Below are 288,358 nucleotides of genomic sequence, written 5' to 3' on the forward strand. Positions count from 1 at the left end.
GTAATGGCTCCCAGAAACAAAAGGAGGACTGGTGCCAGAAACTCCACGTGGGTGCTGACTCCACTCCCCTGCACCAAAAACAAGGAGTCTACCGGGTGGTACAGGAGTACGAGAGAGTCTTTAGTAAGCACCCGCTAGACTTCGGCATAGTAAAAGGGATAGAACACCACATCCCCACAGGGAGCCACCCACCAATAAAAGAGAAACACAGACCTGTACCCCCTGCACATTATCAGAACGCCAAGGGTATGCTGAGGGAAATTAAAGAAGCTGCGGTCATTAGAGATAGCTGTAGCCCCTGGGCAGCCCCCTTGGTTCTGGTAAAAAAGAAAGACGGCACCATGAGAATGTGCCTGGACTATAGACAAATCAACCGTATCACCCACAAAGACGCATATCCGCTGCCTAGAATAGAGGAGTCTTTAGCCGCACTAAAATCAGCTAACTTCTTTTCTACTTTGGACCTTACTAGCGGGTACTGGCAGGTTCCTGTGGCAGAGGCTGACAAGGAGAAGACCGCCTTCACCACCCCGATGGGACTGAGTGAGTTCAACTGTATGCCCTTCGGGCTCTGCAACGCACCAGGGACCTTCCAGAGGCTGATGGAATGCTGTCTAGGGCACCGAAACTTCGAGACGGTCCTCCTTTACCTGGACGACGTGATCGTCTATTCAAAGACTTACGAGGACCATCTAAAGCACCTGGCCAAGGTGTTCGAAGCCCTGGCAGGCTACGGCCTGAACGTGAAACCATCGAAGTGTCACCTGCTGAAACCAAAGGTCCAGTACCTAGGGCACGTGGTAAGTGGGGAAGGAGTAGCCCCCGACCCTGACAAGGTCACGGCAATCAAGAGCTGGCCAAGCCCCTCGAACATCAAGGAAGTGAGGCAATTCCTCGGGTTGGTAGGCTACTACCGAAGGTTCATCCCCGGGTTCACTAAGATGGCAGCTCCTATGCAGGACCTCCTGATAGGACAGTCTAAGTCCAGAAGTCAAAAGCCACCCTTCAAGTGGGATAAACCGGAAGAGGAGTCCTTCCGCCAGTTGAAGATGGCCCTCACGGAAGATGAGATCCTGGCCTACCCTGACTATGGCCAGCCTTTTATCCTCCACACAGATGCCAGTAATGTGGGACTGGGAGCCGTACTGTCCCAAAACCAACAGGGCAGAGAAAGGGTGATCGCGTACGCCAGCCGGAAGCTGAGGCCCACCGAGAGGAACCCGGAGAATTACAGCTCCTTCAAGCTAGAATTCTTGGCGGTGGTGTGGGCCGTAACGGAACGCTTCAAGCATTACCTGGCCTCCGCAAAGTTCACGGTGTACATGGACAACAACCCGTTAACACACCTAGACAATGCAAGACTCGGTGCCCTGGAACAGCGGTGGATGGCCCGTCTCTCCAATTATGACTTCGTGATCAAGTACCGGGCAGGCAAAACCAATGCCAACGCTGACGCCCTATCGAGAATGCCTCACTTACCTGAAGGTGACAAAGACCCAGAAGAGCTGGAGGAGGTAGAACTCCCCGCGTTTCACCGGTATGGAGCCGCTCAATACTCCCACCGCGTGAAGGAGGAGGATCTAACAACCGTGATGATCAATCCCCTCCCTCACCACACCTGGGCCGAGACCCAAGATAGTGACCCTGCCATCCGCCTAGTGAAAGATCTGCTGACCCAGGAAGACGCCCGCATGGATCCGGATGCTCCAGAGGAAGCCAAGCAGCTATGGAAGGAGAAGAGCAAGCTGTTCCTCTACGAAGGCAAGCTGTCCAGAAGGATTGTCAACCACCGGACGCACGAGCTGACCTGGCAAGTCGTGGTTCCAAGGCGGGATGCAGCTATGGTCCTGGGGGCTTACCATGACAGAGCGGGGCACTTCGGTTGGAAGAAACTGGAGTTCCTGCTAAGAGGACGGTTCTTTTGGGTCGGCATGAGAGGGGCTGTAGAGAAGTGGTGTAGAGACTGTGGCCCTTGTCACCTAAGGAGGAAGGACCGTGCCAGCCAGAAGACACCCTTGAGGCCCATCGTCACCACGCAGCCTCTTGAGCTGGACCACGTCAAATTGGCTCCAAGCCGGTCAGGATACATCTATGCCCTGACAATCGTGGACCACTATTCCCGTTTTCTAGTGGTGGTCCCGGTGAAAGACTTGACAGCCCAAACGCCGGCCAGAGCCTTCCAGCAATACTTCTGCCATCCACACGGGTATCCAGAACAGGTCCTGATGGACCAGGGTCCAGCGTTCGAAGCTGAAATCTTCCAAGAGTTCTGCAACCTCTATGGCTGTAAGAAGATTCGGACAACGCCTTACCACCCACAAACCAACGGGATGTGTGAGAAAATGAACAATATAGTCATTGATCTCCTGAAGACGTTGCCCCTGGAGGAACGCACCCTGTGGCCAGAAAAACTGCCGGATCTGATAGACTTATACAATCATATCCCGGTGAATGCTACCAACTGCACCCCGGCTTACCTGATGCGAGCCAGACCAGGTAAGCTGCCCGTGGACCTGGAAATGGGAGTCCTAACACCTGAGGACACCTCCCCGGATGCGGACTGGGATACGGAAAGGCAACTGCAGTACAAGAAGGTACAGGAGAGTGTGGAGAAGAGCCTGGCCCAGGTGAGAGAGAGGCAAGAAAAACTCTTCAACCAACACGCCCCTGCTGGTCCCCTAGAACCTGGTGAGCAGGTCCTGAAGCGAAAGAGAAGGCTACATAAGTTGGACGACCAGTGGGAAAGGGAACCCTACACCGTACTGCAGTCTGACCACGACAACCCGAAGGTGTGCGTGATCACCAAGGACGGAGGAGAAACCACTAGTACCGTGTCCAGAGACCACTTAAAAAGGTGCCCCGAGCAACTCCGTAGTGCAGAAGAGGATCAAAGTGACCTTGAACCCGCAGAGGACAAGGAAGAAATGATCAGCACCGTTCTCGGAGAGTTCCCTCAGTCCTGGACTTGAATAAACAATGCAATAGTGGTACCCGTCCTGCATTTCCTGCAACCGACTGAGCAACAACCTGCACCAGAGCCGGAAGGTGAAGAGGAGCAAGCAGTTCCAGAGGCAGAAGAGCCTGTACCAGCAGCCCAGGAGAGTCAACCCTCTGCTGACAGTGAGCCTGCCATGCCTACGGTAAGCCAAAGGACCCGCAGACAGCTGCCTGCCCTACCTGTAAGTCCAGCTGGTAGCTGTACCCCTAACGGTAGTGGGGAAAGCCAGGTCGGTCCACCACCAGACAGTGGGTTACGCAGGTCAACCAGGAGCACAAAGGGGCAGATACCCGCTCGCTGGAGAATATAGGGTGCACTAAAATTGTAAATAACCCTGTTGCCAAGTGTTGAAATTTTTACAAAGTTACATGCATGTTTGGTAATTCTGTGTTTCAGTTTCTTGCAGTTACCGTAAGGACTCAAAGGTTATGGACTTTTTATAACCGGGACCTTTGTATGGACTGCGTTCGGAGCCTAACCAAGGAATGAACTAAGACTGTAAAGGACTTGGGGTAGGACAGACCCCCACCTGGTTAAGGCTCCCCGTTGTATTGGTGATATGGACACCCGGTCACAGACCACACTGTGACCTTAAGAACTCAATCTGTGCGTCGCTTGTATACTAATGTTTTATAGTCATGTATATTGTCTTTGTTTATTGTTTAGTCCCGGAGTACTAAATTTCACTAGGGGGGAATGTGTCACCCTGGCCTGGATGCCACAAAATCTAATAAAGCTGTGTCTGAGAGCAAGGGGGAGGTTCTCTAGTCAGGGAAACATTAGCATGCAATACATCCTGTCTCAGGCCAGTAGGGGGAGCCGGCTGCCCCTATAAAAGCTGGAAATGGGGGCAGGGTTAGGGAGAACTGGACGACCTGTCTCAGGATTGAGAGTTGTCCCAGAGCAGTGAGGGACAGTTGTATTGCACCCTAAGAGGAAGTGTGGCAGGAGGAGAGCTACAAGCCAGAGACAAGAGGCAAAGTGAGCCTGTCTTGGCAGACAAAGAACACAATTTACCAGACTTTGGTGTCTGAGGCTGGGAGGATTCCACATCCTACAGCAGATAACCAGTCAGCAGGGGACTGTATGTTCCTTGGCCTAAGAAGCCTGGAGGCTCTGCCACAACAGAAGGGGCCAGCACAGCCGTACCAGGCCGGGAGCAGAAAGGAACCCACGTCGCAGGCCATACAGGCGAGAATACACGGAAAGCTCGGAAACGTGGGCTGTTACCCTATAAGGAGGAGATAGCCAGAAGGAGCGCAGAAAGCACGGTAGGCCTACACCCTCACCCTGACCAGGGCCAATTTCCCCATTGCTCTCAGACATCCAGGTCCCCTCCTAGCCGGGACTGTTTGTGGGTCAGTTTACCTGTTCTAGTAAAGACCCTGGACTGCAACCTGTCGTCTGTGTGCTCCTTGCTCCTCCAGCACTATCAGCACTGGGACTCTCACCACCATCACTCCCACCATTCACTACACTGCCCTGGGGCCGCACTCTTCCCGTGGGGAGTCACACCATCCCAGCTGCATACATCATCAGCCCCAGCGGTCTGCCTTGCAGCGGCGGTTCTTAATGACCGCAAATCCACGGGTGGCGTAGTCGGACATAATCAACAGCACATAATGGACTACCATTGGTCTGACCACCCTGAGCCATGGAACCGGGTTGCCACTACTACCCCCATCGTTTCCCTACTGCTCGGATCCGAGTGCCCCACGGCCCAGGGGGCGAGTCAGATACATTACTTGAATCAAGGTCTATGCCCTATATCATGCTGTTTTCAGATGGTGTAGCAAAGACCTAGTGACAGATCCCCTTTAAGAAGCATGAACCATTTAATAGATTGATGCATAGCACTTCAAATGCTTCCTTTATTTAGATGACTAGATCATTATCAAACATTTTAATTAAACTATATGGACAAAAATATTGGAACACCTTCACATTACACCTACAGGAGCTTTTATGACATCCCATTTTAAATCCATAGTCATTAAACAAGTTGTCTACTACTGTACAGTCATGGCTAAAAGTATTGAGAATGAGACAAATAGTAATTTTTCCAAAGTTTACTGCTTCATTTTTTGTAATGGCAATTTGCATATACTCCTGAATGTCAAAGAGTGATCAGCTTAACAGCAATTACTGCACTTGCAAAGTCAATATTTCCCCAGAAAATGAACTTTAACCCCCAAAACACATTTCAACATCATTGCAGTCCTGCCTTAAAAGGAGCAGTTAACATTGTTTTAGTGATTGATCCATTAACACAGGTGTGGGTGTTGATGAGGACAGGGCTGGCGATCAATCAGTCATGATTAAGTAAGAATGACATCACTGGACACTTTAAAAGGAGGCTGGTTCTTGGTATCATTGTTTCTCTTCAGTTAACCATGGTTATCTCTAAAGAAACACGTGCAGCCATCATTGCACTGCACAAAAATGGCCTAACAGGGAAGAGTATCGCAGCTACAAAGATTGCACCTCAGTCAACAATCTATCGCATCATCAAGAACTTCAAGGAGAGAGCTTCCATTGTTGTCAAAAAGGCTCCAGGGCGCCCAAGAAAGACCAGCAAGCGCCAGGACCGTATCTTAAAACTGTTTCAGCTGCGGGATCGGACTACCAGCAGTGCCGAGCTTACTCAGGAATGGCAGCAGGCTGGTGTGAGTGCTTCAGCACGCACTGTGAGGCGGAGACTCTTTGAGCAAGGGCTGGTTTCAAGGAGGGCAGCAAAGAAGCCACTTCTCTCCAGAAAAAACATCAGGGACCGACTGATATTCTGCAAAAGGTACAGGGAGTGGAGTACTGAGGACTAGGGCAAAGTCATTTTCTCTGATGAATCCCCTTTTCGATTGTTTGGGACATCTGGAAAACAGCTTATTCGGAGAAGAAGAGGTGAGCGCTACCACCAGTCTTGTCTCATGCCAACTGTAAAGCATCCTGAAACCATTCATGTGTGGGGTTGCTTCTCAGCCAAGGGAATCAGCTCACTCACAGTCTTGCCTAAAAACACAGCCATGAATAAAGAATGGTACCAGAATGTCCTCCAAGAGCAACTTCTCCCAACCGTCCAAGAGCAGTTTGGCGCCCAACAATGCCTTTTCCAGCATGATGGAGCACCTTGCCATAAAGCAAAGGTGATAACTAAATGGCTCATGGAACAAAACATAGAGATTTTGGGTCCATGGCCTGGAAACTCCCCAGATCTTAATCCCATTGAGAACTTGTGGTCAATCATCAAGAGACGGGTGGACAAACAAAAACCAACAAATTCTGGCAAAATGCAAGCATTGATTATGCAAGAATGGACTGCTATCAGTCAGGATTTGGTCCAAAAGTTGATTGAGAGCATGCCAGGGAGAATTACAGAGGTCTTGAAGAAGAAGGGGCAACACTGCAAATATTGACTTGCTGCATTAACTCATTCTAACTGTCAATATAACCTATTGGTACTCATAATATGATTGCAATTATATTTCTGTATGTGATATAAACATCAGGCAAACACTAATAAAAACCAGAGGCCAGCAGATCATGTGAAAATATAATTTTGGTGTCATTCTCAAAACTTTTGGCCATGACTGTACAAGCCGTTACCTCCTGAACCAGCACTGCCCCACCACTGCAAGCGGTGTCCTCCAATGATTTTGGGACATCATTCATGTCATATGAGCAATGTGGTGTATCAGCAGTTGCTGATTGGCTGCAGCCCTTACAGTTCTGTCAGATGGAACTTTGAAGGCTGCAGCCTATCAACTAAAACAGATTTCACTCTTCCAGTTAGGCTTTCTATAAGATTTTAGAGTGTGTCTGTGGGAATTTTTGCCCATTCATCTAGAAGAGCATTTGTAAGGTCAGATACTGATGTTGGATGAGAGGGCCTGGCTCGGAATCTCCATTTTAGTTCATCCCATTGTCATCCATTGGGGCTGATGTCAGGGTTAGTACATTCTTCCTCACAATAGTCATACTGGAACAGAAAAGTATGTTTTCACAAAGTTGGAAGCGTATAATTGTCCAAAATGTCTTGGGATGCTAAAACTTTAAAGGGGTTGTCCAATTTTAAACAGGTTATCATCTATCTTATCATCTAGGTCAGGGGTGAGTAATATTTTTTCTGCCGAGGGCCATTTGGATATTTTTCCATCCTTCAGGGGCCGCACAAAATTATCAGCTTGAAAATTATCCTATTATATTTGGTCAAATGTTTAATTAACTCACCCCTAATGTGATGGCTGGATCTGCTTTGGTGAGGCTGTGATGTTAGGTGGTATACATGATGTTGCTACGCGTAACTGATTTTCCAGATTTGTGTTGGTCTGGAGTCACAGGCCACTCTTTGCGATACTGAACACAGATTAATATTACACTGCAGGACTGCTCACAGTGGGAAATCCATTACTGCTCACATAACATACAATACCAAGCAGTGGGAGATCTGCAGTATATACATCACATAGGAGACACTGAAACTGCTGTATATACCTCACATAGGAGACACTGAAACTGCTGTATATACCTCACATAGGAGACACTGCGACTGCTGTATATACCTCACATAGGAGACACTGAGACTGCTGTATATACCTCACATAAGAGACACTGAGACTGCTGTACATACATCACGTAAGAAACAACAAGTCTGCTGAATATACGTCACATAAGAGACACCGAGACTGCTGATTATACTTCACAGGAGATATGGGGCTGCAGTATATACATCACAGGAAACATTTGGGCTGGCGCATATACATTACAGGAGACATGGGGCCGCAGCATATACATCACAGAAGACATGGGGCTGTGGCATATACATTATAGGAGACATGGGGCTGCGGTATATACATCACAGGAGATAAGGCACTGCAGCACATACATCACAGGAGACATTGGGGCTGGGGCATATACATCACAGGACACATTGAGGCTGGGGCATATACATCACAGGAGACATGGGGCTGTGGCATATAAATCACAGGAGACATGGGGCTGCAGCATATACATCACAGGAGACATGATGCTGTGGTATATACATCACAGGAGACATTGCGGCTGGGGCATAGACATCACAGGAGACATGGGGCCACAGTATAGACATCATAGGAGACATGGAGCTGTGTTATAGACAAGAGGAAAAGTTGCTGCTGCTGTCTTCTTCTGTGAGACGGGAGTGCATCGCACTCTAACTCTGCCTACAAAGTACACCCTGACGCTGGCCCCACCCCTGATCTAGGTGATAACTTGCAGATCGGTTGGTGTACCACCACTGGGACTTGCACCAATCGGCAGATCAGGGAATTTTTATTCACGATGTGGAACTTTTATTTATATCAAATGTCGAAAGTAGTGCAGTTAATCATATATATACAGTACAGACCAAAAGTTTGGACACACCTTCTCATTTAAAGATTTTTCTGTATTTTCATGACTATGAAAATTGTACATTCACACTGAAGGCATCAAAACTATGAATTAACACATGTGGAATTATATACTTAACAAAAAAGTGTGAAACAACTGAAAATATGTCTTATATTCTACGTTCTTCAAAGTAGCCACCTTTTGCTTTGATGACTGCTTTGCACACTCTTGGCATTCTCTTGATGAGCTTCAAGAGGTAGTCACCGGAAATGGTCTTCCAACAATCTTAAAGGAGTTCCCAGAGATGCTTAGCACTTGTTGGCCCTTTTGCCTTCACTCTGCGGTCCAGCTCACCCCAAACCATCTCGATTGGGTTCAGGTCTGGTGACTGTGGAGGCCAGGTCATCTGGCGTAGCACCCCATCACTCTCCCTCTTGGTCAAATAGCCCTTACACAGCCTGGAGGTGTGTTTGGGGTCATTGTCCTGTTGAAAAATAAATGATGGTCCAACTAAACGCAAACCGGATGGAATAGCATGCCACTGCAAGATGCTGTGGTAGCCATGCTGGTTCAGTATGCTTTCAATTTAGAATAAATCCCCAACAGTGTCACCAGCAAAGCACCCCCACACCATCACACCTCCTCCTCCATGCTTCACGGTGGGAACCAGCCATGTAGAGTCCATCCATTCACCTTTTCTGCGTCGCACAAAGACACGGTGGTTGGAACCAAAGATCTCAAATTTGGACTCATCAGACCAAAGCACAGATTTCCACTGGTCTAATGTCCATTCCTTGTGTTCTTTAGCCTAAACAAGTATCTTCTGCTTGTTGCCTGTCCTTAGCAGTGGTTTCCTAGCAGCTATTTTACCAGGAAGGCCTGCTGCACAAAGTCTTCTCTTAACAGTTGTTGAAGAGATGTGTCTGCTGCTAGAACTCTGTGTGGCATTGACCTGGTCTCTAATCTGAGCGGCTGTTAACCTGCGATTTCTGAGGCTGGTGACTCGGATAAACTTATCCTCAGAAGCAGAGGTGACTCTTGGTCTTCCTTTCCTGGGGCGGTACTCATGTGAGCCAGTTTCTTTGTAGCGTTTGATGGTTTTTGCAACTGCACTTGAGGACGCTTTCAAAGTTTTCCCAATTTTTCACACTGACTGACCTTCATTTCTTAAAGCAATGATGGCCACTCGTTTTTCTTTACTTAGCTGCTTTTTTCTTGCCATAATACAAATTCTAACAGTCTATTCAGTAGGACTATCAGCTGTGTATCCACCAGACTTCTGCACAACACAACTGATGGTCCCAACCCCATTTATAAGGCAAGAAATCGCACTTATTAAACCTGACAGGGCACACCTGTGAAGTGAAAACCATTTCCAGTGACTACCTCTTGAAGCTCATCAAGAGAATGCCAAGAGTGTTGTAGCGTCGGCGTCCCTGCCTCCTGCTAGGCAGGGACGCTGTTCCCCTCACCTCTCCGCTCCGTGCCCGGCGTCCTCCTCCCGCTCTGCTGGCAGCGCGCCCTGCTTCCCGGCCACTGTGCTTAGGGCGCGCGCGCGCGCTCCCCCTCTATTAAAGGGGCCGCGCGCGCCGTCCTAAGGAGTCCCTGGCCAATGGTCGGAGGACCTCACCATATATAAGGCACCTCCTCCAAAATGGAGGTGCCCGAGCAATGTTGTTGCATAGCCTATCACTCAGCTTCAGCCCTCAGGTCCCGTTACCAGTTACCTGCCAGTTACCTGCCAGATTCCTGCTTGATACCTGCCTGTTACTTGTCTTTCTACTTGCATTCCTGCGGTCCGACAGTCTGCCTACCAGCCCTGCCAGTCTGTCTATGGATCTGATTGCCCGCTCACCTGGGAGCGCCCACCTGCTACCTGCCTGCTAGCCTACCTGGAGGCTCTGCCGTCACGTGCTGTGACCACCTGCCTGTCCAGAGACTCTTACCCGCTCACCTGGGAGCGTCCGCCTGCTACCTGCCTGCTAGCCTACCTGGAGGCTCTGCCGTCACGTGCTGTGACCACCTGCCTGTCCAGAGACTCTTTCCCGCTCACCTGGGAGTGTCCGCCTGCTACCTGCCTGCTAGCCTACCTGGAGGCTCTGCTGTCATGTGCTGTGACCACCTGCCTGTCCAGAGACTCTTACCCGCTCACCTGGGAGCATCCGCCTGCTACCTGCCTGCTAGCCTACCTGGAGGCTCTGCCGTCACCTGCTGTGACCACCTGCCTGTCCAGAGACTCTTGCCCGCTCACCTGGGAGCGTCCACCTGCTACCTGCCTGCTAGCCTACCTGGAGGCTTAGCCATCACTTGCTGTGACCACCTGCCTGTCCAGAGACTCTTGCCCGCTTACCTGGGAGCGTCCACCTGCTACCCGCCTGCTAGCCTATCTGGAGGCTTAGCCGTCACTTGCCGTGACCACCCGCCTGTCAAGAGACTGTTCCCGTCACTTGCCGTGACCTCCTGCCCTTCTACCCAGAGACTGTCCCCGTCACTTGCCGTGACCTCCTGCCCTTCTACCCAGAGACTGTCCCCGTCACTTGCCGTGACCTCCTGCCCTTCTACCCAGAGACTGTCCCCGTCACTTGCCGTGACTACCTGCCCGCCTACCCTGGGAGCCACCCGCTTCCTTACAAGGACTGCCCCTTTGTATCGTTGCTCAGAGGTTCCACCTCCCAGACCCGTTACAAGTGTGCAAAGCAGTCATCAAAGCAAAAGGTGGCTACTTTGAAGAACCTAGAATAAAAGACATATTTTCAGTTGTTTCACACTTTTTTAAGTATATAATTCCACATGTGTTAATTCATAGTTTTGATGCCTTCAGTGTGAATGTACAATTTTCATAGTCATGAAAATACAGAAAAATCTTTAAATGAGAAGGTGTGTCCAAACTTTTGGTCTGTACTGTACATGTTTGTTATGAAGCAGATGGAGCAATAAGTGTATGGTTCTTTAAAGCCAGCAATATGACAGCTACATTCAAAGGTGCCGATTCATCAAACTTTTACGCCACACAACTGGTGTAAAACACTTTGAAAAGTTGAAAATTTTTTGCCCTACATGAAGTTGTGGAAAAATGTTGCGACTTTTGGCATTTTCAAATTAATTTGAAGCAATGGTGCCAAAATAGACGAAGCTGGGGAGGAGTAAGTGCAGGATGGGGCATGGCTGTGCCTGCCCATCAAATTCAGAAAAGGAACTGGAGTTTATTTCTCCAGAAATGATACTCCATTCCTTGATTGAAGCAGCATTTCTGGCGAAGTGCAAAGAGGCTCCTGCCACTGATTAAATGTGCCTAATTCATTAAGCGGAGTGCGCTTCTTAATGAATTTGCCACATTGTATTTTAGCGAGCCCATCCTCAAGACTAGCCCTTTATTTATGTTGTTTTTAGTTTATTGAAACAAGTGAACTACTACACATAAAAAGTACAATTTTACATTTTTCTTTTTCCTGAGTGTGGAGTAAATTCTGTACAACATACATGTCAAACTCAGGCCCATGGGCCAAATCTGGCCCCCAGGGTGGTTTTATTTGACCCGCGACACCAGAAACGCCCACCCCTACGTGGGGCCCATTATTCTGTATGGAGTACTATGTGGGGCCCATTATACTGTATGGAGGACTTTGTGGGGCCCATTATTCTGTATGGAGGACTATTTGGGGCCCATTATACTGTATGGAGGACTTTGTGGGGCCCATTATTCTGTATGGAGGACTATGTGGGGCCCATTATACTGTATGGAGGACTTTGTGGGGCCCATTATTCTGTATGGAGGACTATGTGGGGCCCATTATTCTGTATGGAGGACTATGTGGGGCCCATTATACTGTATGGAGGACTTTGTGGGGCCCATTATACTGTATACTGGTTGGCCCACGATTTTGTCCAAGTTTTTTATTTTGACCCTCTGTGTGTTTGAGTTTGACATCCCTGCCGTATAACAACAATTCTACATCTAGAGAATCATGAGGTCTAAAATCTGCAACCTGAGTGACAGAAAAACTGACACCTCCAAACTTGGATGGATTTATAATAAAATGCAGACTGCTCTTCCTTATAAATTGTGCAGTCTGCTCCAAAGTAGCAGAAAGTGATTACCACTCTGCCCAATGCCCCCCCACCCCATCTCCAAAATGGTCTTTACAGCTCACAATAATAACTCAATACAATCATTTAGAAATCAATCGGCTTGGCTGGGGGAGCGGCAATTATCCAGTCAAGCTTTAGCCGATTGGAAGGCTGAATGGCATTAACATAGTTAAAATGTGTGACATTGATAACAGGATTCTTTTCATCTGCATTGCTTGTATGAAAGCTCAGTATATTCCCATGTTCCTCTGCCACCACACATTGCAGTTGTTCTGTTCACTTGGTCTAGGAGTTACCATAGTTACTGTTTTTGGCACCTATTTTTTGGCCTTTGCCAAGACGTTAAATATTCATTTTGATATCTATGTATGGGTATCTTAATAGTGTTACATTTATAGAATTGGGACAAATTATCAGACATATGCATGTAAGGATTTTGACGCACTTGGTTAGTCATCTGCAAAACATGAGTGACTAGCTTTGCATATTCTCACCGTACTGACAGACAAGACAACAGCAAAATTTGACATAAAGCCTAAATTTTACGTGTGCACCTTTTAAGCATCTTCTGACATGTTCCTGAAACATACCAGAATAAATTGGTGGGGGTCTGTTAGTGATATTCCCAACGATTTCTAAAACAAAGGGTTGTGCCCCTTCAGCTATTTCATCTTGAGAAACTGATGGGATTTTACAGCAAGAGTCGCAGCTCCTTTGGTCTAGTAATCAGTAGGGGTCTAGTAATCAGTAGGGGTCCCTATCGAAAAAAAAATGTTGACACTTTATAATGCCCAATGACCCATAATATGTCAGAAGATGTCTTCAAATATTTGCCCTTTGAGCCCTCATTCACAATGGAGCCACTAATAGTAATAGATAACTGTAACTTTACTATGAGAAAAACTAAATTTTCATTCATTGTAACAAATAGGAGAAAAATGACCCAAAATCCCATAAATTGTAAATGCTGCTTTTTTAAAAACTACTTACAAAACCGAAACATGAGATAATTAACCATTTATGTAAATTCCTATTCACTAACTAGCAAATTAGGCACCTAGCCTGTGTGCTAGGAAAGCAATCACATTGTGTGCTCACAGCCTAGGGGCTTTCACAGACCGATATATTGCACCTAGAGATAAAGTGAATCGATTTGCAGGACCCTGGTCCGGGGCCAAGTTAGTAGCCCGTGGCCACCAGATGAGAGCCGTGCAAACTGCCTCCAAGAGCATCACGGCAGCTCTTCTAATTGCATCACAATTTTTTTAGCTGTTTTTTTTAAAGAATAAATGAACATGGAAAAGTTCAGTCCTGTTACCGCTCATTTGACTTAGTTTCCAATATCCAGTATATATCAATGATTACATCAAATAAAGAGAGGAGTGACTTGAAAACACAAAATCTCAGCTCCACTTTATATTATTTCATAGTGAATAACCAGGCAGAATAGAACAAAATACCCATTATTGTCTTTACAGAATACGAGAGTAGTTGGACAGAGATTCTGTAAAGGCTGCACCAGAGGATTGAAAAAAGACATAGGGCTGTCCAGCTCAATCCAAAGGGGTTAAAATTAGTACTTTATTTCAAACATTTAAAATCCATAGAAGAATTGTGATTGGTTACTGATCATCAACCCATTTTAAAAGCTATATATGTTTTCGTAATCAAGATGAAATCCGAGATTGCTTCTATTTTTCTACACTACATTTTTGTATGAAACAGCAGTATTTGCTATTTTTTCCATTGAGATATACAGTGCGGTCTCTCTGGCATGTAGCGTACAGCAATAACCTACCGTACCAAAAAAGAATTCTTCTATCAGAAAAAACTATCATGATGGGACCATAGTTCTCCATCTAAGATTCCAAATAAACATATCTCAGCTGTATAATCTACGAGGGCCTCCCACTTCTGATAAGATGTCTATAACTTCAAACCAAAATCTTTGAGTATCAGAACAATCCCATATAAGATGCCAGAAATCAACAAGGGGGTCATTACACCTACGACTGCAGTCATGCAACATTCTGGGAGTCAGTCACTCCTAAAATGCCAATTAAACGGAATAAACATTTATATAGGGCACATAGCCCCACTAAAATTGATAGCAGGCATACACAGTTTCTCTTAATACTTGCTGCAAAATCTACATTTATTTCATATGCAAATGAGGGTGCCATGGTGCACCCTTGGCGTGGCCTATGCCTTAGTGCACTGTAATGCCCTCCTATTTGCATTTTAAAGCCAGTGCCTTATTTTGATTGACAGCACTCCTGTTGATAAGAACAAACACTGTCTAAAAGTTGCTTGCATGTCTGAGCATGGACACTGGAGGAGCTCAGCGGCGCACTCCAAGTTTCTGTGTAGGTGTGTTCTGACGCCTGGCTCTTCTCTTTTTGCAGCCGCCGCTCAATGCACCTGGAAGTGTAGTGAGCAGCTTTAGTGAGGAGAAGAGGGCATTGTGACATGTGTATGTTGTCTGCTCACTTCAATGCCCACTCCTCCTCACTGAAGCAAAAGACAGGCAAGAACCAGGAGACAGAACACGCCGCAGCCACATTGTGTGCACACATGCAAGTTGATTTTAGACAGCATTCTGATTTTTCCGCACAAACTGCATGTGCCTGGTATGATTTTTAGAGGGGTTACGTCCTTATCTATATGTTTATAAAGTTAAATTGGCATCTTGGGGTAGACAGACCCCCTCTAAGTATCTCTGGTGTACAATGTACAGTTGAATCATTTAAGACTAGTGTATCATCAAAGCTAGTCTGTTAATGTAGGAATTAAATTCTGCCATCTCTCTTTGACAGGCAACTGGGTTTAGGAGATTCCGACACTTAGTAGATGGCTGAAATGCTGACACTAAACTTGTGGGACCTTGGGTTTTAAATATCACTATCAAAGAGTATGATGATACTCTTTGTCTGGGGTGAGGTAATTGACTTGTAACTGCATGTCTTACTGTAAGTATCTATAAAAGGCCTGAACATGGGATATCAAATTGAGTTTGCATTTGGTTAAAGAAGGGAAATTCTTAATTTGAAAAAATGTGAGTAATGATCGTTACTCCATGCTGGATGACTTCCATCCATTATGGAAAATAAATTTGCATATTCAGGGTTGTCCTATACTTGAGTCTCCCCAATCAAATCATTGCCCTTCTCTATGGATTTAAACACTTTTCATACCTGCAATGCCATTCTGTAGAAAGGCAGCAATTTATTCAGGGGTATACATGTACCTTTCAACAAGGTACAGAATTATTAACTGTTAAGGTAGTGTGTTAGTTGAGCTTCAGCATTAGGCCTATCCTCATCCAGTACCCAAAACTTTAGTTATCTTATTAATAAAGATACAAGTCAGGTAGGGGCCAGGGCATATCCCCCTTGGTCTCTATAGTTTCTCTAGCCATAAATTACAATGATACAGCATAAAACGCAGGCACGGGCGCTGCTGATCATGACTGTCCAAAAAATAGAAGATGGAGTCAAAATTCCTTTTTTGCAAAACCGAAAAACTGGTCTAGCATACCAGTTAGTTTAAGTGCATTGTCCAGGTGCAATAGCTTGCGGTAGGTGGTAAACCCTCATTTGAGGACAAATTAATAATCATACCTAAATATTTAAATCTAGGTCCAACCTTTTATCCACAAGATTTGGGGATAGTAGAGTAAGCTTTCAGAAGTATCAGAACTGACAGACCAGTTTATTCTCAATCCAGAAAAGGACCTCAACTTGTTGATAAGATCAATAGCTTGAGACACTGATGTCTCTAATTGTGAAACAGAATCATCCACATAGAGACTCACTTTATCTGTTTTGTTCCCTACTTCATGATCCTAAGTTTAAAAGTTATAGGCTCTATAGCTAGCACAAATAGCATCGGCAAAAGTGGGCAATCCTGACGAGTCATCATGCCAAGATCAAAGAAGGTTGGGCTAGTATCATTTATTAGAACACTAGCTCCTAAATAACACTTTGAGCCAAATACAAAATTTTGGTCCAAATCCATATTTTTTTAATACTTGCTGAAAGTACCTCCATTCCATGCAATTAAAAGCTTTAGCTGCATCCAATGTTGCAAGTGTCTATGTTTCTTGTAAGGTGCAACCTATTTGTGTGAATACCTAATCCCCTCTAATATTGTACAAGGTTAATCTATGACTGAATGGTCCATGTGGACTATTTCCAGTATGACTGACTCAATATTTAGCCAATATTTTTTTTTAGAATTTTGCAATCTACATTATTCTATAAGACCCACACTCTTCTGGTGGATTATCAGGTTTCTACAAAACTACTGAAGTAGCCTCATACAGGATGATGGAACATTCCGTACTTCTAGCCTTATTGTACATTTCAAGCAAACCCAGCCCAAATTGGTCAAGATATTTCTTGTAAACCTCTACCAGAATGCTGTCAAGCCCTGTGGCCTTACCATTGGCCATAGACATTATCATCACTGATCGATAGGTGAGTTCTTTATTCAGGGTTTCCTGGGGAACTCAATCTGGACTGAATAATCCCAAAGCTTCTCATCCGAGCAGTTTAGTTGAGTTTCATATAATTCTGCATATAATTCTTCTCTTAACTAAATCAGTTGAAGCCAAAAGCGAATCACCTTCTGCTGAATTAGTACTAAGAATGGCTTGTGAGGCCACATTCTGTTTAATTATATGGGTTAAATTGATTACCTAACTCAAAATAAGTTTGTTCCATAAAGAATAGACTTCTCTGACTGCAACCAAATTTAACTGTACATATTAAAAAGGAGCACATGAAACAGAAAAGTGCTAAGGATATCCTTCTTTCTATTGAACACCACTAATTGAAACTTCTGATCAATCTCGATGACATTTTAAAGGTTTGTTAGGGGTTTTAAAAGGCAAAGTTTCTCTTTGTGGAGAGCAGCAGGTTGCCATAGGGAGACTTATAGACGATGCAATGCACCCCTCTGGGAAATGAAATAAGCAAATAGTATCTTCACAGAGGAAGAGAGCAAAGACTCTAGTGCCTCCTATTAGAGGTTGCAATCCTAAAAGTCAAGGAAAAGATATACAGCCAAACAAGTACATCCATTTGTAAAGACCTGTTTCTGGGTTTTTGCCCCTCATCAGTCCCCATCTTATCATTATGTACTTCTTAAGCTGTAGTATGCAGGCCACCATATATTATTCGAGTGTTGAAAAATGCTAAATATATATTTACTACATCCCTGCCCTCCTTTGGCCTTAGAGCAATTAAGCAATAAAACACAGAGCTCATGAAATGTCTCTGAAATGTTATTGTCTGCCTGGTTCCATGTAATTGATGCTGCCAACCAGTAATAATGCAAGGACTACAAATGATCAAAAATTAGAAAGCATTTTCAAGCAGTAGATACACTTTTAGATAAAAGAAGCTTGTTATAGTAGACATCATGTGAGATGATCATACAAATTACAAATTGAGAGCTGGCACTGAACCAACCAACAGCTGTCTACCTATAAAGGCAGCGCAAAACATGCCCATCGGTCTATTTTAACACTATGGCTCACATTTATTTCGATTGGCATTCCTTGAGCAAGCATAAAAAAATAAAGTTTGTGTGATTTGCGCCAAAAGTAATAAAATTTGTAATATTTTATAATTTTCCTGCTAATAAATCTAACACACTGTTAAGCAAAATATGTGTGACTTTTTGGAAAAAGTGGTCAAAACTTAGCTGGTAGAGTATGGTTATGTGTCCCTACATAATCATTGTAATTTACACCACTCTGGAGTACATTTCTGACTCTGGCACATGGGCAGTTGAAGGATAGGCCAATTTTATTAGGAGGCATGCACCTCTTAATGAATTTGGCGCTTCTTACTCCAGTGCACCCTAGTTTTAAACTCGTGTATAAAATGTCAGTATTGACTTCATCCCTAATTTTGTATTTACTGACAATTGGACATGTTTTGTCGCATTTGGCACTGATGCCAAGTCACGCCAAATAATAGGGGACATTTATAAAAAAATTGGATAATTTGCACTAAATATTATTAATAATTATCAAATCTCACAACTTTAGAAATTAATAGCAAATTATGCAATTTTTTAAGCATGGGAGTATTACTCCTAATGTTAGAAATGAGCGAGAAACCTACAGTATGTGTCAAATGTTGCAGGTCAATGATGAACTTTTGCACAAATTGCAACTTTTTAAAATGGTAATTAGTACACTTTCCATTAACAGAATGAAGGAGGAGACCAATGTGCACAAAATTTGACATTAACCCCTTTACCCCCGAAGGTGGTTTGCACGTTAATGACCAAGCCAATTTTTACAATTCTGACCACTGTCACTTTATGAGGTAATAACTCTGGAATGTTTCAATGGATCCCCCTGATTCTGAGATTGTTTTTTCGTGACATATTGTACTTCATGATAGTGGTAAAATTTCTTCGATATCACTTGCGTTTATTTGTAAAAAAAATTGGAAATTTGGCAAAAATGTTGAAAATTTTGCAATTTTCAAAATTTGAATTTTCATGCCCTTAAATCAGAGTGTCATGTCACACAAAATAGTTAATAAATAACATTTTCCACATGTTTACTTTACATCAGCACAATTTTGGAACCAAATTTTCTTTTTGTTAGGAAGTTATAAGGGTTATAAGTGATTTCTCACTTTTCCAACAAAATTTACAAAACCATTTTTTTAAGGACCACATCACATTTGAAGTGACTTTGAGGGGCCTTTATGACAGAAAATACCAAAAAGTGACACCATTCTAAAAACTGCACCCCTCAAGGTACTCCAAACCACATTCAAAAAGTTTATTAACCTTTCAGGTTCTTCACAGGAATTTTTGGAATATGGAAGAAAAAAATGAACATTTAACTTTTTTCACAAAAATGTTACTTTAGACCCAATTTTTTTTATTTTCGCAATGGTAATAGGAAAAAAATGGACCCCAAAATTTGTTGGCAATTTCTCCTGAGCACGCTAATACCCCACATGTGAGGAAAATACACTGTTTGGGCGCACAGCAGGGTTCAGAAGGGAAGGAGCACTGTGTGACTTTTTGAAAGCAAAGTTGTCTGGAATCGAGAGGGGATGCCATGTCGCGTTTGGAGAGCCCTTGATGTGACAGTGGAAACAGCCCACAAGTGACCCCATTTTGGAAACTAGACCCCTCAAGGATTTTATCAAGGGGTATAGTGAACATTTTGAACCCAGAGGTACGACACAGAATTTGATAACATTAGGTCATCATATTGAATAAGTTGTCACTAGTCTTGAGCGCAAGTGCTCGCTACTTGAGTTTGCATCAGGTGCTCGGGTATGCACCAAGTATTGCAGGTGCTCAAGTCACATGCTCGAGTCACATGCTCGAGTCCCCAACCCACATGTTTCACGGTTGTTGGACACCCAAAAAAAAATGCAGGGATCGCTCATGCATGACAGGCAATCCACGCAAGCTTTTTTTGGCTGTATAACAGCCTCGAAACATATGGGGTGGAGACTCGAGCATGTCACTCGAGCACCCGATGCAAACTCAAGCAGCGAGCATTTGTGCTCAACACTAGTTGCCATATTGTCATCATTTTTTTTCTTTACTTTTGAAAAAATCCCAACTCCAAGACAGCCCTAACCCCAACCCTAATACAACCCCAACCCTAATACAACCCCAACCCTAATACAACCCCAACCCTAGCACAACCCTAACCCTAACACAACCCTAACCCTAGCACAACTCTTACCCTAGCACAGTCCTAACCCTAGCACAACCCTAAACCTAGCACAACCCTAACCCTAACACAACCCTAACCCTAGCACAAACCCAACCCTAACCCTAGCACAACCCTAACCCTAGCCCAACCCTAACTCTAGCACAACCCTAGCCTTAGCACAACCCTAACCCTAGCACAACCCTAACATAGCATTTATTTTTTAAGCTGTTCCTCTTGCGGTATAAGTGACTAGACAACTTTATTCTTCGGGTCAGTTTAATTACAGCAATACCAGATTTATATCGGGTTTTTATGATTGGCAGCTGTCACACACTAAAAAACCTTTATTTTGCAAAGACTAGTTTTTGCATTGCGATATTTTGAGAGCTATAATGTTTCCATATTTCTGCCAACAGCGTCATGTAAGGGCTTGTTTTTTTGCGGGACAAGTTGACGTTTTTCTTGGTGCCATTTTCGGTCATGTGACTTTTAATCACTTTCTATTCCGATTTTTGGGAGGCAGAATAAATAAAAGTCAACAATTCAGGATTTTTTTTTTTATGCCGTTCCGCTTGTGGTAAAATTGATGAGACAGCTTTATTCTTTAGGTCAGTACATTTACAGTGGTACCACATTGATATCTTTTTTTATGTTTTGGTACTTTTCCACAATAAAAACTATTTTATAGGAAAAAAATTTTTTTGCATTGCTTTATTCTGAGAGCTATAACTTTTTTATTTTTCAGCTGATGGAGCTGTATGGTGGCTTGTTTTGTTGCGGGACAAGATGACGTTTTCAGCGGTACCATTTTTATTTACATTAGCTTTTTGATCGCATTTTATTCCATTTTTTTGGGCGGCATGATTACAAAGCATCGTTTTTTGCTTTGTTTTGTTTTTTTATCATGTTCACTAAAGGGGTTAACTAGTGGTACAGTTTTATAGGTCAAATCGTTACGGACGTGGCGATACCAAATGTGTGTACTTTTATAGTTTTGGTTTTTTCCATTATGATAATTATTTATGGGTACAGTATATTTTTATTGTTTTGGATTATTTTTTCATTTTTTTATTATTTAATTTTTATTTATTTTTTTACTTTCACACTTTGTCCCACTATGGGACTTTCATTTTTTGCAGTCTGATTGCTTGCACAGCAAAAGGATGAAGCATCATCCCCTATGCTGTGCAGGCTGCCAGCCCCTGCACACACAAGTTAGGTAGAATGTACACTGAGCACAATCTAGCTAACCTGCTGATGCCTGGTGACCCGGATGTCATCATTACAACATTGGGTCACCATGGCAACTATCCGGACCCAGCATACACAGCGTGGGATTCCGGATAGAATGTAAGAGGGGGCGCTCTTACCGATGCTTGCCCCGGAAATTCTGTGATTGACTTCGATCGCAGCATTTCGGGGGTTAATGTGCCGGGAGCGGTGCGGCACCACTCCTGGCACATAGTACCGGGTGTCAGCTGTGAAAATCAGCTGACACCCGGCGGCGATCGCGCCAGCACAGGGTGCAAATAAGTATTATTACACCCCACGTCAGAAAAGAGTTAATGTATGAAATATGACATATTGTAACTTTTATGCATGTAAAAATTGGTAACAATACAAATAGACCTATTGTCGTTACAACATTTACTGAACAATTCCCTTTATTTAAAAACTTTATACAGAAAAATCTCCCATCGTTGTCACAGAACTAGAAACTGCATGCCATTATAAAAACAAATTCACGTTTTTTTTTTACACTAAAAAGCCCCTACACTGTGTGGCTTACCATCCCCTAGTCTAATAGAAAGCAAAAACGCAGTGTATCTTGGTTAAAATGTAATGGTTTTGATAAATGTAGTGCTCCAAAATGTTCATGCTGCAAATTTGCGGTCAAAACCACAGAAATTCGCAACGCCATAGATAATATTTATAAAATAAATCAATTCGTAAAATGTAATTCCACACATGTGGTTTACCGCATTAACTGTGGAGCCTGTAATTTATCCTATATTAGTTGTACCGCTAGGAAATTAAAACAAAGAATGCGCGAATGTATTAGGGATTCTGTTGATTCAAACGCACCTAATCCGTCTAATGTTTCAAAACATTAGGGTTCACTCAGGTAATCTTACCTTTCACGCAACTGAAAGGGATAATAGACCCAATAGAAGAGGGAGTTGGAGAGGAGCCTTGCTTAAAGAAGCACTCCCATCAAAGTTTTTATCCTCTTAATATATTGCAGTCATCATATTAAATGACACTGTGCACTTAAAATTGCTCATTTTGCCCTTCTACCCAGCTAATTCTTCTCTTTTTCATTAGGTCTATTACACAATTAAAAACTGACTAGCTGAATCCTTCTAAGCTCTATGTACAAACAGGAGGTCAATTTTCACTGCACAAATCACGACTCACTGCAAAAGTCTATGGCAGAGGGGAGGAGCAGAACAGATGGGTAAGGTGTTGAAGAGGGGAATGAGTTATATAGCAACGAGAGACTTCCTGTTTCAACATAGAGCAGAGAAAACATAAGAATTAGCTGGGCAGAAAAGCAAAATGAGCAATTGTAATTACACAGTGCAGTATAATATAACTGCAATATATTAAGATTATTATTATTTATTATTATAGCGCCATGTACTCCATGGCGCTTTACATGTGATAGGGATATACATAGCAAAAACATTTACATAATCTTAACAAAACAAATCAGCGACTGGTACAGGAGGAGCAAGGACCCGGCCCGCGAGGGCTCACAGTCTACATGGGATGGGTGCAGTAGGGATGCAGTAATGTGGTGGAGCGGTGGTTACTGCAGGTTGTAGGCTTGTCGGAAGAGGTAGGTCTTCAGGTTTCTTTTGAAGGCTTCCATGGTAGGCGAGAGTCTGATGTGTTGGGGTAGAGAGTTCCAGAGTAGTGGGGATGCACGGGAGAAATCTTGTATGCGATTGTGGGAAGAAGAGATAAGAGGGGAGTAGAGAAGGAGATCTTGTGAGGATCGGAGGTTGCGTGCAGGTAAGTACCGGGAGACTAGGTCACGGATGTATAGAGGAGACAGGTTGTGGATGGCTTTGTATGCCATGGTTAGGGTTTTGAACTGGAGTCTCTGGGCAATGGGGAGCCAGTGAAGGGATTGACAGAGGGAGAGGCCGGGGAATAGCGGGAGGACAGGTGGATTAGTCGAGCAGCAGAGTTTAGGATATATTGGAGGGGCGCAAGAGTGTTGGAAGGGAGGCCACTGAGCAGGAGGTTGCAGTAGTCAAGGCGGGAGATGATGAGGGCATGCACTAGTGTTTTTGCAGAGTCTTTGCAGAGGAATGCACGGGGTCGGGAGATATTTTTGAGTTGGAGTCGGCAGGAAGTGGAAAGGGCTTGGATATGAGATTTGAAGGAGAGATCAGAGTCCAGGGTTACCCCAAGGGAGCGAGCTTGTGGGACTGGAGAGGGAAGCATGAAGTGCTCTAAAATTTCCTGGTAGACGGCTGCGCTGACTTTGGTCTTGATAAAACACAGTGGACCTACATCAGCAGATGACATGGCTCACTAAACCATCACTGATTGTGGAAACTTTACACTAGACCTCAAGCAGCTTGGATTGTGTGCCTCTCCACTCTTCCTCCAGACTCTGGGACCTTGATTTCCAAATGAAAAATTGGAACTCTGGGACCTTGTGGAGTGTGTCAATGACTGCCTTCTGGACATCTGTCAAGTCAGCAGTCTTCCCCATGGTTGTGGAGCCTACTGAAACAGACTAAGGGTCCTTTTTAAATGCTTGGGAAGCCTTTGCAGGTGTTTTTTGTTAATTATTTTAACTTACTGAGATAATGACTTTTGTGTTTTCATTGGTTGTAAGCCATAATCATCAACATTAACAGAAATAAACACTTGAAATAGATCACTCTGTATGTAATGACACTATATAATATATGAGTTTCACTTTTTGTATTGAAGAACTGAAATAAATTAACTTTTTGATGATATTCTAATTTAGTGAGATACACCTGTATGTATTGTTTTTAAACCAAGTTTACGATTGGTCTTTGTAATCTTTAATAATTTTTCTTTAAATTTGTATTTTGATTTATACACACCTGGAAGTGGGTGACACTAATTTTTGAGCGCACATCTATTCTGTGCATTGTGGGATTTTTCGGCTTCTGACTAAGGACTGTATGGGTCAGAAAGATGTGTTTTTTGCAGCAGATTTGCATGTACTGTATGCATTTTTTGTGTGATGTTTTTATACAGAATTAATAAAACAACTACATTTTTATGGAAAAAAACAAGTGCTTGTTTATGTTTTGGACTGTAGCATAGAAGTATTGATTCCATATCTTTTTTAAGACCACTATGACCAGACTAGAATTTGCATTCATAAATATACCAAAAGATTAACCACACCTCTTTTCTCATAAATTGTAAGGCCTCAACGTGACCCTTAAAGGGAAGCTGTAACATCAAATAACGCTATTTAACTGCAGGTAAAGCGTAAATCTGCAGGTGACTAGCATTAGAAAGGTACCTGGCCACTGTACCAAAAGCACGGCTACTGGAAGGAAATTAACATTATTCTATGCCAGATGTAATGGGACATACACCTTCCAAAAAGTTAAACTTTTGTTTCATCAGTCCACAGAGTATTCTCCCAAAAGTCTTGGCGATCATCAAGATATTTTCTGGCAAAACTGAGACGAGCCTTTATGTTCTTTTAGCTCAGTAGTGGTTTTCGCCTTGGAACTCTGCCATGCATGTCATTTTTTGCCCAGTCTTTTTCTTATGGTGGAGTCATGAACACTGACCTTAACTGAGGCAAGTGAGGCCTGCAGTTCTTGGATGTTGTTGTGGGTTCTTTTGTGACATTTTGAATGAGCCGTTGCTGCTCTCTTGGGGTAATTTTGGTTGTCCGGCCACTGCTGGGAAGGTTCACCACTGTTCCATGTTTTCACCATTTGTGGATAATGGTTCTCACTGTGGTTCACTGGAGTCCCAAAGCTTTAGAAATGGCTTTATAACCTTTTCCAGACTGATAGATCTCAATTACTTTGTTCCTCATTTGTTCCTGAATTTCTTCGGATCGCAGCATGATGTCTAGCTTTTGAAGATCTTTTGGTCTACTTCACTTTGTCAGGCAGGTCCTATTTAAGTGATTTCTTGATTGAGAACCGGTGTGGCTGTAATCAAACTTGTGTGTGTCTGGGGAAATGTAACTCAGCTTCCCAAAGATGTGATAAACCACAGTTAATTTATGTTTTAAAAAGGGAAGCAATCACTTTTTCACACAGGGCATTGCAGGTTCGGATTTCTATTTCTCTTAATAATAAAGACCTTAATTTAAAAACTGCATTTTGTGTTTACTTGTGTTATCTTTGCCTAATATTTAAATTTGTTTTGTGATCTGAAACATTTAACCCCTTAACGCCCAATGACGGGGATAACCCATCATGGCAGGATGCTAGTTCGCGCACCATGACGGGTTATCCCCGTCATGACTTTGAACTGTCACTGCATGTAAACACGCAGTGATAATTCAGTGCCGACAGCTGTCACAAACAGCTGAGCAGCAGGGAAAGCGGTGCAGGGACCCATGCCTGTGGTCCCCGCACCCAGATTGCTGTGATCGGTCAGTCAAATGACTGATCTATCACTGCACAATCATGCAGGAGAAGCTGAAATATCAGCGTCTCCCGCCTGATCAATGCTGGAGCTCAGCACTAAACAGCCAGGAGTGGTGTCAGCGCTGCCCCTGGCTGTTAACCCCCTGAATGCTGCGATCGAGTACGATTGCAGCATTCAGGAGGCAGGTAGAGGGCTGGGAGAGCCCTCTGCCTTCAGATCGGCGCCCCTGCGACATCATCGTCATGACGACTCCCAGGTCACCAAGCTACGGAAAGCTTCTGAGACCATGCTACCAGCATGGTCTCAGGAGCTTTCACTATAGGTATAATGTACTGCAATGCTAGTGAATTGCAATACATCATACCTGTGGAAAGAGGGATAAAAGTAAATGTCCAATAGAGGGACTAAGTAAAAAAGTTTAAAAAAAGTAAAAAAATAAAAAAAATAAATAAATCTAAAAAATAAAGTTAAAAAAGAACAAAATATAATACACTAATAAATATACATTTTTATGTAAAAAAAAATAAAAATAAACAAAGTACACATATTTAGTATCGCCGCGTCCGGAACGACCCGTTAAAATGTTACCGCTGAAAACGTCATCATGTCCCGCAAAAAACAAGCCGCCATACAGGTCCGTCAGCGGAAAAATAAAAAAGTTATAGCTCTCAGAATAAAGCAATGCAAAGATAATTATTTTTTCTATTAAAGTTTCTATTATGTAAAAGTAAAAAAATTCCATAAATGAGGTATCACTATAATCGAAGAATAAAGCTGCCTTATCAATTTTACCTCACGCAGAACAGCATGTAAAAAAAAAACACAATTCCTGAATTGTTTTTTGTTTATTTTGCCTCCCAAAAATCGGAATAGAAAGCGATCAAAAAGTGTCACATGCCTGAAAATGGTACCAATAAAAACGTCAACTTGTCCCGCAAATAACAAGCCCTTACATGACTCTGTCGGCCGAAATATGGAAAAATTATAACTCTCAAAATATGGCGATGCAGAAACTAGACTTTGCAAAAAAAAAAAGCGTTTTTTAGTGTGTGACAGCTGCTAAACATAAAAACCCTATATGAATCTGGTATTGCTGTAATCGCACCGACCCGAAGAATAAAGTCGTCTAATCACTTATACTGCACGGGGAACAGCGTAAAAGATAGATAAAACCAATTCTTCACCTGCTGTTGATTTGTTCATTCTGCCTCCCTAAGATCGCAGTAAGGCTCTGCTCACATTTATCTTGCGCTCTGCGCATACACCGGGGTTTCGGTCTAAATCTCTGAAATAAGTGATCGAGACGGAACCCCCAGCAGAAGTTTTCCTGTAATGAAGCAGATGGAGGCATTGTGGACGTCGTCTGACCTATGATCCGGCAGTGTCCGTCTTTTTAGGCGTAATTAAAACCGTGGTCAGCCACAGTTTTGTGAACCTCTGAAAAGGACAACACTGAACAGAGGCCAGACGAAGTTCAGAGTAACTCTGCTGCCTCATCTCATTATAGTGAATGGATCCCTTGGGAGTTTCATCTAAATCACGTCATTCAGAGATTTAGATGAAAACCCCAAAGTAAGAGCTCAGCGTAGAACGCAGGATAAATGTGATCCAAAATGTTATGTAAAATGTTCCCAATAAAAGCTTCACATAAAAAGCCCCCACTCAGGTCTGTCATGTGTTAATGGAAATATAGGGGGCTTCCACGTTACTGGTAGTACAAAGTCTCTGGAAAAGCGAAATGGCTCCTCGCCCTCCCAAAAGAAATTCAGCAAATTCTGCGCTCCCAAATTCAAATCCCCCCTCCCTTCTGAGCCCCACAATGTGTCTAAACCACATTTAGCGTCCACATGTTTGGCAGGGGTATGATTTCCAAAATGGGGTCACTTGAGGGGGGGGGTTCTGCTCTTCTAGCACTTAGGGGCTCTATATACGGAGTCCGCAAACTATTCTAGGAAAATATGCGCTCCAGCAGGCAAATAGCGCTCCGTCTTTCCCGTGTGTCTAAGCAGTACTGTACAACCACATGTGAGGTATTGCCGCGTTCAGCAGAAATTGTATGACACATTTTGGTGCCATTTTTTTTACCAATTTCCCCATGTGAAAATGTAAAATCTGGGGCTTTAACAAAATATTTGTGGTAAAAATGTAATTATTTTTTCTTCACTGCCCAATGGTATAAAATTCTGTGACACAGCTGTGGTGTCAATATGGTCACTGCACCCTTAGATGAATTCATTGAGAGGTTTAGTTTGTAAAATGGGGTCACTTATGGGGGATTCTGCTGTTTTGGCACCTCAGGGGCTCTGCCAATGTGACATGGCACACTCAAACCATTCCAGCTAAATTTGAACTCCAATATGGCGATTCTTCCCTTCTGAGCTTGCACTGTGCCTCAAAAGTAGTTTTCGACCACACATTGTGTATTGACGTACTCAGGAGAAATTGCAAAATAAATTTTGAGGTCCATTTTCTCCTGTTACCCTTGTGAAAATAAAACATTTGGAACTAAAATATAATTTTTGTGGAAAAAATGTATTTTTTATTTTCACAGCTCTACGTTATAAACTTCTGTGAAGCACCTGGGGGTTAAGGTGCTCACCACACATCTAAATATGTTCCTTGGGGGGTCTAGTTTCCAAAATGGGGTCACTTGAGGTATGTTTCCACTGTTTAGGCACATATAGACCCCTCAAAGTCACTTCAAATGTGATGTGGTCCTTAAAAATGGTTTTGTATATTTTGCTGGAAAAATGAGAAATCGCTGGTCAACTTTTAACCCTTATAACTTCCTAACAAAAAAAAATTGGTTCCAAAATTGTGATGATGTAAAGTAGACATGTGGGAAATGTTATTTATTAAGTATTTTGTGTGACATATCTCTCTGATTTAAGGGCATGAAAATTTAAAGTTTGAAAATTGCAAAATTTTCAACATTTTTGTCAAATTTCCATTTTTTTTCACAAATAAACGCAAGTCATATTGAATAAATTTTACCACAATCATGAAGTACAATATGTCACGAAAAAACAGTCTCAGAATCAGGGGGATCCGTTGAAGCGTTCCAGAGTTATTACCTCATAAAGTGACAATGGTCAGAATTGAAAAAATTGGCCTGGTCTTTAACCTACAAAGTGGCTCGGTCCTTAAGGGGTTAAGTGTGACAAACATACAAAAGAATAAGAAATCAGGAAGGGGGCAAACACTTTTTTACCCCACAGTACAGGAAAATTATAGCGAGGCACAATAAAAATTGTCTGTTAGTGTGCGACAGCTGCCAAACAGAAAAAAATGATATAAATCTAGTATTGCTGTAATCGCACTGACCGGAAGAAAAAAGTTGTCTAATCACTTAATCACCCCCCATCGCGTCTGAGCTATTCTTGTTGTCAGCGCAGGACAGATGTGCTCAGTATAGGAGCTGCACAGCACAGCTCTGTCAATTGCATGGTGATTGCGACTGGGTACTGCACATCAGCACCATACAAATATGAATAGGGGGCAGATGTGCAGTTCCCAGCTGTGGACAGTATGCAGTTGACGGTGCGATCACCTCCACTGATCAGATATTGATTCTTTGGTTAGGCCATCAATGGAAAAGTCCCGAACAACCCCTTTAATATACAACAAAATTCTAAATAATAACTAGTAACAGATGATGGAAATTGATTTCTTCGATCATTGAACAATTCTTTGGAACTGAATGGCAATAAGGACCTCAGGGCTGCCTTTTAGGTGCATCTCATTTTAAACTACTATAGTGTAAATAGATTGATCAAAGTCCCAAATAGAATGATCAATTGACAAATATTTCACATCAACTGACCATGTATTTGCGGGCTAATTAGGCACCTATGGTAAAGTACATTTAAATTGTAGCGATCACACATTAATCCCTTCATGACTGGGCTATTTTCCTATTTTCTGTTTTTTTTTCCTCCTCTTCCTCCAAGAGCCATAACTTTTTTTATTTTTCCATCCATATACTGAACACAAATAGTTTTTTTTAATTTAAGTCATGAAAAAAAATTTGGAAAGTTCTAAGAAAATAAAAACCTCTGCTTTTGTCGCTATTTTCCGAGGCCCTGTAACTTTTCATTTTTCAAGATAAGGGCTGTGTGAAGGCTTGTTTTTTGCGCCCTGAGCCAACGTTTTTGCTGGTACAATTTTGGAGTAGATACTATGTTTTGATGTTGCGGCGGCCAAAAAAAACATAATTCCGGCTTTTTGATTTTTTTTCCATTACACCTTTTACCAATCAGATTAATTTACTTTATATTTTAGTAAAATATGGAATAAACAACCGCGCCTCTCAATAGGAGGATAGGTGGAAGATGGAGGAGGGGGTATCCACCTCACAGCTGAGCAGCAGAAGGTATAGTAGGTACAGTTGAAACCAGAAGTTTACATACACTATATAAAAGACACATATGCATGTTTTTCTCAATATCTGACATGAAATCAGAATAAACCTTCCCCGTTTTAGGTCAATTAGGATTACCATAATTTTTAATATTTGCCAAATGCCAGAATAATGAGAGAGAGAGAATGTTTTAAGGCATTTTATTACTTAGTGTAAAGTCAAAAGTTTACATACACTAAGATTACTATGCCTTTAAACAATTCTATACTGCCCATAGGATGATGTCATGTGTTTGGAAGCTTCTGATTTCTGAGGATTTTTGGCAACATCTAAAATTAGAGACACACCTGTGGATGTATTTTAATGCACACCTGAAACACACTGCTTCTTTGTGTAGCATCATGGGAAAGTGTAAAGAAATCCGCCAAGGTATCAGGAAGAGAATTATAGACTTGCACAAGTCTGGCTCATCCTTAGATGTAAATGAAGGCCAGAAATGGCTGAATTTGGATGGCAGTTATATGTGATACGTCCGACAGACAACCACGGTTTTAAACAGCGGACCTGTAGTTTACTAATACTATTCTTCACAGCGACCTCGTGTGAATTGTTTCTCTGACACACTGCAACAAAATGTAAATGGAGGCCAGAAATGGCTGAATTTGGACCGCAGTTATATGTGATACGTCTAACGAACAACCACGGTTTTAAATAGCGGGCTTGTAGGTTACTATTCTTCACAGTGACCTCGTGTGAATAGCTTCACTGACACACTGCAACAAATTGTAAATGGAGGCCAATATTTTCCACGTTCACTACAAATTTCTGGAGTTTTATCACTGTAATATGGAAAAGATCTGGCTGTATTCTGCAGTGCTAACAAGCAAATGGAGAAGAAAAATGGTGTACTCTGGATTGCTTTTTAAGCAAATAATCAGGATTAAGATAAAAAAAAAATAGCCCTGGCCCCTGATAACTGGGGCTATGTCTACAAATATCGGTAACTGCAGGATGAGTCAGAACGTGCAATGGACCCTCTAGTGCTGTATACACTGTCTGCCAAAAAACCTTCCTACCTTGCTTTTTAAGCAAATAACCAGGATTAAGATCCCCCCAAAAAATAGCCCTTGCCCTAGTGCTATGTCTACAAATATCTGTAACAGCAGGATCAGTCAGAACGTGCAATGGACCCTCTTGTGCTGTATGCACTGTAGTCTGCCACAAACCCTGCCTGCCTGCCTAACTCTTGCTATCACCACTGAATATATGCAGCTGGATTAGTCCTCAGAAGGACTGTTAGTTCAGATGGATATATAGATATGCTGGGGAATACTTTTACTAACTATAAACAAGCAAATCTCTCCCTGACTCAGCAGCAGCTCTCCCTTCTCTGCCTGTTTCCGGGGTAGACTGTGACGAGCCTAGCGTCACCGGGTCTTAAATAGACCCGATGACGCTATGCGGCCAGCCAATCACTGTAATGACACAACCAACATGGCTACGGCATTACAGTGCGTGGCAAGCAATCCCTGCATGTTCATTGGCTCTCTGAAGAATGTCAAACATGCAGGGCGGGGACCCGAGCTCCTGCCCGAGCTTGTCGAGCACAGTGATGCTCGGGCGAGTACCGAGTAGTGGCGAGCACGTTCGCTCATCACTAATAAGGGTATGTGACTATTGATACTTATATTTATAAGGGTATAATACAGATCTATATATTTTTATAATCTGTATGGACACGTTTTATCTCATTGGTGGGTAGATATACACACCATATTTAATAATTCTTTATACATATACAGTTGAAACCAGAAGTTTACATACACTATATAAAAAGACACATATGCATGTTTTTCTCAATATCTGACATGAAATCAGAACAAACCTTTCCTGTTTTAGGTCAATTAGGATTACCATAATTTTTAATATTTGCCAAATGCTAGATGCCAGAATAATGAGATAGAGAGAATGTTGAGAGATGAGAATAATGAGAGAGAGAGAAAGGCATTTTATTACTTACTACAAAGTCAAAAGTTTACATACATTTCATTGGTATTTGGTACCATTGTCCTTAAACTGAATGACTTGGGTCAAACGTTTGGGATATCCTTCCACAGGCTTCTCACAATAGTTGGTTGTAATTTGGGCCCATTCTTCCTGACAAAACTGGTGTAACTTATCCAGGTTTGTAGGTCGCCTTGCTCGCACCTGCCTTTTCAGCTTTGCCCATAAATTTTCAATAGGATTGAAATCAGGGCTTTGTGATAGCCACTCCAAAACATTGACTTTGTTATCCTTAAGCCACTTTATTACCATTTTGGCAGTATGCTTCGGGTCATTGTCCATTTGGAAGACCCATTTCTGCCCAATCTTTAACTTCCTGGCTGATGTCTTGAGGTGTTGCTTCAGTATTGCCCCATAATCTTCTTTTCTCATGATGTCATCTATTTTGTGAAGTGCACCAGTCCCTCCTGCAGCAAAACAACCCCACAACATGATGCTGCCACCCCCGTGTTTCACAGATGGGATGGTGTTCTTAGGCTTCCAAGCTTCTCCCCTTTTCCTCCAGATGTAACGATGGTCATTATGCCTAAAAAGTTCAATTTTAGTTTCATCAGTCCACAGGACGTGTCTCCAAAAATTAAGGTCTTTGTTCCTGTGTGCATTTGTAAACATTAATCTGTCTTTTTTGCATTTCCTTTGGAGTAATGGCTTCTTCCTGGCAGAGTGGCCTTTCAGCCCATGTTGATATAGTACTCGTTTCACTGTGGATATTGACACAATCTTACCAGCTTCTGCCATCATCTTCACAAGGTCTTTTGCTTTTGTCCTGGGAGTGATATGCACATGTCGGATCAAAGCACGTTCATCTGTGGGATGCAGAACCCATCTCCTTCCTGAGCGGTATGATGGTTGGACATTCCCATCTTGTTTGTACTTGCGTATAATTGTTTGTACAGATAAAAGAGGCACTTTCAGGTATCTTGAAATTGTACCCAAGGATGAACCAGACTTGTGCAAGTCTACAATTCTCTTTGTGATATCTTGGCTGATTTCTTTAGACTTTCCCATGATGCTACACAAAGAAGCAGTGTGTTTCAGGTGTGCATTAAAATACATATACAGGTGTGTCTCTAATTAACTCAGATGTTGCCAAAAAACAGAAGCTTCAAAAAACATGACATCATCATATGGACAGTCCAGAATTGTTTGAAGGCATAGTAATCTTAGTGTATGTAAACTTTTGACTTTGCACCAAGGAAAAAAAATCCCTTAAATATTCTCTCTCTCTCATTATTCTGGCATTTGGAAAATATTAAAAATTATGGTAATCCTTATTGACCTAAAACTGGAAAGGTTTATTTTGATTTCATGTCAGATATTGAGAAAAAATGCATGTGTCTTTTTATATAGTGTATGTAAACTTCTGGTTTCAACTGTTTATGTATAAAGAATTATTAAATATGGTGTGTATATCTACCCACCAGTGAGATAAAAAGTGTCCATACAGATTAAAAAAATATAAAAATATATAGGTCTGTATTATACCCTTATAAATAAAAATCTAAATAGTCACATACCCTTATTAGTAATGAGTGAACGTGCTCGCCACTACTCGGTACTCGCCCGAGCATCACCGTGCTCAACAAGCTTGGCGAGTGTTTCCGGGTTGCTCGGGCAGGTGCTCGGATCCCCGTCCTGCATTTTTGGCGCTCTTTAGATAGCCAATGAACATGCAGGGATTGCTTGCCACGTACTGTCCAAATTTTGAGTGACAGTCATTACTGGTTGGTGACACTTCTGGACCCACGCTACAATGAGAACTTTCTATCTCTTATTCCAGCGGCGGACAGGCCTAATAAAATGGGGCAGTACCAGAAGGCCTTGCTGCGGAATTATTAAAAAAATTCCCATCTGAAAACGCTGGTGGCAGAGGTCACAGTTCGTTGGACAACCAAGGAGTACAGGCAAGAGAGATGCAAATCCAATCCAGCAGAGGCAAGGGAACACTGTCAAAGTTCTGGGACAGTTTTCTCAGACCCTTCCATCGCACAGGCCCTGATGCGAGGGGTACTCTCACAGGAAGGAAAAATTTGGAAAGATGCTGAAGGAGTATCTTGCCGACCGTACCAACGTCCTCCGTGATTCCTCTGTGCCTTATAATTATTGGGTATCCAAGCTGGGCACGTGGCATGAACTGGCTCTCTACGCCTTGGAGGTCCTGGCCTGCCCTGCGTTTTGTCAGAGCAGGTTTTTAGTGCCGCTGGTGGAATTGTAACTGATAGGAACATCTGCCTGTCAACTGAAAATGCTGACAGGCTGACTCTTATAAAAGGGCTGGATTGGGCCAGACTTCTCAACACCACCGAATGATAGCAGCGTAAAATAAACTCAAATCCAGTGTCTTTTTTTTGGGAGGCTATTCCCATGCACCACTTCACACCCAGACATGGGTATACGCTCCTGATTTTGTCTATTTGCTCTTGTCCTGTGGGATATGTGAGTTCAGTGGGCAGTCCTACTCAGTGACTGATAGTCTTCTTCATATGACTGTGCTACAGAGATATAGTAGGTGTCAATCCCTGAGTAGGACAGCCCTCTAGACTCATATGTATACAAATACCAGGGATTTCAATAAATAGGATGCAAAGTTTGTACATTTTCCCACAAATATATGAATAATTCTGTGCGGCTCCTTCTACTCTATAAGCTCCTTCCTGCAGAACAGATGCCATTATCATGACAGGTTCCCTTAAGGAAATGACAAAGATATAAATACAAAAACACTTTCAAAGAGACTAACTCTTAAAGACCACCCCTTATCCAGGCCAGATTTCTATAAGTGTCAACTATCCTAAATTTCCTGAAACAATCCCGTAAATTTGTGGCATCACAAACCACAAGGGACGGAGTTTACACCATACATGCCCACAAATGGGCAGTTCGGCTGGGGTTGCCGCAGCCCTCGCTGGACTAAAACATCCCTATGATTCTAATACAAATGTTGGCAGCTATGAATTTCCTGTGACAGATTTTCAGTGCACCATATAGCATGCACACTGACCATCTTCTTTGAGAGGACCACCTCTTAGAGTACTTATCTGTGCATTTTGCACAGTGATTGTACTCTTAAACAATGTGCAATCACGTTACAGCTATATGATGGAGTACAGCTAGTAAGCGCTGCCAATACATAGAAATGCACTATAATACACTTCTCTGCATTTAAAGGGAACCGGACAGGTCCCCCATGTCCTCCAACCCACCAGCATTAGGCTATGTGCACACGAAGCGTTTTTGTTGCGTTTTGGCGGCGATATTTCCACCGCGGAAACGCTGCGAATACGCTTGTTAATAGGTCTGCCAGGTATTGCAATGGTCCTGATGTGCTGTGCACATGATGCGGAAATTTCCGCTCAGGATTACCATTGCAGTAAAAACCACAACATGACCATTGTGAAGGCGTTTCAGCCGCGAATTCGCGCCCATTGAACCGCATCAAATCCGCAGGAATAATATTTATACCTGCCGATTTGATGTGCTTCAATTAAAGCCAATGGCCGCGAATTTGCGGCGGAAATGCGCTGTGGGTGGTACCCGGGATCCGGAGAGGAGGACTACTACTCTTCTCATCCAACCGCCGCTCCTGCTGATAACAGAAGTGTTATCTGCAATAGAAGTGACCCGGATCTCCGTGGGACAATTGTTGGCGGTACGTGGACTGCGTCGTGACGGCGGACAGGTGAGGAATATGGTTGTTTGTTTTTTTACTTTTTTTTCAGAAGATCGATGGCTTCGCGAACCCAGTACAATATTTTTTTTTTTAAAAAAACATGGTTTTTATTCCATTAAAATACTTTATTCTGGCCGTGTATTTATTGAAAAAGCGGCGACCATTTTACTACGCAGTTAGTAATGAGCGTGTCTTATAGACGCCCAGCATTACTAACCTGGGCTTCACGTCAGCCGCCAATACAAGGCTGACGTGAACCCCAACCCCATTACCCCACTCGCCACTGCTACAGGGCAGTGGGAAGAGTGGAGGCTAAGCGCCAGGTTTGGCGCATCTTACACATGCGCCATTTCTGGGACTGCTGAGGGGTGATATTAATAGCCGCGGAGGGGGCTAGTATTCATGGCCCCTTCCCTGGCTATTAATATCAGCCCGCAGCTATCTAGTTTAGCGTTTTCTAGTTAGATTTTATAGGGGGACCCCACGTCAATTTTTTTTCTGGGTTCTCCCTATAATCTAGCCAGCAAAGGCTAAACAAACAGTGGGCTGTTATTAATAGCCAGAGAACATTTTTGGCTAATGGTCCCTTCCCCGGCTACTAATATCAGCCCCCAGCAGTCGGTTTTCCCTTTGCTGGTTATAAACAAGATGCGGGAGCCCATCCCATTTTTTTTTAATTTTAGGCTGTGTGCCCACGATTCAGCTTTAGCAGCGCTTTGGACGCATATTTTTGCTGCGTCTAAAAAGCTGCGTTCTATTGAACACAGGTAAATCCACATGTGTACACTGAACCATGATTTACCGCATTCTATACATTCTAGTGGTCAAATTTCTGTTGTGGAGACTAGCGACTACGCAAGAGAAGTCCTGAAAGACGCGCCGTATGTCAGTGTCCGCAGGTGATTCACAGCCTCTGATGCACGCACAGTGGACATGGGATTTCTAGAGATCCCATCCACTATGCTGTAACATCTGGATGCTGCGGGTTTGACGCTGTATAAACACGCAGTGTCAAACCTGCAGCGGCTCCTGACCGTGGCAACGTACCCAAACTCACCCATAGCATGTCAATTTCTGTAGCGGACACGCTAGTCTCCGCTGTAGATTTTGACCGATTGAAGTGTCATTATATGCGGTGGATTCACATTTACCGACAACAAAAGTGAGGCATTAGAACACCGCGTTTTGGACGCAACAAAAATACGTTGCGTCCAAAGCGCTGCTGAGTGCTGATTGCGGGGATGTAGTGGCTAACGAAGTAGCTGTGAGCTGTTAATTATAGCCAGGGACCTTGTTTGCAAATGGCACTTTCCCAGGCTAAAAATAGCAGCTCACAGCTGCCGCATAAATTACATGAATAGAAATGCTAATGAAGATTGGGTGAGTGGGACTAGCTGACACCCAGCTCTTTTGTTTGGTGATGACAAGGTGTCAATCAGACCTTTTCATGACCAAACCTAATTAAAGTAAAGTAAAGAGTTAAATAAACACACAGACACAGAGTAAACACTTTATTTGTAATGCGACATTCTTTAATCATTTAAATTAACCAATATACTCACCCCAGTTATGACGGTAATCCAAGGGTTTAAGCAATGTCCCACCAAATAACTTTATTTAGCCCCAAAAAGCATTCATTGATGTACAAAAACGCTGCAAACAATGTTTCAAAAAAACGCGTCAAAACCGTGCGGAATTTCCGCAGCGTTTTTCCTGCCAAGGAGATGCAGAAACGCTCAGGAAATTTCTGCTTCAAATCCTGATCGTGAGCACATAGCTTTAGACTATTTGTTGCTAAATACCCTCCCTAACCAGCCCTCTATAGTGTTTAACACCTAGACAGATATTTAAAAAAAGGCTTTATAAACTTTGCATTTCATATGCTAATTAGGCCTTTGACTAGTCGATGGGGTGTTGTTTTCCCCAGACTAGTTGGCCCTCAGCATGCTATCACGGCCATGTTATCGCATGCACAGCTTTTTTTGTCCACAGCATTGCTCCTTTGCATCCGGGTGTAGGCTTCTCAGCTTCAGAGGCTCACCGCGCATGTCCGGAAGTGAGGAAAACACTTTCGGACATGCGCAGTGCAGATCTGAAGCCGAGAGCGATTGGGAGGGATTTTTTTCTGGAGTTAATATCATTAGAGCTATACTTGGGTACTGCTCTTGTTAGGGCAGGAACATATACATGGGTCACGACAGGGTAGATAGATGTGATTACAGCTACCTGTGTAACCTCATGGAAGTTGACAGCCCAACGGCTCAATTGGGTGAGATCTACACTTTTTTATGCACTATGGCACCTTGTATTTGATTTGTCCTAAATTCACACACTACCTATCAATGTAGGTCTATCATCTACTAATGTATTGATATAGGCATTATTCGTGGGATATAGTAGTTTATTCTTTCTTTCTAAACTACAGCCACAACATATGTCAATGAATACATATGTTCCTGGAAAATTTTAGTACGAAATGAGACATAAAATGAAAAATATTAAAGAGAATGAATATTCATTAACAGACTTATAATGTTTAATAATAAAAAAAAGTGCCAAAGACAAACCACAGACAAGACACAGGGTAGAACCCCCCCCCCCCCAAAAAAAAAACAAAACAGAAAATAAGCTAAACAATGTTAACATTGGCATACATGTGAGAATAATACTTTATGCTTATATATGGTAATCAATGACTTTCTATTCTCTGCCACGGTAGGAAGATATGTTGCATTGTCATTGTTTGCAAAAAGTTTTCTTGTACCTGTTTATATAAAAGAAAAGCTCACTATAAATGATTGTACAGTTTCATAGAGAAGGTAGAATGACAATCGCTACCACTCCTCCCCAGACAAACAAATGGCAGAGACTGCGCCAATCTGATGCAAACAGGCTGTACCATTCTAAAGCATTGTCCGGCAGGGATTGCACCATCATGTTAGGGGTTAGGAATGTACCATAATAGCATGAAACAGTATCTAGTTACAAATAGGTGTACCATGGCAGGAATAACCCAGCAGAGATGAATACATTCTAAGCCCCCCTGAAGTACTGCAGCAAAACTAAAGAGCAAAGAATCTCCTCTTCCTTGTCTCCAAATCTCATTGTTTCCTGTAGAGAGGACACAATCAATACATCTCTTTATAAACGCGTCTGCTGCAGGCTGCCAGGCAGGGTTTATTGATCTCCACATATCAGGTTAGACCCTTTCTACTGAGCACAGAAGCAAAATGTAAAAGAGCGAATAAAAGGCAATGTGATCTACAGAGACAAATAAACGTAAAACATAACATACACAGGTTTCCCTCTACGTTACACTTATGCATGCACATTTGCTATTGCATGTTTAGCAAAAGAAAACTGACATTGTTTTTGAAAAAAAAGTGCAAGCTCTATGAGGGAGAACATTGATTTCTACCAAAGGCACAAGAATGGAGATAAGAAAAGTGCCATTTTTATTAATCACCTTCCATAGGAGCTGAGATAAATCATAGAGCTCAGGTCTATGAGCCTGTTCACCCGTTCGGCATTGATTTCCTTGCTCTAATAACTGTAGTCCGGTCAGACACCATCCACGCCGCTCCTAGGTCCCAGCTGTATGACTGCCATTGTCCAGTCTGCACTATTAATCCAGTTAAGCATTTGTATGGCAGTCTATCGAGTGCACAGTATTAGAGTTATCATGTCATCCCTTATATATTCCTAGCTTCTAGATGGCTATTATATTTAAGACAAGAAAAGCAACATGATATGTTTCTATGGCTTTTTCTAGCAAGTACCGTTTGGATATAAATCCTGCTAATTAAATATTCTATTGCGGTATTCATACTGCCAAAAATACTAACCCAAAGTATTTGGAGCAGGGTGCAGTCCCAGATAACAGACATGAATAGCCATGAAGTAAAGCTACCCCAGCAGGCTATATTTCCAGGACACTGACAGTTGTCATGCTATATTAGGCTCATTAATAATAATTAGCAATAATCATTGGCATTATGGATCTAAAACTGTATCCATGTAAGATAATGAAATAATACTGATAATTGTACATGAATTATCGCTCGATATTTTCCATAAACTCCATTATTCTGGGCCTGAACTTGTCCTATTCCGCACAACTGATTGTCCACTATTTTAAGAACAAATCTGACATTTAGTTTGAGGTTTCCTTCCACATCAGATAGTCGGAGAGAAGAAGATACCGATTCCAGGCGCAATCAGAGCTGGGAACACCTTCTAACTAAGCAGAAATATTTCTTCTGAGCATTGACTTGTTCGTGATGTCTGAGATTTTTGGTTCCTTGTGGAAACAAATGAAGCACCATCATCCGCTGAGGTTGTGGAACTGCTGAATGTGATCTCCAGCGATTATGGCACCATAAAGATAATGTATAGTTTTAAAGGCGTACACATGGCATTACACAGATGTGGAAGGGAACATGGCTTCAATGGATAACTCCTAAAAAGAAGGGTAAATGGAGAACTGTAAGTCACAGATATTGACTGGAGGCTGAAAATCCATGATAAATATAGGTATGGCCAGGAATATTACCTTTGGTTTGTCTCCCTCCTTAATAGGTGAGATTGATTTTAGGCATACGGGGCCACCTATAGGAAACACAAGATAACGAACTCAAAAACGTGCCAAACTACAAAGTGGAGAAACCAGTCATATGCAATTGTATTACATTAAGATGTATGGTGCCTCTCATTTGGTAGCTAATAGCTTATAAGATCCATTAAATATACCCTGAAATCCATTAGTCCTGAAATTGTATATACAGAATGCACTTGACCGAGGACTGGCTATGCAATTTTCAGTAACAGTGCAAGAAAAAGAAGATTTGACAAAGATACAGTTGTAGTTATAATAATTCATTGTGAATTTGGCTAATGAACCTAAATTACAAACTTCTGCTTTGTGTAATAAACCAAACAAGAATAAATTTATATAGCTCAACACATCTGATATAATAAGTGATTTCCCAAAATTCAACACAAAATGCCACTTTTATCGGCTACTGCAGTCTCAGACTTATTCAACCCCTTCATAACAAGCGTCTTTCGTACTCAGTAGAGCACCTTTGCCTGCTGTAGATATGATGCAGCTTCTCATGGGCAATGGCTTCCAGTTCATTTATATTCTTGCGTTGTCAAGAGAAAGAGGTCCAAAAAGTTTAGAGAAGAGATCACTGCCTTGCACAACCAAGGAAAAGCATACAAAGAGATACAAAGAGGCTAAATGTTCCTAGAGATATGGTTGGAAACATAGTTTACAAGTTCACAGTCAAAGGAACACTGGCTACACTACCAGGATGTGGCAAATAGAGGAAGCTATAACTAGTGGCCACTAGATTCCTGGGAAGACAGGAGGTCAAATACCCTTGAGCACATATGTCAAACTCTGGCCCGCTGACAAATCTGGCCTGTAGGTTAAATATATTTGGCCCGCGAGCCCGAGCGGGGCCCCCAAGTATATTTTGCCTGTGACCCCCACCCAGCATCGCACTTTCACCCGGCATCACAGTTTCAACTATATTGGCAACTTAGATGCCGATACATTTGAAAGCAACGATGGAGGGAGCGACAGCTGACGCTCCATCTCACCGTCATTCCCCCTCTGCGTCTTACGTCTCAGCACAGCCGGTGCGATAGCGTCATTACAACTCGTCCGCTGTACCGAGGTGTGCAGAGGATCTGAAGACACCACAAAGAGATCGGAGCAACGGAGTATTGGGCAGAGGTGAATTTTTTTTTTTAATGTGAGGCCTATTATCCTTAACCCCTTACTGGCCCAAGGCGTATTAGTACGCCCCAAGCCATCACCCCCGGTTCAGTGAGGGCTCCGGCGGTGAGTCCGCACTGAACCGGGCACATGTCAGCTGATTATTACAGCTGACATGAGTCCGCAACAGCCGCGGGTGGATCGATCTCTGACAGCGGCATTTAACATCGCCGTGCCGGAAGCGCGGCATTAGCCCCACCCATCGGTGGCCCCGTCACGTGATCGCGGGTCACCGATGGGTGGGCATGACAACCCTGGGTCTGCAGCAGACTCCAGTGGTTGTCATGTAAAGATTACTATGAGCGCCACCTAGTGGTCGGCGCTCATAGTACAGGAGCATTTCTGCTACATAGAGGTGATCTGCTCATCACCTCTATGTAGCAGAGGCGATCGGACAGTAGCTGCTTCTAGTCTCCTATGGAGACTATAGAAGCAAGCAAAAAGTTTAAAAAAAATGTTTTTAAAAATATTTAAAAAAATTTAAAAAATATAAAACTTTAAATCACCCCCCTTTTGCCCCATTCAAAGTAAAATAATAAAAAATAAACCCCACATACACATATTTGGTATTGCCGCGTTCAGAATCACCCGATCTATCAATATAAAAAAAAAATAATCCGATCCGTAAACGGCGTGACGAGAAAAAAATTCCAAACGCTAGAATTACGTTTTTTTGGTCACCGCAACATTGCAATAAAATGCAATAACGGGTGATCAAAACAATGTATCTACCCCAAAATGGCATCAATAAAAACGTCAGCCCGGCGCGCAAAAAATAAGCCCTCACCTGGCCCCAGATCCCGAAAAATGGAGACGCTACGGGTCTCGGAAAATGGCACCATTTTTTTTTATTATTTTTTTAGCAAACTTTGGATTTTTTTTTCACCACTTAAATAAAAAAGAACCTGTATGTTTGGTGTCTATGAACTCGTAATGACCTGGAGAATAATAATGGCAGGTCAGTTTTAGCATCCAGTGAACGTGGAAAGAAAAAAAAAAAAAAACAACTGTGGAATTGCATTTTTTTTGCAATTTCACCGCACTTGGAATTTTTTTCCCGTTTTCCAGTACACGATATGGTAAAACTAGTAATGGCGTTTAAAAGTGCAACTCGTCCCGCAAAAAATAAGCCCTCACTCGGCCATATTGACCAAAAATTAAAACCCTATGGCTCTGGGAACAAGAGGAGCAAAAAACGAAAATGCAAAAAAGGAAAATCCCAAGGTCGCGAAGGGGTTAATGGAGCATTATGCGTGCCCATTATACTGTAGGGAGCATTATGTGGGTCCATTATACTGTATGGAGCACTAAGTGGGCTCATTATACTGTATGGAGCACTATGTGGGGCCATTATACTGTATGGAGCACTATGTGGGGCCATTATACTGTATAGAGCAATGTGTGAGGCCCTTTATATGGTATGAGGCACTATGGGAGGCCATTATACTGTATGGAGTACTATGTGAGGCAATTCTACGGTATGGAAGGCAATGCAGGGCCTCATTATACTGTATGGACTACTACAGTGGGGGGAAAAAGTATTTGATCCCTTGCTGTTTTTGTAAGTTTGCCCACTGACAAAGACATGAACAGTCTATAATTTTAAGGGTAGGTTAATTTTAACATTGAGAGATAGAAATTAGATAATTTTTTTTTGCATTTTGAAGTGAGAAATAAGTATTTTATCCCTCTGGCAAAGAACACTTATTACTTGATGGCAAAACTCTTGGTGGCAAAACCCTCCGAAAACAATTATAAGTTCTGGCTCTTACAGACCAGTTAGACGCTCCTAATCAACTCGTTACCTGCATTAAAGACAGCTGTCTTACATAGTCACCTGTATAAAAGACTACTGTCCACAGACTCAATTAATCAGTCAGACTCTAACCTCTACAACATGGGCAAGACCAAAGAGCTTTCTAAGGATGCCAGGGAAAAGATCATAGACCTACACAAAGCTGTAATGGGCTACAAAACCATAAGTAAGACGCTGGTTGAGAAGGACAACTGTTGGTGCAATAGTAAGAAAATGGAAGAAATACAAAATGACTGTCAATCGACATAGACCTGGGGCACCATGCAAAATCTCACCTCGTGGGGTATCCTTGATCATGAGGAAGGTGAGAGATCAGCCTAAAACTACACGGGGGAAACTTGTTAATGATCTCCAGGCAGCTGGGACCACAGTCACCAAGAAAACCATTGGTAGCACATTACGCCTTAAAGGTTTAAAATCCTGCAGTGCCTGCAAAGTCCCCCAGCTCAAGAAGGCACGTGCAGGCCCTTCTGAAGTTTGCCAATAAACAACTGGATGATTCTGTGAGTTATTGGGAGAAGGTGCTGTGGTCAGATGAGACAAAAATTGAGCTCTTTGGCATTAACTCAACTCGCCGTGTTTGGAGGAAGAAGGATGAGTGCAACCCTAAGAACATCATCCCAACCGTGAAGCATGGTGGGGAAACATTATACTTTGGGGGTGCTTTTCTGCAAAGGGGACATGACGACTGCACCGTACTGAAGGGAAGATGGATGGGGTCATGTATCGTGAGATTTTGGCCAACAGCCTCCTTCCCTCAGTAAGAGCATTGAAGATGGGTCGTGGCTGGATCTTCCAGAAAGACAATGACCCAAAACATACAGCCAAGGCAACAAAGGAGTGGCTCAAAAAGAAGCACATTAAGGTCATGGAGTGGCCTAGCCAGTCTCCAGACCTTAATCCCATAGAAAACTTATGGAGGGAGTTGAAGCTCCGAGTTGCCAAGCGACAGCCTCAAAATCTTAATGATTTAGAGATGATCTGCAAAGAGGAGATGACCAAAATTCCTTATGACATGTGCGCAAACCTCATCATCAACTACAAAAAACATCTGACTGCTGTGCTTGCCAATAAGGGTTTTGCCACCAAGTATTAAGTGTTGTTTGCCAGAGGGATCAAATACTTATTTCTCACTGCAAAATGCAAAAAAAATGATCTAATTTATACAATATAATTTTCTTAATTTTTTTTTGGATATTCTATCTCTCAATGTTAAAATTAACCTACCCTTAAAATTATAGACTGTTCATGTCTTTGTCAATGGGCAAACTTACAAAAACAGCAAGGGATCAAATACTTATTTCCCCCACTGTATGTGGGGCCCATTATACTGTATGGAGCACTTTTTGTGGCAATTATACTGTATGTAGGGCTGTGTGGGGATTACAGTTGAAGAATCATACTGTGATGGGGGTCACCATTCTTTGTCGAGGGGATTGAGAGGAAGGTGTACAGTAGGGTAATCATAGCGTGCGTGTGGAGGGTACTGTGGACGAATTAATTGTGGGGGTATCATACTTTGGATGCACTTTTGTTTGCATCATACTTTATTATCTGTATTATTCAAGGCTTTTTATCCTTTGTTATTACATACTTAAATTAGGCCATTGGGCCATATTCTTTTAACTGTTCTTACATAACATATCATATTATTCCAATATTTTATTCTAAGATCTATTAATTAAAATATACTTTGTTTGAGGGACAATCCCTTTAAGTTTGTTTCCATATGAAAAAGTTCATCGTTATATTTGATGATAAGGAAAAACTTCATCAATTGTAGAAATTTTTAAAATAAATATCAAGGTTGGCCCGTGACTTTGTCCAAGCTTTTAATTTTAGCCCTCTGTGTATTTGAGTTTGATATCCCTGCGCTCGGGTAACTGCAAAAGAACTGCAGCAAGATTTCATGGCAGTAGGCACTGAGGTATGAATTTGGTCTCCATGCCAGAACTCCAAGAAGTACACCTCTACTGACCCTAAAGCACAATAAAAGTCTGCTCCAATATGCTAAAAAACATATAAATAAGCCACAGAAGTTTGGGATTCTGTTCAGTGCAGCAATAAAACAAAACAAGAGCTTTTCAGGCCTATGGATTAGCAGACTGTCTCAAGGAGAAAGACTGAAGCTTATGCTGAAAAGAGCACCCTGACTAGAGTGAACCATGGTGGTGGCTCAGTGATGCTCTGGGGCAGCTTTGCTTCCTCTGGTACTAGAAACTTGCAGCATGTGGAGGGCAAGATGGATTCAATCAGGTATCAAGAAATCGTAGGAGAAAACATCATGTTTGTAGCAGGTAACCAAACACTGCTCTACTAAGTACTAAAGACGCTTGTCATGAAGGGGTTGAAGACTTCTGAGACTGCAGTAGTCAGTAAAAGTGATATTTTGAGTTAAATTTGGAGAAACCACTTGTTATATCAGTTGTGATGAGATATTTATATTGTTCTTGTTTCATTGATTTATTGCAAACAGCAGAAACTTTGTTCATTTTCCTAAGAAACCCAATTTGCAATGGACGTTGAATCATTTTGATGGCACCTGTAACAATTGTATATTTCTTCTTTATCAGCTTTTCACCTGATGTTATCCTAATGACTGCATTAAAGAGTGACTATACAGCACAGAAATGTACTAAATGTATAAATGAAAGTCTAGTATACAGAGATATCAAAAACAGGAAACTAACACTGTTACTGCCAGTGATGGCAAGAACACAAAGATGTCCAAGTATGGCTCCTACAGTGATTAATTCTGCTATTCTATTTAGCAGTCAAGGTAAAGGTGAATGATTTAGTCATTTTAGGCTTCTTAGTTATAAGTAGTAAATGGTACTACTCTAGCTGTCACAAATACAACTTGGGAATAAAACCATCCTGAACAAATACAATATGAGCAACATAGAGTATACATATAACATCTTGGTAGCTGGGGTCTGTCATGTATGTGTACATACAACCCCATACAAACATATTCATACCCATACACCTTTTTTACCTGTGAAAGCTTCACCTATCTCTTCACTTATTTTTTCTGGATGAGAGACCCTTCCAGGTGATCGCAGCCTCCGAGGGCTTGGTCCAGATGGGAGTGCAAGGCTGAGAGATGATGGAGGGGAAGGAGAGCTATGCTCACAGGATAAGAAAGGCACAGAAGCACGGGTACGAGAACCTAAAAAAAGTTGAACTTTTTAATTTTTGTGCAATATTCATCCTTATAGTCCCCTTTTTTATGGTGCTTTTGCTAGACCCACCTCTTGCTGTCAGGAGAGCACTCACTGTTCTTTCACTTATTGCATTGAATCCAGCCTTAATGTCCAGAAATGACCGGTGGCTTGAACCAATTGTGGATGTGTCCTGGGCTCGATGCTCTAGAAAAAAAAATTATTAGTGAAATGAATTTTCACATCACAATTACACTAACTTACTTAATTTTAAGTGATATCAACCTTTAACAAATCAAGTCTTCGACTAACCTATCCGAATGATATTTTTTGCTTTTTCTCTGCTTTACCTTAAGAGCTGATAGATATTAAAGGGCTAGTCCAGTTAAAAATTATACTTTACCTATATAAGTAATTGCATTTCCTATTTTAAGCATATCAAAATGAATCTGTCACCATATTTTGGCTCCCCCATCTGAGAGAAGCATAATGTAGGGGCAGAGACCCTGATTCCAGTAATGCGTCACATATTGAACTGCTTGCTGTCATTTTGATAAAATCACTTATTTATCTGCTACAGATTTACCACTTCTCTGAGTACTGAGGTCTGTATAACCCCACCAACACTACTGATTATTAGCTTTCAGTGTATACTGTGCATAGGCAGAAAGCTGTCAGTCAGCAGTGGGGGCTGTCCTGATACAGAGCTCATGAATAGGCTTGACTACCTTGCAGCAGGTTTACTAGTCCTCTAGTGATAATCTCCTGCTAATAAAACACAAATTTGATCAAAACTAAACAAAGCATCCCAGTAAGTGACACATCGCTGGAACCAGGATCCTTGTCCCTACATTATGCTGCTGTCAAATTAGTTGGCAAAAACTTGGCGACAGATTCCCTTTAATTTATCAATGGTGCCCTAATGTGTAGATATTCGCTCCATCCCTGGGTCCCATCAGGACTACTTCTGGCTTGTGCTTGACAAAGGATGCTGTTTCTTGCGTCAGGACATCATCAGTCTTGTGTATGAAGGCGCTGGCAGACTGCTCATTTCAATAGATAAGCCAACCTACTTCTCAATCTATGCAGGGGCTGTGACAGAGAAAGTGTCTGACTTAGTTTTCAAATGAGCCCATCACGCATAGCATTTATGACTTACCAACAAAGGAAGTGCCATTTTTTGTTGGTCTCAAGCTGGAAGTGGACCTGAGACCAGAGCAGTGATGTTCAGATTGGGGAACCTTCAATAACTGAACTACTGAACTACATTAGTAAGCCGTATAACTTGCTATAAATCCTTTTAAATAGATAACCCCTTTAACTCTGTCATTGTATGGATACTCATGGTTTCATAGGCCTAGGATTTCACTATAATATATAAATATATTATATATATTATAATAAGACAAGTTAGCCATACAGTGCATATAAAAAGTCTATACACCCCTGTTAAATTGTCCGATTTTTGTTTGCCATGTTTGTCCTTGCAGTAGTGATCCAAATCTGTCAGATTGCAAGAGGAATCTCCTGTGCACAGCGTCCTCTTCAGGTCAACCCACAGATTTTCTATTGGATTCAGGTTTGGGCTCTGGGTGGGCCATTGCAAAACTTTAATTTTCTAGCGAAGCCATTTTTTAAAGTGGTAAAATTCCTCTTAATTTTCTTAGCAGATGCCTAAAGGTTTTGATGCAAAATTAGTTTTGACAGAATAAGGAAAATATCTTCAGGCACCACTATGTAGTATTTATATTGCTGAACACCAGCAGTGGTAACAGACAATTATGGTAGTGCAAGCACTGAGGTATAACATCCAAGTAAGAAATGAATGGCAGCACTCACCAAGTCCTTCGGCTAAAAAGTCCTTTATTTCATAGTATTCTGGACAATTAGGTGCAGCGGTCTATCAAGCGTGCAGGGGAGACAGGAGGATGATGGCCGTTTCGCATCTTTCGGATGCTTCCACGGGTCCAAACCCCCAAGGACAACCCGTTTGGACTCGTGGAAGCGTCCACAAGATGCGAAAAGGCCGTCGTCCTCCTGTCTCCCCTGCACGCTTGATAGACCGCTGCACCTGATTGTCCAGAATACTATGAAATAAAGGACTTTTTAGCCGAAGGACTTGGTGAGTGGTGCCATTCATTTCTTATTTCTTACTTGGATTTGATGCAAAATTGTCTGATATTTGGAACTGTTCATAATTCCCTCCACCTTGATGAAAGTCCTAGTTTCGGCTGCTGAAAAACAGCCTCAAAACATAATGCTGCCTCCACCATGCTTTACTGTGGTATGGTGTTCTTTTGGTGATACGCAGTGTTGTCTTTGAGCCAAACATACCTTTTGGAATTATGGCCAAAAAGTTCAACATTGGTCTCATCAGACCATAACAGATTTTCCCACATACATTTTGACAGACAATGTAGGTTTTGGCAAAACATAATCGGGCTTGGATGTTTTTCTTTGTAAGAAAAGGCTTAAGTCATGCCAACCTACCCCACAGGCCAGACACATGAAGAATAGATTGAGATTGTTCTCACATGTAGAGCACAAACAGCACTTGCCAGAAATTCCTGCAGCTCCTTTGATGTTGCTGTAGGCTCCTTGGCACCCTCCCAGACCAATTTTGCTCTGGTCTTTTTATAATTTTTTGAGGGAGTGCAGTTCTAGGTAATGTCACTGTTGTGCCAAATTTAAGCCAGTTCTTGATGACCGTTTTCACAGTGTTTCAAGGTATATCTAATGCCTTGGAAAACATTTTTTGTACCCTTCTTCTGACTGATAACTTTGAACACTGAAATCCCTCTGCTGTGTAAGCTGTATATGGACCATGGCTTTTGCTGTAAAATGAACCTAAGAAAATGCTACTAGAACAGCTACCTTTTATATGGGGTTAACAAGAATCACTTTAAATGATGGCAACTGTGTACTGAATACTAATTAACATTACATGTGATTGCCTAATTGAACCACATTACTTTAGTTTTGTTATTTTAATTTTCCGTCTCAAAATGATTTTCAGTTTGTTTCTCAATGGATTTGTACAGATTATGGGCGACATTAAGGTGGAAAACATACTAAAATTATTCCTCTTGGCATCATTTTTTTACATGATAAAACCTGGCATTTGAACAGGGGTATGTAGAGTTTTTATATCCACTGTATCTGTGACCGCTCAATCAGTTTAAAATCTAAAATTAATTTGTCAATTTTAACTTCAATCTGATGTTCCCTCACTCAACAGGAAATTCACTCTGAAAATATGGTACAGCAACTCATCCATATCTGCTTTCCATTATTATTAACAGAATTCAGAAACCATTCATGGCACCTGTATTCTGTCAATGGAGAGAGGAGACCGTCATAATGGTCATCAACACATCATCATGCCCTTTGTTTTTAAAGCTTTGCTGCATAGGAACAATGTACAAAATTGGGAATATATGTACATTCCACCAGTAGAGGGCAGTATAACAGCAAGTTTCAAAGAGCATGAGGCAACTGTAAAGAGATTAGAAACGAGCTGCCATCACAGATGTTTGTAAATGATTTTATGTGACACATTACCATTTACCATACATCAGGTACTCATTGCCTACACATACATAACAGACTAAAGGCAGTAAAACAACTGATTAGGGATATCAGTTTAAGGATGTATTCTGAAATAGTATTAAAAAGCGGCTCGGTCAGATCTCTATCCATATCTGGGTGAATAGTATAGAGGGTGAGACAATGCACTGTTCTTGGATTTGATCCAAGATTCTCTAGTAAAAAGATTTTAAATGTCAGGACAAAGAGAAAACCCGAGTTCTGCTCCCTCTATCCACACAGAGTAATTGACAGCTATCATGTATAGGTTTAGATGCAGGAGGAGCAGTCAATCGCTGCATGTGGCTCAACAATTTTTTAAGTAAAAATACTGAATCAAATCATATACAATTATCGTTTATTCCAAAGAAATGCAGTTGGCACTGCTCTCTCTTATCCAAACAGACAAGCCGGGACATGGGAACACACAGCAAGGGCGATGCTCTGAATCTAAGTGAGGCACATATTAAGCACAAAAATAGAAGGAAAATATGGCACTCACCAAACTGTGTGAATAGAGATCTTCTTTTTAGTTTAGAAAAAGTACATATTCACAGGAGAGCATAACAAAGTGTGTGAATGGACAACAGCCTCTTTACGTTCAATCACATTTCCTCTAGCCTTGCTTTCTGACATCAGAGCCGGGCTAGAGGAAGCATGACTGAACGCTAACTGGCCGGCGCCCATTCATACACCCTGTCACTCTCTCCTGGGAATATGCACTGCTTCTAAAATAAAAAGAACATATCTTTTCATGCAGTTTGGTGAGCGCATAATTTCCTTCTCTGTTTGTGCTTCAAAATTCATATATCTTGTCGCCTGTGAGGCCTCGTTGGCAGGGTCCTCTCTCCTCCCGTACCAGTCGGTGACTTGTATTGTTCATTATTATGTATACCCCTTTCACATGTAAAACGCCATGGAATGAACGTCTCTATAATAATAATAATAATAGGAAAAAAAAAAATAATATAAAACTATATATCCCCAAATTCTCAGTCTTCCCTTATGCACCATGCTACCATATCCGGCTGCTGGCGATCCTGCAAAATCCAGCGGGATCAACAATCTACAAATAAGGGGAAAGCCTGACATTGTTGGATTTTAACAAGCCTAACAATCCTTTGTTCTTTTGTGTATGACAATTCATTCATTATAAAATAATGTCTAGGCTAATATGATCATCATGTTATAGAAAATAGTGAGATAGAAATGTGAGTTCAAAAGCTGACTGCAAAATGTCTACCAGTGACTGAAAACAACCTCAATGTTACCTTTTTAATCAATGGTTTTACAGAACATTTGGAGCTCTGACTACTACTACTTTTCTATGAAATTAACCATACATACATAATGTTGGACATGGTAATTCATAGCAGACATTTGCTTTAAACTAGATATTTTATTAGTATCTCTCCTGTCCACGTGACACTTGGAACTCCTGTGTACATGGCAGAACAAACAACTACTTAAAAAAAAATTACTTCTTGTGATTCTGGAGATCTCAGTGAGAACAAGTATTACATGGTACATTAGGCACTCAGTAATAGTGCAGTTGTGCTGCAATGGCAGCTCACACTGGAGATGTCAGTTGATCAGCAGACCAGACTTCTTCCAATGCACTGTCTTGATTGTATAATACCCTTACAAAGGTTTACTGATTTTCTGAAAACTTTGTCAAGGTTTAGCAGGAGTGCTTAGTCCTGCTCACACAGCTGAGCAAGTCTCTAGATACTGCACAGCACATCACTTCACTCCTGGGCTACACACTGAAATGTATTACTTTTACTGCTACCAATTAAAACACATTTTTTTCCTTAGTGCTGGGGTGTCAAACTCCTTTCTCGGTCGCTACATACACAGACACAGGAAAGCATGGGTGTATGCTGCTGCCACCAGGAGGGTGACACTAAGAATTGCAAAAAAAATGGCTCCTCCCTTGCAGACTACACCTAACTGCAGATAGTGGACTAAACTCCCCATATGGCCCATTCTTCATTCTCAATCAGTGGCTGTACTGGCCTAGGTGTCCCTGACCTTGTTCACTGTGATGGAGATGGTTTCCTGGTACTTAGACCACTTTTCTGGGTGAGTCACCACCAGCAGAGACCTTGAATCCTGCATATGAACCAACAACACTGGACAATACTCTGATCATGTCCTAGGACAAGTTAGTTCCACCACAGAGTTCATTCACCATATTATATTGTGTATATGGGCTACATGGTACTCTATCCTCTTTCCACAGTGAGCCAGACCAACAAGCAGCGGCCATTCACTATGGTGAAATGCGCAAATGCTCCTGATGATATTCTGTCAAGTTTCCCTAGTGAGTAAGATCCACAGAAAGAGGCCTCTGAGCATGACCTTTTGTGTGGCAAACCAGATGGCACTCTGGCCACTTCTCAGAGAAATCAGACCATCTAGGAGTGACTTCTCAGCATGGTGTACCATGCAAACAAACCAGACTGTACTCTGACCATTTACCAGAGGATTCAGACCAACAGGCAAAGATCCCTCAGTACGTCATAAAGCGCATACAGAATTAAGTTCCTTGTTCCAGAATGAGTCAGACCAAAGGCAGAAGAAATCTCAGCTGTGACATATCGCGCCAGCGATTGGGACTGTACTCTCTCTACCTCCCTGGGTGAGGCAGTCTATCTAGCAGAGACCTTCAGTATAGCGTCTCACGCAAATGAAACTGACTAATCTCTGATCACTTCCTGAGGTGAGTCAGTCCAGCTATTGGAGACCCACTCGGTGTGAAGTATCACATAGGCGAACCAGACAGCTCTCTGACCACAGTGTGTCAGTACAAGAAGCATTGGCTGCTCATTATGACATTTCCCACAGGCAATCCAGGCGGTGCTCTGAGGACTTTCTACAGCCATGACATTTCCCACAGGCAATCCAGGCGGTGCTCTGAGGACTTTCTACAGCGAGTTACATCTACCAACTATCACCTCTCAGTATGATGTATTCAGCAAACTTCAGTTCTAGGGTGCTTCTCTAATCACCAGAGTCAATACTCTGGCAGAGCCCTGTTGCAGACCAGATAGCCTTGCTCCAGCTTTATTGCTGGTGGAAGTTTACTCTCATGTGGACTCGAATTTCACCCTAGTCCATTCCTCTAATGGAGGAATATAGGTGACTGTCTCACTCAATACACTCATTATTTTGCAGTTAATGGGTTCTGACGCGTTACATATTCTTAGACTCTTATGAGTTAAATAGAGCCTTATTTTGTATCTTTTACCACAGATACAGACACTGCGACAGAAGTGTACAAAAGTCTTGTTTTCAGGTCACTTTGAATGCTCTTTTCACCTGTCCTACTTTAGTAGGCGTCTTATTCTTTCGGTAGATCACCAGATCCTTTACTCTCAAAAGCACAGCACCTTTTTCTTAGGCTCTAACGAAGCCCCATTCTTTGGGAGCTGGCTCATGCTAAGTCAATATCCGGTGGTATGCACCTTATCCTACCACTTTCTTCTTGAGAAAGGGGAGGGTCCTTCCTGGAGGTCATAGAATTTTAGACAGTATTCACCATCATGTGCCTCTTGTTCTTCCCGGGGGAGGGGATGTTCCTTTCCTTTTGGGGGCATGAGGTATGTCCAGTTCTGTTGTTTAGCTGTAGGGCTTTCAAAGCTATGCCACCACCAGTGAGTTGCTGAACAGGGCAGTGTGTAGGTATGTGCTGGAGCTCAAAATCCGAGATGGCACCCACTCCCAGTGCAATATTTAGCAGAGGAGGTGGAACAAGCACATGGAGCAGGTGCCATCTTGGATTCTGAGGCCCAGTGCGCACCTCCACACCACTCAGTTCAGCAACTCACAGGCGTTGAACGCAGAAGGAAAGGGTCTCCACTTTGATGTATGGGCAAAGTAGAGAGCAGATTCTTCTGCATCTGCATGTCGCGGGCCATGCAAAATGACATCGTGGGCTGGATTTAGTCTATGTTCCTTGAGATTTACACATGTTTTATATGGTCTAATTGAATGAGAAATAACATTAAATAAACACATGAAATAATAACTTTGGCACTGAAGAATGAAATGCTCATAAAATTGCTGTTCAAGTGATATTTACTTAAACTCCGACAAGTGAAATACAGATAAGAATCCAACGTTTCGGTCTACTGAGGCCTTTGTCAAGGCAATCTGTAGGAATGGTGGAGGCAGTATCAGTGATGCTAAGTGTCTGGGTCTTGATGCGCTGACCCGGACACGCACATCCTTGATACTACCTCCACCATCCCGAAGTGCCGAAGTTATCATTTCACTATTTTGACGCATTTCATTCTTCTGAGCACTGAACCTACACAGTTGATCAGACCTTCTACTTTACCATTAAATAAACACGTACCTTTGCTTAGCCCTCCTTGATCCCACAAGAGTTTTGTGATCTCATTAGTCCAAGTCTCTTTCACGTTTGAAGTCTCTGCTTGGAGAAGTAATGTCTCACGAGACTTTTGACGGCGGAACCAAAGCTCAATTCGTGTGTCTCCCTCTCCAGCATTCTCTGTAAGACCCATGTCGGCTGTCTAAACGAGAAGATGCGTATACAGTTTATTACCGTTGTTTTCCCATTATATAGATGTAAATTGATTATATTCTGTTCAGCAGAATATGGCTGCGTTCACACACAGTGGTCATGATGTGGCTTTTAACTACAGCAGTCCTATACCGCTACGGTCTTTCCTGCACAATTACTTAATCTTGCAGGGTAACAGCGATTTCCCCTGCAAGACCATTAGATGACTGTGCAGAAGAACAGTAAACTGTCCACAGAGGCACAGGGTTAAAAGCTGCAACATGACTGCTGCATGTGAATGCAGCCTATATGGTTTCTTGTTATGCATGGTTTCTTAAACTGTGTTTCTTAACTTTAAAAAGAAAAATTCCCGTTTGATAACTATATTTTAAGGCTCACAGACTTTAATAGCATCTCACAGCTTTATCTTCCGTGTTTCCTTAAATTGTTCTACAGAGCCGAGTGGTCTGACATGATGTTACAGTGGCTAGCATGGGCACTCTGACAGGCCTGTGGCTACAAAGCTCTACAGGCAAGCTGCTATGCACTGTGTTCCTTTCCATCATAGCCAACACTAACTCTTTCAGCAGCTTGTGCTACAGTAGCTCTTATATGGGATTGGACGACATTGACCAGTCTTCGGTCGCAACAAGCATTTCTGAGTGTTTGATGCCTATGACACTATCACTTGTCAGATGCTTTAACCCAGTCATCTAGCCATGACAATTTGGTCCTTGATAAAGCTGCCCAGATCCTTATGTTTGCCAATTTTTATATGCTCCAAACACGTCAACTAAGCCTTTTTACTACTCCTGCATGACTAAAAATACTTCGTAAAAATTCTAAGAGGAGCATTTTAAAAAATGTGAAGGATGAAACTCAAAACTATTCTGTGCTGTCACATTGTCTAATATATTGCGCAAGGGGTATAAAGTTCTGCAAAGATGTCCCTGCCCCTGCCAACACAATGTTACATTGGGCTAGGTACATAGATCTTGTGCGGTAGCTCCGTGTGACAGCAGAAGTAATGAAACGATTCAGTTGTTTATGTTATTTTCCTTCATTTCAGATCTCTTACCTTAAAAGCTTGTTTAAATCCATATGTCTCCAGACCTCCCTCTGCTGTCTTGAGTTTACTGAGAAGAAGAAGTTTTTGGAACAGGAAGACATGTCGCACGGATTTCTTTCTTCCAGATAAAACAGTAAATACATCCTTAAGCAGGAGGCGTCCGTGTTCCTTCTCATCCACCTAAATATGAACATAACAAGACCAAATATAAACCTGTAATTAGGAACCTTTATTTAATCTAGTAAATTGTAGTGTTCTCTGGTAGTTCAGTAAGTAATAGGGCTAATAGTTGTTAATGAAATAGATGAAAGAGTGATGTACAGGTGTAGATAGCATAAGGGGTACCTTGCAAAGCCTAGAGCAGGGGTGGGGAACCTTTTATCTGCCAATTCTGCCATCATTCAGGGGCCGCACAAAATTATCAACTTGAAAGTGACCCTGGTATATTTGGTTAAACAATTAATTAACTCACGCCTAATGTGATGGCTGGAGCTGCTTCTCTTTTTCTGCAGTGTTTGATGTTAGGTGATCGTGTTGCTTCTCACAACTGTTTTTCCAGATTTGTGTTTGTCTGGAGCGCAGTCAACTTTGTGATGATAAGTTTTGTAAAGAACTTGCAGCAGTAAGTTAAGAACACAGAAGTATATTTACACTGCAGTTTTCCTCACAATGGAAAATTGATCGCTGCTCACATTACATTTATAAAACTCAAGCAGCGGGAGATCTGCAGTTTATGCATCACATAGGAGACACTGAGACTGTTCTATAAATCACATAGGAGACACCCAGACTGCAGTATATGTCACATAAGAGATGCTTAAGAATAAACATTGTTTAGGAGACGCTCAGACTGAAGCACATACATCACATAGGTGATGCTGGGGTAGGAGCACATACGTCACATAGGAGACTCATGGTCTGGAGCATAAACATCACAAAGGAGACGCTTGGGCTGAAGCATATGCATCACATAGGAGACACTGGGCAGGAGTATATACATCACACAGGAGACGCTGGGGTAGGAGCATAACATCACAGGAGATGCTGAGGCTGGAGCATGCACTTCAAAAGAGACATTGGGCTGGAATACATCACAGGAGACATGGGGCTGGAGCATATCACAGGAGACATAGGGCTGGAGCATGAATGACAGGAGACATGGGGCTGGAGCATAAATGACAGGCAATATGGGGCGGGGGCATGTATGACAAGAGACATTTGGGGCTGCTGCTTCTGTTTTCATCCGTGGGACGGAAGCGCATCTCGTGCTAGCTCTGTCCACAAAGTACGTCCTGACGCTGGCCAGCGTCAGAGCGTAATCCTTTAACGAATGTGCAAGCAGCATTCAGTAGTGAATGCTGCGTGTGTATGCTCACAGTGCAAGAGGGTTTTAAAGGGTTGGAAGCAGGCAAAACGCCGCTGCCGGCACAAGCACTTTACTCTCAGGAATTTGCCCAGTGGCCGCAAAAAGGGCTTTTGCAGGCCGGAGGTTCCCCACCCCACCTCTGGCCTAGAGGGAACTAGTCAGGTCCCTTGGCTTTCTCACAATACTAGTATAGAGATCAGAGTGCAAAATTCTTTATTCTGATAAGGTCTTCTATGTGCCTTAGGTCTTCTATGTGCCTTACTAACACTTTATAAAATATACTTTTCTTCCCCAGCAGCAGCTATACTAGTAGAGTTAGTCAACAAGCTTACAGTATGTCATGTGCCTTAGGATATACCCCGTGAGAGGGGTGATGAAGGGACGAAGCTGGAGGGGAGTTCAGGAGAATAGGAACTTGAGGCCCACTATTTCTTGGTGGAACAGAGGAACAGGGACAGCTCTATAAAGAAATCTGCCAAGCAAAAGGGACCCCAATGAGCAGAATTTATAAGGGTCTTATCTACGGTGAGTCCTAGAATCATAGTGACCTTGAGAATCATCATGCAGCAATCCAGTTCATTGAACATGGTGCCTGGGAACCTGGCTTCAATGAAGCTTGGCTAGCTCGCTCAGCTGTTGCTATGCCTACTCAGGTAAGGGCAGGGAAAAAAAGCCCCTGAAATTGCTGAGCCCAACCTGTTGCTCCCAGGAAAGATTTGGCAATAATTATATTTATCTTAACTGAGAAAGATGAGACATTGTCATGCAGAATAGTGATCTCAGCAGGTAGAAAACTGAAAGGATACAAGACCCTGTAATTGCAAAGTATCATAAAGCTAAGGTTATCAACTTTAGACAAGAGGTTTTGATAGTTGTTGCATGTCTAAGTGAGAGTACGATTTAAATAAGTCAATTTCGAAACTAGTTCTCCAGTATGGAGGGAAAGCAAATACTTACTCCGGGAGAGGGTGTTGTGAACTGTGGCGCCATGCCCCAGGAAGAGGGACCATCTGCACGGAAATATAGCAGTTCCATGTAGATGCTCTCTGATTAAATCTAAACCACGACTGTTTGATTGCTAAGCAAAACGTTAGCCTGTACATCACTGTTCTGCTGCATAGGATCCAGAGCCTTTGAAGGCCCAGAAGCAAAGAGCCTTGCCATCATGCCTGGCCTGGTAGGAAAGTTGCGTGTGACCTAGTTAAGGGGTGAAAGTTCCATGAAAATAAGAAGAGTTACTTGGATGTAAACTTGTGAGGACTTAGTGGTGACCTCAGGAGAGGTGGTTCACTGATGTGATATCTTGGCATTAGGGGGTTCATATTGCTCTGGTTATTCGAACATACAGATTTGTATGCAGATGTTGTCCTGATGTGCCAAAAATACAGATTCACTGGAGTTATTGCAGGATATACAGATTCTATGCAGAATTGCCCTGTTGGGTAAGATATACAAGTTCTATGCCAATGTTGACCTTGCACACAAAATATCCAGGTTCTATGGAGATGTAGCCTTGGTAAGTAGAACATACAGGTTCTACGCAGATTTTGCCCAGAAGGGTAGGCTATACTGGATATCCATGGAGTTATTTCACTGGTGGACAGAACATACAAACTCCATACAGAAGTTTCCCCGGTGACCAGAACATGCTGTTCTGTATAGAAAGAGCTGTGATGGAAAAAAAAAAGTACGGAATCGATACAGATGTTACAATGGTGGGTGAAACATATAGAGTATATGCGGATGTCACCCTGGTGGGTAGAACATACAGAACTTATGCGGATGAAACTCTTGTGGCTAGATCATACAGTTTCAATGCTGATATTGCATTAATGAGGCTGTGTCTTGGTGAACCGAACATGTTGCCCTGCTGGATGAAGTTTACAGAGGCTATATGTCATATGGATTCTTAGTCAGTAAAACATACCGATTATGTGTTGACGTGACAGACAAAAGCTATACAGATGTTGCCTTAGTGAATAAAACATACTGATCTATATATACACTGTGTGCAGAATTATTAGGCAAATTAGTATTTTGACCACATGATACTTTTTATACATGTTGTCCTACTCCAAGCTGCATAGGCTTGAGAGCCAACTACCAATTAAGTAAATCTGGTGATGTGCATCTCTGTAATGAGGAGGGGTGTTGACTAATGACATCAACACCCTATATAAGGTGTGCTTAATTATTAGGCAACTTCCTTTCCTTTGGCAAAGTGGGTCAGAAGAGAGATTTGACAGGCTCTGTAAAGTCCAAAATTGTGAGATGTCTTGCAGAGGGATGCAGCAGTCTTGAAATTTCCAAACTTTTGAAGCTTGATCACCGAACAATCAAGCGTTTCAAGGCAAATAGCCAACAGGGTCGCAAGAAGCGTGTTGGCCAAAAAAGGCGCAAAATAACTGCCCATGAATTGAGGAAAATCAAGTGTAAAGCTGCCAAGATGCCATTCGCCACCAGTTTTGCCATATTTCAGAGCTGCAACGTTACTGGAGTATCAAAAAGCACAAGGTGTGCGATACTCAGGGACATGGCCAAGGTAAGGAAGGCTGAAAAACGACCACCTTTGAACAAGAAACATAAGATAAAACATCAAGAATGGGCCAAGAAATATCTTAAGACTGATTTTTCAAAGGTTTTATGGACTGATGAAATGAGAGTGACTCTTGATGGGCCAGAGGCTGGATCAGTAAAGGGCAGAGAGCTCCACTCCGACTCAGACGCCAGCAAGGTGGAGGTGGGGTACTGGTATGGGCTGGTATCATCAAAGATGAACTTGTGGGACCTTTTCGGGTTGAGGATGGAGTGAAGCTCAACTCTCAGACCTACTGCCAGTTTCTGGAAGACATCTTCTTCAAGCAGTGGTACAGGAAGAAGTCGTTATCGTTCAAGAAAAACATGATTTTCATGCAGGACAATGCTCCATCACATGCATCCAACTACTCCACAGCGTGGCTGGCCAGTAAAGATCTAAAAGAAGAAAAAATAATGACATGGCCCCTTGTTCACCTGATCTGAACCCCATAGAGAACCTGTGGTCCATCATAAAATGTGAGATCTACAGGGAGGGAAAACAGTACACCTCTTGGAACAGTGTCTGGGAGGCTGTGGTGGCTGCTGCACGCAATGTTGATCGAAAACAGATCAAGCAACTGACAGAATCTATGGATGGAAGGCTGTTGAGTGTCATCATAAAGAAAGGTGGCTATATTGATCACTAATTTTTTGGGTTTTTGTTTTTGCATGTCAGAAATGTTTATTTCTAAATTTTGTGCACTGATATTGGTTTACCTGGTGAAAATAAACAAGTGAGATGGGATTATATTTGGTTTTTATTAAGTTGCCTAATAATTCTGCACAGTAATATTTACCTGCACAAACAGATATCCTCCTAAGATAGCCAAATCTAAAAAAAACCCACTCCAACTTCCAAAAATATTAAGCTTGGATATTTATGAGTCTTTTGGGTTGATTGAGAACATAGTTGTTGATCAATAATAAAAATAATCCTCTAAAATACAACTTGCCTAATAATGCAGATGCTGCCTTGGAGGGCAGTCATAAGGATTCCATGGAGATGCTGCCTTTGTGGGCAGACATTCAAAATTCCATGTGGATACTGACTTGGTGGGCTAAACATACTGATACTATGTGGATGTTGCATTGGTGGGCAGAACATACTTATTCTTTGCGAATGCTGTTATAATGGGCAGATATACTGATTTTATACGGATATTGCCTTAGTGGGCAGATATACTGATTTTATACGGATACTACCTTTGTGGGCAGACATTCTGATTTTATGCGGATGCTGCCTTGGTGGGCCGACACACCGATTTTATGCGGATGCTACCTTGTTGGGCAGACAATCCATGCAAGTGTTGTTTGGGTACAACATGCAGTTTCTCAGCAGTCCACAACTGCGTGGCTGTGTATTATACTGCAGTAAGCTTATCCAAATTACTCCACCTGTTAAAAGTTGACTACGATGTGCGAATTCAGGCAAAGGAGCCGTCAGTCAAGCAGGTGGAGGCAGCACCCCCCCCACCGGTAAGTTACATTCGGATTATAAGAAACATCTCTATTTACCCCCGAAATTTTGGGGGAATAAAGTGCATCTTATTATCTGAAAAATACGGTGTCATAAAGATTGAATTTTTTGCTTTTCAAAAAAACTCATGGATGATATTGTGTCTCAGGGCTCTTTGGATCACTGAAATCAATCTCAAACACCTGTGATACTTAGTTTGCCAGATGAGCCCAATTTAAGGAAAACTACTTCAGAAGGATGCTCCACATTATTAAGCCATAGGTTTCAAGCAACACAGGAAATAAAAAAGATCTCTCTACTGCCGAAAAATGTGTTAAATAGTGCACTGTCTTGGACAAGATATGAAAACATTAGATATTTCATAAAACTTAAGAGTGATCATCGTACTGTGAAGAGATTTGTAGCTGATAGAGAGCATAGACGGGTTCGTGCAGACAAATTCATAATGAGGAAGTTTTTTGCCAGACAAGTTCATCGGACTAAGAGGACAGCTGCTATAATACCATTACAAAGCAGTAAACAGGTATTTGAAGCTGCTGGTGCCCCTGCAGTGCCACGAACCTCAAGGTGTCCAACCCTCCCGAGGCTTGCAGTTGTGCATAAATCTACTATTCAGTCACCCTTTTATAGTGCTGACAAGCAGAAATGGTTGCAGTGGGCTCAGACATACAAAAAGAGCTAGTAGCCCTTTTAGGGTCCCTGAAGGAGTAAAAATGACCTAGGCAAAGTAAATAGAGTTTCTGATTGACCATTCTCTTCAATGGTACAAAAAGAAGAAATGTGCCATCCGTATAAAAATAATATTGATACATGACAATGCACCATCTCATGCAGCAAAGAATATCTCTGGGTCATTGGCTACTATTAGCATAAAAGGAGAGAAACTCATGGTGTGGCCACCATCCTCCCGACCTCAACCCTATTGAGAACCTGTGAAGTATCCTCAAGCAAAAGATCTATGATTATAGGAGGCAGTTCACATCAGAATAGAAGCTCTGGGAGGCTATTCTTACATCCTGCAAAGAAATTCAAGCAGAAACTATCCAAAAACTCACAACTTTAAGGGATGCAAGTAATATGTAACTTGGCCTGTTAAAATGTTTTTGATTGAAAGAGCTTTTGATTTCAGTAAATGTAACCCTTAAATGCTGCAAATTCAACAAATGACCATTTTCAGTTCTTTACAATATATAAAATGTTTGGAAACTCTGTTCTGCATAATAATTTGGAACAATGCCTTTTTTCTTTTGAAAAAAATACTATTATCATTAGGAGGTTTGAGCAACAACATTTCATTTATACTTTAACGGCTGATAACATTTGTATAATAATTTGGAACATACATGCTCATATAAATAGGTGTAAGATACCTGCTGAGTGCAAGAAATAACTCCATAATCTAAGAGAATACTGCCCTCTTCTCCGTATTAAAAACAGGTACTTGGTGCAGACATACTGTAATTTCTAGGCTATCATTGAAAAAAAAAACTAAAGTAATAAAATCCGAGAAGCTCAGCCTCCCTCGGACACTAAAGTACAACTGATTCATATCAGTGCCTGCACAAGGGGTATAGCTGGTAGTTGGTAAACAGCTAACTACCAAGAGGGATTGTCCCACAAACAAAGTACACTTTAACCAATAGATCTTGGAATAAAAATAAGTTTCACAATTGGATGTGTTAAATAAAATGTTCCTGTGCTGAGAAAATCTTATAAATGTGCCCCTCCTGTGTACTGTGTAATGGTTGTGTCTGACCGTGTAAGGAACATGGTCTGATCATACCACAGCTCCTGGGCAGGGGAGGAAGTAAAAGAGTATACAGGTATTACAGCATGGGATTGCAGGTGCTGCTTTCTGTAAGGAAAACATTTCACCACCTGTTTAAAAACTTGTTTTACCTCACAAAAAAACATCAGCAGCTGTGATCCTGTGCGGTAATGTCTGTATACTCTTTTGCTTCCTCCCCTGCCCAGGAGCTGTGGTATATCGTGCATGGTCAGACACAATCCATTACACAGACACATTTTTTTTAACTTGTTTTATTGAAAAGTAAATAACAAGTAATAATATAATAAAGCATTAACCATAGCTCTAATTCTTACCAACAGGGAGGAAATGGTTAAGGAAGTAAAGGCGGCTGGGAATTTAGGAGGCAGCGATTATGCTATCATAGAATTTTGGATAACTAGAGGAGGAAGACCTATGAAGAGTCAGACTTCAAGGTTGAATTTCAGAAATGTAGATTTTAAGGGATTCAGAAAGAGGATAGGAGGAATCCAATGGCTGGATGTCCTTAAGGACAGAAATATCCAGGAAGGATGGGAAATTTTGAAAAATGACATTCTCAAAGCGCAATTGTTAACAATCTCTAAAAGAGGGAAGAATAGGAAGCATTTACGGAAACCAGGATGGATGAACACAGAACTTAAGCACATGCTAAAAAGGAAGAAAGAAAGGTTATCAAATGGAAAGAGGGAGCATTGCTAAAGAAGAATATAATGCTGTCTGCAGAACCTGCAGGGCACAAATCAGATTAGCTAAAGCTGATAATGAATTAAGGGTTTCAAGAGATATCAAAAGCAGTAAGAAAGGATTTTGGGGGGATGTCAAAAGTAAAAGAAAAGTCAAAGATGCTATAGGATTTTTACAGGATGAAAATGGTAAAGTGGTAAAAAATTATGCTGAGAAGACCAAACTTTTAAATTCCTATTTTGCATCTGTTTTCTCTCAGAAAGCAAATGTTTTCTCTCAGAACTGATCTTCACTGTACTATTGAAGGAATAGAAGAATTCACACTATCTATAAACAGAGAGATAGTGAGAGAATACTTAGCTAACATAAATGAATTCAAGTCTCCAGGTCCAGATGAATTACATCCTAGAGTACTGAATGAGATAGCAGAGGAAATTATTGAACCACTCTCCATAATCTTTGAAAATTCTTGGAGAACAGGAGAAGTCCCAGAAGATTAGAGAAGAGCGAATGTTGTCCCTATCTTCAAAAAGGGGAAGAAGGTGGACCCAGAGAACTATAGGCCCGCGAGCCTTACTTCTATACCAGGAAAGATTTTTGAACAAATATTAAACAACATGTATGCAAGGACCTTTATGAGAATAAAGTGATTAACCAGAGCCAGCATGGGTTTGTAACTAATAAGTCATGTCAGACTAACTTAATTTCCTTTTATGACAGAATCACTGACTGAGTGGATCAGGGAAATGCAGTAGATATGGTCTATCTTGACTTCAGCAAAGCATTTGACAAAGTATCTCTTACCATCCTTTTTGAAAAAATGACCTTTTTGGATGTTCTAACCAACAAACGTTCCTCCTGAGCAGTTGTCTTGCGGGGTCTGCCGGACCTGGGCTTGTCAAACACATCTCCAGTCTCTTCGAATCTTTTTTTAATTCTTTGTACTTGATGCTGAGCCACATTAAAGGTGCCAGTCACCTCTGCAGTGGTTCTGGTCTTCAGCCTCTTGATAATCAAGGCTTTGGTCGCAGGGTGGATTTTTGGCATGTTGTCAGAGCTCAAGTTGCAGTTCAAGTGAAGGTCTGGGGCGCTGTTTTTTTTTTATACACACCCACTAATTAACCGATCATTTACTGGTGAGGATGTAAACTAGGATTGGGTGCATTATATGACCAGACGACAAAACTTTTGCCTTGCCAAAATCTGACCATTCTGTGTTTATAAAATGATCAATATTTCAGCATTGATGCCAATTTATTTTCTTAACATAAAACAAATTTGGGAGGGTTTCAGCTTTCAAAAGAGTAATTTATAAAACCAATGGATGAATTTAACGTCAGGTTATAAGCTTTTATTTACATAACATGGATAAGCGACATAACTTCTGTTAGGGAATGTACATCTTGTCAAGAAAAATGAAAAAAACATATACAGAATGAGAGTCTATGTGCTGCTCATTTTTCACAGCACTCGGACAGAAAATATGCTTGTGTGAACCTGCCCTTGTTCTCAGTGGCAGATCAGGGAGAAATGCAAGATTCTACATCTGAGCAAGAAAAACATTTACAGAATGGGAGGAATAGAACTAAGCAACAGCAAATGTGAAAAAGACTTGGGTATACTAATAGATCACAGACTTAACATAAGTCAACAGTGTGATGCAGCAGCAAAAAAGGCAAACACAATTTTGGGTTGCGTTAACAGAAGCATAGAGTCTAGATCATGTGACGTTATTATCCCCGTCTACTCCTCTTTGGTCAGACCTCATCTGGATAACTGTGTCCAGTTCTGGGCACCACTTTTTAAAAAAGACATTGAAAAACTGGGGAAAGTTCAAAGAAGAGCTACCAGGATGGTGACCAGTCTACAAACAATGTCCTATGACGAACAGTTAGAGGATTTGGGAATGTTTAGCTTGCAAAAGAGAAGATTGAAAGGAGACTTAATAGCTGTCTACAAATATCTGAAGGGATGTCACACTGTGGAGGGATCAGCTTTATTCTGATTTGCACAAAGAAAGACTAGAAGCAATGGGATGAAACTGAATGGGAGAAGATACAGATTAGATATTAGAAAAAACTTTTTGACAGTGAGGGTGATCAATGAGTGGAAAAGGCTGCCACAAAAGGAGGTGAATTTTCCTTCAATGAAAGTCTTCAAATAGAGGCTGGACAGACATCGGTCTGAGATGGTTTAGTGAATCCTGCATTGAGCAGGGGGTTAGACACGATGACCCTGGAGGTCCCTTTCAACTCTAACATTCTGTGATCCTATGTATCAAAAGTCACATTAGAAATGAAACACACAGTGCACATTCCATGTCATAAGAATAAAACATTGTGAACTCATTGAGGAAAAAAATAAAGAAAAACATACCTATAACTATAACTTTCTAGACTCAGGAAACCATATAGAAGGATTAGAAATTTTTGAATAATATATTAAGAGCTCAATTCATGATCTCAAGCAGGTCTCGAACATTAGGCATCAGGGCCTGAGGAGGATCTCCTGTCTGTGGGGATCTGATCGATAACACCCATACGTTTTCAAAGTTATCTGGACATTTGCTGTTTTTAAAAATACAATGTTCAAAAGATAGCATTGTATTTATCATTTTAATCCACATAGAACGGTTTGGAGGACGTCCAAAGAGTAGCAATTAGCTTTCATGCTATGAATAGAGGTTCTCTCAGAAATATTCGAGAGTAATGTGGCCACTCCTCATCATCCATAATACCAAACAAACAGAGGATCCATTAACCCCTTCATGACTTATAACGTATAGGTATGTCATAGGCTGTGTCACGCATCTTTTCAGGCACATGACAGCTGATTTGATTGCGATCCACCCACGGCTGTTAACATGTTAAATACCGCAGTAAATCTCTGACAGTGGCATTTAACTTGCGCTTACCGGAAGCGCATCACAAACCCCAACCATAGGCGCCCTTGTCACATGATCGCAGGGCGCTGATGGGTTGGCATGACAGCCGGGGGTCTGCAGAATACCCCCAATGCTTGTCACTGCAGATCTCCTATCTCAGTGGGCAGGCATTCATAGAAGATGATGATTTCTGCTGAAGCCTTGCTATGTGTAGCACAAACACAAACAGGGCACATGATCTCTCAGGGATCATGTGTCCGGTGGTAAGATATAGACTACTTGCAATTCAAAGTATATGGGAACATGATTACATTGATCACATTTAAAACATAATAATAATAAAAGTGAACATGAACAATTAAAAGTGAAGAAAATAAAAGTGTATAAAAGTAATCTATATCTTACGGCCAGACACATGATCCCTGAGAGATCATGTGCCCTGTTTGGCGTTTTTTTATTTTTTTTATTTTTAAAAAGACCGCTTTATAAAGCTGCTCTAGTGTGACATGACACGCACTGGTTTTGTCCTGAGGAACAGGTCCTGAGCAATTTCGAAAAGTGTTGACTGTAAAAATCTGTACCAATAAACGTATTCTTTTAAGAAATCTTCCTATGTCCTAGGATTTCCATCAGCAGCGCAGACATAGACACACCACACCTGGATCAACAAATACCTGGCTACTTGTAAGCTGCTTATGCAGCAGCTCCAGCTCCACCAGCAGCAACAGGGCCAGTACCGACAACAGCAGCAGCAAATTGATTTGCTTACTGAGGTGATTCGTGGCATGATGACAGCTCCAACTCTAATGTCAGTGGATGATTTTTCCATCTGGAAGGCAGTAAGGAGAGCTCTGCAGAAAATGACCCCGGGTGACGACATACAGGCCTTTCTGATGGTATTTGAGAGTGTTGCCGAGAGAGAGAAACTTCCGCCAGAGCAATGGGCAGAGGTGCTGACGCCATGCTTGATGGGAGAACCCCAGAAGGCCTACTATGACTTAGCCTTGCAAGACGCCAAGGAATATAGAAAATTAAAAACTGAAATTTTGGCGTGCTTGGGGGTGACGATGACTGTCAGGGTGCAGCGGGTCCACCGCTGGGCGTATCACTGTGAGAAATCCCCTTGCTCCCAAATGTTTTACCTACTACATCTGGTCCAAAAATGGTTGTACCCAGAGTCCTCTACCCCTTCGCAGATGGTAGAGAGAGTGATTACGGACTGGTTCGTGCATTCACTGCCAAGGCCAATGCAGACTTGGGTTGCCTAGGGTGATCCCAGGAACGCCGATTAACCGGTCAGACTGGTCGAGAGGTCTCAGGGGATCGAGGGTTCCTTTGGAAAGCCCACTCCATTCTGGGTGTCCCAACAGGGGGCGGATCCCCAAAAAGGGATAGGGTGTCCAAGATCCAAAGGGGTGGGGGAGGTAATGCCGAAGGTTCCTGCAGGGGATATTATATGCTGGAAATGTCACGGCCCAGGCCATATAGCCGCCCGCTGCTCCCTGACCTCAGAGCAAATGGACTGTAGCCTGGTATGCCGGTGTTCTTACTATGCATACGCCGCCTGAAGTGTGGACTATCCGCCCGGTGAGGGGCCACAGTCATGTCTCGTGACCATGAATGGGGTAGTGGTGGCAGGACTCTTGGAGTTTGGTGACTCTGGTAAGGCCACCCTCCCCCACCAGATGATACCCGGGAAAAACGTGGGTGTACGATGTATTCATTGGGAAGCCAAGGATTACCCTGTTGCCAGAGTGACTATACAAACTAACTGTGGGGCTGAGTCCCATGAGGTTGGGGTGGTTAAGGACCTGCTACACCCAATAATAATAGGGCGGGACTTTAGCCTGTTCTGGGACTTATGGCGGAAAGCAGGGGTACCAATTGACTAAGACAGGAGCCGGTTACATCTTGATGAATCCCCGTCGTAGGCAGATGTGGATGAGTTCTCCCTGTGTGTCCTTGCTGATGACAAGGAAGAGACAGTGACCCAGGAGGCTGAGATTCCTGATTTGGGGGTTTCTGTGGGAGATTTTGGTACTGCTCAAATGCAGGATGTTACATTGTTACATTTAACTAGACCCCAAAATCCATGCTGAAGAAGGTTGTGGAAAAGGATGGCCGAGACTGGGATTGCCTACTCCCCTACCTTCTATTCTCGGTTAGGGAAGTTCCCCAGGCCTCTACGGGATTCTCTCCCTTTTGTGCTCCTATATGGAGTGCACCCTTGAGGACTTCTGGCCATTGCAAAGGAGACCTGGGAAGCTGAGGTGACACCCCACAAGAGCGTCATCGAGCATGTGGCCCAGATGCAGGACCGGATCGAGAAGGTGATGCCGATTGTGAGGGAGAGCCTCCTCCAAACACAAGAGGCCCAAGCCAGGGTCTACAACTGGTCGGCGAGACTGAGACAGTTTAGCCCTGGGGACTGGGTGTTGGTGTTAATCCCCACGGTGAAAAGTAAATTCCTGGCCAAGTGTCAAGGGCCATATGAGGAGGTCGAAAAGTTGAGTGACATCAATTACAAGGTCCACCAACCAAAGAGAAGAAAGTCATACCAGGTATACCACATTAACCTGCTCAAACCATGGCGAGAAAGGGAACCGGTGGAAACTAAGTGCCTGAGGGCCCATCCTGAAGCCAGTGATGAGGATGTCACAATAGCAGAGACACTGTCACCGGCCCAGAAGCAACAATGTCAAGAGCTGCTTCAGCGGAACCAGGACCTGTTTTCAGAGATGCCAGGTTGTACGCAGGTGGTAGAGCATAAAATCCTGACGAAACCTCATGTGAGGGTGAACCAAAAGCCGTATCAGATTCCCGAAGCCCGCCGCGAGGTGCTTTCGAATGAGGTGAGGAGGAGATTTAGCCTGGTCGTCATTGAGGAATCAAAGAGCAGCTGGTCCAGCCCCACTGTCCTTGCGCTGAAGCCTGACGGAGAGTGGCGTTTCTGTAATGACTACAGGAAGCTAAATGAGGTGTCCAAGTTCGATACATATCTGATGCCCGGGGTTGATGAACTTATTAAGAGGCTAGGGTCAGCCAGATACATCAACACCCTGGCCTTGACAAAAGGGTGCTGGTAAATTCTCCTGTCTCCAAGGACCAAGGAGAAAACGGCCTTCTCTACACCTGATGGGTGCTTTCAGTCCACCACGATACCATCCGGTCTGAAGGGAGCCCCAGCCACACTCTAGAGGGCCATGGAACGGATCTTAGCCTCGCACAAGAAGTACGCAGCCAATTACCTGAACGACATTGTGATCTTCAGCCCGGATTGGGGAAGTCACCTGCAGAAGGTCCAGGTGGTACTGGATGCGTTGAGGAAGGCCGGGTTTACAAAAAAGTGCGCACTAAAGAAGTGCGCCATGGGAAAAGAAGAGGATAAATACTTAGGCTACATCATCGGAAGAGGCAAAATAAAGCCGCAAGTGAATAAGGTGTAAGCAATCCAAAATTGGCCGCAACTGGCCTCCAAGAAACAGGTTCGGGCGTTTCTTGGAATTGTGGGATACTATTGGTGATTAATCCTGAATTTCGCCATGATAGCCACACCCCTGACCGACCAGCTTAAAGGTACGAAGACGGCGATGGCCAAATGGTCTTCTGAAGCGAAGGGAGCGTTCCAGGAATTGAAGCTCGCCCTGTGTAAACAGCCGGTCTTGATTGCTCCTGATTTCAGTAAGGAGTTCGTGATACAGATGGACGCCTCAGAGGACGGGTTAATAGCCCTGTTGTCCCAAGAAGTGAATGGGGAGGAACATCCTATCCCGTATCTAAGAAGAAAACTCTCTGCCTGTGAGAAAAACTATGCCATCGTAGAAAAAGAGTGCTTGGCCGTCAAACGGACAGTTGATACCCTGAGGTATATTGCCTATTAGGTCGGAAGTTCAGGTTAGTGTCAGATCATGCACCACTGATATGGATGAGGGAAAGAATGCCTGGGTGACTAGGTGGTGTCTAGCGCTCCAGGACTTTCGTTTTCATGTGGAGCACAGCAGGGTGGGCGCTGTCAGGCCGCCTAATGCGGCGGTCCGAGGTGTCTCCCCCGACGGCTGCATTCTGCCGCCCCCCCCCTCCCCGGGCCGGGATTCGGCTGTTCTCTGAGCTGGCTGTCAAGCTTTCAGATGCAAGTACAACTGAAGCTCTGACCGTCGGCTTAGAGCGACGTAAACAGCATAATCAGGTCATGTGATCAAGCTGCTGACATCACTCGCTGGTGCCCAGAAAAGAGAAGATCATTGATGGTAAGTGCTCCTGTGGCTATGGAGCTGAAGATACCGAAGATTCAGTAAGGGGGAGGGGGGCGCGCTATTGATTCAGTGTGCAGGAGGGCTATTTATTCATTGTGTAGGTTTTTTTTATTCATTGTGCAGGGAGGCTTTTTATTCATTGTGCAGGGGGAATATTTATTCAGTGTGGAGGGGGGGATTTATTCAGTGTGGAGGGGGGGATTTATTCAGTGTGGAGGGGGGGTGGGTGCAGACACATTATGGGAAGCAAGGGGAAAAATGTTTGTAGACAGTATGGTGAGTCAGGGTGATGTGTGCGGACACAGTATGGGGAGCAAGGGTGATGGGATGTGTGTGGACACAGTATGGGGAGCAAGGGTGATGGGATGTGTGCGGACACAGCATGGGGAGTTGGGGGGATGTCTGAAGAGGAAATATGAGGAGGTAGGGGAAAATGTGTAAGAAGACTATTGAGGGGAATAGTGTGAGGAGACAGTATGAGGGAAGAAAAGTGTGAGTGGGTACAGAATAGAGACTGAGTAGTGGGTGGGGGGTAGCATGAGGGGACAGTGTAAGGTCACAGCAAGCAGGGGACAGTATTTTGTGCAGGGAATATAGTGAGGGGCAATTATATATTCAGGGGCTAAGCGTAGGGCAGATATTTTGTTATTCAGGAGCATTATATTGACACTGCTATCTTTCGTGTGGGGATGTGCTGCAGAAGACCAGAGAAGATGGAAATATGCAGAGATGGGCTGTGGATGAGAAAAGTCATCATGGCGTCTGGACAAGAGGAAGAAAAGAAAAAGAACGACTCCAGAGACAATGTCATCTATAAGGTACCTGTATGTAAATGTTTTTTGTGATGCTGACATTTTTATATTTTTATTTATGTTAGGAGCATTAAAGATGTTGTCCATGTTTGTGATGAGTCTGCAGTCATTCTATGTGACTGCACACTTCTGAATTATCACAGTGCGCACTGCTCGCGGTCAGGATTCTCTGGTGCCGGCAATTTACATACATGCGTTCACATGCCGAATAGACATGCGTGGCCTAACTCAATGAAAATGAACTGAGTGAGGCCGGACACGTCTAGTTGGAATGTGGCCAGAAGAATACAAATCGTATACTTGTGCTCACATGGCGGTCCACTCTTGCCAAGGCAAGGGAGAATCCTAAAAGTGTGCAGTGCATGAGCTGTGAGAATTCAGAAGCCTGCATTTTCTACTACAAGATAGAAACAAAAACAAACAGGAGGGTTCTAACAATTATAATATCATCAAAAAATTAATTTATTTCAGTTCTTCAATGCAAAAAACCTCATATATTATATATAGTCATTGCAAACAGAGTGATCTATTTAAAGTGTTTATTTCTGTTAATGTTGATGATTATGGCTTATAGCCAATGAAAACACAGAAGTCATTATCTCAGTAAATTAAAATAATTGGCACCTGTCCATACTGCCAAAAGTACCAATACCTGGTTTAAAAACAACAGTATCAATGTGCTTGATTGGCCAGGAAACTCGCCTGACCTTAACCCCATAGAGAATCTATGGGGTTATTGTCAAGAGGAAGATGAGAGACACCAGACCCAACAATGCAGACGAGCTGAAGGCTGCTATCAAAGCAACCTGACCATTTGATTAAGAACTGTGAGCTTCGTTTAAGTAAAGAAAAAAAAAAGGTCAGTTACGCCCGTATTGCTTGTTTGAGCTCTAAGGGAGTATTTCTTTCAGGGAGTACCTCATTGCAGGAAGATTTGATTGAATTTCAGGTATTTGTGGATTGTGGTTCAACACTTAATGTGATTGATAAGGGGTTTTTGGAAAAACTTAAATTGGAATCCAAACCTTTGTCATCACCTATTTCTGTGATTGCAATTGATAACACTCCTTTGAAATGTATTACTCACAAGGTTGCTGCATTTCCCCTCACTATCAATGGCATTCACCAAGAAAATTTGGATTTGGTGGTATTAAATAATTTACCCTCTCCAGTCGTTTTAGGTTTGCCTTGGTTAAAACTGCACAATCCTTTACTGGACTGGTCTACTAATGTGATTAAGTCTTGGAGTCCTAAGTGCTATGATAAATGTTGTAATGGTCGCATTGCGGCTGTGGAAAAAGGGGAATTACCTGTACCTATTCAGGATTTTTGGAAGGTTTTTTCAGAGGAGGAGTCGCAAGTTTTAACTCCTCATAGGGACTATGATTGCACCATTGAGTTTGTTCCTGGAGCTACTCTTCCCAAGAGTCGCTTATTTAATCTGACTATTCCTGAGAGAAAGGCCTTGGAGGAGTACATACAGACTAGCCTGGCTGCTGGTCACATTAGACCTTCTAAGTCGCCTGTGGCCGTTGGATTTTTCTTTGTTAAAAAAAAGGACGGCGGTTTACGTTCATGTCTGGACTTTCGTGAAATTAATAAGATTACCGTACGCAATTCCTACCCATTGCCGTTAATTCCTGACTTGTTTAACCAGTTAGTGGGGGCCAAGTGGTTCTCTAAAATTGATCTCCGGGGAGCATACAATTTGTTACGAATGAAGGAGGGTGATGAATGGAAGACTGCTTTTAACACTCCGGTAGGTCATTTTGAGAATCTGGTGATGCCTTTTGGTCTTACCAATGCACCCACGTTTTTTCAGAACCTTATTAATGACATCCTGAGACCTTTGATTGGTAAGAATGTGGTTGTGTATTTGGATGACATTCTGATTTATTCACCAGATCTGGAGTCCCATTGGCAGAGCGTACGTGAGCTGTTGCAGTTATTGAGTGATAATTCACTTTTTGCTAAGCTGGAGAAATGTGAGTTCGCTGTGCAGAGAATTAGTTTTTTGGGCTACATTATCTCCAGCGAGGGCTTTGAGATGGACCCGGTGAAGGTTCAGGCTGTGCAGGAATGGCCTAGGCCTATTGGTTTGAAATTGATACAGAGATTTTTGGGTTTCGCCAATTATTACAGGAAATTCATTAAGAATTTTTCTATAATTGTTAAGCCGCTGACCGATCTCACCAGGAAAGGTGTGAATACGGTCAAGTGGACTACTGAGGCCATTGAAGCTTTTGTGTATCTCAAGGAGAGGTTCAGTTCTGCCCCTATCCTTATGCAGCCTGATGAGACCAAGCCTTTTTTGGTCGAGGTTGATGCTTCTTCGGTGGGGGTCGGTATAGTTTTGTCTCAGGAGAACAAGGATGGAGTACATCCCTGTGCTTTTTTTTCGAAAAAAATTTCAGAAACCGAACTTAATTACGATGTTGGTAACGGGAATTGCTGGCTATTAAACTCGCGTTTGAACATTGGCATCATTTCTTGGAAGGTGCTAAATTTCCTGTTCAGGTTTTCACAGATCATAAGAATTTGATCTATCTGGATGCTGCCAAACGCTTGAATGCCCGTCAAGCTAGGTGGGCACTTTTTTTTTCTCGGTTTAATTTTTCTGTTACCTATATCCCTGGTACTAAGAATGTTAAAGCCGATGCTTTATCTCGCAGGTTTTCTCCCATGGTTGGTACCGAGGAGGAGGAGAGCATTTTACAGGAAGGAGTTGTGGTAGCAGCATTGGACTCCGTTTTGGAAGATGGGATTCTGAAAGCCCAAGAGGATGCCCCATTTAACACTCCTCATGGGAGGTTGTTTGTGCCTAGAACCTTTAGGAGAGATTTGTTTGTGGAGTATCATGAGTCTCGGTTGGCAGGTCATCCAGGAATTTCTGAGACTAAGAGACTTATCAGTCGCAGTTTTTGGTGGCCTGGGTGGCAGAAGGAAGTCATCAAGTGGGTGCGTCAATGTACGGTGTGTGCTAGGTCAAAGGCTTCACATACCCCTGCTGCGGGGTTGCTTTGTCCTCTGGAGGTTCCTAGTGCGTCTTGGACGCATCTGGCAATGGATTTTATTACTGACCTTCCTGTGTCCGAGGGTTTCACTGTCATCTGGGTGGTCGTGGACCGTTTTAGCAAGATGTGTCATTTGGTTCCATTCATTAAGCTACCCTGCGCTAAGACACTCGCTAAGGCGTTTGTTAAGGAAATTGTCAGGCTCCATGGCGTTCCCACCGACATTGTTTCTGATAGGGGACCTCAGTTTGTGGCTCACTTTTGGCGTGCTTTTTGTGACAGGTTGGGAGTCCATTTGTCATTTTCGTCTGGTTATCATCCTGAGTCTAATGGACAGACTGAAAGAAAGAACCAGGATGTTGAACAGTTTTTGCATTGTTTTGTGGCAGACAATCAAGAGGGGTGGTCTGAGTTTCTGCCACTCGCAGAATTTGCTCTTAACAACCATACATCCTCCTCTGCTGGGTGTTCTCCTTTTTTTTGTTGTACTGGGAGACATCCGTCTTTTGGTTCGTTCTCCAAATTGGGGTCGGCGGTGCCGGAGGAGGAGAATTTTTCCGGTGATTTGGAGAGTGTTTGGACTAATGTACGTTGTAACCTTCAAGAGGCTAACAAAAAGTCCAAGAAGTATTTTAACAGGAAACGTAAAGAGGTTTTGTTTACTGTGGGTGACATGGTTTGGTTGTCCTCAAAGAATCTGCGGTTGAAGATTCCCTCTAAAAAATTGGGTCCGAAGTTTGTGGGGCCATTTAAGGTGCTTCAGGTGGTTAACCAGTCTGCTGTTAGGTTGGAGGTTCCCACCTCCTGGAAGATTAATCCTGTGTTTCATGTTTCCTTGTTGAAAAAGGCTGATGTATCGGATAGGGAGGCCACTGTCACAGTTCCTCCGGTGGTGGAAGACGGCGAATATGAAATTTCTCGTATCCTGAATTCCAGAGGGCATAGAGGGAGATTGCAGTATCTCGTCGCTTGGAAAGGTTTCGGTCCCGAGGATAACTCCTGGGTAAAGGCGGATGATGTCTCTGCCCCTAGACTTCTCAGAGCTTTCCACAGGAGATTTCCGGATAGGCCTGGGCCTGGAGGATCCGGAGGATCCTCATAAAAGAGGGGGTACTGTTAGAACCCTCCTGTTTGTTTTTGTTTCTATCTTGAGTTTTGCGGTCATGTGACCATCTTCCTATATATTCCAGCTCCGTCCTTCTAGCTTTGCTGGACTTCAGTGTTGTTTTGACTGTCTCTTTAGCCAGGTGCTTTTGTGCCTATCTATCTCTAGTTTGCTTGGTCCTCTGGGACCTCTAGTACTTTTGTCAGTTTATCTTTTGCTCTGCAACAACTTCTGTTAGGAGGTGTCCCATTTTTGTCCCAGTCCTTAGCTCTTTTAGGGACCCCTCCCTTTCTCTATAGGACTTCGTTCAGACTAGCCGAGGACGAAGGCGGGTCTGTTCACAAGGAACAGGTTGCCCGCTACAACGTAGGGACTCAGCTTAGTCTTACTGTAGGGACAGCTCTCCCCTTCTTTCCCTAGTTTATGTTGCAGATCATAACACTAATTTAGTGAGATGCAACTGTATGTTCTTCCAATTATTTGATACATAAGCCTGGGGTGTGTCTTATTGTAAGGTGTTTCTTATAGTCTGAAAAATACGGTACATTTTAGTCTCAGAAAAGATATAGGTAATTATATGGAAGTGACATTTTCATCATGCCTTTGTTACTGTGGCCAATATTTTTCTTGTGTTCTCATTACAACTCAAAATTTTTTTTATATATCAAACTGATAAACAAGTACTAATTAATATTTTTATAATATACAAGCAAAACTTTAGCAGAATAACTGATTCTGATTACTAAAACCGTCAAAAAACTTTTCCTTGGAAATATACATGTAGCGTGTAAAGTAAATTTAGCTCCAATATGTTGTTGTTTAAGAAGTCTACACTTCCACGACTAATTGCCACAGCATATACTTTAATCCAGTCTTGACCATTAGGCAGAGATGCCTTTTCCATTAGGGCTTCTGTGAAAAATATAACCTTGTGTTCAACAGAACAATGAGACAGATGTTCTAGGCTTTTACCTCAAATCCACGAATGGCTTCAGCAGCTAGTAGATTTTTTCCATGGAGTACCAGGGAACCAACGAGTTCTCGAGCAGCATGGAGGGACTGTCGTTCTTGTTCAGCATCATGGTCACACTCTTGCATCATGTCTGCTAGAAAGCGTTGATACAGGTCCAATTGCTCAAGTGGTCTCTGCAGAATTCCCCTTGACTCATCCTCTTCCTTCTGGTCCCTTTTTTTACCCTGAATGAAAAATGTTTCCAAACATTTTTATTATTTCAGAGTATGTAAAAGGAACTGCAAAATCAGTGGGCAATTAATGAATTTGTAAAACACACTAAAAAGGTTGGTCATAACATAAGGATGCCCTTACATGCTACAATAATATATGATTTATTGATTTCTGCTTGTGTAACTGTACATTACTAAACATATATTAAATCCACACAAATGACTGTCACTATTATTTTTTATCCCTAGCCCACCCTTTATCTGCCTTTATGCCTACATAAAAGATTTCTGTACACGGATGCTTTGTGCACATGTACAGACCACACATACACTCTAAAAAGTATATACGTGTATAAAAAAGGTGTTCTTTTACCCCATCTCATATCTCCCGCCCAAGCAGGCTTTGTAAAAGGACGCTCTGCCATGCTGAATATCATAAAAGTACTATTGGTACTGGATGAAATTCACTCCTCATCTAACTCAAAAGGCTTCCCAGCGATTGTTTTATTGGACGCGGAAAAGGTCTTTGATAACATAAATTGGGAGTGGCAATACAAGGTTTTAGCAAAAATGTCACTAACAGGCCCCTTGTTTAATTACATACCTAATTTATATTTGTCTTCCAGGATTCAGGTATACACCCCAGGCTTCTTGTCCACTTCCTTTCTCCTTGAGAAGGGAACGAGACAAGATTGTCTGTTGTCCCCCCTACTCTTCAACTTAGCTCTGGAGCCCTTAGTCCGCATTTTGTTGGATCCAAACACTTTCTCAGGTATCCAGTTTACTAGGAAATCAATTCAGGCAGCTTTTTTTGCAGGTGATGTCATTTTGTTTACGTCTGATCCTATTCAACATTTGCCTATAGTGTTGGACCAGCTTAAAAATTTTGGTTCTTATTCTGGGTTTAAAATCAATGTTAAAAAACGTGAAATACTCCCATTAACCGAGAAGGGAATAAAACTCTGCCCAAATGGGCCTTTAAATTGTATATCCTTAGCATCCTCGCATATCACCTACCTGGGAATTAAAATAGGCCGTTTGCCTTTATCTATATAAACCTTAAACTACCCTCCTCTTATAAAAAAAATCATCAACCAATTAAAGTCATGTCAAGATTTGCCCTTATATTTTATGGGTAGGGCACATTTGGTAAAAATGATTAGTACAGCCAGGATTATGAATCAACTACAAACCTTACCACTACTCCTGAAACACTCTGACATAACTTCACTCAATAGGGCCTTCAGTCATTTTATTTGTTAGGCTGCGTGCCCACGATGCGTTTTTCATGCGTTTCTGCTGCGGAATTTCCGCAGCGGAAACGCATCACAAACGCATGGTCCCCAATGGCATTCCGCAATGTCAATGCACATGCTGCGGATTTTTCCGCAGCGTTTCGGCAGCGCAAATAAATCCGCAGCATGTTCATTAATTTTGCGGAAGCGCAGCGGAATGGCCGCCATTGACTTGCATTGAGACGCATAGAATCCGTGTCTGTACATTTGTACAAGCGGATTATATGCGTCTCTATGTGCGGATGGTACCCAGTTCTGGAGGAGAGAAGACTCTCATCCAGACCTGGGTACCATTGTACCTGTTAAAAAAAGAATAAAATAATAAATAAAGTTTATATTCACCTGTCCGGCGGCCCCTGCAGCGCTTATCTTCCAGGACCTGAGATGACATCGCGGTCATGTGACCGCAGGCTGTCTCGCGAGATGCCGGCAACCCGGAAGAAGCCAGGACGAGCGCGACAGCACACGCGGCGGGGGATCGGGGGTAAGTAGAGCTTTATTTTTTTATTTTTACGGTCACACTGTATAAATCCATGCCTTTTGCATGGATTTATACAGTGTGACCTAGTTGTCAAGCACTTTCCAAGTGATGCTATCGCATGGAAAGTGCTTGTCAGTCCGCATGCGGAAACACATGCGTTAAAGCATGTGGGTACGCATGTGAATCCGCATGTATTCTGCAGGAAAAACGCATGTACAATCTGCATACGTTTTTTCTGCCAGGGAGATGCAGAAATGCTTCAGAAATTTTCCGCTTCATTTCTGCATCGTGGGCACATAGCCTAAGGGAAACGTCCTAGGATTTGTCTGAGCAAACTTATGGCTTCCAAAGACGACGGAGGCATTAATTTTCCAAGCATCAGAAATTACAATCTTGCCTGCCTCTTTCGTTACATAATAGACTGGTTCCACAAGAGACATACGTATTCTGACTACACGTTGGTAGCCGACTATGCATACCCCTTTAACTTAATTGCTCTCCTTCATCCTCGATTTACATCTTTACCCCTGGCAGTTAAAAAGTCGACGATCCTTAGGGACACTATTTCCGCTTGGAAGGAAGTCAGGAAAAAATTTGGCCTTTCCTTCAGAATCTCAAAGTACCTTCCAATATGGCAGAACCCAGACTTCCCCCAGGGTAGTGAAAATAAACTATTTTTAAAATGGCAGCAGGCAGGCGTAGACAACATATCCCATCTTCTCCATCCAATTGAGCAGAGATGGTTGACCTGTACAGAGTGTTTGGAAAGATATAACCTACCTCCACAACATTATTTCCAATATAAAACAAATCAAACTCTCCATTATGGCTAATTTAAAAGACCAATTTAAAAGACGTGACCTTTGAGGTCTCCCAAAACGAGTTGGATCTCATTTTGCTATCTCCAATGGGTACCCCTTCAATATCTGTTCTTTATTCTGTAATGAGGTCTAATCTGCTAGGGGTGCACCCGGACATTTTTTTCACATATTGGAGACAACAGTTGGAGGATGTGGAGATTTCTGATAAGATTAGGACAGGTTGGAATTTATTAACAAAACACATTATAAATGAAGCGTGGAGAGAAACTCAGTATAAAATTATGCATGGGGCCATTTATGCCTTTAACATGCCTAAAAAAGATCCACTATCAAATAGGCTAACAGCTTGTCCTAAATGCCACCTTCCATATTCCGACCTTATACACAGCCTTTGGTTATGCCCTGCGTCAGTATCATTTTGGGGACAGGTATCGGACATGATTAATGTGTCACCATGGCCTGGATGCCACAAAATGTAATAAAGCTGTGTCTGAGAGCAAGAGGGGGGTTCTCTAGTCAGGGGAACATTAGCATGCAGTACCTCCTGTCTCAGGCCAGTAGGGGGAGCAGGACTGAGACTTGTCCCAGAGCAGAGCAGGGACAGACAGTTGTATTGCACCTAAGAGGAAGTTTGGCAGGAGGAGAGCCACAAGCCAGAGACAAGAGGCGAAGAGAGCCTGTCTTGGCAGATCACAGACTTAATTTACCAGACTTTGGTGTCTGAGGCTGGGAGGATTCCACATCCTACAGCAGATAACCAGTCCACAGGGGACTGTATATTCCTTGGCCTAAGAAGCCTGGAGGCTCTGCCACAACAGAAGGGACCAGCACAGCCGTACCAGGCCGGGAGCAGAAAGGAACCCACGTCGCAGGCCATACAGGCGAGAGTACACGGAAAGCTTGGAAACGTGGGCTGTTACCCTATAAGAAGGAGATAGCCAGAAGGAGCACAGAAAGCACGGTAGGCCTACACCCTCACCCTGACCAGGGCCAATTTCCCCATTGCTCTCAGACATCCAGGTCTCCTCCTAGCCGGGACTGTTTATGGGTCAGTTTACCTGTTTTAGTAAAGGCCCTGGACTGCAACCTGTTGTCTGTGTGCTCCTTCGCGCCTCCAGCACTACCGGTACTGGGACACTCACCACCATCACTCCCACCATTCCATTATACTGCCCTGGGGCCGCACTCTTCCCGTGGGGAGTCACACTACCCTAGCTGCACACCTCATCAGCCCCAGCGGTCTGCATGCAGCGGCTGTTCCTAATAACCGCAATCCACGGGTGGCGTAGTCGGACATAATCATCAGCGCATAACGGACTACCACTGGCCTGACCACCCTGAGCCACGAAACCGGGTTGCCACTACTACTCCCACCGTTTGCCTATTGCCCGGATCCGAGTGCCCCACGGCCCAGGGGGCGAGTCAGCTTTGGCGTAGTCGGCAGGATAGCAACCAACCCGCCACAAACGGGTATTGCGTGCCTGAAAAAGACTTTACACTTACCTGAAAAGAGGTTTCCCGCCGTCCGGAGCCGTTTCCCGCCATTTCCAGCCGTCTCCCGCCATCTTCCATCGGTTCCCGCCATCTTCAGCCGTTTTCCCGCCATCGGACGCCATCTTCAGGACGCCGCGCGGGAAGAAGATGGGCGTGGACGTCCAAACCGCGCGAGACCCGAAGCTCCGCCCCACGCACCGACGCTGCGCAAGGTCCTGGAAGGGAGAGAGAGTGACGCTGACGTCACCAGGACGCGACGCAAGGTCCTCGTACAGAGCAGCAGCAGCGGAGCCGCGGCCTACAGAAGAGGATCGTCGGAAGGTAGGCCACGCTTAACTAGGGGGGAGGAAGAAGTCGGATACAGAGGCGCCCACTACCACCAAAGCAGCTGCAGCAGCGGTGATGCCATTTTCCCTGCCCTACATCCCTGGAGTGGCCTGGCTGCCCAAGTACTCAGGGGAGCCCCATGCCCTAACTGACTTTAAGGAAAAGCTGTACAGTTTGTTCCAAGTCTACCCCCTGACAGAGGAACAGAAGGTCAGCATATTAGCAGGACAGTTAACTGGTGCAGCCCAAAGGGAGGTAAAATCATGGCCCACTGAGGAGAAAAGGACCGTGAAGGGTCTTCTGGCCCGGCTGCGGGGTACCTTTGACACACTTACCTCCGCTGAAATTAAAATGAAGTTCTATGGATGTAAGCAGAGGTCACAGGACAGCATCAGACACTATGCCCTAAATTTGCAGGAAGCCTTGAGGGCCATCCAACAAACTGACCCTGGCAGTGTGCAGGAAACGGATAAGCTGCTAAGAGAACAATTCATAGAAGGTCTGCTGTCTAGCGCCCACAGGGCCCAACTCCGCCTCATGTTCTTTCAGAACCCCGACCTGACCTTTGCCCAATTTAAGGACAGGGCCATAAGGGTGCTCCGTGAATCTGCAACCAGTGGCGCTATAAACCCCCGACGTCCTACTCTCACCTACCACCAGGAGGCAGTGCCCTCCCCTATGGACTCTGTGGGGGCTGATGCACAGGCCCTGAACCAAGCCCCGTCGAAAGATCTGCACCACCAAGTCCAGGAGCTGACCAGGAGCGTCGCAGCGTTGACCAGGACCGTCCAGGCATTGCAAGTGGACCCGTCAAGACCCATCGAGCTGGCTTCAAGTCCGGAGGATGTCCCGTGGCGTCGACAGAGGAGGATCCCGTCGTTCCGAGGGAGGCCCACAGACCGCTACGCAGAGGATGGACAGCCCATTTGCCGTCGATGCAACCAGTCCGGACACATTTCCAGGTACTGTAATTTAAACGGGTTCAACCTGGGGCAGAGGGTCAACCCCCAGGCCCTTATAATTGGCGTGATAAGTACGTTGGGGGGCGCCCGGTTTTACCCGTGGTGCTGGACGGTATCCCCATGAGCGCCTTGCTGGATACTGGGTCACAAGTAACCACTATCCCTTATGTACTTTTTAAGCAGTATTGGACTGATGCTGATATCACACGGTATCCAGACAGTAACTTGAGCATCATCGCCAATAATGGCTTACCCGTGCCGCAGATGGGGTTCAAGGAGATGACCATTAAAATTGGTAAAGTTGAACTGCCGGCACAGGGAGTGATTATTGTGGATATTGACCGTCGTGAAAGTCACCATAAAATAACTGTGGGTACTAATGTAATTGAAAATTGTCTTTCAGAGGTAATTGTAATTCTACAACAGGTGGCGGTGAATGCTAGTTCCAGCCAACAGAGAGTCCTCAACAAGGAGATAAAAGCCCTGATGAGACGGCAGCAGGTAGAACTGTCTGGTGGTGAGATCGGTAGCGTAAGACTGGGTGACCCATTCCCCATTTCCATGCCTCCCAAAAGTGAAATGATTATCTGGTGTCGGACTGCAATCGGGTTGAGAGGTAGAGACTACCAAGCCATGGTAGAACCCGTGTACTCAGACAGCAGGCCCACCATTTTGACAGCCCGGGGGGTGGTTGATGTCCGTCATGGGAGGGTGCCCGTCCGCATCCTCAACATTGGGGAGAGGGAAGTACACTACCCAGGTACGCTACACTTGCCAAACTGTTTGTTGTCGAACACAAAGCTATCAGGGCCGTGGAACCCTTGCCTCCATCTCCACAGGCGGAGGGTAATGGCTCCCAGAAACAAAAGGAGGACTGGTGCCAGAAACTTCATGTGGGTGCTGACTCCACTCCCCTGCACCAAAAACAAGGAGTCTACCGGGTGGTCCAGGAGTACGAGAGAATTTTTAGTAAGCACCTGCTAGACTTCGGCAGAGTAAAGGAGATAGAACACCACATCCCCACAGGGAGCCACCCACCGATAAAAGAAAGACACAGACCTGTACCCCCTGCACATTATCAGAACGCAAAGGGCATGCTAAAAGAAATGAAAGAAGCTGGGGTCATTAGAGATAGCTGTAGCCCCTGGGCAGCCCCCTTGGTTCTGGTGAAAAAGAAGGACGGCACCATGAGAATGTGCGTAGACTATAGACAAATCAACCGTATCACCCATAAAGACGCATACCCACTGCCTAGAATAGAGGAGTCTTTAGCCGCACTAAAATCAGCTAACTCCTTTTCTACTTTGGACCTTACTAGCGGGTACTGGCAGGTTCCTGTGGCAGAGGCTGACAAGGAGAAGACCGCCTTCACCACCCCGATGGGACTGAGCGAGTTCAACTGTATGCCTTTCGGGCTCTGCAACGCACCAGGGACCTTCCAGCGGTTGATGGAATGCTGTCTAGGGCACCGAAACTTCGAGACGGTCCTCCTTTACCTGGATGACGTGATCGTCTATTCGAAAACCTACGAGGACCATCTAAAGCACCTGGCCGAGGTGTTCGAAGCCCTGGCAGCCTATGGCCTGAAGGTGAAACCATCGAAGTGTCACTTGCTGAAACCAAAGGTCCAGTACCTAGGGCACGTGGTAAGCGCGGAAGGAGTGGCCCCCGACCCTGACAAGGTCACGGCAATCAAGAGCTGGCCAAGCTCCTCGAACATCAAAGAGGTGAGACAGTTTCTCGGATTGGTAGGCTACTACCGAAGGTTCATCCCCGGGTTCACTAGGATGGCAGCTCCTATGCAGGACCTCCTAATCGGACAGTCTAAGTCCAGGAGCCAAAAGCCGCCCTTCAAGTGGGATAAACCGGAAGAGGAGTCCTTCCGCCAGTTGAAGATGGCCCTCACGGGGGATGAGATCCTGGCCTATCCTGATTATGGTCAGCCTTTCATTCTCCACACGGACGCCAGTAATGTGGGACTGGGAGCAGTACTGTCCCAAAACCAGCAGGGCAGGGAAAGGGTGATCGCGTACGCCAGCCGGAAGCTGAGGCCCACTGAGAGGAACCCGGAGAATTACAGCTCCTTCAAGCTAGAATTCTTGGCGGTGGTGTGGGCCGTGACAGAACGCTTCAAGCATTACCTGGCCTCCGCAAAGTTCACCGTGTACACGGACAACAACCCGTTGACACACCTGGACAATGCAAGACTGGGTGCCCTAGAACAGCGGTGGATGGCCCGTCTCTCCAACTATGACTTCGTGATCAAGTACCGGGCCGGCAAAACCAATGCCAACGCTGACGCCCTATCAAGGATGCCTCACTTACCTGAAGGTGACGAAGACCCAGAAGAGCTGGAGGAGGTAGAACTCCCCGCGTTTCACCGGTATGGAGCCGCTCAATACTCCCACCGCGTGAAGGAGGAGGATCTAACAACCGTGATGATCAATCCCCTACCTCACCACAGCTGGGCCGAGACCCAAGATAGTGACCCTGCCATCCGCCTGGTGAAAGATCTACTGACCCAGGAGGACGCCCGCATGGATCCGGATGCTCCAGAGGAAGCCAAGCAGCTGTGGAAGGAGAAGAGCAAGCTGTTCCTCTACGAAGGCAAGCTGTGCAGAAGGATTGTCAACCACCGGACGCATGAGCTGACCTGGCAAGTCGTGGTCCCAAGGCGGGATGCAGCTATGGTCCTGGGGGCTTACCATGACAGAGCGGGGCACTTAGGGTGGAAGAAACTGGAGTTCCTGCTAAGAGGACGGTTCTTTTGGGTCGGCATGAGAGGGGCTGTAGAGAAGTGGTGCAGAGACTGTGGCCCTTGTCACCTAAGGAGGAAGGACCGTGCCAGCCAGAAGACACCCTTGAGGCCCATCGTCACCACGCAGCCTCTTGAGCTGGTAGCTCTGGACCACGTCAAATTGGCTCCAAGCCGGTCAGGATACATCTATGCCCTGACAATCGTGGACCACTATTCCCGTTTTCTAGTGGTGGTCCCGGTAAAGGACTTGACAGCCCAAACAGCGGCCAGAGCCTTCCAGCAATACTTCTGCCGTCCACACGGGTATCCGGAACAGGTCCTGACAGACCAGGGTCCAGCGTTCGAGGCTGAAATCTTCCAAGAGTTCTGCAACCTCTATGGCTGTAAGAAGATTCGGACAACGCCTTACCACCCACAAACCAACGGGATGTGTGAGAAAATGAACAATATAGTCATTGATCTCCTGAAGACGTTGCCCCTGGAGGAACGCAGCCTGTGGCCAGAAAAACTGCCGGACCTGATAGACCTATACAACCATATCCCGGTGAATGCTACAAACTGCACCCCGGCTTACCTGATGCGAGCCAGACCAGGTAAGCTGCCCGTAGACCTGGAGATGGGAGTCCTAACGCCTGAGGACACCTCCCCGGATGCGGACTGGGATACGGAAAGGCAACTGCAGTACAAGAAGGTACAGGAGAGTGTGGAGAAGAGCCTGGCCCAGGTGAGAGAGAGGCAAGAAAAACTCTTCAACCAACACGCCCCTGCTGGTCCCCTGGAACCTGGTGAGCAAGTCCTGAAGCGGAAGAGAAGGCTACATAAGTTGGACGACCAGTGGGAAAGGGAACCCTACACCGTACTGCAGTCTGATCACGACAACCCGAAGGTGTGCGTGATCACCAAGGACGGAGGAGAAACCACTAGCACCGTCTCCAGAGACCACCTCAAAAAATGCCCCGAGCAACTCCGTAGTGCAGAAGAGGATCAGAGTGACCTTGAACCCGCAGAGGACAAGGAAGAAATGATCAGCACCGTTCTCGGAGAGTTCCCTCAGTCCTGGACTCGCATAAATGATGCCATAGTGGTACCCGTCCTGCATTTCCTGCAACCGGCGCAGCAACAACCAACACCAGAGCCGGAAGGTGAAGAGGAGCAAGCAGTTCTAGAGGCAGAAGAGCCTGTACCAGCAGCCCAGGAGAGTCAACCCTCTGCTGACAGTGAGCCTGCCATACCTGCGGTAAGCCAAAGGATCCGCAGACAGCTGCCTGCCCTACCTGTACACCCAGTTGGTAGCTGTACCCCTAACGCTAGTGGGGAAAGCCAAGTCGGTCCACCACCAGACAGTGGGTTAAGGAGATCAACCAGGAGCACAAAGGGGCAGATACCCGCTCGCTGGAAAATATAGAGCGCGCTAAAATTGTAAATAACCCTGTTGCCAAATGTTGAATTGTTTGCCAAGTTACCTGCGTGATTAGTAATTGTGTGTTTCAGTTCCTTACAGTTGCCGTACAGACTCGAAGGTTATGGACTTTTTATAACCGGAATCTTGTATGGACTACGTTTGGAGCCTAACCCAGGAATGAACTAAGACTGTGAAGGACTTGGGGTAGGACAGACCCCCACCTGGTTAAGGCTCCCCGTTGTATTGGTGATATGGACACCCGGTCACAGAGCACACTGCGACCTTAAGAACTCAATCTGTGCGTCACTTTCCTGATAATGCTTTATAGTCATGCATATTGTCTTTGTTTATTGTTTAGTCCCGGAGTACTAAATTTTACTAGGGGGGAATGTGTCACCCTGGCCTGGATGCCACAAAATGTAATAAAGCTGTGTCTGAGAGCAAGGGGGAGGTTCTCTAGTCAGGGGAACATTAGCATGCAGTACCTCCTGTCTCAGGCCAGTAGGGGGAGCAGGCTGCCCCTATAAAAGCTGGTGCTGGGGGCAGGGTTAGGGAGAACTTGACGACCTGTCTCAGGACTGAGACTTGTCCCAGAGCAGAGCAGGGACAGACAGTTGTATTGCACCTAAGAGGAAGTGTGGCAGGAGGAGAGCCACAAGCCAGAGACAAGAGGCGAAGAGAGCCTGTCTTGGCAGAACACGGACTTAATTTACCAGACTTTGGTGTCTGAGGCTGGGAGGATTCCACATCCTACAGCAGATAACCAGTCCGCAGGGGACTGTATATTCCTTGGCCTAAGAAGCCTGGAGGCTCTGCCACAACAGAAGGGACCAGCATAGCCGTACCAGGCCGGGAGCAGAAAGGAACCCACGTCGCAGGCCATACAGGCGAGAGTACACGGAAAGCTCGGAAACGTGGGCTGTTACCCTATAAGAAGGAGATAGCCAGAAGGAGCACAGAAAGCACGGTAGGCCTACACCCTCACCCTGACCAGGGCCAATTTCCCCATTGCTCTCAGACATCCAGGTCTCCTCCTAGCCGGGACTGTTTATGGGTCAGTTTACCTGTTTTAGTAAAGGCCCTGGACTGCAACCTGTTGTCTGTGTGCTCCTTCGCGCCTCCAGCACTACCGGTACTGGGACTCTCACCACCATCACTCCCACCATCCATTATACTGCCCTGGGGCCGCACTCTTCCCGTGGGGAGTCACACTACCCTAGCTGCACACCTCATCAGCCCCAGCGGTCTGCATGCAGCGGCGGTTCCTAATAACCGCAATCCACGGGTGGCGTAGTCGGACATAATCATCAGCGCATAACGGACTACCACTGGCCTGACCACCCTGAGCCACGGAACCGGGTTGCCACTACTACTCCCACCGTTTGCCTATTGTCCGGATCCGAGTGCCCCACGGCCCAGGGGGCGAGTCATTAACACCATTTGGGGTCCAGGAACAACCATCTCCCCTTATCTAGCCTTGTTACACTTCTGGAGCAACACAGAGAACCCTGGTGAGAAGAAAAGAGGCCCACCCACATTGTTCCACACCCTGCTTATACTGGCAAAAAAACAGTTACTTAAATATTGGCTAGACCCCAACACTCCCCCCATTGAAGAATTGACAGCTCAAATGAAACATTTTATGGGAGTAGAGCAACAAGACGCCCTTAGTAATAAGGAAACGCAAGCTGGCAAATTTCTTCAGAAATGGAAACAGTTTATTGTGAACTGTTGCTCATTAAATGAAAAAAACAAAATGTTGGAACCCTTCACTTCTACAGCTTGGTACATTTTGGAGGATCTTGAAAATAGCCTGGGACCACTACACTTAAATTAAAGAAGGGGAAGAAAGAGCAGAGTAAAGAAATCATTAGGTAAGGGTTTATAGTACGAGTATAGATGGACTATTTTACCAAGATGGCTTCAATAAATTAGAATATCAACTAGATTGTACGTCAGCTAAGTTGACGTAAGTTACAAAGTTATATGGCTCTTAATGTTTGTATTGTTTTGTATTACCAGTCAATCCTATGAACAATGTCAATATATAGCTTGTCTGCGTACGGGTATTTGATTATCACTTTAATCTGGTTTGTTATGTTTTATGAAAATACTAATAAAAATTATACACTGCTCAAAAAAATAAAGGGAACACTCAAATAACACATCCTAGATCTGAATGAATGAAATATTCTCATTGAATACTTTGTTCTGTACAAAGTTGAATGTGCTGACAACAAAATTACACAAAAATCATCAATGGAAATCAAATTTATTAACCAATGGAGGCCTGGATTTGGAGTCACCCCCAAAATTAAAGTGGAAAAACACACTACAGGCTGATCCAACTTAGATGTAATGTCCTTAAAACAAGTCAAAATGAGGCTCAGTATTGTGTGTGGCCTCCACATGCCTGTATGACCTCCCTACAACGCCTGGGCATGCTCCTGATGAGGTTGCGGATGGTCTCCTGTGGGATCTCCTCCCAGACCTGGACTAAAGCATCCGCCAACTCCTGGACAGTCTGTGGTGCAACGTGACGTTGGTGGATGGAGCGAGACATGATGTCCCTGATGTGCTCAATCGGATTCAGGTCTGGGGAACAGGCGGGCCAGTTCATAGCTTCAATGCCTTCATCTTGCAGGAACTGCTGACACACTCCAGCCATGTGAGGTCTGGCATTGTCCTGCATTAGGAGGAACCCAGGGCCAACCGCACCAGCATATGGTCTCACAAGGGGTCTGAGGATCTAATCTCGGTACCTAATGGCAGTCAGGCTACCTCTGGCGAGCACATGGAGGGCTGTGCGGCCCTCCAAAGAAATGCCACCCCACACCATTACTGACCCCCATCCAAATCGGTCATGCTGAAGGATGTTGCAGGCAGCAGGTCGCTCTCCATGGCCTCTCCAGACTCTGTCACGTCTGTCACATGTGCTCAGTGTGAACCTGCTTTCATCTATGAAGAGCACAGGGCGCCAGTGGAGACTTTGCCAATCCTGGTGTTCTGTGGCAAATGCCAAGCGTCCTGCACGGTGTTGGGCTGTGAGCACAACCCCCATCTGTGGACGTCGGGCCCTCATACCACCATCATGAAGTCGGTTTCTAACAGTTTGTGCAGACACATGCACATTTGTGGCTGGCTGGAGGTCATTTTGCAGGGCTCTGGCAGTGCTCCTCCTGTTCCTCCTTGCACAAAGGCAGAGGTAGCAGTCCTGCTGCTGGGTTGTTGCCCTCCTACAGCCCCCTCCACGTCTCCTGGTGTACTGGTCTGTCTCCTGGTAGCGCCTCCAGCCTCTGGACACTACGCTGACAGACACAGCAAACCTTGTTGCCACAGCTCGCAATGATGTGCCATCCTGGATGAGCTGCACTACCTGAGCAACTTCTGTGGGTTGTAGAGTCCGTCTCATGCTACCACGAGTGTGAAAGCACAACCAACATTCAAAAGTGACCAAAACATCAGCCAGAAAGCATTGGTACTGAGATGTGGTCTGTGGTCCCCACCTGCAGAACCACTCCTTTATTGACGGTGTCTTGATAATTGCCAATAATTTCCATCTATTGTCTATTCTATTTGCACAACAGCATGTGAAATTGATTGTCAATCAGTGTTGCTTCCTAAGTGGACAGTTTGATTTCACAGAAGTTTGACTTACTTGGAGTTATATTCTGTTGTTTAAGTGTTCCCTTTATTTTTTTGAGAAGTGTATATTAAAAAAAAAAAAGTGTTCGTATACATTTTGCCGATGATGCAATTTGTATTATTTAGGTCCATAGCGATTTTTACAAATGCAGCATGCTCTAGATGTGCCATTTTTATGAAAATTTATCAATAAAAAGTGTAGAAAATAAAATGTTAATCTTACCCATGCCATATTATATTTATCCCAAGTAGTCATCTGGGTAGTACCTTTCCTGTGAATAGTAATGCAATCGGCAATCTAGTCACACCCACTGTGGTGTGATTGACATGCCAAATAAATTCTGACATCACCGAAATGGCTGCTGAAACCCAGTGCATGCTCTTTGTACTCCACCTTCCACTACCCACCCATGCTCTTTTGATTTCTGTTTTCTGGAAAGTGTACTACCAAGTGTACTACCCTCCGCTCCATCTGTGCACTACACATGCACAAGAAGCTGGGAGACAGATTGGAAGATATATGTATTCACATCATTACAGCCTGGACTGTTTGACTATTCACAGGAAAGGCTTCAGTGGGAGAAGAGAGATATTATACAACACCAGTGATTAAAACTAAAACGTACTTTCACAGGAAAATGATTATAGTGCAGTGTAATCGTTTTTCAAAATCACTCTATTAGCAATATTTGATGATAACCCGCAAGGCGGACAGCTCGAAGTGGCTGCTGCGGGCTGCACTAAATTAGGCAGCATGCGGCTTGTCACTCTTAGCTACCGCCTTCAGTGTGTGAGCGAGTGCTGTAGGATCCTATAGTGCTCGCTCCCTCACTGAATACAGCAGCCTAGCATGAGGAAAAGGATGCGCCTTAGTTTAATTTCATTTCTTTGGTTTTGCTTTAGCTTTTTTCACTTTACAGATACAAGGGCGTGGCGCTCCCTTTTTGGGCTGTGCAGTTAGTTTATATAGCTTTCCACGGACAGGTGTCTGAACAGTGAGGCCTGGGTCCTGATCTGCCCCATCTACTGAGGCCTGCTGGCATGTAGAGAGGTTTTACATTAGAGATAGAACCATCCTGATTGGGTGCACCTTGTCGCGGTGGGATGGCTTTCACACTTTTTTGATCAAAACAGTGTCAACTAAGTACCCTCCCTATGTTCTTTACATGTACTATTAGAATTTACTTATTTATTTAGTGCAGGTTATTTGCTCATTTTCTTTTTATCCCAGATTATGTTAGTTGCGTGTAACCTGCAGAACAGACCTTAGGCAGTCCGTGTTGCGGGTTTTCATAAAAAAAAACGCTAATAGAGTGATTTACAGGAAAATAATTATAGTGCAGGACACTGCAGTATAATCGATTTTCTAAAAGTGGAGAAAAGCTTCTATTTTCTATTCTGTTCATTATTACATATCTTATATAAACATTATCAAGGACAACATCTGCAAGGAGTTTGTATGTTCTCCCTGTGTTTGCGTGGGTTTCCTCCGGGTTCTCCGGTTTCCTCCCACACTGCAAAGACATACTGATAGGGAATTTAGATTGTGAGCCCGATGGGGACAGCGACGATAATGTATGTAAAGCGCTGCGGAATGTGTTAGCGCTATATAAAAATAAAGATTATTATTATTATTATTATTAAAGGGGTTGTCTAAGACTACAATATTGTTGACCAATCCTCAGGATTATTCACTTTTTTTTGTATTTCACAAAATTTGATCAATGCATGAGATAATGAAAAACATTACTTACCGTATTTTTTGGACTATAAGATGCACTTTTTTCCTCCAAAATTTTGGAGGAAAGTGGGGGGTGCGTCTTATAGTCCGAATCTACTATATATATTGTAATGTTGCTGTGGGTGGTGAGGGTGTGGGGGGAGCAGCAGTGGAGCGGGGCACAGGAGGCAGGAGCCAGCTGCTGCAGCTCTTGCGTGTGCCCGCTGCTAAAGAAAATGAATATTCACTGCTCCCTACGCCCATGGGAGTGGGGAGCAGTGAATATTCACTCTCCTTAATAGCGGGTGTACAGTGTCAGCAGCAGCCGTGGCTCCTGCAGCGGATCGGCGGTCATGTGTGCCCGCTACTAAAGAGCATGAATATTCACTCCTCTCCACGCCCATGGGAGTGAGGAGTACTGAATATACATGTTCTTTAATAGCAGGCACACGCAATCGCCCAGCTGCTGCTGGAGCCATGGCTGCGGCTGCAGTGTGCGCCCGCTATTAAGGAGAATGAAGTCACTACTCCCCACACCCATAGTCCCGACGTGGGGAGCAGTGACTATTCCAGCAGCACACGGTGAGATCAGCTGCTGGCAGCAAAGCTGGAAGGTGAGTAGTATTGTTTATTTTTTTGTGTGCAGTGTGATGGGAATGAGGGAGGCCAAGCATACCAGGATGAGGGGTGCCACGTATACCAGGATGAGGGGTGCCAAGCATACCAGGATGAGGGGTGCCAAGCATACCAGGATAAGGGGTGCCGTGCATACTAGGATGAGGGGTGCCAAGCATACAAGGATGAGGGGTGCTAACCATACCAGGATGAGGGGTGCCACGCATACCAGGATGAGGGATTAAGTGTGCCATGCATACCAGGATGAGGTGTGCCATGGATACCAGGATGGGGGATGAGGGGTGCCATGCATACCAGGATGAGGGGTGACATACATACCAGGATGAGGGCTTCCATTAATACCAGGATGAGGGATGCTGTGCATACCAGGGTGAGGGGTGCCATGCATACCAGGATGAGGGGTGCCATGCATACCAGGATGGGGGATTGGGTGTCATGCATACCAGGATGGGGATGAGGGGTGCCATGCATACCAGGATGGGGATGAGGAGTGCTATGCATACCAGGATGGGGAATACGTATAACAAGAAGGAGGGGGCCATATATACCAGGATGGGGGATATTAGTACAGAATTGGGGGACTTTACTCCTCTAACAGTGTTAGCAGCAGACCCCCTCCCCCATAACAGTGCATCAGGACCACATTTTTTGCTTACATTTTTTTTCTATTTTCCTCCTCTAAAGCCTAGGTGTGTCTTATGGTCCGGTGCGTCTTATAGAGAGAAAAATACGGTACATGATGAATTCACCACTGTTCCAACAGTAAATAACTAAAATGAACTGAGATGTTTACTGAACTACAGCAAACATGCCCCCGACAACCCACATGACTGCTGCAGACAATCCCTGATCTCAGTGATTCACAGATGCTAGTAACTGTCTGCATCAGCCCTGTGAGTGGACAGTGATGTAAATGCTGTGGGACAGACTAGTGTGCATCCCAGGTGTCTGAGCAGTTGGAATAGTGCAGATTTATAAGGTTTGTAATATTTCAAACTATTGTGAACACTTTAGGGCCTAACTTGTATAGTTTTGTTGTGCCTATGTGCTAGTTGGTGTTAAAGAAGATCCATTGCAATAAGCAGAATCTCCAGTGATCCAACTACTTTTGAATAAAAATGGAAATAAGAATATAGCATCCTATCAGAATTGATTATTTTTCAATTACAAGCAGATAGCAAACATTTATTTGATTGAAGTGTCTTCAGAGAAAGTCCATATAAAGTTTCCTGAACAACATTTCCATGGATTTAATGACCATTCCAGTAAAATATTGTTCTAAATACCAGTCTAAAATGCTGATTCAGAGTAATTCAACGTTGTGAGCAAAAAGGTCAGGAAACCTTTCAACACTACATCCATTCATTTTACAAGATGTAGCGAAAGGAAGGATAAAATGCTTAATCCCGACCCTAAGTTTCCTCATCACTCACCTTTAAACTCCCACTGGGAGATGGAAGGAACAGCTCTACCTTCTGTTTGTTTTTCACATATACAGAGTATAAACGTAACTGATCTGCCTAAAAGATAAATGAATGTGTGAGACATCAAGTATAACAAATAGGAGTCATCTCACTACTGGTGAATAGATGTATATAGAATAGAAAACGATAGCATGGACATATCCAATACAGACATGATTTGTGTGACTCAGAGCAGCTGCAGGGAAGAAGTAAGACAGGGGTCAATAGGGCTTGGACTCACATGCTGGAGGAAGCAGTAAGAGACGGTCAGGGGATGAGACACACAATTCTGGAGATCTCTCAGGAAATGAGTGTGGAAATTAAGAAGCTGCTCCAAGCTCCCTCTTAGTGCTAGGCCTGCCGGACATGACCCTCTAACTTCCAGAGACCGTCGCAGAGACTGAATGTAACTTCTTTCAGAGCACAGGAGATCTAGTAGTAAACGCTGTGGTGACCTATAGTGAACAAAGGAAAGGAAAATGTAAAAATTTAGACGAGATAATCAACTTATGGGGAATATTGTACGGACTACTGAACATGCTATATACACCTGAAAAAAAGTAGCTGAAAGCCACACTGAAATCTCCAGTAAACTCTATATATAAATCTGCTTTCAAGTGCACCAGTCCATAGTTCTTCGTGATATAAGCAAATATTTATGAACCAAGCAGCCTATTTCCACAGTGGAAACACAACGCTGGAATTTTTCATTATGGAATAAAAACATACACATCTTCCAGCAATGGCTGCCTGCCAACATACAGTTCATGTGGATCGCTAGAATTTTCAGTGTATTTTCTCAATGTCTGTTACAAGGAAATGGCTGCAGAAATATTATTATCTGACTTTTACAACTACCCTTGTGTAAATGAGACAGGCATGGCTAAAAAAAAGAGAAAATGACAGAATACGACTGGCTGCTTACACTTACAGCACCTATTCAATATCTGGAGAAATTAGCCTTTGAGTTTCCTGTTCCATGCTCCTCTTGGCTGCTTCTCTAGTTAGGGCTCTCCTTGCTTGGGATGTCCACTTAGGTGGGCAGCCATGTCTTGGTAAGTTGGCAATTGAGCCATATTCCTTCAATCTTTGGATGATGGATTGTACAGTGCTCCATGAGATGTTCAGAGCTTGGGCTATTTTTTTTTATAACCTAACTCTACTTTACTCTTCTCCATAACTTTATCCCTGACCTGTTTGGTGTGTTCTTTGGTTTTCATGCTGTTGTTTGATTCTTAACCACTTCGCACCAGAGCCTGTTTTTGCCTTCGTAACCGGGCCAATTTTTTCAATTCTGACCACTGTCACTTTATGAAGCAATTACCCTGGAACGCTTCAATGGATTCCCCTGATTCTGAGATTGTTTTTTCGTGACATATTGTACTTCATGATAGTGGTAAAATCTCTTTGATATCACTTGCGTTTATTTGTGAAAAAATCGGAAATTTGGCGAAAATTTTGAAAATTTAGCAATTTTCAAACTTTGAATTTTCATGCCCTTAAATCAGAGAGATATGTCACACAAAATAGTTAATAAATAACATTTCCCACATGTCTACTTTACATCAGCACAATTTTGGAACCCAATTTTTTTTTTGTTAGGGAGCTATAAGGGTTAAAAGTTGACCAGCGATTTCTCATTTTTCCAACAAAATTTACAAAAACATTTTTTTAGGGACCACATCATATTTGAAGTCACTTTGAGGGGTCTTTATGACAGAAAATACCCAAAAGTGACACCGTTCTAAAAACTGCACCCCTAAAGGTGCTCAAAACCACATTCAAGAACTTTATTAACCCTTCAGGTGCTTCACAAGAACTTTTTTCACAAAAATGTTACTTTAGACCCAATTTTTTTTATTTTCACAGGGGTAACAGGAAAAAATGGACCCCAAAATTTTTTGTGCAATTTCTCTTGAGAGCGCTGATACCCCATATGTGAGGGAAAACCACTGTTTGGGCGCATGGCAGGGTTCGGAAGGGAAGGAGCGCCATTAGACTTTTTGAATGTAAAATTTGTCTGAATAATTAGCAGACACCATGTTGCGTTTGGAGAGCTCCTGATGTGCCTAAACAGTGGAAACCCCCCACAAGTGACACCATTTTGGAAACTAGACCCCTTAGGGAACTTATCTAGATGTGTGGTGAGCACCTTGAACCCCAAGTTGCTTCACAGAAGTTTATAATATTGAGCTGTAAAAATAAAATTTTCACATTTTTCCCACAAAAACGTTTTTCATCCCTTAATTTTGCATTATCATAAGGGTAATAGGATAAATTGCACCATGAAATTTGTTGTGCAATTTCTCCTGAACACGCCGATACCCCATATGTGGGGGAAAACCACTGTTTGGGCGCACGGCAGGGTTTGGAAGGGAAGGAGCGCCATTTGACTTTTTGAATGTAAAATTTGTCTGAATAATTAGCAGATGCCATGTTGCGTTTGGAGAGCCCCTGATGTTCCTAAACAGTGGAAACCCCCCACAAGTGACACCATTTTGGAAACTAGACCCCTTAGGGAACTTATCTAGATGTGTGATGAGCACCTTGAACCCCAAGGTGCTTCACAGAAGTTTATAATAATCAGCTGTAAAAATAAAATTTTCACATTTTTCCCGCAAAAACGTTTTTCATCCCTTAATTTTGCATTATCATAAGGGTAATAGGATAAATTGCACCATGAAATTTGTTGTTCAATTTCTCCTGAACACGCCGATGCCCCATATGTGGGGGAAAACCACTGTTTGGGCGCACGGCAGGGTTTGTAAGGGAAGGAGCGCCATTTGACTTTTTGAATGTAAAATTTGTCTGAATAATTAGCAGACGCCATGTTGCGTTTGGAGACCCCCTGATGTTCCTAAACAGTGGAAACCCCCCACAAGTGACACCATTTTGGAAACTAGACCCCTTAGGGAACTTATCTAGATGTGTGGTGAGCACCTTGAACCCCAGGGTGCTTCACAGAAGTTTATAATAATCAGCTGTAAAAATAAAATTTTCACATTTTTCCCACAAAAACGTTTTTCATCCCTTAATTTTGCATTATCATAAGGGTAATAGGATAAATTGCACCATGAAGTTTGTTGTGCAATTTCTCCTGAACACGCCGATACCCCATATGTGGAGGCAAACCACTGTTTGGGCGCACGGCAGGGCTCGGAAGGAAAGGAGCGCCATTTGACTTTTTGAATGTAAAATTTGTCTGAATAATTAGCAGACGCCATGTTGCGTTTGGAGAGCCCCTGATGTTCCTAAACAGTGGAAACCCCCCACAAGTGACACCATTTTGGAAACTAGACCCCTTAGGGAACTTATCTAGATGTGTGGTGAGCACCTTGCACCCCCAGCTGCTTCACAGAAATTTATAATGTGGGGGAAAACCACTGCTTTGGTGTATGGCAGGGTTCGGAAGAGAAAGGAGCGCTATGTTGGCTGGGATAGGCAGCAGACACCATGTCACATTTGAAGAGTTGCTGACATGCCGAAACAGCAGAAACCCCCACAAGTGACCCCATTTTGTAAACTACACCTCTCAAGGAATTCATCTAGGGAAGTAGTGAGTATTTTTTCATTTTTAAATTTATACCATTGGGCAGTGAAAAAAGCATAATTATATTTTTACCACAAAAAAATGTTTTACCCTCAGATTTTACATTTTCACACAGGGCAATGGGTAAAAATGGTGCCGAAATGTGTCACACAATTTCTTCTAAAAGTGGCAATACCCCATATGTGGCTCAGCCATACGGCGAGATCTGGGGGGGACGGAGAATAGGCATTTGGATTTGGGAGCACAAAATTTTCTGAATTTCTTTTGGGGGGCAAGGGCCATTTCGCTTTTCCAGAGCCTTTCTGCTACCAGTAACTTGGAAGTCCCTTATATTTTTAACAGATGACGGACGTGAGTGGGGACTAGCTTTTTTTGAGGACTGAGTTGAAGCTTTTATTGGGAACATTTTATGTAACATTTATCCGGCGCTCTAGGCTGAGAACTTACATAGGGGTTTCCATCTAAATTTCCAAGTGATGTAATTCAGATGAAACCCCTGCGGGATCCATTCACTGTAATGAGGCAGCAGAGTTACTCTGGACTCCGTCTGGCCTCTGTTTAGCGGTGTCCTTTTTTTCAGAACTGCACAAAACTGTGGCCAACCGCACTTTTATGCACGCCTAAAACAAATGACACCGTGGGATCACAGGCCAGACGGCATCCACAGTGGCCTATATCTGCCTCATTACAGGTAATCTTCTGTCATGGGTTCTGTCTGAATCACGTATTTCAGAGATTTACACGGAAACTCTGGTGTAAGTGCTCAGCGCAGAGCGCAGGATAAATGTGTGCCGAGCCATACTGCGATCTTTGGGAGACATAATAAACAAATCAGTAGCAGGTGAAGAATTGGTTTTATTTATTTTTTTACGCCGTTCCTAGTGTGATATAACTGATTAGATTACTTTATTCTTCGGGTCGTTGCGATTACAGAGATACCAGATTTATATCGGGTTTTTATGACTGACAGCTGTCACACACTAAGAGACGCTTTTTTTTTTGCAAAATCTAGTTTTTGCATCACCATATTTTGAGAGCTATAATTTTTCCATATTTCGGCCGACAGAGTCATGTGATGGCTTGTTTTTTGCGGGACGAGTTGACATTTTTATTGGTACCATTTTTGGGTACGTGACATTTTTTGATCGCTTTCTATTCCGTTTTTTGGGAGGTAAAATTAACAAAAACCAACAATTCAGGAATTGTTTTTTGAGGTTTTTTTTTATGCCGTTCTGCGTGTGGTAAAAGTGATCAGGCAGCGTTATTCTTCGGGTCAGTACGTTTACAGCGATACTACACGTACTGTATATTTTTTTATGTTTTGGCGCTTTTACACAATAAAACAATTTTATAGAAAAAATATTTTTTTTGCATCGCTTTATTCTGAGCGCTATAACTTTTTTATTTTTTGGCTGATGGAGCTGTATGGAGGCTTGTTTTTTGCGGAAGAAGATGACGTTTTCAGCGGTACCATTTTTATTTCCATTTTGCTTTTTGATCGCATTTTTTTCCACTTTTTGTTTGGCGATATGAGGAAAAAGCATAGTTTTTTGCTCCGTTTTTTATTTATTTTTATTACGGTGTGCACAGAAGGAGTTAATTAGTGTGACAGTTTTATAGCTCGGGTTGTTTCGGACGCGGCAATACCAAATATGTGTACTTTTTTTTATTTTTGCATAAATATATGGATTTATCGGTTTAATATTTTATTTATTTATTTTTATTTATTTTGTATTTTTTTTAACAGTTTCAAAACATTTTTTTTTACTTTTTTTTACATTTTTACTTAGTCCCTGTATGGGACATTAATTTTTATTTTTCTGATCCCTGATCTCATGTAATGTAATAGACATGTATTACATTATATGAGATCTTCACTGACTGTTTCACAGTCTCCTGCCTGGCATCAGCTTGCAGGCTGAAGCCAGGCAGGAAGGACACCATATATGGCAGAGCTGGAGGCGGTCATGTGACCTCCAGCTGCCATAGCAACGCCAGGTCCTGAAAGGAATCAAGGGGTCGTCGGAGAGGTAAGTGGACGACCCCCTCTCCTCCTGCTGTCTTCTATATGCCGCGATCACTATAGATCGCGGCATATAGAAGACAGCAAAGGGTTAACATCACTGGGACCTGATTTAATCAGGTCCTGATGATGTTCCCTGTCAGAGCTAACGCTCTGCACTGCTCCCACAGCGCTTGCAGGACCCTGGGGGTCCTGAGCGCTGCGAGACCACCCACCGTTTTTAAACGTCGGCGCTGCACAGAGCCCAGCAAGCGCCGACGTTTATCTACAGTGGGCGGTCGGGAAGCGGTTAATGTTCTCAAACACACCTCTGAGGCCTTCACAGAACAGCTGTAGTAATATTGAGGCACACAAGTGGACTCAATTTACTAATTATGTGACTTCTGGAGGAAATTGGTCACTCTGAATTTTATTTAGGGGTATCAGACTGCAGGGGGCCAAATATAAATGCACGTCACAATATTCAGATTTATATTTTTAAAATAATTAGAAAACCAAGTATCATTTTTTTTATACTTCATAAATATTTGCTTCTTTGTGTTGTATATCACATAAAATCACAATAAAATACAATTAACTTTGTGGGTGTAGCGTGGAAAAATTCACGGGGTATGAACACTTTTTCAAGACACTGTATATGTACACACATATATATAGTATAAGTAACAAAAAGTGAAATATAAATAGCTAAATAAAAAGCCTAAGAAACTGTAACTCCTCTAGCACTTTACAAGGACATTATAGATGCATATAACAATTGATACAACACAGAATATACAGTATATGTTTTGTTAACCCCTTTTCAGACATATGATGTACATTTACGACATATGCCCACTCCCTGACTTTGATGCCGGCTAGCAAGCCGAGCCCGCATCTTTGCCGGCAGATGATGATTGTTGTGTTATTCATTCATCCGAACAGCCATGCATATAGCGGAGCTCCGCCCGCGGCTGTTTACGTGTTGAATGCTGCGGTCAATCTCTGAAGCGCCAATGGGTTACCGCGACGGCCAGGAGACTGCTGAACACTGTGGTATTGCTGTGTATAATACAAGTGATTGGATGATGGCAGGTTCAAGTCTCCAAAGGGGAATAACAAATACAGTAGAAAGAGAAAAAAAAGTTTTTAAAAATATGAAAAAAAATGTAAAAATATAAAAGTTAAAACCATCCTCCATTTTCACCATTAAAAAAAATGAAAAAATAAAACACATACTGTATTTTGTGTCGCTGCATTCTTAAAAGTCCGATGTATTAAAATATAAAATAAATTAACCAGATTGGTGCATGGTAAAATTACAAAAAAAAATTAAAGTCCAAAATTACATTTTTTCAGCTGCTGCAACACTTTAATAAAATGCAATAAGGCAATAAGAGGCGATCAAAACATCGTTCTACTCCAAAATGAAATTACTGTATATATTCATGTATAAGCCGACTTTTTCAGCACATTTTTTATGCTGAAAAAGCCTCCCTCGGCTTATACTCGAGTGAGGGTCCCACTAATCCAGGGCCGGCATCAGCACCCGGGCAAGTGGAGGTCTTGTTGCTTTGAAATTTCATTTTATTCATTCATGTTATTGATGCCCTCCAGGCCCGTAAGAGATCCCTGCCTCCTGTGTTAATTATAATGGCTCCCTCCTCCCCTGCATGTCACAGTGCCCTGTGACGTGCAGTTGCGGCGGCCAAATCCCGCACCTGCGCACTTCACTCTTTACACAAGGTGCACATCTTCCTCCCCGTCTATGGGCATTATACTGCAGGGATCTTGTGCGTAGGTGCCGGCAAGTCAGTGTGACTTCCGTTCCAGTGACCTCCGGCGTGCGAAACACTAAGGTTCTCTACCTACTTGCTCCCTGCATCGTCATCCTTAGGAACCATGGGTATATATGTATACACGTGTATATGCGTACACATATATACAGTACAGACCAAAAGTTTGGACACACTTTCTCATTTAAAGATTTTTCTGTATTTTTATGACTATGAAAATTGTACATTCACACTGAAGGCATCAAAACTATGAATTAACAAATGTGGAATTATATACTTAACAAAAAAGTGTGAAACAACTGAAAATATGTCTTATATTGTAGGTTCTTCAAAGTAGCCACCTTTTGCTTTGATGACTGCTTTGCACACTCTTGGCATTCTCTTGATGAGCTTCAAGAGGTAGTCACCGGAAATGGTCTTCCAACAATCTTGAAGGAGTTCCCAGAGATGCTTAGCACTTGTTGGCCCTTTTGGCTTCACTCTGCGGTCCAGCTCACCCCAAACCATCTCTATTTGTTCAGGTCTGGTGACTGTGGAGGCCAGGTCATCTGGTGTAGCACCCCATCACTCTCCTTCTTGGTCAAATAGCCTTTACACAGCCTGGAGGTGTGTTTGGGGTCATTGTCCTGTTGAAAAATAAATGATGCTCCAACTGAACGCAAACCGGATGGAATAGCATGCCGCTGCAAGATGCTGTGGTAGCCATGCTGGTTCAGTATGCCTTCAATTTTGAATAAATCTCCAACAGTGTCACCAGCAAAGCACCCCCACACCATCACACCTCCTCCTCCATGCTTCACGGTGGGAACCAGGCATGTAGAGTCCATCCGTTCACCTTTTCTGCGTCGCACAAAGACACGGTGGTTGGAACCAAAGATCTCAAATTTGGACTCATCAGACCAAAGCACAGATTTCGACTGGTCTAATGTACATTCCTTGTGTTCTTTAGCCCAAACAAGTCTTTTCTGCTTGTTGCCTGTCCTTAGCAGTGGTTTCCTAGCAGCTATTTTACCATGAAGGCCTGCTGCACAAAGTCTCCTCTTAACAGTTGTTGAAGAGATGTGTCTGCTGCTAGAACTCTGTGTGGCATTGACCTGGTCTCTAATCTGAGCTGCTGTTAACCTGCGATTTCTGAGGCTGGTGACTCGGATAAACTTATCCTCAGAAGCAGAGGTGACTCTTGGTCTTCCTTTCCTGGGGCGGTCCTCATCTGAGCCAGTTTCTTTGTTGCGCTTGATGGTTTTTGCAACTGCACTTGGGGACACTTTCAAAGTTTTCCCAATTTTTCACACTGACTGACCTTCATTTCTTAAAGCAATGATGGCCACTCGTTTTTCTTTATGTGGCACCCCAGGGGTCTGGTTTCCACAGTAATGTAATGTTATGTCTGAGAGCAGGTGGGAGGTCCTTTGGTCAGGGATCCTGTGCATGCCACACCTCCTGCCCAGTCTTGGGAGGGGAAGAACTTCCCCTATATAAACCCGGGGCTGAGGCAGGGTTAGGAGTAGAGAAGAAGCAGAGACAAGAAACAGTCATAGGAAGAAACAGCAGAAGCTCAGTGGGAGCAATACTACTACGAGTCAGGGGCTGGCAGCTGCAGAGCTCGCCCTGACTGAGAAGCTTTCTTACCGGACCCGGCGTCCGAGGCTGTGGGGACTAACTCTTACCCAGCAGCAGAAGCCGACCGGCAGGGGATTTCAGGTCCTCAGGCCCAGAAACCCGAAGGCAAGGTCACACGCGTGGGACCAGCACCGCCATCGTGGAGCGGAAGCCATTAGAAGGCCCCGAGTCACCGGCCATACGGGTGAGCACCACACGGCACACTCAGGGACGTGGGCTACTTATATCCGCTTCTAGCAAGGTAGCCAGAAGAGTACAGTCAGTTTGGGAGGCCTACAACTCCGCCTGGCCAGGGGAGATCCCATCTGCTCAAGGACTGACCAGGCCCCGTTCGCTAGCAAGTACTCCGGGAGGGTCTATCGTTGTTACCAGTAAAGACCCTGAATTACACCGCACCGTCTCTGAGTGGTTCCTGCTACCCCCATCTTCCACGTCGGCTGCCCTGAGGCCATACCCCTCCCGTTGGGGGTTATACTATCACGCTGCACAATTCTACATCGGCCTCAGCGGTCTGCCCTGCAGCGGCAGCTCCATAGCTGCAAATCAACGGGTGGCGTAGTCGACACTCAAATAACACCTATCAAGACTGCCACACACTGAGTTTGACTCCCTGGGCACGGACCGGGTCCCCGCCACTCGGAGACTACAACCCTCATCTGATCCGGTTCCGGGTAAGCCCCCGAGCGCGAGACGCTGCGCGACACAGCAGGCCCAGGGGCGCGTCAACTTTGGCGTAGTCGGCAGGATCTCGTGCCCGCAACCACCGGGTACTGCGTGCCTGAAAAAGAGACTTTCAAACTCACCTGTGGTGAAGATTCCCGCCATCCGGCGCCATTTTCAGCCTTCTTCCCGCCATCTGTGAAGATTCCCGCCATCCGGCGCCATCTTCAGCCTTCTTCCCGCCATCCGTGGAGTTTTCCCGCCGTTGGACGCCATCTTGAGGACGCCGCGCGGGAAGAAGAGGGGCGTGGACTCCGAAAAGCCCGCGAGAACTGAAGCCCCGCCTCACGTCCGGACGTTGCGTAAGGTCCTGGAAGGAGCCCAGCAGACGCCGACGTCACCGGAGCGCGACGGAAGGTCCTCAACCCTGACGATCCACTACAGAGCCGCGGCCTACGGAAGAGGATCATCGCAAGGTAGGCCACGGTCCACTAGGGGGGAGAAGGATGTCGGATACGGAGGAGAGCTTCACCGCTTCAACCCCCGCCAGCGCCACCGCTGTCGCGGTCATGCCTTTCACCATGCCCTATATCCCGGGGGCAGCCTGGCTACCCCAGTACTCAGGGGAGTCACATACCCTGCAGGACTTTAGAGAAAGGCTGGATAGCCTCTTCCAGGTGTACCCCCCTCACAGAAGAGCAAAAAGTGAGCATCCTGGTGGCCCAATTAACCGGAGCAGCCCGAAGGGAGGTAAAGTCCTGGCCACCTGGGGGGAGGACTGTCGCAGGGATACTAACCCGGCTGAGGGACACCTTTGATACCCGCACCTCAGCCGAGATCAAGCTTAGATTTTACGGGTGCAAACAGCGGGCCCATGAGAGTATAAGGGACTATGCCCTGAACCTACAAGAGGCCCTGAGAGCCGTTAAGCAGACCGACCCTGACGGCGTGGGAGACGAGGACAGGCTGTTGACTGAACAATTTATAGAGGGTTTATATTGCAATGCCCACCGAACCCAGTTGCGGGCAATGGCCCTACAGGACCCTCATCTGGGATTTGCACAGTTCAAGGACAGAGCCATCCGGGTGCTCCGAGAACCGGCACCGGATGGCGTTGTGACCCACAGGCACCCAGCTATCACTTACCACCAGGAGGCGGCGCCCTTGTCGGCAGGGCCTGTAGGGGCTGATGCGCAGGCTTTGAACAATGACCCGGCTCCAGACCTGCACCATCAGGTCCAAGAGCTAGCTAAAAGCGTTGCTGTGTTAACCCGAACTGTGCAGTCTTTACAGGCTTCCACTCCAGGGAAGATCCAGCTGGCATCCGGACCGGAGAACATCCCGTGGCGTCGACCAAGGAGGACCCCACCGGCCAGAGGAAGACCCAGTGACCGGTACAACGAGGACGGACGACCCATCTGCCGCCGCTGCAATCAACCCGGACATATGGCAAGGTACTGTCCTTTAAACTGGCACAATCTGGGGGTAGAGGGCCAACCCCCAGGAAAAAGACCACCAGGCCCATCGAATTGGCGCGACAAATATGTCGGAGGGCGTCCAGTCTTGCCTGTGGTACTGGATGGCATCCCTATGAGTGCCCTACTGGACACCGGGTCACAGGTCACCACCATCCCGTACGTGCTCTTCAAGCAGTACTGGAATGACTCGGATATAACCCGCTACCCTGACGACGACTTGAGTATCATCGCCAGCAATGGTCAGCCCGTGCCACAGATCGGATTTAAAGAGGCGACCATTAAAATTGGTAGAGTCGAACTGGCAGCACAGGGACTGATTATTGTAGACATTGACAAACACGAGAGTCACCCAAAGATAACGCTAGGAACTAATGTAATTGAAAATTGTCTTGCAGAGGTGATTTTCCTTTTACAACAGGTTGCCAAGAACGCCAGCTCCGGCGAGCAGCGAGTGCTCCAGAAAGAGATCCGGGCACTGATGCGACGGCAACAGGTGGAACTCTCCGGCGGTGAGATTGGTAGCGTAAGAATGTGTGACCCTTTCCCTATTGCCATGCCCCCAAAAAGTGAAATGATGATTTGGTGCCGGGCAGCTATTGGTCCGAGAGGTAGGGATTACCAGGCAATGGTAGAACCAGTTTACTCAGACAGTAGGCCCACCATTTTGACAGCACGGGGGGTGGTTCATGTACGCCATGGGAGGGTGCCCGTTCGCCTAATAAATATCGGGAAGAGGGAAGTATACCTACCCCGGTATGCCACGCTAGCCAAATTATATACCATCAACCAAAACTCTATACAGTCTGTGGAACCCTTGCCTCCATCTCACCCGGAGGAAGGTAACGGCTCTAAGAAAGTAATGGAGGATTGGTGTCAGCAACTACACTTGGGAACTGACTCCACTCCCTCCCACCAGAAACAGGGAGTCTACCGGGTGGTTCAAGAGTATGAGAGAGTGTTTAGTAAACACCCGTTAGACTTCGGGCGAGTTAAGGGGGTAGAACACCGCATCCCCACGGGAGATCATCCTCCCATAAAAGAGAGGTATCGACCCGTACCCCCTGCACATTACCAACACGCCAAGGGGATGCTTAGAGACATGAAGGAGGCTGGGGTAATCCGGGATAGCTGTAGCCCCTGGGCAGCCCCACTAGTTTTAGTCAAAAAGAAAGACAACACTATGAGGATGTGTGTAGATTACCGGAAAATCAATCGTATCACACACAAGGATGCGTACCCTTTACCAAGGATAGAGGAGTCTTTGGCTGCTTTAAGATCTGCTAACATAGTCCTCCATACAATATAATGGCCCCCACAAAGTGCTCCATACAGTATAATGGCCCCACATAGTCCTCCATACAGAATAATGGCCCCACATAGTGCTCCATACAGTATAATGGCCCCACATAGTGCTCCATACAGTATAATGGTCCCACATAGTGCTCCATACAGTATAATGGCCCCACATAGTCCTCCATACAGAATAATGGCCCCACATAGTGGTCCATACAGTATAATGGCCCCACATAGTCCTCCATACAATATAATGGCCCCCACAAAGTGCTCCATACAGTATAATGGCCCCACATAGTCCTCCATACAGAATAATGGCCCCACATAGTGCTCCATACAGTATAATGGCCCCACATAGTGCTCCATACAGTATAATGGTCCCACATAGTGCTCCATACAGTATACAGGCCCCACATAGTGCTCCATACAGTATAATGGCCCCACAAAGTGCTCCATGTAGTACAATGGCTCTAAATAGTGCGCCATTCAGTATAATGGAGCAACATTTAGAAAAAATACTCACCTCTGACCGTTCATGCTGCTCCGGTCTCTTCATGGCATCTTCAGATCCTCAGCGGGCGCGTTGTATTGAAGTCATCGTGCTGCACTGAGACATCAGACACAGAGGGGGAATTGGTTTCAACTGTATCGGCATCTAGGATGCCGATATAGTTGAAAGTGTGATGCCGGGTGTAAGTGCGATGCGAAGCGGGCCTAATGTACTTGGGGGAAATTATTCGGAAGAAAAAGACTCAGGATATATAACCATGCACACCCAATGTTGGAAAAGTGAAAAAAATCTTTATTACATGATTACATTTAGACAACAAAAGAAAATTTTTTTAAAAGCATTTAAAACAGACAAAAACATGTGCAATCTTCATATGGGGGAATTCATGATAATATGCATAAAAATAGCAATAAACCCCACTATGTTATGTGCCACAGGTATATTTTACATCACTTATATAACATTCGATTAATGTAGACCAACTAAGCAACCCTGGCTATAAATAGCACAGCATAACCAGTCAAAATATGTGTTTATGACAAAGCAAACCCCCCTAAATAATATAAGTGAATCAAGGAATGAGTAGGAGAGATGGTCTATTGGCAATGGGGGCCCATATTATAGAGATATTGGCCAGATTGTGTCACCAAAGTCATATATGACGTGGCACAGTTGATCCACATATAAATAACAAGCCAGGCATTCCTGAGTGGTCAAGTCAAGAAAATAAGGATTTAGGTCTGGAGAGGCTGAAGGCCCCACACCATGATTTTCTCTCTTTTTAAGCCCATAGCAGCCAATGAGGTATTCTTTGCAGCATTTTTGTAACATGGAAGAAAGTGGTCAGTCAGAAACTCTATATACTTTTCCACGGTCATTTTCACACCTTCAGGGACCCTAAAGGGGCCTACCAGCTCTCTCCCCGTGATTCTGGCCCAAAACGTGACTCCCCCACCTTCTTGCTGATGTCGCAGCCTTGTTGGAACATGGTGGCCATTCACCAACCATCCACTACTCCATCCATCTGGACCATTCAGGGTTTTACCTAGTAACAAAGAAAATGACGGCACTTCCACTTCAAGAATAGGTGTGAACAGGTGCCTACTAAGAGGAGCTACCTCCATATACAATGAACAAATAACGTAGCACACTGTAATACTGAGTATGTAAATATGAAATATGAATAGGATAACTGCTGTAAAAAATAGAAATAAATGAAAAATTTTTTGAAAAAATTTTAGCGCATGTAAATATGAAGTATGAAATATGAATAGCATTGCTGCTGTAGAAATAAATGAGAAATATTAGCGCATAAATTGGCCAATTTTTTCATTTATTTCTATTTTTTACAGCAGTTATGCTATTCATATTTCATATTTACATACTCAGTATTACAGTGTGCTACGTTATTTGTTCATTGTATATGGAGGTAGCTCCTCTTAGTAGGCACCTGTTCACACCTATTTCTTGAAGTGGAAGTGCCGTCATTTTCTTTGTTACTAGATTTAGCATTGACTGAGCACTCCACTCCCACCCCCATGCCGCAGGTGGTTTTAAATGCATCAGGATCTGACTTTCCCACACATAAGCAGACGGAGGTCTCTTAGAGAGGTATTCACATTGGTAGGTCCTGACATCGAGAAACGCCTTACCGCGGCTGTCAGGTACACATGAATTGGCCAATTTATGCGCTAAGATTTCTCATTTATTTATACAGCAGCAATGCTATTCATATTTCATACTTCATATTTACACGCTAAAAATTTTTCAAAACATTTTTCATTTATTTCTATTTTTTACAGCAGTTATGCTATTCATATTTCATATTTACATACTCAGTATTACAGTGTGCTACGTTATTTGTTCATTCAGGGTTTTACGGCACTCATCAGTAAACAAGACAGTTTTAAAATTAGTCTTCATGTATGTCTGGGCCCTCTGCAACCATTTCTGCTTGTGAGTACTATTTAGGGGTGGCCGAATAGTAGGTTTATGTACAACCGCAAGCATCTGGAGGATCCTACATCTTGAAGTTTGAAGGACTCCAGAGGCACCAGCAGCTTCAAATGCCTCTTTGCTGCTTTGTAATGGTATTTTAGCAGCTGCTTTCTTAATCTGCTGAATTTGTCTGCAGAAACCTTCCTCATTGTGCCTTTATCTGTACCAACCAATCTGTGCTCTGTATTAGCCACAAATTTCTTCACAGTACGATGATCACGCTTACGTTTTCGTGAAATATTTAATGTTTTCATACCTTGTTCAAGATACTACACTATTTGACGATTTGGGCAGCAGAGAGATATTTTTAATTTCCCACTTTGCATGAAACCTGTGGCTGCTTAATAAAGTGGAACGTGCTTCGTAGGTAGTTTTCCTTTAATTGGCCTCACATATTATCACAGGTGTTTGAGATTGATTTCACTGATCCAAAGAGCCCTGAGACACAATATCATCCATGAGTTTATTTGAAAAACAAAAAATTACATCTTTATAACACTTAAATCCAATCTGCATAATAATTTGGAAAGCGGTGTAGACACAGTTGACTGTGCTGGGCACAATACTTTATGTTCATGAGCTGTTAGCTTTTCTTCCTGGGTTTCTTTTTACTAAAATTGCAAATAATAGAGTGATGTCAAGGCTACAGAAAGGCTGGTGTTTAAGGAATGCTTAACTACAGATCCATACCTTACAACCAGCAATCATCTCAGCATCCAACCTGTCATCACATAATCATTTTAGTATCTGTCAGAGGAACAGTACATATTTCAGAAACTTGTTGCTGAAATCAGAGAAAATTTACTGCATTAAATGTCTCACAATGGAGATGTATCACCTGTTTAATGGGTGGGTGATATGTGTGTTAGGGTTTGTGCCCACGATGCAAATTTGAAGCAGAAATTTCCTGAGCGTTCTTGTCTCTCCTTGCCAGAAAAAAACGCATGCGGTTTTTACATGGGTTTTTGACGCGTTTTTTTAAGCGTTTTTGGAGCTAAATAAAGTTGGTGGGACATTGCTTAAGCCCTTGGATTACCATAAGAACTGGGGTGGGTATATTGGTTAATTTAAATGATTAAATAATTGGTCTGTTGTATTTCAAATAAAGTGTTTACACTGTGTCTGTATGTTTCTTTACTTTGTTTGGTCATGAATAGGTCTGATTGACAACACCAACAAAACAGCTGGGTGTCAGCTAGTCCCATTCACCCAATCTTCATTAGTATTTCTATTCACGTAATTTATGCGACTGATGTGAGCTGTATTTCTTAGCCTGGGAATGCAGCGGAGACTAGCGTGTCCGCTACAGGAATTGACATGCTGCGGGTGAGTTTGGGTACGTGGCCACGGTCAGGAGCCGCTGCAGGTTTGACGCTGTGTGTTTATACAGCGTCAAACCCGCAGAGTCCAGATGTTACAGCATAGTGGATGGGATCTCTAGAAATCCCATGTCCGCTATGCGTGCATCAGAGGCTGCGGATCACCCGCCGACACGGACATGCGGTGTGTCTTTTCAAGACAGCAGCATGTCAAATTCTCTTGTGGAGTCGCTAGTCTCCACAACAGAAATTTGACCATTAGAAAGTATTGAATGCGGTAAATCCGCATGGTTCAGTGAACACATGTGGATTTACCTGCGTTCAACAGAATGCAACGTTTTGGATGCAGCAAAAATTTGCGTCCAAAGCGGTGCCACGTTTAAATTATGGGCACAAAGACTAAAAAAAAATGGCGTGTGCTCCCACGTCATTTTTATAACCAGCAGAGGGAAAGCCGACCGCTGGGGGCTGATATTACCATTCTATGATTCTATGATATTAGTAACCGCGGAAGGGGCCATTAGCCAACAATGTTCAAAGGCTATTAATAGCAACCAACAGCTGTTTGTTTAGCCTTTACTGGCTAGATTACAGGGGGACCCCAGAAAAAAATTGACGTGGGGTCCCCCTATAAAATCGAGCCAGCAAAGGCTATACTAGACAGCTGATATTAATAGCCATGGAAGGGGCCATGAATGCTAGCCCCCTCCGCGGCAATTAATATCACCCCTCAGCAGTCCCAGAAATGGCGCGTTCATAAGATGCGCCAAATCTGGCGCTTAGTCTCGCTCTTCCACGCTGCCCCGTAGCGGTGGCAGGGGGTAATGGGGTTCACGTCAGCCTTGTATTGGCGGCTGACGTGAAGCCCAGGTTAGTAATGGAGGGCGTCTATAAGATGCCCCCATTACTAACCGCGTAGTAAAATGGTCGGCGTATTTCAATAAAAGACACGGCCAGAATAAAGAATTTTAATGAAATAGACACGGTTCTACAATTTTTTATTACATGCTTCCGCGAAGCCCTTGATCTCCTGAAAAAAACAAACAACAATATTCCTCACCTGTCCGCTGTCAACGACGTAATCCACGTAACGCCAAGGTCCCACGACGATCCGGATCATTTCTACAGCTGTGACATTAGCAATCACTGATGTCACAGCTGTAGAATACAGCACTGTATACTGATAGGGGTGTAAAATCACCCCCTGTCAGTATACAGTGCTGCAGGGGGTCAATGGGGTTCATCAGCTGATGAGCCCCAGTAAGACAGAGAGCGTGGGAAAATTCTTGTGAATCTTCCCACGCTCGGCATCAGCTGATCGGTCATGAGACTGATCAGATGATTACCGGCTTTAGCAATCAGCTGATGGTCACGTGACCATCAGCTGATTGCTGCGGCACTGATCGCCTGATGGTCACGCGGACATCAGCTGATTGGTGACGTCACTGATCACCTGATGGTCGCGTGACCATCAGTTGATCAGTGATGTCACCGCAGGTCCTGGAAGCACACTGCGGGGCACAAGCTCGCGCGCCGCAGTGTGCGGCGAGCCGCAGAAGGGACTGCATCGCCCAGGAGGACACTGGGGGCCACCGGAGAGGTGAGTATGAAGGTTTATTTTTTTAGTTTTACTTTTTGATTCTTTTTTTTTTTACTGGCGCTGGCACACGGGCTGGGAGAAGCAGGCTGCCACTTCTCCCATGCACACTGCGCTCGCTGTTATCTGCCAGAACAGCGGTCGGATGAGAGAAGTAGCAGCCTCCTCTCCCGACCCGGGTACCAGCCGCGGTGCGATTTTGCACCTATTGATTTACATTGAAAAGCAGCAAATCAGCACGTATAGATATTATACATACAGGTTTGCTGCGATTCAATGCAAGCCAATGGGCGCGACTTCGCCGTGAAATCGTGCCTAAATTGGTTGTGCTGCGATGATAATCCTCAGCCGAAATTTCCGCATCATGTGCACAGTACATGCGGATTATCATTGCTAAGATTGGCAGACCTCTTACCAAGCGGTTTTAATGCGTTTCCGCGGCGATTTAAATGCCGCAGAAATGCATTAAAACTGCATCATGTGCACTCAGCCTTATGGCTGGGGGTCCCCCACTGAGACTCCACAATTAGAATGCTAGTTCCTCCCCACTGCATGACCCCAGTGAGCTTGAAGAAAGAAGTGGTTGAGTATACTCCTTTCCACCATTCAATACCTATAGGGTGAAAACAGCTATGTGCCGCTGCTCCAGTGAAAGGTCGCACAGTGAGGAGAAATGTGTAGCTCGGGACGCCTGTTCTAGTAATAGGTGGGTTCCAAGTGGTGAGGTCCTCAGTGTTTAGTTATCACGGGACAGGTGCTAAATATCTTAACAGTTGTAACTGACCAGGACTCAATCATAAAACACTGTAATTCCCATGTAACCTTAGATCTTTAATATCAGTACCACTAGGTTTCCACATTTAGGGTTCACTCACACTTGCATATAAAAAATTGGTCCCATTGTCATCCAGGAGAGTGAGACAATTTTTCTCACTTCTATGTGCTGTCCGTATACAATCCGTTTTTTTACTCAGCAGCTATAAACCCCTTTCCTTCACGACATATGACGCATAGGTAAATCATAGGTCATGTATCTCCCTTTGATGCAGGCTCCGGCGCTGAGCCCGCATCTTTTCCGCCACATGACAGCTGGTGTGATCAGCTGTCATGTACCCCTAACAGCCGCAGGTGGAATCGCGATCCACCCGCGGCTGTTAACATGTTAAATGCTGCTGTTAACATGTTAAATGCCGCTGTCAATCTCTAACATTTAACAAGATCGCGCTGAAGGCACATCAAAAACTCCACCCATCGGCGCCCCTGTCCGATGATCGCGGGGCATGACAACCAGGTGTCTGCAGAAGATCCCCGTGCTTGTCATTGCTGATCTGCCGGCGTTCATAGCACATGATGATTTTTTCTATATATAGCAGGGCTGAAGCCCTTTCTCGAGACCCGTATCATTTTTATTTTTACATTGATTGAGCTGTGTGAGGGCTTGTTTTTTGTGAGACGAGTTGATGGTTTTATTGATACTAATTTGATGTTTTGATTGCATTACTTTTAGGGAGGAATAGTAACCAAAAACAACACAATTGTGGAGTTTTGTGCTCGTTTCTCATTATGGCGTTTACTGATTGGTTTAATAGTTTTATATTTTGATAGATCAGACCTTTATGCATGTGGTGATACAAAATGTGTTCATTTTTACTCTTTTTCTTTATTTTTAATGGGCTGAAACGGAAGTGATTCAAACTTTTATTTATTTTTTTATATATATATTTTAAAAATGTTTCTAATTATTTTTTGTCTTCACAAGGAGCTTGCGATCGTCTGATTACTTACAGTATACTATATACTGTAATACCATATTGTTGCATTATATAGTGAAAATCGCGGTCTCAATTGAAGCTTATCCTATAGTTGAGCTTCAGAAAAGAATGAAGATGACAGCAAATGGGGCCTTCAGTGTGCACACATCTGTAACAGTAATCCATCAGCACTCAGCGATCACGTCATGGAGTGCCGATGGTAGCCAGCATGTATCAGCACCAGTGCTTGTTCTATTTAAATGCCGGTGTAAGAGATTGGCAGCAGCGTTTAAGTCGTTATCAGCCATAGCTTAGATCTGACAGTGGCTGATGGAGACTGATGCAGTCAATTTAATATAGCGAGTATCTGCCATGTGTGGAGAAAGCTTAGCTACTGAGCCCCTTCCATACAAGATCACTTCGCAATCAGGCACATGTACATCATATTGTGCTACAGATTTAAAGGGAAAGTGCCACTAGATTGATGCTACCCGAACCATAGACAGCATGAATCAGAAACTGACTGCACGATTGCCGTAATCGTATGCAGATAAGTGTTACTCTAAAGCACGGAGAAATTTCAGAGAAAACAGAGTATGTTTCACACGCACCCATAGACTTGTATGGGTGTGTGCGATCCGAATTTTGCATGCAATTGCAGCATGCTGCGTTTTGTTTGCAGTCTGATCTCGATCCAATCCAAGCTGAAAAAAAAGCAGCAAAGAATCATAGAGTAAGATTGGTCCAAATGCAATACGATTTTTTATCGGATTGTATTCGTACGATATGTTCGCAAGTGTGAGCGAGCCTTTAGAGTATGTTTCCATAGGATTTTTCTGCTGCAGTTTCTGCAGCAGAAAATGCGCAACAAATCTGCAGCGGTAAATACAGCCGATGATTCGGTTTGCCGCGCATTAATCCCTTTGCATTGCTAAAAGTTTAATCAACTGCAACATCCGCAGCATAACATTTTGTAACATCAAATTCACACTGTTGCTATAGCAATACACAGCGGACTTTCCGCACCTAAATACCCAGCAGTTTTTCATATTTACCCTGTGTGATCACACCCTGAAAGTCTTCCTAGCAACATTTTTTTTTCATGCAACAAAGTGTTAATAAAACATGACTCACAAGCCACAGGAAGCAGCCAGATGAATTCCAAACCACATAATAGGAAATATAAGAAGTCAGAGAAACAAATAATGATATGTTGTGAAGAAAAAACCAAAGGGGAATGATCTACTCTCCAACTTTTAGGAAACTCAAATAGGATACAGTACCCAGGCTGTGAAATGCATATACTTATTAATGTATGCATCATATACAGTATCATGCGTGCAAGATGCACATGTATCTTACTAGTCACAAATTTCTTTCTATGTGACTAGTAAGACTGAGGACACAGGACAGTCATGAGAAGTTATACCACATACAAGGATATGAAAAACATAGAATTCTACATAGATGTCGTGACAGACTTTAAAGGCTGAAACTCGTATCATCCATTGTTTTATAATGCTGGTAACTGATCAACATCCAAATTAAGGGCCCCATACACACTAATCTAGTATTGGTGGGCTTGAACATCAGTCTAATGTGTTGGGAAAATAAGGATCCAGCATGTCCAATTTTGGACTACCAATTCTTTTGTTTACACAGCACTATACGCTGCAGAGAATGATTACCGTATATTCCGGCGTATAAGACGACCTGGTGTATAAGACGACCCCCCTACTTTCCTGTTAAAATATAGAGTTTAGGATATATTCACCGTATAAGACTACCCCTTTTCCAACGCATACCAAACACCGGTAAAAATTTAAAAAAAACAGATTTGAATTTAACATGGTCCTTTTTTAATTTAAATTCTTATGACATGCAGGTATATAGCAGGAAAACTGTCACTCATAAACATAAGGCATACAACAACAACATTACTATCATCCATTTTCATCAGCGGCATACACCGGTACCCGACAATTTACAACAGAAAGAATAGAGCTTCACACATAGATTAGATAGATAGAAACATGTCAGTCACATATATATGAAGTACAGTGACATTGTTGCTTACTGTACTTGTCATTTAGTGTAAAGGATTTATTAAAAAATATAATAGTGTTTTCGTGCACCGTCTCTTTAAAAAAGCCGGCCGGCAATTCAGCATCTGTACCCGACAATTTAGAATAGAAGGAATAGAGAATCATACATAGATTAGATAGATAGAAACATGTCAGTCACATATATATGAAGTACAGTGACAGTGTTGATTACTTTACTTGTCATTTAGTGTTAAAATAAAGGATTTATTTAAAAAAAAATTGGCGTGGGGTTCCCCTTAATTTTAGTCTCTAGCGGAGGTTAAGCAGACAGCTGGGGCAGATGTTTGAAGCCTGGGAAGGGGGTAATACCCACGGAGCTTCCCAGGCTACTAATATCAGCCCCCAGCTGAATACCTAGCCTTTACTAGCTATTAAAATGGGGGACCCCCCCAAAAAAATGACGTGGGGTCCCCCCTATTTTAATAGCTAGCAAAGGCTAGGCAGACAGCTGGGGGCTGATATTAATAGCCCAGGAAGGGTGCCATGAATATTGGCCCCCTCCCAGGCTAGAAACACCAGCCGTCAGCCGCCCCAGAAATGGCGCATCCATAGGATGCGCCAATTCTGGCACTTAGCCTCGCTCTTCCACGCTGCCCTGGTGCGGTGGCAGGGGGTAATAGGGCTGGGGTTCATGTCAGCGCCAGCTGCCATGAAGCCCAGGTTAGTAATGATGGGCGTCTATAAGACACCCCCATTACTAACCTACAAAGTGTTAAAAAGAAAAAACACACACTACACCAAGAAAAAAATAATTTATTTGAAATAAACCACACCATTTTATTTAATTCTTAGTTTACTAAAAAAAAATAGTTACCTGTCCACGTTCCTGCGCTGATCTCCCATGCACAGCTGTCACATCTGGAGATGGTGACAGCTGTGCATGGCTGCTGTAAGCTCACACTGCCGGGAACACGTCCGCTCCCGGCAGCGGGAGCCACTGACTGAGGTCACCGGAGTGCATTCAGTCAGCGCAGCTCCGGAGACCTCCTTTACGGCACTGCTGTACCGTGGGAATTTCTCACGATACAGCAGGGCCGTAAAGCAGCTAACCGGAGCAGCGCTGCCTGAACTCCGGCGAACCCGCTTATGCAATGACGGGGCTGCTTTACGGCCCCATCATTCTAGCGGCGGCAGCGGTTCAGAGCGGTCACATTCTATGTGGCTGCTCTGAACTGGAGATCTTCGTGGGACACTCGTGGACTACTACGGAGGGGTAAGGATAAGGTTGTGGTTTATTATTTTATATTTTATTACAGGAGATCGATGGCTTCGGGGAATTAGGTGTCTAGGTGAGTATAGGTGTAGTTTTTTATTTTTTACTTTATTTTAGGTGGCGATCGGCGGGGACAGGTAATGTATGAACTAATTTATTGTAGCTAACCACTGGCCACCAATGACATGTATTTAACATTTATTGGGGACACAGTAGGGCAATTTATATAGCAGGATCAGGCTGATGGGAACTACTGCTCCCATCGAGCTGATCCTGCTGGCAGGAGTGGACGGGGGACAGACATAGGCCGATGGGAGTAGTAGTGTCACATCGGCCTATGTCTGCCTGCACGCACACACCCGCACACATCGCACAGACACCGCGCACACCCGCAGACATCGCACAGACACCGCACACATCGCACAGACACCGCACACACCCCCAGACATCGCACAGACACCGCGCACACCCGCACACACTCGCAGACATCGCACAGACACCGCGCACACCCGCACACACTCGCAGACATCTCACAGACACCGCACACACCCGCAGACATCGCACAGACACCCCACACACACTCGCAGACACACGCACAGACACCCGCACACACCAATCATGACGGGTCTGGGAGGTGAGGCTGAACTGTGAGACCGTGGGAAAGTTCATGTGAGTTCATGCAATGCAGTCAAGCATGAACTCACATGAACCCTCTGAGGGCACCACGGCGACTTCAAATGAACAGCTGTTCATTTGAAATAACCGGCGGGAAAGCGCAGCACAGAACGGGAAAGCCGGCGGTGAAGTCTTTTCACTGCCGGCTTCCCCGCCCGGGTCCTTCGCTCCCCGCTCCTTTGTGCTGCACTCCCCGCCCGGTCCTAACTTACGATCGGGATGGGAGGTGGCGAGGGGAGCGGAGGATCGGGGTGGGAGGCTGCGGGGAAGCAGTATGGGGCTGTGTGATTGTTTAAAAGCCGGCGGCTTTTTACCGCCCGCCGGCTTTTAAACAATCAGGAGAATTCTCCCACGCTGGGATGGCATTCTGATGACAGGCTGGATCTCAGCTGAGCTCTGCCATCCAGCTTGTCATCCTTCAGAGACACTGCAGAGTGCAGGCATTATGGGAACTTCCGATTCCGGTATTCGATATTGTAAAAGTATCGGAATTAAGTATCGGAATTCCGATACCGCGAATATCGGCCGATACCCGATATTACAGTATCGGAATGCTCAACACTACTTGTCACAGAAGCGATGCGAACTTCCCAGCTCCGGACACAGCGCAGCGCTTCTGTGACAAGTGAAAGCTGTCGGCACAGAAGCCCTGCACTGTGTCCGGAGCTGGGAAGACACTGCGATGTGTCAGAAAAGTTCGCTAGGTTCTGTCTGTCTCCGCTGCTGGGAATACGCTGCGCTGTGTCCCAGGCCTGAGAAGACACAGCGCAGCGATGTGTCAGTTTCAGCACAGAAGCGCTGACTGTCTGGACCTACCGCCGCCGTATTTTAACTCCCTCCACCTTATATTAACTCCCACATGGCAGGGATACGGCCACGGCAGCTTATTAACACCCCCAGAGTATCCCCGCATGTCAATTTCTGAAAGTTCAAAAACATTACCGGCGTATAAGACGACCCCAGACTAGACAGAAGATTTTTCAGTCTTCAAAAGTCGTCTTATACGCCGGAATATACGGTACATTTTGTGCAGAACAAAAGATGATTTCACCCGACAAACGAGATCGTTTTCTAATAATCTTGTAGTGGAAATGCACCTTAAAAATAACCTGTCAGCAGGATTTCACACCCCAAACTATTTATATTTGCTTGTAGCTCTTTCAAAGACAAGTCCAGCAATACCTTACGTGGTCAGTCCATGCCTCCATTACTGAGAAATCAGTGTTAGAACTGGTATATGCAAATGGACATGGTAGATCTGAAACCTTTGCCACTCCAGCTTTGTTCCCCATCCAGCGCCGCATCCATCTTCTTGTCTGACAGCCTCTATGCTGACAAATTCCCTTTACTACGTTCCCACAATGAGCTTTTGGTGCATTTTTGATGTTGCAGAATTTCAGCACCTATTACTTAAATCAGTTTGCTTGCATTTTTTCATTGCGTTTTTGTGTGTGTTCATTTAAAATGCGTTTTTATCGCTAGTTTTTTGTCTGTTTGGTGTCATGCTTTAAATAAAGCTGTTTGTTTTTGATATTTCTTGCTTTTTTGCTTCATTTTTTTTAGGGCGTTTCCACAGCAGAAATGCAATAAAAATGAATGTGTGATTTTTTGCTGAGAATTTTCTGCATGTAATGTAAGTCTATGGGGAAAATTCACACAGAAAACTCAGCATACCCACAAGAGAAATTGACATGCTCTGGATTTGAAACATGCACCGCAGGTGAGTTTACGCGGCGTTAAAAAGAAGCACAGTGGACATGAGATCTCTATAAAACGCAACCAAAGCTCATCGTGGGAACGTAGCCTAAGGCCGGAGTCACACCAGCGTATGGTATCCGAGGCGAGAGCTTCGGATGCGATATGCTAATGACCCTCGGCTCCTGCACTGCTGCGATCGTGAGCCCAGTGTCATGCTACTGTGCTGCCATTCTCTCGCATGAGAGGGTCACAGCACAGCTACGGAGGAGACGGAGAAAATCATTTCTCCATCTCCTTCGTGGCCTGACTCTGCGTATATCGGACTGCACTGGGATGGGATCAGAGTGCAGTCTGATGTTTCACTCGCACCCATAGACTTGTATGGGTGCAAGTGAGCAGCGTCTCGCTGCAAATCGCAGCATGCGTCAATTGTTCTCTCATGCTGAACCGGCATGAGAAAATAATCGCTGACCTGATCTGCCCCATAGTATAACACTGGTCCGAGTGCTATGCAATGTTTTATAGCATAGCACTTGGCCGTGTTGTACGGTAGTGTGACTCCGGCCTTAGTCTAATACTGCCAGACGTAAACAGTCTTCAGACTGGAATAGCACAGAATACACTGGTTAGTGGCCATCGCAAAGAACTGAGGTTCAGCTCCTAATTAAGGCCGAGTTCACTTGTCCACTAATCATCTGAAATGGTTGCATCAGTTTCAGACTAATGAAAAAGTGAGTTCCCATGATGACTATTTGGCAAGTTTTTGTTGTCGCAGATATTCTGCACCATTTTTGCACTTTTTTCATTGCGTTTTTGAGTGTGCTTTTTTAACATGCATTTTCATTGTGCTTTTTCTGCTGCGGTTTTTGTCTCCTTTTGGCATGTCTTGCTTTAAGTAAAACTGCTTTGTATTGGATACTTCCTGTTATTTAGCTTTTATGAAACTTTACTAATGAAGTCATGTGCAGATTACATACATCTTTAGTGCATGTCCGCTGAGAAAATGAACTAAAAATGCATGTAATCCTCACATGACTTTATGAGTAAAGTTTTTTCACAAATGGCATGAGATTTCTATGAATCCCATTCACTTTGTTGGAACAGGATAATGCTGCATTTTTTGCCAAAAGTCACCCAATACTCATAGTGCGAACTGTGCCTCAAACTGATCCTTTAACATTGACTGCAATGATTTAACAAATTGATTCAGTAACAATCAGTAACAACACGAAGTAAGAAAACGTGTGTGTAAGTTTATCTTCTGTTTACTTTTACTATTAAGTTCTTGGTCTAGTGTACAATTGTATTCTGGTATCCTAAGATTGATTCACAATCCAAAGTCGATTTTTCTTTGTTAGATACAGAATAACAGAAGCATACAGTATGTGTACATGGCCTGTACAGGATCCTGCATATTTGTGAAGCTCTAAGGTCAAATTATAGAAAAGGCAATTAGAACAGTTATATGTTGAATTTAGGTACCTAATCTAATGGATATATATACACAGAAGTGCACATTGTGTGTGCCAAGACATATGCAAACATGAATATATGAATATTAAAATGCATTACTGCTATACAGACTATATTTGTAAGGGCTCGCTCTCATGGCCGTCGATTCTCTCATGCGAGAGAATTGGGCCAATTATGCTAATGAGATTGATCTGAGAGTCATCTTACTGTGATCTGATTCTCTCGCAGCACAGGTGAAGAGAAGACGGAGAAAGTAATTTCCCATTCTTCTCCATTGTCTGTGTCCAGGGAAGTCGGACTGCACTGACATCCAAGTGCAGTCCGATATTTCACCCGCACCCATAGACTTGGATTGGTGATCGTGATCTAATTTGAGCCACTTGCAGCATGCTGTGATTGTGTTTTCATAGCGGATCGGCATGAGAAAAAAATCGCAGATCTACACTGCCCCCATAATATGACACTGGGCCGAGTGCTATCCGATAAAACATTGGATAGCACTCGGCCATGTTATATGCTTGTGTCAGCAAGCCCTAAAAATGAGGTACTTAGCATACAAATCAGCCATGACAAAATAAAGTGTCCCTTTTTTTTCCTGGCAACCTACACTATGAAATGTTAACTTACCTTTCCTTGGTCAATGCAACAAATTTACAGGTTAGATAGGATCAATGTCTAATTAAAAAGACTGAGGATTTTTCTCACCTCTTTCCCTCTGGTCTTGGAACTCCTCCCCAAGGTGCATCTGGACCTCTTCCATCACCTCTACTTAGAACATGCCCACGTGGCGGGCTGCAGGTACGGTCAGCCAGCTCTCGGCTACTGACTTCCAGACCACGAATTCTAACACCGCCCTCTAGTCTGCGATTGTGTGTGTCTATAACCGACAACTCTAATTTTTTTATCTGCAGAAAGTAGTAAAGGTGATTATTGGTAGATATTATCTCAACAGTAAATAAGTCACTAAGTCAAAATCTAAAAACTAGCTACCATACAAAAACATGAGGATCCTAGGGATGACAAAGAGAACAGACAACCAGGAGTCTAGCTCCTTCATAGGATGCTGTCACCTTCATTAAAAGATAAATGTAAATCATTGAAACTATTCTAATGGCATTTTTAGGTTGCTTACTTACATCTCTACTTTCCCCACGGATGTCTATTCCATGTCCTTGTGCATCAAGTAGACTCTGAGAATCCTACAAGCATATGAAATGTTCACAAGTGGGAACCTAGAAATACCAACCATCATTTTTCCTAGCAACTAGGGATTAGCGGACCCATGGAAGTTCAGGTTCTTGGTCCCCGACTCGAACTTTATTCCAAAGTTCGGTTCCAGTACCAGAACTGTACTTAAACTTGAACCAGAACCTGAACCACTTTGAAAACAATGAAGACCCGAACTTTTGAGCAGGAAAATATTCTCTCTCACGTGCTCTCCTCGTGGACTTTCACTGGAACTCCGAACATTGCAAGACTAACTGTCCAGTACGAACCCTGAACATTTAAGTTTGGGTTCGCTCATCTCTACTAGAAATATACTATTAATTTTAATGGTTTCTATAGGTATTGTGATTAATCAATAGGTAAAACACACTGAATATTTATACAAAGCTGTAATTAATCTATTGTGACTTAATTGTCATTTACATTATTTAACTTAAAACAGCATCTTGCTGCCTGACCCCCCAAAATTTTAGCCGCAGACACAGATTTTTGCTCTGGTCAAATCAATATCAATCCAGATTATAAAAAGAAGTCAGTTTGAGAGCGGAACAGCAGCCATCAAAACAAAAGAACATTTTTATAGGAAATGTATCATCAGAAAGGACCTACTGTTTAAATCCAGTTTTAACCCCATCACGATGCGGCCAATTTCCATTTTTGTGTTTTCGTTTTTTCCTCACCTTCTTCCCAGAGCCATAACTTTTTATTTTTTCTGCCAATATAGATATATGAGGGATTGTTTTTTTATGGGATGAGTTGTACTTTTGAAAGACAACATTTATTTAGCCACCAGTGTACTGGAAAATGGAAAAATATTCCAAGTGGGCAGAAATTGAGAAAAAAACACAATTCTGACATTGTTTTTTGGAAATTGCTTTTACAGTGAACCTCACAATATGAGTCTCTTCAACAGTACCATTTGGGTGATACCAAGCGGTTTTTTTTTATTACTTTAGTGGGGAAAAAAAATATCAGAAGTTTGTAAGAAAACATTTTTGGGTTTTGTCGCCATTTTCCGAGACCCATAAAGTTTTCATTTTTCGGCCGATGGAGCTGTGTGATGGCTTATTTTTTGTGGGGCAAGATTACATTTTTATTGATGCCATTTTGGGATGGATATGACATTTTGTTACAGCATTTTTTTGTGGTTTTGGAGTTCTTGAATTTTTTTGTTTATGGTGTTTACCAATCGAATTAATTATTTTTATATTTTGATAGATCAGACTTTTCTGACTACCCCATATGTGTATATATATTTTTTAAATGTATTATCTTTACTTTTAATGAGGAAAAGTGGAGTGATTTGAACTTTTATGTTTTTTTTTCAAAACATTTTTTAAAACTTTTTACTGTTCTTGTTAGTCCCCATAGGAGACTTGAAGCTGCGATCATCTGATCGTTTGTGCTATATATAACAATACCATGGCATTGCTGTATATAGCAAAAATCACAGTCTGCTTTGACGCCCGGCCACAAGCTGGGTTTCAACGGAGCTCCATAATGACAAGCATGGAGGTCTTTAACACACTCCCTGCTGTCATAGCAACCTATCGGCAACCCACATTCACATCACGGTCGGCCACTGGGTGTTTAGAATGACGTGCCCCCTGCTGGTGCTTAGTTAATGCCGCTGTCAGACTTTAACAGCGGCAATGAGAGGCAATTCACGCCACCTGCGATTGTTAGAGGCAGGTCCTGGCTGTAGCATACAACCATTACCTGCCGAACATAGGGCGAGTTCACCCAGTGAGTCGGCTCCATACACCGGCTTCCAACTTGCGCCATACTTGTTTGGCGGATTTCATCAAGGGGTTAATAGTATTTTGTTGCCCTTTTTTTTCTTATCATGAGCTATATAAAAAAAGTAAAATATGTAGCCAAATTTCAAGACTCCTAATTCCTGTTAAGCACATGGACATTAGCATTAATAGACTGACTCAGACTCTGTGCTTTGTAAAGAAGCCTTCTAACATTCTAATCTGAGTATGCTCCCATAAAGGTGGAGGTCATTAATAAGGGAGGGGAGGAGGTGAGCACAGACATCAACTATTGTTATTGCTTGATCCTGTGTTATCTCTCTCTACTCTGTAACCTTTCATCATAATCCTGTCTGTGATGATTATGAGACTGGTGAAACGTCTTCTGTAAAGGTTGTAGAAAAAAAGGGAAGAGGGAAGCAAAGAAAGGTAAATAGAATATGAACTAATTAAAAAAATAACTTTTATTGAATTGTATTAAAATATTACATTTAATAATTAACAATTATATCAAATTAGTCATGGAGACCATTTTGCAAGCTGCTGTCTATCAGACTGCTATAGAGAAAATAATGACTGCAGTTCCCTTTAGGATATTTGATACAACCAATTGCCATAAACTCCTCACTATATTTATAGGATATGGAGTGTGAAAAGGATATTTAGAGGACAGGAATATTCATGTATGTACTTTAACATTACTTGCGTTTGCATTACTAGACTGCAGCTAGCACTACACATACCAACTACTGATTTAAAAGAACTGGGTTATGGGTACAAAATGGCTTTCACTTTTATAACCCTTGTTCCCTGTAATTTATTTAAACATAATTTTGAAAATAAATAGTTACGCGGTAAATAAAGCAGCTGTCACTTTATCATTAGCAAACTAGATCAGATCATCACATTGCTGTAAGTTGTTGTCACATATATCACGCAATACAGCGTATGTTTGGATGACCAGCTAGCACGCTACAGGAGAGCTGGAAACAATGGGCCCAAGGCTGTACAGTCAATAAGCACTCCCTACCTTGCCTATGTAGGTTGTTCTATAAAATGGCAACAGTGATTCACAATTTTTCCGGTCTCTCCCTAATATTGTACTAAGGGAGGAATTTATGGTAATACATTTTTTGACTGTATTAATTATCCTAAAGAGCGCTACAGTCATATTTTCCCTATAGCAGTCAGATAACAGACTCTTCCCTTTTTTTCTATAAAGTTAAACTAGTGGTGTACACTTTATGTGGCCAATATGAAAATTGCTTCAGACCCAGCAGATGCTGGCAGTGTTACACAGGTGTACCAGCATTGACCGAAGCTAACTCAGAGTGCGGCTATTAACAATTTATATGCTGCTGTCAATCATGGTGAAGCCAATAGATTACTATAGCAGCTGGATGACTGCTGAAGGCCTGCTGAAGGCTACCATTCTGCCACAGGCTGGACTCCGTAGGGAAACCACAATTTCACTATATACTGCAATATAAAATATAAGCAATCAAGAGACCACAGGTTCAAGTTCTAAAGGAACTAAAATGTAAAAATTAAAAACAATATTTAAAATATATATATATATATACAGTACAGACCAAAAGTTTGGACACACCTTCTCATTTAAAGATTTTTCTGTATTTTCATGACTATGAAAATTGTACATTCACACTGAAGGCATCAAAACTATGAATTAACACATGTGGAATTATATACTTAACAAAAAAGTATGAAACAAGAGAAAATATGTCTTCTATTCTAGGTTCTTCAAAGTAGCCACCTTTTGCTTTGATGACTGCTTTGCACACTCTTGGCATTCTCTTGATGAGCTTCAAGAGGTAGTCACCGGAAATGGTCTTCCAACAATCTTGAAGGAGTTCCCAGAGATGCTTAGCACTTGTTGGCCCTTTTGCCTTCACTCTGCGTTCCAGCTCACCCCAAACCATCTCGATTGGGTTCAGGTCTGGTGACTGTGGAGACCAGGTAATCTGGTGTAGCACCCCATCACTCTCCGTCTTGGTCAAATAGCTCTTACACAGCCTGGATGTGTGTTTGGGGTCACTGTCCTGTTGAAAAATAAATGATGGCCCAACTAAACGCAAACCGGATGGAATAGCATGCCGCTGCAAGATGCTGGTTCAGTATGCCTTCAATTTTGAATAAATCCCCAACAGTGTCACCAGCAAAGCACCCCCACACCATCACACCTCCTCCTCCATGCTTCACGGTGGGAACCAGGCATGTAGAGTCCATCCGTTCACCTTTTCTGCGTCGCACAAAGACACGGTGGTTGGAACCAAACATCTCAAATTTGGACTCATCAGACCAAAGCACAGATTTCCACTGGTCTAATGTCCATTCCTTGTGTTCTTTAGCCCAAACAAATATCTTCTGCTTGTTGCCTGTCCTTAGCAGTGGTTTCCTAGCAGCTATTTTACCATGAAGGCCTGCTGCACAAAGTCTCCTCTTAACAGTTGTTGTAGATATGTGTCTGCTGCTAGAACTCTGTTTGGCACTGACCTGGTCTCTAATCTGAGCTGCTGTTAACCTGCGATTTCTGAGGCTGGTGACTCGGATAAACTTATCCTCAGAAGTAGAGGTGACTCTTGGTCTTCCTTTCCTGGGGCGGTCCTCATGTGAGCCAGTTTCTTTGTAGCACTTGATGGTTTTTGCAACTGCACTTGGGGACACTTTCAAAGTTTTCCCAATTTTTCGCACTGACTAACCTTAATTTCTTAAAGTAATGATGGCCACTCGTTTTTCTTTACTTAGCTGCTTTTTTCTTGCCATAATACAAATTCTAACAGTCTATTCAGTAGGACTATCAGCTGTGTATCCACCAGACTTCTGCACAACACAACTGATGGTCCCAACCCCATTTATAAGGCAAGAAATCCCACTTCTTAAACCTGACAGGGCACACTTGTGAAGTGAAAACCATTTCCGGTGACTACCTCTTGAAGCTCATCAAGAGAATGCCAAGAGTGTGCAAGGCAGTCATCAAAGCAAAAAGTGGCTACTTTGAAGAACCTAGAATATAAGACATATTTTCAGTTGTTTCACACTTTTTTGTTAAGTATATAATTCCACATGTGTTAATTCATAGTTTTGATGCCTTCAGCGTGAATGTACAATTTTCATAGTCATGAAAATACAGAAAAATCTTTAAATGAGATGGTGTGTCCAAACTTTTGGTCTGTACTGTATATATATATCATTGTAAATCACCTCCCTTTTCATCATTCAAAATTTAAAAAAAAAATAAAATTGGCATCACTGTTTCTGAAAAGTCCAATCTATGAAAATGTAAAAATGTTTAAATGCTGAAAAGAAAGAAAATACTAGTGATGTTTTTCTGTCAGCTAAAAAATACAATAAATAAATAAAAATGTCATACCCCAATAAGGTATTAATTAGTGTGCAAAACACAAGCCCTCACCCAGTTCCATAGACTGAAAAATAAAAAAAGTTATGCCAATACAAAGAAATGCTTGGATTTTTTTCAAGGTTCTGAATTTTTTTAAAATATACAATTTAAAATAAAAAACCCTTTTAAGATTGGTATTGCTGTAGTTGTACTCACCTATAGAATTATATTGCTAAGTTATTTTTACTGCACAATGAACACTGCAAAAACAAACTGAAAAAAAATGATGGACCTGAATTTTACTTCACCCCACTTGGAATTGTTTTTAATTTTTCAGTATATTATATGGTAAAATGAATGCTATCATTCAAAACTATAATTTATCCAACCACAAACAAGCCCTATCCGACTGTTGATGGGGAAAAAAAAGTTATAACTCTTGGAGCAAGAAAGAAAGGAAAAAGGAAAGCGCAAAAACAAAAAATTTCTTGGTCCTTAAAAAGGAATGTGTCATCAGAAAACAACCATTATGTTTAAAGAGAACCTGTCACCAAGAAAATGCAATGCGATCTGCGGGCACCATGTTATACAGGAGGAGGAGGTGAGCAGAATGAAATGTGATTTTGTGAGAAAAGATTCAGTATAACCTGTGATTTATTCATTTATACCTCTGCTCTTTCTGGGATTTCGGATCCGGTGGGCGATCCTATCAGTGACTGACAGTTATTTCTGTATGCACACTTAAATAAAGATAGCCGTCAGTTATTGATAGCGCCACCCACTGGACTAAAAATGGCAGAAAGAGCAGAGGATTAAATGATGAAAATACAGGTTATACCTAGTCTTTTCTCACAACACTATACATCAATCTGCTGAGCCCCGCCTGCTTTATTAACATAATGCCTGCAGATTATACTGCATTTTCATGGTGACACGTTTCCTTTAAATCAGGATTTTGTGTTAAATGTATCTTTTAAATCCTTACCATCATATACTGTACATGTACGGAGCAAGTCTGTAGCAGGAGTATGGAGCGAGCTCACGAGGTGAGCCTGCCCCATACCCAGCAGATAATGTCTGTGACACACAGCCAGAACCTATGACAGTTAACCTGTTAAATGTCGCTGCCATTATTTTTTAAAACTTGTTTTTTTTCACTTTTATTGTATTTATTAATCCCCCTAAGGGACTTGAACCTGCGATCGTCTGATCACTTGTACTATATACAGCAATACAACAGTATTGCTGCATATAGTAAAAATCAAGTTCTCCTTTGAAGCACGGCCTCAGACTGGGTTTCAAGGTAACTCCGTAATGACAAGCATGATGGTCTTCAACAGACCCCCTGCTGTCATAGCAACCCATCAGCACCTAGCGGTCATGTTACGGGGTGCCGTTGGGCGTATAGAATGATACGCCCTCATGTCGGAACGCTGCTAATGCTGCTGTCAGTGGAAAAAAAATAAAAGTTTAAATCACACCCCTTTTCCTCCATTACAAATTAACATAATAAAAAATACACATATGTGGTATCGCTGCACCCACAAAAGTCCGATATATCAAAATATAAAAAATAATTAACCCGATCGGCAAACACTGTAAAAAATAAAATAGAAAAACACCAAAATAGCATTGTTTTGGTTGTTGCAATGGCACAAAAAATACTGTAAGAAGCAATCAAAATGTTATACCTATCCCAAAATGGTATCAATCAAAATGGTGCCCTGCAAAAAATGAGCCATCACACAGCTCTTAATACTGAAAAATGAATGAAAACGCTACGGATCTTGGAAATTTGTAAAAAGAAACAATATTTTTTTTTACACCGTCATTTTCCGATTTTTTTCACCGTTAATAAAAAATTGGGTACGTTTTTATCACTGTGATTGTGCTATATTGTTTTTATTGCTTTATTGTACTGTACTGTTGTTGCAATACCACAAAAAAATACCGTAAATGACAGGTGTGGGGGAGGACGCCGTAATTGTACCTTAATGGGTTTTAGAAATTTGTAAAAAAAAAATCCTTTTTTTATTACTTCGCCATTTTCCGATTATTTTTTTCACAATAAAACATTTTTTTTTATCGCTGTAATTATACTAATGAGGAGAATCATATTGCAAGGTAATTTTTACCACACAATGTATGCTGTAAGAACAATCCCCAAAAAACAATGTCAGAAATGAGTGTTTTTTCACAATTTTTACCACATTTTTTTTTGCTGTCATTGTAATTCTGCCTCTGATAAGTCTTCAAGGACAGGAAGTATTAGTCTAGAAAAGCTCCAGTGGCCAGCATGAATATTGCCAGAGTACTATTATTTTTTTTAATAAAGAAAAAGAAACATTGCCAATTTATTTTTTTACTAATTTACACACAAAAACCTGATTTAAACAATAGGTCATTCTCTGTCGTTCTGGTAACACATTATTGAATAAAATGAATAGCACAAAATTACAAAAAGAAAAATAAAGTCTCTGAACTGATATTTTGTTTTTAGTCTGCATAAATCTATATGGATATACTGTGTATGTATATACAGTAGAAACCAGAAGTTTATATACGCTATATAAAGACACGTATGCATGTTTTTCTCAATGTAAAGGGAAGTGTCCCAGGTTGTACATGTATATATGTATCTGCATGCTTGCAAATAAGTATACATGTATATATTGGCCCCACATCTCCCCATGTGTTTCAGTGTGCTTGGGGAGGATTTAATAGAATGTCCAGCCATGTGCTAAAACAGGTTTTGCGAGTATGATTGGACATGAACAAAGACATTAGCCAGTGTGCGGGGAATAATACATCATTTCCTGTGACATGAAGCTGGACACTGGCTGGACTTAAAACCACAGAGCCCACATGTGCTAACCCCTTTGGACTCTTGGAGATGGACATAACAACACATGGCTGAGTATCTCTCTTCCCTTGTAACTTCTTTACTTACTAGCCCTACATATCCTGTACTAACCCTCCTAGATATTGATATCCTTGTATCTGTATATATATAGGGAAAGTTAGTATAGTTGGGTCGGCCGATATTGCATGAGTGATTAGGAAACGTGGGTGGAAAATATATTAGGGAATTGTATATCCGTCTTGTGTGCTATTATTATTATTGTGTACTGTGTTAGTGTGATAAATAGTAGTATATTAACTGTAGACTTTTGTGTAATAAATACCTTATATTAGTACACGGTTTTGTCTCAGTTGGTGTGTAGTATAAGGCACAGATAACGTTAGTGGATATTAGTTATTAATAGTCAAGTTTGATGTTAATAGTTAATATTGGACCTCAATAGAGGTGTAGGAGAGTTCCCCCATTAATTACTGATATTTGTGGAGGGAAACCCGTCCTTTTACACTCAATATCTGACATGAAATCAGAATAAACCTTTCCCGTTTTAGGTCAATTAGGATTACCAGAATTTTTAATATTTGCCAAATGGCAGAATAATGAGAGAGAGAGAATGTTTTAAGGCATTTTTATTACTTACTGCAAAGTCAAAAGTTTACATACACTAAGATTACTACGCCTTTAAACCATTCTGGACTGCCCATATGATGAGGTCATGTGTTTGGAAGCTTCTGATAGGTGTTTTGGCAACATCTCAGTTAATTAGAGACACACCTGTGGATGTATTTTAATGCACACCTGAAACACACTGCTTCTTTGTGTAGCATCATGGGAAAATCTAAAGAAACCAGCCAAGATATCAGGAACAGAATTGTGGACTTTCACAAGTCTGGCTCATCCTTGGGTACAATTTCAATATACCTGAAGGTGCCTCATTCATCTGTACAAACAATTATACACAAGTACAAACAAGATGGGAATGTCCAGCCATCATACGCTCAGGAAGGAGACGAGTTCTGTGTCCCAGAGATGAATGTGCTTTGGTCCAACACATGCATATCAACCCAAGGACAAAAGCAAAAGACCTTGTGAAGATGATGGCGGAAGCTGGTAAGATTGTGTCAATAACAGTGAAACGAGTACTGTATCAACATGGGCTGAAAGGCCTCTCTGCCACTCCAAGGCCACTCCAAAAGAAACATAAAAAGCCAGATTAATGTTTGCAAATGCACACAGGAACAAAGACCTTAATTTTTAAAGACATATCCTGTGGTCTGATGAAACTAAAATTGAATTTTTTGGGCATAATGACCATAGTTATGTTTGGAGAAAAAAGGGAGAAGCTTAGAAGCCTAAAAACACCATCCCAACTGTGAAACACGGGGGTGGCAGCATCATGTTGTGGGGTTGTTTTGCTGCAGGAGGGACTGGTGCACTTCACAAAATAGATGGCATCATGAGAAAAGAAGATTATGTGGCAATACTGAAGCAACATCTCAAGACATCAGCCAGGAAGTTAAAGCTTGGGCAGAAATGGGTCATCCAAAATGGACACTGACCAGAAGCATACTGCCAAAATGGTAACAAAGTGGCTTAAGGATAATAAAGTCAATGTTTTTTTTATTAGAAAGAATAATTTTCTCCTTCAAACTTTGCTTTCGTCAAAGAATGCTCCCTTTGCAGGAATTACAGCATTGCAGACCTTTGGCATTCTAGCTGTTAATTTGCTGAGGTAATCTTGAGAAATTTCACCCCATGCTTCCTGAAGCCCCTCCCACAAGTTGGATTGGCTTGATGGGCACTTTTTGCGAACCATACGGTCAAGCTGCTCCCACAACAGCTCAATGGGGTTGAGATCTGGTGACTGCGCTGGCCACTCCATTACAGATAGAATACCAGCTGCCTGCTTCTTCCCTAAATAGTTCATGCATAATTTGGAGGTGTGCTTTGGGTCATTGTCCTGTTGTAGAATGAAATTGGCTCCAATCAAGCACTGTCCACAGGGTATGGCATGACGTTGCAAAATGGAGTGATAGCCTTCCTTATTCAAAATCCCATTTACCTTGTACAAATCTCCCACTTTACCAGTACCAAAGCAACCCCAGACCATCACATTATCTCCACCATGCTTGACAGATGGCGTCAGGCACTCTTTCAGCATTTTTTCAGTTGTTCTTCTTCTCACAAATGTTCTTCTGTATGATCCCAACACCTCAAACTTTGATTCGTCTGTGCATAAAACTTTTTTCCAATCTTCCTCTGTCCAATGTCTGTGTTCTTTTGCCCATATTAATCTTTTCCTTTTATTAGCCAGTCTCAGATATGGCTTTTTCTTTGCTACTTTGCCCTGAAGGCCAGCATCCCGGAGTCACCTCTTCACTGTAGACGTTAACACTGGCGTTTTGCGTGTACTATTTAATGAAGCTGCCAGTTGAGGAGCTGTGAGGCATTGATTTCTCAAACTAGAGACTCTAATGTACTTGCCTTGTTGCTCAGTTGTGCAGCGGGGCCTCCCACTTCTCTTTCTACTCTGGTTAGAGCCTGTTTGTGCTCTCCTCTGAAGGCAGTAGTACACACCGTTGTAGGAAATCTTCAGTTTCTTGGCAATTTCTCGCATGGAATAGCATACATTTCTAAGAACTAGAATAGACTGTCAAGTTTCACATGACAGTTCTCTTTTTCTGGCCATTTTGAGAGTTTCATAGAACAAACAAATGTAATGCTCCAGATTCTCAATTAGCTCATAGGAAGGTCAATTTTATAGCTTCTCAAATCAGGCACACCGTTTTCAGCTAGGCTAACATACTTGTGCAAGGGTTTTCTAGGGTTTTCTGAACATCCATCAGCCTTCTTACACAGTTAGCAAACACAATGTACCATTAAAACACAGGAGTGGTGGTTGTTGGAAATGGGCCTCTATACAGCTATGTAGATATTGCAATAAAAACAAGATGTTTGCAGCTAGAATAGTCATTTACCACATTAACAATGTATAGAGTGTATTTCTGATTCATTTAATGTTAGCTTCATTGAAAAAAAATGAAATTTCTAAATGACCCCAAACTTTTGAACGGTAGTGTATGTGTATTTTTATATGGTGTATGTAAACTTCTGGTTTCAACTATATATATATATATATATATATACCAACACAAGGTGTTGTGAATTGCTGAGCACAATATATACATGAAGGGAACAGGGACGTTAATACAGAGGAAAACGAGGGAAGACTAGGGAAACTAGGCTTCTCGTAGTGACTCTTTTATACATTTGATATTGACAGTATTGCTTGTTTTCTGTCTATATCATTAAATGTTTTGATGATTTGCCCCTCAACCAGCATTTCTGTAGCCTTAACATGACTATTATACTATAAATACAGTACAGCTGAATGTTCTTCTATTCTTTACCTTATACTGTTCAACATGGATCATACCTCAAGAGTTCGGTTTCGATAGTCAGGGGATGGCAATTTTGCCTCCAGCTCTTGGAGTTTTTGGTTTGACAACTGGACGAGTCGATGTAGAGCCTCATCAACTCTCTCATACAAGTCAAAGGTGACCGGGTCATGAAGTCTATCGAATGAAAGAAAAAAATAAATGTTCCTAATCTCAGTTTTTCTGAATATTTCAGGATGGAATTGATCTTCCTGGCTGACATTAAAGCAAGGCTCCGGCTTACCTCAGATAAGGTGATTTCTGCAGACTTGCTACCAGAGTGCCTCCATCCCTCTGCAGTCTTTGAAGTTTCTCATCTGTCAATGCTTTCTTCATGGCATCTCGATGATGAGAAATCAGCCACTGAATATCCTAGCACATAAAAAATGTAATGTAATTTCAAGAGGAAAAGGAAACATGATTATTTACTACAGACTGATAAGCTTTCTCTCCTAAGGGTCCCTTTACATGAACCGAATATCGTCAGTAAAGAACTGTTGATCGGTTAATACTTACCAATAGGTGGTCATTGAAAACAGGCAGACCATGCTGTACGATCATTAAAATGATCTGTAGTAGATTAATCAGTGCGTATAGGATGCCATTGTTCTCGGCAAGATTAAAAAACATGTAATTCAATGAATAAGCGTTTTGCTTATTCATCGTGTGATCGGCAGCCTGTTTACATGGCAACATTATGGTGAAAAGAGCGTTCCTAGAATAATCTTTCAGAGTAAGCAAAACAAAGTAGTACTTTTTTTCTTTTTAAAATACATGTTGTAATAGAGACCACAGTCCACCAACAGCTATGAACACAGGTGCCTAAACACATGAGAGAAAAGTTGTTCAAAGCCGATTATCTCGTGTAAGGGATCATACTGTACAGTCATGGCCAAAAGTATTGAGAATGAGACAAATAGTAATTTTTCCAAAGTTTACTGCTTCATTTTTTGTAATGGCAATTTGCATATACTCCTGAATGTCAAAGAGTGATCAGCTTAACAGCAATTACTGTACTTGCAAAGTCAATATTTGCCCAGAAAATGAACTTTAACCCCCAAAACACATTTCAACATCATTGCAGTCCTGCCTTAAAAGGAGCAGCTAACATCGTTTTAGTGATTGATCCATTAACACAGGTGTGGGTGCTGATGAGGACAGGGCTGGCGATCAATCAGTCATGATTAAGTAAGAATGACATCACTGGACACTTTAAAAGGAGGCTGGTTCTTGGTATCATTGTTTCTCTTCAGTTAACCATGGTTATCTCTAAAGAAACATGTGCAGCCATCATTGCACTGCACAAAAATGGCCTAATAGGGAAGAGCATCGCAGCTACAAAGATTGCACCTCAGTCAACAATCTATCGCATCATCAAGAACTTCAAGGAGAGAGCTTCCATTGTTGTCAAAAAGGCTCCAGGGCGCCCAAGAAAGACCAGCAAGCGCCAGGACCGTATCTTAAAACTGTTTCAGCTGCGGGATCGGACTACCAGCAGTGCCGAGCTTGCTCAGGAATGGCAGCAGGCTGGTGTGAGTGCTTCTGCACGCACTGTGAGGCGGAGACTCTTTGAGCAAGGGCTTGTTTCAAGGAGGGCAGCAAAGAAGCCACTTCTCTCCAGAAAAAACATCAGGGACCGACTGATATTCTGCAAAAGGTACAGGGAGTGGACTGCTGAGGACTGGGGCAAAGTCATTTTCTCTGATGAATCCCCTTTTCGATTGTTTGGGACATCTGGAAAACAGCTTATTCGGAGAAGAAGAGGTGAGCGCTACCACCAGTCTTGTCTCATGCCAACTGTAAAGCATCCTGAAACCATTCATGTGTGGGGTTGCTTCTCAGCCAAGGGAATTGGCTCACTCACAGTCTTGCCTAAAAACACAGCCATGAATAAAGAATGGTACCAGAATGTCCTCCAAGAGCAACTTCTCCCAACCGTCCAAGAGCAGTTTGGCGCCCAACAATGCCTTTTCCAGCATGATGGAGCACCTTGCCATAAAGCAAAGGTGATAACTAAATGGCTCATGGAACAAAACATAGAGATTTTGGGTCCATGGCCTGGAAACTCCCCAGATCTTAATCCCATTGAGAAATTGTGGTCAATCATCAAGAGACGGTGGACAAACAAAAACCAACAAATTCTGGCAAAATGCAAGCATTGATTATGCAAGAATGGACTGCTATCAGTCAGGATTTGGTCCAAAAGTTGATTGAGAGCATGCCAGGGAGAATTACAGAGGTCTTGAAGAAGAAGGGGCAACACTGCAAATATTGACTTGCTGCATTAACTCATTCTAACTGTCAATATAACCTATTGGTACTCATAATATGATTGCAATTATATTTCTGTATGTGATATAAACATCAGACAAACACTAATAAAAACCAGAGGCCAGCAGATCATGTGAAAATATAATTTTGGTGTCATTCTCAAAACTTTTGGCCATGACTGTATATATGGGACTCTCCCAACTCTGACAAAACAGATGATGAAGGGGAAAAGAAGGATCATGTATGTTAAATTTTACTGAAGGATGGATGTATTTGTTCTCGGGAGAGATAAGCCATCACCAGAGGCATACACAAATGAAAATACGTGAACTCTCAGCAGACCTAAGCTTGCCATCAGCTATTGTAGATGTACGGTCACCATAAAAGGGTATTTTGGTCTACATACCGTATCTATCCGCTGTATAGATGATAACTTTTAAATTGTTGTTGGCCCAATTGGGACCCACAATGGGCAGAAAGAAAGAATTGAATGGAACAGAGGATGACAATGCATGCATTGCATTTAAAGTTTATGCCATTGAAGAAGATAGTTGTTGAACCATAGTAATAAGATTATATATTTAGGTACCGTATATTATAAAAATGGATTTAAGAAAAAATATATATATATCTTTCTTGGAAAAAGTCACTAACTAAAATACAGTCAAAATAAAAACATCATAGCGAAAAGGTTCACTATTGTTTTCATGCAAACGCATGAAATCATCTACCTTCATTGGTGAAAAACAATAATTTTTCAACAACTTTAGCAAACTAAATCTTTTTTTTTTTAAAGTAAAATGACTAACCTCAGTGCTGTCAGCTTCTACTTCTTGTGTCACCTTCTCCAGGGAGTCAAGCACATCACAGCACAAGGAGTGGAGCCGCCACAGAGACTACAGAAGGTAGAAAAGATGAAGAATGGATGCCTATAAAATACTGTTGGAATATTTTACATTGGACTGTAAACTAATGGTCATTGTCTTCTAAAATCTCCATCTGAGAAAGGAGCTTTGGAATTCTAAACATGAGTTGCATATCAATTAGCTATAGTGCATGGGGGCCTTTCAAATGCATAAAACATACAGTATATTCATGAACTGAAAAACTTTTCAAACATTTGTCTGGAAATCTGGGTAGCTTGATATCAGCTTTCCTATTTATGCGAGGTTAACGTTAAAGAGAAAAAAACCTGTTTGCCCATCTATCAGACACTTTATTTCCCCATTAAGTGACTAATGGACTGTGTAGTAAAATCCGTTTTCAGTGCAGCAGTGATGAGATGGAATATCAACCTCACTAAGGGTATGTGCACACGATGCAGAAATGCTCAGGATTTTTTCCTGAGCGTTTCTGCATCTCTCTGGCAGGAAAAAACGCATGCGGATTGTACATGCGGTTTCCTGCCAGGGACATGCGGAAATGAAACGGTCTTCACTTTCATTTCCGCATGCGGGTTGACAAGCGCTTCCCAAGCGATTTTAGCATCACTTGGAAAGTGCTTGTCAACTTCACACTATATAAATCCATGCAACCGGCATGGATTTATATAGTGTGTGATGTCAAAAAATAAAAAATAAATCTATACGTTACCATCTGATGGCCCCCGGTGTCCTGCTTCATCGGTCCCGGCTGCTGGCAGTGAAGACTGTAGGACCTTCCGACGTCAGCGTCACGTGACCCGTCACATGACTCTGACGTCAGCGAAGGTCCTTCTTCATTCAACCGCGAAGTGCCCGGGAAGCCGGCAGGACGCAGCGCGGGCCGTCAGAAGGTGAGAATATATATATTTTTTATTTTATTCTTTTTTTTTTAATGGTACCTGGGTCTGGATGAGAGTCCTCTCATCCACACCCGGGTACCATCCGCACATTAGACCGCATGAAAAGCGCATCAACATATACAGTGATGCGGATTCCATGCGGTCTAATGCAAGTCAATGGCGGCAAAAGAGCAGCGTTTCCGCAAAATTAATTGACATGCTGCGGATTTTTGACCGCAGCGTTTACGCTGCGGAAAAATCCGCATCATGGGCACAGCACATGCGGATTTCCATTGGGGAACATTGCTGCCCTTCTACCATGCGTTTTTCATGCGTTTCCGCGGCGTTTACGCAACTGCAAAAACGCCGCGGAAACGCATGAAAAACGCATCGTGTGAACTCAGCCTAAGCCTAAGGCTGAGTTCACGCGATGCGTTTTTCATGCGTTTCCATGGCGTTTTTGCAGTTGCGTAAACGCCGCGGAAACGCATGAAAAACGCATGGTAGAAGGGCAGCAATGTTCCCCAATGGAAATCCGCATGTGCTGTGCCCATGATGCGGATTTTTCCGCAGCGTAAACGCTGCGGTCAGAAATCCGCAGCATGTCAATTAATTTTGCGGAAACGCTGCTCTTTTGCCGCCATTGACTTGCATTAGACCGCATGGAATCCGCATCACTGTATATGTTGATGCGCTTTTCATGCGGTCTAATGTGCGGATGGTACCCGGGTGTGGATGAGAGGACTCTCATCCAGACCCAGGTACCATTAAAAAAAAAAGAATAAAATAAAAAATATATATATTCTCACCTTCTGACGGCCCGCGCTGCGTCCTGCCGGCTTCCCGCGCACTTCGCGGTTGAATGAAGGACCTTCGCTGACGTCAGAGTCATGTGACGGGTCACGTGACACTGACGTCGGAAGGTCCTACAGTCTTCACTGCCGGCAGCCGGGACCGATGAAGCAGGACACCGGGGGCCATCAGATGGTAACGTATAGATTTATTTTTTATTTTTTGACATCACACACTATATAAATCCATGCCGGTTGCATGGATTTATATAGTGTGAAGTTGACAAGCACTTTCCAAGTGATGCTAAAATCGCTTGGGAAGCGCTTGTCAACCCGCATGCGGAAATGAAAGTGAAGACCGCTTCATTTCCGCATGTCCCTGGCAGGAAACCGCATGTACAATCCGCATGCGTTTTTTCCTGCCAGAGAGATGCAGAAACGCTCAGGAAAAAATCCTGAGCATTTCTGCATCGTGTGCACATACCCTAAGAGATTGGGTTACAACTGTTGCTAATAGTTGTCTATGGAGAGGAAAGAGGGAGGAAGGAGCTGCTGTACACAGAGATACTAAAAGCAGCAGTCTCTGTGTGTAAGGGTGCTTTCACACTGCGTTTTAGAACCTGTATGTTGGTCCCATCAGGGCTTACGTCTGAAGCCTCCGCAAAATGGGATTATGCGCTAATGGAGTATTGATGGATGGATACTGTAATGGTGCCGACAGTGTGAACGTGCGCTCTGTCGTGCATTATTTTTGGGCGCGTACGTCTACTGGAGGTGGACACTCAGACGTAGTAGATTGTGTCTTGGTGTCAGTCTCCAGTAGGTGTACATGCCTGAAAATGATGCACGTTCACACTGTCGGCACCATTATAGTCTATGGCCACATCGGTGCATACCCCCCGAATCCAGCTTTGTGGAGGGTTCAGACCTTAGCCCCGCCGGGACCAAGGAACGGGTGCCTGAATGCAGCGTGAAAGCACCTGAAGTGTTCACAGCAATGCTCAGTATTTCTATATAATGTCTTCCATGCCACTGTTTCTGTTTGTTCATTAAAGATAGATGAGAAAAAGATTTACATTAGACAGGACAAAGACAAGAAGAATATTAATCCAGACAAGAAAAAGGGAACGATCTGCATGCAGACAGGAGAGACTGAGAGAGAAGAGAATAATCTGTAGACAGACAGGAAAAATGATCTGCAAACAGCCAAGAGAGGGTAATATAATCTGTAGACATACAAAAAAGAAAAAGAATCTGCATCCAGAAGGAGAAAGAAAGAGGAGAAAGATCTGCTCCCAGACAGGAGGGAGGGTAGAAGGATCTAGACAGGAAAGAGAAGAAGGATCTGCATCCAGACATGAGAAAGAGGAGAAGCATTTAAGTCCAGGAGAGAGAGAGAGAGAAATAGAGTGTGCATCCAGACAGGAGAGAGAGAAGGATCTAATCCAAGCAAGAGAGACAGAAGTAGGATCTGCATCCAGAGAGGAAAAGGATCTGCATCTAGAGGAGAAGCGAGTAGAAAGATCTGCATCCATACATGAAAGAGAAGGATCTGCATTCAGACAGGAGAAAGAGAAGGGTCTGCATCAAGATGGGAGAATGATCTTCATCCAGACAGGAGAAAGAGAAGGATTTCCATAAAGAAGAGAGAAGGATCTTCATCCAGATTTGAAAGAGAGGAGAAGGATCTACATCCATACTGGAGAGAGAGGGGAAGGATCTGCATTCAGACAGGAGAAAGAGGATAAGAATCTGCATTCAGACAGGAGAAAGAGGAGAATGATCTGCATGAAGAGAAGAGCAGGATCTTCATACCGATTTGAAAGCGAGGAGAAGGATCTGCATCCATACTGGAGAGAGAGGGGAAGGATCTGCATTCAGACAGGAAAAAGAGCATAAGGATCTGCGTTCAGACAGGAGAAAGAGGAACATGATCTGCATGAAGAGAAGAGAAGGATCTTCATCCCGATTTGAAAGAGAGGACAAGGATCTGAATCCATACAAGAGAGAGAGGAGAAGGATCTGCATTCAAACAGAAGAAAGAGGACAAAGATCTACATCAAGAAAGAAATGAACGGGGAAGGATCTGCATCCAAACAGGAAAAAAGAGGAGGAGGATCTGCAAACATAAAATAGAGATAGTGAAAAAAAATCTGTAGATAGACAATAGGGTAGAGACTTCTTCCAGACAGGAGAAAGGAGAAGGATGATCAGACAGAAATTGAATAAAATAGTTTACCCTCAGACAGAAGAAAGGGGAAGAGAAATTGCGGATATACAGGAAACAAAACTTCTTTCACTTCTGTGTCCTGATGCCTTTTATCTTCTCCTACTAAGCATTATACAGTCTTTCTTAAAAGTATATTTTAAATAATTGATCTTGGAATAATAATAAGTTCCACAATTGGACGTGTTAAAAAATATTTCCTGTGCTGAGATAATCTTAGAAATGTGCCCCTGCTGTGAACGGTGTAATGTCTGTGTCTGACCGTGCAGGAACATGGTCTGATCATACCAGAGCTCCTGGGCAGGGGAGGAAGCAAAAGAGTATACAGATAGCACAGCACAGGATTGCAGGAACTGCTTTATATGTAAAACATTTCCCCGATTGTTTAAAAACAAGCAACAAATGTTTTACCTCAAAGAAAGAATCAGCTGTGATCTCCTGCTGTAATGTCTGTATACTCTTTTGCTCCTCCTCTGCCCAGGAGCTGTGGTATGATCAGACCATGTCCCTGTACGGTCAGACACATCCATTACACAGTACACAGCAGGGGCACATTTATGAGATTATCTCAGCACAGAAGCATTTTTTAACACATCCAATTGTGGAACTTTTATTCCAAGATCTATTGATTAAAATGTACTTTGTGGGAAACGCCTTTAAAAGCTTGTACCGCTGTTCTGTATAATGTCCTCCATGCTACTCTCTGAGTGATGTGTAACGGAGACATTGCAACATTAAGTGCAGGGCAGGGCTGTGGAGTTGGTAAGCCAAACCTCTGACTCCTCAATTTCCCTGACTGACTCCACGACACCAACTCCACAGCACTGCCACTGAGCATGTACATAAAGTGCAGCACAGATTCATCTAAAAGCAGAGATCCTTAGATCAGGAACAGAACAGACATTTATAGAACATTTCATAACTTTCCAAAATTCTTATGAAAAAATTCACAGCATATAGTACATTGTACTAATGAACCCAATTTATTATATATTTTAGGAGTCGACTCCGACTCTGACTCCACAGCCCTGGTGTAGTGGTGCACAACTGTTTTAGTCATAGGGCCGCACTGTCATAGTTTTCTACTTTAAGACATCCTGCTATTATGACACTGATCTTCAAGTGATAGCTAAATAATGAAATTCTCTTTAGAATTGCTCATTATTCCCTTGCTGTGGCTTTTTTGCACCATTTTTGAAACTTAATTCAGATTGACACACATACGGGGGTTCTGTCAGAGTCCCCAAAAAACACACACATTGAGCCATTCAGTATTATGAGGCCAACAGAGTCCCATTGGAAACTGTCTGGCCTTCATCCCGGTAGTCTTTGTGTTTTTCAGATGTCCACAAAAACGTAGTAGACCACTCCTCTTCCGCAGTTTCATGGCAGGAATCATGCATAAGTCCTTTTATAATTAATACGACCCATGCTTTGGCACAGCCTTGCCCACTCACTGTGTCACGGGTGTGTCACCACGAAGATCGTCACGATTACACAGCCTGACTTCTCGCAGCTGAGTTTTTGGTGCTTTGTGTTTTTCGGCAGTGAGGGAGTTAATTCTCTCTCTCTCTGTGTTAGTCGAGGTCCAGCCTCGCCCAGCTGCAATCAATGCTGCTGTAGTGAGACTCCTTCAAATGCCTGCCGGTCTGTTAGGGAAGTGTCGGTGAAAGCATTTCATGCAGACTAACAGAGCGGATCGTGGTATTTGGAGTTTCAGAGATAAGTGTATTTGGAGTGTTTTTTCCCTTCCTCGCTTTATCATTTATCTCCTTTCCCGTTGGTGTTCCCTCTGTTGTAGTTGTGTAGTTTTTGTATGCAAGGTAGTTTTGGTTTTTCCCTTGTACTGTCTCGTTCGTCTAAGTACTGTGTGTGGGCATATTATTACTTGTCCCCTTTTGTTGTGATCGGGGTCCTTCTCAGGACTAGATTACTTAGGTGCAGGGATCCTCAGGAGGTAGGGGTTACGCTGGCGGCCTGGACCTCTGTACCTTTAACAGTACCTTCAGGTTGAGGGATTAGTCAGGGCCCCAGCTTAGGGTCAGCTTAGGCCCCCTACCTCCAGTTCACAGAGACAGCGTGACACACTGTTACCACAATAGACCATGGCTAGTTGTCACTGTACCCACACAATGTATCAGAGAAAACACGTTAGGACAGTCACAGAACATATAGCGAGGGAGGGGGATATAAATACCATCGTTGTGTGTATACAGGCAATAGAGTGGCATATGTAGACAGTTACAATGCATATTGTAGCTAGTATAGCTGATCAGAAAAAACTCCAAGGGAACTAAGCTCTGATGGAAAGTGCTGGCTATAGTCTGATTATAATACAATGACCACACAACACATCCCCAGACTATGGATGATTGTGATTGGACTTCAGTAGAGTAGTACCCTTTCCAATTACCCCCTATCCTCACTATGTATCGGGATGCTGGGAACGGACATGACTTTGTTTTTTGCCTTGGTGCTGTTTTTTTAAAAGCAGCTCTAGGCTGCAGGACCCTCTCCAATCACCTACACAACCGCAGCAGAGTGATGATTGGCTGGTTAACGTGATTGGTAGTAGTGGTTAAAGTCACCCCTTCTATCTGCATCTCTATCCAACCATTGAGTGGAGTCCCTCACCGTTTCACAGAAAACATAGGTCTGAATCCAAGGAGTTTCCACCAGAATTCTAGTACAAAACTCCTTGAAATATTGCAAAATGTTTGTGCAACATAAAACTACACAAAAATAGTCAAACTTTTGTCGTTATTATGCAAGTCCTGGCCAGCTCCACCAAACTGGGTGGAGCTGTGGAAGGACGGTGTGTGGTGAAGCCAGCTTGACTAATTCATAATAATTCACACCTTCCCTCCTGAAGTAACATTTCTGGTGACTGATAGATCTCTGGCTACGCACACAAATGGGAAAGACATGTAACCCACCTATAGCGGTGCAGGGACAAGATGATCAGGGGCTTCGCAGGACAACTCAGTTCTCTCAGTTTGGTCCCCCGTTAAGATTTTCAAACTATGTTTTCACTGAAACACCGGAGTGTTTCAGAGTAAAACATACCTGGCTGCAATCGCACAGAGAGGCTCTGATTTATGTTGCTGTGGTTCCGGCAGCATGAATGTAGTGACAGGTTCCCTTTAATTAAAATAGCTAACTAATCAAGTTAATTTGGTAAGTAACATTTTGGACATCAGCCCGATGGAGCATCTGACTGCAGGCTAAAATGCAATGTGAACATAGCCTTACAGTAAACAAAGGATTAATATTTTCAATGTCTGGAGTGCTGCTGAATGCACAGATAATTATACACACATACTTATAGTGGTGACATATCATAAATAAATATGACTACATCCAAAAATACATTAAAACATATATTTACACATTATACACAATGTTGCACAAACATTATACATGGATTTATCATATCCTCACATTTAGCTGGGGTGTCAGCTAAGATGCCCAGGACAGCATTTTTGGAGCATTATTTTTCAAGATGAGTGAGCATAGGACAGGACTGTTTCCCCTTCTCTGTACAGTTTCCAAAACCCCCCTACTCCTCCAATATGCACCCTACTGCTAAGGGAGCTGTCATCTGCACTGACAGAAGCATATAGGACTCCTGCTGTGAGCTGCATGTCTGCAGAGTCTGCTGCACAAGAGTAGGGTGCGAGAAAAGAAATCTGTGCCCCTCTTTTTCAACTGTTGAGCAGCCCAGGCAGTAATAAAAATGGCAATGAACCTTACTAAGCAGAAAGTGCATTCCCTAGAAGCGTTCCCTAGACTGTTAGTGTAGCACCCCGAGGGCTCGGCTGCTACAGGGGTATTGCACCTCGAACCAGAGGTGTGATATTCCACTCCCGGGTAAGGATGGAGTGTGGACCAGGACTCGGTAGGCGGCATACACCACACACACCCCATTTCCGAGGGACAGCTCAACGGTGCTCCCACAGAAGTGCAGGCATGACAGAATCTGTCCCTGGCTGGAGTGGGGAGGGGAAAGTACACCCAGTGGTGTAGGAGCAGATAGGGGTGGGTTTCTGGGCATAGGTAGGAGCCCATTGGTTGCTAGTCACCTGGGCTCACACATAGAGGGAAGTATATAAGGTGGGCACCATCTTAGAACAGGGGTTCTGTTCAGTGAGTTCAGTCAGAGGAGAGGAGTGAGAGAAGGAGTTCAGCCAGAGAGGGCTGACAGGGAGCTGTGGCTCAGTCTGGGCCCAGCTCCACGAGGCAGGCCTAGGGTGAAGGCCGGAGCCAGAGAGAACGGAAACAGAAAGGAACAGAAAGGAAAGAAGAAAAGGAACTTTAAGAGAGGCCCAGAGACACGAGAGAAGAAGGAACCCCATAGGCCCAGGAGATTGCGGGTGACGGGTTGGCAGAACAGGGTACCGGAACCCAAATTGGTGGAGGCAATAAATTCCTCAGCCAAAGACCGGAGGTTGTGACCACAACTTGGTGCGACCCCTCACTACATCCACCAGGAAAGCATACCACATAGGGTCAGGGAAACCGGAGATAGGTTTCGCCAAGAGAAGGCCCGAGGAAGCTGGAAAAAGGTGGGTCACTGGTGAGGACGGCCAGAGAAGGGAAGAGAAGGGAGCCCTGTGCCACGCTCTGGAATTGCCTGGGAGTTGGTCGAGCCCCTTGCCTGGTGGACGCAGCACGGCTTGGTCAGTCACCGCTGGTACCGAGGTGACTAGGACCAGTAAAGAACTGTGAGTAAAGCATTGGAAACTGCAACCACACGTCTCTGAGTTTCATCGCCGCACCAGCACCATCAGTACTGGGACGCTCATACCATCACTCTCATCATCCACACTAGCTGCCCTGAGGCAATACTTCTCCCGTGGGGAGTTATCCCATACTTGGCTGCGCATACAGCATCAGCTTCAGCGGTCTGCAGCGCAGCGGCGGTCCCCACTGACCGCAATCCACGGGTGGCGTAGTCGGACACTTGTTATTACACTAAGACTGCCACTGAATTGACCACCCTGGGCACGGACCGGGTCAGCGCCACGGAGACTACAACCCCCAGTGATCCGGCTCCGGGTATTCCCTGCACAACACAGGCCCAGGGGGCGCGTCATTAGCAGCCTATCAGTAACCAATGAGCACTTTCTCCTACTACCAGAAAAAACGCTCATTGGTTAAAGCACGCTCCTGTCACAGAGCCTCTGCCACTGACAGGCTCTCTAATAACTAATGAGTGCTCTCCTTTGCAGCGAGGGAAAGTGTTCATTGGTTACTAGGCAGCACAGTAGCTGCCGGTCCCCAGCGTTCTTCACACCGACACAGATGATCACACACGCATCCGATCAGGTGTGGTGAGCTTCTGGTCAGCACTGTGCGGGCTACAACTAGCAACCAGTTGGAATACTACTCATCTATACACATTAAGGCTCAATCATCTGAAAGATACTGACACGTAGTATTAAGAGGTCTGGATATATTTAGAAAGAAGGATATTTTGGAACATTTGATGTTATTTTTAATCACATGTAGCACTACAAATGCCCATCTTTTTAATTTCTCTCTTTTTCTGTTATTTCCAGGCAGTATTTTATAATCTACAGGGTCAATAATAATTGTTTTGGCCCATGCTTTTATCAGTTTAACAGCACTGTGCATCAAAACATCATCAAATATATCAAACTATGTAGGAGGAAAAAGTAAAACATGAAGCTATTGTTAATGACATTGCATATAAAATTACAAGAATATTTTCCTCAGCATGAACACAGCGTATTGATGTGGACAACTAACAGACAGAAAGACCCCATCAAGCCAGATGTGACTATTTGGTTAAGTTTCGTCTCTGTATTCTCTTACAAACCATCAGGTTTTGACTAAGTCTTTCATAAATCAGGATTAATCCAGGACTGGTGTGCTTTACGGCCATGTGATGTATGTTTACTATCTATTCTGGTAATGACAGTTTCATAAACAGCCTTTTTAGATTGTTGATGATGCATGGACCTTAATGAGCCTAAAACACACACAAAGCTTTTCATCTCACCCGCTGGCTTCTCACACAGTCATTGTGTACATATGGCCTTTCTCCCCCCAGACTTTCTGGCAGTTCTTCTGCTTCAACATACTTTGTCAGCTCTGATGTTTCTACAATCTATAGGATATAAAGAGGAGAATTATGATAAAATCATCACAGACAAGACACAGAAACAATTTATTTTCATGACGGTGATTTACTATAAATACTATTTCATTTTTCTGCCTGAGCTCAATTTTTTTTTCTGTCTGAAATGTCTGAGTCAAACCAAATGTTGACATATAAATGAAAGTGCAGATTTTCCGTCCTAGGGGAAAGTTTCCTTATTCACGGTTAAGCTTATTGCTGCAAGGTCCAGGAAAAATTTCTGGAATATGGAAAGACTGATGAAGAATCATAGGTGTGTGCTTGTCAAATAAATCCCACCAATGCCATACTTTGTGTTGGGATATAAGAAGAAATTACACTTAAATGTATAAGCACCTCTGCACATCAATCTGCAGATTACAAATAGATTTTACATGAAAAAGTTGATTACTTCTATAAAAACACGGCATTACTCATCTAGCACTGAATCGGAGAAACAGTCTTGTTATAGTCTGAAACTGTATTCACAATTTTCTAATGCTGGAGCTGAAATCTTTTAGCTTCCTTGTTAGCTAAGGGTAATTGCCAAACGCAATTCAATGGCAATAGGGCTAGCTATTCTATGCAGTATGCACATGAAGAATAAACATGCGTATTCCTTTTGAGGGTGATTTAGCTCCATCACCATGTATAAAACACACTATTCTCTTCTTGGGTGCTGAATGGTAGACAATTTAATAAGGATTTAGGCTTTACGGCTCGCTCTCGTTTTTGTAAAAAAATCGCTCCGATGTTGATCCAGAAAAGCAGGAGGAGTATTATGCGAGTGTCATGCGAGTACAATGAGATTTTTCTCAACTAGCATCCGTATGCAATCCGCTTTTAACATCAGCTTTTACTTATGGTAATTCTCTATGTAATTTAAAGCTAGATAACAAACTACAATCTTAGATATAGATAGATGTCAGTGAGATATATAATCAGTGCTTTGCGGGGTCCTCCTTATTTATAATAACCAGCTAAGGGAAAGCAGACGGCTATGAGCTGGTCTTATTAGTCTGGTAGGGAGCCAGTAACCATGTAGCTTCCCAGTCTATTAATATCAGCTCACAGCTGTTTGCGGCGCCTCTACTGGTTATTAAAAAGGGGGACTCCAAAAAAAAATACCGTGGGGTTCCCTCTATTTTTAATAACCAGCAAAGGCTAAGCAGACAGTTGCAGGCTGATATTAATAGGTTGGGAAGGTCTATGGATATTGGCCCCTTCCCAGCCTGATAAAACTAGCCCTCAGTCACCCCAGAAATGGCGCATCCATTAGATGGGTCCATTTTGGCACTTAGCCTTGGCTCTTTCCGATTGCCCTGGTGCGGTGGCAATCGGGGTAATGGTTTTGGGGCTGATGTCAGCTGTGTAATGTCCGCTGACATCAAGCCCAGGGGTTAGTAATGGAGAGGTGTCTGTCAGACACACCATATCACCTCTATCGCCATATTACTTCTAACTCTGGTTTAATTATAATCATTCATACAGTAAGTAAGGACGGTATATTCTTACCTGTGCATCAGAAAGATCGCTTTGTACTGGAGCAGGGTTTCCTGTATCACAAACTACTAACGTGCACTTTACACAAGCATGAATGGAGTCCTGGAAATAAAATATATTCTATGATAAAAACCAGCATTGGCATGATACAGAATTATATTCTTACATCATACTTAAAACATTTGGTTCAGCAGCCTGCAGATGCTTCTTCATAATGTGCTATAAATTTGTTACTTGTTAGACACCTCCCACTAACTTTACCTTGGTTTCATGAAGCAATTGAAGGAAAGTCTCCGAGTCAGAAGTGCAATCTCGAAGATCCACAATGAGGGTCAAACCTAAATCGCGTAGATCAGACCTAAGATATATAGGATAGAATAAAAATCTACAGACACATTTCAGGATGAATATATTAACCCCTTTACCCCCGAAGGCTGTTTGAACGTTAATGACTAGGCCAATTTTTACAATTCTGACCACTGTCACTTTATGAGGTAATTACTCTGGAACGCTTCAACGGATCCCACTGATTCTGAGACTGTTTTTTCGTGACATATTGTGCTTCATGATAGTGGTAAAATTTATTTGATATCACTTGCGTTTACTTGTGAAAAAATCGGAAATTTGGCAAAAATTTCCGAAAATTTTGCAATTTTCAAACTTTGAAGTTTCATGCCCTTAAATCAGAGAGATATGTCACACAATATCGTTAATAAATAACATTTCCCACATGTCTACTTTACATCAGCACAATTTTGGAAACAAAATCTTTTTTTGCTAGGAAGCTATAAGGGTAAAAATTTGACGAGCGATTTCTAATTTTTCCCCAAAAATTTACAAAACCATTTTTTTAGCGACCACATCACGTTTGAAGTGACTTTGAGGGGCCTTTATGACATAAAAGGCCCAAAAGTGACACCATTCTAAAAATTGCACCCCTCAAGGTGCTCAAAACCACATTCAAGAAGTTTATTAACCCTTCAGGTGCTTCACAGGAATTTTTGCAATGTGGAAGAAAACAATGAACATTTAACTTTTTTCACGAAAATTTTACTTTAGTCCCAATTTTTTTTTATTTTCGCAAGGGTAACAGGAGAAAATGGACCCCAAAATTTGTTGTGCAATTTCTCCTGAGCACGCAGATACCTGATATGTGGGGGGAAATTATTGTTTGGGCGCACGGCAGGGCTCAGAAAGGAAGGAGTGACATTTTGGAATGCAGACTTTAATGGAATGGTCTGCGAGTGTCATATCGCAATTGGAAAGCCCTTGATGTGCCTAAACAGTGGAAAACCCGCACAAGTGATCCCATTATAGAAACCAGTCCCCTCAAGGAATTTATTTAGATGAGTGGTGAGCATCTTGAACCCACAGGTGCTTCACAGAGTTTTAAAACTTGGATCCGTAAAAATGGAAAAAATATATTTTTCCCACAAAAATGTTGTTTTAGTTCCAAATTTTTTCATTTTCACAAGGATAGCAGTAGAAAATGGACCCCAAAATTTGTTGTGCAATTTTTCCTATGTACGCCGATACCCCATATGTGGTCAAAAACTACTTTTGATGCACAGTGCAAAGCTCAGAAGGGAAGAAGAGCCATATTGGAGTTCAGATTTTGCTAGACTGGTTGAGGGTGCCATGTCACATTGGCAGAGCCCCTGTGGTGCCAGAACAGCAGACCCCCCATAAGAGACCCCATTTTACAAGCTACACCTCTCAATGAATGAATCTAGGGGTGCAGTGAGCATATTGACACCACAGGTGGATCACAGAATTTTATACCACTGGGCAGTGAAGAAAAAAATAATTACATTTTTAAAACCAAAATTTTGTTTCAGCCCCAGATTTTACATTTTCACACTGGGAAATGGGTAAAAATGGCACCAAAATTTGTCCCACAATTTCTGCTGAATGTAGAAATACCCCATGTGTGGCTGTACAGTACTGCTTAGCCACACGGCGAGACTCTAGAGAGACGCAGCACTATTGCCTCCTGGAGCGCAGATTTTTATAGAATAAGTAAGGCTCCATATACAGAGCCCCTAAATGCTAGATTAGCAGAATTCCCCCTCAAGTGACCCCATTTTGGAAATGATACCCCTTTGGGAATTTATCTACAGGTGTAGTGATGATTTTGACTCCATGGGTTGTTTCCAGAAACAAGCAGCAGTGAATGTTGCTGAGTGAAAACTGCAAACTGCCGTTCTAGTAACCAGTAAGTTGTAGTCACCAGTACGTTGTGCCCAGCTCGTGCTTCTGGAGACACGCATCTGTAAATTAGGCAGGCTGTCATCGCTACAGAAATGCCAAACATGTGGACGCTAACTGCAGTTTAGGCACACACTGGTGCTCAATTTCTTTTGGGTGGCGATGAGCCATGGCGCTTTTCCAGAGCCTTTGTGCTACCAGTAATGTGGAAGCCCTTATATTTCCGATAACTGATGACGGACCTGAGTGGCGACTTGCTTTTTTTTGTGGATTGAGTTGAATCTTTTGTTGGGAGCATTTTACATAACATTTTGGATCACATTTATCCTGTGCTTTATGCTGAGCATATCGGGGTTTCCATCTAAATCTCTGAGTGACGTGATTCAGATGAACCCCCTAGGGATCCATTCACTATAATGAGGCAGCAGAGTTACTCTGGACTCTGTCTGGCCTCTGTTCAGCATCGTCCTTTTCAGAAGTGCATAAAACTGTGGGTGACAGCACTTTTATGAATGCCTAATAAAAAGACAAGACGCCGACAGATCACAGGCCAGACAGCATCCACAGTTCCTCCATCTGCCTCATTATAGGGAATCTACGGCCGGGGGTTCTGTCTGAATCACGTATTTCAGAGATTTACATGGAAACCCTGGTGTAAGAGCTCAGCGCAGGATAAATGTGAGCCGAGCCTTACTGTGATCTTTGAGAGGCAGAATGAACAAATCAATAACAGGTGAAGAATTGGTTTAATATATTTTTTTACACCGTTCCTCGTGCGGTCTAATTCATTAGGCGACTTTATTCTTCGGGTCGGTGCGATTACAGCGATACCAAATTTACAGCGGGTTTTTATGTTTGGCTGCTGTAACACACTAAAAGATGCCAGATTTTGAGAGCTATAATTTTTCCATATTTCGGCCGACAGAGTCATGTGACGGCTTGTTTTTTGAGGGACGACTTGACGTTTTTATTAATACCATTTTTGGGCATATGACATTTTTTGATCGCTTTCTATTCTGATTTTTGGGAGGCAGAATGAACAAAAACCAGCAATTCAGGAATTGTCTTTTTGTTTGTTTTTTATGTCGTTTCGCATGTGGTAAAATTTATAAGGCAGTTTTACTCTTCGGGTCAGTACGATTACAGCGGTACCACATTTATAGCATTTTTACACAATAAAAACTATTTTATAGAAAAAATAATTATTTTTGCTTCGCTTTATTCTGAGAGCTATAACTTTTATATTTTTCCGCTGATGGAGCTGTATGACGTCACGGGGTCTCCGCTCCAAAAGCAGAGGGGCTTTCTTCTCTCCGCCTGCACGCTAAATGCTGCGATTGCAGCATTTAGCAAGTTAGAGTGCCAGGAGCGGTGAGACATGAAGTACCAGTGTGAGACATGAAACTAACACAGCACAGTACAACTGAACTTTGTCTCATAACAAAAAGGTTAGCAGCTGCAGCTTTCACAGCTCTGCTTTATTACAACACAATTGCAACACTGTCTTGCCTGTGAGATGGAAGCTGAAGCTGAGAGGAACCTGCAGATGTGTCAGTTATAACCACACACAGCTCTGCAGTGAGATCAGGAGAGCAGAGAGCGGCCATTACACTGGTAACGCCTCCTTTTATTTAAAATAAGCTCTGTGTCAGATTGTCATGCAGATCAGTCTCTCTGGAATAAGACATCAAGGTATTATTTTATTCATCTTCCTATGACCTACATGCCCATATAGACGGCTTCAGAGGGTTGATCCTACTGACAGATTCCCTTTCAGCTTTTTTTTAGTAAAAAGGTTCTAAGGGCTTGTGTAGACGTCCGTAAAAATTGGACAAGTGTTATCCGTCATTTTGACAAATAGCACTCGTCATCATGTTATTCTATGGGGACGTGCACATGTCCGATTTTTTTTCCTGAGACCAAGTGGTCTGATGAAAAAGAAATCGGAGCATTCAAGAGTTGCATCCGAGTATCGGATCGAAATCGGCCATTCATGCCTAGGGTCAATGGACAAATAAAATAATCAGACTGCACTCGAATTACATCAAAGTGCAGTCCATTTTTCACGGATTGACAGGATGTAGAAGATAGAGATTTTTTTTTATTATTCTCCAAGGAAAATTGGATCACACTCTGATCCGAAAGTGTGATTAGAATAATTGGACCAATTTTCTCATGACAGAAAAATGGTCATGTGACCCTAGACTGATAGCGACTTTTATGCTCATCCCTTAGTCATTATTTAATTTGAACCTTTTTCAACTATACTTGGTTTTGTCTGTATTTTTCTTTGTTCAACAATGTTGCCATAGTTTTTCTAACGCCTGATTCAAATGTCCAAGATTTTTCTCGTAAATAAAAACACGAAACTCTGATCCAGAACACTGATGAACAACAGTCCATCAAGGTTTCGTCAGCATGTCAGTTTTTACCATCAAAGTTTCATCAGTGTTTTTCCCATATGGAAAAATAAATAAATTGCAAAGCTTCTCCAATAATTACAATGTTAATCACGGACAGCACACAAACTGCACACTGATGTTATCCTTGTGCTGTCCGTGATTTTCACAGACCCATTGACTGATATAAGTAATTTTGATTCATTACTTAGATCAAAAACGGACATGTCTTTGTGGTTTTTTGCAGGCCATGTGGCCGCAAAAAAATCATGAACATGTGAACAGCTCAATAGACTATAATGGGTATGTGTTCTATCTGTGAAAAACACATATAGAACATGTACGTGAAAAATGGATGTTTGAATGAGGCCTTATCTAGTGGTGCTTTAAGCCCTTGCCCAAATATTACTGAATTAATATTCTTTTTGGACAGTTCTTTATCTGCCCTTGTATACTTATACATCCTTCCCCCATGTAATCTTTACCTGAGAAGAGAGAACAAATATAATATTGCTTCCTGAACCATTTTCTGAGTGTATTCTGCCACGGCTTTACATGGAGATACAATTAACAGTGCTCTCTTTTCTCTGTCTTGTGCACCTACACAGAAACACAAAAATAATTAATGAGAGATAGCTGGCTAAGTTGTTCTGAAAGAACTGGGTCCTCATGTATAGAAAGTAGTGCAGACAACACTACAATAGTTCCCATAGCAATCAGCCCTTATTCTAACCTTTCCACACAAACAAAATAAAACTTGTCATTAGATTTTGCTGTAACAGTTACGCATAAGCGAGTACAATGCTGTGAAAAAAAAGTACTTGCTCCTCACCCATTTTTTCTGCTACACAAATGTTTCAGATCATCTAAAAAATTTTAATTGAAGTTAAAGACAACATGGAGAAACACAAAATGCAGCTTCTAAATAAAGATAAATGAAGATCTAATCAAAACTCATATCACCCATGTGTAAAAGTAATCCCCCCTAAACGTAACAACTCGTTGTGCCATCCTTCATTATTTTAGGCCAATTGTTGCCTTTAAAAAAAAAGAGTTGCGTTGAGTTGACAAGCTCAAGTTAGGCACTGTGAGACATCTAAAGAAGAAAGGGTACAAAGAGAGAGAGCGCAAAGACCAATAGAGTTTCACCTGTAGACATAGGAATGAATAATAAAAAGGTGGTGCTCACCTGGTTTGGTTGTGTAAGGACACAACCACCATAACGTATAAAAAGCAGCTGCAGCGGATCTCCAATGGGTGTCCCACAGGACCAGAATAAATCCAAAGGCGGTGAAAGTAGAGATATATGTCCGCGCCGCTGAAAGATCCTCAAGTCAGGAACAGGAACAGGATATATCTGTTGGTGCCCTGATGAAGGGGTGTGGAACACCCAGAAACGCGTAGGCATTTACCAATAAACAAGGATATTATTACATGTTCCTGACTTTAGGATCTTTCAGCGGCGCGGACATATATCTCTACTTTCACTGCCTTTGAAAGAAGAAAGGGAGAAGGAGAAGCCGACCATAAAGTCCCAAATATCAAATGTAGTGAATAATTTCATATTTATTAGCAACAGGTGACAACAATGAATAGCAGATCAAATACATGATAAAAATAACTAAAAACATCTAAAAACAGGGGCGAGTGTCCGATATGATATTCCGTGTGGGAGGAAAAAATGTATAATAATTGAATAAATAGTCTATAAATACATTAGATAAATAATTATAAATAGTAAATAAAGTGCACAAGGAGATGTATTAGAAAGTGTCAGTGCTATGAGTATTTGGATGTCTACCCCAAGATTGTATACAGAGTATATATAAAGATATATAACAAGTCAATAGCAGCATCAATACATAATATATGTTTATCAATATATATATACTAGGGAGACAGGGCAAAGAAAATCAATGCCTTACTCAAGATACCAAAGAAATCAGCAATGCAAGTGCCTGAGAATAAATAATAAGACCAATGTGCACCTGAGGTATATAGCTATCCTAGCATAATTAACAAATAGTGAAATTGAAATATACCTACAAGTAGGTAGTGAAGGGCTCCCACAGACCAGACACGCGTCCACCCCGACGCGCGTTTCGGCAAGCGCCTGACGACGCGCGTTTCGGCAAGCGCCTGACGAAGCGCCTGACGAAACGTGCGTCGGGGTGGACGCGTGTCTGGTCTGTGGGAGCCCTTCACTACATACTTGTAGGTATATTTCAATTTCACTATTTGTTAATTATGCTAGGATAGCTATATACCTCAGGTGCACATTGGGCTTATTATTTATTCTCAGGCACTTGCATTGCTGATTTCTTTGGTATCTTGATTAAGGCATTGATTTTCTCTGCCCTGTCTCCCTAGTATATATATATATTGATAAACATATATTATGCATTGATGCTGCTATTGACTTGCTATATATCTTTATATATACTCTGTATACAATCTTGGGGTAGACATCCAAATACTCATAGCACTGACACTTTCTAATACATCTCCTTGTTGCACTTTATTTACTATTTATAATTATTTATCTAATGTATTTATAGACTATTTATTCAATTATTATATATTTTTTCCTCCCACATGGAATATCATATCGGACACTCGCCCCTGTTTTTAGATGTTTTTAGTTATTTTTATCATGTATTTGATCTCATTGTTGTCACCTGTTGCTAATAAATATGAACTTATTCACTACATTTGATATTTGGGACTTTATGGTCGGCTTCTCCTTCTCCCTTTCTTCTTTTGGTGTTTTTTCCGATTGTCCCTTTTGCTTATATTGGTCCTTTATTCTGGTTGGTTGAATATTTATGAACTTTATATTTATATACTTATATTTATTTCCGCCGGAAGTATATCTTGTTTTTGGTCTCCTTGTTTTACTCTATCACTGTGAGACATCTGTAGCTGGCGTTCAGATAAATGACAGCTTCAGCCTGACTGGTAGCTGAGAGGAACATTACTGTACTCTCATGTCCCCATTGTACTTTGCCAAATTGTGCTGCATAGCTGGAAACATGTTTTACCTGCTGTGGAGGAATTCTTTGTAGAATTGTTTTCATTTGGCTACATTGGTGGGTTATGGAGCATAAACTACCAGTCTAAAGGGAATCTGTCACCAGGTTTTTGCCACCTAATCTGAGAACAGAATAATGTAGAGACAGAGACCCCGATTCCAGGAATGTGTCATTTACTGGGCAACTTGCTGTAGTTTTGATAAAATCACTGTTTTATCAGCAGTAGATTATTACTAAAGGATTAGTAAACCTGCTGCTGTGTAATGCTTCATATTCATGAGGTCTGTATAACCCCCCCATCCCCCACGACACCACTGATTGCCAGTATTCTGCCAACGTACAGTGTAATTAAAGGTGGAGCCGAATGGGTTAATTCCTGTGCTGCCTAGACAGGGAAAATGCTGAAAGATGGAGTCAAAGACCTGTGAAGACTAAATGTGGTTTGTCAACGTGTTTTGAAGTACACTTCTTCTTCAGGACAAATTATAGTGACCGGAAGAAGTGTGCTACTTAGAAATGCCTTGACAAACTGCATGTAATCTTCACAGGTCTTTGACTCCATCTGTCAACATTCTCCCTGTCCAGGCAGCACAGGAATTAACCTATTCGGCTCCACCTTTGATTGTTCTTTATCCTGTGGGTCTGCAGCAGCATGTGTCGGAAGTGCATTAAGGCTGTGTTCACACGATGCGTATTTCATGCGTTTCCGCGGCGTTTTTGCAGTTGCGGAAACGCATGAAAAACGCATGGTAGAAGGGCAGCAATGTTCCCCAATGGAAATCCGCATGTGCTGTGCCCATGATGCGGATTTTTCCGCAGCGTTAACGCTGCGGTCAAAAATCCGCAGCATGTCAATTAATTTTGCGGAAACGCGGCGATTTCGCCGCCATTGACTTGCATTAGAACGTGCCAATTCCGCAAGACAGCATTTGTACTTGCGTAATTGGTGCGTTCTAATGTGCGGATGGTACCCGGGTGTGGAGGAGAGGAGAGTCTCATCCACACCCAGGTACCATTGAAAAAGCTGTAAAAAGAAGAATAAAATAAAAAATAAATGTATTCTTACCATCTGTCGGCCCGCGCAGCGCTCCCGCTTGGTTCCCGGCACTTGCAGTGAGTTGTAGGACCTGCGGTGACGTCAGAGTCATGTGACGGGTCACGTGACGCTGACGTCGGCAGGTCTTTCAATTCAAAGTTGCCGGCAGCCGGGAGAACGGAGTGAGCAGGACAGCGCGGGCCATCGGAGGTAAGTATATACACTCTCTCGGTTCACACTGTATAAATCCATGCTGTTTGCATGGATTTATACAGTGTGACCTAGTTATCAAGCACTTTCCAGGTGATGCTAATGTAGCACCCTGAGGATTCGGCTGCTACAGGGGTATTGCACCTCAACCCAGAGGTGTGATATTCCACTCCCGGGTAAGGAAGGAGTGTGGAACTGAGCTCAGATAGACTGCATGCACTACATACATCCCATTCCAGAGGAGCAGGCCGACGGTACTCCCACTTAGAAATGTGCAGGTACAACCGAGCCTGTTCCTGGCTGGAGTGGGAGGGGGGTGGTACATCCCATGTAGTGTAGGGGCAGATAGGGGGAGCAGTCTGGGTAGTGATAGGAGCTCATTGGGTGCTGGTCACCTGAGCTCACACATAGAGGGATATATAAGGAGGGCACCAACTTAGATCAGGGTCAGACGCTGAGAACAAGTCCGTTGGAGAGAGAGAGAAGGAAACAGCAGCCCTGGAGAGAGAGAGAGGAGAAAGAAAGAGAAAGACCCAGAAGGGGAAGACTGAAGGGACCCAAGAACCCAAATTAGAGCACCGGGTGAGGAGTCAGCAAGAGGGTACCGGAACCCAAGCTGGTGGGGGCAAAAACAATCCCCAGCCAGAGACCGGAGACCGTGGGCAGTGTCTGTCACGGTCACCCACCACATTCACCCCGAAGGCACACCACGTGGAGGGTCAGGGAACCCAAGGCCAAGGGTGTCCCAAAAGAAGGCCCGAGGGAGCTGGACCTAGGTGAATCACTGGTGGGGACGGCTGAAGAAAGGACAGAGGGAGAGCTCAGGGCCACGCTCCGGACTTGTTTGGGGGTTGGCCGGATCCAGGACCTGGTGGACGCAGCACGGCTCGGGTGGTCACTAACAGCTGGAGTGACCGAAACATCAGCAGTAAGTAAACTCCCTTAACTGCACAACCCGAGTCTGTCTTCATTGCCGGCTGCACCGCACCACCACAACCCCCATCCTCTGCGCCTGTCCCCTCTGAGGCTATACCCCTCCCGTTGGGGGTTATCCCACCAAGCTGCGCATCCACCATCAGCCTCAGCGGACCCTGCTGCAGCGGCGGCCACAGTGACCGCATCACAACGGGTGGCGTAGTCGACACAAAAGAACTTTAATAACATCTGTAGGACTGCCACATAACACTTAGCTTGACGCCCTGGGCACGGGACCGGGTCTCAGCCGCTCGGAGACTACAACCCCCCCATCTGATCCGGTGCCGGGTATTCCCCTCAAAAAGGAATATGTCCCAGGGGGCGCGTCAACTTTGGCGTAGTCGGCAGGATTACGTGCCCGCAACACCCGGGTACTGCGTGCCTGAAGAAAAGTGCAAGTTTACCTCAGAAAGAAGTCTCCCGCCGGTTCCGGAGGGTCCACGCCATCGGACTCCATCACCAGTCGTTTCCCGCCGATTGTCCGCCATTTCCAACTTGTTCCCGCCATCTGCAGAGTTTCCCGCCACTGGGCGACGCTTCCCGCCAAAACCGCAGATTTCCCGCCTTGGAAGAGCAGCGGACGCCATTATGGGCGTGCCAAAGGAGGGCAGGAGGCCACCTCCCATCGTGGGCCAGGACAGAAAATGGCGCCAAAAGTGGAAACCGCCCCCACCAACAGAGACTGTGATGCTGGAGGTGTCTGTCAGCGTGAAAGAACTCCCCCTGGAGCTGACAGTCACCGAGTTGCCCCGGGACCGCCCTCTAAGTGGGAGGAGACGAAAGAGAAGAAAAAAGATGGGTGTCGCTTGGAGCAGTCTGGAGCGAGCGCACCCGGAGGCAAGAGGTCTAACAAGGAGTAGCGGAGAAGCTCACCCGGAGATGGAGAGAAAGCAGAACAGCACCGGCCCGCTGGCCAGGAGTCTGCTAGAGACCGAGGAAGAAGAGCAGAGCAGCACCGACCCGTTGGTCAGGAGCCTGCTGGACACCACAACCCCGCTAGGTCTAGCGGAGATCCTAGCGCAGCTCCCCCGAGACCGGGAGTGTGCACAAACTGCCCTGGAGGGCCTCGCAAGGAGGATGGCCCGGGTACAGCGCGAGATACTGGCGGAGTGGAGCCGGGAGATGACCCAGCAAGCAAAGACCAGTCAACGGAGCACGCTACCCTGGAAGAGGAAGCAGACCGCCTCTGAGGATGGCGCGGGAGGACCCAAGGCCGGAGACGGCGCCGAGGAGGGAGCCGAACGCATGGAGGCAGGTAAAGGGGACGCCTATACCCCAAGCCGTGACACCGCTTACCTGCCCCAGCTCCCCGTCGCAGAGCCCGAAAGTCCCCCTGCTGTGCCCGAAAACGCCATGTCACCGACGCAGACTAGGCCCCAACCGGAAGCCGCCGCCGCGACCCCTGTGACGTCACACGCCTCGACCCCGAGCGTGACCAGGCAGGAAGTACCACCAGCCTGGTCGCAGGGCCTAGAATTCCCGGGCGTCGCATCACCAACAGCGCCCCCTACCTCCGCGGAGCCTCCGGCCTGGCCGCAAGGCCAGGTAGCCCAGGGCGCCGCCGTCCTAACGGTGCCCTTCACCTTCCAGGTGCCCCAGGCCTGGCCGCAAGGCCTGGGCAACCCGGGCGCCACCACCACCGAGCCCGCGCCCGTAAAACCAAGGGTGCCGCGTCTGGGAGGAGGAGCCAGAGGACCCGGACGGGTCTGAAGAAACATCATATCAAGAAAGAGCAGGAGGAAGACGCCGTTGAGTGCGGCAGAGCAGGAGTTGTGAATAGTTGCCCAATCGGGGTATATAGAAACTGAAACTGTTGCTGCTAAAATAGTCCCCGTTGGGACCAGTGAACAGTTTAACCCGTGTGTCCCCTACCCAAACCAGGCTGAGGACTGTGAGCAGCCATCCCTTTCCCTTTACTTGGCCGGGGACTGAGAACGGCCAAATTCCCCTGTATATAGTTGCGCTTCCTAAAGCGCCCCCTACCGGTTTTATAGGAGAAACCATTTTTCTAGAAAGACTGTCGCACTTTTCCCGGACACACGTTGCACAGTGTCCGGAGGAGGAACCTGAAACCAGAGACGACGAGAATGTTTATATGAAAAAGTTTTATATATATATAATGTTTTACATGTTTTATATGTTGATATAAAAATTTTGTATGTTTTTGGTGTTTTATGTCTTACAGCCCGAGGACGTGCTGTGATTTACCAGGGGGGAATGTAGCACCCTGAGGATTCGGCTGCTACAGGGGTATTGCACCTCAACCCAGAGGTGTGATATTCCACTCCCGGGTAAGGAAGGAGTGTGGAACTGAGCTCAGATAGACTGCATGCACTACATACATCCCATTCCAGAGGAGCAGGCCGACGGTACTCCCACTTAGAAATGTGCAGGTACAACCGAGCCTGTTCCTGGCTGGAGTGGGAGGGGGGTGGTACATCCCATGTAGTGTAGGGGCAGATAGGGGGAGCAGTCTGGGTAGTGATAGGAGCTCATTGGGTGCTGGTCACCTGAGCTCACACATAGAGGGATATATAAGGAGGGCACCAACTTAGATCAGGGTCAGACGCTGAGAACAAGTCCGTTGGAGAGAGAGAGAAGGAAACAGCAGCCCTGGAGAGAGAGAGAGGAGAAAGAAAGAGAAAGACCCAGAAGGGGAAGACTGAAGGGACCCAAGAACCCAAATTAGAGCACCGGGTGAGGAGTCAGCAAGAGGGTACCGGAACCCAAGCTGGTGGGGGCAAAAACAATCCCCAGCCAGAGACCGGAGACCGTGGGCAGTGTCTGTCACGGTCACCCACCACATTCACCCCGAAGGCACACCACGTGGAGGGTCAGGGAACCCAAGGCCAAGGGTGTCCCAAAAGAAGGCCCGAGGGAGCTGGACCTAGGTGAATCACTGGTGGGGACGGCTGAAGAAAGGACAGAGGGAGAGCTCAGGGCCACGCTCCGGACTTGTTTGGGGGTTGGCCGGATCCAGGACCTGGTGGACGCAGCACGGCTCGGGTGGTCACTAACAGCTGGAGTGACCGAAACATCAGCAGTAAGTAAACTCCCTTAACTGCACAACCCGAGTCTGTCTTCATTGCCGGCTGCACCGCACCACCACAACCCCCATCCTCTGCGCCTGTCCCCTCTGAGGCTATACCCCTCCCGTTGGGGGTTATCCCACCAAGCTGCGCATCCACCATCAGCCTCAGCGGACCCTGCTGCAGCGGCGGCCACAGTGACCGCATCACAACGGGTGGCGTAGTCGACACAAAAGAACTTTAATAACATCTGTAGGACTGCCACATAACACTTAGCTTGACGCCCTGGGCACGGGACCGGGTCTCAGCCGCTCGGAGACTACAACCCCCCCATCTGATCCGGTGCCGGGTATTCCCCTCAAAAAGGAATATGTCCCAGGGGGCGCGTCACTAACATCGCCTGGAAAGCGCTTGTCAATCTGCATGCGGAAACGCATGTGAATCTGCATGTGGATCCGCATGTATTCTGCAGGAAAAACGCATGCACAATCTGCATGCGTTTTTTCTGCCAGGGAGATGCAGAAATGATGCAGAAATTTTCTGCTTCATTTCTGCATCGTGTGCACATACCCTAAGTGGTTGTGCAGACACAACCCCGCCAGGTGAGCAAATCTTTCTATATTAACTATTTTTTACCCGGATAAAACCCTATCTGATCTATTGTCTTTCCAATTTACTCATCTGGTGTACATAGAAAGCTGCCAGTCAGTGGTGTGAGTGGGGTTATAGAGCTCAGCATTCAGAGAACTGCTAGATGTGCAATAGTGAAAATAGTTATAAAACAGCCACAAGCAGCCCAGTAAGTGACACAACGCTGGAAACAGGGCCTATGTCTGTACATCATGTTGCTCTCAGAGGGGAAGAAAAAACCTGGTGATAATTCCCTTTCAAGTCTGGCCTTTGACTTGTCCAATCCAGAACCTTAATCTTGTTTCTATTGTTCAATCAACGTGGACTTGCTTGTGTCACATGTTCAGATCTTTTTGATGTTCACCTGAATTCTTTTTTTATTTCCTGAATGAGTCTTGATGTTCTTTTGATGAAATTTTGGTAGGAAGGCGCCTTAGTTTTTGTTCCTTGAGAAAGGTGCAGGTCTAGCACCGAATCGTGTTGGTTATAAATAAAAAAATATTTCTTTAAAAACCAAGGTTCCTCTTCAACGCAGCACAGCACGCCTATTATGACAAATCCTACTCTGGTTATTTAACATCTGGAAGATTGATCTTCTCCTGCCATGGGACAGCAGCAGCGTATTTCCACACTCTTATAGGTGATGTGCCTTTCCACTTTCCATTTTTACCTGCAATGGTTTATGTATACGGCACAATATGTCATCCACATATAATAAAGGGGCTTCCACTGTCTGGACAACCTCTTTTTAAATTAAATAGTCCCTCTTTTAAAACAAAAATACAATCTACTCACTTCCCACAATGGAGCTCTTCCAGCAATGTTAGCACCGGGTCACTCAGGACCCACATGACATCATTATGCCAGGTGAGCGTTGCAACTACCGCTAATGGGCTGCTCATATCACTTTTGGACCAGTGGAAGTAGTGAGAGCACAGCAGCCCAATAGCAGCCGATGATTGTTATGTCAGGTGAGCCTTGCAGCCAATGTGTCGCGAACCCTGGGAGACCTGGCGCAGACATTGCTGGACTGGTGAGCATATGTTATTTTAATTTTACAAGTGGGACTATTTCACTTAAAAAAGGGGTTGTACAGGTTGTCGACAACCCATTATGTTTCCTGTAATCATATTGAACATTTGTTTTGTTTTGTCCTTTTTCTTCTTTCAATGTCTGTAAGTTATTATATTGTAAAAAAAAAATAGAGTATTGAAACCTACCAGACAAGCAGAAAACTCCAGATTCCAGTATGTCCCAATCAACAGCTCGATGGAGGTGGTTGAAATCTAAAATAGGAGAAGACGGCAGCAAAGGCTTCTGGGTAACAGATGCATCTGGTTCTGGCTTTGACAAAGCAGCTGGTTCTTCAGGTTCAGTGACACTTGGTGAAACTTTTTCCGCTAACATAAGAAATATGCCAAGAATAGTGTAAAATATCAAGTACAAGAATTGAATGTCCTGTTAGTCTTATGTATAACAACATGTAATATACACAACAGCAACTTCTGATTATAAAATTAGATCTGTGGCTGAAACAAGTAATTCACAACTAAATTACTGAAAGTCTTGTTTCATTAGCAAGTTATTTTGGCCTTGCTCCCATTTTATACTTTTTCCTATTAATTTTGACTGGTGGGATGGAAACTGCCTAAGGAAAAACTGTCTGCCATGTAAGACAGAGCCATATCTGGTAAACTGTAATTTTGTCTAAGCAAAATGGCATGTCTGTCGGGTATTCTATTTACTTCAGTGTATATAAGCATTTAAAGTACACCCATAAACCACTCAGGTCCATGTTTCCCAGCTAGACAGTTTTATATGCATTGAAAATAAGATTAAGTTCCTCCGGTGAGTTTTTGGTGAATTTTTGATACTGCATATATTTTTAGCGCAGCATCTTACAGTTCCAACAAAGTGGATGGGATTCATAGTAATCTCATGCCCACTGTGTTTTTTTTTCACGCAGCGTAAACTGATCTGTGATGCATGTTTGAAATGAACAACCTGTCAATTTCTCTTGCGGGAACTCTGAGTTTTATCTGCAAATTGTCTCCATAGACTTACATTAGATGCGGAAAATCTGCAGGTAAAAAAATGCATATAGGCTTTTAGTGCATTTCTGCTGCAGAAACATACTAAAAACACATGTAATCCACACATTACTGTATCAATAAAGTCAATGATATCTCCAAGAGGGAAAAGGGGGGGGGGGTTGGTGTCACCCCTACACGCGTTTCGGCAGGCCTTCGTCAGGGGGCATGACGAAGGCGGGCCGAAACGCGCGTAGGGGTGACACCAACCCCCCCCCCCTTTTTCCTTCTTGGAGATATCATCGGTACCTGTTACTTGGGTAACTATAGGTTATCTATATGCTCTCCCTATCTATCGGCTTACTGCCCTTTGACTTTTTCCTGTAGTCCCAATATAACTCTACCCTATTCAACACTAATTATTTTTTACTATATGCTAATAGTTAGCTATGGTTTATTCTGTTAACTACATATAATCAGGTATTCGGGAATTGTCCCTTTTAACGATGACACTTTGATATATGTGTTCTTGATGTCATTACTATACATCTCTAAATTGTTAACCATACAGGGTTATTGAGGGGTTTTGGTGTCCTGTTCTTTTATTCACACATGTGGCACTTTGTGCCTTTAAGCTCTATGGTATTTATGTAACTTTATTATATGTGTACTTAATAAAAAAACATTTCTATGCTTATTTGGGGCTTTGTTGTCACTCAGTTTTCTTCTCTAATTTTTCTATGTTCTATTGCGATGCCCTTTTTAGTTCCATTCCCATGTCTGCATACTAGCATTTTGTGATTGACACTATAATGCGGGCGTTTCTGTGGTATATCCTTTCTTTATTTAAAACTTGACATACCAAAAAGAGACAAAAATTGCACTCAATAAAAACAGGAGCAAAAATGCATTAAAAAATACAAGAAATCTAAGTCACCTTGTAGGTGCAGAAAATCCGTAACATCAAAAACTCACCAAACACTCATCATGGGAACATAGCCTGAAAGGGATGAAAGATCCATAGCAGCAAGAGGTGCAGGTGAGTGAATAGTAGCAGTGATAATTAATAAAAGTCAACAATAAACTGCCCTGTACCCATTAGATTAAAGTCATCTGAATTGTTGGCAGGACAGGTGTGTATGGGGGCATCCTGACTCTCCCCTTGCAGATGATTTTGGGGAGATGACTGTTTGAAGGCTAATGCCTGATCCTTTTGTACTCCAGGAGATAAGCCTCAGACTTAGGTGCCAGACAGCAGCTTGTTTCACTCTCTATAGAGAACACATGATCTAAACAGTTGGTCTATAGGTGTATATTTTGCAATTTTTAACCTTCATAACCTTTCTTTTTCGAAATTGTAATTCTCAAAAGGTTTTTTTCAACATGCCTAGGTAGGGGGAACAATTTTAGGGGTTCTTTTTACCATGTAGGTCTGGGAAAGAACAAAAAAAATGCCTTAAAAGCATTTCAGTTTTCACTTACCATTCCTTGAAAGAAATGTAAAGGAAATAGCTGAATAAATATTAAAAACTTGAACTAAAAGGATAACTTAATTACTTATTTAGTAAAATAAATAATCTAGTATTTCCCCTTGACCTGAATCAAAGTTCTTTTTATGGCAGAGTTTCTAAGTTTTTATCAGGCTCAGAAAATCAGAGGCATTTTATCCTCTCGCCTTCTTTACCTTTAAGCTGTAAGGCCGATTATTGTGACCAAGAATTCCTAGGCAGGCTCATTTCCCTATAACCGGGCAGTGTAAACAGGCTGCTAATTGCCCGATAAGCGAGCAAAATGCTTGTTGATTAGATGAAATGATTTTTAAGCATTATCCTATGTAAACAGAATCTGTGCTGCCGAGAACAATGACACATGACTGTTCATTCAATCAACAGAAGTGTGATCAGCTTTTCTAAACAGGCTATTAAACAACCACAGATCACTAAACAAGTAATTGATCTGTGGTCATTTAACGGTCACCATTGGCCAGTGTAAACGAGCACTAGGTTACTTATCTGAGACAATTTCCCTGTACTTTTTGCACTGGTTATATAACTAACCTGTTATCAGAAACTGCATGTTTAACATGACATAACATACATGTCTTAAATTTATGGCATATACAATGCAATATACTATACCTAACTCAGTAGACTGTCTACGAATTGGCTCCTGACCAGTTTTGTTGTCGTCCAGTTCATCTTTGGAGGTGATAAGAGGTTTATTATTTTCTTCTTCTTCTTTGCTACTAGTTTTGGTCTGTTCAACCCTGTGAACAACTTTCCTTGCCTCTGCTCTTGTAGCCCCCTTACCCCTCTTGTTTCTTTTTTTTCTTCGCCCTCTTCCTGTCTTATGAGATAATTCAGTGATCGGATCCCAAGCAGGATGCTTTCCTTTTCCTTGGTGCCCTTTTGCCTCAACACATGGTACCTGAATGTCCTCAATAACATTACCTTCAATAATCGAAATTCTTTCTTGACCGTCTGCCCATGTTCTTCCAGTTCCAGTCACCAAAGAGCCCTTCGAAAAACACGTTTCATTAAGGGTATCTATTGCTGTTTTACTTTCTTTAGGTGCTTGCTTTGAATTGTCCAGTTGGCTGCCATTTTGACATTCATCAATATGCGTTAGATGATCACATTTTTCTTTAAATGGTTCTGAACTATCTCCAGTGAACAAGTCCTGGCTGTCTTTAGTAATGTCACAAGTGGAGAGCACATTCTCTGTTTCTTTAGTGATATCAGCATTTAAAGAGCATCCTTTTATTGAATTTGATAAATTGTCCTCTTCTTGGGAACTACCTTTGTGTACGGTGGTCCCCACTTCCCATGATATTTCCTTTTGTTCCACTTCACAGTCCTTAGCATGTTTTACCAGAATGTCAGAAGATTCCCATAAGTGTCTCTCCTCTGAAAATATATCTTTCTCATGTCTTTGAAGAAGATCCAAACCTTTTCTCCATTCAGCCAATACATCACTTTCAGCAGAATATTTTGATGTATCAACATCCCAGTAACTGTTAACCTCTGCCGATGGTTGAGTTTGCTCTCCAGCATCCTCTGTGCAAGATCTATCTTCCCATATGTTTTCTGACCTCCCCTTTAAAGTGCTCAAAGAACCTACCTTTCCAGGCTTTCTTTGGTGAAGCCATGCTTGCGGAACCTTCTTTTTACCTTTTCTGCTTGGAGCAGTCTTTGCCCTTGATAGCCATGTATCCCTGGGACTTTCATCTTTGCCAACTAACCCTGTATGGGGGGGACTTAGCTCGACATATTCCCCTTCTACAGATTCTGCGGCAGTGCCAGAGAAAGAATCCAGCATAGGTGGTGAAAAAGCACCAACTCTCCAGCTTTGAATTTCTTCCTGATTATGTGACAACGGCAAATGAGTATTGACTTTGGGATCGACAACCTCTCCAATTGTGATTCCTCCATCACCAGGACTTCGGAACTCCAGAGGTGGCATAAGAGGACCTGAGGGGCATCTCCTCCCAACAATAAAGCCATCCTTATGGATAAATCGAGGATAGATTACTTCTGACCATGGTAGTCGAAGGACTTTTTCCTCTACAGCTGCTAAACAGTTCTCAAGGCGAACTGAGCTACGGTCTTTATTAATGCTATTAAGCCATTCAGCTGAAAAAATGAATGAATGGGAGGATTCAGGTACTACAATCTCCTGTACACCACTGCCATCCTGAGAAAGGCACTTCAGCACAAGCCTGGGAGAACATTCTAAATATGGCACGACTTGCAAGTAAAAATCTCCAGGCTTCAAAAAGTGCCATGGAAGAGATGACAATTGAATGAGGATCTTTTCACCAAGGCAAAGTGGCCATCCTTCATGGAAAAAGAGAAATCCGCTGTATTGAGACTAGAAAACAAAGGATAAGATATATTGGTAATTACATAAAGTTTGCCAGAAAGTGAAACACAGCAAGATATAATAAAACCTAAGCATATTAACATGGTCTGTCAGAATGGTGCATTATTGTAAAGCGTATACTTACACATGCCTGGTGCTGCACATTCTGCAGGATTCTCTTAGCTGGGATCAGAAATTCCAAAGTATATCTTAGAGGGTCCTCACGATATGTCCTTTCTAGCACAGAAAACACTTGGGTCAGGAGTGTGGGTGCAGTCACCTCAAAAGGGGGGTAAAGGGATGACAGTGTACTCTGTAGGCAATCCTCCACAGACTGAGGGGTCTGAAAAATAGACATGTTGTACTTCATATCATCCTGTATTCATAGTATCACAAGTCTTAACTGCTAAAGAATCAAAGACTAAAGCACTATCATTTCCAGTTTTATGTTCTGTCATACGAACAGAAAACAAAAAATGACAGAATGCTGAGTCCATCACATGACAGGCAGCAGTGGCACACCACAGGCTTATAATGGGATCGGTCTAGTTCTGCCATGGTGTCCATCATTGTGACTGAAAAAAGTAATGCTGCATGCTAAGCTTTATGCGATAAGATTACTGGAATCGGCTAAAGAGCCTGTGACACAGATGTGAACTAGGCTTAATTAATAAAATATTGTACATCGATTGTTTGTTATGTCATTAATCATTTTACTAAAGAAATAACACAATGTCTTGGCCATTTTTGGATAATTGTTTTGTTCAACTTAAAGTATATTACAAACTTTTTCTCTTCAGATGATTATTGTACGCCCTCATAATGTTCTGCCAATAATTTCATCTGATCCTATCTAGCTTATTGGCAAAATGACTCTGTTCCTAGTGGGAAATTTCTAAATGTATGTGTTGGAAATACCAGTGATATTTACTGTAAGTCTGTGGTAACAATGCTGCCGCTGTTTCAGAACAAAGACTTTCTTTACCCAAAGCTGACAAATTAAACCATACGTCAATGCTGACTGGGTTAATTGAACTTGTACCAAGATTTTACACTCTTTTCATGGTGCCATATTTTGTTTAATGTATTTCACTGGGCCTCATTTTCCACAATTTTCCACATCTTAAAGCAAATTTTCGTCAGTAAAGTCCCTTTCTGTGCATTGCATGCAGAAAAAAAATCACATGTTTGAATACTGAATATTATTTCAATATTTCTTATTAGAAAAGTCACCATGTGTGCATATTGTACAAGCTGAACAAACTACTACTCTACATAGCATAATGCTGCTTTTAACCACTTCGCGCCAGAGCCTGTTTTTGCCTTCGTGACCGGGCCAGTTTTTTCAATTCTGACCACTGTCACTTTATGAGGTAATTACTCTGGAACGCTTCAACGGATCCCCCTGATTCTGAGACTGTTTTTTTGTGACATATTGTACTTCATGATAGTGGTAAAATTTGTTCGATATCACTTGCGTTTATTTGTGAAAAAATCTGAAATTTGGTGAAAATTTTGAAAATTTAGCAATTTTCAAACTTTGAATTTTCATGCCCTTTAATCAGAGAGATATGTCACACAAAATAGTTAATGAATAACATTTCCCACATGTCTACTTCACATCAGCACAATTTTGGAACCAAAATTTTTTTTTGTTAGGAAGCTATAAGGGTTAAAAGTTGACCAGCGATTTCTCATTTTTACAACAAAATTTACAAAAACATTTTTTTAGGGACCACATCTTATTTGAAGTGACTTTGAGGAGCCTTTATGACAGAAAATACCCAAAAGTGACACCATTCTAAAAACTGCACCCCTCAAGGTGCTCAAAACCACATTCAAGAAGTTTATTAACCCTTCAGGTGCTTCACAGGAATATTTGGAATGTGGAAGAAAACAATGAACATTTAACTTTTTTTCACAAAACTGCTACTTTAACCTCAAATTTTTAATTTTCACAAGGGCAGCCAGAAAAAATGGACCCTAAAATGTGTTGTGCAATTTCTCCTGAGCACGCTGATACCCCATATGTGGTGCAAAGCCACTGTTTGGGCGCACGGCATGGCTTGGAAGGTAAGGAGCACCATTTGACTTTTGGAATGGAAATTTGAATGGAATCGATAGCGGACGCCATGTTGCATTTGGAGAGCCCCTGAGGTGCCTAAACAGAGGAAACCCCCAACAAGTGACCCCATTTTGGAAACTAGACCCCTTAAGGAACTTATCTAGATGTGTGGTGAGCACCTTGAACCCCCAGGGGCTTCACAGAATTTTATAATGTTGAAGTGTGAAAATAAAAAAACACATTTTTAACACAAAACTGCTACTTTAGCCTCAAATTTTTAATTTTCACAAGGGCAGCCAGAAAAAATGGACCCCAAAATGTGTTGTGCAATTTCTCCTGAGCACGCTAATACCCCATATGTGGTGCAAATCCACTGTTTGGGCGCACGGCATGGCTTGGAAGGTAAGGAGCGCCATTTGACTTTTGGAATGGAAATTTGACTGTAATCGATAGCGGACGCCATGTTGCATTTGGAGAGCCCCTGAGGTGCCTAAACAGAGGAAACCCCCAACAAGTGACCCCATTTTGGAAACTAGACCCCTTAAGGAACTTATCTAGATGTGTGGTGAGCACCTTGAACCCCCAGGGGCTTCACAGAATTTTATAATGTTGAAGTGTGAAAATAAAAAAACACATTTTTAACACAAAACTGCTACTTTAGCCTCAAATTTTTAATTTTCACAAGGGCAGCCAGAAAAAATGGACCCCAAAATGTGTTGTGCAATTTCTCCTGAGCACGCTGATACCCCATATGTGGTGCAAAGCCACTGTTTGGGCGCACGGCATGGCTTGGAAGGTTAGGAGCGCCATTTGACTTTTGGAATGGAAATTTGACTGGAATCGATAGCGGATGCCATGTCGCCACAAGTGACCGAATTTTACAATCTACTTCTCTGTATAAATTAATCTAGTGGTGGGAAAATAAGTAGATAGGTAAATGGTCACTAAACCCATAGATGAATTCCCACAGAGGTGTCATTTCCATAATGGGGTCACTTCAGGGGGGATTATGCTGTTCTGGCACTTTTCAGAGTACCAGAGCTAAAGAATCCCCCCTGAAGTGACCCCATTTTGGAAATGACACCCCTCTGGGAATTCATCTATGGGTTTAGTGACCATTTTAACTCAATGGATGATTTCCAGAAACAAGCACGCAATGGAAGGTTTAGATTCTGGAGAACCCCCCCCCTGGAAATTAAGTGAGCTCTACTCGAATGTGTCATTCACTAAATGAACCAAATGTTTGAATGACAAATTGGGATACATTTTTACAGTTTAAAAACGTGGTTCTGTGTGGAAGATTTTAAAGCAGTCAGTGACGCATAAGGCTGGCAATGATGGGCATTGTGGGCAATAGTAGCGGGTATCACGCCTCATTCCTCTCTTAGTACATACACGACATCTTTTCTGGGGGTTCCTTCTTGTTTCCGTTGCTGGAATAAGTGCAATAAAATGTCGCTCAGTGAGTCTTTTCACATCCTCAGATTCTAATGGATGAGCAGGGCTAACACTTTGAAAGACAAGATTTTCAATTACCTTTTCTTGATAATCAAGAAAAGGATCTGAATTTCCTGCTTTTTTGTACAACACAAAAGAATTGTATGTGGCCACCTGAAACAAATAAATAACCAACTTTTTATACCAGGTATAGGACTTTCTTGATACCTGGTATGGCTGTAGAACCTGGTCTGCAAGGTCCACACCCCCCATGTGTTTGTTGTAGTCAATGACTGACACAGGTTTTTGCTTCGGAGTGGTGGATCCTAGTTCTACAGTGGCCCTTGTGGCATCTGTGTGGATCGAGCTGAGGACAAAAATATCCCGCTTATCCCTATATTTCAGGGCAAGCAGCTCTCAGTTGCGTTCAGCCCCTGACTGCCCCTTTTGCAACTTTTGGTTGACCAATGGTTGTGGAAACCCCTGACGGTTTTTACGGATGGTCCCACAAGCCCCGATGTTGTGTTCAACCAGACTTTTAAATAGGGGTATGCTGGTGTAATAATTGTCCACATATAGATTGTAGCCTTTTTGAAAAAATGGACTTATCAGCTCCCAAACAATTTTTCCAGATGTCCCCAGATAAGTAGGGCATCCTGGTGGGTTTAGCTGGCTATCTTTCTCCTCATATATGCGGAAAGCGGATGTGTATCCGGTTGAACTTTCACACATTTTATAGATCTTTATTCCAAACCTTGCCCTTTTAGATGGGATAAATTGCTTGAGGTGCAGTCTTCCTTTGAATTTTACAAGGGACTCATCTATAGAAATATTTTGTGTTGGGGTGTAGAGGCTTAAGAATTTTTCTGACAAATTTTCAATGATGGGTCTAATTTTATATAACCTGTCATGTTCTGGGGCATTTCTGGGCAGGCATTGACTATTGTCGTTAAAATGCCAAAACCGCATGAGCATTTCATAACGGGTCCTAGGCAGAACGACTGAAAACATAGGGGTGGCTTGAACAGGGTGGTTGGACCAGTAGGATCGAATGCTCGGTTATTTAACAAGCCCCATGGCAAATGTAAGTCCTAAAAATTTTTTAATTTCCGGGACATTAGTTGGTGTCCATAAATTTGCCCTAGCATAGTAAGATCGGGGATTTTGGCTTATGAATTGGGATGCATATAAATTTGTTTGCACAACAATATGCTCTAGCAAGCTGTCTGTAAAAAACAAATTAAAAAAATGAATTGGTCCAAAATCTTCCACCTCCACATTTATACCAGGAATGGCGTTGAAATCAGGGCTGAATGGAGCAGCCGAATCCGAAGCCTCCCATCTGGGAAATGCTAGATCATGTGGCAACGCCCCTTGTACACTGGCGTGCGCCAATTCACTAGTAGCAGGGACAGCGCTTGTACTGGGCAGTGTTCCCTGATTTGGAGACGTTTCTCCAGTAGCGCTATTTGCCCCTATTGCTGTACTGGTCCTTGGGCTTGAGGATGGAACAGAATCACTGCTCATTTCTGAGCTCTCAGTGTCGCCGCTACTAAAGCCCTCAAAATCCATATCTCCATCTGAGATTGCACTGTCATCAGTGTCAGAACATAGCAGGGCATACACCTCTTCTGCGGTATAAGTCTGACGGGCCATTTTATTTTTTTATTTTTTGACTGGACTGAACGGACCGGACTAAACGGACCGGACTGAAAGGACGGAACCGGACTGGACTGACCGGACTGGACTGACCGGACTGGACTGACCGGACTGACTGACCTGACAGGACTGACTGATCTGACAGGACTGACTGGACTGATCTGACAGGACTGACTGACTGACAGGACTGACTGACTGACAGGACTGACTGATCTGACAGGACTGACTGACTGACTGACAGATCTGACAGGACTGACTGACTGGACTGATCTGACAGGACTGACTGACTGACAGGACTGACTGACTGACAGATCTGACAGGACTGACTGACTGACAGATCTGAAAGGACTGACTGACTGACAGATCTGACAGGACTGACTGACTGACAGATCTGACAGGACTGACTGACTGGACTGACTGATCTGACAGGACTGACTGATCTGACAGGACTGACTAGCCCTAACTCTTACTTTCTTTTTTATTTTATTTTTTTCACTTTTACTGTGGCAAGGCTGACAGCTCTTGTCACAGTGTTTCTCCTCTGCTCTCTCACTGAGATCGGAGGAGAAACAATGTATTTATCAGGCAGATCGCCCGGGAAAGTTTGTTGCTAAAACAAACTTCCCTGGTGATCTCTCTGATTGGCTGGTGTGACGCTGACATCATCGAGACCTGAGCCAATCAGGTCTCGATGATGTCAGAGGTCACAGCACCGGGATCCCCGCCGCTGGCAGGTATGTGGGGGGTCCCGATCGCCGACCACCGGCTGTCACTATCTTTTAAATGCCGCGATCGCTATGGATCACGGCATCTAGAAGATAGGAACAGGTTAACATCATGGGGACCTGATCCAATCAGGTCCCCATGATGCCACATGTCAGAGCTATCGCTCTGAACGGGTACCGCAGCGCTAGCAGGACCCTGGGGGTCCTGAGCGCTGCGGGACCACCCACCGTTTTTAAACGTCGGCGCTGGGCAGCGCCGACGTTTATGTACAGTGGGCGGTCGGGAACCGGTTAAAGTGAATCTGTCAGCAGGATTTCACACCCACCATGTCAATTCTCTGTACGTTTTCGCCTGCGTTTTTCACCCATTTAATGAACTGAAGAAACACAGGCAAAAAAACGTGACAAAAAAAAGGCAAAAACGCAACGTCTTTGAGGCTGCGTTTTCCTGCCAAGAGATGTAGAAATGGTGCAGAAATTTCTGCACACAAAATACTCAACGTGTGCACATAGCCTTACAGCTTTTAAAAAAGGGCTGGATGATTTCCTCGATACACATAACATTGTGGGTTATAGTTAAATCAGTGACAAAATGTACAACTGGTGGAGGAAGGTTGAACTTCATGGACCTAGGTCTTTTTTCAACCTATGTAACTCCTTTGCCTGAAGTCACACAGCACAGAAGCTGTCAATTAAGCAGGGCAGAGAATAGAGCTGGAGTGACAGAGGCTTCAGAGCTACACCCTCATTTGCATATCAATTCAAATGCTCATTTCTCAGTAATGCTATGGCCATGTAAAGGTATGGATATCTTTGAAAGAGCTACATGAACATATAAATAGTTTGGAGGGGAAGGGGGTGAAATCTTGCTGACAGATTCCCTTTAAGAACACTGTTGGGGCACGTCCACATAAGATGCATCTATATATCCAACATTCCACAGTATATGTTCTTCAGCAAATCCACATTTGCAAACTACAGACTGAGGCCAATTTAACACATTGTTATTATTATAGATAACTTACCGATTATAATGCATGTGCTTTTTCACATGCCTTTTTTTTTTTTTGCAAACCAACTGTCGTCCCCCCAAAAAAAACAAAGTAGCTATGTCCTAGTTTGATCAATGTTCCAGATAAAACTCAACGGTGCAAGGCAACTGACACTTTAAAAAAAGCAAAAAACGATGGACAGCACACAGAAATAATCCATGTGCCATTCATATTTTATGGCTTAATGGGTAGACAAAGCTTTTTTTTTTCTTCATAGTGAAATGAATGCAACAAGGATTGTAAAAACTGGCACACAACCCAAAAATAGGTCCAACACACTGAAAAAAACAAGAACTGTTTTTCACATACGAGGAAAAAAACTAATGTGTAAAGCTGACCTAAACTGTGCAGACTTTGATGTGGCTTCAGCTGCATAAATTCTGCGTGTTTTTTTTTTTTTTTTTAAAGGAAAATTCACTCAACAGCAAGATACAACCCAAGGGGTCTTTCTCAATAGAGAAATTGTAAGAATATACAGTATAGTCCCCCTAATGATGACATTACCTCCCATTAATTACAACAGAACACATTCCACAACATTATACACACTAGTGATTAATAATATGTTTTACAACAAAGTGTACTGAAAATATCAGCAAAAAATTATTTAGATGCATTATTTAAGGGAACCTGTCACCAGAAAAAAATGCTACTAACCTGCAGATAAGGGGTTAATCTACAGGTTAATAGCATTACTAACTTGCCCGGCGCCTGCACTTAGCCAAATGCTGAGGGGAGAAAATTAACTTTATTTTCCCCGACAGCATTCCGTTTCAGTCACGGGGGCGACACCCCGATGCTGGTTCAGTCACCGCTCTGAGAATACAGAGCAGCGGCTGTAACCATGCCCCCGGCCCTGACTGACACTCCCTCTGCATTGGGGCCGGCTGTCAGTCAGGGCCGGGGGCGCCGCCACTCTGTATTCGCCGTCCCCGTGACTGAAACTGAATGCTGCCGGGGAGAATAAAGTTAATTTTCTCCCAGCAGCATTCAGCTATGTGCAGGTGCCGGGCAGGTAACACTACTAACATGCACATTAACCCCATATCTGCAAGTTAGTAGCGTTTTTTCTGGTGACAGGTTCCCTTTAAGGAGGTGGATAAACTACTGCACATTCACAATTTGTAAAGATAATGTCAAAGGGATTTTCATCTCAAACATAAATGTGGAATCTCACCAATCCAGAAAACTTGATCTACATCTTAGTGAAATGGTACTAATAAATGTGCTGCCACACTCCAATTGAATAAAATAGAAGGCATAAAAAATTAAAGTCTGCATCAAACTTGCAGTGAAGCTAACATGTCCTGCTAAAGCACTCTATGCATTGCAATGGGTAAAATTGGCAACAAAACTCTGCTTTTCTCCGTTTTTCTGCTTCATGCAAGTGGTATATGTAAAACCCTGTTCACTTGCATTGTACTATGCTTTGTTGTGTACTTTCAACAAATGTGCTGCATAGTATTCTTACACATGTTTAGTACAATGTAAATTGATAAAAAGATTTTCTATTTTTTTTGTATCTGATATTCATGCCCATGTGAAAAGTTAGCTTGAACTCTGGACTAGTGTGAACATTCCCTTTTATTCTTCTAAATAACTAGTTCAATACTTACCATATATGGCTTATTAATAGCTAAATCTTACCAGATTTACATAAAAATTACATAATAATTAAAAGGTCCACATACTTTCAGACATGATCAGATTTGATATTGTACTAAATAGACATTACTTTAAAGAGAACCTGACACATACTGCCCACAGCACTGGCTGTGTTATCTCAGCCATGTTTATTTGACTCTGAAACGCCGCAGCATTATAGAATCCAACATACCTGACTGAGATAATACAGCCAGTGCCTGGTACAAAATTTGGACCTGCCTCCCCCCCCCGTAGCATTCTAAATCCTATAAGGAGATACGAGCAGCCCCCCGTCCCCCATTATGTGGTAATGGCCCTCATCCTGAGCTCCTTCCTGGTATATATGTCCCCCATCCTGGGACCATCCTAGTATATACTGTATGTCCCTCATCCTGGTATATGTATCTCATCCTGATATATATGGCCTCCATCCTGGTATATATGTTCATCATCATGGTATATATGACCTCCATGCTAGTATATATGTTTCCCATCCTGGTGTACATGTTCCACTTCCTGGTGTATATATATGTTCCCCATCCTAAGCACATTCTGGTATATATGTACCTTATCCTGGACCCCATCCTGGTATATATATGTTCCCCTTCCTGGTATATATATGTTACCCATCCTGGTATATATATGTTTCCCATCCTAGGCACATTATGGTATATATGTCCCTTATCCTGGGCCCCATCCTGGTATATGTCTCTTATCCTGAGCCCCATACTGATATATATGTCCCCCATTCTGGTAAATATGTCCCTTATCCTGGGCCCATCCTGGGAAAAAAAATGATTCTACTCACCTTCCATCGGCTCCCCTGCTGCGTGGCGTCCTCTTCTGACTTCAGCATGCAAGCAACGGGCAGTGCATGACGTCACCGCCATGCGCCCCCAGTCACGTGCACGCCAACGTCAGCTGCTGGCTTCTGGTTGGCCGGCAGCAGGTACTGCAGAGCACGGACCCGGCTAGTCCTCAGCGCCGCAACACCCTTCAGCTGAATGTACGGAAGTTTGCGCTGGCGTCGGTGATCTATACACCCCTTATTATGTCTAAATATTACAAATGGAATAATTACATTATATTAGACAATTATTATTTCTGCATCTATCTATGCTTCCTGTTGAGCCTTGGTAGGGCTCTATTTTATTTTCATGAATATGGATCATGAATAGATAAGAGAATTAAAACTGGATTTTTGCCAAACATATGACAAGATGATGTTCTTTTTTGAGATGTCTGACTATTGAAGAGTATATGTAAATATATACCCTTTTCTGCAGAAGAGCATATTTTACTACATTTCTGTTGCTCAAAAAATGTTTGGTTCATGGAGAACGAGTGTGCACAAAACGTCACATTTCTATTTCAGCAGGTTTTACTATGTAATCTGAAAGCAGCTTGAGGTGGGGGGGACGGTGTAATAATAATAATAATAATTTATATTTCTATAGCGCCAACATATTCAGCAGAACTTTACATTTTGGAGGGGACTTGTACAGATAATAGACATTACAGAATAACACAACTCAGATACCAAAAGTACAGAGACCCTGATTCCAGCTATGTATCACTTAGTTTACTGGGTGCAGCAGTTGTGATAACCCTGCCCACATCACTGATTGGCAGCTTTCTGTATTCACTGTATATTGGCAGCAAACTGAAAATCAGTGGTTGGATCAGAAGGCAGATACCTCTAATCCTCTAGTGATGATCTCCTGCTGATAAAACACTGATTTTATTGGAAGACCAAAACACCGCCTAGTTAAAGACATCACAGGAATCAGGTGTCACAGGTGTGTCAGATGTGACAGACAGTCGCCCTGCAGTTGGTTGCAGAAGATCTCTTCGTTTGACATTAAAGACACCTTCCTAGCTGTTTCACTCTAGGACCCAGCGGCTACCTCCTTCTTGCTCAAATTGACAACCTGGCCTGGGTGTTTAAATAGTTTCACTTTGCAGCAGGAAGGCGCCAGTGATGTGCACATGTTTCCTTGTGAAAGCTTGGAGCTCATGCTATTCTTACTTCCTCTCTGGTGCCAAGAGGATGTGTGTGCTTTCTCTCTGAAATTGGCTCAAGCTAAATTATTTTCCCCTGTATCTGTCTACCTTGTTGTCTTTAGTTGTTAGTGGAGACTGACTAATGTTCATCCCCCCTTTCCCTAGCCAGGGCCTAGCTCTAGGGAATTACAGGATTTTAGGTTCCTGTGCGGCGATTGGTGAGGAACCAATATAGGGACGTTAGGGGAGACAGGGTGATATCAGATCAGCCTAGGAGGTCTCCACTTCCCCTTTCACTAGTGTCTGGGCTTCCTTCCCCTCATCCCTTCGTGTTGCACTGAGTTGTTCCCACACCTTGAGTGCCATTATCACCGGCTGTGCACATTTAGAAAAAAAAAACTGACACTTTCGTGTGTTTGTTTTTTTTTCGTGTGTGTTTTTTTTTCTTTTTTCCTTGGTATGGTTTCAGTTGCAGAGCTCGCACAGCGGCTGCGCAATCTGCCTCTGGAGGTGAATGACCTCCACTGTGAGGATCAGCAACAGCATCAGCGGCTACAGGTCGCTAATGTGGGGGTCTCTGCAGGTAGGTCTGTCCAGCCTGGACCCAAGGATGCCCTCCCGGACAGGTTTTCAGGAGGTAGGGACAAGTTTTTGTATTCAAGGAGACCTGCAAACTGTATTTTAAACTTTGTCCTTACTCCTCCGGAAGTGAGGAGCAGCCAGTAGAGATGTCTACTGCAGGGAGATCCTCAATCCTGGGCGATTTCTTTACCGCAGGATTCCAGTCTGTAGAGGGGTTTTTCGGGGCTCTGGCCGTCATCTATGATGACCCTGACCGAGTCTAGGCTACGTCGCCTTCAGCAGGGGAATCGGTCAGTGGAGACGTACAGTTCTGAATTCCGTAGATGGGCAACAGATTCTAAATGGAATGACTGAGCCCTTAAAAGCCAATTTTGTGAGGGTCTTACTGAGAGGTTGAAAGATGCTGTGGCAGTAAATGAAACCCCTCAGTCCTTGGAGGCTGCCATGTCATTGGCCATACGTCTCAATAGACGCCTTGGGGATAGACGGGTGAGGCCACCTTCTCTGGAGGCTTCTTGTCGGCGTTATGTACCTCTGCCAGGGGAGTGGTCTGGCAATGAACCAGTACTGGGGGAGGTGGAGGAACCCATTCAGTAAGGACGAGCCTTTACATCATACATTTCCCTGGAGATTCACAAGAAAAAAGGCTTTTTTTTTGTGGGAAAAAGGGAGATTTTATTGGGACCTGTCCTTCAATTCCTAAACAAAAGGAGACTCGATTAACTCTTGGCAGTCTGGAGTTGGATAAGCAAGTGGTGCATTTGTCGCCAACCTGCAGTTCCCCCGGTTTGTCCTGATAGCAGAGGTGGTGCTAGAGAGCAAAACTGAGAAAATTTCTGTGTTTGTTGACAGTGGTGCCGGAGTCAGCATGGTTGATGCTGAGTTTGTGAAAACTTATGGTCTTGCTTGCTGTACTTTAGCTAAGTCTATTTCCATCTTCGCCATCGACTCAGCGCCACTTGCACAGAAAGCATTTACTCATATTGTACATAATGTAAAACTGAGGATGGGGTCGGTTCATTGTGAAATAATCCCTTGGTCCATGTTATACCGACTCCAACTCCACCAAAATGGGCACCGACACCACAGCCCTGGTTTCGCATACTCATCCATCTGGTACTCTTTTTCCGCTACCTATCCCTAGTAGGCATGGACACAGTTGTCCATGGATTTTATTACTGACCTACCGGTTTCTGCACTTCGTCGCATTACCTGCACTTCCAAGTGCCAAGACACTTGCTCAGGTGTACATAAATGAGATTGTGAAGCTTCACGGGGTTCCCTCCGATGTGGTGTCAGATAGGGGACCCAATTTGTTTCCAAGTTCTGGAAGGCATTCTGTTCGACTGGGGGTGCAGCTGTCCTTTTCCTCTGCCTTCCACCCTCAGTTGAATGGACAGACTGAGCGCGTCAATCAGAATTTGGAGACCTACCTCAGGAGTCTTGTCTCCAAAAATCAGGAGGATTGGGTATCCTACTTACCGCTGGCAGAATTTGCCATTAATAATCATCATCAAGAATCCACTGGCAGGTCACCGTTCTTTGGTGAATACGGTTACCATCCACAGTTTGGTACCTTTAGTGGGGGAGGAGCTTCGGGAGTTCCTGAGGAGGAACGTTTTGATTCGTCGCTCTCCTCGGTGTGGCAGGGGGTTCTCAGTAATTTAAAAATCATGGTGGACAAGTATAAAAGCATAGCTGACAGGTCCAAACCTAAATATGAATGACTTGTGTCATGAATGTGTGATTGTCTACAAGCAATATTAGGTTGAAAGTCCCTTCTTGGAAGCTGGGACCTAGGTTTATTGGTCCCTATAAAATAACCGCCGTCATTAACCCAGCAGCGTTTCGTCTTGTGCTTCATCAGGCCCTTAAGGTCCACATTGTTTTCCACAGGTTTTTACTCAAGAAGTACAGTTATATGAAAAAGTTTGGACACCCCTATTAATCTTAAGCTTAATGTTTTATAAAAATTGGTGTTTTTGCAACAGCTATTTCAGTTTGATATATGTAATAACTGTTGGACACAGTAATGTTTCTGCCTTGAAATGAGGTTTATTGTACTAACAGAAAATGTGCAATCTGCATTCAAACAAAATTTGACAGGTGCATAAGTATGGGCACCTCACCAGAAAAGTGACATTAATATTTAGTAGATCCTCCTTTTGCAAAAATAACAGCCTCTAGTCGCTTCCTGTAGCTTTTAATGAGTTCCTGGATCCTGGATGAAGGTATTTTTGACCATTCCTCTTTACAAAACAATTCCAGTTCAGTTAAGTTTGATGGTCGCCGAGCATGGACAGCCCTCTTCAAATGATCCCACAGATGTTCAATGATATTCAGGTCTGGGGACTGGGATGGCCATTCCAGAACATTGTAATTGTTCCTCTGCATGAATGCCTGAGTAGATTTGGAGCGGTGTTTTGGATCATTGTCTTGCTGAAAGATCCATCCCCTGCGTAACTTCAACTCTATCACTGATTCTTGAGCATTATTGTCAAGAATCTGCTGATACTGAGTGGAATCCATGCGTCTCTCAACTTTAACAAGATTCCCGGTGCCGGCATTGGCCACACAGCCCCAAAGCATGATGGAACCTCCACCAAATTTTACTGTGGGTAGCAAGTGTTTTTCTTGGAATGCTGTGTTTTTTTGCCGCCATGCATAACGCCTTTTTGTATGACCAAACAACTCAATCTTGGTTTCATCAGTCCACAGGGCCTTCTTCCAAAAAGAAATTGGCTTCTCCAAATGTGCTTTTGCATACCTCAGCCGACTCTGTTTGTGGCGTGCTTGCAGAAACGGCTACTTTCGCATCACTCTCCCATACAGCTTCTCCTTGTGAAAAGTGCGTTGTAAAGTTGACCGATGCACAGTGACACCATCTGCAGCAAGTTGATGCTGCAGCTCTCTGGAGGTGGTCTGAGGATTGTCCTTGACTGATCTCACCATTCTTCTTCTCTGCTTTTCCGATGTTTTTCTTGGCCTGCCACTTCTGGCCTTAACAAGAAATGTCCCTGTGATCTTCCATTTCCTTACTATGTTCCTCACATTGGAAACTGACAGGTTAAATCTCTGAGACAGCTTTTTGTATCCTTCCCCTGAACAACTATGTTGAATAATCTTTGTTTTCAGATCATTTGCCAGTTGTTTTGAGGAGCCCATGATGCCACTCTTCAGAGGAGATTCAAACAGGAGAACAACTTGCAAGTGGCCACTTTAAGTAGCTTTTCTCATGATTGCATACACCTGGCTATGAAGTTCAAAGCTCAATGAGGTTACAAAACCAAAAAAAGTGCTTTAGTAAGTCAGTAAAAAGTAGGTAGGAGTATTTAAAACAAGAAAATGATAAGGGTGCCCATATTTATGCACCTGTAAAATTTTGTTTGAATGCAGATTGCACATTTTCTGTTAGTACAATAAACCTCATTTCAAGGCAGAAACATTACTGTGTCCAACAGTTATTACATATATCAAACTGAAATAGCTGTTGCACAAACACCAATTTTTATATAACATTAAGCTTGAGATTAATAGGGGTGCCCAAGCTTTTTCATATAACTGTGTGTGGAACCTCTTTAGGCCTCATCTCTACCGCCGCCCCCAGTAATGGTTGATGGTATTCTGGAGTTTCAGATTTTGAGGATTGTAGATTCTCGTCTCCACCGTTGTTCTCTACAATACTTGGTGCACTGGAACGGTTATGGTCCAGAGGAGAGGATGTGGGTTTCAGCATCAGAGAGGAACGGTCCCAGGTTGGTTCGTTCATTCCACACCTCTTATCCTGAGAAACCTGGCCCTGAGTGTCCGGAGGCCACTTGTAGAGGGGGGGATGCTGTCACAGGTGTGTCAGATGTGACAGACATTGGATCCAGTTGGATAAATACGTAGGTGGGCTGCGATGCTGAAGTGAATCAATTATTCAGAGATGATTATGATGATAATGAAAAAGGCTTTTATGTCATTTGGTTTCTTTACTTGAAAAAGACGCCGGTACGGCGTTGAAACGCATTGTTAATAAAAAGCCTTTTTCATCATCATCATCTCTGAATAATTGATTCACTTCAGCAGCGCAGCCCACCTACGTGTTTATCCAACTGGATCCAATATCTCCTGGAGGATTTATCTTCCAGCCACGGGGCAGCAGCAGCTGTTTTTCTTCATGCCTTCATAGACATTGTGCCTGTCACAACTCCATCAGGTGAGTGTAACCAGCACTCTTCCTCCATAGGGTATCACCCTATTGCGCGCTCTGTTCCCCACATTTAGATCTACATAGATGTGACAGACAGTCGCTCTGCAGTTGGCTGCAGAAGATCTATTAGTTTGTCATTACAAACACCTTCTTAGCTGTTTCATTCTAGGACCCAGCGGCTACCTCCTTCCTGCTCTTATTGACACCCTGGCCTGGGTGTTTAACCCCCAGGCCATCACCCCCGGTTCAGTGAGGGCTCCGGTGGTGAGCCGGCACTGAACCGAGCACATGTCAGCTGATCGCGGCTTTTAACCAGTTAAATGCCGCTGTCAATCTCTGACAGCGGCATTTAACAGCGCCGGAAGCGCGTCACTTACCCCCCCATCGGTGACCCCGTCACGTGATCGCGGGTCACTGATGGGTGGGCATGACAACACTGGGTCTGCAGCAGACCCCAGTGGTTGTCATGTAATGATCACTATGAGTGCCACCTAGTGGTTGGCGCTCATAGCACAGGAGCACTTCTGCTACATAGAGGTGATCGGACAGTTGCAGCTTTTAGTCTCCTATGGAGACTATAGAAGCAAGCAAAAAGTGTAAAAAAAATATTTTTAAAAATATAAAAAAAATATAAAAGTTTAAATCACCCCCCTTTCGCTCCATTCAAAATAAAATCGCGCCCGATTTATCAATATAAAAAAAGAATTAATCCGAACGGTAAACGGCGTAATGAGAAAAAAATTCTAAAAATTCTAAACGCCAGAATTACGTTTTTTGGTCGCCGCAACAATGCAATAAAATGCAATAACGGGCGATCAAAACATCGGATCCACCCCAAAATGGTATCAATAAAAACGTCAGCTCGGCGCGCAAAAAGTAAGTCCTCACCCGGCCCCTGATCCCGAAAAATGGAGAGAAGCTACGGGTCTCAGGAAATGGCGCCTTTTTTTTTTGTGCAATTTCACCGCACTTGGAATTTTTTTCCCGTACACTATATGGTAAAACCAGTAATGTCGTTCAAAAGTACAACTCGTCCCGCAAAAAATAAGCCCTCACACGGCCATATTGACCAAAAAATAAAAACGCTATGGCTCTGGGAACAAGGGGAGCAAAAAACGAAAATGCAAAAACGGAAAATCCCAGGGTCTTTAAGGGGTTAAATAATCTCACTTTGCAGCAGGAATGTGCCGGTGATATTCACGTTTCCTTGTGAAAGCTTGGAGCTCGTGCTGTTCTTACTTCCTCTCTGGTGCTAAGAAGACATATGTGCTTTCTCTCTGAAATTGGCTCAAGATAAGTTACTTTCCCCCGTATCTGTCTACCTTGTTGTCTTTAGTTGTTAGTGGGGACTGACTAGTGCTCATCCCCCCTTCCATAGCCAGGGCCTAGCTCTAGGAAAATACAGGGTTTTAGGTTCCAGTGTGGCGATTAGTGAGGAACCAATATAATGACGTTAGGGGAGACAGGGTGATATCAGATCAGCCTAAGGGGTCTACACTCCCCCTTTCCCTAGTGTCTGGGCTACCTTCCCCTCATCCCTTTGTGTTGCACCTAGTCTTTCCCAACTCTTGCATGACATTATCACCGATGGAGAAATTCTCTGTCTTCTCCGCACCTGTGCTCCGATTCTCTCATGCGAGCGAATCGGAGCACAGTGCACTGGCGCTCGGATCAAATTGTGACAGCTGGACCCAAGAGTATTTACATAAAGGGCCCCGATTCTCTCAGGATCACAGACACATCTCCAGTCATCTGGTACATACAACTGATACTTTTTCTAGAAAGACATCTAGGCCTCTTTTATACGTGAAAGAATGCAAAGGAGAATGCTTATAATGCGCTGTGTATTATTTCAGCCAAACTGCAAAGAAGCCATAGAACTTCTAAACTTGTAATTGTCTAGTCATCAGTTGTAAATGAGTATTGTAAGGCCCCATGAACATGTCAGACCCATATGTTAAAGAATATAGGCAACACACCTAGTCGCCACATACTATGGAGTCACAGACACTTTGTATGTCACCATATTGTGCTTGGTACAGAACTGTATTGTAGCATGCAATGAAACATACCAGTGTTTTTGCTGTTGGGTTCTCTATAAGAGTTTGCTCACATCTGAGTATAAAAAACGCTCCGATGTTCATCCTGAAAAGTTGGACAAGTGGTATCCGTATGGTTTACCTTTTGTCATGCAAGTGCTATGCGAGTGTGCATATTTCTTCTCGCCTTGCATCCATATGACATGCGTATACAATCTGTATACAATGAGTTTTTAACATCATCTTTTACATACTATAATACTCTATGTAAACTTAAAGCTAGCTGGCAAAAATAATAAAACAATCTTATATAAAGATATAGCTAGATGGTAGAAAGATATTAGATATACACTACCGTTCAAAAGTTTGGGGTCATTTAGAAATTTCATTATTTTTGAAAGAAAAGAATTTTTTTTTTCAATGAAGCTAACATTAAATGAATCAGAAATACACTCTATACATTGTTAATGTGGTAAATGACTATTCTAGCTGCAAATGTCTTGTTTTTATTACAATATCTACATAGGTGTAATAGAGGCCCATTTCCAACAACCACCACTCCAGTGTTTTAATGGTAAATTGTGTTTGTTCACTGTGTAAGAAGGCTAATGGATGTTTAGAAAACCCTAGAAAACCCTTGCACAAGTATGTTAGCCCAGCTGAAAATGGTTTGGCTGATTTGAGAAGCTATAAAATTGACCTTTCTTTGAGCTAGTTGAGAATCTGGAGCATTACATTTGTTTGTTCTATGAAACTCTCAAAATGGCCAGAAAAAGAGAACTTTCATGTGAAACTCGACAGTCTATTCTTTTTCCTAGAAATGAAGGCTATTCCATGCGAGAAGTTGCCAAGAAACTGGAGATTTTCTACAGCGGTGTGTACTACTCCCTTCAGAGGAGAGCACAAACAGGCTCTAACCAGAGTACAAAGAGAAGTGGGAGGCCCCGCTGCACAACTGAGCAACAAGACAAGTACATTAGAGTCTCTAGTTTGAGAAATCAATGCCTCACAGCTCCTCAACTGGCAGCTTCATTAAATAGTACACGCAAAACGCCAGTGTTAACGTCTACAGTGAAGAGGCAACTCCAGGATGCTGGCCTTCAGGGCAAAGTGGCAAAGAAAAAGCCATATCTGAGACTGGCTAATAAAAGGAAAAGATTAATATAGGCAAAAGAACACAGACATTGGACAGAGGAAGAATGGAAAAAAGTTTTATGGACAGACGGATCAAAGTTTGAGGTGTTTGGATCACACAGAAGAACATTTGTGAGACGCACAACAATTGAAAAGATGCTGGAATACGCCCTTTCTGAGGAAGCAAGACCTGCGAAACGTACGTTAGAGGGCTATGTCTGGTAACTATAGTGTGGACCTTCTCACATGTGTGCATATATATTTATCTGCTTTACCAAGAAGCACTTGCGGTTGCCTTAGAATTTATTTATACTTACATTTGCATTTTTGTTTACTAAATTAAAATACCTAGGCAAAATGTACAAGTGATCTTCTTTTGTGTAGCGGAGTTACAATCTCCAGTAATATACATGCTCTTTCTCTACTGATGTATTTATATTGGTTTATTTATATTTACCTATATATATTAAGGGGGCATGTGTGTGCATACATGTCTCTCTGCATATGAGCAAACATATTTATTTGGTATTTATTCTGAATTTATTCTATGCATGTGACACACATAGGTTTTGTATACCAGCTGTTTTTAATTCTGCAGTATATCTTTTTTACTTGTTTTTATAATGTTTTTGTATACAAATAAAGATTAACTATTTAAATAAGGTTTTTGTATGGAAGTATTCTTTGTAGGTTTGATGCTGGAAGAGTGCCTGACGCCATCTGTCAAGATTGGTGGAGGTAATGTGATGTTCTGGGGTTGCTTTGCTTTCAACGGATCCCAGTGATTCTGAGATTGTTTTTTCGTGACATATTGTACTTCATGATTGTGGTAAAATTTCTTCAATATCACTTGCGTTTATTTGTGAAAAAAACGGAAATTTGGCAAAAATTTTGAAAATTTTGCAATTTTCAAAATTTTAATTTTTATGCCCTTAAATCAGAGAGATACACTACCGTTCAAAAGTTTGGGGTCACCCAGACAATTTTGTGTTTTCCTTGAAAACTCATACTTTTATTTATCAAATGAGTAGCAAAATGAATAGAAAATATAGTCCAGACATTGACAAGGTTAGAAATAATGATTTTTATTAGAAAGAATAATTTTCTCCTTCAAACTTTGCTTTCGTCAAAGAATGCTCCCTTTGCAGCAATTACAGCATTGCAGACCTTTCGCATTCTAGCTGTTAATTTGCTGAGGTAATCTTGAGAAATTTCACCCCGTCTTCCTGAAGCCCTTCCCACAAGTTGGATTGGCTTGATGGGCACTTTTTGCTTACCATACGGTCAAGCTGCTCCCACAACAGCTCAATGGGGTTGAGATCTGGTGACTGCGCTGGCCACTCCATTACAGATAGAATACCAGCTGCCTGCTTCTTCCCTAAATAGTTCATGCATAATTTGGAGGTGTGCTTTGGGTCATTGTCCTGTTGTAGGAAGAAATTGGCTCCAATCAAGCGCTGTCCACAGGGTATGGCATGGCGTTGCAAAATGGAGTGATAGCCTTCCTTATTCAAAATCCCATTTACCTTGTACAAATCTCCCACTTTACCAGCACCAAAGCAACTCCAGACCATCACATTACTTCCACCATGCTTGACAGATGGCGTCAGGCACTCTTACAGAATCTTTTCAGTTGTTCTGCATCTCACAAATGTTCTTCTGTGTGATCCAAACACCTCAAACTTTGATTCGTCTGTCCATAAAACTTTTTTCCAATCTTCGTCTGTCCAATGTCTGTGTTCTTTTGCCCATATTAATCTTTTCCTTTTATTAGCCAGTCTCAGATATGGCTTTTTCTTTGCTACTTTGCCCTGAAGGCCAGCATCCCGGAGTCGCCTCTTTACTGTAGACGTTGACACTGGCGTTTTGCGTGTACAATTTAATGAAGCTGCCAGTTGAGGAGCTGTGAGGCGTCGATTTCTCAGACTCGAGACCCTAATGTACTAGTCTTGTTGCTCAGTTGTGCAGCGGGGCCTCCCACTTCTCTTTCTACTCTGGTTAGAGCCTGTTTGTGCTCTCCTCTGAAGGGAGTAGTACACACCGCTGTAGAAAATCTCCAGTTTCTTGGCAACTTCTCGCATGGAATAGCCTTCATTTCTAAGAACAAGAATAGACTGTCAAGTTTCACATGAAAGTTCTCTTTTTCTGGCCATTTTGAGAGTTTCATAGAACAAACAAATGTAATGCTCCAGATTCTCAACTAGCTCAAAGGAAGGTCAATTTAATAGCTTCTCAAATCAGCCAAACCGTTTTCAGCTCGGCTAGCATACTTGTGCAAGGGTTTTCTTGGGTTTTCTAAACATCCATTAGCCTTCTTACACAGTTAGCAAACACAATGTATCATTAAAACACTGGAGTGGTGGTTGTTGGAAATGGGCCTCTATACACCTATGTAGATACTGAAAAAAAAAACAAGACGTTTGCAGCTAGAATAGTCATTTACCACATTAACAATGTATAGAGTGTATTTCTGATTCATTTAATGTTAGCTTCATTGAAAAAAAATGTGCTTTTCTTTCAAAAATAATGAAATTTCTAAATGGCCCCAAACTTTTGAACGGTAGTGTATGTCACATTAAATAGTTAATAAATTACATTTCCCACATGTCTACTTTACATCAGCACAATTTTGGAACCAAAATTTTTTTTTATTAGGGAGCTATAAGGGTTAAAAGTTGACCAGCGATTTCTCATTTTTACAACAAAATTTACAAAACCATTTGTTTAGGGACCACATCACATTTGAAGTCACTTTGAGGGGTCTTTATACAGAAAATACCCAAAAGTGACACCATTCTAAAAGCTGCACCCCTCAAGGTGCTCACAAACACATTCAAGAACTTTATTAACCCTTCAGGTGCTTCACAGGAATTTTAGGAACGTGGAAGAAATAAATGAACATTTAACTTTTTTCACAAAAATGTTACTTTAGACCCAATTTTTTTTATTTTTGCAGGGGTAACCGGAAAAAATGGACCCCAAAATTTGTTGTGCAATTTCCCCTGAGCACGCAGATACCACATATGTGGGGAAAAAACACTGTTTGGGCGCATGGCAGGGTTCGGAAGAGAAGGAGCGCCATTTGACTTTTTGAATGTAAAATTTGCTTGAATAATTAGCGGCTGCCATGTTGCATTTGGGGAGCCCCTGAGGTGCCTAAACAGTGGAAACCCCCCACAAGTGACACCATTTTGGAAACTAGACCCCTCAGGGAACTTATCTAGATGTGTGGTGAGCATCCTGAACCCCCAAGACCTTTACAGAAGTTTATAACATGGAGCCGTGAAAATAAAAAAAATCAAACTTTCTCCATAAAAATGATGTTTTAGCCCCAATTTTTTTATTTTCACAAGGGTAAGAGGAGAAAATGGACCCCAAAACTTTTGTGCACTTTCTCCTGAGTACGCAAATACCCCATATGTGAGGAAAATACAGTGTTTGGGCGCACGGCAGAGTTCAGAAGGAAAGGAGCACTGTGTGACTTTTTGATTTTTGGTGGATTATTTTTTTTATTATTTTTTTTTTTTTTTACAGTTTCTGACACTTTTTTTACTTTGTCCCACTATGGGACTTTCACTTTTTTTATTCTGATCGCCTGCATAGCACAGGAATGGAGCACCATCCCTGTGCTACGCAGGCTGTCAGTGCTGCACAGGGAGAAGATAGTTTGGTCATGCACTGCGCATGACCAAAATAGCTTACTGCTGTCTGGTGACCCGGATGTTGTCATGACGACATCGGGTCGTCATGGCAACATCCGGGAAGCCGCGGCAAACAGCACTGGAGGCCGGAAGAGGAGGTGAGTATTGCGAACACCTCCCCTTGCCACCGCAATGCTGCAATCGACTTCGATCGCAGCATTGCGGGGGTTAATGTGCCGGGAGCGGTGCAGGACCGCTCCCTGCACATAGTACCTGGTGTCAGCTGTCACAATCAGGTGACACCCGGCGGCGATCGCGCCCGCACAGCCTGTGTGCGGGCGCGATTGCAAAGACGTACTAATACGCATCAGGATCTTAAAGCCCATGGAGCAGATACGTATTAATACGTCTTGGGCTTTAAAGGGGTTAAAAGTCAAAATCCCCCCCCCCATCCTTTACAATATTTGTCTCCCCCACCTCTATATTTAGGCTCTATAGAAATAAAGGAGAAAATGGGTGTCTGTGTGTTGAATGCAAAACCACAGTTTTTGACCAAAGGGTCTTATAAAATAAAATCGACAGCGCCTAAAGAGTCGCTCTTAAAAGGGCAGCAACCATATAGTCACTAAGGTGGGGCAACCTGATAAGTCGCTCTAAAGTCTGTATTTATTGCAACAGCTGTTGCAGAAGTAACTGGGGCCTCATTTATGAGAATTGCCTCACAGTAAGATCGTTCTGGTTGCCTATAGCCACTGCAGAAGTAACTGGGGCCTCATGTATGAGAATTGCCTCACAGTAAGATCATTCTGGTTGACCAAAGCACCCAGAGTGTAGCTTTTACCATTGAAGCTGCTGAGGTAAAGTGAAAGCTGAGCTCTGATTGGTTGCTATGGACAACTAGAACAGTCTGACTGTGAGGCAGTCACACATTTTTTGCTTTATATGTAGATTCACCTATCAGATCTCTGATCAGTGTGAGGTGATTACTAAGGGTCATAATACTAAGGACTGTTATTAAAATGCCGCACAAAAAACGGTCATCTGTTGGCCAAATTCATCCAAAAGCTAAGAAAGCAAAACTGTCTCAAACACCTGAGACAACTGAAATATGCGAGTCGCAGCTTGAAAGGAAACAGATGGAACAGGCTGAATCAAAGGCAGCTGAAACATCTTAACACCGGGAACGTCGTCTTCAGGAGAAACGGATGAGACAGACTGAATCAAGGCAAACATATTCAACTTACGCAAAGACATAGGCAGGCTGACTTGAATTTGAAATTTGAAGCGTTTCACTATGTCCCAATTTAGGACTATAGGTCACATCTGAAAGTCGTAATAGCAAAATGGACGTAATAGGCGAACATTGTCAAGCAAAAATGTTTAACTTGGAATCGTTACTCATTAATTTGGAGAGCCTGTGTTTTTCACATGGTCAATCCCAACGTTGCTTGCTCTAGTAACCCCAAAAATCTTTTCCTATATGCACGTGAAGGAAAAACGAAAAACGTTGTTTACCAAAAAGCACAACAATAGACAGCTGTATGTCTGTAAATCAATCTTACTCCTTTTTCCATTAACCACTGATGGGTTACACTGAGGAGAGGGGGGTCAAGGGTTGCACTATGCTGTCCCCCTCTTAATTTTTTATGTGTTTGTGAAAGGAGAATATATTTTAATATTTCATAAAAATCAATTAAAAAAGTAGTTGTTCTTTGCCTCAGTGTTACGACAATTTGTAAAAATAAACCAGTCAACACCAAACTAACAAAAAAGAAGAGCTGAAAAAAATTATTTTAAAAGCTGAAGATGTCAACTTTAGGGTGAAACTGAAAATTTAATCTTAGCAAGCGTAACCAACAATTTAGCATATCATTTTCTGCAAGCGAAGCCGCAGGTATTTTGCTAGTAGATGGATAATAAATAGATAGATAGATAGAATAGAAAGCTATCCTGCAGATATATAATTTCAAAAGCCCTCTACATATTATAAAATTGCACCCTTTAGTCCTTTTCAAGTGGAGTTTATGCTAGTTTTTTAGGCTTGTTTAACCAAATAAATAAAATGAAAAAAATGACATGGGGTCCCCCTATTTTATGAAACCAGCCAAGCTAAAGCAGACAGCTGTGAGCTGCTATTATCAGACGGGGAAGGTCCCTGATTATTGGGCCTTCCCAGCCTAAAAATACCAGTCCACATCTGCACCAGAAGTGGCGCATCACATTAGATGCACCATTTCTGGCGCTTTGCCTTCGCTCTTCCCAACTGCCCTAGTGCGGTGGCAATTGGGGTAATGGGGCTTGTCATTTGTTATTTGTCCAAAATCTCAGCTGGCTTCAAGCCCTGGTGTTAGTAATGGAGAGGTGTCTATCAGACACTCCCATTACTAACCTAGTAATCCAAAAAAAAAATACACACAAAAAAATACTTTATTTAAATAAACACTCCCCAACACTTTCCTTGGTTCACCAATTTATTAAAAAATAAATAAATAACCCATGTAGGTCTGATGTAGTCCACCGAATCCAATGTAGTCCACAAATAGATATCTGAAAAACATAAAAAGAGAGAAACAAAAACAAGACCCTGTCCCTCGTTCACCAATTTATTAGAAAATAAGGGTCCCACGCCAGTCCAACGTACTACAGTGCTTCCCTCGATGTTCCCTGATTTCTTCGTTAAAAGCCTATGGAGACTCATTCTGAGGCTCCATAGTCTTTTACCAGGAGCCACTCCCGGCTCACGCTGCGCTTTCTAATAAAGTGGTGAACGAGGGACAGTGTCTTGTTTTTTTTCTCTCTTTTTATGTTTTTCAGGTTTCCATTTGTGGGCTACGTTGCATTCTCTGGACTACGTCAGCTTCCCGGGACCACATCGGATCTGCATGGGTTGTTTTTTTTGTTTGTTTGTTTTTTTTAATAAATTGGTGTACGGGGGCAAGTGTGGGAGAGTGTTTATTCAAACAAAGTATTTTTTGTGTGTACTTTTTTTTTTTATTACTGAGTTAGTATTGGGGGTGTCTGATCGACATCGCTCCATTACTAACACCATTACCCTGATTGCCAACACACCTGGGCAATCGGGAAGAGTGAAGACAGATTGCCAGAATTGGTGCATCTAATAGGATGCGCCACTTCTGGGGCAGCTGCGAGCTAGTATTTTAAGGCTGGGAAGGGCTCAATAACCAGACGCCTTCCCAGACTGATAATATCAGCTCACAGCTGTCTGCTTTACCTTTTGCTGGTTTCATAAACTATGGGGAATCCCACATAGTTTTTTTCATTTATTTATTTATTAGGTTAAACAAGCCTAAAAAGCTCAGCAATAAACTCCACATAAAAAAGGCACTAAAGGGAGCAAGTTTATAATATTTAGGGGGCTTGTGAAATTATAAATCTGCAGGATAGCTATCTATTCTATTTATCTATTCTCAGAGTTCTGGCTGTGAACTTCCTGTGTTTGGCTGATGCAATTTCATGGTTCCTTTGAGATGTATGCGTAAAAATCGGACGGCATACGCATGGTCGCGTGCAGTGCATATGTGGCGCCCCTACGGGTCCAGTTGCCACAGAGGTACTGCATCTCACCCAGAGGTGTGGTACCCCACACTCAGGTAAGGAGGGAGTACTACCCGGGACCCACACATCTACATCCAACACTACACCACTCCAGACCAGCAGGAGGGGCAAGATAGACTTGTTCACTGCTGAGCCCTGTCCCTGGCTGGAAGGGGGGGAACCAAGAGAGGGGGAACCATGTAGTGGGTGTGGGTGGAGGAAGAAGTTCAGTGGAGCACAGACAGAAAGGGTATAAAAGACAGAGAGAAACATCTAGAAGGGTCCAGTCCTGCTCAGGAGAGCAGTGCAGAAAGGTCCATGCTTCTGGCTCCAGTGCTTGGAGCAGGAATTCAGTAGAGTGAGGGGAGGCGGGCCTAGTGAGAGAGGCCCAGGAGGAGAGTGAGGAGGGCTCCAGGAAGACAGAAGGGATCCCAGGGGCACGGCGAGTGCAGAGGCCACCCATGCACCCGAATTCACGCTGACATGGAGGGATCAGGCCGCAGAAGGGGACCGGCCCCAAAACTAGTGGAGAACAACCAGGCTCAGCTAGCCAACCGGAGGCTGCAGCATTTTCAAGGTGTTGCAGCCAAAACCCACAATTACATCGCTGAAAAGGTGGCCACATAGGGTCCAGGGGACTGCACGTTGTCCAACAAGGCCCGAGGCCACTGGCTTGGGACACTGATTGTGAGGCGCAGGGCAGGAGGGTGAGAGCCAGCGCAGTGAGACGACCAAGAAAGGTACATAGAACGGGGTCCCGTGTAAGTGCTCCTGAGATACCTGAGGGTTTGCTGGACCCCTACCCCGGAGGACACAGGACGACGTGGGCGGTTACACACCGGTAACTGTAACCTGGAGTCTTGAACAACTGTGAGTAAAACCTGAAGACTGCACCCCACTGTGTCCTTGAATAATTGCTGTGCCATCACCAGCCCTGCACTACACCGCACCGACAACATCCACTTCATACAATTCATCATTTACTGCCCTGGAGCTTAGCTCTGTCTGTGGAGAGCTGAACCAATTCCAGCCCCATATAGCCGCATACCACAGGTGGCGTCATGAACATTATTCCTAAAACCTTTATTCCCCTTTTACTTTTCCTTTAATTGACCGCCCTGGGTCACGGACCGGGTCACTACCACCATGACATCCCCAGCATAGACCGGCCCGGCTACCGAGCACTCCACGGCCCAGGGGACGCGTCACATATTTTTTCTCACACCCATTGACTTGCATTGCCGAGTCTTGTCCGATATACGAGGCCACTCGAGGCATGCTGCGATTTTTTTCCTCAGCCAGATTACAGCTGATCAAAAACTCACAGATCAGAACTGACTCATTGAATAACATTGGTCAGAGTGCAATGCGATTTTTTTGCCGCATTGCACTCGTCTGATTTATATGTTAATGTGAAAAAACCCTAAATCTACGAGTAAAAAACAAAACCTTGGCATGCTTTTAAGAAGCTATGTAAACCTAGGCCAATGCTAAGGATATTAAGCTACACACACAGAGTGGTATAACAATGAGGTCTTGTGATTGAGTTTAGTTTATGCAGAAACCCCAGTATACTGTGTAACTGGATACTGCATGTGCAAAAAGACTTGTGTGTGAGGCCTTGGTAACTGGCTTTTGTATATTTAGACAGAGTTGTATAAGGATCATACTCAGCCTGCTGTTACATTGGTGTCTCAATCCCTCCCTGCTGGCCCAGCTGTTTCCTGTTATATCTCCACCAAAAAAAATATCTAGCTTTTGTCCAAATTTTAGCAAACTACTGATCGGAACTTAAGTGAACTTAAAAAACAAAAATATGCAAGCCAAAATAGGCAGGAGACAGACGTGGATCTCTCACTAATCTTTGTTTTCAGCATTGTGAATAAAAGTCCCCACTAGACATTGCATATGGGTCACTGAGCAATACTAGAAGGAACACAAATATGATATTTATGACTTTGCATTCTGTTGTACCTTGTTGTCCCTAGCATCAGGTTCACAAAAGGCTGCAGTGTGCTGTACAGGACCATGCAACATCAAAGGAGGCAAATAGTTGTACAGCTTTTATATTGCAATAATAGCTGTATTTTCCTTCTTAGGCCATGGCCCCACTATCAGTATTTGGTCAGTATTTTTTCTCAGGAGTGGGAGCCAAAACCAGGAGTGGGTGATAAATGCAGAATTGGTGACTTGTTTCTATTATACCTTTTCTCTGATTGTTCCTCACCTGGTTTTGTCTCCCACTCCTGAGAAAAAATACTGACCGAATACTGACCAAATACTGATAATGGGGCCGTGGCCTTAAAGGGAACGTGACAGCTGATGATGCATGCAGCCTGATCCACGGGCAGCATATACCAGGCACAGGCTGCATGATTTCAGTCATATACAGTCATGACCAAAAGTTTTGAGAATGACACCAAAATTATATTTTCACATGATCTGCTGGCCTCTGGTTTTTATTAGTGTTTGTCTGATGTTTATATCACATACAGAAATATAATTGCAATCATATTATGAGTAACAATAGGTTATATTGACAGTTAGAATGAGTTAATGCAGCAAGTCAATATTTGCAGTGTTGCCCCTTCTTCTTCAAGACCTCTGTAATTCTCCCTGGCATGCTCTCAATCAACTTTTGGACCAAATCCTGACTGATAGCAGTCCATTCTTGCATAATCAATGCTTGCATTTTGCTAGAATTTGTTGGTTTTTGTTTGTCCACCCGTCTCTTGATGATTGACCACAAGTTCTCAATGGGATTAAGATCTGGGGAGTTTCCAGGCCATGGACCCAAAATCTCTATGTTTTGTTCCATGAGCCATTTTGTTATCACCTTTGCTTTATGGCAAGGTGCTCCATCCTGCTGGAAAAGGCATTTTTGGGCGCCGAACTGCTCTTGGACGGTTGGGAGAAGTTGCTCTTGGAGGACATTCTGGTACCATTCTTTATTCATGGCTGTGCTTTTAGGCAAGACTGTGAGTGAGCCGATTCCCTTGGCTGAGAAGCAACCCCACACATGAATGGTTTCAGGATGCTTTACAGTTGGCATGAGACAAGACTGGTGGTAGCGCTCACCTCTTCTTCTCCGAATAAGCTGTTTTCCAGATGTCCCAAACAATCGAAAAGGGGATTCATCAGAGAAAATGACTTTGCCCCAGTCCTCAGCAGTCCACTCCCTGTACCTTTTGCAGAATATCAGTCGGTCCCTGATGTTTTTTCTGGAGAGAAGTGGCTTCTTTGCTGCCCTCCTTGAAACCAGCCCTTGCTCAAAGAGTCTCCGCCTCACAGTGCGTGCAGAAGCACTCACACCAGCCTGCTGCCATTCCTGAGCAAGCTCGGCACTGCTGGTAGTCCGATCCCGCAGCTGAAACAGTTTTAAGATACGGTCCTGGCGCTTGCTGGTCTTTCTTGGGCGCCCTGGAGCCTTTTTGACAACAATGGAAGCTCTCTCCTTGAAGTTCTTGATGATGCGATAGATTGTTGACTGAGGTGCAATCTTTGTAGCTGCGATGCTCTTCCCTATTAGGCCATTTTTGTGCAGTGCAATGATGGCTGCACGTGTTTCTTTAGAGATAACCATGGTTAACTGAAGAGAAACAATGATACCAAGAACCAGCCTCCTTTTAAAGTGTCCAGTGATGTCATTCTTACTTAATCATGACTGATTGATCGCCAGCCCTGTCCTCATCAGCACCCACACCTGTGTTAATGGATCAATCACTAAAACGATGTTAGCTGCTCCTTTTAAGGCAGGACTGCAATGATGTTGAAATGTGTTTTGGGGGTTAAAGTTCATTTTCTGGGCAAATATTGACTTTGCAAGTACAGTAATTGCTGTTAAGCTGATCACTCTTTCACATTCAGGAGTATATGCAAATTGCCATTACAAAAAATTAAGCAGTAAACTTTGGAAAAATTACTATTTGTCTCATTCTCAATTCTTTTGGCCATGACTGTATGTTCAACTCTGAAATGCTGCAGTGTTTCAGAGAAAAACATGATTGCACGGTTGCAGAGATATTGGACATTATATTTTGAGCTAATTCTTATGGTTAAAATTACTTAAAGGATTCTCTGGGGCTGTGCCTTTAGGCTGCTCAGCATAATTACCCTGTAAGCAATGCCCCCTTGTAAAGACTATCAAATTTAGCATATTGGGTGCACTAAATAAAAATGCTCACATCTCTCAAACAGTATTGCAGATGTAAGAAAAAAAAATACTCGGAAGCAGAAAGAATAAAAGGAGAGCAAAAACTGGCCACTTTTTGATGGCTTTAAAGGGGGTTCTCCAAAAATGTATAAAATGGACTGCTCCCAAATCCTGTGACTGGACTGACAGAAGACCAGTATCTTACCTCAGTGAGCTGAGAAGAAAGGCTGTGATATCAGAAGAAATAAATATTCTCCACATCAAAAGAAATTAATCTCCTTGGCTGACTGATCACAAATGATTTTTTTCTCCAGCCTCAGTCCTCAAAGCTTAGTCAGCTGAGGGGAAAATGTATTTCTACTGCTGTCACAGCCTTTCTGTGGCAGCTCCGGTATGTGTGCTTACAATATAGCTCCTATGTCAGTTGAGACACAGGATGGGTTTGTGAATAAAATGGGAAGCTATTTGAATTATATGACAGGGGCCATTTCATTACATTCTTAGAGAGCACCTTTAAATCTGAGCCCCCTTGTTCGGAAATGTCTTTTCGAAACTGGACAATCTCTTTAAGGTTGGAGACACACTAGCAAATCACATCCGATGAGAGAGCATCGGATGCGAAATGCTAATGACGCTCGGCTCCTGCTCTGCTGCGAACGGGAACCGAGTGTCAGTGCTCTGTGCTCCGATCCTCTTGCATGAGAGGATCACAGCACAGCTGCGGAGGAGACTGAGAAATTAATTTCTCCATCTCCTCTGTTGCTGGCGTCGTAGGGATATCCGAGTGCAGTGCGATGATTCATATGCACCCATAGACTTATATGGGTGCGTGCGATCCAAATTCCACATGCAATCGCCGCATGCTGCGTTTTTTTTTTCTGTCTGATTGGAGCAGGAAAAAAACACGCCATTGAGAACACAAGCATAGGATTAAATTGGTACGAATGCAATCCGATTTTTAATTGGACTGCATTTGTGGCACCCCAGGGATCCGGTTGCCACAGTGGCATTGCCTCCCTCACAAGGGGTGATGCCATGCCTAGAAGCAAGGAGGGGTCCCCTAATTAGGTATACCAGCATCCAACACTTTCCTGGCTCCAGACCAGAAAGAGGAGCTCCTCCCCTTTAAACTGGAATCTGGAGGCGGGGTTAGAGAGAGTGAGTTGAAGAGAGTTGGAGACAGGAGAGCGACAAGGAAGGACCTGGGGAAGGGAGCTGTGGATAAGCTCACCCAAGAGAGAAGTCCAAAGGAACCGGACACCGGAGTTCGTGGCTGTGGGGCACTGAAAGCCCAGCAGCTAAAACCGGAGGGCAGGAGACTGCAGGTCTCCTGGCCCCACCAGAAGCCCGGCGGCTCAGCAGCATCATAGGGCCCAGCACCGCCACGTGGGAGCGACACTTGAGGAAGGCCCGAGCTGCCTGCAATACGGGTGAGGAAAAAGAGGTTTACTCAGGGACGAGGGCCGCAGCATAGCTTCAAGCAGCAGGGCCAAAGAGAATAGCACAGAGGGAAGGCCTACAACTCCACCTGGCGAGGTGGATCCCCAACTTGCTTCCAGGCCGCCCGGACTTCCACTACCAGCTACTGCCTGTGCCCCGGTCTGCTCTGACAAACCGCATGTAAAAATAGAGGAAACCGCCAGTAATTTGTTGTCTGGTCATTATCTGCGCTCTCAGCCCTGCATTACACCGCACCAACAACATCTACCTCCACAATTCATCATATACTGCCCTGGAGCTTAGCTCTGCCTGTGGAGAGCTGAACCAACTCTGATGCGTCACCATCAGCTCCAGTGGATCTGCACCGCAGCGGCATACCACAGGTGGCGTCACAAACATTATTCTCCAAAAACTTTATTCCCCTTTTCCTTTTCCTTTAATTGACCACCCTGGGTCACGGACCGGGGCACTGCCACCGTGACATCCCCAGCACCGACCGGCCCGGCTACCGAGTACCCCACGGCCCAGGGGGCGCATCATACTTGTCCGATTTAATTGCAAGTGGGAGCGAGCCCTAATACAGCAATTCTAGGAAAAGTTCTTAGAACTGCTTTAACAGGAACTGCAATCATTATAAGGCCCTGTGTACATCAATGTTATTTAATTCCATTGTTCTGTTCTATCACAGGGACAGAACAACTAAATTAACGGTAAAGTTGAACCCCTGAAATGGCCAATGGACCCTGCTTTGTATAGTGAGATCTAGCAGGTTTTTATTATGGTGGCCGACATTTCATGGGGTAAAAAATTTAGTCTGATATTTCGGCAGAATCTGTGACAGATGTGTGACACCCCAGGGGTCTGGTTGCCACAGTGATAGAGATATTATGTCTGACTGAAAGCAGGTGGGAGGTCCTTTGGTCAGGGATCCTGTGCATGCCACACCTCCTGCCCAGTCTTGGGAGGGGAAGAACTTCCCCTATATAAACCCGGGGCTGAAGCAGGGTGAGCAGTCAAGGAGAGTAGAGACAAGAAGCAGCATAGGAAGAAACAGCAGAAGCTCAGTGGTAGCAATACTACTACGAGTCAGGGGCTGGCAGCTGCAGAGCTCGCCCTGACTGAGAAGATTTCTTACCGGACCCGGAGTCCGAGGCTGTGGGGACTAATTCCTACCCAGCAGCAGAATCCGTCAGGCAGGGGATTTCAGGTCCTCTGGCCAAGAAGCCCGAAGGCACGGTCACACGCGTGGGACCAGCACCGCCATCGTGGAGCGGAAGCCATTAGAAGGCCCCGAGTCACCGGCCATACGGGTGAGCACCACACGGTACACTCAGGGACGTGGGCTACTTATATCCGCTTCTAGCAAGGTAGCCAGAAGAGTACAGTCAGTTTGGGAGGCCTACAACTCCGCCTGGCCAGGGGAGATCCCATCTGCTCAAGGACTGACCAGGCCCCGTTCGCTAGCAAGTACTCCGGGAGGGTCTATCGTTGTTACCAGTAAAGACCCTGAATTACACCGCACCGTCTCTGAGTGGTTCCTGCTACCCCCATCATCCACGTCGGCTGCCCTGAGGCCATACCCCTCCCGTTGGGGGTTATACCATCCCCGCTGCACCATCCATCCACCGGCCTCAGCGGACTGTCCTGCAGCGGCAGCTCCATAAGCTGCATTCAACGGGTGGCGTAGTCGTACTACATCTACTGCCGTCCAGTTTGACTCCCTGGGCACGGACCGGGTCACCGCCACGAGACTACAACCCTCAAGAGATCCGGCTCCGGGTAAGCTCCCGCGTGCGCAACACAGCGCGACACAGGCCCAGGGGCGCGTCAGATGCTTTCAACATACAGGTGCATATCACTAAATTAGAATATCATCAAAAAGTTAATTTATTTCAGTTCTTCAATACAAAAAGTGAAACTCATATTATGTAGAGTCATTACAAACAGAGTGATCTATTTCAAGTGTTTATTTCTGTTAATGTTGATGATTATGGCTTAAAGCCAATGAAAACACAAAAGTCATTATCTCAGTAAATTAAAATAATTAACAAAAACACATGCAAAGGCTTCCTAAGCATTTAAAAAGGTCCCTTAGTCTGTTTCAGTAGGTTCCACAATCATGAAGACTGCTGACTTGACAGATGTCCAGAAGGCAGTCATTGACACACTCCACAGGGTCCCAGAGTTCCAATTTTCATTTGGAAATCAAGCTCCCAGAGTCTGGAGGAAGAGTGGAGAGTCACACAATCCAAGCTGCTTGAGGTCTAGTGTGAAGTTTCCACAATCAGTGATAGTTTGAGGAGCCATGTCATCTGCTGGTGTATGTCCACTGTGTTTTATCAAGACCAAAGTCAGCGCAGCCGTCTACCAGGACGTTTTAGGGCACTTCATGCTTCCCTCTGCCAACAAGCTTTTTGGAGATGGAAATTTCATTCTCCAGCAGGACTTGCCACCTGTCCACATTGCCAAAAGTACGAATACCAGGTTTAAAAACAACAGTATCACTGTGCTTGATTGGCCAGCAAACTCGCCTGACCTTAACCCCATAGAGGATCTACGCTATCAAAGCAACCTGGGCTTCCATAACACCTCAGCAGTGCCACAGGCTGATCGCCTCCATGCCACGCCGCATTGATGCAGTAATTGATGCAAAAGGAGCCCCAACCAAGTATTGAGTGCATTTACTGAACATACATTTCAGTAGGCCAACATTTCAGATTTCAAAAACATTTTTCAAGCTGTTGTTATACAGTATTCTAATTTACTGAGATAATGACTTTTGTGTTTTCATTTGCTGTGAGGCTATGTGCCCACGATGCAGAAATGCTCAGGATTTTTCCTGAGCGTTTCTGCATTTCCCTGGCAGAAAAAAAAAGCATGTGGATTGTACATGCGTTTTCCTGCCAGGGACATGCGGAAATAAAGCGTTCTTCACTAGCATTTCCGCATGCGGGTGTCAAGCGCTTTCCAAGCGCTTTTAGCATCACTTGGAAAGTGCTTGACAACTCGGTCACACTATATAAATCCATGCAAACGGCATGGATTTAGATAGTGTGACCCGAAAGAATGTAAAAAAATAAAAAATAAACCTATACTTACCTTCCGATGGCCCCTGCAGTCTTGCTGCGCTCCTGTGCTGGCTGCCGGCAGATCGCGGTACGCTGTACTGAAGGACCCGCTGTCACATGACTGTGACGTCAGCGCAGGTCCTTCAGTCCTGCGCGATCTGTAGGCAAGCACAGGGAAGGAGTCCGGGGGCAGTCGGAAGGTGAATATAATCTTTATTTTTTATTTTATTCTTTTTTTTACAGTTTTTAATGGTACCTTGGTGTGGAGGAGAGTCTCCTGTCCTCCACACCCGGGTACCATCCGCACATTAGAACGCGCCAATTACGCAAGTACAAATGCAGAACTGGCGCGTTCTAATGCAAGTCAATGGCGCCGAAAACGCAGCACTTAAGCAAAATTGGTCGTGCTGCGTTTTTTTCCGCAATGATAATCCGCAGCGGAAATTTCCGCAGCATGTGCACAGCACATGCGGATTATCATTAGGGAACATGGCAGGCCTTCTACCATGCGTTTTTTAAGCGTTTCTGCAGCGTTTTTGCCGCTGCGGAAACGCTTAAAAAACGCATCGTGGGCACACAGCCTAAGCCATAATCATCAACATTAACAGAAATAAACACTTGAAATAGATCACTCTGTTTGTACTGACTCTGTATAATATACGAGTTTCACTTTTTGTATTGGAGAACTGAAATAAATTACAACCTGTGACGTCTTAGTACGTCACAGGCTACCTCCCCCGGTTCAGTGAGGGCTCCGGCGGTGAGCCCTCATTGAACCGAGCACATGTCAGCTGATTATTACAGCTGACATGTGCCCGCAACAGCCGCGGGTGGAATCGCGATCCACCCGCGGCTGTTAACATGTTAAATGCCGCTGTCAATCTCCGACAGCGGCATTTAACGCGCGCTTCCGGGAAGTGCGTCCTAAGCCCCGCTCATCGGCGACCTCCGTCACGTGATTGGGGGTCACCGATGGGCAGGCATGACAACCCAGGGTCTGCAGCAGACGCCAGCTGTTGTCATGAGCTGGTCGCTATGAGAGCCACCTAGTGGTCGGCGCTCATAGCACAGGCCCATTTCTGCTGCATACAGGGGATCTGCTGATCCCCTGTATGTAGCAGAGGCGATCGGACAGTTGCTGCTTCTAGTCTCCTATGGAGACTATAGAAGCATGCAAAAAGTGAAAAAAAAAGTTTTTAAAAATATAAAAAAATATAAAAGTTTAAATCACCCCCCTTTCGCCCCATTCAAAATAAAATATTAAAAAAAAAACCCTACATAGACATATTTGGTATTGCCGCGTTCAGAATCGCCCGATCTATCAATATAAAAAAATAATTAATCCGAACGGTAAACGGCGTAACTAGAAAAAAATTCTAAACGCCAGAATTACGTTTTTTGGTCGCCGCAAAATTGCAATAAAATCAATAACAGGCAATCAAAACATCGGATCTACCCCAAAGTGTTATCAATAAAAACGTCAGCCCGGCGCGCAAAAAATAAGCCCTCACCTGTCCCCAGATCCCGAAAAATGGAGACGCTGCAGGTCTTAGAAAATGGCACTATTTTTTTTTTTTACCAAATTTTGGAATTTTTTTTCACCACTTAAATAAAAAAGAACCTATACATATTTGGCGTCTACGAACTCGTAATGACCTGGAGAATAAGAATGGCAGGTCAGTTTTAGCATTCAGTGAACGTGGTAAAAAAATAAATAAAAAACAACTGTGGTATTGCACTTTTTTTGCAATTTCACCGCACTTGGATTTTTTTTTTTCCCGTTTTCCCGTACACGATATGGTAAAACTAGTAATGGCGTTGAAAAGTACAACTCGTCCCGCAAAAAATAATGGCAATATTGACCAAAAAATAAAAACGCTATGGCTCTGGGAACAAGGGGAGCAAAAAACGAAAATGCAAAAACGACAAAACTCAAGGTTGCGAAAGGGTTAACTTTTTGATGATATTCTAATTTAGTGAGATGCACCTGTAGATCTGAAGAGCCTATGGCTGACAGAAGCCACTGATAAACATCAGTCAGAGCCTCTGTTTACCATATACATCATGATCTTTTGCCTGCATACATGTTCAACAAGGGACTTACTGTAAAATGTGGTCTGAACATAGCCTTGCATGTAAAAGTCACAATATGGCTATGTGCCCACGTTGCATTTATGAAGCAGAAAATTTCTGCTGCATAAATGCAAGTCCTCTCCCGGAAAAACGCATGCGGAATTCCGCACGCGTTTATCGCGCATTTTTCGCGCGTTTATCACGCGTTTTCCACATGCGGAATTGCCTTGCGTTTTTTATGCATTGGACAAAGGCAATTCCGCTTGCGCAAACGCAAAATTAATTGACATGCTGCGGATTTTTGAACGCGGCATAAACGCTGCGGAAAAATCCGCAGCATGTGCATAGAACTTGCGGAATCCCATTGGGGAACATGGGGTGCGGATATACATGCGTTTTTCAAGCGTTTACGCTGCGGAAATTCCGCAGCATATACGCTTGAAAAATGCTACGTGGGCACACAGCCTATCAGTTTTACTCAATTGGAGTACATCAAACCACATGGATAAAATATGCTATTGTTGAAAAAAAAATTAAAAAATACACGCAGTATGTTTTCACAAACCTAGTACGTTGTGTGTACATCACTGTGCTACAATGTGTGAACAGGATTTTTATAAATCTTTCACTATAAGACTACAGCCACCAGAACATGGTAAGTGGTTATTTAATAAGTCCATTCTCCCTTCCATTTTAAGTCTCCAAAATTAGGAACAGATCTACAAAGAGGAAACATGTAAAACTTTCTCCAATGTCCTCTTACTGCCATCTCTGGGAACTGTTCCCATTTATTGTGACAGAGAATGGGAGGAAGAATGGATTTCCTAACACTTGTAACAACGGAGCTTCAGCCAGTTTTGTTACACTGTAGACTTGTACAAACCCAACAAGATCAGTAGGCATCACTTATCACAGTAAAGGTATTATTATATAGCTGCAGGCATGTTCCAGTAATAACCACAGAGCTGTGGGAAAGACCTATCAGCAGAACAGATGATAGCAAGTCTGTATTGTGTAGGATTGACATAAAAGTCATCAGCCCATACAGGTTAATTTATAACAGACTGAAGCTGGCCACACACATTACATAGATCTAAGTAAGGCTCTGCCAGCAATCCATTATGCATGGAGTCCCATGACTGAGGCCTCATTCAGATGTCTGGTTCATGGATATGTCATAGTCATGTTTTTCATGGATACAACACGTTTCTATATTAGTCTATGGTGCTGTTCACATGTCCGATTGTTTCTGTTTTTTATGGATAGTCCGCAAAAATAATGGAGACATATCTATTATTGATCCAATCTGCTTGTTAAACTTGCCCATTCAAGTGAATGGATCTGTGAAAGACAAAGAATAGCACTCAGATGCCATCACATGTGATCCATGTGCTATCTGTTTATCACAGTTTAATGGGTAAAAATGCACACAACAAAAAAGGATACCGCACTTAATGTAAAGACAGACACATGGATAAAAATTGCATGAAAATTGAATCCAGTAAACTGATAAAAGAGAGTCTATTTTTTCTTACATGAAACAAACGGACATCTGAATGAGGCCTAATCCAAAAGTCAGATATTGCAAGGATAGGACATTGTTTTCAACATTTTGCTATGGGTGAGAAGCGGCTGCCAGAGATGTCTGTAAGCCACTTCTTTTCGGCAAGCTCATATAGCTAATCAATATGAAAGGCCAGTTTGTGTCACCGGCTCCATTAACTGAATACAGATTGTAATTCACCACAGCCCTGAAAATTATAAATCCAAAGCACAGATGCAGGAATAACATATTAGGGAATTGCATGTTGAGTAATTCCTTCAACTAACTTTGCAGCGGTCACATAATACAATTTTAGTGCTCATAAATAAAACCTAATGTGGACAAACATAATGGAAAACCAATAAGCAATTTTTTGGCTTCTAACCATTTTTCGTTAGAAGACAAAATCACACTCAGACATGCAGATAACAGCACTGTGTGAACACTGGCTGCAGAGCTGGAGTTCTTAATGATAAACCATTGCATATCTATACATAGGAAAAGTAGTGTGTCCTCTCTATACATAGGAAAGTAGGGTGCCTACACTATACATGGAAAAGTAGGGTGTCTATACTACACATGGGAAAGTAGGCTGTCTATTCAATACATGGAAAAGTAGGGTATCTATACTATACATGGGAAAGTAGGGTGTCTATACTATACATGGAAAAGTAGGGTGTCTATACTGTACATGGGAAACTAGGGTGTCTATACTGTACATGGGAAAGTAGGGTGTCTATACTATGCATGGGAAAGTAGGGTGTCTATACTATACATGGGAAAGTAGGGTATCTATTCTATTATACATGGAAAAGTAGGGTTTCTATACTACACATGGGGAAGTAGAGTGTCTATACTATACATGACAAAGTAGGGTATCTATGCTATACATGGGAAAGTAGGGTGTCTATGCTATACATGGGAAAGTAGGGTGTCCATACTATACATGACAAAGTAGGGAGTCTATACTATACATGGGAAAGTAGGGTGTCTATACTATAAATGGAAAAGTAGGGTGTCTATTCTATTATACATGGAAAAGTAGGGTTTCTATACTACACATGGGGAAGTAGAGTGTCTATACTATACATGACAAAGTAGGGTATCTATGCTATACATGGGAAAGTAGGGTATCTATGCTATACATGGGAAAGTAGGGTGTCTATGCTATACATGGGAAAGTAGGGTGTCCATACTATACATGACAAAGTAGGGTGTCCATACTATACATGACAAAGTAGGGAGTCTATACTATAAATGGAAAAGTAGGGTGTCCATACTATACATGACAAAGTAGGGTGTCCATACTATACATGACAAAGTAGGGAGTCTATACTATAAATGGAAAAGTAGGGTGTCTATACTATACATGGAAAAGTAGAGTGTCTATACTGTACATTGAAAAGTAGGGTGTCTATACTGTACATGGGAAAGTAGGGTGCCTATACTACACATGGAAAAGTAGGGTGTCTATACTACACATGGGAAAGTAGGGTGTCTATACTGTATATGGAAAAGTAGGGTGTCTATACTACACATGGGAAAGTAGGGTGTCTATACTACACATGGGAAAGTAGGGTGTCTATACTACACATGGGAAAGTAGGGTGTCCATACTATACATGACAAAGTAGGGAGTCTATACTATACATGGGAAAGTAGGGTGTCTATACTATAAATGGAAAAGTAGGGTGTCTATTCTATTATACATGGAAAAGTAGGGTTTCTATACTACACATGGGGAAGTAGAGTGTCTATACTATACATGACAAAGTAGGGTATCTATGCTATACATGGGAAAGTAGGGTGTCTATGCTATACATGGGAAAGTAGGGTGTCCATACTATACATGACAAAGTAGGGTGTCCATACTATACATGACAAAGTAGGGAGTCTATACTATAAATGGAAAAGTAGGGTGTCTATACTATACATGGAAAAGTAGAGTGTCTATACTGTACATGGAAAAGTAGGGTGTCTATACTGTACATGGAAAAGTAGGGTGTCTATACTACACATGGAAAAGTAGAGTGTCTATACTGTACATTGAAAAGTAGGGTGTCTATACTGTACATGGGAAAGTAGGGTGCCTATACTACACATGGAAAAGTAGGGTGTCTATACTACACATGGGAAAGTAGGGTGTCTATACTGTATATGGAAAAGTAGGGTGTCTATACTACACATGGGAAAGTAGGGTGTCTATACTACACATGGGAAAGTAGGGTGTCTATACTGTATATGGAAAAGTAGGGTGTCTATACTACACATGGGAAAGTAGGGTGTCCATACTATACATGACAAAGTAGGGTGTCCATACTATACATGACAAAGTAGGGAGTCTATACTATAAATGGAAAAGTAGGGTGTCTATACTATACATGGAAAAGTAGAGTGTCTATACTGTACATGGAAAAGTAGGGTGTCTATACTGTACATGGAAAAGTAGGGTGTCTATACTACACATGGAAAAGTAGAGTGTCTATACTGTACATTGAAAAGTAGGGTGTCTATACTGTACATGGGAAAGTAGGGTGCCTATACTACACATGGAAAAGTAGGGTGTCTATACTACACATGGGAAAGTAGGGTGTCTATACTGTATATGGAAAAGTAGGGTGTCTATACTACACATGGGAAAGTAGGGTGTCTATACTACACATGGGAAAGTAGGGTGTCTATACTGTATATGGAAAAGTAGGGTGTCTATACTATACATGGGAAAGTAGGGTGTCTATACTACGCATGGGAAAGTAGGGTGTCTATACTATGCATGGGAAAGTAGGGTGTCTACACTGTCTATACTATACATATGAAAGTAGGGTGAGTAGTGAGCCCTCCATACATGCCTGTGTGTGTCCTTTCTCAGCCATAACACCAGCTGCAAATCATTAAATGTGAGCTCATTTCTTCCTGCAGAGAGAGAGCTGGGATGAGAGGGCTGAGGAGTAATGTGAGGGAGACGGAGGATGAAAGGGAGGACGAGCAGTCAGCGGTATATAACGCTGCAGGGGAAGAATACATAGACGCCAACAGCGATAAGGAGCCAATCGTTATCTGTGGGCAGTGAGACAGATGGAGCAGACCTCGGTGTACTACTGACCTACACTAACAACTCCCTCACCTCAGACAGCCCCGCTAGACGGAAAGTCAGTATTCCCCATAGGAAGTACATGGAGGCGAGCCCCAGATTTGTGGAAATTGAAAACAGATTTTAGGAGGAGGTGGAACGAGACAGAAACAAAGGAATAGAAAGCAGAGACGATGAGGAAAGAGACAGACACCGGACTGTAAGGAGTGAGACAGTGGCGGGCAGGGCAGTGCCACCCTCACCATGTCTTGCTGCGGATGTGTAGTCACATATCTAGGCGGGAGCCTCTGTGCCGGTGTCCTGCAGTGCGCTCTCCTGGTGACAGTCTCAGGCAGCAGTCTCACTGGCGTCTCCTCGTAGCATCTCCTGCCTTCCTCTGTGTGTCTCTCTGCTCACACTGGGGGACCTGTTAGGGGGTGAGCACAGCGCCCCCCTCTTCTCCCTCACCGCCCCTCTGGCTCTGTGATTTGTTCTCCTCGCTTCTATAATACCTTCACTCAGTGCTGTCTCTCATCATTCCTGCATCGAAATGCCAGTTTGTTCCCACACATTATAGCTGTGCTGTCTCTTTCCTCTCACACGTTATAGCTGTGCTGTCTCTTTCCTCTCACACGTTATAGCTGAGCTGTCTCTTTCCTCTCACACGTTATAGCTGAGCTGTCTCTTTCCTCTCACACGTTATAGCTGTGCTGTCTCTTTCACACGTTATAGCTGTGCTGTCTCTTTCCTCTCACACGTTATAGCTGTGCTGTCTCTTTCACACGTTATAGCTGTGCTGTCTCTTTCCTCTCACACGTTATAGCTGTGCTGTCTCTTTCACACGTTATAGCTGTGCTGTCTCTTTCCTCTCACACGTTATAGCTGTGCTGTCTCTTTCACACGTTATAGCTGTGCTGTCTCACACGTTATAGCTGTGCTGTCTCTTTCCTCTCACACGTTATAGCTGTGCTGTCTCTTTCACACGTTATAGCTGTGCTGTCTCACACGTTATAGCTGTGCTGTCTCTTTTACACGTTATAGCTGTGCTGTCTCTTTTACACGTTATAGCTGTGCTGTCTCTTTAATCTCACACGTTATAGCTGTGCTGTCTCTTTAATCTCACACGTTATAGCTGTGCTGTCTCTTTCACACGTTATAGCTGTGCTGTCTCTTTCCTCTCACACGTTATAGCTGTGCTGTCTCTTTCACACGTTATAGCTGTGCTGTCTCTTTCCTCTCACACGTTATAGCTGTGCTGTCTCTTTCCTCTCACACGTTATAGCTGTGCTGTCTCTTTCACACGTTATAGCTGTGCTGTCTCTTTCCTCTCACACGTTATAGCTGTGCTGTCTCTTTCCTCTCACACGTTATAGCTGTGCTGTCTCTTTCCTCTCACACGTTATAGCTGTGCTGTCTCTTTCCTCTCACACGTTATAACTGTGCTCTCACGTTGTAGCCGTCTGTGCTCTTTCTCCTCAATCGTAGCTGTGTGCTGTCTTTCCTCTTACAAGTTATGGCTGTGTGTGCTGTCTCTCCACACGTTGTGGCTGTGTGCTGTCTCTTTCTCCTCACACGTTATGGCTGTGTGTGCTGTCTCTTTCTCCTCACAAGTTAAATCTATGTGTGCTGTCTCTTTTTCACACGTTGTAGCTGTGTGCTGTCTCTTTCTCCTCACACATTATGGCTGTGTGTTGTCTCTTTCTCCTCACACGTTGTGACCTTGTGCTGTCTCTTTCTCCTCACGTTGTGGCAGTGTGTGTGTGCTGTCTCTTTCTCCTCACACGTTGTGGCTGTGTGCTGTCTCTTTCTCCTCACACATTATGGCTGTGTGTTGTCTCTTTCTCCTCACACGTTGTGACCTTGTGCTGTCTCTTTCTCCTCACGTTGTGGCAGTGTGTGTGTGCTGTCTCTTTCTCCTCACACGTTGTGGCTGTGTGCTGTCTCTTTCTCACACATTTTGGCTGTGTGTGTTGTCTCTTTCTCCTCACACGTTGTGAACTTGTGCTGTCTCTTTCTTCTCACACTTTATGGCTGTGTGTGCTGTCTCTTTCTCCTCACAAGTTAAATCTATGTGTGCGGTCTCTTTTTTCACACGTTGTAGCTGTGTGTGCTGTCTTTTTCTCCTCACACATTATGGCAGTGTGTTGTCTCTTTCTCCTCGCACATTGTGACCTTGTGCTGTCTCTTTCTCATGTTGTGGCTCTGTGTGTGCTGTCTCTTTCTCCTCACACGTTGTGGCTGTGTGCTGTCTCTTTCTCACACATTTTGGCTGTGTGTGTTGTCTCTTTCTCCTCACACGTTGTGAACTTGTGCTGTCTCTTTCTTCTCACACTTTATGGCTGTGTGTGCTGTCTCTTTCTCCTCACAAGTTAAAGCTATGTGTGCTGTCTTTTTTTCACACGTTGTAGCTGTGTGTGCTGTCTCTTTCTCCTCGTTATGGCTGTGTGTGCTGTATCTTTTCTCTCATGTTGCAGCTGTGTGCTGTCTCTCTCCTCACATTAGTCTTGCTTTTCATACTTGCACAGTAGCTGAGCTGTCTCTTCTTCCTTCTTGCACAGTAGCTGAGCTGTCTCTTCTTCCTTCTTGCACAGTAGCTGAGCTGTCTCTTCTTCCTTCTTGCACAGTAGCTGAGCTGTCTCTTCTTCCTTCTTGCACAGTAGCTGAGCTGTCTCTTCCTTCTTTATATAGCTGTATTTTCACTTTTTGTACTTTATAGCTGAGCTTTTTGCACTTTATGTCTACTGTCTCTTTCTAGTGTAATAGCTGCGCTATTGTATGTCTCATTTTCTTCACACATCAATGTGCTGTCAGTCTTTCTCCTCTCACATTATTTTCTTCACAAATACCTGTGCTGCTGCACATTATACCTAACTATACCATTATACTGCTGTTCCACTCCCATATTATTGCACTCCCATATTATTGCAGATGTCTCTTCACAAATAATACACTTGATGTCCCTTTCACACTGTGGTCTCTTTCTCTCCTCACACATAATTATGCTGTCTCCCCTTTATATTACCAGCTGGGCTGTCATATCGCTGCATGAACCAGTCACTTACCAGTATGTGTACAAATGTACGGAGATGGACATACTACCCACGTTTTCCTCTTGAACCAAGTTTAATGTTATGTGATGTAATGTGAACTGTGATATATAATGTGAATTGTGATGTGCGTTAAAGGCACTAGTAATACCGATAGTGTGTAGGGATAGAGTTAATGTTTGAGACTAGCCCAGAGTGGGAGGGATAAAGTTGAAGGGAAAGTGCGAGTTCCTGTCAGAAAGTTAGATAGGGCCTGGAGTGCATAGAAAGAGGACCTAAGGTTCATTGTGAGCAGAGCCGTGTCCTGGGGTGTCCCTAAAAGTGAGAGGAGACTGAAGGAAAGGGGTAGCGAGATCTGGATCAGAAGTGACTAATAGGCAGAGTGAACTACCGGAGACGGGTCCTGGGAGAGGCAAAAAGGTCCAGGTTTTATAACTCTTGAAAGTAACGAGTCTAGGCAGGACTCAGTACGTGAAGCGAATAGATTGTCCTGGATGGAAGTTCCAGAGCGTCAGCACTAGAGAAGATAGGGACCAGCCATACTGGCACCCTGACGGGAAAGAAGATGCGAAACTGCAGGTCGAGTAAAGGACTCTTGCTAAACAGGACTGTAGTATTGAGCTGTGTTGTGGTGGAGTTGTGAGAAACAGTGGATACAGAGGACAAGAGGAGAGAATAAAGAGGAAATGTGAATATAGAGAATGTAAGGTGGCTAATGGTCGCGTAGTCGATGGGAGGAATGTATCACAGAGATGTCTGGTCTCTGTGATGTAACCTGGAGTATTTTCTCTAGTGCACGCATGCTCTAAGAGCACTAATTAGTGCACCTGGGACCGGGTTACGGGTAGTTTGAGAGATGGGCGGGTCTTGCCAACCACATACCTCACCTCTAGGTGTTGTTAACAGCCTAATTAATGGAGCCTGTTGTTTGGCACAGGGTCTGTGTGTCTGGAGGGAGAAGGCCTGTGTGTGGGTGTCTCCAGACTGGACCGTGTACTGGATGCCTACTAGCCTGTGTGACCACAGTGCTAGCTAACCAGAGACTTTGCTAAAAGGACTGTTTTCTTTGTTTTTGCCTGCACTAAAGGCTGTTTGCTTGCATTTTGCTTTTGACGGTTTATGAAGCCAATAAACTGCTATGGACATATAAAGAAACATGCCTCCTGTTTGCCTCTCTTCAACTCTCTTCGCACCTGAGTGAGTACAACCCCTACAATTGGTGGAGAATGCGGGCAGCTTTCCCAGCAGATACGTGTGACTGCTACACGAAGGTCTGCATGTCCTGGGTCAAGTCTGTCGCAAGCCAGCAAGCATCGCCAGACAAAATGGAGGACCTGCTGAAACACTTGGTCCAGTCCCAGCCGCAGCAGATGCAGCTTCTGGCAACCGCCATCCAGGGCAGGACGAGCGCCCCAACCCCAGGTCCGGCTGATGACACCCACGTCCGGAAGGCGGTAAGACGGGCCTTGCAGAAAATGACCCCGGGGGATGACGTTGAGGCCTTCCTGACGCTGTTTCAAAGGATCGCCGAGAGGGAAAAACTTCTGCCAGAGCAGTGGGCAGAGGTACTGGTGCCATACTTGACGGGAGATCCCCAGAAGGCGTACTGTGATTTAGTTTTGCAGGACGCCAAAGAGTATGGCAAGCTAAAAACTGAGATTCTCGCGCGCTTGGGTGACAATGACTTTCAGGGCACAGCGGGTTCACCACTGGGCGTATCACCGGGACAAACCACCTCGCTCCCAAATGTTTGACCTGTTGCACTTGGTCCAGAAGTGACTGCAGCCAGAGTCCTCTATGCCTGCGCAGATGTTAGAGCGAGTGGTAATGGACAGGTTTGTGCACTCCCTGCCGGGGCCAATACAGACTTGGGTTACCCAGGGTGATCCCAGGAACGCCGATGGACTGGTCAAGAGATACGAGGGGGTTGAGGGTTCCTTGGAAAGGCAGCCCACTCCATACTGGGGGTCCCAACAGGAGACGGAGGCCCAAAAGGGGGTGGGGCGTCCAAGGTCCAAAGGGGCGGGGAAGGTGGTGCCCAAGGTCCATACAGGTGATGTTATTTGCTGGAGGTGCCACGGCCCAGGACATATTGCTGCCCGTTGTCCCCTGACCCCCGAGAAGATGGACTGTGGCATAGGACGCCGGTGTTCATATTACCCGTATCCGGCCTGCAGTGTGAACTGTCCACCCAGCGAGGGCCCACAAGCGTGTCCCGTGAAGGTGAACGAGCGGCAGGTAACTGCACTGCTTGACTCCTGGAGTCTGGTGACCCTTGTGAGGGCCACACTTCCTCTCCAACTGATCCCAGGGAAAAGAGTCGGTGTACGGTGCATTAATGGTAATGCGAAGGACTATCCAATGGCCAGAATGAACAATGAAACGGCCCACGGTACTGAGTCCCACAAGGTCGGCGTCGTTCAAGACTTGTTGCACCCCATCATTATAGGCCGGGACTTTTGTTTATTTTGGGAGCTGTGGGGGAAGCGTTCCAGGTTCGCTGGCTCGGATAAGAAACCAGTTAACCCTGATGAGTTATCACCACACCCAGAGCCAGACCGGTTTCCCTTTTGTGTTCTTGTGGGGGATGAGGAAGTAGTGCCCCCTGAGTCTGACATTCCAGAGTTAGGGGTGACCAGTGAGAATTTTGTCTGCCCAACATAGGGACCTAACTCTGAAGGAAGCCTTCAATAATTTCACTGTTATAAATGGGGTTGCACAGGAGCCAAGGGCTGACACAAGGTTTCTCCATTTTATGATGAGTGGGGAGTTGTTGTACCGGGTCACGAAAGTGAGGGAGGAGCGTTTGGAGCAGTTAATAGTGCTGTATAGACAGGAGGTGTTGGACATGGCCCATTCACATGTCTTGGGGGGACGTCTGGGAGTGGAAAAAAACACAGGAACGGATCTTGCAAAGGTTCTATTGGCCCTGATGTCACCGGGAAATATTGAAGTATTGCAGGTCTTGCCAGTACGTGCCAGTTAACCGCCCCCCACCTCTCGCTTTCGAAGTCCCCTTGTGCCATTGCCCATTATTGAGGTGCCATTCTAGAGAATTGCTGTGGACTTAGTCGGTCCCCTGGTTAAATCTGCTTGTGGGCATCAATATATATTGGTTATCCTGGACTATGTCACCCGCTATCCTGAAGCGATTCCACTGAGAAACTCCTCTGCAAAGAGTATAGCCCGCAAGTTGGTCCACGTTTTTTCCCGAACAGGCTTACCAAAGGAGATCCTGACTGACCAGGGAACTCCCTTGATGAGTAAGGTGATGAGGGAGTTATGCAAAGTCCTGCAAATCTCACAATTGAGGACTTCAGTATACCATCCTCAGACAGATGGCCTTGTGGAAAGGTTTAACAAGACTCTGAAGAGTATGCTGATGAAGGATGGTAGAGACTGGGACTGCTTCCTACCGTATCTGTTGTTCTCCATACGAGAGGTTCCATAGGCCTCTAAGGGGTCCTCGTCATTCGAACTTCTGTATGGCCGACATCCGCGGGGTCTCCTGGATGTTGCAAAGGAAACCTGGGAAGCCAAGGTCACGCTCCACAGGAGCATCATCAAGCACGTCGCTCTGATGCAGGAGAGGATAGCGAAGGTGATGCCCATCGTAAAAGAACATCTCCAGGCACAAGAAGCTCAGGCCAGGGTCTACAACCGGTCAGCCAGAGTGAGGCAATTCAATCCGAGAGACCGAGTGCTCGTGCTAATTCCTATGGTGGAGAATAACTTCTTGGCCAAATGGCAAGGGCCATATAAGGTGGTGGAAAAAATTGGTGAAGTGAACTACAAAGTTCATCAACCGGGACGACGTAAGCAGTACCAGATATACCACATCAACCTCATCAAGCCATGGCAAGATAGAGAGGCTGTGGAAGCTCCATGTGTCTGGAGTTGCTGTAGAAGAACCGGGATCTGTTCTAGGAATTGCCGGGCTGCACAAGGGTCATAGAACACAAAGTTCTGACAAAGTCACATGTGCGGGTGAACTTGAAGCCCTATCGGATACCTTAGGCCCGACGAGAGTTGATCTCCAAAGAGGTGGCTCGTATGCTGAAACTCTAAGTCATTGAAGAATCCAAGAGTGGTTGGTCGAGCCCGATCGTCTGCGTCCCAAAGCCTGATGGTGAGTGGAGATTCTGCAACAACTATCGGAAGTTGAATGAGGTCTCCAAATTCAACGCATACCCCATGCCACGCGTCGATGAGCTGATCGAGAGGCTTGGGCCAGAAGGTACATAACCACCTTGGATTTGACAAAGGGATATTGGCACATACCCATGGCACAGGAAGCCAATGAGAAGACTGTGTTTTCTATGCCGAACGGATGCTTCCAGTATGTCCGGATGCCGTTTGGACTGCAGGGGGCCCCTGCAACCTTCCAGAGAGCCATGGATCGCATCCTTGCATCCCATAAGAAATACACCGCAGCATACCTGGACAATATTGTTATCTTCAGCTCAGACTGGGAGAGTCATCTGGAAAAGGTCCAGGCAGTGTTTGATGCTCTGAGGAAGGTGGGGTTTTCAATAAACCCAAAGAAATGTGCCATGGGGAAAGAGAAGCCAAGTACCTTAGATATGTAGTGGGTAGAGGCGAGAACAAACCCTAAAGTGGAAGCAATCCAAACTTGGCCGATGACCGCTGTCGAAAAAGCAAGTTAGAGCCTTTCTGGGAATCGTGGGATACCACAGTAGGTTCATCCCAAACTTTGCCATGATGGCCGCACCCCTGACTGACCTCCTTAAGGGGACAAAATCAGCCATGGCCAAGTGGACTGCAGAAATGGAGACGGCCTTTCAAGAGATGAAAGTGGCTCTGTGTAGGCAACCGGTCCTGGTTGCTCCCGACTTCAAGAAAGAGTTTATACTCCAGACAGATGCCTCAGATGTCGATTTAGGAGCAGTCCTTTCCCAGGAGATACACAGGGAGGAGCACCCTGTCTCTACCTGAGTAGAACGCTGTCCCCCTGCGAGAAAAAATATTTAGTTATAGAAAAGGAGTGCTTGGCCATAAAGTGGGCGGTGGGCACGTTACGGTACTATCTGTTAGGTCGAAAATTTAGATTAGTATCTGACCATGCCCCACTCAGATGGATGAGGGAAACAAAGGGAAAAAATGCCAGGGTCACACGCTGGTTTTTAGCAGTACAGGACATCAACTTCCATGTAGAACATAGAGCAGGGAAGCTACATGGTAATGCCGATGCCCTCTCAAGAATTCCCTGTCTGGTAGTAGACGGTGCCAAGCCCCACGGCTTTAGGCAGAGAGGGGAGGTATGTAAGGTGGCTTATGGTCGCGTAGTCGATGGGAGGTATGTATCACAGAAATGGCTGGTCTCTGTGATGCAATCTGGAGTATTTTCTTTAGTGCACGCACGCACTAAGAGGACTAATTGGAGCACCTGGGACCGGGTTACAGGTAGTTTGAGAGATGCTACCTACATACCTCACTTCTGGATTTGGTTAACAGCCTATTTAATGGAGGCTATTGTTTGGCACAGGGTCTGTGTGTCTGGAGGGAGAAGGCCTCCTGTGTGTGGTTGTCTCCAGATTGGTCCGTGTACTGGATGCCTACCAGCCTGTGTAACCACAGCGCTGGCTAACCAGAGACTTTGCTAAAAAGACTATTTACTTTGTTTTTCCCTGCACTAAAGGCTGTTTGTTTGCATTTTGCTTTTGGCGGTTTATGATGCCAATAAACCGTTATGGACATTTAAAGGAACCTGCCTCCTGTTTGCCTCTCATTGCACTTGAGTGAGTACAACCCCTACAGGAAAATAAAGAAGGAAACAGTGTGGAAAATGCTTCAAGTTGTAAAGGAAATGTTCATAAGACTGTGTGCCCCTCTTGTATATATTTCCTACCAAATTCCCTTTCAGTAAAGAATTTATTTTTAAATGGTGGTCTCGCTCATTCAACTGTAATACATTTGGTCCTGTCAAACCAGCAACATCGGTTGGTGTCACTCAAGGTGCAGGAAAGACTAAGTGTAACATGAAGGGAAGGGGGAAAAGGGGGCCCAGACTTTAGGGAAAGGGGGTAGTGGAGACCTCCTAGGCTGACCTTCTATCACCCTGTCTCCCTTAACGTCCCTATATTGGTTCCGCACAGGAACCTCGCACTATTTTTCCTTGGCGTTTGGCCCTGGCTAGGGAAGGGAGGGGATGAGCGCTAGTTGATCTCCACTGACAACTAAAGACAACAAGGGGGAACAAACAAGGGAAGATAGCTTAGTTTTAGTCAACTTCAGAGAGATGAACACACATCCTCTTAGCTCCAGAGAGGAAGAAGTAATGCACTTGCTCCAAGCCTTCACCACGGGTCATGTGAGTATAGCTGGCACTTCCCTCTAGCAAACAACAGGTATTTATACACCCAGGCCAGGGTGTTAATTAGCAAGAGGAAGGTAGCCACTGGGTCCTAGAGAGACAGCGTCTAAGAAAGTGTCTGTAATGCCAAACGAAGAGATCTCCTGCAACCAACTGTAGGGTGACTGTCACTTCTGACACACCCGTGACACATGGGGCCTGCACGGGTATAGCGCCCTTGCAGCTCAAGTCCACACACCCAGCCAGGACCTCCACTTTCATGTAAGATGCCGTGGCTTAGGAGGCGAGTAACTCACTGATGGTTACCGCCCTGCGCCACGTTAACACAAGTACAGAAACAGACTGCTATTAAGTGCATGGAGGGTGTGTTAACAGATGATATGAGGGACCAGATTCTGCAGAAAATTTAGGAAGGGCAATAAGGGAACAGTTATATTAGTGACGTGAGTCTGAAGAAATGTGTTTTAGGGCATGCTTAAAACTGAATACTGAGAATTAATCAAATTGCCTACTGTAATGTATTCCAGAGAACTAGTGCACCATGAGAGAAGTCTTGGAGACGGGAGTCGGTGATTTGGACTATTAAGGATGTTAGTCTTAGGTCATTAGCAGAACAGAGTGCATGGGTAGCGTGATAGACAGAGATGAGGGAGGAGATGTAGGGCGATGCAGAACTATGTTGAGCTAGGGCAGGTGCAGACAACCGTATTTTCAGTCCGAGTGCGATCCGACAAAACATTGGATCACATTCAATGTCAGTCTATGGGCCATGCACAGTTCTGATTTTTTTTTCCTTAGTCCGAGGAAAAAATTGCAGCATGTCTGAATCTGATCCGATATTTGGATCGTACTCGACCATGCAAGTCATTGAGTCCGTGGAAAACATCGGACTACACTTGGATGTCATCTGAGTGGAGTCCAATTTCCATGGACTGACAGAATGGAGAAGATGATGACATGTTTTTTCCCCATCTTCTCAGCCAAGAGAATCAGATCACACTGATCAAATCAGAGTTTGATCAGAGTGTGATTTGCATAATCGACCCGATTCTGACTGATGAGAGAATATACATTCGTCTGCACCTGCCCAAAGAGTGATAAGACGGATTTTGGTAAGACCTTACCTGTAAAATCCTTTTCAGCGAAGGAAGGAAGGGAGCCCCACAGGATAGTTCACCTCAGATTAGAAAAAAGTGACGACCGGCCCCTCCAGCTTAGGCTCCTCCTACTCCCATGTCCTTCAGTCCGTACACAAGCTAAGGAAGAGCAGACAACACCAGCGGAACAACACAACCCCTTCCGAAAATTCAGAAATGCGAGAGAACAGGTTATGCATATAACAGAAAAAACACACAGTCCCAGGCACTACTCACTGGACCTGACAACTGTGATGAGCTGGCAATGCTGGAACAGAGCCCTAGCGCGCCGACCCCAGCCCAGACGACCGCCATCAGAGAGGACTCGTGCCGCATCTGGAAAACAATAATGCACTTCTGCCATGGGAGGGTGCTGTGTCTCCCTTCCTTCCTTCGCTGAAAAGGATTTTACAGGTAAGGTCTTACCAAAATCCATCTTTCAGCAGCAGAAGGGAAGGAAGGGAGACACAGATCTATTACTAGTGGGACGTCCCAAAGCAGTCCAGAACTCAAGGGTGGGAAACAGTGGCAGAATCGCCAACACCCCAACAACTTAGGCAAGCGCGCAACAAGCGCCGAAAACAAGATAAAGAGATGACCTAAACCACCGCCGCCTGCAGGACCCTGCGTCCCAAGGCCGCATCGGCAGAAGCACTCACGTCCACTTTATAAAATTTAGTAAAAGTGTGAACGGAGCGCCAGGTAGCCGCCCGGCAGAGCTGCGCTGCCAAAGCCCCCTGACGAAAAGCCCACGACGAACCAACAGCTCTCGTGGAATGAGTTCGAACCTTAACCGGACAAGGCTCGCCCTTGAGCCGGTACGCCTCCAGGACAGCCGAACGTATCCACCGAGCTATAGTGTCCTTGGAAGCCCGCTGACCATGCCGACGACCAGCAGGAATCACAAAAAGAGAGTCCGACTTCCAAAACCCTTGCGTGATTGTAAGATAGAACTTCAATGCCCGCACCAAATCCAACGAGTGCAAGGCCCGCTCCTTTGGACTCTTCGGTTTCGGACAGAGGGAGGGCAACACGATGTCCTGATTGACGTGGAAACGCGACACCACTTTAGGCAGAAAATCGCAACGGGTACGAAGCACCACGCGATCCGAGTGGAACTCCAGAAAAGGGGGTGAGCAAGACAGTGCCGCCAACTCAGAAACCCTTCTCAAAGAGGTGACCGCCACCAGGAAGGCCACCTTCCAAGAAAGCAAGTAAAGCGTAGCTGAATCCATAGGCTCAAACGGCCCATGCTGAAGAGCCTCCAAGACTAGATTGAGCCGCCAAGGAGCCACAAACGCCCTCCGAGGCGGAAACTGACGTGCAACCCCGCGAAAAAACGAACGCACATCCCTGTGCGAGGCAATAGCCTTCCGAAAAAGCACGGATAGTGCAGATACCTGACCCCGCAAGGTACCAACCGTCAGACCCTTGGCCAAACCACATTGCAGAAAAGCCAAGAAGTTGGGAATGGAAAAAACCCTCGGGTTCCTTGACGATCCAGAACACCATGGATAGAAGGCCTCCCAAGTTCTGTGATAAATCCTATTCGTAGCTGGACCTCTGGCCGCCCGCAAGGTGGCAGTGACCTCGGCCGAAAACCCACGACGGGTCAAGATCTCGGTCTCAAGTGCCACGCCGTCAAACGAAGTGACTTCAGATCCGGATGGCGAATGGGCCCTTGGGTTAACAGGTCCGGGCAAAGAGGCAGTGGAAACGGAGGCGCCGCCAGAAGAGACACCAGCGTTGAATACCACGCCCTCCGCGGCCAATCCGGCGCCACCAAAATTACCGAAATTCGTTCGAGTTTGATCCGCCGGATCACCAGAGGAAGTAAGGATACCGGCGGAAACACGTAGATCAGCTCGAACTGGTCCCACGGGGCCACTAGAGCATCTACCGCCACAGCCTCCGGGTCCCTGTACCTGGACATGAACGTCGGAATCCTGGCATTCAGCCTGGATGCCATCAAGTCCACTTGGGGAGTCCCCCAACGGGAGCACGGCAGTGCAAAAACTTCCGGATGAAGACTCCATTCTCCGGGATCCACCTGCTCGCGACTGAGGAAGTCCGCCGTGATATTCACTCCTGGGATGTGAATCGCGGAGGTGGCTGGAACCCTGGACTCGGCCCATACCAGGATCCGAGAGACCTCCATCATGATTCTGGAACTCCTCGTCCCGCCCTGATGGTTGATATACGCGACAGCTGTCGCATTGTCCGTCTGAAACCAGACCGGCAGACCGCTCAAAGGGACCGTCCAATGTCGGAGGCAGAGAAATATTGCTCTCAACTCCAGGATGTTGATCGGCAGAGACGACTCCTCTGACGACCAGACCCCCTGAACCCAGAGATTGTTCCAAACCCCCCCCCAGCCAGTCAGACTGGCATCGGTGGTAATGACCGACAACCGTGGGAGGAGGAAGGATTTCCCCAGGGATAAAGCCTCCGGACGTAACCACCATCCAAGAGACTCTCGCACCCTGCGGGAGATACCGACACAGCGATCCAGCGAAGCTGGCGATCGATCCCAACGGGTCAGAATAAGATCTTGGAGACCCCGGGAATGAAATTGTGCAAACGGTATCGCTTCCATTGCCGCCACCATCAGACCCAGAAGGCGCATACACGTCCGAAGGGACATCGCCATTGCCGACCTCATAGCCTGGACATGGTGACGAAGGTTCGCTTGTTTGTCCGGAGGCAGGGACACAACTGCCCGTACCGTGTCGAAATGCATCCCCAAGAACAGGATTGACTGCGACGGCTCCAATGACGACTTCTTCCAATTGACCAGCCACCCGAAGTCCTCCAGGTGCTGAAGGGAGAGATCGCGAGCTGTCACCGCCTCCTCCGCTGTGGGTGACACAATTAACAGGTTGTCCAGGTAGGGGAGAATCGTAACTCCTTGCCTTCGAAGGAGCGCCATGAGCGGCGCCAGAATCTTTGTAAAAACCCTGGACGCCGAGGCCAACCCGAATTGTAGGGCCACAAACTGGTAATGGGCCTGACCTATGGCGAAACGCAGGAAGCGCTGGTGAGCCCTGCCGATAGGGACATGCAAATAGGCGTCGCGGATGTCGATCGACACCAAGAAATCGTACTGCGACAGGGCCGCCACGACAGAGCGAAGAGACTCCATACGGAATTTCCGGGTCCGGACCTGAAAATGAAATACTTTGAGGTCCAGAATGGGGCGAAACTTGTCCTCCTTTTTGGGGACCACAAAAAGGTTGGAGTAAAACCCCCCTCCCCGGTCCTCCAGCGGAACCGGAACCACCACACCCTGCTGCAGAAGAGAGTCGACCTCCCGCAGCAGTGCGGCAGCCAGCTTGGGCTCGGACGGGATGCATGACTGACGAAACCTGTCCGGGGGTCGAGAATGAAACTCTATGAAATAGCCTGCCGACATAACCCGCGTCACCCAGGCGTCCGATACGTGGGACGCCCAAATCGACTCGAATTGTTGCAGACGACCTCCCACCCGAGAGCCCTCGAGTGGGTTCCTGGCGTCAGTCCGCCTTAGCGGGCTTTTTGTCAACCTCCCGTTTGTCCTGACGGAAATGTTGTTTCCAGGGTGTACAGGATTTCTGGGTGGTCTTCTTTCCGGAAGACGAGGGACGACCCGATCTCCAAGAGGGCTGACCGAACCGTCCCCTGGGCCGAAAGGACCGACGACCACTACCGGCACTTGACTTGCCAGACGTAGAAGCCGCTGCTTTCCGCTGCGGCAAAGCCGTATCCTTGGCCTTGGCCTTAGCAATCAGCTCCGTGAGGTCCGAACCAAAAAGCTGACCGCCCTTGTACGCCAGACTCAGCAAACCTTGTTTGGATACTGCGTCTCCAGTCCACTGTTTAAGCCACAGTGCTCTCCTGACTGTGACGGCCGAGGATTGAGCCCTGGACAGAACCGAAGTAGTATCCAGCACTGCGTCCCTGCCATATCGGGCTGCCTCTTCCAACAGCTGGATGAGCCTTTCCACCTCAGACAGCGGAGTCCCATCTTGCCACGCCGTCCGCAGCTGATCCAACCACCGCAGAGAAGCCTCACCAGCCCACATGGCCCCCAAGGCCGCTCGGAATCCATGACCCGCGGCCTCGTAGATGGACTTCGCCGCTAACTCCGTCCTTCTGTCCAGCGGTTCCTGTAGACTCGCCTTCCCTTTAACAGGAAGCAAAGAAGATTTGCTCAGCTGAGACAATGGCACGTCCACTTCAGGAGAGGGGACCCAATTAGCGATCGTCTCCGTGGAGCAGGGATACAGGGCATCAAAAAACCGCATCCCCTGGAAGCGTTTATCCGGACACAGGCGTTCTTTCTCCACCGCCTCGTTAAGTTCATCGTGCGCCGGCAGCGTCGAACGAGCCCGACGCGACTCCTGATACAGCCGGGCCGACTTGCCAGGGCGCCTCGTCACCTCTTCAGACAGCTGTAACGTTCCCGCATAGCCCCAATAAAGCGGCCCGAAAGCGAAGCAGAGCGACACTGCCGATCCTCTTCATCAGAATCGGAGATCTCACCAGCAGAGTCTGTCGGTGATTCCGAAGCCTCCGACGCACTGCGCGGCGGAGACAGCGCCACCACAGGCCTGTGGTTCTTCTTGCCTCGTGACGTCGGTTGGGACTTAGCTGATACCCGATGACCCAGGAGGTCAGACAGACTGTCAATGGAGCTTGTGAGCGCCTCCACTTTAACATCACCGAGACCCCCGACCAGTGTCTAACCTGACGCCGTCGAAGACCCTGGCGTATCAGATACGCATGACCGATCCTGAAGCGGACCAGGAGAGAGGTCCGCGCCCCCTGGTCCCTGATCCGACATGCCCCCACACAGTTGCGAGCATCGCGGATAAGGCGGTAATAACCCCTTACAATGAGTACAGTAACCGAGGATGTGTGATTCCGCTACCACAGCCTGTTCCTACACAAAAAGTCACCAAGCACTGAAGGGTTAAAGCTCCTCTTTAGAGGGAGAAGAGCTAACCCAGCTGCCTGCAGAGCAAAAGTTAACCTAACAGACTAGGGTGATGCACCCTCTGATCCCAGAAGCATGCACATCCGGAAAGGGTTAACTGCCCTGATGAGGCCAGACCCCGTTCAGAAGGGGTTAATGCTGCTGACCACGCAATACACCTTTGCCTTAAAAGGACAGAGGTGTGCGAGTCCCAGAGCCTCCTCAGCAGAGAGGTAGCAGCGCCGGATATAGCACACCCTGTCTGCCTTAACAGGCCAGCAGTAAGGTGTTCTGCGCTGCAATAGTGAGAAAAGGAATCTTCTGCCTTAAAAGGCAGAAGTGACTCACCAGCTGGCCGCGGTGACTGCTCTTCCCGGTGTCTGGTGGTGTAGAGAGTGGGGAGCAGGGAGCAGGAGGCGCTGCACGAGGTAATGGACGCCGGCAGAAGGACCCGGAAGAAGAAGGGGCTGGGTCAGCTCCAGCGCGCGCTTTCCGGGCGCTTCCTGACTGAGGCTAAGATGACAGGCAGCAGAGAGGCGCGAAGTCACGCCCCCCGCCGCCGCATACTAACAGAGCCCGCGGCTCCTCCGTCCCTGCTCCCCTGCTAGCAGAGAGTTACACAAACGCAGTATGCAGCAGTGATATCCTTCCTGCAAGGACAAAACAGCAGTCACCACTTGTAACAGTAACAGCGGCTGCCGCCGCAGCCGCTGAAGCACTCAGACCTTGAGAGCACTTACCCAGCTGAATGCCACAGGGACCCCCAGGGATGTGTGGCGCTGTGGCCCTTTGCTCTCCCCCACGGCGGAGCGCGCAGGGACCCCACAGAAGCGGTGTGCGTCTCCGCCAGGGAGCGCCCTGTATCCCCCGGGGCCGGCAGGCTTCTGCGGGGACCTGCTTAGGGGGTACGCAGATCTGCCAGGGGAGGGTCAGGGGTCCCAGCAGCGCCGAGACCCGCTGAGACCTCTAGACCACGGGGGGTCCAGGTCCGGAAATGATAAAATAATTTTTTTTTCTGAGGAGCTGCAAAGGCAGCGAATATCCTCTGCGACCTCAAATTTTAGACTGAAGGACATGGGAGTAGGAGGAGCCTAAGCTGGAGGGGCCGGTCATCACTTTTTTCTAATCTGAGGTGAGCTATCCTGTGGGGCTCCGCCTACCCACTAGTAATGGATCTGTGTCTCCCTTCCTTCCCTTCTGCTGCTGAAAGTTTATATTGGACTTTAGCGGATGGGCAACCAGTACAATGACTGGCACAGGGTGCAGATATTGGTGTAGCGGTTGAACAGGAATATGATCCTAAATGCTGCATTCAGGATGGATTCAAGGAGGGGGACACCGATTAGTAGACTTGCAAAAGTCCAGACGAAAATGGATAAGATCTACAATAAGAGTTTTTGCAGAGTCAAAGGTAAGAAAAGGTCGAATCCAAGAGATGTTTTTGAGATGCAGGTGACATGAGTGAGCGAGTAATCGGATATAGTGAATAAAGGAAAGTTCTGTGTCAAATATAACCCCAATACATCAGGCGTGCTGCTTGGGAGTTAAGGTAGAAACAAAAATGGAAATTTCAGGTTTAGGTAGGTGAGTGGAGGGAGGAAATACAAGGAGGTAAAGGGTCAGGAAGAGAGTTATCTGAAAGATAGCGGATTAGATGGGGGAACCCCGCCCACAACCCAGCAGCCACAGCGGGGACCCCAGCACTGAGTCATTCCTCACTTGCCGTGACGTCAGCATGGGGTCACGTGATGCCTGTGAGCGGCCACCGATAGCGCCGCTCACAGGCATTATCAGAAACGTAAGGTATTTACAAAAAGTCTTAGGGGCCCCGTGGGGATACATTGGGGGGGTAATATAAAGTAGTGTACAACTTCTTTACTTACATTTCGAACTGGGTAAAGGGCAACTTGAAAACGCTTTGCTATCTTCTCCAGCATTTACATTTTGAGAGTTCTTAGAAGAACACATGGCTCCTGTTTTTTGGCACAAGTTTAGAGGAGGCTGGGTTTTTATAAAGCTAGGAAATTTGCATCACCTGACCTTTCCTAACCATGATAGTGATCAAGCCATAACCCTTAGGCTATGTGCCCACGATGCGGAAATGCTCAGGATTTTTTCCTGAGCGTTTCTGCATCTCCCTGGCAGAAAAAAACGCATGCGGATTGTACATGCGTTTTCCTGCCAGGGACATGCGGAAATGAAGGGCTTCTTCACATGCATTTCCGCATGCGGGTTGACAAGCGCTTTCCAAGTGATTTTAGCATCACTTGGAAAGTGCTTGTCAACTTGGTCACACTATATAAATCCATGCAAACGGCATGGATTTATATAGTGTGACCGTAAAAGAATGGTTAAAAATAAAAAATAAATCTATACTTACCTTCTGATGGCCCCCGGTGTCCTGCTTCCCTCCGTTCTCCCTTGCCGGCAGTAGTACACTGAAGCACCTGCCGACGTCAGCGTCGCGTGACCCGTCACATGACTATGACGTCAGCGCAGGTCCTTCAGTCCATCGCTAGCTGCCGGCATGAAAGGACGAGTGCAGCGGGGGCCGTCAGAAGGTAAATATAATCGTTATTTTTTATTTTATTCTTTTTTTCACAGTTTCTATGGTACCCGGGTCCGGAGGAGAGTCTCCTCTCCTCTAGACCTGGGTACCATCCGCACATTGGAACGCGTGCATTCCGCATGTCCTTATCTAGTAAAGCGGAATACACGCGTTCTAATGCAAGTCAATGGCAGCGAAAACGCACCACTTCCGCAAAATAATTGGTAGTGCTGCGTTTTTTTCCGCAATGATAATCCGCAGCGGAAATTTCCGCAGCATGTGCACAGCACATGCGGATTATCATTGGGGAACATGGCAGGCCTTCTACCATGTGTTTTTTAATCGTTTCTGCAGCGTTTTTGCCACTGCGGAAACGCTTAAAAAACGCATCGTGGGCACACAGCCTAACAGTCTAAATAAGTTCTGAAATCTTGGTCAAAGTTATCTGAGCACACAAATCTCCAAGGGTGTCCAAACTTTGGCATCGGCACATTTTCCTTTTTGTAATTTTTAAAATGTAAAAAAAATTACAATATTTTTTTTTTTTTTCCTAAAATACAAAGGAAATGTGTCATTTTTAACTTTTGCCCTTTTAGAGATTATTTCATCTTCAACTTGCTTAACTGTTTACAATAACAGTAATTTTGACCATGAGGGCCCAAACATTTACATGCTACTGTTCACGTTTAAATACAGACTTGTGAATGAGGCCTCAATCCGCAGGTTAACCCCATATCTGCAGGTTAATAGAGTTTTTTATAATAATAATAATAATAATAATCTTTATTTATATAGCACCAACATATTCCGCAGCGCTTTACAATTCAGAAGTACAGATACAACAGTCATAAGTAACATAGCTAAAGATACTGCAATAATTAAAGCAAAAATAATAACGACCCTGCTCGTAAGAGCTTACAATCTACAATGAGGAGGGGGTGACACAAAGTACAGGGGCTAATTTACAATGAAGGTCCACCCATCTTGAGGGGATGAGGGATAGATAAAGGCTGTATGAGCTTGTCACCAGCCAGTATTTGTAGTGCTCTTGGGTGCTGTGGAGTTTGGTGGAGACTTATGTTTTGAGAAATAATGAATGGGCTACAAAAATATAAAAGGACTTCGATTAGGGAACCTGAAAGGCCACCCTAAACAGGTGTGTTTAATTGAGCGCCTAAAACTGTGCAAGTTGTGGTCCGTCCTAATTTCTTGGGGTAGAGCATTCCAAAGAATAGGTGCAGCTCGGGAGAAGTCTTGGAGCCGGGAGTGGTAGGTACGGATTAGTGCGGATGTTAGTCGAAAGTTGCTTGCAGAGCGTAGAGAATGGGTAGACCGATAAACTGAAATGAGGGAGGAGATGTAGGGGGGTGCCGCGCTGTGGAGAGCTTTGTGGGTGAGAACAAACAATTTAAATTGGATCCTATAATGTATGGGCAACCAGTGCAATGACTGCCACAGAGCTGAAGCGTCCGAGTAACGATTAGCCAACTAGATGACCCTGGCTGCTGCATTAAGGATGGACTGGAGATGGGAAAATCGAGTGAAGGGGAGGCCAATTAATAGAGAGTTACAGTAGTCAAGGTGGGAGTGGATCAGGGCAACAGTGAGGATCTTTGTTGTTTCCAAGGTGAGAAAGGGGCAGATTCTAGAGATGTTCTTCAGGTGCAAGTGACAAGAGCGGGCAAAAGATTGTATATGGAAGGTGAAGGAAAGGTTGGTGTCAAACACAACGCCCAGACAGAGCCCCTGCTGGCTCGACGTTATTGTGGTGCCACACACGGAGAGGGAGATGTCAGATTTAGGGAGGTGAGTAGACGGCGGGAGCAGAAGAAGTTTCGTTTTGGAAAGGTTGAGTTTCAGATAGAGAGCGGACATGATGTTGGAAACTGCGGCCAGATAGTCACTGGTGTTCTGTAGTACAGTTGGGGTAAGCTCAGGGGATGAAGTGTATAGTTGTGTGTAATCAGCATAAAGATAGTACTGAAAGCCAAATTTGCTGATGGTCTGTCCAATTGGGGCCGTGTACAGAGAGAAGAGAAAAGGACCAAGGACTGAACCCTGAGGAACCCCAATAGTGAGAGGAAGGGGGGGGAAGAAGTGGAGCCAGCGAACAATACACTGAAAGAGCGGTCCGGTAAGTAGGATGAGAACCAGGCGAGAGCAGTGTCCTTTATGCCGATTGAGTGGAGCATAGAGAGTAGGAGGTGGTGGTCAATGGTATTGAAAGCTGCAGAGAGGTCAAGAAGAATGATTAAAGAGTAGTCACCATTACGTTTTGTTGTCAGAAGGTTATTGGTTACTTTGATGAGTGCAGATTCTGTTGAATGTAGGGGGCGAAGCCAGACTGTGTTGGGTCTAGAAGAGAGTGAATGGAGAGGTAATGGGTAATAGACCAGGCGCTCCAAGAGTTTAGAGATGAAGGGGAGATTGGAGACTTCCTTGTGCAGGAAGGGTCTAGAGAGGGCTTTTTTTAATAATGGAGTAATGATGGAGTGTTTGAAGGAGGAGGGGAAGATACCAGAAGAGAAGGAGAGGTTAAAGATTTAAGTTAGTGACGACCAAAGAGAGAGACTGGAGTAGCTGTGAGGGAATGGGGTCGGTGATGCATGTAGTGGGATGAGAAGAAGAAAGGAGCCTGGAGACTTCTTCTGTGACTGGGTCAAATGTTGAGAGTGATCCAGAGGAGATGTGGGGAGGAATGGGAGTCACAACTCTTGGTGGCTGGGAGCTGATTTCCTGACGGATGTTCTCTATTTTCTCTGTGAAGTAGGAGGCCAGGTCCTCAGCACAAATGTTCGTGATAGGGGCCTGCGCTTTAGGACTGAGGAGGGAGTGAAAGGTGTCGAAGAGTTTTTGGGGGTTGTTGGATAGTGAGGAGATCAGGGTGGTGAAGTATGACTGTTTGGCGAGGTGAAGGGCAGAGTTATAGATTTTTAACGTAAATTAATAGTGGATAAAGTTTTCTAGTGTGGGAGTTTTCCTCCATAGGCGTTCAGCACTCCTAGAGCATCGCTGGAGAAATCGGGTTTGCAGTGTGAGCCAGGGCTGTTTTACTCTGTGTTTAGAGGTTCTGAGGGTGAGGGGCGCTACGTGGTCCAGGGTGCTTCTGAGAGTGTCATTGTAGTGATTTACAGTCAGATCAGGACCGGAAAAAGAGGAGCTTGGGGACAGTGATGAGTGAAGGGAGTCTGTAAGTGTATGAGGGTTAATGGCTTGTAGATTTCTGAATGTGTGATAGGTAGGAGTATGCTGGGGTAGGCGAGGATGTGAGTGTGAAGGAGAGGATGTTGTGGTCAGAGAGGGGAAGAGGTGAGTTATCTAGGTAGGGGATTGAACTAAGCCGGACAAAGTCCAGATCAAGGGTGTTTCCGTCTTTGTGTGTCTCAGAGGTTGAAAGCTGTGAGAGGCCAAGAGAAGTGGTTAAAGATAGAAGCTGGGATGCGGATGGGGCTATTTATGGGGATGTTGAAGTCTCCCAAGATAAGGGTTGGTTAATCTGAGGACAAGAAGTGCGGCAGCCAGGCAGAAAAATGGTCAAGGAACTGGGTGGGTGAGCCTGGGGGATGGTATACAACCGCCACTCTGAGGGAGAGGGGATGGAAGAGCCTGATGGTGTGAACCTCAAAAGAAGGGAACGAGAGTGATGGAACTGGGGGGATGACCTGGAAAGAGCATTGTGGGGACAGGAGTAAGCCGACTCCACCACCAAGTCTGTTCGCAGGTCTCGGGGAATGGGAAAAATGCAAGCCGCCATGAGAAATAGCGGCAGGGGAGACAGTGTCAGAATCCTGAATCCAGGTTTCAGGGAGGCCCACAGATTGAGAGAGTTGGTCAGAAAGTAGTGGTGCAGGAAAGGAAGCTTGTTGCATACAGAGCGAGGATTCCACAGTGCACAATTGAGAGAGGGAGATGAAGGAGTACAACTCATGTTAATAAGGTTAGCAGAGTTTCAATGTGAGGTGGGGGAGGGGTTGGGGGGGAGGTTGGCGTAGGGTGGACCGGGGTTAGGAGAGATATCCCCTGAAATAAGTAGTAGCAGTAAAAAGAGCAAATAGTTTTTGGATTTGTGACATGATTTATTGTGCAATATCTTTGCATAAGATGGAATGAGATTTTTCAGAAAATTAAAAAGAGCATAGGAGCTGTACATGGGAGAGGGAAGGAGGGAGGGGCAGATGTGGATGAGAGGTGATGGAGGGGGGATGGGGCGGTGAATGTGGATGGAAAAAGTACACAGGAATATGGACGCAGGAATAAAGTACATAGAAGAGAGTACAAAGTGTGGGTTACCTGACTCCTGCCCTTAATGACTGGCATTGAAATGACTGTCAGAGACACTTTTCGAATAGGACACTTTGCTAAAGAGGACACGTATATGCACCCCACACCGCGTGCACCCCTTATGATGCGTCTAAATTTATAGGAAGGACTATAGCTTCAGGTGAGAAGGATTGTGAGAGCTGCTTGTGGATAAATTAACAGCTGGTCACCACACTAGGGGGTGCAGAGCTGATCAAAGACACAGGCCTAACACACTATGCCTGACACAGTATAACACCTTCCATCAGATAAAGTCTACAATGATGGAAGGACAGACATACAGTATATCAGTAAATATTGAATAAAATGCAACAGGTAACATAACACAAATACAGCAAGCAGAGACATTATACCATAAAATAGTTTCAAGATGAGAATGCAGCAGATGACATTGATACAGCAAGCAGAGATGTTATACCTGTGTGAAGATAGAAGAGATGGATGGACGTTAGTCAGTTGCCATTGAAATGACTGTCAGAGACACTTGTCGAATAGGACACTTTGCTGAAGAGGACACGTGCATGCACCCCACACCACGTGAACCCGTTATGATGAATTTACATGAATTTTCCCTTTAATTCACATCCAATTGTGGGAAGGGGTCAAAAAAGCTCATATTGTGAGGCACAAAAATATGCAGATTTTAGGACCTGTTGCACTTTTTTACACATTTCTCTACAAAATCCGAATTTATAATTCATTCATACAACAGAACCCATTAACCTTGAGCTAAAAAGAGCTCACTGTCAGCATTGTGATTAATTCATTGGCCAAGGATGACCATATGGCTGCATTCATCCAAATTAATTCAAAGTTGTGAAATTCTATTTGAAGCACCGATGTCTCATTCTCTTCACACATTATAGTTGTACTGTCACTTTCGTCTCAGGAATAATAACTTGGATGTCTCTTCCCTTATAGTTGTACTCCATTGTCACTCTTTATAGCAATGGTGTCTCCTCCCTCACTTATAGCTATGGTGCCTCTATTTTAGATATTAAATCTATTGTGTCTCTTCTATCACACATTATAACCGTGCTGGCTCTTTCTCCTCACTAATTATAAGGCTAGGGTCACACGACTGTACCACTGTGCTCTTAGGAACCTTGAGTACTGCAGAAATTCTTTTGTAACCTTGGCCAGATCTGTACCTTGCCACAATTCTGTCTCTGAGCTCCTTGGGCAGTTCCTTTGAGCTCTGATTCTCATTTGGTCTGACATGTACTGTGAGCTGTGAGGTCTTATATAGACAGGTGTGTGCCTTTCCAATTCAAGTCCTATCAGTTTAATTAAACACCCCTGGACCAATGAAGGAGTAGAACCATCTAAAAGAGGATCACAAGGAAATGGACAGCATGTGACTTAAATATGAGTGTCTGAGCAAAGGGTCTGAATACTTATGACCATGTGATATTTCAGTTTTACTTTTTTCATAAATTGGCAAAAATTTCTACATTTCTGTTTTTTTCCAGTCAAGATGGGGTGCAGAGTGTACATTAATGAGAAAAAAATGAACTTTTTAGAATTTACCAAATGGCTGCAATGAAACAAAGAGTGAAAAATTTAAAGGGGTCTGAATACTTTCCATACCCACTGTATTTTTCTCATCTGAGAGAATTGGGCCAATTGTGTTAATCACACTCTGATCTAACTGATCACAGTGTGATCCGATGTTCTTGGATGAGGACAAGAAGGAAAAAAAATACAGTCATGGCCGAAAGTGTTGTCATCCTTCTAATTTTTTCAGAAAATTAAGTATTTCTCGCAGAAAATTATTGCAATTACCGTATTTTTCGGACTATAAGATACACCGGAACATAAGACGCACGTAGGTTTTAGAGGAGGAAAATAGGCAAAAAAAATTGTATGTATGGCCCCCCTCTTCCCCATCCTGGTATGTATGGTACCCTTCATCCCTCATCCTGGTATGAATGGCCCCCCTCATCCCTCTTCCTAGTATGTATGGCCCCCCTCATCCCTCTTCCTGGTATGTATGGCACCCCTCATCCCTCTTCCTGGTATTTATGGCACCCTTCATCCCTCATCCTGATATGTATGGCCCCCCTCATCCCTCCTCCTGGTACGTGTGGCACCCCTCTTCCTGGTATGTATGGCACCCCTCATCCCTCTTCCTGGTTTGTATGGTACCCTTCATCTCTCATCCCGGTATGTAAGGTCCCCCTCATCCCTCTTCCAGGAGCTGCGCTGCAAATACAGTGTGCGTGCTATTACGGAAAATGATGGGCGTGGGGAGCAGTGAATATTCATTTTCTTTAGCAGCTGGCACAGTATAGGATGCAGCAGCAGGCTACTGCCTCCTGTGTCTCGCTTCTCCGCCGCTGCAGCTCCCCCCACACCTCCCACCCCCCCACAGCCACAGTATATAAATATGCAGTATATATATATACAGTACAGACCAAAAGTTTGGACACACCTTTTCGCTTAAAGATTTTTCTGTATTTTCATGACTATGAAAATTGTACATTCACACTGAAGGCGTCAAAACTATGAATTAACACATGTGGAATTATATACTTAACAAAAAAGTGTGAAACAACTGAAAATATGTCTTATATTCTAGGTTCTTCAAAGTAGCCACCTTTTGCTTTGATGACTGCTTTGCACACTCTTGACATTCTCTTGATGAGCTTCAAGAGGTAGTCACCGGAAATGCTTTTCACTTCACAGGTGTGCCCTGTCAGGTTTAACAAGTGGGATTTCTTGCCTTATAAATGGGGTTGGGACCATCAGTTGTGTTGTGCAGAAGTCTGATGGATACACAGCTGATATTCCTACTGAATAAACTGTTAGAATTTGTATTATGGCAAGAAAAAAGCAGCTAAGTAAAGAAAAATGAGTGGCCATCATTACTTTAAGAAATGAAGGTCAGTCAGTGCAAAAAATTGGGAAAACTTTGAAAGTGTCCCCAAGTGCAGTTGCAAAAACAATCAAGCGCTACAAAGAAACTGGCTCACATGAGGACCGCCCCAGGAAAGGAAGACCAAGAGTCACCTCTGCTTCTGAGGATAAGTTTATCCGAGTCACCAGCCTCAGAAATTGCAGGTTAACAGCAGCTCAGATTAGAGACCAGGTCAATGCCACACAGAGTTCTAGCAGCAGACACATCTCTACAACAACTGTTAAGAGGAGACTTTGAGCAGCAGGCCTTCATGGTAAAATAGCTGCTAGGAAACCACTGCTAAGGACAGGCAACAAGCAGAAGAGACTTGTTTGGGATAAAGAACACAAGGAATGGACATTAGACCAGTGGAAATCTGTGCTTTGGTCTGATGAGTCAAAATTTGAGATCTTTGGTTCCAACCACCGTGTCTTTGTGTGACGCAGAAAAGGTGAACGGATGGACTCTACATGCCTGGTTCCCACCGTGAAGCATGGAGGAGGAGGTGTGATGGTGTGGGGGTGCTTTGCTGGTGACACTGTTGGTGATTTATTCAAAATTGAAGGCATACTGAACCAGCATGGCTACCACAGCATCTTGCAGCGGCATGCTATTCCATCCGATTTGCGTTTAGTTGGACCATCATTTATTTTTCAACAGGACAATGACTCCAAACACACCTCCAGGCTGTGTAAGGGCTATTTGACCAAGGAGAGTGATGGGGTGCTATGCCAGATGACCTGGCCTCCACAGCCACCAGACCTGAACACAATCGAGATGGTTTGGGGTGAGCTGGTCTGCAGAGTGAAGGCAAAAGGGCCAACAAGTGCTAAGCATCTCTGGGAACTCCTTCAAGATTGTTGGAAGACCATTTCCATTGACTACCTCTTGAAGCTCATCAAGAGAATGCCAAGAGTGTGCAAAGCAGTCAACAAGGCAAAAGGTGGCTACTTTGAAGAACCTAGAATATAAGACATATTATCAGTTGTTTCACACTTTTTTGTTAAGTATATAATTCCACATGTGTTAATTCATAGTTTTGATGCCTTCAGTGTGAAGGTACAATTTTCATAGTCTTGAAAATACAGAAAAATCTTTAAATGAGGTGTGTCCAAACTTTTGGTCTGTACTGTATATATATATATATATATATATATATATATATACAGTATGTCGGACTATAAGACGCACCCCCCACTTTCCTCCAAAATTTTGGAGGAAAAAGGTGCATCTTATAGTCTGAAAAATATGGTTTATTTGGCTTTATATAATTTTTAAATGATTGATTTATAAAAGTGGATGTCACATGAATGCCATATGAATGTCAACAATGAGCATACCAATGGCATATGGATTTCATTTTTTTTATATACATGTGAACCAAACTGAATTATCTTTCTTAATCATTCAATATAAGGCCTCATTTAGATATCCATTGTGTACAAGAAAAAAATGCAGTTTTTAGCAGTGTGCTGGACTTTACTTTCATTTTGAAAATTGCTGAAAAATATGCATTATAAATGAATCATGTGAACCTGTTCTTAATCAGTAAAGAAACAAAAAAAGACAGTACACATGGATGGCGTTTCTGTGCCGTTTTTTTTTTTTCTCATGGACCCATTGACTTGAATGGATGATTTTGGTCGTTATTTTTTTAAATATGAACATGCTCATAGATAACATGTTCTGTCTGTGAAAAACACAGAACATTTAGATGAAACGTACATCTGAATGAGGCATATATTGTGCTGCCTCTTTCTTCATACATTGTAGCTGTGGTGTCTTCTTCTCCTCATACAGTATAACTGTGCTGTCTCTTCACATACATTGTTACTTTGGTGTCTTTTTCTCCTCATACATTATAATTGGGCTAGACAATGTGAACTGAGGTCTAAGATGGCAGACATACAAGAAACAGAGGCATGTTCACACTAGCAAAAAAGAAGCAAGACAAAAATATATCTCATACCCTACCATAATTATATATAAATGTAAAGCAAAATTGCATAATAAATATAGGGTACTTAGTGAACTATTTTTGATCAAAAAAAGTATACAAGCCGTCCCACCAGCGGCAAGGTGACCCTAAATTGGGACGGTACCTATACTGCCTATATTAAAAACCTTACTGTATATCAAAGTTGAAGTAATGCATATAAAAGGGTAGACAAATAGGACCGGGTCCCAACTCCAGACCACCTAGGCCCGTGGTAAGCTACATATATACCAATCAGCTCAACAAAGGGCATGCCACACCCTTAAATTGCACAGAATGCAAACAAGTCAAAAAACCAGACAATGTGAACTGAGGTCTAAGATGGCAGACATACAAGAAACAGAGGCATGTTCACACTAGCAAAAAAGAAGCAAGACAAAAATATATCTCATACCCTACCATAATTATATATAAATGTAAAGCAAAATTGCATAATAAATATAGGGTACTTAGTGAACTATTTTTGATCAAAAAAAGTATACAAGCCGTCCCACCAGCGGCAAGGTGACCCTAAATTGGGACGGTACCTATACTGCCTATACTAAAAACCTTACTGTATATCAAAGTTGAAGTAATGCATATAAAAGGGTAGACAAATAGGACCGGGTCCCAACTCCAGACCACCTAGGCCCGTGGTAAGCTACATATATACCAATCAGCTCAACAAAGGGCATGCCACACCCTTAAATTGCACAGAATGCAAACAAGTCAAAAAACCAGACAATGTGAACTGAGGTCTAAGATGGCAGACATACAAGAAACAGAGGCATGTTCACACTAGCAAAAAAGAAGCAAGACAAAAATATATCTCATACCCTACCATAATTATATATAAATGTAAAGCAAAATTGCATAATAAATATAGGGTACTTAGTGAACTATTTTTGATCAAAAAAAGTATACAAGCCGTCCCACCAGCGGCAAGGTGACCCTAAATTGGGACGGTACCTATACTGCCTATATTAAAAACCTTACTGTATATCAAAGTTGAAGTAATGCATATAAAAGGGTAGACAAATAGGACCGGGTCCCAACTCCAGACCACCTAGGCCCGTGGTAAGCTACATATATACCAATCAGCTCAACAAAGGGCATGCCACACCCTTAAATTGCACAGAATGCAAACAAGTCAAAAAACCAGACAATGTGAACTGAGGTCTAAGATGGCAGACATACAAGAAACAGAGGCATGTTCACACTAGCAAAAAAGAAGCAAGACAAAAATATATCTCATACCCTACCATAATTATATATAAATGTAAAGCAAAATTGCATAATAAATATAGGGTACTTAGTGAACTATTTTTGATCAAAAAAAGTATACAAGCCGTCCCACCAGCGGCAAGGTGACCCTAAATTGGGACGGTACCTATACTGCCTATATTAAAAACCTTACTGTATATCAAAGTTAAAGTAATGCATATAAAAGGGTAGACAAATAGGACCGGGTCCCAACTCCAGACCACCTAGGCCCGTGGTAAGCTACATATATACCAATCAGCTCAACAAAGGGCATGCCACACCCTTAAATTGCACAGAATGCAAACAAGTCAAAAAACCAGACAATGTGAACTGAGGTCTAAGATGGCAGACATACAAGAAACAGAGGCATGTTCACACTAGCAAAAAAGAAGCAAGACAAAAATATATCTCATACCCTACCATAATTATATATAAATGTAAAGCAAAATTGCATAATAAATATAGGATACTTAGTGAACTATTTTTGATCAAAAAAAGTATACAAGCCGTCCCACCAGCGGCAAGGTGACCCTAAATTGGGACGGTACCTATACTGCCTATATTAAAAACCTTACTGTATATCAAAGTTGAAGTAATGCATATAAAAGGGTAGACAAATAGGACCGGGTCCCAACTCCAGACCACCTAGGCCCGTGGTAAGCTACATATATACCAATCAGCTCAACAAAGGGCATGCCACACCCTTAAATTGCACAGAATGCAAACAAGTCAAAAAACCAGACAATGTGAACTGAGGTCTAAGATGGCAGACATACAAGAAACAGAGGCATGTTCACACTAGCAAAAAAGAAGCAAGACAAAAATATATCTCATACCCTACCATAATTATATATAAATGTAAAGCAAAATTGCATAATAAATATAGGGTACTTAGTGAACTATTTTTGATCAAAAAAAGTATACAAGCCGTCCCACCAGCGGCAAGGTGACCCTAAAATGAGATATATTTTTGTCTTGCTTCTTTTTTGCTATTATAATTGGGCTGTATCTTTCTTCTCCTCATACATTATAACTATGGTATCCCTTTTTTCCAGAGGCGGTCATGCTATTGGTACAACCTGTGCAGCCGCACAGGGGGCTAAATGGTGAGGGGGCCAACTTCCACCTCCAAAACAGCAAGCAGCTTCTGTCACACACCCATTATGGTACGGCAAAGGACGTATATGGTGTTCTTGCACTGGGGCCCTTTTCTGTCCATGTCTGCTCCTGTTTTCTCCTCATACATTAATAATGTGTAAGGGAAAAAAGTTATAATGTGATGTCTCTCATCATACATTATAACGGTGTTCTCTCTCTCTGTTCATACATTATAAATTTATAACGGTGCTCCCTCTGCTCATACATTATAACAGTGCTGTGTCTTTATTCTTTTCATACATTTTAGCCATGGTGTCTCTTTTTCCTCATAGACTATAACTTTTTTCCCTTATACATTATAACTGTGATGTATTTTTCTTTTCACATATTATAAATATGCTGTCTCTCTCCTCATACATTATAACTGTGCTGTCTCTCTCCTCGTACATTATAAGTATGCGATCTCTCTCAGTAGTACTTCTCGCTCAGTCTTTCTGTCATCACTTTCTCAATCCCTCCTTTATTTCTTTTCACACTTCTCCATTTCCCACCTTTACTTCTGTGTTATTTCCTATTAATCTTCTCAGTCTCCCCTACTCCTTTCTCCATTGTAACTGTAGTTACTTCAATAAACTTTCCCCATATGTGCTTTTTCCTTGCTCCACCCTCCCTCGTCTTTGGTTTATATTCCTGGCTCTTTCCTTCACTGTCCCTCTTCTCTGAGGTTTTAATTAACTTCGGTTGTTCCCCTCTTCCTGGTAACCATTCGTGTCAGAAACAGATATTCAAGGAAATGTTTAAGATTTTTTCGAAGTAGAAAGTAACAATCAATCCTTTGTTTTCATGCCTGAGGTCACACACTCAGCAGTAAGGCACTAACTCTGGATATTCATTGTTTGCCCTCTGTTGAGTGATATTGATCCCTTAGAGTTCTTTAGGATATTTTAACATTCTCCTAATCAAAATCCACAACTTTGGGCCCTATTCATTATTGCATTTACTCCTCTTTTTTGTTGAGGTTTTGGTGTGTTGCACTAAATTCACTTTTTCATTTGCTCTTTTTTTAAGTGTATTTTATTTGCATGTTTTTTGTTGTTGTTTTTTTTTTTTGCTTTAGCCTGCCGCTGTGGGCGAAATTTCAGAAATATTTGCAACACTTTAGAAAACATGCAACTTTTTTTGCGCTAAAATCTGTTAAAGACAGAAAAAAGATCATTTTTTCTTTGTGCAAATCCTGGTATGCATGGCCACCTCGTACCCAATCCTGGTATGCATGGCTGTGGAGGTTTCACCAAATTAAGATACACCAGGTAACTGCTCTCCTCCAAATTAAAGATGTCCAAGTGCATGCAAAGAAGCTAATTAACCAAATTTGCTAATCTGGTTGAAAAACTTCACTCAGAGACTGAACCACGCAAAACGGCATACTTTATTATGTAGACATGGGGTTATATAGTATTCTACTTCTAGGTGGGATTGGTAAAATTCATTGCTCTTTCTGATAACTCGGCACACTGCAATTTGTTCATCCATGTATCTCTTGACCTCAGCAACACCTTAGGGATTCTGATGGGAGGGGTGAGTTTGTCTCTCAGCGCCATCTTTGCCAACTCGACATGAATCTCTCTGTTATCAGCCATGCACATGCATACGTCATTCTCAGGAAATCATTTAGTTGCTCATGTCTACAATAAGAATATTAGTTAGTTATATATTCATTAACTATTAACATAATCCATGTGCATATACACATTAGCATACATACACATAGATTATTCCATCATCTCTATATTAATTCACACTGATTAGGTAATCTATTAAAAGAAATTAATCAATTTTCGGTAATATATATATTTTACCTTGACAGACCCCCCTAAAATCAATTATTTGCTTTTAATATCCATATGCTAAAAATCAGAGGGGGAGAAGGAATTGACCCTATGTTAAGACTATTCTGGAACCCTACGATGTGATGGGCGCCCCGTCCCTTTTAGATGGACCCACCAACGTTCCTAAATCTAACTCAAACGAAGACCTACAGAAAAGGGATGGAGACCCTAAAAGATCTAGTGACTGGGTAATCGAGGGCCACCCCTAACACAGAAATATGGATATTAACTTTACAAACTCATTTAGTTCCGGTAATCTCTCTGGTACAACACCTTTGTTCTAAGGGGAACTGTTTGTTCATAGGCCTGTTCATTAGATTCTTCGGACAAGATGCTGACAGGTGCTGCTGCATCTACTGTTTTGGCAATTAACCTATTGACACAGGGAATCACACAGATCAGCAATACACTAATTAGAATTATCACACTTAGTAAAATAATTCTCCCTTGGATTAACCAACTCTTCCAATCTCTCATCCAAGAAAAATATTTATCCCAGGGATCAGTCACACTTGAATTCCTTTCCAGTTCTTCACTTAAATCTGTCAATTTTTTGAGAGCCGTAGTAACTTTCCCTGTGGGGCCGATATTGTCTGAGATATAAGTACAACAATGCTCACCTATCATTTTGCATACCCCTCCTTTTTCTGCAAGTAACATATCCAGAGCTATTCTGTTTTGTAAGGCCATGGTGGATGTGGGTGCTAGTTGGTCAGATATCCCTTGTAGGGCATCTTTGGTGTAATTGACAAATCTTTGTTGGTTATAATATATGTAATTTATCCAATCTACGTTCTTCTTGACGGTTATTATGGGAATTATGGCCTCCAATCCCACCTTCACTTGGTCTCGGGCCTTGAATTCGTCTGGCACCCCCCTAAGCACTCCGAGAACATCAATATATATATGTGGGTCAAAACTGCCTTTGGGGTTAACTTCTCTCTTGGACCTGTATGTACCAGAAAACTGGAATATCATTCTCTTTAGTAATAATTGCTTGGAATGCACATGTTACCCCCCAGCTACTGTCATCAGAAAAAGGAACATCAGGGTTGTGGGTCTGAGACCGCCTTCTTTCAATGGGATGCGTGGACCCATGATGTTCGGCCTTCGACCTTCACAGCCGTACGTGATGTAAGCAACACTTGGTAGGGCCCTTCAAATCTGGCATCCAGTGTGCCTCGCACGTGATTCTTTATTCAGACAAAATCTCCAGGCTGTATGCTGTGAGTACCTGGTTCAAGATCTGAGTCTGGAATAGAAGACTACACTGTAGCATGTGTTAATTTTAACCCTTTAGCAAGTCTGACAACAAAATTCACAAGCTTATCATTCCCTGAACTAAGCTGCTGTGGGTAATATCAACCCATTCTAGGTGGCCCCCCAAACAAGATCTCATATGGTGTGGGTTGTCTCGGGGTATTTCGGACTGAGTATAGGGCAATAGGCAGCACCTCCGGCCATGGAAGTGACAATTCTGTACTAGCTTTAAGAATTTTGTTTTTCAAAGTGCCATTCATCCTTTCAACTTTGCCGCTACTTTGAGGATGATAACGGGTATGCAGGCCCAAAACTGCCCCAATCATCTCCCAGATTTATTTGGTAACTTCTACAGTGAAGGCGGGTCCTTGATCACTTTGAATCTCTTCTGGAATCCCGAATCTGCAGATAAGTTCTGCCAGAAGCCTTTTCACTGTAGTTCTAGCGATCATGTTGGCTACTGGGTATGCTTCTGTCCAGCCGGAAAACATATCCACCACCACCAGAGCATATTCATATCTTCCACTCTTGGGTAATTGCATATGATTCATTTGGATTCTCTGGAAAGGATACTGTGACTTTGCCAGTTTCTTCTTTGGCACATGTTCTGTTCTTCCAGGATTTCAAGTGCTACAAATCTCACAGCTCCTAGTATACTTTGTAGCAAGAGCTGAGATCTCGGGTGCAATATAGAGTTTATTGATAGCTGAAATCATCTGATTCTTCCCTCTATGTACCTTTCCATGAGCCCACTGAACCACTGCAGGATACAGTGCTCTTGGCAAACATATTCTTCTTCCCACTCTCCAGATTCCGTCATTACAAAACGTTTCTCCCCGTCCGATCCACCCTTGTTTTTCTTCTTCTGTTACCGCATTCTGACGGTCCACTAAAGTCCTGTGTGCCGGATTCTCTTCCAGTCTTAGCTCCTCTTCATCTTCCTCCTTTTCTTCTTCCAACCCCAAATTTCTCATTCTCGTTTCTTCCTCATCCCCTCATTGTCTCTGACTTCTGGTAAGCACAAACGCCTCCGTACCTCCCGACACCTCTGCTTCCTCTGGAAATATTGGTTCCATAGCTGCTGCTTTTGCTGTAATGTCAGCCAGATGATTCCCCTTGGCTTCCTCTGAATTCAGTTTCCCATGAGCCTTAATTTTGATCACAGACACTTGCCTAGGTAACTTCAGAGCTTCTAGCAGACTTCTCACTGCCGCTGCATTCCGGATTGGAGCTCCACTGGCTGTCTTGTAGCCCCTCAGGGCCCATATCAGGCCAAAGTCGTGGGCAATCCCGAATCCGTACGTTGAGTCCGTGTAGATATTGGCCACTCGACTCTCTGCGCACTTGCAGGCTTCGGTCAGAGTATACAGTTCGGCCTCTTGAGCTGACATATAAGATGGCAGTGGTCCAGCAGAAACTACCGTTGGTGGGGACACCACCGCATATCCGGTATGGTAAGTTCCATATTAATCTGCGTATCTGGACCCGTCAGTATACAGTATCAGATCCGCTTCAGGCAGTGGCTGCTCAGAGACAGTAGGTAGGTGAGAGGTTTCTGCCTTCATGACCTCAAGGAAATCATGGTCACTCGAATCAGGGTATTTATGGTCTTCTGAGGACCCCCCTAAGTCTTCAGAGCAGTCCCCCCTTGACAGGGGAAGCAGAGTGGAGGGGTCGAAGACAGTACATCGCCGAAGAGCTATATTTTCTGGTAAAAGGAACTAACATTGGATTCTGACACGACGTTGCATAGATTGATGGCTGTGCTGGGTTTGTGCAAGGATAGCTTTGAAATCAATAGGGGCCAGTATAGCTGTAGGATGGCCAAGTACAACATCTGCTGTTCTGTGGAGGAGTTCTGTAGCTGCCAGCACTGCTTTGAGGCATGTTGGAGCTGTTTGCGCCACTGGATCATATTTACTGGAATAATATCCAATGGGTCTCATGTGGCCTCCATGTTTTTGTGCCAGAACTCCTGAGGAATGGCCACATGCTTCAGAGACAAATAGAAAGAATGGAAATTCATAGTTGGGAATCCCCAGTGCAGGGGCTGAAATGAGTTCTTTCAACTGGTCCATTGCATCTTCAGCTTCTTGGTCAAAATGCAGGTCAAGCTCAGAAGAGTGGACCCGATCATATAGAGGTTGCATGAGAGCTGACGCATTAGGGATCCACTGCCTGCAGTATGACACCATTCCCAGGAAAGCTTGGAGTTGTTTGACAGTTCTCAGTTACGGGATGTCATGGATGGCAGTTCTCCGCTCTTCAGTGAGATGCTTGGTACCTTGGGATATGCAATGACCCAAAAACATAACTTTGGTACAACACCATTGTAGCTTTCACAGAGTAACTTTGCATCCGATGGTGGTGAGAAATCGGAGCAAAGAATAGCTGAATCTGTGGCAAGTTTGGTCGTAGGGACAACAGAGGAGTAGATCATCGACATATTGTATCAATGTGACTTCAGGGTTCTCACTCTTCCAGGGTTGGAGACAGGTAGTTAAGGCCAGTGTGAAGTGATGAGGAGCGTTCTAAGCTCCTTGAGGCATAACAGTCCAGGTGTACTGTACTCCTCTGTGTGTAAAAGCAAAAAGATACTGACAGTCTGGATGCAGAGGTATACTGAAGAAGGCGTTTGCCAAGACGATTACTGTAAAATGCGTTGCCTCAGATGGAATTTCACTGAGTAATGTATGTGGATTTGGCACCAGTGGGGTCTCCAGGATTGTAACTGCATTCACAGCTCTCAGATCGTGCACCATCCTAAATTTATCCAGTTCTCCTCTTGCAGTTTTCTTTTTCACTGTAAACAATGGAGTATTAGCAGGAGAAACACAGGGAATTAATGCTCCTTTCTTGAGTAATTCTTGGATCTGGGCATCTAATGATGCTTCTTGGGCTGCTTTCAGTGGGTACTGTGTGAGTCTGGGAATTCATGCACCTTCTTTCAGGAAAACGTGGACTGGCAGGACAGGCAGCCGGCCTACTGTATATCATCAGGACCTTGAGACCAGAGTTCAGGTGGTATGCAGTCAAGATGATGCTGTGGTATGGCGGTTGTTGCAAATTGGATTACACACAATGGGAGGGCATGTACCTTTGTTTGTTCCTCTAATGATAACGGAGTAGAGACATCTAGATGCATTCCATTTTCATCATATGATATCTGAGCATTTAACTTCTGGAATAGATCGGCTCCCAACAAATTAAGCGGGCAGGTGTCTGAAACGAGCAATCTGGCCAGCAGCTTCTGTTCTTTCCCAATAGGCAATGGAAATATTAGTCGGGATGAGTGTGGTTTTCCATCCACTCCGACACATGAAAGGAAATCATCAGAAATAAGTGATTCATAGGGTAAGTCTCTTGAGCAGGTGCTGGAGCAGGCTCTGGAGCAGGCCTTGGTACAGCATTCAATTGTTTCTCTATAGCTTTAGCAATAGGGAGCACCTTCTGCGAGGACATGTCCACGTATTCTGGCCTGGAGTCTGTAAGCTTCGCTGAGATTTCCTTTCTAAGTCCCCTAACAAATGAAGTGACTAGTAGATTCTGTTGGATCCTCTGACCTTCATCAAACTCCTTGAACAGAGTATAGATTCTGGTGTAAAATTTTTCGACATTCTCCCCTGATTCTTGAGTACAGTCCAATACACTGGTAGATGAGTCTGTGAGCCGCTCCTTGGCCCACTGCTGAAGTTGTTGACAAAAGGCTCCTCCTGATTGGTAAGTCTCTTTGTCTGTCACTTGACTGTCATTCAGAGCTACTTGAATTATTGGCCAAAAGGCATCTCCCGCTTTAATGCTAGTGATTTCATGAAGATCTTTCCAAGTGGCTGAATAAATTTGTTGAATTTGTCTGATTCTTCTGTAGAACGCCAAAGGTTGTCTGTCTGGGTCAGGTAGTTGATTAATCACTTGATTAACTTGTGAGGGTGTGAATGCCACATATCTATTATGGTGATCTGGCACTGGAGATTCTGACTGAGAAAATGTTGAGGGAGATACCTGCAACACAGCAACAGGAGGTGGGCTTGTTTGTCCAGGAAATAGTTCATTTGGGTTATCTTCTGAGGTCATCTGGTGGCTGAGTGGGTCTTTTCCACAGCTCAGGTGAGAATTTGAGATTTATGATAGTCATTGCTGATTAGTCTTATCTCCTCCAATGTAGTTAGTCCTCTATACTTCCGTATAGCTTGGGCTTTTGCTTGGGCACAGGCTTGCATAGGAAATCCATACATTCCAGAACTTATAGCACGAAGAGCAATAGAAGTAAGGTTCCTTGTTCCAGCATAGTTCAGAATATTGTTGATTGTAGCTCTAAGTTGTGTCACACACTGATCATGATGATCTTCATCATACACGTTCCGGTGTAGTGTGTATCGCGGCCTGTATTCCAGGTGCGCCAAGATGGCCGCCACCGGAAGGAAGCACACTAGAGGAAGGGTGCGTGCCACTGGGAAGGAGCACACCCAATGACATCTGGTCAGAGGCCGGAGGTGATGCAATGGGTGTAGTAACATGTCCGCTGCAGGAAGGGTTGGAACTTTGGGCGGACATAGGTATAACGGATGAGCATTGGGCACTAGGAGTGGCTTGGGTAGTAGTGAGGGGTGGGCCTCCTGGATGGGGTGCGTGACATGCAACACAATAATCTGCTGACAATGGATTCTGCTGACCACAATTAGAACACACCCAACAATTCATTGCGCCGCCATTATAGGGCGGTGACGGAGGCATCTCTCTAACATAGAAATAACCAGTTATGTTTCCTTTGTTATCCCTATCCTCAATTTCCACAAACCCTTCTTTCGATAAACTCAGCGCAACCTTTTTCCACATGTATGCACTTTGCAACAATCCATTATCTTCCAGTTTTCCCCTGCTTTCACAAATTGCTGCATTCAACATCTCGTACTGTAATCTACCCCCCGGGTACAACCCATACAATGACATTACTTTTTTGGTTTTCTCTACATATTTCCTTCCTTCTCTTCTAGCAACTATATCTTTGGGGTCCTGTTGCTCCTGATCGAGCGACCCCTGCGACACAAACAATGTCTTTAGTTTTTTCATGATTTTGGCTCCAGGCGTTCTGTCCCCTTAGACTTATGATCAGACCAGGCAGCTGATACACAAGTAGAATTGTAACAGGTCCCTACACTCCCTACCAAGCACTGAATTGATTCTTTTATGACTTAATGAAGCACTGAACACCCCGCGCACCCGTGTCTTAGTGACGTCTTAATATACGGCTTAACGATGCAGTTGGCTCCCCGCGTATTCCACGTCTTAATAGAGGATTGGTTGACCCCGCGTGCCCGTGCCCTAATGGCGTCTTAATACACGACTTATCAGCAACCTCACTCCCCGCGTGTCCCACGACTTAATACACGACTTAATAGAGGATTGGTTGGCCCTGCATGCCCAAGCCCTAATGGCGTCTTAATACATGACTTATCAGCAACATCACTCCCCGCGTGCCCGTTCTAATGGAACACCTCAGAAACCACAGAGCAGCAGTTAACCTGGAGCGACTACACATCAGAGTTCTTGGAATCACACAGCGGGGACCCGCCCAGTCGCACGGGGCTGTCCCTGAGGGCCAATCTAGACACCACAAACTAACCAGAGACTGCTCAAAGTATGAACAAGCACTACGGATTCATTAAATCTGCTGACTTACCGTATTCAGTGATGAGAGTTGATCAGGCTCTCGCTTTGAGCAGTCCCGGCTCGTCCATAGGTGGTCCGGTGATGGGCACCCCAAGACCTAGTTCGTCTCTCAGCGCCATCTTTGCCGACTCGACATGAATCTCTGTGTTATCAGCCATGCACATGCATACGTCATTCTCAGGAAATCATTTAGTTGTTCATGTCTACAATAAGAATAGTAACTGTTAGTTATATATTCATTAACTATTAACATAATCCATGTGCATATACACATTTGCATACATACATACACATAGATTATTCCATCATCTCTATATTAATTCACACTAATTAGGTAATCTATTAAAAGAAACTAATTGATTTTCGGTAATATATATATTTTACCTTGACATGGCCACCTCATTCCCAATCCAGGTATGCATGGCCCCCTCAGACCCAATCCTGGTATGCATGGCCCCCTCAGACCCACTCCTGGTATGCATGGCCCCCTCATCCCCAATCCTGTTATGCATGGCCCCCCTATCCTGGTATACATGATTCCCCATCACTGCACACATGAAAAAAATAAACACTTCTACTCACCTTTCTTATTCCCCTCTGCTCCAGCGCTGCCTCCTGTCTGTCAGTAGCTGATCTCAGAATCTGAGCAGCGCATGACATCACTGCCATGCTCCCTCAGACGCCGAGGTGAGCTGCGGGGATATTCACTCCTCTCCACGCCGGGAGTATGGGCGTGGAGAGGAATGAATAGTCATTCTCCTTAATAGGGCATACTGTAAGCACGCCCGCAGCTCCTGCTGCAGCTCCACTATCCTCTGTGCCCGCTACACAGAGGATAGCAGACAGGATCGCAGAGTCGCAGCAGGAAGCCGTCGGCTGCGATTGACAGTGTGCGCTATTAACGAGAATGAATATTCACTCCTCTCCACTCCCATGGGCGTGGAGAAGAGTGAATATTCATTTTCTTTAGCAACGGGCACACGTGGTAGCTGCAGCTGCCGGCTACTGCCTGTGCCCACTGTTCCACCACCGCAACCCCCCACCACCCTCCACAGCTGGGAGAACAGCTTAGCCGTGACGGGACTGAGCCCTCAAAGCAGGACAGTCCCGCCGAAAATGGGACAGTTGGGAGCTATGCATGTATCATGTTGATGAATTTGGTACAAAAACATCAGTGAATACCACAAGACAAAAAAGGAATAGTGACTTAAAAAAAAACTACAAATGATGAATCGGGCCCACAATTTATTTCCTGATACTTACCATCTTCTGCATTAGCAACTCTACACCCAGTCCTATTTCAGACTCCACAGATGTGATCAGTCACTCCAAACTGCAGTCACATAAGGATTGATTCATTATGACATTATGACTGGCTTTGCTCATGCCAGTCTTAATGAAGGGCTCACTGGAATACAATGCACTGAATTCATTAAGAGACAGCCACTTAATGAATCCAGTGCATCTTCTCAGTGGTATGCAATGCACTAGAAATGTTACTCCAGTCAGGGACTGGAATACCATTTCAGGCATAAAAAAACACCTGTGCTTTTGACAGACGGGCGTAGCCATAACACTATGCAATAAGCAATGACGAATAAAACATTTTTTTTATTTCACCTTTCCATTGCGGAGATATTAGCGTTTAAAGTATTTGGCACTTAAACAGTTAAAAAAATGAAAGTCCAAATGGGCATTAACAGAGAGATTTCACTGGGGGCATGTATGTCTTCCTCTTTCAGATGCTGACCAATCATAAGCAGGCGGCAACACACTTGTGAAAGAAGAACATGCCCCCACAATAACATTTGTTATTCTTATTCTCTTTTTTCACACCACTTACTTTTTTCTTGTTCTCTTCTTTCGTGCTTTCTTTCCATTATCTTCTTCTTTCCTTTTCACTTCCAATCATCTATTTTCCCTATACCATCATCCAGTATACATAACTGTTATAGTACTGCTACCGTCCCATTTTTTCTGCTGAGCATTGGTATTTCATTGCTGAATACAATATAACGTCAAAAAATCCAGCGTCTCCAGATAAAATCTGGATCAATAAATTCAAATGTCAAAACAAACACAATATTCCAAAATTCCCAAATTTAATGTTTTAAATAGCAAACAAAAAAGGCAAAAAAAAAGAAAGGAAATAAATAATATTAAAAATATTATTATTATTATTTTATTAATAATAAAAAATATTATCTACTGATGTCACTGCAGGGGGAGTGAGTTAATGTTTTTAAATGAGAAAGCAACATACAAGGGACATATTACGATTAATACTGTTCAAGTCGAAACCTGTCAACACAAGAACACTGTCCTGTTGGTGACCTGATTTTATTTAAAGTGTAATAAAGATGCCAAGATTTTATCGGAGATGCTGGCTTCTTTATCGTTGTATTGGATTTATTTGCCCAAGCCGAGGGGCTTGCTGAACCTACAAAACCTATGCAATGATGAATACCTACAACGGTGAGCTCATCTAGCTTTCTGCTTTTTCATTGCTGAACTCTTTCCTCCTTCACAATGGCGTGTTCCATTAGGCTTCTTAAAAATGGCCGTCGATATACGCCTTGTGACTACTACTCATTGTTGTTTCCCTGATGGCTTCAATCAGGGGAGTGCGCATGTCCGTGATGTCACCTGGAGAATTCACCTTCACATGCGCTTTCTCTGAATGCTGGGTGTGAAACTAACACTTCCATTGTGCGATGCTGCACTCATGCGCTGATTCGATGATTTCCATTAGTCTCCCCATTTATACCAGACTGTTTAGTAATGTCGGTATTCCCTTTGAAAAAGCACACTCGAAACGTGCGTCAGGGGCCTCTTCCCTGGACTTTGCAGCACTGTTTTACCATTATGAGTAAGCCATCCATATAATTTACTTTATATATGCTCTATTGCTCTCTTGTCTTCAGATCACGGACATGCTTAGAGGTTTGATTGTTGTTGTTTGAATAGGTTTTTCTACCTCTTCGTTGTGATACATGCTGGTTTCATGTCATGAGTAATAACATAATCACTTAAACTATCTCTTTTGCTGTGATCCTGCAATTTACAGTAATAATTAGTCACATATGTACAATTGACATTAGTGGTCCAGTTGTGTTAATTCTTGTAGGTTCTATAGCATTGACAAACTGTCTGCTCTTCTCACTACAGAGTGATTATGTGCTGGATTACAGCAGACCTGAGTGTGTTTAACTGACAGCTTCCAGCTCTCTTCTCTCGGCTGTTAATTTAGAGGGAGGGTCAGTTCTCCAGAAGTTGAGTTCTTCTAGTAGCTCTCCTCTCATAGTGCTGCCAGCTCTGCCAATCATAAGTAGACATCCACATATATAGAGAAAAAGAACACAATCCCAGTATAGCCTAGAACAGGCTCTGTGTGAGATATAATGACACAGTCTGCTCTCCTCAATACAGAGTGATGACATGCCTGAACACAACAAACCTGAGTGTGACTAACAGCTTTCATCTCCAGCAGTTGGTGTGGGGGGAGGGGTAGTACAGCAGAGTTGTCAGTACTACATTTGCTTTGGAAATGCTAATGTGCATTTGGTTCTTCTAATTACGCTCATCTGAGAGGAGAGGTTCTAGAAGTGTTTATAATGAGACTCAACTTCTGCAGTACTGTCACTCCCTTAATTCTGACTGCCAGAAATTAAAGCTCACAGTTAAGGGCAATTAAGTCTGCTGTGTTCCTGCAGCACATGATTACATCACTCTGCAGTGAGGAGAGCAGACTGTCAATGCTTTTGTGGGTTCTTCTTTCCCTAGTGTGGTGCTGCCTGTTTATAATTGGTCAGCGTTAGAAAGGTAAGGAAGGACGTGCCCCCAGTGAAATCTTTCTGGTAATTGAAAAAAAAAAATACTGTTTAGGTGCCAAATACTTTGATTGCTAATACCTCTACAATAAAGAGATGAAATTAAAAAAAGGGACCCCGTTAAAAGCATTTTTAATGGGTTAAATACAAATGTGAGGTACCAACACATAGTAGTAAGTATTTGTGAAGTGATACATGGTTTTCTAATTATTTTGAAATATAAATCTAAAAATTATGTGCATTTGTATTCAGCCCCCCTGAGTCAATACTTTGTAGGACCACTTTTTGCTCCAATTACTACTGCGAGTCTTTTGGGGTATGTCTCTATCCGCTTTGCACATCTAAAGGCTGACATTTTTGGCCATTCTTCTTTGCAAACTAGCTTTACCTCAGTGAGACTGGATGGAAAGTATCTGTCAACAGCAATTTTCAATTCTTACCACAGATGTTCAATTAGATTTAGGTCTGGACTATAACTGGGTCATTCACACACATGAATTTGCTTTCATGTAAACCATTCTATTGTAGCTTTGGCAGTATGTTTATACTTGTCGTCTTTGCTGGAAGGTGAACCTACACCCTAATCTCAATTTTTTTGCAGGTTTCCCCCAGGATTGTCCTGTCTTTAGTTCCACCCATCTTCCCATCAACTCTGACAAGCTTCCCTGTCCCTGCTGAAGAAAAGCATCCCCACAGCATAATGCCGCCACCACCATGTTTGACAGTAGGGATGATATTTACCGGGTGATGCGCAGTGTTAGTTTTCTGCCACACATAGCGTTTTGCATATAGCCCAAAACACTTGGTCTCATCAGACCAAAACACCTTCTTCCACATGCTAGCTGTGTTCCCTACACGCCTTTTTCCAAACTGCAGATGGGACTTCTAATGGCTTGCTTTAAAAAAATGGCTTATTTGCTACTCTTCCATAAAGGCCTGATTTGTGGAGTATACAATTTATAGTTGTGCTGTGGACAGATTCTCCCACCTGAGCTATGGATCTCTGCAGCTCCTCCAGAGCATGGGTCTATTGACTGCTTCTCTAATTAGTGCTCTTCTTACTTGGAATGTTAGATTAGGTGGAAGGCCATGTCTTGGAAGGTTTGCAATTGTTCCATACTCTTTCCATTTTTGGATGATGGATTGAACAGTGCTCTGTGAGTTGTTCTGAGCTTGGGCTAATTTTTTTATAGCCTAAACCTACTTTACTCTTCTCCACAACTTTACCCCTGACCTCACTAGTGTTTTCCTTGGCTTTTTTTATGCTGTTTGTTACCCAATGTTCTCAAACAAACCTCTGAGACCTTCACAGAACAGCTGTAGATATACTGAGACTAAATTACAGGTGGACTCAACTTACTAATTATGTGACTTCTGGAGGCAATTGGTCACTCAGGATTTTATTTAGGGGTATCAGACTACAGGGGGCCGAACACAAATGCACATCACAATTTTCAGATTTATATTTTTAAAATACTTAGAAAACCATATATAATTTCCTTTACACGTCATTGCTACTTTGTGTTGTTATAATACATAAAATCCCAATAAAATACATTTAACTTTATGGGTGTTACATGAAAAAATTTTGAAAAGTTCACGGGGTATGAATACTTTTTCAAGGCACTGTATATACCAAAAAAATACAGAGGTGAAAAATTGGTAAGCACAAACCTTAAATACTTTGTTAGAATGATTACATACTTCTATTCGTATCATGATATGTACATACGTGACACCACTCCAGATTTTGCTGGGACAATCCTAGGGCATTGCTTGAAAGAGGTCAGTCTTGTGCAAAATCTGCATGAAAATGAACACTTTGAGACGTTCCCAGAGGTTTTAGGCAATCTTTGCCGATTTCAGGGCCAGGCTTAAATGTCCTAGTTTTGTGCTTCAAGCATTGGTAAATATGGATGTAGTGAGGGTTTGGTGGCAAGATAATAGCTACCGTGGACACAAGACTGACATTGTGAAGATAAAACGAGTCCCAGTAGAGTCCACTAGCTTTATGTGGATACCCAACTATTGTAAAGAAAATAAACCAACATATTCAGGTCATGTTCTTAAGCTTTGCCTATCCAGGTTTTTAATGTTAATCAGAATTCTAAAGGGTTTTTAGGCTAGACTTTTTTTCCCATGTAAAGGGAATAAGTATACCTTGTTAATTTCTATCCTAAGATGTCATGTCACATTGAGTGTTTGAATATAACATTTGGACAGTGGAAAGCAGGGACCAAAATACCTTACTTTTAACAGTATGTCCTCATGGCTACTTTTAGACTCCAGTGTATTTAAAGCAGAATACTCTTAAGGAAAACGCCAGCAGTGATTTTCCCTGAAGTGTCTTTTATTTTGTCTCTTTGGGCATCCTTTACGGCTTTGCTGCCAGTGATTTTTTTTAAATGAAATACACTGCTCAAAAAAATAAAGGGAACACTCAAATAACACATCCTAGATCTGAATGAATGAAATATTCTCATTGAATACTTTGTTCCGTACAAAGTTGAATGTGCTGACAACAAAATCACACAAAAATCATCAATGGAAATCAAATTTATTAACCAATGGAGGCCTGGATTTGGAGTCACCCCCAAAATTAAAGTGGAAAAACACACTACACGCTGATCCAACTTTGATGTAATGTCCTTAAAACAAGTCAAAATGAGGCTCAGTATTATGTGTGGCCTCCACATGCCTGTATGACCTCCCTACAATGCCTGAGCATGCTCCTGATGAGGTTGCGGATGGTCTCCTGTGGGATCTCCTCCCAGACCTGGACTAAAGCATCCGCCAACTCCTGGACCGTCTGTGGTGTGTTGGTGGATGGAGCGAGACATGATGTCCCAGATGTGCTAAATCGGATTTAGGTCTGGGGAATGGGCGGGCCAGTCCATAGCTTCAATGCCTTCATCTTGCAGGAACTTCTGACACACTCCAGCCACATGAGGTCTGGCATTGTCCTGCATTAGGAGGAACCCAGGGCCAACCGCACCAGCATATGGTCTCACAAGGGGTCTGAGGATCTCATCTCGGTACCTAATGGCAGTCAGGTTACCTCTGGCGAGCACATGGAGGGCTGTGCGGCCATCCAAAGAAATGCCACCCCACACCATTACTGACCCACTGCCAAACCGGTAATGCTGAAGGATGTTGCAGGCAGCAGATCGCTCTCCACTGCGTCTCCAGACTCTGTCACGTCTGTCACATGTGTTCAGTGTGAACCTGCTTTCATCTGTGAAGAGCACAGGGCGCCAGTGGCGACTTTGCCAATCTTGGTGTTCTGTGGCAAATGCCAAGCGTCCTTCACGGTGTTGGGCTGTGAGCACAACCCCCATCTGTGGACGTCGGGCCCATAGGCGGATTATAATGAGGGCAATTTGGGCTACCGTCCGGGGCCCGTGGCTCCGGGGGGCCCCATGAATTGCCCCCATTATAATCCGCAATCTCATGTGTGTCATCATTGGAGCGGGCCGCTGCCACAGGCTGTGATACTGGGCCCGCCCTGTCGCATAACGTCACACAGAGCAGGACCCAGCATACACAGCGAGGGCGCGTCTGTTCAAAAGCTGTGAGTCACGTGCTGACTGGTCTGCCGAAGAGGAGCCGCTCCACCTCCCTTGCTCCCCTGCCTGAGCTGAATAGCTGATCTAGCCGGCTTGTTATGATCTTCTATATAGGCTGGCAGTGCTGCAGATAGCTCCACCCCATGAGTGCCCTGATTGGTCCACGCTGGACCCTGCGTCCTAGTGAGCTGCTGCAGCAGAGATTGTGCCTAGACTGTGCCTGGCTCAGACCAATCATCATCAGGCTCATATGTAAGTGCTGCTGGAGCCAATTTAGTTTTTTTTTTTATGAATTGCAACATATAATGTTGCTGTGGGAGTGGAGTGGATGTGAGGGGAATAGGGGGAGCTGATTTGGGGTAGTGGGGTGGGGGGCACTAGGGGCCTTGTGTACCTTGAGGTAGGGGCATATTATATTTACAGTTTAGAATTTATAATAAGCCCCTGCCTGATAGTATAACAAGCCCCCATACAGTAACTATGGCATGAGCTGCACTGTGTCTAAAGGGGTTGTCCGGTCTAAATCTACAAGTCTGCCGTGACTCTATGTGGCTACAGACATGTGACTCCTTACATTGTGCACACTGTGAGGATTCACCATTGCCCGTATCGGCGAGTATGCGATTTACATGCGCTTGGCCACATTCCAACTGCGTGGCCTCATTCAATACAAGTGTATCGAGGGAGACTGGAAACAGTGTAGGTGGAATGTGACCAGGTGTTTGCATATCACATACTTGAGGTCACATGACGACCCGTTGCCCGCACTGGAGAGTCCTGACAGTGCGCTGTGCGTGCAATGTGAGGATTCACAAGTCTGCCGTCATATAGTCACTGCAGACTTGTATCTGAAGACCAGACAATCCCTCTAATTGTTTCATAATGAGCAGCTTATTATTTGTATAAAGTTATTAAAGGGGTTGTCTGGGCTTGGGATAAAAGTCTGCATGTCACTCTATGTGACTGCAGACTGGTAAATCATGACAGAGTGCGGTGCAACTGCTGTCATGAGTCCCCAGCAGCACTTATGTGATCGGGCGGTCATGTGACCACACGTTTACTATTCGTATGTGTCGACTAGATACGTTTGGCTTCTCTCAATAGAAGAGAATTGAGAAAAGCCGAAAGAGTAGTCAACACATGCAAATAGCAAACGTGGTCACATGACCGGCCGATCACATAAGTGATGCTGGGGACTCATGAGCCATTATTACTATACATGTACACTGTAACTGCGCTCCTGCACTGACTGAAAACCGTCTTTAAGGGCTCTTTCACACGTCAGTATCTCCAGTATGTGTGGGGACAGATTCCACACGTACTGGAGACACTGACACACGCAAACCCATTCAAATGAATGGGTCTGTGCACATGTCAGTGTGTTTCCACAGATCATGTGTCCGTGTGCAAAACACGCTGACATTTTCGTTCTTTGCACACCGCACGGGCCACAAAACATCCCACACTGATGACATCCGTGTATCATCCATGTGACACGTACCGGTGCCTGGGAATCAGTGTAAAGTTAGCGCCGGGTGCTGAACACTGCCGTCATCATGGTTCCCTGCTGGCGCTGCGATCAGCATGAGCAGGGGATAACGTTGACAGTTGTATCTAGCCCCCGCTGTGTCCAGCAAGTGTAAAAGTAAGAATAAAATAAAAAAAATCCTTATACTCACCTATCTGAAGTTGGAAAAATCCAGTGTCCAACGCTGTAATCCATCTGACCGGCAGGCAACCACACACACCAAGGAGCAGAGCAGAATGACTCTCTGCAGCGAGCGGGACTCTGACCGGCAGGCGACCGCACACACACAGGAGCAGAGCAGAATGACTCGCTGCAGCGAACGGGACTCTGACCTGCCGTGAGCTCACTGAGTGACAGCGCAGGTCAGGGGTCTGCTCGCTGCAGCAAGTCATTCTGCTCTGCTCCTCGTCGTATACGGTTGCCTGTCGGTCAGATGGATTACAGCGTTAGACAGGTGAGTATAAGGATATTTTTATTTTATTCTTATTTTAACACTTGCTGGACACAGCGGTGGCACAATACAACTCTCAACATTGTCCTCTGCTTGTGCTGATTGCAGCGCAAGTAGGGGACAATGATGACTGATGCTTCCAGCACCCCGTGCTTGAGAACAGCACTAATTGTACCGCTAATTCCCAGGCATCAGTACGTGTAATCCTGATGCGGCACACGGGCAGCACACGGTTGCCACACGTATTCCACATAGGTACACAGTGACTCGGATATCTCCAGTACTGTTTTTTCCAATACCGTTAATATCCGGACAAGTGAGAGAGCCCTAATGCTGAGCAGCTGTCAGTGTCGGGGCGCAGTTACAACCAGGATCTGTCTCTCTCAGTCGTGGGTGGAACTGAGCTCCGCCAGCTGCTGTTAACTCCTTAAAGGGGTTTTCCACTACTCAAACAACCCCATTTTAGGCCTATTTCAGATGTCAGTGTGTCCAGTACGTGTGGTGACAGTTTCCACACGTACCATAGACACTGACACACGCAGACCCATTCAAATCTATGGGTCTGCGCACATGTCAGTGTGTTTCCACAGACCGTGTGATCCACACTCTGACAGGTCTGTTTTTGACCGGCAGCATGGATCACATGGACCCATTCAAGTCAATGATGACATCTGTGTCACCCCAGGCCTGGATGCCACAAACAATAATCTGTGTCTGAGAGCAGGAGGGAGGTTCCCTGGTTAGGGACCATTAGCATGCAGCACCTCCTGTCCCAGGCCAGTAGGGGGAGCTGGCTGCCCTATAAAAGCTGGAACTGGGGCAGGGTTAGAGAGACCAGAACCCACTTCTGAAGTGACCAGAAGGGTTCTCAGAGAAAAGGGACAGGTCAGCAGCAGCTGAGGAGTCCGTGAGGCAGAGGAGAGACTGCGAGCCAGGGACAGAGGCGACGAGAGCCGGTCCTGGCTGAGAGAATCACACAACCGGACATTGGGGTCCGAGGCTGTCAGGGTTATAAGCCCAGCAGCAGAGAACCAACCCGCGAGGGATTTCAGGTCCCTTGGCCTAAGAAGCCTGGAGGCTCCGCCACACAGAGGGACCAGTACAGCGAGGAGAAAGCAAAAGGTACCCAAGGCCCGAGTCGCAAGCCATACAGGCGAGAAGTACACGGCCAGCTCAGGGACGTGGGCTATTACACCACGGAGAGGGGGATAGTCAGAAAGAGCATAGAGAGAACGGTAGGCCTACACACTCACCCTGACCAGTGGGGTTCCCCGAATGCTCTCAGACACCCAGGCCCATTCCTAACCGGTACTACTGTTGGGTCATTAATAATATCTACAATAAAGACCCTGAACTGTTTGAAGCGGACTCTGAACTCTTACTATTGCGGCCTGCACTATCACCCCCAACATCCACCTACACTACCCTGAGGCTACACTCCTCCCGTGGGGAGTTATCCTACCTCTGTGCTGCACACCAACACCAGCCCCAGTGGCCTGCCCTGCAGCGGCGGTTATCCCTGACCGCAATCCACGGGTGGCGTAGTCGGACATTTAAAGCACTGATTGATAGACTGCCACAACTTGGTCTGACCACCCTGAGCCACGGGATCGGGTTGCCACTACTACCCCCAGCATCGTACAGAAGCCCGGTTCCGGGTACCCCATGGCCCAGGGGGCGAGTCAGCTTTGGCGTAGTCGGCAGGTTTGTGACCAACCCGCCACAAACGGGTATTGCGTGCCTGAAAAAGACTCTATACAATACCTGAGTGAAGTTTCCCGCCATTCGGGGCCATTTCCCGCCAATCAGAGCCGTTTCCCGCCATCGGGCGCCATCTTCGGGACGCCGCGCGGGAAGAAGAGGGGCGTGGACGTCAAAAATGCGCGAGACCTGAAGCCCCGCCCTACGCTGAGACGCTGCGCAAGGTCCTGGAAGGAGATCCAGCGGACGCCGACGTCATCACCGAGCGACGCAAGGTCCTCGCCCAGAGCATCGCGAGCAGAGCCGCGGCCTACAGAAGAGGATCGCCGGAAGGTAGGCCACGGTTAACTAGGGGGGAGGAAGATGTCGGACGCAGAGGGACCCTCTACCACCAGCGTAGCCGCTGCAGCTGTGATGCCGTTTTCCATGCCCTATATCCCCGGAGCGGCCTGGCTGCCACAGTATGACGGCGAGTCGCATACCTTGGGCGACTTTAAAGAAAGGCTGTATAGCCTGTTCAAAGTTTATCCCCTGACAGAGGACTAGAAAGTAAGCATACTGATAGGGCAGTTAACTGGTGCGTCCCAGCGGGGGGTAAAGTCTTGGACAGCTGAGGAGAAAAGGACTGTAAGGGGGGTTCTGACCCGTCTACGGGACACCTTTGATACCCGTACATCAGCAGAAATAAAAATGTGGTTCTATGGATGTAAGCAGCGAGCTCAAGATAGCATCAGAGATTATGCCCTAAATTTACAGGAAGCCTTGGGGGCAATTAAGCAAGCTGACCCTGGCAGCGTGCAGGATACAGATAAACTATTGACTGACCAGTTTACAGAAGGTCTGCTGTCCAGCGCCCACAGAACTCAGCTGTGCCTCATGGCCCTACAGAACCCCGATTTGACTTTTGCACAGTTCAAAGATAGGGCCATCCGGGTGCTCCGAAAACCTGCACCGGGTGGCGCTGTAGCTTCCCGGCGCCCTGCCATTACTTACCACCAGGGGACGGCGCCCTACCCCGCAGACCTTGTGGGGGCTGATGCGCAGGCCCTAAACCCATCCCCACCTGCAAACCTGCTCCATCAGGTCCAAGAACTAACAAAGAGTGTTGCTGCATTGACCAGGACCGTACAGTCGTTACAGATGGACCCGTCAGGACCAATCAAGCTGGCTTCCAGTCCGGAGGATGTCCCGTGGCGGCGACAGAGGAGGATCCCGTCGTTCAGAGGGAGGCCCACCGACCGTTACACTGAGGATGGACAGCTGATTTGCCGCCGTTGCAGCCAGTCAGGACACGTAGCGAGGTACTGTACTTTAAACGGGTCCGACCTGGGGCAGAGGGCCAACCCCCAGGCATAAGGTCACCAGGCCCGTCTAATTGGCGCGATAAGTACGTGGGGGGACGCCCGGTTTTACCCGTAGTGCTGGACGGTATCCCCATGAGTGCACCTCTGGACACCGGGTCTCAAGTGACTACCATCCCCTATGTACTTTTCAAGCAGTACTGGAGTGACACTGATATAACCCGTTATCCAGACGATGACTTGAGCATCATCGCCAGCAATGGTCAACCCGTGCCGCAGGTGGGGTTCAGGGAGGTGACCATCAAGATTGGTAAGGTTGAACTGCCGGCACAGGGAGTGATTATTGTGGACATTGACCGTCGAGAAAGTCACCCTAAAATAACCTTGGGTACTAACGTGATTGAAAATTGTCTTTCAGATGTAATTGTAATTTTGCAGCAGGTGGCGATGAATGCTAGCTCCAGCCAACAGAGGGTCCTCCAGAAAGAGCCCTGATGAGACGGCAACAGGTAGAACTGTCTGGTGGTGAGATCGGTAGCGTGAGGATGAGCGACCCGTTCCCCATTGCCATGCCTCCCAAAAGTGAAATGATGATCTGGTGTCGGACTGCAATCGGGTTAAGAGGGAGAGACTACCAAGCCATGTTAGAACCCGTGTACTCAGACAGCAGGCCCACCATTTTGACAGCCCGGGGGGTTGTTGATGTCCTCCATGGAAGGGTGCCCGTCCGGATCTTAAACATTGGGGAAAGGGAAGTACACTTGCCCCGGTACTCTACATTAGCCAAATTGTTTGCTGTCGAACACAATGCTCTCAGGGTCGTGGAACCCTTGCCTCCATCTCCCCCGGTGGAGGATAATGGCTCCCAGAAACACAAGGAGGACTGGTGCCAGAAACTCCATGTGGGTGCTGACTCCACTCCCTTGCACCAAAAACAAGGAGTCTACCGGGTGGTTCAGGAGTACGAGAGAATCTTTGGTAAGCACCCGCTAGACTTCGGCAGAGTGAAAGGGGTAGAACACCACATCCCCACGGGGAGCCACCCACCGATAAAAGAAAGATACAGACCTGTACCCCCCGCACACTATCAGAACGCAAAGGGCATGCTGAGAGAAATGAAAGAAGCCGGGGTCATTAGAGACAGTTGTAGCCCCTGGGCAGCCCACTTGGTTCTGGTAAAAAAGAAAGACGGTACTATGAGAATGTGCGTGGACTATAGACAAGTCAATCGTATCACCCATAAAGACGCATACCCGTTGCCTAGAATAGAGGAGTCTTTGGCCGCACTAAAATCAGCTAATTTCTTCTCTACTTTGGACCTTACTAGCGGGTACTGGCAGGTCCCTGTGGCAGAGGCTGACAAGGAGAAGGCCGCCTTCACCACCCCGATGGGATTAAGTGAATTCAACTGTATGCCCTTCGGGCTCTGCAACGCACCCGGGACCTTCCAGAGGCTGATGGAATGCTGCCTTGGGCACCGAAACTTTGAGACGGTCCTACTTTACTTAGACGACGTGATCGTATATTCGAAGACCTACGGGGACCATCTAAAACACCTGGCAGAGGTGTTCGAAGCCCTGGCAGGCTATGGCCTGAAAGTGAAGCCCTCAAAGTGTCACCTGTTGAAACCGAAGTTACAGTACCTGGGGCACGTGGTGAGCGCTGAGGGAGTAGCCCCCGACCCCGACAAGGTTACAGCCATCAAGAGCTGGCCAAGCCCCTCTAACATCAGTGAGGCAATTCCTCGGGTTGGTAGGCTACTACCGAAGGTTCATCCCCGGGTTCACTAAGATGGCAGCTCCAATGCAGGACCTCCTGATAGGTCAGTCTAAATCCAGAAGTCACAAGCCACCCTTCAAGTGGGACAAGTTGGAAGAGGATTCCTTCCGCCAGCTGAAAATGGCCCTCACGGGGGATGAAGTTCTGGCCTACCCTGATTATGGCCAACCTTTTATCCTCCACACCGATGCCAGTAATGTGGGGCTAGGAGCCGTACTGTCCCAAAACCAACAGGGCAGGGAACAAGTGATAGCGTATGCCAGCCGGAAGCTGAGGCCCACTGAAAGAAACCCGGAGAATTACAGCTCCTTCAAGCTAGAATTCTTGGCAGTTGTGTGGGCCGTCACAGAACGGTTTAAACATTACCTGGCCTCCGCAAAGTTCACTGTGTACACGGACAACAACCCGTTGACACACCTGGACAATGCAAGACTTGGTGCCCTGGAACAGCGGTGGATGGCCCGGCTATCAAATTATGACTTCACAATCAAATACCGGGCAGGCAGAACCCACGCCAATGCAGACGCCATATCAAGAATGCCCCACCTGCCCGAAGGAGAAGAAGACTCGGAAGAGCTGGAGGAAGTAGAGTTCCCTGTGTTCCACCGGTATGGGGCCACTCAGTATTCTCACCGGGTAAGAGACAAAGACCTAACCACCGTCATGTTCAACCCACAGAAGCAGGAGGATCGAGAGGCAGTCAGCACCCATACTGCTCAGGAACCAGTACCAGGCTCTCACGCAGGAGAACCATGAAGAAATACAGCAAAATAAGACTTTGCCAGCAATGAATAACCTTGTAAGCCCTCAGAATCCTCCTGGATGGAGAAAGAAGAATGTTGTGGAGAAAAAACGGAGAGTAGTGGTCATGGGGGATTCCCTGTTAAGAGGAACAGAGGCCGCTATCTGCAGACCAGACATAACCTCAAGAGAAATGTGCTGTCTTCCAGGAGCAAAAATTAAAGATGTGTCTGACAGGATATCAAGACTCTTCAGACCTACAGATCACTACCCATTCCTGCTAATACATGTGGGGACAAATGACACCGCAAGAAAGGACCTGGAAACCATCTGCAGTGACTTTGAAGACTTAGGCAAGAAAGTGAAAGAATTGGGAGCGCAGGTGGTCTTCTCATCCATCCTCCCAGTGGATGTCCATGGAACAATGAGGTGGAATAAGATTCTACAGGTGAACAACTGGCTACGTCGATGGTGCCGTCAACAAGGATTTGGATTTCTGGATCACGGAATGAATTACCTATACGATGGACTACTTGCTAGAGATGGGGTGCACCTTACGAAGACTGGAAAACATGTATTTGGAAGTCGCCTTGCTACACTCATCAGAAGAGCTTTAAACTAGAACAATGTGGGAAGGGAAGCAAAAGGCCAGAAAAAGCCATACAGCTGACAAATACTATTGAGATCTCTGCTACTGGAAGTGGAAAGGAAGAACAAAGACAAAACAATTTAAATAATAAAAATATGGGAGGAAGAGAAACCAATCACAAACTAAAATGTTTTTATACAAATGCACAAAGCATGGGCAACAAACAAGGAGAATTGGAACTACTAATGCAGGAAAAGGAATATGATGTCATTGGAATCACTGAAACTTGGTGGAACGATACACATGATTGGAATAAAAGGCTAAAAGGATACAACTTATTTGCAAGAAACAGACTTGATAAACGAGGAGGAGGTGTTGCATTGTATGTTAGAAAAGCGTATATCTGCACAGAGATTGAAGCTTCAGAGACTGGGAGTTCTGTGGAAACTGTTTGGGTAAGAATACAAGGAGAGAACAACGGAAAGGACACCATTGTAGGCATTTACTACAGGCCACCTGGGCAAGCTGAAGATATGGATGAACTCTTTATGTATCAAATGACCAAGTTCTCCAAAAAATATGACGTAGTGGTCATGGGAGATTTCAACTATCCAGACATTTGTTGGGAATCTCTCTCAAGTAAAACTAACAGGTCAAGCAAATTCTTATCCTCTCTTGCTGACAACTTTATCTTCCAAAAGGTAGGGGAGAAAACAAGGGGATCTGCTACTTTGGATCTAATCCTTATAAACAGGGAGGAAATGGTTGAGGAGGTAAAGGTGGCTGGGACCCTAGGAGGCAGTGATCATGCTATTATAGAATTTTGGATAACTAGAGGAGGAAGACATGTGAAGACTCAAACTTCAAGGTTAGATTTTAGAAAGGCAGATTTTAAGAGACTCAGAAAGAGAATAGGAGGGATCCAATGGCTGGATGTCCTTAAGGACAAAAATGTCCAGGAAGGATGGGAAATTTTTAAAAATGAGATTCTCAAAGCACAATCGTTAACAATCCCGAAAAGTAGGAAGAATGGGAAGCATTTAAGGAAACCAGGATGGATGAACACAGAACTTAAACACATGCTAAAAAGAAAGAAAGAAATGTTTATTAAATGGAAAGAGGGAGGCATATCTAAAGAAGATTATAATGCAGTCTGCAGATCCTGCAGGGCACGTATCAGGTTAGCTAAAGCTGACAATGAATTAAGGCTTGCAAGAGATGTCAAAAGCAATAAAAAAGGATTTTGGGGGTATGTCAAAAGTAAAAGAAAAGTCAAAGATGCTATAGGATTTTTACAGGATGAAAATGGAGAAATGGTAAGAGAGGATGTTGAGAAGGCCGAACTTTTTAATTCCTATTTTGCATCTGTTTTCTCTCAGAAAGAAAATGTAACATCAACTGATCTTCACTGTCCTTTTAAAGGAATAGAGGAATCCAAGTTATCTGTAAACAGAAAGATTGTGAGGGAATATTTAGCTAACATAAATGAGTTCAAGTCTCCAGGTCCAGATGAATTACACCCCAGAGTACTGAAGGAGATCGTAGAAGAAATTTTAGAACCACTCTCCATAATCTTTGAAAATTCTTGGAGAACAGGAGAAGTCCCAGAAGACTGGAGAAGAGCAAATGTTGTTCCTATCTTCAAAAAGGGGAAGAAGGTGGACCCTGGGAACTATAGGCCGGTGAGTCTGACTTCTATACCAGGAAAGATCTTTGAACAAATTATTAAACAACATGTATGTAAGTACATGGATAAGAATGAAGTGATTAACCAGAGTCAGCATGGGTTTGTAACTAACAAGTCATGTCAGACTAACTTAATTTCCTTCTATGACAGAATCACTGACTGGGTGGATCAGGGAAATGCTGTAGATATAGTATATCTTGACTTCAGCAAAGCATTTGACAAAGTATCTCACACCATCCTTATTGAAAAAATGACCAAGTATGCAATGGACCAGGCAACTGTTAGGTGGATTCATAACTGGCTTAGTGATCGGACTCAAAGGGTGGTTGTAAATGGCTTCACATCCAGCTGGATGAATGTCTCAAGTGGGGTACCACAGGGCTCTGTCCTGGGACCTGTATTGTTCAACATCTTTATCAATGATTTAGATGAAGGAATTGAGGGTAAACTGATTAAATTTGCTGATGACACAAAGCTAGGAGGGATAGCTAATACTAGAGAAGAGAGAGAAAGGATTCAAAAAGACCTAAATAAACTGGAGCAGTGGGCAGCAACCAACAGAATGTTTTTTAACAGGGAAAAATGCAAAGTACTACATCTGGGCAATAAAAATGAAAAAAGCATATACAGAATGGGAGGTATAGAGCTAAGCAACAGTACATGTGAAAAAGACTTAGGTATACTAATAGATCATAGACTGAACATGAGTCAACAGTGTGATGCAGCAGCAAAAAAGGCAAATACAATTCTGGGATGTATTAACAGAAGCATACAGTCTAGATCACGTGAAGTCATTATCGGTCTTTACTCCTCTTTGGTCAGACCTCATCTGGAATACTGTGTACAGTTTTGGGCACCACATTTTAAAAAAGACATAGACAAACTGGAGCAAGTTCAGAGAAGAGCGACCAGAATGGTGACTGGTCTGCAAACCATGTCCTATGAGGAACGGTTGCAGGATTTGGGAATGTTTAGCTTGCAAAAAAGAAGACTGAGAGGAGACTTAATAGCTGTCTACAAATATGTCAAGGGCTGTCACATTGTAGAAGGATCATCTTTATTCTCATTTGCACAAGGAAAGACTAGAAGCAATGGGATGAAACTAAATGGGAGGAGACACAGATTAGATATTAGAAAAAACTTTTTGACAGTTAGGGTGATTAATGAGTGGAACAGGCTGCCACGAGAGGTGGTGAGTTCCCCTTCAATGGACGTCTTCAAACAGAGGCTGGACAGACATCTGTCTGAGATGATCTAGTGAATCCTGCTTTGAGCAGGGGGTTGGACCAGATGACCCAGGAGGTCCCTTCTAACTCTACCATTCTATGATTCTATGATTTAACCCCTTACCCCACCACCGCTGGGCTGAAACGCAAGATAGTGACCCTGCAATACGCCTGGTGAAAAACATGTTAACCCAGGCAGACGCTAGCCCTGGCCCGGACGCTCCAGAGGAAGCCAAGCAGTTATGGAAGGAGAAAAGCAGGCTATTCCTCTACGAAGGTAAGCTGTGCAGAAGGCTTGTCAACCACCGGACGCACGAGCTGACCTGGCATGTAGTGGTCCCACGACGAGATGCAGCAATAGTCCTGGAGGCCTACCATGACAGGGCGGGACACTTTGGGTGGATGAAACTGGAGTTCCTACAAAGAGAGCGGTTCTTCTGGATCGGTATGAGAGGGGCCATAGAGAAGTGGTGCAGGGACTGCGGCCCATGTAACCTCAGAAGGAAGGACCATACCAGCCAGAAGACTCCCTTGAGGCCCATTGTCACCAGGCAGCCTCTTGAGCTGGTAGCCCTGGACCATGTAAAATTGGCTCCAAGTCGGTCGGGCTACGTCTATGCCCTGACAATAGTGGATCACTATTCCCGGTTCCTGGTAGTGGTTCCCGTTAAAGACTTGACAGCCCAAACAGCGGCCAGAGCCTTTCAACAACACTTCTGCCGTCCACACGGGTATCCGGAACAGGTCTTGACAGATCAAGGTTCAGCGTTCGAGGCGGAAATCTTCCAGGAGTTCTGCAACCTCTACGGCTGTAAGAAGATTCGGACAACGCCTTACCACCCGCAAACCAACGGGCTGTGTGAGAAAATGAATAATATCGTCATTGATCTCCTCAAAACGTTGCCCCTGGAAGAACGCAGCCTGTGGCCGGAGAAGCTGCCAGACCTGATAGACTTAGACAACCATATCCCGGTGAACGCTACAAATTGCACCCCGGCTTACCTGATGCGGGCAAGACCAGGTAAGCTGCCGATTGACCTGGAGATGGGAGTCCTGACACCCGAGGACACCTCCCCAGATGCGGACTGGGATACGGAACGGTGGCTACAGTACAAAAAGGTACAGGAGACCGTGGAGAGGAGCCTGGCTCAAGCAAGAGAGAAGCAAGAGAGGCTCTTCAACCAACACGCCCCTGCTGGTCCTCTGGAACCTGGAGAGCAGGTCCTGAAGCGGAAGAGAAAGCTTCACAAGCTAGATGACCAGTGGGAGAGAGACCCGTACACAGTACTGCCGTCCAACCACGACAACGCGAAGGTATGTGTAATTACCAAGGATGGAGGAGAAACCACTAGCACCGTCTCCAGAGACCACCTAAAAAGGTGCCCCGAGCAACTGCAGAGTCCAAGTGAAGATCAAGATGACCTTGAGCCCTCAGTGGACAAGGAAGAAATAGTCAGCACCGTTCTCGGAGAGTTCCCCCGGTCCTGGACTCGGATAAACGACGCAATAGTGGTACCCGTCCTACACTTCCATCAACCAACCCAGCAGGAGCCTACAGGAGAGCAGGAAGAACAAGAGGAACAAGCAGCCCCAGAGGCAGAAGAACCCATGCCAGCAGCCAAGGAGAGTCAACCCTCTACTGACAGTGAGCCTGCCATGCCTGCGGTAAACCAAAGGACCCGCAGACAGCTGCCTGCACTGCCTGTAAAACCAGCCAGTAGCTGTACCCTAAATGCTAGAGGGGAAAGCCAGGTTAGACCACCACCAGATGGTGGGTTACGCAGGTCAACCCGGAGCACTAGGGGTCAAATACTAGCTCGCTGGAGAATCTAAATGCAAAGTATATATTTACCTGTATATTGCAAATGTTTTATGTTTGTTGCCTGGTTATTAATACTGTTTTTCCAGTTTTTCCTAGTACAATTGACTGACAGGTCATGGACACTGAATGGCCGGAACTGTCTTGTAGATAGTTGCACTTGGTGCCCTCTTGCGAAGATGGCCACAGAAGAAAAACCTGTCCGGCGTGGCCTCCTTGTGGCCCAAAGTAGGTAGCTCAGCCTTGTCGCCACGCCCAAGGCCAGGAACTTGGGGTTTATGGAGACAGGTCCCAGCACCGTTCAAGACTTCACCTAGTTGGGTGACATGGACACCCGGTCACGGAAGCGCCGTGGCCTTAAGGACAAAATGTACTTGTATATATGTTATGTTATTGTTTATACCCTGTATTTGTGTTTCCTGTTTAGTCCGGAGTACTAAATTTTACTAGGGGGGAATGTGTCACCCCAGGCCTGGATGCCACAAACAATAATCTGTGTCTGAGAGCAGGAGTGAGGTTCCCTGGTTAGGGACCATTAGCATGCAGCACCTCCTGTCCCAGGCCAGTAGGGGGAGCTGGCTGCCCTATAAAAGCTGGAACTAGGGCAGGGTTAGAGAGACCAGAACCCACTTCTGAAGTGACCAGAAGGGTTCTCAGAGAAAAGGGACAGGTCAGCAGCAGCTGAGGAGTCCGTGAGGCAGAGCAGAAACTGCGAGCCAGGGACAGAGGCGACGAGAGCCGGTCCTGGCTGAGAGAATCACACAACCAGACATTGGGGTCCGAGGCTGTCAGGGTTATAAGCCCAGCAGCAGAGAACCAACCCGCGAGGGATTTCAGGTCCCTTGGCCTAAGAAGCCTGGAGGCTCCGCCACACAGAGGGACCAGTACAGCGAGGAGAAAGCAAAAGGTACCCAAGGCCCGAGTTGCAAGCCATACAGGCGAGAAGTACACGGCCAGCTCAGGGACATGGGCTATTACACCACGGAGAGGGGGATAGTCAGAAAGAGCATAGAGAGAACGGTAGGCCTACACACTCACCCTGACCAGTGGGGTTCCCCGAATGCTCTCAGACACCCAGGCCCATTCCTAACCGGTACTACTGTTGGGTCATTAATAATATCTACAATAGAGACCCTGAACTGTTTGAAGCGGACTCTGAACTCTTACTATTGCGGCCTGCACTATCACCCCCAACATCCACCTACACTACCCTGGGGCTACACTCCTCCCGTGGGGAGTTATCCTACCTCTGTGCTGCACACCAACACCAGCCCCAGTGGCCTGCCCTGCAGCGGCGGTTATCCCTGACCGCAATCCACGGGTGGCGTAGTCGGACATTTAAAGCACTGATTGATAGACTGCCACAACTTGGTCTGACCACCCTGAGCCACGGGATCGGGTTGCCACTACTACCCCCAGCATCGTACAGAAGCCCGGTTCCGGGTACCCCATGGCCCAGGGGGCGAGTCACATCCGTGTGACACGGACCGGTGCTTGGGAATCAGCAGTACAGTTACCGCTGTTCCTATGAGCCGGGTGCTGAACACTGCCCTCATCAAGGTTCCATGCCGGTGCTGCGATCAGCACTAGCAGGGACAATGATGAGAGTAGTAGTGTCTGCTCCTGCAGTGTCCATCTATAAAAAATAGGAATAAAATAAAAAATCCATATACTCACTTTTCCTAAGTGTCCCTTGCTGTAATCCATGCGACCACTCAGCTCAGGGCCGGCTCCAGGTTTTTCTGGGCCCCGGGCGAAAGAGTCTCAGTGGGCCCCTTTAACACATACCACGATTCATGATGCAGAGATACAGCGGAGAAATATATATATATATATATATATATATATATATATATATATATATATAGTACAATGCAAAGATTTCACTTCTTACATTACATGAGTGATATCTATTGTAAATTCCACAATAGCTCAGAAACCGGTGAATCGCTCCACACAGAATACTGGCCCCCATATAAAGCTCCATACGGAATACTGGCCCCCATATAAGGCCCCATGCGGAATACTGGCCCCCATATAAGGCTCCATACGGAATACTGGCCCCCATATAAGGCTCCATACGGAATACTGGCCCCCATATAAGGCTCCATACGGAATACTGGCCCCCATATAACGCTTCATACGGAATACTGGCCCCCATATAAGGCTCCATACGGAATACTGGCCCCCATATAAGGCTCCATACGGAATACTGGCCCCCATATAAGGCCCCATATGGAATACTGGCCCCCATGTAAGGCTCCATACGGAATACTGGCCCCCATATAAGGCCCCATACGGAATACTGGCCCCCATATAAGGCCCCATACGGAATACTGGCCTCCATATAAGGTTCCATACGGAATACTGGCCCCCCATATAAGGCTCCATACGGAATACTGGCCCCCATATAAGGCTCCATACGGAATACTGGCCCCCATATAAGGCTCCATACGGAATACTGGCCCCCATATAAGGCTCCATACGGAATACTGGCCCCCATATAAGGCTTCATACAGAATACTGGCCCCCATATTATGCCCCATACGGAATACTGGCCCCCATATAAGGCTCCATACGGAATACTGGCCTCCATATAAGGCTCCATACGGAATACTGGCCCCCATATAAGGCTCCATACGGAATACTGGCCCCCATATAATGCTCCATACAGGATACTGGTCCCCTTATAAAGCTCCATACAGGATACTGGCCCCCATATAACGCTCCATACAGGATACCGGTCCCCTTATAACGCTCCATACAGGATACCGGTCCCCTTATAACTCTCCATACAGGATACTGGCCCCCATATAATGCTGCATGCAGGCTGTTACCCCCCACATAATGCCCCATACAGGCTGTCCCCCCCTTATAATGCTCCATGCAGGCTGTTACCCCCCACATAATGCCCCATGCAGGCTGTTACCCCCCACATAATGCCCTATACAGGCTGCCCCCCCTTATAATGCTCCATGCAGGCTGTTCCCCCCCACATAATGCACTATGCAGGCTGCCCCCCCCTTTATAATGCCCCATGCAGGCTGTTCCCCACCTTATAATGCCCCATGCAGGATGTCACCCCCCCCTCTATATAATGCCCCATGCAGGATGTCCCCCCCCTCTTTATAATGCCCCATGCAGGATGCCCCCCCCTCTTTATAATGCCACATGCAGGATGCCCCCCCCCTTATAATGCTCCATGCAGACTGTTCCCCCCCACATAATGCCCCATACAGGCCCCCCCCTTTTAATGCTCCATGCAGGCTGTTACCCCCCCACATAATGCCCCATACAGGCTGCCCCCCCTTATAATGCTCCATGCAGGCTGTTCCCCACCTTACAATGCCCCATGCAGGATGTCACCCCCCCTCTATATAATGCCCCATGCAGGATGTCCCCCCCCCTCTTTATAATGCCCCATGCAGGATGCCCCCCCCTCTTTATAATGCTCCATGCAGGATGCCCCCCCCCTTATAATGCTCCATGCAGGCTGTTCCCCCCCACATAATGCCCCATACAGGCCCCCCCCCTTTTAATGCTCCATGCAGGCTGTTACCCCCCCCCACATAATGCCCCATACAGGCTGCCCCCCCTTATAATGCTCCATGCAGGCTGTTCCCCACCTTATAATGCCCCATGCAGGATGTCACCCCCCCTCTATATAATGCCCCATGCAGGATGTCACCCCCCCCTCTATATAATGCCCCATGCAGGATGCCCCCCCCCTTCTCTTTATACTGCCCCATGCCTCCATACATTAAAAAAAAAAATCAAATACTCACCTCCCTTCTCCTCACCTGCTACCTGCTGCCCGCTGCTGCAGCGTTGTCGGTGTCTTCCCGCTCAGCGCTCCCTGTGACGGCTCAGGGGAGGGCGCGGTGTAAAGACGTCACCGCGCCCTCTGACCTGAGACGTCACAGGGAGCGCGCACCAGGAAGACAACTGATCTGCGGAGGCACGGGGAGAGGTAAGTATCCAGCTGCCGGGGCCCTGAGCAAGCGGCGGAGAAGGGCGGGCGCTGACACCGCTCTCCTCCGCCCATAGCCCAGCGCGGTGCGCGACCGCCAGTGGGCCCCTCTGCCTGCTCAGGGCCCCGGCATTTGCCCGGGTGCGCCGGGTGCTGACGCCGGCCCTGACTCAGCTGACGAGCTGCAGCGAGTGCCCCCGGAGCTGCGCTCAGTGAGAGCAAGTGGTGTCACGTCAGATTTGTAGAGTTATTTGCACTGCTACATGACCGGCCATTTATGATCTGAAGGGTTTGACAAGGACTCATATGTTTCTTCTTGAATCTTGTTAGTTTTTTTTTCTGGTCAGATTGTTGAAAAATACTGATGATATATATATATATATATATATATATATATATATATATATATATTAGCTATTGAACCCGTTGTACGCCCGGGTGGCGAGCATTTATATGGTCTCCATCCTGGTATGTGCTGCTGCCATCCTGCGCCCTCATCCTGTTTTGTGCGCCTCCAACCTGCACCTCCATCTTGTCATGTGCTGCTCCCATCCTGTGCCCCCATTCTGTCATGTGCCGCTGCGGGACTGTGGCGCCACAATCAGAGCCTGCGCAGTCCGCGCTTTCCGGCGCCATTTTGTTGAAGACACGCTGCAAGTGTGTCTTCAATCAAATGGAGCAGAAAGTGCACTATACGCATGCGCCGTTTCCGACGGCGGATTCATCTCCCGGCCTCCCCGCAACAATCCCAGATAGGTAAGTTGTTGTGCCAGAGATTGCGGTATGCGTTCAGTGCTTACGATCGAGCTTGCTATAAAGGCTTTGGACAGAGGTACGCTCCCAGGATTATATTATACATATATATATATACATTTATATAATATATGAATACACACATACCCCTCAGCCCACCAGTACCCATAGTGTGTGTGTGTGTGTATATATGTGTATATAGGTGTATATATATATATATATATATATATATACAGTACAGACCAAAAGTTTGGACACACCTTCTCATTTAAAGATTTTTCTGTATTTTCATGACTTTGAAAATTGTACATTCACACTGAAGGCATCAAAACTGTGAATTAACACATGTGGAATTATGTACTTAACAAAAAAGTGTGAAACAACTGAAAATATGTCTTATATTCTAGGTTCTTCAAAGTAGCCACCTTTTGCTTTGATGACTGCTTTGCACACTCTTGGCATTCTCTTGATGAGCTTCAAGAGGTAGTCACCGGAAATGGTTTTCACTTCACAGGTGTGCCCTGTCAGGTTTAATAAGTGGTATTTCTTGCCTTATAAATGGGGTTGAGCCATCAGTTGTGTTGTGCAGAAGTCTGGTGGATACACAGCTGATAGTCCCACTGAATAGACTGTTAGAATTTGTATTATGGCAAGAAAAAAGCAGCTAAGTAAAGAAAAACAAGTGGCCATCATTACTTTAAGAAATGAAGGTCAGTCAGTCTGAAAAATTGGGAAAACTTTGAAAGTGTCCCCAAGTGCAGTTGCAAGAACCATCAAGCGCTAGAAAGAAACTGACTCACATGAGGACCGCCCCAGGAAAGGAAGACCAATAGTCACCTCTGCTTCTGAGGATAAGTTTATCCGAGTCACCAGCCTCAGAAATCGCAGGTTAACAGCAGCTCAGATTAGAGACCAGGTCAATGCCACACAGAGTTCTAGCAGCAGACACATCTCTTCAACAACTATTAAGAGGAGACTTTGTGCAGCAGGCCTTCGTGGTAAAATAGCTGCTAGGAAACCACTGCTAAGGACAGGCAACAAGCAGAAGAGACGTGTTTGGGCTAAAGAACATAAGGAATGGACATTAGACCAGTGGAAATCTGTGCTTTGGTCTGATGAGTCCAAATTTGAGATCTTTAGTTCCAACCACCGTGTCTTTGTGCGACGCAGAAAAGGTGAATGGATGGACTCTACATGCCTGGTTCCCACCGTGAAGCATGGAGGAGGAGGTGTGATGGTGTGGGGGTGCTTTGCTGGTGACACTGTTGGGGATTTATTCAAAATTGAAAGCATACTGAACCATCATGGCTACCACAGCATCTTGCAGCGGCATGCTATTCCATCCGGTTTGCATTTAGTTGGACCATCATTTATTTTTCAACAGGACAATGACCCCAAACACATCTCCAGGCTGTGTAAGGGCTATTTGACCAAGAGGGAGAGTGATGGGGTGCTACGCCAGATGACCTGGCCTCCACAGTCACAAGACCTGAACCCAATCGAGATGGTTTGGGGTGAGCTGGACCGCAGATTGAAGGCAAAAGGGCCAACAAGTGCTAAGCATCTCTGGGAACTCCTTCAAGATTGTTGGAAGACCATTTCCGGTGACTACCTCTTGAAGCTCATCAACAGAATGCCAAGAGTGTGCAAAGCAGTCATCAAAGCAAAAGGTGGCTACTTTGAAGAACCTAGAATATAAGACACATTTTCAGTAGTTTCACACTTTTTTGTTAAGTATATAATTCCACATGTGTTAATGCATAGTTTTGATGCCTTCAGTGTGAATGTACAATTTTCATAGTCAAGAAAATACAGAAAAATCTTTAAATGAGAAGGTGTGTCCAAACTTTTGGTCTGTACTGTATATATAATGTTCATTACATATTATCTGCTCACCTATAGAGGATGCCTGGTCAGGTACAGTAGTGGTCGGGCTACATAGGGAAGGTCGACGTGGAGCGGGGGAGCCATACCAAACCTAGGGTGCCAACCTCCGCTGTCAGCAAGGGAATTATGAAGGGCAAAACTAGTCCTTATCTCCCCTCATTTCTGCTCTTTTTTTAAATCACTGTTTTTTCTGTGCAAATGTGTGTGCATTTCTGTCTTTATGTATTGGGGTTTTAAATTAACTAATTAATGAAATAATTTTTTATGGTCTTTTTTTGTTATGGTTTACAAGAATAAGGGCCCGGGTTGATCGCTTTGGTCGTTGATTGAGGGGGCTCATACTGTATATAGGGGGATGTCAGCATACTTAATTGTGCTCAATATTAAGTCATACAATTAATATAAAAAAATCATTATAATTAATGACGCGCCCCCTGGGTCGTGTGTGTGTGGGGATACCCGGAACCGGACCCGTTGTGGATGCTGGGGATTGTAGCCCTCGCGTGGCGGGGACCCGGTCCTGTGGCTCAGGGTGGTCAACCCAAATGGCGGTCTATATGCTGAATGTCCGACTACGCCACCCGTGGATTGCGGTCAGAGTGAACCGCCGCTGCAGGGCAGACCGCTGAGGCTGGTGTTGTGGGTGCAGCAGAGGATAGTATAACTCCTCATGGGAGGAGTATATCCGCAGGGCAGTAAGTAGGGATGTTGGTGGTGATGGTGCGCGGGAGCAGCAGTAACCACACAGAGTAAAAGGGCTCTACCATAGCTTGGTAGTCTCTAGCTCTTAACCCGATAGCAGTCCGGCACTAGATCATCATTTCACTTTTTGAGGGCACGGCGATAGGGAACGGGTCACTCATTCTAACGCTACCAATCTCACCACCAGACAGTTCTACCTGTTGCCTTTTCATCAGGGCTCTGATCTCCTTTTGTAAGACACGCTGCTGGCTGGAGCTGGCATTCATTGCAACCTGCTGTAATATAACAATTATCTCTGAAAGACAATTTTCAATAACGTTAGTACCCAAGGTTATTTTAGGGTGACTTTCACGACGGTCAATGTCCACAATAATCAGTCCTTGCGCCGGCAGTTCAACTTTATAAATTTTGATGGTCACCTCCTTGAACCCCACCTGCTGCGCGGGCTGACCATTGCTGGCGATGATGCTCAAGTCATTATCTGGGTAGCGGGTAATATCCGTGTCATCCCAGTACCGCTTGAAAAGTACATAGGGGATGGTGGTTACCTGTGACCCGGTGTCCAACAGTGCACTCATGGGAATGCCATCCAGTACCACAGGCAAGACCGGTCGTCCCCCCACAAATTTTTTTACGCCAGTTTGACGGGCCTGATGATCTTACGCCTGGGGGTTGGCCCTCTGCCCCTGGTTGGGCCCGTTTAAATTACAGTACCTCGCAATATGTCCTGGCTGGCTGCAGCGGCGGCAGATGGGTTGTCCATCCTGGTCATAGCGGTCCGTTGGCTTCCCTCTGGACGGTGGGATCCTCTTCTGTCGGCGCCACGGGACATCCTCCGGACTGGTAGCTAGCTGGATCTTTCCTGGAGAGGATACCTGTAACGACTGCACAGTCCTGGTTAGTGTGGCAACGCTTTTGGTCAGTTCTTGGACCTGATGGTTCAGGTCTGCAGCCGGGTCTTTGCCCAAAGCCTGTGCATCAGCTCCCACAGGCTCTGCAAACAAGGGCGCCGCCTCCTGGTGATAGGTGATAGCAGGGCGCCTATGGGTTACAGCGCCACCTGGTGCCGGTTCTCGGAGCACCCGGATGACCCTGTCTTTGAACTGTGCAAAGTCTAACTCAGGGTTCTGCAGGGCCATTAGGCGTAACTGGGTTCGGTGGGCGCTGGACAGCAGACCCTCAATGAATTGTTCAGTCAGCAGTTTATCTGCATTCCGCACACTGTCAGGGTCTGCTTGCTTAATGGCTCTCAGGGCCTCTTGCAAATTCAAAGCATAGTCTCTTATACTGTCTTGGGCCCGCTGCTTGCACCCATAAAATCTCATTTTGATCTCTGCTGAGGTGCGGGTATCAAAAGTGTCCTTTAGACGGGCTAAAATCTCCTTCACGGTCCCCTTGTCCCTGACTGACCAGGACTTTACTTCTCGTTGGGCCGCGCCGGTTAGCGGGCCTATCAGTATGGTCACTTTTTGTTCATCCGTCAGGGGGTACACCTTAAATAGGCTATACAGTCTCTCTTTAAAGTCGCTCAGGGTATGCGACTCCCCTGAGTACTGGGGCAACCAGGCCGCTCCGGGGATGTAAGGCATCGTGAACGGCATTACTGCGGCAGCAGCCGCGCTAGCGGTGGCAGTTCCCTCCGCTTCCAACATTTTCTTCCCCCCTAGTCAACCGTGGCCTACCTTCCGTTGCTTTTCTTCTGTAGGCCGCGGCTCCGCAGGCGACCGGCGAGGTTGAGGACCTTGCGTCGCGTCCTGGTGACGTCAGCGTCCGCTCGGCTCCTTTCAGGACCTTGCGCAGCGTCCGTGCATAAGGCGGGGCTCCAGTTCTCGCGCGCTTTCGTCGTCTACGCCCCTCTTCTTCCCGCGCGGCGTCCCAGAAATGGCGCCCGATGGCGGGAAAATGGCGGCGGAAGGCGGGAAAACGACTGCGGATGGCGGGAAACTTCACGTAAGTATTACAGTCTTTCTTCAGGCATGCAGTACCCGTTGGTGGCGGGCACGAAATCCTGCCGACTACGCCAAAAGTTGACACGCCCCCTGGGCCGTGTGTGTGTAGGCATACCCGGAACCGGACCCGTTGTGGATGCTGGGGATTGTAATCCTTGCGTGGCGGGGACCCGGTCACGTGGCTCAGGGTGGTCAACCCAAATGGCGGTCTATATGCTGAATGTCCGACTACGCCACCCGTGGATTGCAGTCAGAGTGAACCGCCGCTGCAGGGCAGACCGCTGAGGCTGGTGCTGTGGGTGCAGTAGAGGATAGTATAACGCCCCATGGGAGGAGTATAGCCTCAGGGCAGTAAGTAGGGATGTTGGTGGTGATGGTGCGTGGGAGCAGCAGTAACCACACGGAGTCTGTCATGCAATTCAGGGTATTTACTGTTGGTGGTATTAAAGGACCCGTCCGGAATACAGGTTAACAATGGAGGCCTGGTCAGTCTGAGAGCAACTGGGAAATCCTGCTGGTCAGGGGGAGTTTGTAGGCCTACCGTGCTGACTTCACTCTTTCTTGGCTATCCCGCTGTAGTGTAGTGGTATCCCACATCTCTGAGTGTACCGTGTTGTTCTCACCCGTATGACTGGCGACTCGGGCCTTCCGTGCTTCTCACCCCTCCAGGGCAGTAGTGGTCCCTCTCGTGTGGCTGAGCATCTGGGCTTTCTTGGGCCAGAGGACTTGAAGTCCCCTGCGTGGTGGTATTCTGCTGCTGGGCTTATAACCCTCACAGCCTCGGACTCCAGTGTCCGGCTTAGTAAGTCTCTGGCCAGGACGAACTCTTCTAGTTCCCCTCCTGGCCTCGTGTTCCTCCTCTGCCTACAGGGACTCCTCAGCCTGCTGCTGACCTGTCCCTATCTGCAACTTGTCTGGAACTTGTCTCTGGCTTCACTGTCTAACCCCGCCCCAGATCCAGTTTATAAAGGGCAGGTTTCTCCCCTCCCTGGACTGAGGCAGGAGGTGCTGCATGCTAATTGTTCCCAACCAGGGAACCTCCCACCTGCTCTCAGACATGACATTGCTGCCACTGTGGCGACCAGACCTGCGGTGCCACATTAATATTGAGCAAAATTAATTTCAGCCTATTCGTTCAGCCTCCACAACAGTCACTGTCTATCACCACTGCTCTATTATGTATAGTTCTGTGTTATATATAGTGCTGTACATAAGGGAAAAATTTGCACGGTGCGCTATGTACTCCACTATCTCTCTCTGTCATTTTTCATCTACATATGTGCACCAGAGCACCTGTGTGTTACATGACCTATCGCATGATCAATCAAAGGGGATCATGTGACATGTCACGTGACACATCGGGTACCTGGGGGGACCCACACCTTCTAAACTGCCCGGGGCCCTGGCTACTCTTAATCCATCCCTGGTTGGGCCCTCATACCACCCTCATGGAGTCAGTTTCTAACTGTTTGTGCAGACACATGCACATTTGTGGCCTGCTGGAAGTCATTTTGCAGGGCTCTGCCAGTGCTCCTCCTGTTCCTCCTTGCACAAAGGCGGAGGTAGCGGTCCTGCTACTGAGTTGTTGCCCTCCTATGGCCCCCTCCATGTCTCCTGGTGTACTGGACTGTCTCCTGGTAGCGCCTCCAGCCTCTGGACACTACGCTGACAGACACAGCAAACCTTCTTGCCACAGCTCGCATTGATGTGCCATCCTGAGCAACTTCTGTGGGTTGCAGAGTCCGTCTCATGCTACCACGAGTGTGAAAGCACAACTAACATTCAAAAGTGACTAAAACATCAGCCAGAAAGCATTGGTACTGAGATGTGGTCTGTGGTCCCCACCTGCAGAACCACTCCTTTATTGAGGGTGTCTTGATAATTGCCAATAATTTCCATCTATTGTCTATTCCATTTGCACAACTGCATGTGAAATTGATTGTCAATCAGTGTTGCTTCCTAAGTAGACAGTTTGATTTCACAGAAGTTTGATTTACTTGGAGTTATATTCTGTTGTTTAAGTGTTCCCTTTATTTTCTTGAGCACTGTATATAAAATAGTGAATGGACTGGCAGTCACTTATTTTAGCTGCTTCTCAGCTTTCAAAGCCTGAAGTGGTTAAAAGAAGGAACATAGGCACAGCAAGTTGTTTTGTCATTGCTGTGCATATGTTCATTTTTTCGCCGTTTTTTTAGTGCTTTTCAGGCGAATTCAAAGAGGAATCCACCTATAAAAGAAATGTGCACATACCCTAGTTCTACATTGGATTTTAGATTAAAAAATATATTTTTTTTGCCAGCCTGGATACTCTTTAGAGGTGGTAGATTTATGGACTGAATTACTTGTTTCTTTTATTCAATGGGTAATGGAATTCCTGACAGCAATGTTATAAACAAAATCTAGCTATAAAATCAGCTGATGTAAACCAGTAATTTCCTGTTCCTTTAGATGTCATAAATCCAACCCTTATTATGTGGCTCGTAGGGAATAGTCTAAGAAATAATATACCACACAGACTGACTGTCAAGAGAATTACAATAAGAGGATTGACAATGTTGTTTATAGTATCACAGATTAAATGTACTGTCCGGGACCTAGATATTGATGACCTATTATCTATCTCGGACTAGTGAGGGTCTGGAAACTCACCTATCAGCGATTTTGTCACGTGCCATGGCGGCTGTATGTACACAGCGTACTGAGTTGAAGCGCCACAGTTCCGTACACGGTGTTGTGGACAATCTCAGGTAGTGTTGTCCATCTCCAGTTGAAGTGAATGGGATCTGAGCTGCAATACCTCAAAATGAACATTACACAGTCTATGAAGCTGAGGTGTTGTAAATCATATATGACATATGCTGAGCAATCACTATCTTAGTCCTAGACAACCTATTTAATTATGTGCTTAAAGATGTTCTCTGGTTGAGAATGACAAGTCTGCAGTCATTCTGTGTGACTGCAGAGTTTTGAATCGTCATAGCTCATTCACTGTAAGGATTCGCCAATGTCTGCACCTGGAACGGCAGTCAAGTATGCGATATCCATATTCCCGGCCACGAGACGGGGCACAACCTCGCTCAATACAAGTGTATTGGCCGGCGCAAATGTGGCACCCTGCTACACACAGGTACCACAGGACCTAAAAGGGTGCATGGACGGACTTCTCCACAAGAGGCCCTTAGTACACACAGACACCTCCACCCTTCCACCTCATACCACCAGAGGGAGCCCTGTTAGGGATATATATACTGGAGGGTGGAGTTAGGTAGGCAGAGTGTGCTGGCACTTGAGATCAGTGAAGAGACAGCACCTGTTAAGCTGCTGTGCTGAGGGCAAGCCAAGGCCTAAAGCACGTGCTGAAGCCTGAGGGCCTAGAGCGTGGCCGGAGGCAAGGAGAGGAGAGAGGAGTTAAGGGGGCAGAGGAGCATCTTAAGCTCACCCCAGAACACAAGCCGGACACCGGGTCCGCGCCTACAGGGTCCTCTACGCCCAGTAGGAATAACAGGTATACAATGAGGATTCCAGACCCCTGGTCAACCTGAAGCTACAATCATCTACAGAACTAGTAACCACGAAGGCCCCAGCGTCCAGGGATAGTGGTAGCCAGAGAAAAGTTCTTACTACCAAGCAGACAGGTGAGAGAGTGAAACAGTACAGAAGCTAGGCCTAGTTCCAGGCTGGTCAGAAGCTTCAGAGAGAGAGAGGAAGAAACGGATCAGGAGGCCTACTACCCGCTCACTGGGGAGAGTCCAGAAGTGCACCCCTCCTACCAAGTACCCTGGAGCATACCTGCCGTTCACACCAGTAAAGGTACTGAAGCGAATCCCCTGTGTGCGTGTCCGTCATTCCCCCTGACCCGACTGGGCCACCTCTCACCTGCATCCCTTCCATCAACCCTGCCCTGGGGGCCCGCTCCGCCTGTGGGGAGCAGAAACATCTCAGCTGCCATCCCATCACCCCCGGAGGTCTGCAGCAGCGCTGGTACCCATTACCGGGAACCACAGATGGCGTCACGAGACAAAACTGTTATTCATCCCTTCAAGTAACAAACCCCTTTTAAAGAGTGACCCCAGGGTACGGGCCCTGGAGCCGACTACCGTGACATCCCACAGAAGGTCAAGGCCTGGGTACCGAGTTTTCCCCCATATCCCCCTGGGCGACTCATACACACCAGCGAACCTTCATAGCACACAGTCCATAAACTGGAAGACTTCACAAGTCTGCAGTCACACACAGTGACTGCAGACCTGTCATTCTAGACCAGACAACCCCTTTAATTACTGTAGATGTGTGACTGTAAGGCTATGTGCCCACGATGCAGAAATGCTCAGGATTTTTTCCTGAGCGTTTCTGCATCTCCCTGGCAGAAATAAACTCATGCGGATTTTAGATGCGTTTTCCTACCAGGGACATGCGGAAGTGAAGCGTTCTTCACTTGCATTTCCGCATGTGGGTTGACAAGCGCTTTCCAATCGATTTTAGCATCACTTGGAAAGTGCTTGTCAACTTGGTCACACTATATAAATCCATGCAAACAGCATGGATTTATATAGTGTAACCGAGAGAATGTCAAAAAATAAAAAAATAAAAATATACTTACCCTCCGATGGCCCGCACTGTCTTGCTTCACCGTCCCGGCTGCCGGCAGCGGTGGATTGAAGGACCTGCCAACGTCAGCGTCGCGTGACCCGTCACATGACTCTGACGTCAGCGCAGGTCCTTCATTCCATCGCGAAGTGCCGGGAAGCAAGGAGGAGCACAGCGCGGGCCGCCGGAAGGTAAGTATATATTTATTTTTTATTTTATTCTTTTTTTACAGCTTTTTTAATGGTACCTGGGTGTGGATGAGACTCTCATCTCCTCCACACCCGGGTACCATCCGCACATTAGAACGCGCCAATTACGCAAGTACAGATGCAGTCTTGCGGAATTGGCGCGTTCTAATGCAAGTCAATGGCGGCAAAAACGCAGCACTTCCGCAAAATAATTGGTAGTGCTGCGTTTTTTTCCGCAATGATAATCCGCAGCGGAAATGTCCGCAGCATGTGCACAGCACATGCGGATTATCATTGGGGAACATGGCAGGCCTTCTACCATGTGTTTTTAATGCATTTCCGCAGCGTTTTTGCCGCTACGGAAACGCTTAAAAAACGCATCGTGGGCACACAGCCAAACATATTAACCAAACTTAGTACATATCATGTATCTTTCTGTGTGGCAACTGAATTAGTAGTGTCACCTCCTGTGCAGATATACAATGATTGCGCTCGCTGGTCCTTTAAAATCTTTTTTTCTTGCTTCAAAGCAAATTTAAATGGCATATTGCTATTTTTCAGCATATTTCACTTTGTGTTACACATGCCTCTACAGGCCTCTGCACCACATGTCCTTCTTACACAAACAGCTCCCGTGGATGTGAACGTATAGAACTTTGTAAATGCTGAAGCATAGATGTCTCAGTGCCAATGGATGTTTTTCTTTCATTTTGTGAGTGAATTAATAGTGTGACTGAACCATAAACTGTATATACATACAATACCTGTCAAAAGTTTGGACACACCTGTTCATGCAAGTTTTCCTTGTTACTGGAATGTGCACATGTAGATTCAGATTGAGGACAGCAAAACCACGAAGGAACACCTATGGAAAAAAGGAGCAAGGCAATACATGTGAAACAAACCAGAATATGTGTTAAGCTTAAGATCCAAAGTAACCCCACTTTTATTTTGACAACTGGATTACATATCCTTTGCATTCTCTCAAGCAGCTCTGTCAGTTTAGTCACCTGGAATGGCTTCCAATGAACAGGTATGCCTTGTCAAGTGTCTATGTGTGGAATCACTGGCCTTCAGATAGTTTTTGCCACCATCAGGTGTGTTTTGCAGTGGCAATATTTGTACACAGTTCCCTACAGTGCTGAGCCCTATTCCACAACTATTCTAAACCAGAATATGGAAAAAATCAATTATAGTAGTTGTCCAGTTAAAACAATCTATTACCTATCCACTGGATAGATGATAACTTGCTGATTGTTGGGGTTCCGACAGCTGGAATCTGCACCAATAGGCAGAATGGGGAATTTTTATTGCCAACCATAAGCTTTTATCCTTGTTATAAAAAATATAGCAGCAAATCGAAAGCTATACGGGCGTAACTGACCTTTTTTTTTTCTTTACTTAAACGACGCTCACAATACTTAATCAAATGATCAGCTTTACCACAATAAAGACACAAACCTTCGGTGAATCTCCGATCTCTTTCTTGAGAGCGGAGTGACATCGCCCCAACCTCCATTGGTTCTCCGCTGTCAGAGCAGATTTTCTGGAAACTAGGACCTGAAGTTACAGGAGTTTTTACATCATTGACCCTGGACCTTATTCTCCTGTCCACACGAACAGCTAACTGCATAGCTTCCTGCAGAGTCTCAGGTGCAGGGAATGCAATTAGCAAATCCTTAACCCTTTCACTCAGACCAGCAAGAAATAAACTTTTCAGCGCCGAATCATTCCACTTAACTTCTGAAGCCCACCTTCTAAAGTGTGTGCAATAATTTTCAACATCATCAGACCCCTGATTCAAACGTCTAAGTTCTGATTCAGCAGATGAGATTCGATCAGGATCGTCATATAATAGGCCCATAGCAGAAAAAAATTCTTCAACAGAACTTAAACACGGATCATTAGGCTGGAGAGAAAAGGCCCAACCCTGTGGTTCTTTGCGCAAAAGTGACATAATAAAACCAATGCGCTGTGATTCATTCCCAGAGGATCTTAGTCTCAAACGAAAATATAACAAACAAGCATTTTTAAAGGAAAAAAAATCTTGCTGTTTACCATAAAAAAACATCAGGCAGTCCTACCTTCGATTCCACAAAATGTGCTCCAGAACAGCTACTCACGTGTTGCTGAAGCTCGGCCACCTCCAGAGACAATCCCTGCAGGCGTTGAGCCAACTCCTGGATGGAGACCATACTGTTCCCCGAATTTCTTTCCTTTTAGTTTTTTTTTGGGCTGGACTTACTGTTATGATCTGCAACATAAACTAAGGAAAGAATGGGAAAAGCTGTCCCTACAGTAAGACTAAGCTGAATCCCTACGATGTAGCGGGCAGCCTGTTCCTTGTGAACAGACCCACCTTCGTCCTCGGCTAGTCTGAACGGAGACCTATAGAATAAAGGGAGGGGTCCCTAAAAGAACTAAGGACTGGGGCAAAAATGGGACACCTCCTAACAGAAGTTGTTGCAGAGCAAAAAGACAAACTGACAAAAAGTACTAGAGGTCCCAGAGGACCAAGCAAACTAGACAGAGATAGGCACCGAAGCACCTGGCTAGAGAGACAGGCAAAAAACACTGAAGTCCAGCAAAGCCAGAAGGGCGGAGCTGGAATATATAGGCAGCTGGTCACGTGACCGCAAAACACAAGATAGAAAAAACTAACAGGAGGGTTCTAACACATACAGGTTATAGACTGCTGAAAAAAGTCTTCCCTGTATGTCTCATATCAGATGTCTTGTTTATAAATCATCTTTTATCACTTTATATAAATGACCTCTTCCAGCCTATTGGGAGGATATTGTCTGGAAGATACAGTATCTCTGCCTCCAGAGCCTATTTTATATGAAGGGCAATTAACAGTGCGATGTGTAATGGCCGCTCTCTGCTCTCCTGATCTCACTGCAGATCCGTGTATGATTATAACTGACACATCTTTAGGTTCCTCTCAGCTTCAGCCTCCATCTCACAGGAAGGCAGGGCTGCAATATTGTCGCAATCATGCAGAGCTCAGGGAGCTGAAAAAGATGTGTTTGCAAGAAGACAAATTTCATTCCTCCTGTTCTGTGTTATTTACTTGTCTCACACTGGTAACTTCCCCTTCATGTAAAATAATCTCTGGAGGCAGAGTTATCTTCCAGGCAGCGTCCTCCCCGTATGCTGGAAGAGGTCATTTACATAAAGTGTTAAGTGTTGATTTCTCAACAACAAGGCATCTGATATGAGGCATATAGGCATCACTCTCCTCAGCAGTCTATAACCTGTATGCCCATATTAATAGTTTAGGTCGGTCAAATGTGCTGACAGATTCCCTTTAAGAGGGCTGTACACTGGAGATGCCTTTGCAATCTGACAGATTAGGATCGCTCCTGCAACGAAGAGTGGGCAAAGATTGCCATGCAGAAAGACTCCTACCCAAAAAACCTCAATGTTGTCATAAATATAAAGGATACTTCAACAAAGTATTAATTTAAGGTTATGCATATTTATGCAACTGAAAAGATTTCAGTTTGGTTTTCAATTAAATTGTACAAAGTATAGGTTTTGTTGCATCAGCTACGGTATTTTTTCTCAAATCTGACAGCAAGTGCAGCCATATTGGTTATGATTACGGATGAGCGGACCCATGAATGTTCGGGTTCGACCGAACTGCAGTCCAAAGTTTGTTTCGGGTACCAAAACTCTTCCCGAACTTGAACCCGAACCCAATAGGAGTCAATGGGGACCCAAACTTTGGTGCTGTAAAATGGTCGTAGTAAGGGCTAGGGGACTGCAAAAGGAAGTAAAATGGGGGTAAGAGCAGGCAACTGCCCTGCAAACAAATGTGGATAGGGAAATTACTTAAAGGGGTTTTCCCACAAACAAAGCAAAGTTAATTTTAAAGTTGATTTTAATCAATACATGTTGGAATAAAGATTTCCACAATTGGATGTGTTTAAAAACAATGTTCCTGTGCTGAGATAATCTGTCCCTGCTGTGTACTGTGTAATGGCTGTGTCTGACCGTACTGGAACATGGTCTGATCAGACCACAGCTCCTGGGCAGGGGAGGAAGCAAAACAGTATACAGATAGCACAGCATGGGATCACAGCTGATTCTCGGTGGGAGGTGTATTGTCTGTGTCCTCTGTATCCCCCCCCCAGCCACACCCCAGTGATACCCGTGAGCTACTTTGAGTGCCACCGTGCTGTGAAAACGGATCCTCTTCCCCCTCCTCATCCTCCAAAACTGTCCCCTGGCTGGACAGTTGTGTACCTGGCCGCTGTTTGTACAGGAACCCACCCTCCGAGCCATGTATGGACGACTGGCCTGATAATGGTGTGAATTGTACTTGTTCCTCCCCCTTTTCTTCCTGTGCTACCACCTCATCCATCATTGCCTGAAGCGTTTTTTCAAGGAGGCACAGAAGTGGTATAGTAACACTGATGATGGCCTCATCAGCGCTGCCATTTTCATGCAGTACTCTAAGCAGTGCAACACTGCACACATGTCCCGCATATAGGTCCACTCAGATGAGCTTCAGAACAGCCTGCTGTCATTTCCCCCGGCTGTGCTGAAGTTGGTGGTGCAGGTGTTACGCTGGCCGGAGATGAGGAGGCAGTGGAGGAAGTGGAATAGGAGAAGGAGGCAACATGGACAGAGGAACATCCAGCAATCCTCGGTGATGGTAGGACAAGCGCCATATCGCTTTCCGCCTCAGGCCCAGTCGCCACTACATTTACCCAGTGGGCAGTTGGGGAGATAAAATGTTCCTGGCCGTGTTTACTGGTCCACGTATCGGTGGTTATGTGGACCTTGCCACTGATGGCGTTGCACAGTGCACACCTGATTTTGTCCTCAACATGTTCATGCAGGGCATGGATGGCCCACCTGGAGAAGTAGTGGCGGCTGGAAACCATGTACTGTGGGACAGCCGCCGCCATAGGATTTTTAAAAGTGTCCGTCTCCACCAGTCGGAATGGCCGGGTGGGTAGGGGGATACATCCCCTTTCTTTCCAGTGTTTGGGGGATGGACAGCTAAGTGCTACAATGGGACAGTGCCGAGATACTCTGTGACACTGCTGGTGGTGGTGCTGTCACATCTTCTCTTTGTGGTGAGCCAGGTGGCCCTGTTGCTCGGGAGCTGCAGGAACATGCTGAGACCGAAGCAGGAAAGGGAGCAGGAGGAGCCTCCTATCTTTCCTGGTTTTTCAGGTGTATACTCCACTGCAGCTTGTGCTTTGCATTCAGATACCTCATCATGCAGGTGGTGGTCAGGTTAAGAACATTTATGCCTCTCTTCAGACTCTGACAGCACAGCGTGCAAACCACCCATGTGTTGTCGTCAGCACATTGCCTGAAGAAATGCCACACCAGGGAGCTCCATTGAGCTGGCTTTGGTGTTCTCAGTTCATCGGCGCAGTGGGCTGTAGCAGCCGACGTACTGGCTAGGGGCGGGCTACTGTGCTTTTGCACCCAGCTCCCTATTTTGCTGTGAAGCTGGGGCAGCGTGACCACCATCTTTTCTCCACATAACCCCCTATATACACAATGAGCCCCGACATAACCTCCTATATACAGTATGAGCCCTCACATAGCCCCTTAAATACAGTATGAGCCTCCACATAGACTCCTATATACAATATGAGCACCCATATAGCCCCCTATATACATGCAAATATCCCATACACATATGACAAAAACACATAGCCTCTATATATACAGTATGAGCCCCTTCATAGCCTCCTATATTCAGTATGAGCCCCAACATATACTCCTATATATCGTATGAGCCCCTCTATATACAGTATGAGCCCCCACATAGCCGCCTGTATACAGTATGAGCCCCACATAGACTCCTATATACAGTATGAGCCCCACACAGCCTCTCCATATGCAATTTGAGCCCTCACATAGAACCTTTATACAGTATGAGCTCCCACATAGCCTCCCAATATACAGTATGAGCCTCCACATAGCCTCATAAATACAATATAAACCCCCACATAGCCTCCTAAATACAGTATGAGCCCCTACATAACCCCCTATATACACTATGAGCCCCCACATAGCCTCCTATATACAGTATGAGCCCTCACATAGCCCCCTACACACAGTATGAGCCCTCACATAGCCCCCTACACACAGTATGAGCCCCCACATAGACTCCTATATACAGTATGAGCACCCACATAGCCCCTATATACATTAAATATCCCATACACATATGAAGAAAAAAAACAACAACACATATTTACCTCACTCCCGCTGCTCCTGTCTCCAATGCACTGTCTCTCCACACAGCAGTCACGATGAAGTGATGTCATCATGTCTGTTAGCTCAGTCGCACACGCTGATTGGTGGAAGAAGGAGCCAGCGGCTCCATATGAATATATCCAATGGCTAGAAGTTATTACTTACCAACATATAGAGACATGGCCACCATCAGGGCATTACTGCCCTTACTGGTGTTGTGGCCTGGTGAGCAGAAGCAAAGGGGGGAGCCTGGCCCCCCTCTTTGCTTATGCTCACCATGCTCCAGGGTACAATAATGTATTGTGCGTCAGCACACCGCCATCAACAGCTCACATCTTGGCGCATGGAGCTTTACTGGAGCTCCACGGCCGTCAAAACAGAATGGCAGCACAGCTCCAGGGAGTTCGCTCCGCCTTTTCTGTGACAGCAATGGCGCCTATGCGATGACGTGTATGCGTGCCAGGATACCAGAAGTGGAGCTTCTGGAGTATGGAAAACTTTTATTTTTAAAATAAAATGAATTAAGTGGGTGTAGGGAGAGCAAATGACAAACCGAGGGTGGGGGACGGGGACAATAAATGATGTATTATGGTGGGGGAGTGCAAATAATGATGAATTGGGGGTGGGGGGAGCAAATGATGAATTAAGGGTAGAGAACGGAGGACAGCAAATGAATTGAGGGTGGTGGACGGAGGGCAGCAAATGATGAATTGAGGGTGGGGGGACAGCAAATGATAATGAATTGAAAGTGGGGGGTGGGGAAGAGCAATTAATGATGAATTGAAAGGTGAGGGGACTAAATGATTATGTATTGAGACTGGAGGATGGGGACAGTAAATGATGATGAATTGAGGGTTGGGGAGAGGGTTGGGGAGAGTAAAGGATTATGTATTGAAGGTGAGGGAGAGCAAATGATGAAGAATTGAGGGTGGAGGATGGGGTACAG

At 44.4% G+C, this 288,358-nt stretch overlaps 1 protein-coding gene across 1 annotated transcript; it reads right to left on the reverse strand.

The window, feature by feature from the left end:
• Positions 1-38,446: 38,446 nt before the first annotated feature.
• LOC141256769 (rho guanine nucleotide exchange factor 40-like) lies at positions 38,447-209,002 on the reverse strand. Its single transcript, XM_073671194.1, has 22 exons — positions 208,798-209,002; positions 167,602-167,799; positions 165,734-167,465; positions 162,786-162,965; positions 153,139-153,253; positions 148,308-148,404; positions 148,059-148,148; positions 146,427-146,534; positions 136,431-136,517; positions 133,595-133,722; positions 133,350-133,488; positions 121,845-121,907; positions 121,414-121,613; positions 94,211-94,424; positions 93,940-94,026; positions 76,753-76,977; positions 55,829-55,999; positions 54,583-54,760; positions 46,725-46,841; positions 46,469-46,642; positions 40,422-40,477; positions 38,447-40,328 (listed from the first exon to the last, which is right to left on the reverse strand). The coding sequence occupies exons 1-22, from the start codon at positions 208,798-208,800 to the stop codon at positions 40,287-40,289; spliced, it is 4,404 nt and encodes a 1,467-aa protein (XP_073527295.1). The 5' UTR covers positions 208,801-209,002; the 3' UTR covers positions 38,447-40,286.
• Positions 209,003-288,358: the final 79,356 nt, after the last annotated feature.

The sequence above is a fragment of the Phyllobates terribilis genome, unplaced genomic scaffold, assembly GCF_046119375.1.
Source record: "Phyllobates terribilis strain yellow unplaced genomic scaffold, ASM4611937v1 Scaffold_1__5_contigs__length_1240528914, whole genome shotgun sequence".
Classification (NCBI taxonomy): Eukaryota; Metazoa; Chordata; class Amphibia; order Anura; family Dendrobatidae; genus Phyllobates; species Phyllobates terribilis.

What these genes read in the sequence shown, in the direction of transcription:
- LOC141256769 (XM_073671194.1), bottom strand. An exon ending in ATGTGCAGCACCAGGCATGT is followed by an intron (nt 167,466 to 167,601) that starts GTAAGTATACGC and finishes TTTGTTTTCTAG; the next exon opens with TCTCAATACAGCGGATTTCT. An exon ending in CCAAGACCAGAGGGAAAGAG is followed by an intron (nt 94,425 to 121,413) that starts GTGAGAAAAATC and finishes TGTTCACTATAG; the next exon opens with GTCACCACAGCGTTTACTAC.